This window comes from Falco rusticolus, chromosome 6, assembly GCF_015220075.1.
Source record: "Falco rusticolus isolate bFalRus1 chromosome 6, bFalRus1.pri, whole genome shotgun sequence".
Taxonomy (NCBI): domain Eukaryota; kingdom Metazoa; phylum Chordata; class Aves; order Falconiformes; family Falconidae; genus Falco; species Falco rusticolus.
In genome coordinates, this window is record NC_051192.1 from 82,297,066 (window position 1) to 82,585,423 (window position 288,358).

Below are 288,358 nucleotides of genomic sequence, written 5' to 3' on the forward strand. Positions count from 1 at the left end.
AGACTGAATACTTGCTTGTGGTTGTACTTTGGCATGAGTAGAAAGATTAGTTGCAAATCATGACAATAAAGTGAGTATGCCCTTAGTGCATTTTTTTTATCTGTAAATGTCGTAATAAGCTGACACACTTGGAAGTGCTTGCCCTCAGTCCAAAAGTAGTCTGAGCATTTTTGTTCTGGTTTTGTTCCTAACTAGACAGTTTTATTGATTTAATGATAACTGTATTTCTGGGGTGTCATGGAGATTAGTCAAGCTTACAAGGGTATACTGATAGTAATTTACTTTTCAATGTGTAACCATTCTGTTTTTGATACACAGGAACTTCTTCAGGATGGAGAGCTATGTTTCTTGCCTTTGTTGGATTCTTGGGATCATCTGAGATAGCCTGACCCTCCATCCATCTTGCCTTGTAAAAAAGATATATCCATTCTTCCAGGGAGTTTTTCTCCATATAGTACGCGTCAAACCTTGAACAGTTAAGCAGCACACCAGAAATGTAAGCTGGATGCATATTGATGAGAGTTAAGATGAAATTTATGCAGAAAATTACTTTTTTCTTAGTACATTTGGCAAGCCATCACTACAGAAAGGATAACAAACCTTTTACATTGGTGATGAAAATATAAATATTGTGTTTAAAATGACAAAATCCATCTGGGAATTGTTAGCAGTTACGGTTGTAATAAGGGATCATGGTATTACTGAACATAAGGTAAACTTTTGATCTCCTTGGTGCTTCAGGTTCTGGAGAAGCTGACTTCATCTGTACTTTGAGGGGATGGGTACAGCTCAAGGACAGATCTTTAAGGATATTCACACCCATAAAGAGGAGATTTGGAGTATCTGAGTTCCTGTAGCCCCTTTTGCTATATTTAGAAAAGGCAAAACTGCAACATGTACCAACATCTTCCTTACAAAGAGACAAATGTGTGTTTTCCTATAAAGTAAATGCATATCATTGCTAAACTGGCATGTGAACAGTCTTTGCTACAGTAATCGCCTATGTAACTTTTAGCAACATGATCCCCAAAAGATGGAGCAGTTTACAGAGCCAGTTTCAGGATAGCCTGAATAATAAGCCTGAAAAATAAAATAAAAAATTAGATAAAATAATTGAATGAATTTGCAAAGTGTTGGTCAAATGTAGGCATACAGAGAGGGGTTTGTGTAGCATGCCTCTGAGTAAAAAAACCTGTTCTCTTTTATTAGTAAGCTGCCACCCATGTCAGGCTGTCGTATCCTTTGAAAAAGTGATATGGCTTGTTCTTTGGAAATGTGCATAAAAGTTTGCCTTTCCTGAACACAGACATTATAGAATATATATACATATATGTTAATTATACATAGTTTTGTCTTAATGTTCCTAATATTTTCTTTTGTAAGCCTCAAATTACTCCAGTTATGTGGACATAATTCTTAGTAGTTGATGGAGTACACAGATTTGCTTTAGGGTTCTCCCAACCTGCACATACTTAGTGAAGCTGTGCAGATGTCTTTGGTGTTTCATTTGTGTACTTATCTTCTGATTAGTGTCTTCTGTCTAGCCTGCCCTTCCACCATCAGTTTGTAGTTTCAGTGTTGGGATTGTATTCCTTAATAAAGCAGACGTTCTAGCCAGGAATTAATACAAAAAATGAGTATTATTTATTACAAGTGACGTAATGTAGTAATTTTGTTATGCCTACTGGTTCACCTGTTTTCAGTGGTTTGTCTTTGTGTAATTGCTTAGAATGAATCCTTTTGGATAGGCATCTAGGTGGTAAAATTTTGCAACAGTGGAAGTTAATGAGAACTACGACAAGTAACTATTTCAGAATGTTTGATTTAGAATCTCAGTGGTATAAATAAGTGCACTGCATTTCGTTGAAGTGCTTCAGAGAATGTTAATGGTAAAAATTGAGGCATAGCAAGAACGGACTGGTATTTTTCAGACCACATCTCACTGTCCAATTAAACATGTGTTATGTTAAATAAAAATGCCATGCTGTTAAAGAGGAAGTAGGGCTAAAAGATGGGTTGTAAGTATCTCTTAAGTCCTGATTTCAAGTTATACCCGTGATGGAAAAAACAAATATTGTTCAAATTTGGAAGTTTATAGTATAAAGTTTTCTTTCCATATGAAAAGTGTATATGTTTAAACAAGGTGTGCGTGTAGGTTGACACATCTAAGGTAGTCTAACCTAGCCTTACAGGTGTCATCAAATGAAAGTCTCTCCTTCTTGCCTTTCCTTTCTCTTCTCCATATGGTGACACAGCCGAGAGAGCAGGAAAAACATAACGCAAAAAGGTAAAAGCTCTCCCTTTATGTAGTTTTCTGCTGGGATTTGTCCCTGAGCCAGGTCACCATGAAGTCTTGACAAATGCTTGTTCTGTTGCTGTTTATTCAAGAGAAGTGGCAGGAATTTGTGGCTAGGAGGACTGCCTCTTAGCCATCCTAATCTATGGATTCAGGATGTGATTTAATGCAATAGACATAACTATTCAGGCAGCATATCCCACCTCCATTTTATTAAAACATTGGATATACTTTATTGGAAAGGGCTACTGTGAAGCATGGACTAGTATTTTGGCAGATGAGTTAAGTACGGATTCTTTTTGCTCATCAAAGTTGGCTTCTGCTAAGAAGTTCACTTGTGTAACTGTCTTGACAAAGGCTTAATAGAATATTCATGTTATATAGTGTGGTTGAGTCTCAAGCTGCAAAGTATATGTGAGAGGCTTTCTCATGGTAATTCCAGTTCAGGTGAGCTACAACAGGCTTCTTCAGTAACTTAATTGGTTTTTAACCTTGTGTCTGCAGATGGAGGAAGATGACTTAAGTGAAAGGGGGTTGCCACAAATTGCTTCAATCATGAATAGAGTTAGAGACTTGAAAAACAAGTACAGAAATGAAGACAGCATCACAGATGAGCTTAACTGCACTAAAATCTTGGCTGATACAACAGGTATGTGTGTTTGCACAATTGACACCCGAGTAACAACAGTTCTTAACCTAACAAAAGAACCATTAACTGAAAGGATTTAAGTTTAACATTTTACATTTCTTTAATATTAATGACCACAAAATACATTTAATCTCTCCTTGTTGTAGTTAACTGTGTTGCTCTAACTTTTTCTTAAACTACTAGTCATCTTACATGAGATCTTATAAAAAGTTTTTTCTTCTGTTCATGTTTGCTGCAGTTTGAATCAATCTTCTTTGTTGTTTTACTGTTAGATAACTCGGGAACTGTTAATCAGATAATGCTGACAAATAATCCAGAAGATTGGCTGTGTTTTTTGCTTCGGCTAGAGAAAAAGGGTATTCCTCAGATGGACGTTAACCTGCTGAATACACTCATTGGTCGTTACAGTCAAGCAGTGACTGCGTTACCTGCAGAAAAGCATAGTGAAGATGAGAGCTATGCTCGCATCCTTGTGAGATTTGCCGAGTTGAAAGCGTAAGTATAAATTTCAATATAAGAACTTATAATTAAGAATCATGCATTTGAATGATGATAAAAATAGCTTGGGTTTTTTTTTAGTGGTTTCTGCAACAAATTGTTTTGAGTGTGGATGTTTTCATATAGGCTTCTTGAAACTGAGCAGCTTTGGCTAGTCTGCTTATCTGTTGTCTCCACAGTACTTGCATTTTTTGTGTATGGTAATAAACATGATTGTTCAGAGGTATTTGATTTAGAGATGTTAACATGCGGGGTTTTTTCTGGCTTCTATGGGGAAACGGCATGAGGCACTTTATTTTCAGCGTTATACTTCAGCTCAAAAGAAGCTGTATGGGTGAGATCTGATATAACTTTGGGTATCTATAATCTGTATATTACACTTTATGTTGTAAGTTAGGATTAATTTCCCCGTGGACTTCTATAATTGGGCTGTGAGGTAGGCGGTTTGCTACTATCTAATCCATCTAGTCAAACCATGGTGGTCTGTCCTTGGCTAGTCCTTCTCCCTTACTAGGAAAGACTCATCCCAGCTACATTAAATTAGCTGCTGTAGGGTAGGAAGAATGTCTCAGAACATCATTCTATACTTCCATACTGATGAAGTTAGTCTTGATTGTAGTCATTTATTGCTTTATTCAGTCATAATTTGGGACAAAACCAATTTCTTTTTGTAAGGATTTCCTTTATCACTTGAAATAGCATTGTAGCAAATATTGAAAGGCTCTGTTTTAACACTGCAACAATCCATAACTATGAGTTGAACATGTGGTCTTCCAGTGAATATAGCGGGTCTTTTTGTTTCTTGTGTGTCCTCCGGTTCGGCTTTTAGGCAGGTGGCTTGATCTTGCAGGATGATGTTGTCTACTTTTTTGTCTATAATAGCATTTGCATGGGTCTTGCTGCATCAGTGTAAACTGAAAGTGTAGAATGGAAGTTGTCTGACTACTGTTGAGAAACAAGCAGGAGTGAGCAAGACCTGCCATGAATCCTTAGTACCTTGAAGAGCTAAGGTGTTTCTGTGTAAGTGGAGTAAAGCATATCTTCCAGAAAGAGCTCCTGTCCTTAAAGATGCTGAGAGAAGGTTTTCTTATTTGAAGGTTGGTTGTTTTTCCTCAGAACAGAAGTTGTGCAGCACAGGCTTCCAACTAATACTTTCTAGGTATCTTTGGGAGAAGGGTGCTCTTCAGTAGGGTTGTTTGCTGTTCTCCCAAAAGTTCCACCTAACAGGAAAAGTACAATAGAGCATCACAAACTTCAGAAGCAGTGACAACAGCTTGAGATTTTAGTGTCTGTTGGCATCAATGCTTTTCTTCTGATCTAAGCTGGATTATTCCTTTCTTGGCACTGGACCTGTGTTGTACTGGTATCTTCTCTAGCTGCCATCTGACTATGCCAAAACCTTTTGATGTATTAGGATACTGAGGTTGTTTGAAGAACCCTTGGACGCTCTGAAACAGGCAAACGAACAGTCAGCGGCATCTGTGATTATCTGTATATAGCACACTAACCATGCTAGGCCTGCTTTCATGTAATGCTTCTGGCTGTAGCATAGTGCCACCAAGTGTGTGGCACTTGATGCCTGTTGCGAACTTAGGTCTTGTACTGTCAGAGTTGTTGCTGATTTCTACAGGAACTTAAAATTTAATACACTTCTGTAAGGGAATGTAATTCATGTTACAGCTTAATTTTTTGTTACTCTGACTTTGCCTGGAGATGGGTTATTCTTTGTCCTGTCGCTTTGGATGATCATAGCCAAGTTTATTAAACTTACTGGAGTCCAGTAAGATGCCTAAACTATGGTAGAGACTTTTCTCATTCTTAATTCCACATATTTCTACTGGAAATATGTTCCATTTAGCTTTGTGTTGTATTTTTCTGTACTTATGTCTTAAGCCATTGTCAAAGTTTTCACTGTCCCCACTCCTAAGTGCTACCTTTGTTTACCTGTTGAACCAGGGTGGAATTTTGAAAGAAATTTCTTTATTTCTTGATTATGGATTTTGCTGAATAGAAGTGTTAAAATAACTTTTTTAATATTAAGAAGGGGGAAGGGAGACCATTGAAAAGTAATGTTAACTTATTTCATAGTCATAGATTTGGGCGTCTTGTGTCTTGAAGAGTATTAAGCTGTAGATCCTTTAGAATATTTAAATGTTTGTGTACTTTGTGTAAGTATCTCTGTTCCTAACTTAGCAATCTATGGCTGAATGTAAAACTAGGATTAAAACCTAGTAAAAGAAAAGAAACCCAAATGTGGAGTATCTTGTCTGGACTCTGTGGCACGTTTTTGAAGTATACCACGCTTGCCATTACTGATTGTGGCATGTCTGCAGAAAACACTTAAATCCACCTTGTGCTACCAAATTTAACTGATAAGACTGTGCTGTCTGGGAGTATGGGGAATAACAGAATGAATTCCCTATGTCTTGTAATAGTCTGTTCCCATAGAACCCTTGATAGAGGTAGCTATTGGATAAATGCTTGTGTCCTAGTTTTCTGTAGGTATGATATTCTAGATGTAGCAACAGAAACAACTTCCTTCAGTTACCTACGTCTCTTCTAAGGGAATCTGACAATTTGAGTGCAGTTGCAGAAGCTCTTCAATGTAGAAAAGCTCGTGAGTTCTAACAAATCTTAGAGTTTGGTATTGCTTTAATGTAATGGATTGGAAACTTTGTGACCATATTGCTGCAGGTTATAACTAATAGTGTATATAACATTTCTTCTGATTTGACTAATGCAAAACACTTTTCCATGCTTGTTGTTTCTAAAGCAGTCTTTTCCTTGTCCTCGTACCTTGCAATCTCCCTAGTACAGAAGTGGATGCATCCAGAGATTTTACTCTAGATACGTCAGCCTGTACCCTGGGAGGGCTACAGGTGGGTGTTCTGAGGGAAAATATATACATATTTTGAGGAATAATTTAAGCAGGGACAACGAATGAGTGCTCTATCTTTCTCGTCAGGTTTCAATACATTCTCCTTTTTGGAAAGGATTAGGTTAATATCTTTCAATTATTTAGCTTTTTAAGACTGCTTATTTGTACTTCACTGACTCTAAGAAAGAGGGAAAACTTCAGCTATGGATGGATTGCTTTTCCAGAATTATCTAGTGCCATCATTTAGCACATGGAACTTCATCCTTGTTACTTAGGGTCTTTACTTTGTGTAACTATTGTTATGCTGTCTTTACAGTCTTCAAGATCCAGAGGAGGCACGGGACCAATTTCATCTGGCCAAACTGAACTGCAAGAGATTTGCTTTTGTGCATGTGGCTTTTGCACAGTTTGAGCTATCACAAGGTGTGTAGAAAAACTTGTTTGGTGTTGCTTTTCTGTGTTCTGGGTTTTGTTGGTTTAAACTTCTATTATGTAGTTTGCAAGGAAATGAGTAGGTTTTAAAGCAGAAAAAGAAAAAGCTAGATTTTTCTTTTTTGATTGAAATTTAACTGGAACATGTGTTCGCTTTAATAAAAATATGTGCGTAGTTCTTAAGTATTTTTCTTTTTAGAAATGTTCAAACAAGGTGAAAATTGGCAGTGATATCTGTTCTTTTTCTAAGCTTAGAACTTGCAGTGGGAGGTGTGAGTAAGGCTTTTGCTTTGTTGAAAAATGGTGCTCAAATTTGAGTGGTAGTTTCCCTCTATTTTCAGCTTGCTTGTGGAAGAAATTCTTGCTCCTTCCAAACAGCAACTGTAGACTTTGTTTCTTTTTTATTAAACCAAAATACACTGTAAAATTGTAATTTGGTCCAATTAAATTTCCCCCCTGCCACTCAGGTTCTTAAGTAGCTAGCAGTTGGATTTTGATTCTGCTTCTTGTTCCATTGTTGAACATACATGTTAGGAGAGTGGAGATGCTTCATATCTTATGTTATCTCACAAATGCTGTGGACTGACTTCTTTGACAGTCCCATAGATGCCATGTTCCAGTCGAACAGGGGGGCAGTTTGTCAGTATCCAAAACAGAATGGTAGTCTTTGTCACACGGTGCCACACAGCAGTGTTTTAGGCAAGCCATTCTGATAGGAGAGTGATAATGTCTCTTAAATTCTGGTTTCCTTCTTTAAGGTTCCCTTCTTTATAGTGTTCCTTGGTGTACTGGATCTGGCTTGGGTGGGGTTAATTTTCCTAACCTAACAGCTCATATGATGCTGTGTTTTGGACATGTGAATACAACAGTGTTGGTAACAGTTAAAACACTGGTGTGCTGCTGAACTGTGCTTGCACAAGGTCAATGATTTCTGTTTCTTGCTTGGCTTCTCCTCTGTCCAAAGGCTGGGGGTGGGCAAGAGTTTGGCAGGGGATGCAGCTGGGACATAGGGTATGGAATACCCACCCCTCTGGCTTCATTCAGGTCAGCTGTCCTGGCTGTGTCCCCTCTGTTTCTTGTGCCCTGCTGGCAAGGCCTGAGAAATTGAAAAGTCCTTGTCTTAGGTCAAACATGACCTAGCAACAAGAAAAACATCAGTGTGTTATCAACATTGTTCTCACACCAAATCCAAAACACTGCGCTGTACCAGCTACTAGGAAGAAAATTAGCTGTATCCCAGCTGAAACCAGGACACCCAAATTGACCAAAGGGATGTTCCATGCCATATAGCATCATGATCATCAATAAAAAAAACCTGGAGGAATAGTCTTTCCATAGCAGCAGATGCTTGGAGACTGGCTGGGCATTGGCCTGCTGGTAGGAGGTGATGAATGATTGCCTTGGCATCACTTGTTCTTTTTTCTCTTTTCCCTTCACTTAGTAAACTCCTGAGGTTTTTTCTTGCTTTTCCTTTTCCAGTTCTCCCTCTAGACTATTAAGTTATACTTTAATATATCTAGAGCAATAGGTCTTCAACACTTTGGGCCAGTACTCCAAGTTCATCTGGGTTGACGTTGCTTCATTCCTGCTGTGTGTAGGGGAGGGTGGCCTTGGTACATGGTAGCAGGGTTGTGCTGCCTACCCACAGGCTCATATTTTCAGATGTCTTTAGTTTTCTTTCTGTGGTAGATTTGAGCAATCATCTGTCACCCTGTTTATCTCCTCCATTTAACAGCTTTGCTCTATCAGAAAGACTAGCAGATTCCATGAAAGCAGTTTTCTTTGAACCAAGTAGCCTTGGTCTATATATTTTGAAGTTTTTGTGGCTTGTTTTTCTTCATGGATTTTATCAGTACCATGCAAGCTGTTGTATATTGCCTAGTATGAAAAATTCTCCCCAAAATTAACTACAATAAATTGTCTGTTCTACACTGTGGATTCTGAATGCGTCTTACTAGATGTTCCTCTGTTACATCTGTTTATGGACAAAACCACTACCAGTGGGAAATAGGCTTTTGGTCCAGTACTTTTTAAACTATATTAGGATGCCTTTTAGATATTCAAAGTGTCCCATGAAGAAGAGTAATTTTAATAAAATCAGTAAGTAAATAGTAATTTGTCTTAGGCTTTCTGGTTTTTCTTAACTAGTAAGTTTATTTGTAGTGGAGGAGGAAAGGTTGTGGAAATCCCCCTCAGAAATACATGGCATGTGTTTAATTGATGGAAGAAGGATCTGAATAGGACTCCTCCACACAGAGGGGAAGACAAAAATTTGCATATTTGACTTGAAACTCCACGTTTTTGTTTCAGATGAATCTGTTATCTGGTCTTGTTCCAATATGAACTTGTGGTGTAGAACTTATAAACAGTAGTAAAAAGTAGCTGATTTGTTTAGTGAACACTGTATGCTTATTAAAAAAGATAATAAACTAGTAATACTGCAGTAATAAAGATATTGTCAAATTGGTTACACAACAGGTTTTGTTTATGAACTTAAGTGTAGAAAAGGTACCACTGGGTTACCAATGACTAAATTAATCCTTGTATCACAATTACTTATGAGTTTTAATTACCTTGTACCGATGGAATGTGTTTGTACAATAGTTTCTCTTAATTTGATAGCAAATAGTCAACCTAAAATGAACCTTCCAAATCTCAAAGGAATAAGCTATTTGTGATTGATTTTTTTATCTCCAGCATGTGCTCAGATACGTTTTATCCTTGAGCTGGTCTAATTGACGTTTGGTGACGGGTATGGAGCTGTAGTGTCCCTGCTGGGTGCTTCAAAGGGGACTAAACATAGGAGTTTATATTGTTCCTTTAAGAGTGCTGTTCCTGTTTTACTGCGTATGTCCAGCTTAGGTCAGAGGGAAAGGTGGAAGGTAGTGTTTTGCTACTTCCTCATCCCAGTGATTTCAGCAGTGCTTTGGCATGCCTGCCAGTTGCTTCTGGATTAATGCGTGTTTCCCTTTGTGTTAAGAAGAAAAAGTGAATTATACATAGACTTCCCCATTTTGAGCAAAACTGTGAGCTAAAGCTCAAGTCAAAATTCTGAAATTATGGCTGGCAAATTGACTGCTTTCATTATAAATTGATTATTCATGACTTGAAAATAGTGACACAACAAAGGTGCCATTCTGTTTTATTTAAATGCCGAATACAACTTCATTTAAATCAGTCAGATGAGGAGCTGTCTCTTCAAGTTTGGTGTGCCTTGGGTAGTGTACTTGAAGCAAGATTTGCTTGTTAATTGCTCTGAACCCGTGACTGTAAATGAAACTACTTTTGGTATATAAAATGTTATGCCTAGGTGGATCATTCGGGCTTTTTGTATGTGATGAAGTGGACTGATTGAAACTCAAAGATAACTGCTGACTTTACTCTTGTGCCTTGGTTCCTTGTCTATTAAGGGGGATGGAGCAGTTAATTTTTCACATAGGTGTTCTGGTATTGTGTGTTTTGTTATTGAGGCACATAATATAGGAGGAATTACTTTCATTTTGAGTAGCAGGTCTTGTTGAAGCAACGTGTGGTTACTAAATATAGCCAGAGGAAGAACACAGGTTAAGGATTCTTAAAGAAATGCTAAGCCTATCTACTTGCTAAGGATTTGAGGGAAGTAGTACTTGATTATATGGTTAAAAAACAAGTCACAACAAATATGCACCATGTGAATTTAAAAGAAATCATATCCAATCTTATTCTGGTGTTTCCTTGCTTCAGTCTCAAACAACATCCAGTTAATATCCTTAAAACAGGTTACTTAAGTGTAAGTTCTTAATATATGCACCCCAATCCCCTCCCCAGTCTGAACTGCAGGCGACATTGACGTCTAACTTCAGTTATCAGTGGAGTTATGGGCGCTGGAGACATCATGGAGCTCTGAAATAATACTATTATGTTGTGTAAGAAATACTTAAGTATACATGTATGAGACACATACAAGAAGTGGTTTACATTTTGCTGTTTTGGCACTGAGGAATGAAATCAACAGCTGTAACAAAACATCGTATCCTTTTGCCCCGAAACTCTCTAAACCAAGGAAGAGATTTTGGTTGCAGTGTACTTTCCTTACTTGACTCCTATGTTTAATACCCGTATGTGTACACGCTTATACATTTAAACTGAATGCTTTCAATATATTTTAACAGCCCCCCCCCCTCCAGTTCTCTTCAGTCTCTGTTTATGGCACTTAGTAATGTGTAAAACTGTAATGAAACTATATCCTTCCTTTTAATTTCTTTTTTTTAACTGTAGTAATGTTTGATTTAATAGCAGCTGCTTTTAACTTTATTACATATATTAAAGATGTCTTAATACATACAGGATAAAGGTTTGTATCTTGTCAGATTGCAACCGAAGTCCATAAAGGTAGTTGTTCCTTGCTGATACTACAGGAAAAAAAATGGACTCTAGGACTTATGTTGTATTTCCTTGTAGTTCCTATAGCACTAAACAAATACTGAGAACGTAGTGTTGAGTTTTATAAAGCAATTTTTGTGACTCTGTGGTCAACTTCATGTGAAAAATTGACTTTGCATGACTCACTTGTAACTAGCTCAGGCAGTATTCTTAAAGTGGATATCTAAGTGGGGGAAGCCTAATGAATGATGGCTTCAGAGAAAGATGCAAAGTGAATGTAAGATGGCAAGAATGTGATAACATCTTTAAATGTGTTGCCCCAGTGTAATTGTTTATTTCCTTGATTTTTCTGTTCCTTTCTACTTAGGAAATGTGAAGAAGTGTAAGCAGCTCCTTCAGAAAGCTGTGGAGTGCTCTGCTGTTCCACTAGAAATGCTGGAAACTGCTCTACGAAACTTTAATTTACAAAAAAAGCAGTTGCTTTCAGATGAGAAGGAGAACTTAGCAGGTAACTGCAGTTTCTTAATGTTGGTGGAGTTTATGAATGTTGTAATTCTAGATTGAAAACTATCTAATGTTTGTCCCTTCTACATAAGACCTCATAATCTGCCATTGTCTAAAACAGACATACCTATATTCTCGATCTTACTCCTTCAGTACTTGGCTCTATCTTCTGTGCAGTGATTGTAGTTTGCAGAAGCCATAAGTTGGTAGATTCTCTAATTCTGCAGAGGGCATTCCTCTGACTGTTGTTAAGTATTTGTAATAGAAACTTACAGCTGAAAGTGTAAAATAAGAGCTATTGGTGGTGGAGAAGAATTAGAACTGAAACAGACTAAACTATACAGATAGTTTTACTTTGAGGTCTATCTTGTGGCAGACTGAAGTTCTGGCAATCACCTCAGTGAAGTCAAATCTAGGAAAATTAAGTTTCAACCTTATATTTATTTTACAAATGGATGAAACCCATGTATTTATCAGTACAAAATTGAAGTGCTTGACTGTATCATAAAGCATAACTGATACTTTTGCTGGGTATGTAACTTCAATAAGGGAATGGTTGCCTTATGAAGCTTTCGAGAGAAATTTGGAGTGGGATTGAGCAAAAAAACATGATTAGACTTCAGTATTTAAGTGCATGTAACTAACTCTTCCAAGAGTGGTGCTTAACAGTTCCATATTTTTCCATGTATAAGGACAGATTGTGGCAAAATGTCTCACGTACATTTCCTTGGGGATATGTCTTCATGAACGTGGTTTGAGATACGGCTGGCTCCTGTTGAATACCTGTGTGTGAAATGCTAGTTATGTGTGTGGGGGGGAAAAAAACCCCAAACATTTGGCAACACTTACAATATGGCGTTAACTTACAGTTAGTATTAGCATTAAGTTTTTTAGTAAACTTTTATTTTTGGGTCTGTTCTGTTTACTGTTAATCAGACATAGACCTCTTTAAGTGCCACACCTGATGTACTGTGCCACAAGAGAATATATTGTGGAATATCCTTCCTGGATTGTGCAATTTCTGCCATGTTATTGGCTTTACTTGCTGCAAAGCTAAGGGAATACCTATGAAATAATACATGGCAAAAGCCTGTCTGCCATTTAGGAAGCAGTGAACTTTGGGGGAGGAATGGGCTTGCTTAGTTTTTCATCTGTATGAGCTTGTAACATCAGGTATTTAAATAAGCTAAGTATTAATTCAGCTATTTAGAGAGAAGTTTAAAAGGTAAATAACACTAGACTCTAAAACACAGGGATGTATGTGGCCTAAATCACTGAACTTGGCTTTAAGTGAATTTATATGGTCCTTCTAGAGCAATAGAGAATGTTTTTGTGTATAGGCATTTGTCTTGTTTGTTTCATGTTACTATTTAAAGAGCTGCTTTTGAAAGTTTTATCTGAGAACAGATGTGCTGTTATGTATGAATGCATTCCTTCATAGCTTCAAAAGATTGTTCAGAAAGCTGTTGACAGGAATTAAGCAGTTGTGGTGTAGTAATACAAGCATAAAACCTGTGCCGCAAGTCTAGAAGCCTTTGCTTTAATTCCCTTTTTGCCTGTCTTTCACATGTCTTTCATTCGTGCACGGCAATCTAATCTATTTAACATACCAGGTGCAATAAAACATGATTAGTTGGGAAAAAGTGATTTAGTATTTAAATGAAGTCATGGAACCATTTTAGAGCAATTTAGTTTGGAAAAGACTGTTAAGATCAGAGTCCAACCATAGTCATGAGAAGTATGAAGCAGATAGGCTGTATCAGACTGTGAGGGAACAGAAGTATTGTAGATCACCAACTGGATGTGAGAATCCAGTGGCAGGCTTGGGCAAAAAAACCCCCACCAAATGTCTCTGTGTATATGGAAAAAAATGTGGGATGTGTGAGGTGGTGATGGTACGGGATTGCTAAAGTGCTAATTCAAAACAATGTTCAGTGTTGGGTAAACAGAAGCTTAGAACTATGTTATACATTAAAGCACTTCTCTATGTAACTGAAGTTAATATTTGGTTTATTGGCATAAGTAGGTTACAAAAAATTAAGGACTAAATAGAGGTAGTACTGCAGTGTTGATCTGTCAGAAGTCTTCAGCGAGCAGAAGCCCAGTTAGAAGGGGGACGTTCAAAGATTCCAAATAAAAATCAAATTAATTTTAATGAACTGATCCAGGATTTTAAAATGTTAAGAGAAATGGTATGTAAAAGTCCTTAAAATGATTTCCTGAGAGGCTGTGGATAGCCATGATTTCTTCTGTTTATTGGTAGAGTAAATAATTTCCTGTACTAATGGAAAACAAGGCCTCTGTGCTGTAGGAGATCATAATGTATAGTATCTTAGTTCTTGGGTTTTTTAAAATCCATGTTCCTTGGTGTCTGTCTTAAATAGATCTTTTCCACAATACAAAATATGTATCTGAATAATCAGGTATAAATTTAAATTTTAAAAAGGGTTTGTCAGGAAAATAATGTAAGACATTAAGCCTTCATTTAGGGAACATTGTGGAGTAAGATATTTTATTCAGATATACCCTAATCTACCTTTTGTATGTTGTAACACATAAACTCATGTTCATGGGCAGTTACAAAAGTGCTGATGTATTTGCATTAGTGTGTTCTGACTTGCGGTCGCTTATTCATCTCTGGGAAGTGACCTTCACTTCTAGGCAAAAATAGTTTGGATGATGACCATGTTGTTCTGAGCTGATTATTTGGGGTTTTGAGGTTCTAGAATTAATTTTCAAATAAATGTATTTCATATGTACTTTACAGTACACAGAACCAGAGGTCAAATTATATGTGACTAGAAGTTGATGTGTCACTTCAAGGCTAATATGCAACTTGATACAGCTTTTGCCAGATCTTAAATAACTGAGCAAGATTCTCTACTAGGTTAAGATGGGGCTGGTAGATGAGCTGTTGGCTCTTACCTGCTTTGATCTTCTCTGACCTGACAGTAGAGCACAGCTTGTCATGTGACCACTCTCACATTTGCTATCCCAACTAATTGCTTAGAATAATTCCGTTGAGTTTATATGTGCTGTGTTGGCAGCACATTGAGGTAGACTAACCAGCAAAAGGTCTTTGATAACAATTCACCGAGCTAGTAGATTCTTCAGCTGGTTAGTAGAGTTGGCTTTAGAAGGGAGTGTGCCTGTGGCCTGTCAGTTTGGAGGTGATACTGGAGTTTATTTCAGCCTAGGATTTGTCAGCATGAAAGCCATGTTCATAATTGAAAATGGGAAGCTGCTTAGAGTTTTAATGACTAAAGCTGTCTGTATCTAAAGTGCCTCTCTAAGGGGGAAGGAGGATCTGAGGGAGAAAAAGTGTTTAATTGATGACTGGTAATTCTGATGCCCTGACTTCTGTCTTCCTCTGACACAGTAGGTAGTTCTAGGGATTTAGAATGCAGCCTTCCAGAAACAGTACTGAAAAACCTAAATGAGAAGATATGCTTGTGGAAGATTCACCTATTTATGTTGTGATTGCTATTTTTTTTTATACTTTCCACTAGAACTGGAAAAGCTGCATGCTTTTGCAATGGCAGGCACCTGTTAAATGCTTTAAATCCAGATCTACAGAAACATAACTGAGACAGCACAAAAAGTTGTATCAAAATAAAATACACATAAAGGAAGTCGGCACAAAAGCAAGGTTCAAAAGGAGGAGGACAGGTCAGGGATATGATCAATATCTTGGGTCTCTGCAGTAGCCGGGAGTTTGTAAGGGTTGTCTACAGTTATATCTTTGAAATACTAGCTCTGAAACAGGCTAGGTTTTGATGCTTGATTTAGGATTTATTATAGCTACTTAGGTGTGGGTGTCCTTATCCTTCTGATAAATAATTGGAATGAACAATGAAAGAATCCAAATGTAAGCAGCTTGAAATCTCCTGGGGAATCCCTGTGGAGCAAGCTGTGGAAGCATCCTTTGGATGACGTTGTTTTGGAGCAGAGGTTTATTGTCAGAATGTAGATTTGGAAAATCATCTTGCTCTGAAAGCGTGGGTTTCTTCCTCACTCCCCCAAGATACTGTTTAAACCAATGGTTTTAGTGCTTGCATTCCTTCTCCTGTATAAGAAGATAAGATTAACAGTGAGGTTTTTCACTTAAATTGCTTGGATAGTCTTTGGACATCTTTAATCTCCCTTTTATGTGTTTAAACATAGTTTACAACTATAGCTGTGTAGAAAACAAGTAGCTTATGTATTTAACAATTGTTACAGGCCATTCTGTGTTTATTCTGGAAAGCTCCTTCTGCTTGTAAGTCTTGGGTTTTTTCTTTTTTTTACTGAATTAGTGTCTTACATAATTAGATCGGTAGAAAATAGTGATATGTCATTGATACTAGATTACTGCAAATTATGTGTTTTTCATTTTTGCTTTTAAAAGAACATTTTTTCTTTTCAAAACAAATACGGTCTGCAGTATTATCTGAATAATTCTAACTAATTTGCCTACAGTATCAAGTACACAAGAGCCTGGACTTCAGAGCATAGCTGGAAATCACAAAAACGTAAAAAGGAATGATTCTGGTGAAAATTCTTCTACTGTTGCCAGACAATTGCTTGGGTAATGGCTTGAACTTAATTTCTTAAAACATTGTTTAAAACCAAACACAGTGTTGTAGCATTTTTTTTCTTGTCTTTAGGGAGAAGTCACAGGAACTTGATGCTCTAGTTAATTACCACAATCCATTAAGACCACTAAACAAATCTAACCAGGTAGAACGTGTAACGTTTTGCTTCAAAATCTGAAACTTTTCATTCTGCTTTATACATCTGGTAACTTTCAGTTTGCTCTTAGGCCTGCCCCTTTGGGAGGATTCCAGTTACACTAGTAACTGATGCTGGTGATGATGTGGAGAAGATGGATGTCCCACTTCCAGTTAGTGTTATGAAGAGGTATGGTTATTGGGTTTTCTGCAGCATAACAGATTTTAATACTTTTTTTTTACAACAGTCTTTTTATCGGATAGTGGAAATGTCAGATGTTAAGAATGTTAAAATCTATCTAAAGCTTATTGACAAATAGCCACAGTTGCAGTAGATATTACAATAACCAAAAGCATGCAAAGATCGATTTCTTGTTCTGGCTAATCGGTAGGCTCAAAAGAAATGGAGACCAAGGCAAAATAATTTTTGTTTGAAAAAACTTTACATTTCTGTATTACTGTTTCTAAAATTAGAGATAAGTCAGTCTTGTAACTTCCAAAAGACTTCTAAATCCTCATTTTTAATGCATGTGATGATGATTATATCTTATTTCTTAAGATATAATCTTATATATTAAGGAAGTGGTTATGCTCATGTTAGTTTGAATAACTATTTAGCAGTGGAATCGTCTGCTAACTAAGATAGCACTTTGCTACGTGTTACCTGGCTCTAGTGGAGCTTGAAATTAAACAGGAGAAAGCTTCTCCCTGCCATCAAGTCTGTTATGCTAACTTTCTTCCTTTCTTACTGCTGTGTTATTAAATTCATGCAGAATTGGGAACTTTGGGGAGAAATACATAAAGAAAGAGTAAAAGCTGCTTACTTAGCTTCTCGGAAGTTAAAGCCCAGTATTCTAAACCTGTGAAAGTGGTGGGATAAGGTATTTCACATAATAGTGGTGGTCTGTAAGTATTTAAAGATGTACTTTGGAACACATCATTGGGGTTTAGGATCCTAGCTGTAGCCTATTACCGGCTTTTTTAATGAAGACAACCAATTAAGTAATCTGTCATTTCAGAAGGTGATGGTGGCATTGTTACAGATCTTTTTTTTTTCTTGTGTCTCACTTGGCTGTCAGAGTGGACCTACTTTTCTGTATATTTGAGACTTCTAGCCAAAAGCCTTCACACAACTGCTTCTTTCATCTTGTTCACAAAAGGCAATCACTAAATTATGTTGGCATGTGATGTAATTAACAATGTTATTTCTATAGGCAAATATCTGGCTCCAAATGTACAGCCTTCACTGCACCTTTTCCACCATCAGAACCAAAATCTAGTAGGGGTGATTCCTGTGACCTGGGAGACTTACAGGTAACTTCAGTCTTTTTAAAGCAGGTGTTGGGAGCTCTACCTGGCTGTCCTATTGTATTAGGAAGGAAAATAACACTTCTTTTCAACTCAAAGAAATAAAGTAAAATTTTCCTTTATGCTAAGTAGTTACTTGTGAATAGAAATGTTCATTGCAGCTTTTAATTTGAAAATTGTTATGGATAATCAGAGATTTAAATCTCTTAAGATTCTCTTTTAATTAAGAATTATCTGAACAATTCATCTGATGGGAGAACTGGAGGGGTGTTACAAATCTGTTACATGGTTTATGAAGAGGGGATAAACAGATTTCATCTTGACTACAGGAGCTCTTTCAGCTGTAGTCATGAGCTTTATCATGGGAAGTACTCTATTCAGTGAAGTCCATTTAACTGAATACACTAAGTGCTCTTTGGAGCTGTAAGTTATGGCTTTTGATAGAGATTAATTTTGAGCCATGCCTTGTTCTTTGTCCCTGTCTCCCAAAAGAAAGTTCAAGAATAGAAAGCATTTAGGTCTTCGTTATGGGAACTGTATGATGGGAATTCAGACTATTAACGTATTTAAAAAGAGCATCAGTAATAGTTGTTTGTGTACCCAGCACTGTTTTCTGAAGCATACGTGCTTTGTGGTATGTTGGTTGTTAATTATCATAAGGGAAATGTCTTTTGGACACTAGGCTTGGGATCTCCTTCGATTATTTTTAAGATGCTTTTTGTTTTCTTTAGTCCTTAAAAATAAATAATTCCTTATGGTTGCAGATGTTGGAGGAGAACAGCTTAGAAACTTCTACCAATTCAACTATAACTCTCAAAACCAAAATGGATGTAAGTCATACAATGAAAAGAGAAGGTAACTATTAATACATATTTTAGTAATTTGAAATAGAATAGGCATTGAGAATTTGCTGTTCTGTATTTTAAAAAAATACATTGCTAACCAAAATATTCTTCAAAAAGTGAAAAAGTTGGTCTGCTTGTAACTGAGGAGCATTTAATTAAAAACAGTCACTTGAGTGGTACCTGTAAAAATAGTAAAATAGCAAAACCCCAAACCCACACAAATCCCCACTGCAGCACTTTGGTAGCTGAATTGCACTGAACTGCTTAGTGTGGGATACTGCTTTCTAGAAATTTGAAAAGAGAACTGAATGAGCACGTAAAGGAAAACTGTTAGGCTGTGCTATTTGCAGCCTGCTCTGTGATATTCCACCAGTTCAATGTGCTATTACCTCTGCAGAAGGAACCATGAGATGGAGCATGTCTGGTCCCTTTATGCCTCTGGCTTCAGTCATCACACTGGTTTATAGGTTGCCTGTTGTCACAGACAGCAGACTTCTAATTTGGAGTATTGCAATAGGTTTATCTTCAATGCTTTATAAACCTGTACGGTGTCCCAGGATGCTGTAGTACATACTACGAATATGATCTTTTGTGTGTTGAAGGAAACAGTTGTATCTATTATTATTATAGTAGTATCCTAAGATTTTTGAAGAAATTTGCCATGTTATTACACTGAACTAAATATGAATCCTGAAGATTATATTAATGCCTGATTCCAGTAAGTCAGCTGTGTTTGTCTGTTCTGATGTAGAAAATGAGGTAAAATTATTCTAGAAACTCTGGGACAAATCTGTCAAACTATTTCAAGTACTAAATGCTAAGTATTTCAATAAGCTGACTTCCCCCCTCCCCCAGAAAATAGAGTCCAGCATCAGGAGCTCAAGATACCAGAGCCAAGGAGTCTGGAAAGTCAACATCAACCGTCTAGTTCTGGTGAAAGCTATAGAAAGCAGTTGGATCAGATTAAACTAAACTGTGTTAATGCCAGAAAAATACGGCCAATTCAAGAAGTAACAGAGAAAAGCTGCTACAGAGAGGTAAAGTAACAGGAATATGTAGTTTCTAACTGCAGCAGCCTTTACATGTTGAAAAAGAGTTCTATGTTCCTGACCGTGGCTCCTTATGTGGAATAATGTCTTACTTTGCCCTCTGTAGGGAAAACAATCAAGCCTTGAACAATCTAGTCATCCTGTTTCAAAAGGATTATCACCACCAGATGCTGTTTCTAGGAAATGTGATCCATCACGTGTTTGTGGAACACCAAGCACCACATATAATGATTATATGGACTGGTAAGCTACTTTGACCTGCATCCTCATGAACAGTAGTCAATCTCTAGACTTTAGCAAGGTTTCTTAAGTTCTTCTGTTCAGACAGCAAAGATTTCAGAGTGCTTCCAACACTGTCAAGTGTCTGACTTGTAAGTTTCAGATTGCATTTGGGGAACTCTTGTCTTCCCTGTTAGCTTTTTGGTGTTTAGAAGTACATGATAAAATTAATAAGCCCTTATTAGAGCATTTGTCTTTCTCTGATCCCTGCTACATGACCATTTATTTCAGATGCCTTGTTTTTTGTGGCTGACAAGCTTTTTACATTGATAACTGTATATCAGTCTGGTTCCCATGATACAAGTATCTGTGGGATTTAAAGTGTAAGGAATCTAGAGGCTTGTGTAGTTGAGCTCTCGGGTTAGGAAATGCTAGCATCTGTTTATCCATGCAGTCTTGAGTTAAGCATAAGCCCCTGTCCGTAAGTTGATAAATCTTTCTAATTGTATGGTTACTATTTTCATAAGTCTCTAGGATGAATCGTACATCAAGGCTGTATGATGAATAAGCACTGTTCCTGTTGATAGGACCTCTGTCTGTAGCTGTAGAACTTAAATATATGTAGTGAACGAAGTACATCATCTCGTGATGGAACTCGATAAAAGCAGTCCTTGAATAGGTTCTGGTTTTGCTTTTTTCAAACTTTGATGACATGGAGATTAGTAAATATGCAGGATTGTTCAGTGCTTTTGTGTTCAGAGAGAACGATGCTTTTGACTGGTATTGACTTCTTTCCAAACTTGTTATTTTATTCTGTATAAAAAAATCATAGGCATATCAATACTTCTCCGGTTCTGATCTTGGCATCCGTTTCTGTAAATACTGTGAAGGGGGTAAAAAAGTATATTTGGTAATATAATTAAGTACATGTAGATACATCAAGGAAATAAATCAAAAAACATGAAGGATTTCTTGCAGTCTTTAGTTTTCTTACACATGATCTTTCTGCTTGTATAAAGTGTAGCTGAAGTGCTCAAAAGAAAAAAACCAAACAACCAACAAATCTCATAATTGTAAAAAGTCTCAATCTAGAAAGGTTTTGAGTGAAGAACAGTAAGCTAAAGAAAACTAGCCTAGTTATATAGTGCTTTCATTTTTCGGTTTGTGGGAGTGTCAGCTAGTATCTGAAGATGAGGATTTAATTAGTTACTGATCTAAGAAATATTTCCCAAGTATGTTACAGTTTAAGTGTACTTCTACTTCAAGAAGTTGAAGTGGTCTTAATGCTAATTATTGAATGTAGCAGAGGCTTGGGATTTTAGTAGTCAGTAGGGTTTAACTTCCAAGAAGCACTGAAGATTTCAACTTTGTTAGAATAATCTTTAAAAAAAATACAGCTAAATGCAGAAGTTGTTCATAATTTCCTTTAGTTTCAGAACACCAGTTGTAAAGAGCAACTTCCTACCAGGATGTCAAAATTCTGCTTCCTACAGCCAGCTCCCATATTTGCTACCACGTACCTCAGCAACTCCATTTCAAAATCAAGTTGGCTTGCAGGTAATTTCAGGCTGTCGTCTACCATTTTTCAGTACATATTTTCATTGGAGACTACTAGGTTAAATGTATGTATCTTTTTAATCTAAAGTTGCTGTTCATCTTTCTAGATGAGTAATGGAAAGTAGTCTGTATTGCTTATTCTCAGAATAACTCTTCATATGTATATCTGAATTTAGGTAAAATAAGTCAGTGTTAGAAAAATCAATTCAGTTGTGTCAAAATCCTGAAGCCTTTGTCTGAAATCTAAACCTTTTCAGATCCTACTTCATTACAGAGGCAAGAACTAGAGTAGCTATTTTTGTGCTGCTATGCTTTGCTAATGGTGTACAGCCCACTACAGTGTAGTACCCATAAAAAGAAGCGGTGTGTTTTAAAAAACTGTAGGAGTTTGAGGGAGGTAGAAGAATGAAGAATTACATTCCTTCTCCTTTTTTTTAGATTTCACAAATTATGCTTATTTTTAGTGGCCTGAAATCGTGTAAAAAATGGGTTACCTTAGATGGGTTGTACGTTCAGGTAGGAATCTTCCCAACTGTAGATAGCAATTGGGGTATAGGTTTGTGCTTCCTACCAGAGGATTAAAATTTAAAATTTGTGGCCGTTCTACAGCTTGCTGTAGCAGCTACAGGCAATGCAGGCTGTTTCAGCTTTATAACACTGAAGTCCACTAGCTAGTAGTTAGCTTCAAAGAAAATTGTAGGTGATTTGAGTGCAGCTCTAAGTTTAGTTGCCTCCTGTGATTGAAAGTCTGTTTAGAGATAATATCGGAAACCACATTCTCTAAGGAAGGTGGTGTCTCCAATGATCTGAGAAGCCTTATTAAAGAACAACCTTTTCTTGACTTCCAGTGTGAAGAACGTTGGTATCTTTTATAAGAGTTCGATGATGCTACATGCCAAGTGATGATCAGTATACAAATACTTTTGCTATGGGGATCTTTAGCTTTCATTTAAACTTGTAACTTCACTACACTATTTGGTTCAGAAAGACCAAGACAACTGAAAGCGGATTAACTTAATAAAAAGTAGAACTCTACCAAGCTCCACTACATGTATACTAAGAGTTATTTCCTTAACTTTTTCTGTATGTACACAGGTTCCAGCTTCTCTACCATCACACGAATGTCTTGGTATCAAAGGAAGAGTTTATACGATGCTAAAGCAAATAGGCAGTGGTGGATCAAGTAAGGTAAGATGCTCTTTTTTTTTCCTTTTAGACAGTCATGCATTTACACAGTAGTTATATTATAAACATACGTGTTGAAGTCTTCTAATGAGTGCCCAGTACTGACACATACAATATGTCTGAGTGACCTAGAGTTTCTAGGAATTTATTGTTTTAATGCTATGCTTAGACTTTATCCCTCATGGATGCAGAAGAAACATGTTTATGGCCCTTTGTACCTCCTTTTAATTTTGTTTCGTGTTTGCATATGCAGGAACTGACAGAACCAAAGTGGTACTGAGCAATCAAGCTGTGTGCTTTCTTATGACACATCCAGACTGTTTCTTCTGTCACAAGAGATGGGAAATTTAGTTTTAAATGTCGCAATACTTAAAATCATAGAATAGTTTTGGTTGGAAAGGACCTTTTAAAGGTCATCTAGTCCAACCACCCTGCAATGAGCAGGGACATCTTCAACTAGATCAGGTTGTTCAGAGCCCCGTCCAGCCTGACCTTGAAGGTTTTTGGGGCTGGGGCATCTACCACCTCTGGGTAACCTGTTGCAGTGTTTCGCTATCCTCATTGTAAAAAAAAAATTCTTCCTTGTATCTAGTCTAAATATACCCTCCTTCAGTTTAAAACAATTACCCCTTGTCCTATCACAACAGGCCCTGCTAAAAAGTCTGTTCCCATCTTTCTTACAAGCCCTTTTTAGGTACTGGGAGGCTGCTGTAAGGTCTCTCTGCAGCCTTCTCTTCTCCAGGCTGAACAACCCCAACTCTCAGCCTGTCTTCATAGGAGAGGTATTCTAGCCTCTGGTCTTTTTGTGGCCCTCCTCTTCTGGACTCTCTCCAGCAGGTCCGTGTCCATGTGTTGAGGGCCCTGGAGCTGAATGCGTTACTCCAGGTGGGGTCTCTTGAGTGGAGTAGAGGGGGAGAATCAAGTCTCTTGATCTGCTGGCCGTATTTCTTTAGAATCCAGCTCAAGATACAGTTGGTCTTCCGGGCTGTGAGTGCACACTGCCAGCTCCTGTCCAGCTTTTCATCAGTACCCCCAAGTCCTTCTCAGCAGGGCTGCTTTCAATCCCTTCATCTGCCAGCCTGTGTTTATACCTGGGGTTGCACCAACCCACGTGCAGGACCTTGCACTTGGCCTTGTTGAGCCTCATGAGGTCCACACAGGCCCACTTGAGCTTGTCCAGGTCTCTCTGGATGGCATCCCTTTCCCTCAGGTGTGACAACTGCACCACTCAGCTTGGTGTTATCCGTAAACGCGCTGAGGGTGCACTTGATCCCACTATGCCATTGATGAAGATATTAAATGGTACTGGTCCCAGTATGGACCCCAAGGGACACTGTTTGTCACTGGTCTCTGTCTGAACGTTGAGCAGTTGACCACCGCCCTCTGGATGTGACCAACCAATTCCTCATCCACCAAACAGTCCACCCATCAAATCCATCTCTCTCCAATTAAGGGAGAAGAATGTTGTGGGGGGACCATGTCAAAGGCCTCATAGAAGTCCAGATAGGTGACATCAGTCACTCTTCCCTTGTCCACTGATGCAGTCACTCCATCATAAAAAGACCGCTGGGTTGGTCAGGCAGGACTTGCCCTCGGTGAAGCCACGCTGGCTGCCTCGAATTGCCTCTCTGTTGTCCATGTGCCTTGCCATAGCTTCTAGGAGGATTTGTTCCATGCTTTTCCTAGGCACAGATGTGAGGCTGACAGGTTGGTACCTCCCAGGGTTCTCCTTTCTACCCCTTTTAAACATGGGTGCGATGTTTCCCTTTTTCCAGTCACCAGGGAATTTACCTGACTCTCGGATTTTTTACTGATTCTCAGATATCATGGAGAATGGCTTGGCAACTACATCAGCCAGTTCCCTCAGGACTCTGGGATGCGTCTTGTCAGGTCCCATAGACATAAGTATGTTCGGGTTCTTCAGGTGGTCTTGGACCTCATCTCTTACAGAGGGAGGGACTTTGCTCCTCCAGTCCCCGTCTTGTGGTCCACCCACTTGAGAGGTGTGGGAAGAGAGGTTGCCAGTGAAGACTGAGGCAAAAAAGTTAAGAATCTAACATGATTCTGTTAATCCAGAGAGCAACACATTGAAAAGAATAACAGAATAAAATAGAGTATTTCAGTTGCAAGAGACCCACAACAATTATCTAGTCCAACTGCCTGACCATTTCAGGGCTGATGAAATGTTAAAACATGTTAAGGGCATTGTCCAGATGTCTCTTAATCACTGACAGGCTTGGGGCATCACCAGCTCTGTAGAAAGCCTATTCCAGTTGACCACTCTCTTGGTAAAGAAATGCTTCCTGGTGTCCAGCCTAACCCTCCCTGATGCAGTTTTGAACAATTCCTATGCATCCTATCACTGGACAGCAGGGACATCTTGTGTCTGGCATTACTCTGTTCTAGTTGCAGAATCCAGCTTTTGGACTTGCTAAACTTCATGCCATTGATTTCCCAGTGCTCAGACTTATCTAGATCCCACTGCGAGGCCTCCTGTCCCTCAAAGGGAGTTAATAGTACCTTCCAGTTTGGAATCATCAGCGAACTTACTTATGGTGTATTCAACTCCTGCATCAGATCACTGATAAATACATTGAACAGAACTGGCCCTAGAATTGAACCCTGAGGAACATCACTGGTGACTGGTCACCAGCCAGATGTAGCCCCATTCACTGCAACTGTTTGAGCTCGGCCACTGAGCCAGTTCTTCACCCAGTGCACTGAACCCACTCATTCCGCAGTTGGACAACTTGTCCAGAAGGATGCTGTGAGGGACAGTATCAAAAGCTTTATTAAAATCCGTAAGAACTACATTTGCTGCTTTCTCTTCGTACACTAGGTGGGTGACCCTATCGTAGCAGGATATGGAATTAGTTAAACAGGACTTTCCCTTTGTGAATCCATGTTGACTGTGCCGGATTATTGCCTTGTCCTTTAAACAGCAATCGATAGCACCCAGTATGATCTTGTCCAGAATTTTTCCAGGAACTGAGGTTAGGCTAACAGGTCTGTAGTTCCCTTAGTCTTCCCTCGTGCCCTGGTAAACTGGGATAACATTGGCTAGCTTCCAGTCAGCAGGGCCCTCCAGGAAGAATAGCTTCCTTGTTGGCAGTGTACAATCGCAGAGCAAGGTAGGGTGGAAGGGGCCTCTGCATGTCACTTGGTCCAATGGTCTGATTAAAGCAAGGCTGGAATAGGGCAGGTTTCTTGTGGCCTTTTGCAATAGAGTTTTGAATATCACCAAGGATGGAGATTTCACAGCCTCTCTGGACAACCTACTCCCCTGTTCGACTACATGATGGTGGAAGAAAATTTCCTGACATCTAATCAGATTTTCCTTATTAGCTATGCTTATTGCCTCTCATACTTTGATGGCTCAGGAGTCTTTTTCATACTTTCCTTTTAAATAGCTGAAGACGGCAATAAGTTTCCTTGTAGCATTCTTGCCTGAAGTGTGAATGGACTCAGTGCTCTCAAACTTTTCTCCTGTGCCATGTGGTTTAGCCTCCAAATCATTTTGGTGTGTTGAAATGGATGTGCAGTGGCAGGTCAATTCCTTTTCTCTGTGGGAGGTGTTTTGCATTCTCCATCCTTGGAACACTTCAGATTTGTGATCAAATATACCTAGTGAAATACAGTATGGTACCAGGATGGTTTCTGATAGAGGTAACTGGTGGCTTCTTTAGGTTTTCTTCAGGCTGACTTGTATGAAGTTCTCTAAATTTGGTGTTGTTGCTTCCTTTTGAAAAGGTATGCTTTTTCTTAGAAAGAGATTCGGGCTGTGGTGAAATGGACTGTAGTAAGCCAGAATACTGGTTGGAGGGTTGAATGAAGTTATTCATGGGTACTATGTTGCAGGTGTTTCAAGTACTGAATGAGAAGAAGCAGCTGTATGCTGTCAAATATGTGAACCTAGAGGAAGCTGATCAACAGACTGTTGAGAGCTATAAGAATGAAATTGCTCATTTGAATAAACTGCAGCGACATAGCGATAAGATCATTCGCCTTTATGACTAGTGAGTAAACACTAATTTTATTAAAGCACTATCTTTATATAAAAAGTCGCCTTACATTTTAACAGAAGTATATTTATTTTTTAGTGAAATTACTGATCATCATATCTACATGGTAATGGAGTGTGGAAATATTGACCTCAATAGCTGGCTTAAAAAGAAAAAAAACATCGATCCATTGGAACGAAAGAGCTATTGGAAAAATATGCTGGAAGCTGTTCATACAATCCATGAATATGGTATTCTTAAATAATTCTAGGTATTTGTATAGGTTATATGGCAGAGATAATATGAATGTATTTAAGTTTTGGAGGCGGTGCTGCTCTTCGGTGTAAGCCTAGTAATCTTCAAAGATTCCTGTATTATGAAAAAAATTCTAGAGAAACAAAAGATGACAGTAAACTTGATGCAGAAGGTAGACTATCTTTGGTAACTCTATAATGTTTTGTTTCCTTGCAACAACCAGGAAATCTTTTCTGTATTGGAATACACTGCATACTTCTAACACTACACTTCTAGTACTACTTGTTCTCAGACTCTTTTTAGCCACTCATCTTCTCCAAAGAAGCTTTGACATTAATGACAGCTTTTACACAGCTCTGTCATCTTTATTTTGACATAGTGCTTCAGCTTTTTCTCATAGTTCTTCAGGACTTTCATCTTTACCTATGTAACTGAAGTGCATGCATCTGTATTCTGTTTCCTCTATATATACCATAAAGGAGAGAGCAGATTTGGATCCTTTCCGTATTTCAGAAAAGACTGGAGACCTGTACATGTAGCAGAGACCATCAACTCCTAAAAGCACAAGGACACTAGAACATTCAGTAATACAGAAAACCAGCAAAACATGTTAAAACACAGGCTACATACTACATGTGTCCTTGAAACAAGCAATTTTGCAAAATATTAGATGGATTGGTTGATTATATGGATAAGCAACACTCATAATAAATCACATAAGTAGTGGTTGTGAGGTCAGTCATTTGTAATCCTTGGTGAATGATTCCTTTGAGATCAGGAAGAAAACACCAGACTAAGCAATATAATTCTTCTAAAGTGCTGCTTAGCTGATGCTTTAAGAGAAAGCTACAGGAGTGACCAGGCCACTGAATTGCTCTGCAATAGCAGTTCAGTATGGCATTGTGCACATACGGCTAGAGGGCCTGTCCCTAACTGACAGAAACTATTCAGCTCAAGTCACTTGAATCTATTCTGGGGTGCCTGCAGAATAAGTAATATTATTTCTATATATCTTATGTATATTTATATATAGATAGATAAAATTTAAATATCTTAATATGTATATAAAAAAATAAGTTTGAATAAGTAATAATTCAAACTACAAACTCATGCAAGGCTTAACTGTTGAAAAAAGAAATGGAAACACTTATGAAATCTGCAAAAAGTAATTTAGTTTAGGCTGGGTAAAGCTGATCTGCACCTCCTCTCTGAGCAAGGCTAATGGGAATTGAGCAATAAACCCCCCTATAGTAGTAACTTGGATTGACTAAACCTTGATTGACTTAAACGTTTTTCTTTCTTTTTTACAGGCATTATTCACAGTGATCTGAAACCAGCAAACTTCCTGATAGTTGACGGAATGTTAAAACTGATTGACTTTGGCATTGCAAACCAAATGCAGCCAGATGTGACAAGCATCGTTAAAGATTCTCAGGTGAAATACTTCTGGAAAATCGGTGTACACTTTTCTGTGAAGTACTAGAATAGTTGTGGTTGTTGTTTATTGTAGTAACTTAAATGAATACTGAGACTTTATGCTGAATGGTTTTATAAGTATATATAAATATTCATATACATTATTTTTTACATCATTTTGTTGAACAGAATTAACAATGGCCTTCAGCCTTAGAAACAAAATTTCAAGATGCTTTTCAGTGCTTTGAGATAAAAATCTAACTTTCTATCAAGTGAGTTAAATTAAGTACATGCTTCACTTAAATGACTGTTTTGTATTTTTGTGGCTAGGTTGGCACAATGAATTACATGCCACCGGAAGCAATAAAGGATCTCTCTTCCTATGGAGAAAATGGGAAATCTCGCTCTAAGGTAACATAGGATCTTTTTTCTTCTGTTCCTTTCATGTTTAGGAGAAAGTAATCCAGGCATATATGTTAAAACTTAATTTTCGTAATCTTCTGCTGAAATCAGAACAGAAGGGAATTCATTGTGCCGTGATGGTGGGCAGAGTTTGAAGGCTAAGCTTATTCCTTTCAGCCACCTAAAAGCATTTTGCAGATGGTGTTTAGAAAAATTAGAAAAAAAAAAGTGCTGAATGAGTAAAATTGAAAGCAAAACAGATATTCAGGTTTGGGTGTTGGAGGAGCTGAGAATAGTGTAATATCTAAACTAATAAATGTAAAAATAATTTAAAATCTTTCTATGGAGCAGTATAAGTCTTCTGCTGTTATCAGTGTGATTGGCATTGAACAGCAATATAGCGTACAGTGAGTGAAATGCACGCAGCCTTTTGGATATTGGAGGCTGTACTGATGATTAATGTTACAAAAATCTGAGCATCTTAATGGTTCACTGTACTGTGCATCTCTGACAAGTCCTTTGCGCTGAAATCACTCCAGGCTTAGTGTTTCTGGGAGGATCTGCCGTGGAGTCAAGTGCGAGAATCATTCCTTAATCACTTGGTTGCCTGTTGTGCTACTTATGACTTCTTGTTTCAGCTTCATTCTGCCAAAAATTGGTGGAGGTCTTATGGTACTGTTAGCTGCTACACAACTATGTCTTGGCATTCTGCATAAACAACTGGCTTAGAAATCTTTTTCTGAAAGCCAGGAAACTTGCTTTCTGATATAAACCATTGTTGGTGTGTTTGCTTAAACAACAAGATATGACAATGACACAAGCATCAGTGTATTTCTTAATTCTTTTAAGCAAGTGGCAGGTTTTAAAAGAAATGAGTGGTACCTAATAAGAAGTGTTAAAAGATGATAAAATGAAGTCTAGTATTTCAGGGGACATGTACGAGTTCTGCGTATCCTATTAGTTTTTCTATGCTAGAGAGTACTATGTATTGCAGAACTTGTTATAACTTTACCAGGGCAATGGAATGTGATTTTTAAGGAAAGTACTGAAGGAAAACAATTTCACGTTGGCAGTCAAACTTCATTTAAGGGGTACATAGTTTTGTAAAAGAAGTATTAAAATCTGTATTCATATCTACATGTACATACATACTTAAAAGATTGTGACTCTTTAACAGCTGAATGGATGTATTATGATGTAGTAAAACAATTAAAACACAATCTAGTCTTTCCAAACACAGAATGTTTTGTAGATGGATTTCTTTTGTTAAGGATGATACTTTCAACATTTTTTACATTTTTAAAAATTGCATGGAAAGTGCAGACTTGTTCTGGAGCTCAGCTCACTTAAGTAAAAGTCTAAGCATTGTGCTGGGCTGTCTGTGTGCTGCTTTCCCCACCTCCCTTTTCCCCGCTCCCCCAATCTTATGTGCTTCCTCTTCAACAAGACAAGTGGAAAGTTCTCCTCTAAGGAACAGTTCAGGTGTGGTCGTAGAAATCTGGATCTGAATCCTTTTAAACCCGGAAGAACTGAACTGTGGCTTCCTGCTTTGGGAACGTAGCTGTGATGTCTCACTGGTTTCTGGGTTGGATTAATTTAGTATGCTTTTATTTGTATTTACTCAATCTGAAATTAGAATCCTGCTGTTTGACTTAAGGACAACATTTAACTTTAAGTTCAAGTAAATTGATTTTCAAAGATAATTAATAAAAGTAGTTTTGTTATGAAATAAGGGTGAATGAAGTCACATCTCTGTCTTGGTAGATAATGGCATGCTGTCTTGGTGATGTATGTTAGTTACTAATATTTGTTATCCAATGTAAAATAGATATAGTTAAGCAAAATTACTGTACAACTATATGATAAATTGACTGAGTCTTTCCTAAGAGAGGAGTAATCTTGATTTTATTTTTTTTATTAGATAAGTCCCAAAAGTGATGTGTGGTCATTGGGATGCATTTTGTACTGTATGACATATGGAAGGACTCCATTTCAACATATAACAAATCCAATTAATAAACTGCATGCTATTGTTGATCCTAGCTATGAAATAGAATTTCCTGATATTGCTGAGAAGGATCTTCAAGATGTGCTAAAGGTAACTGTCTGTTAAGATTAGTTTATGTTAATGATTCAAATAATGGCAATTTCTTTTTTTAAAGTGTATTTTCTTAAACTTAATGAGTTGTGCTTGAGAAACTTTTTTCACAAATAGATGCTCAGTGCTATTTGTAGTAACAGACCTTATTTGAAAAGACTACTTATGAAGCTAGAGCTACTTCATTTAGTTTTCTTATTAAAAGTCTATTTTCAGCTCAGTAGCAAATAAACTAGTAAATACTTACTAGATTTTTTAATTTTTTTTTAAAAGCAGTCAGACAATGTCTTTGGCTGAATAACCTGAAGTAAATACAGTAGCTCTTGTACTTGCCATCCTTTTCCTTCACTATGCGTATCTGCCTGCTTTTGAAACTTGGCCTATGCTTTTACTCAAGCCCTAATTGTGTTGCTCAGCAGGTAACAAACTGAAATCCAGAAACATTTGTCTCCTTTCAAATCTGTGTCATTCAGAATAAAACAATACTGTAGGTTCTGGTCTTCATGTCCTCTGACATTTGTTGCTTAAGTAAAACAGGATACCAAACTTCACTCTGAAGATAACTGCTAATGAAGGCAATTAGGTTAATCTGTTACCGTACTGAGTTGAGTCTAAGTTTGTAGTTTAGCAGTAAGAAGTTCTGACATGCATCTACCAGGTCTTTTAAAGGTCCTCACTCTTAAGAAAATCCTGAATTTATAGGTAAAGCATTCTTTTTCTTTTTCTGTTTGCAGCGCTGTTTAGTAAGAAATCCTAAACAAAGAATATCAGTTTCAGAGTTGCTGGTACATCCCTATGTTCAAATTCAAAGTCACTGTCAAACAGGTACATTTACTTTAAAACATGTTTTTATTAAAAGTATAATTCTGTTTAAGAAGACAAAATGCTTTACTCGTATGTACTTTTCAATTGCTGGTGTAACAATGTATTTTTTTTGGTGCCTGTGTGTATTCTGGGAAAGACTTTAGTGTTTTAATTTTTAAACCTCTTACAAACTGCACTGCTACCTTATACATAGTTGTATACAACTTCAGCTTCATTCAATTAACTGCAGGTGTTGCAAATGCAAAAGGAACAACAGAGGAAATGAAACGTATCCTTGGCCAGCTTGTTGACTTGAATTCTCCCAACTCTATTTCTAGAGCTGCTCGGGTAAGTACATTTTCTATTTTGTGTAGTAGTACATGTTCATGCAAACAAAGTTAGAATGTTTGGTAGTAGAAGCTGAAAGGATACATCTATCAAAGCTGTAACCACAGCTGGAAAGGCATTACGCACTGTAGTGGGTTTTTTGCAAGCATGTGGAATCTCTCTACGTCCTCCCGAATGGGAAGGGTTGAAAGGATGATGGTAATCTTGATTTTAGCTTTTTTTCCTTTCCACTTCCCAGTATATCTGTACTGCTTTATTTTCAAATCACCCACTGCCCTAGCATCTCTTTCCTAAAACAGTACTTACAGTGCTGCTTTACTTTTCAACTGCCCAAGAACTGTAGTAGGTCTTCTAATTTAAGAACCATCATTATGAAAAAATTATCTAAATCTGTCAAGTGTGCAAGCTTTTAGACTGCAGCTGTTCTTACTTCCAGGAAACTGATTAACTGTTAATGCATTGCTATGTGTAAATTAGTCCCTGTATGTTGAAATAGTCCAGCCTCTCTATTTACTGCCTGAAGGACAAGCTTGATAACTCTTCAATGATTCAATTCTTTCCATCATCTCTCAGAAGAGGTGATGGTGATCAAATCAATAACAAGTTGAGATGGAACGCAAAGCTGCTTTCATGGGGAGGAAAGCAAATTCAGTATGCATAGAGTAAATCTAAAGAAGTTTGCTTACACTTTACACTGCTAGTTGTACCTGACCTTTTTAAGTATGAGGTGAACAAGAGATTATTCTTAATGTGATGTGGCTATGTTTGTGGCCACTGATTTTCCTGTCGCTTATAAATGTTGCTCACTGTGAGCATGCAAATACCTCTTTTCTTCCATGCTAATGTTTCTACATCAGAGACAATTAATGGACTAAACTTTGCTTTAAATGTTGGTAATTAGGTTGTTTTCAGCCAGCTTGTGAAGCTCTATACCTTTGCTCATGCTGCTAAATCAGAGTTTGTGTTTTCTGGGAGGTGCTACGTTGCACTACAACTGGTACAACTAAGCTGTCTTGGTTTTTTTATGATAGAAAAAATTTAGCATGGAGGTTGGAATATTTCAGTATGTGGTAACTTCAAGTGGTAATATTACAAAGATATAGTTTGAATCAGTGTGCAATACAACTGTGTTCACCTGAATGCTTGTGTTTTTATTAACTTTCAGACTTTATATGAACAGTGCAACAGTGGTAAAAGTCTTGATGTATCAGCATTTGCAAAACCTGGGAGTCAAAAATCACGGACAACAAAATGATGTACTACTCAGGATAAACAGATGTCTGGTTGGTTCAAAAAATACATTGTGCTGCTGGCTTTTAAAAGGACACTCAGCATAAAGTTCACATTTTTAAATGTTCTTTCTGTTGCCTAATACTGCAGATCATTAAAAAAATTTAACTGAACACTTTTCAATGTGGGCTGTTTCACTGTTTGCTTGCCACTTGGATTGAACAATGGAAAATGCTAGTTGATGATTATGATCATTGAAACTTACAAAATGCTACAGTGTTTGGAATACAAAAACGTGTATGAGAATCTTCAAGCTCTTATGTCCTGAAGCTAAAAAGTAGTAGTTCATAAAATGATAATAGATGTACGTAACGCAGATATCTCTTGAAATATCTCCTATGACATGAACACATAGTATTATGCTGTTTTGCCTTTGACAACAAGCACTTGTGTTCAGCTTTGATCATAACTAAGGAAATAAGTACCCTGTTTATATAAGCAGTGATGGTATTGTTACATACATGTGAAGATTATCCCGTCTTTGACCTGTTTCTACTAAGTGGCATGGTACAACAGTCAGTGCTGTTCTGAAGTTATATAAATAAAATGGCTTTTCCTCTATTAAAAATGCTATTATATAAATCAAATATGCTTTTCAAAATTCTAAGTAGAAAATCCATTAATATTTATGATGGTTGGAAATCACTAATTTGGATTTTGAAAAGCATTAATACTAAGCTCTCTGAAACGCACTGAATCACAGAATGATTGGGGTGGGAAGGGACCTCTGGAGATCATCTAGTTCAGCCCCCTGCTAAAGCAGGTTCTCCTAGAGCAGGTTCTACAGGATCACATCAAGGTTTTTGAATGTCTCTAGCAAAGGAGACTCCCTGGCCTCTCTGGGCAGCCTGTTCCAGTGCTCTGTTGCCCTTAAAGTGAAGAAATTCTTTCTCATTCAGTTGCAACTACTTGTGTTGCAGTTTGTGCCTGTTGCCCCTTGTCCTGTTGCTGGGCACCACTGCAAGGAGCCTGGCCCCGTCCTCTGGACACTCGCCCTTAAGGTATCTGTAGACATTGACCAGATCCCCTCCCAGTCTTCTCCTCTCCAGGCTACACAGCCCCGGCTCTCTCAGCCTTCCCTCACAAGGGAGATGCTCCAGTCCCCTCACCATCTTCATAGCCCCCCGCTGGGCCCTCTCCAGCAGTTCCCTGTCTCCCTTGAACTGGGGAGCCCAGAACTGGACACAGCACCCCAGGTGTGGCCTCACCAGGGCAAGCAGAGGAGGGGGGCAGGGAATAACCACCCTTGACCTGCTGGGCACACCGCTCCTAATCCCCCCCAGGATGATCCCATTGTCCTTCTTGGCCACCAGGACACACAGCTGGCTTGTGGGCAGCTTGCTGTCCCCCAGAACCCCCAGGCCCTTCTCCGCAGAGCTGCCTTCCAGCAGGTCACCCCTGGCCTGTGCTGGTGCATGGGGTTGTCCCTCCCCAGGTGCAGGACCTTACACTTGCCTTTGTTGAGCTTCATTAGGTTCCTCTCCTCCCAGCTCTCCAGCCTGCCCAGGTGTCACTGAATGGCAGCGCAGCCTCCTGGTGTGTCAGCCACTCCTCCCAGCTCTGTACCATCAGCAAACCTGCTGAGGGTGCGCTCTCTCCCTCCATCCAGCTCATGAATAAATTGAACCAGACTGGACCCAGTACTGACCCCTGGGGAACACCACTAGCTACAGGCCTCCAGCTGGATTCTGTGCTGCTGATCACAACCCTCTGAGCTCTGCTATTCAACTAGTTCTCAAATCAGTGTTAAATTTTTTTTTTTAAATATCTTGCATTCAGTTTCATGACAGCTGCTATGCTGTTCTTGGATACCTTTTAAAATGTGGAGCTTATCAGCTCTTTATCTTGATCAAGTATTTTGAATTAGCCTGTTTTGCTTTTCCTTCATAATAGCCCTTCATGTAAAGTGCCAAACTTCATTATTAAAGTAGCTCTTTCCTTGTTTATCTCTGTGAATCAAGCGTACGATGTACTTCTTGATCAGGGATGGGAAAAGTCGAAGGTCAGCGCTAGGGAAGCTTTGCTTGATAATTTCAGCCTTTTATATTACCGAGTTCATGTTATCTTAGCTTCAGACAGGCATTGAAATATTCCGAACTCTTGGATAGTTTTTGTAATTTGTGTTTGTTTGGATAACTGATATTGCAAAAAGGTATTGTAATGTAATCCTTCTCAAAGGTCTAATGTGAGGGAGTTTTGTTGTTCATTGTAAGCATACATTTAAATATCACTTTTTCACCCCTTCTAAGTATTTTTTTTTCTTTTTTTCTTCAGATTACCTGGATCACAGGATTTCATGGTTTTTTCTTTTTGGTCTTGGAACGTTAGGCTTCACTGATATCTTCCTACCAGTTGATTTTTGTAGCTTTTATTTCCATGACTCTTGAAACATTTAAAGGATTGAAAATGAGTGGGATGGTGCTCCTGGTTACCTGGTAACGTGTACCTGTAACAGTACTGTGAAATGTCCGTAAAGCCTCTGAAGAAGGGAGGTGGTCTAGCATGGACTACCAGGTTTTACTGTCTGACAGAAGTATCACTGTTTATCCAAGCACTGGAGCACAAATCCACTGCCTGGAAATCCTTTCTGCCTCTGGTGCAGGTGCATGTTCATGGCACTTCTGTTGTCTGTATGCCATCTGGTAGGTCGGTTAGGTCAGCTGTCTGTGGAGAGCAAAACCGGTCACCCTTGTGGCTGAAGGCTTACTGAAGCCAACACATCTTACTGCCTGCGGAAAATGCAGCTGGAGTCTAGAGAACTCTCAAAAATTACTTTGAGCATTTGTAAGCAAACACTACTGGGTAGCTGTGTTTTCTTTTCTCAGGATGTGGGTGGTGTTCTTCATAGCATTTGGTTTGACTGGGTCAGAGGGGAATTCCCACTGCCTTTGACACGTTTATTAGCTGGGCTGAGATACCTTTACGTTATCTTTGTGTAGGTAAGCTTATCTTACACCTGTAGGAATAGGTATATTGTCCTGCGTGTTCTATTCTACTTCAGTGTTTATGGGGGACTGCTCTTTACTGACAACTTCAGTTGAAGAAAATGTTACCTTTTATCCCTGGAGGATGCGTCTATTTCTGCAGTGATCTGGATGCAGAGTAGCACTGTACTTTGCTTGATTCTTCAGTTCACAACATAACCTTTTTCTACGCTTGCACACTAAGCAATAGTAGCTTAACTGGTATCACTCGTAGCACTATTGTAATGTCTTGCTTTTGAAGTTAATAGCAAAGAATGAATTGTAAATGCCTCTTTCAACAGCAATATTGAAGGAACAGTGAGTTCTTGCTGTCTTTCCTGCCATTAATTTATCAGCTTTTGATGACTTTGCAGCCCTATAAGAACTGGAGAATGAGAGAAGAGTAGCACACACTTGGATCTCAAATGATACGTGAAACTCAGAAGTATTGTATTTTCCCCAGACCTTAGTAACTTTGGTTTTTAAATGAGTTTTCAAAGCTTGCTAATATAATAAAAGCACCCTTTGATAGGTGGGAAACTTTGTTTTTAATTCATATCTAAAGCAGCAAAACAATTCAAATACTTTTTAAAAAAGTTCTGTAATGACAGTTAGTATTTCTGTAACATCAGGTGTCTGCTTAATGTTTGCGTTTCAAAACTTAAAGCCTCACCACCTTCATATGCCAGTTAGGAGTATTCTTCTGTGACAGAGCAAGTGCTTGTAAAAGAGCATGAATTATTCTGGGCTGTGGCGTTTCTGTCTGAATACCTGCCCTCCTTTGTTCCAGGTTAGCAGTGATTCTTCGGATTACACAGGGAGGGTGATTAGGAGAGGGAACTACTCTTGATACCAGCCCTTCTCCCCTCGGCCTGGGCTGGGGGGAGGGCTGGAACGGAGGGCAGAGGATGTGTTCGCACCCCAGTAGTGGGGCATAAGCAGGAACAGCGCATCTCCCTTGTGAGGGCAAACTTGGAATGATAAACTTGACTTTGTTGTTGGTCTAATTGTTATTATATGAAACAGATTGTGGAGTCTGAATTATCTGCAGAGACAGGGGGAGGTATCCCATATTTCTTGGGGGAAAAAATGTTAAAAGACTTGTTCCCTGTAATGGTCCTGGTTTTGTTTGGTTGGTTCTGTTTTAGGGGTTTTTTTTCATCCAGACTTTAGTACTCCTGTGGAAATTCAGTGGTATTTCAAGCATACTGAGTACATAGGCTAACTGCACTCCTCTTGTCTGTTATATAGATGTTAGTTATGAAGCATAAACCAACTAAAGAAAAAATGTTAATGTTCTGCACCTTTCAGATTCTAGATAGCTTGGGAAACTACTTATGGCATGGGAAGTGAAACACTGTCTCCACTTTCTCTGGAGAGGGGAAAAAGAAGTATCAGCCTCTTCAGAGGAAAACTTGTGAAGAAAATCTTTACAGAAACATCTTTTCACAAAGAGTTACTGTTGAAATGTCTCGCGACTACTTGGTGTAGATTGCAGGTCTTGAAATATTTCTGCATAATTATTTGAATGTTATAATTGTTAACTTCTGCTGTTTTGCTTCTGTGGTTAATGTTGAATACGCAGAGAAGCAGTGCTACATGCCTCTTTTTTTTTTCTGTTGTATGGTATGGTTTATCAATCCTTTCTCATTCCATGACTGCTAAAGAACCCACGGGAAATACAGCTGGCACGAGAGGGAGCTTATGAAAGAGGACTGGGGCTGATGAGAGGCAGTGGGTTGTTATCAGTCATCCCTTTTAAATAAAAATTTCCCATTGCAAATAGGTAACTGATTTGTACTCCTTCCTTGTCTCAATTATATGCTACAAGACATGTCTGCCTGCTTCGGCAGCTGCCACTTAACCAGCCCTCAGTCTATTCCTGTTGTTTTTTTGCTTACAGCCAGCCATCTCCCTTTTTACGTTCTGCTGGGCCCTTTAAAGTGTGTGTGAAGTACAGAATAGCTATGCATGAGTAGCTTTAAAGGAGAGAAAATACCAGTCTGAAATGTTGGGTAACAGAGGTTGCTGCCTGAAGCTTTCTCAAGATTACAAAATGCCTGTCATGCGTTGCTGTCACCCTGAAGGCCACGGTTCGGGACATCGTGTATGTACAAAATGGGGCGAGAAGAGGGCTGACTAAACCCGGTATGTCTCTAACTGGCGTTACTGGTGCGTGTAGAGTATAACGCTGTATCAACTAATACTGAGGTACCACAGCTACACGAAGACTAGAAAGGTAAATGAGAACATTTCAGTAAGTTCCCTTCAGTAACTTTTGTTTGAAAAATGGGTTTGGAAACTTCCAACCTTTAAATCTAATACTGTGGTCCAAAAAACTTTTACTCGGCAGCTAACACTAAGAAAAGCCTGACGGCAGAAGGGTGACCTCTTTATTTGTGGGTGGGTGTAGCCTTACTCAGCCTGAGCAGCTGTATGCATAGTTGGAATTCAAAGCCGAAATGGAGTGGAAGTTTTGAAGGCTATGCTGCTTATAGTCTGTTTCAGTGTGCCAGCACCCAGCTTTGAGTCCTTCACAAATAGAAGAAAAGGAGGCAGTTCTCTTGCGGAGCTCCCTGTTCCCAGGACACTTGGCCAAGGAGGAAGACAAGTCTATCCCCGTAGCCCTGGAGGAGTCAGACTCCTGCTTCTCATCTGGCTTTGGTGAGGGCACTCCGAGCTCCTGCTGCTGAACGTGTAGCCGAGTGGGAGGGGAATGGTTAAACCCCTAACGGCAGAGAATGCAGAGCAGGGCGTGAGTTAGTCTGAAGGTCAGTGGTCAACTTGTCACTATTTTCGTCCCTCCTATAGGCTTCTGTTCATTCTTTAAGCACCTAATAGTGGTTTCATGCTAAACAGGTAACTAATTCTGGGAGTGGTGATAAACATCAAATTAAAAATTAAACAGTTGAAGTAAACTTGAGTTCTAGTCCACCTCTGAAGCCTAGCTTACCTCTGAGCTCAGCAAGGGTCACAGGCTAATCCTTGCAGGTGCCGGTTACAGCAAGTACGAGCTGAAAACGGGAAGCTGCTTCCTTCCTGCTGTCTACACTTCCATACTGCTTTGCTGCGCCCTCAGCTTGTGTGAGTTCTCAGCAGCAGGGACAAAAAAAATACTACTTTTTGTCGTATTTGTACCTTATACTTAGCTGAAAGAAGATGTGTCTTGGCTATGGAAGTGTCTAAACTGGTAATACAAAAGTGTTCCCTTCCTGCTTGCTGCCTGTATCACCCCCCAATTCAGTTATCTGTGCCCACCTACCAAAAGCATGAAGCCTGTCTTGTGAGCTTGCAGAGTATGCCCTTGTTTGCTCACTGCTCCATGTAATAGAAAGAGAAATCTTGTAGGATAAAGGCTATAAAGGATGGAACGGGCAATGTGTGATTACTTGTAGAATATAGAGGTGTACCTCTGTATGGAAACACGAGTCCTTGCACAGCCTGCCCATACATTTTCATGGGAGTTGCTGAAATGAAACATGAGATAAAAATCTGACTCCTCACCTCAATTCCTCCCCTTGGCAGGTGGAATATCCACAGCTAAACAATGATGCAATTCCAAGATGCCAACTCTAATCAGATGAATTGCTAAAACAGAGGCAGCTTTTGCAATGAAAAAGATGACTCGTTTATGAGGAATAGTGGTGCCACGGAACCCTTATTAAACACAAAAAAATGGTCAATGATTAAACAGCAGGACATGTAGGTCTTGACTCTTGCAGTGTTGTAAAAATCTCTGGCTTGTCTCTGTACCGACTTAATGTGCATGTTACTTGGTAAGTGCATGTAAACTTTGAATACCTGCTTGTTGCGTGCTTTGTCTTTGTCTCAAGTTTTTTCCCCTGTTTTACATAGTTGTTGAAGCCCAATTAAAAGTACAATTAAGTAACTATATTTAAGGAAATACAAATTAGATTCTTGTCACTGATACCTGCTTCCTTTGTGGTCTTGGATGGAACCCTAGAATTGTTTAGGTTGGAAAGGACCTTTAAGATCAATTCCAACCATTAACGCTGTCAAGTCAAGGATAAAATATTTCTGTCTTTGCATTCTTTGTTTTGTGTGCTTAGTTTGGCAGAAAGCTGTTTTGTACCATGAGTGCACGATGCTTGTTGCATTTGGTGACTCTGTAGGGGATAGAATTCTTGATCCTGCTATTGCAGAGTGGCATATTTTGAAATACTCTTAATGGGGGTAAAATTTGTTGTGCACACAGCGTTTGGATGTTCATACAACGGGGGTCTAACTTATGGGCGCACAGTTCTGTGCAGCAGAAGGCAGTGGTGTCCCCTCCACAATGGCTGAGTGCCGAGCACCACAGCAGCTGCTGTGCAGTAGAGGGACTCCTGAGACATCCACCGAAATCTGAGCCATGACCGAAATCTGCCTGGCCGGCAGAGGAAGGCCGGCCGCTTTTGTGTTTCACTTAGCTGATGAACGTGTTAGCTATTGCGCTGCAATGCAAAACAAAACTTCGTGCCTGCCCCTGCTACCTGTGATTTGGACCTATCTGGTGGCCTAGTGCCTTCAAGGAACTTGGATGCTGCGGCAGGGTTTCCAGATTCATGGTGGATTTGGGTAACAGGCAGCCAGGTGCTCCTGTCTGACAAGCTGCTGACGCCTGTTGGCATGGGCAGCGGTAGCACTGTAGTGTCTCGGTGACTTTTACAGGTGAAAGTACCCACGGACAAGGTACCTCAGTAACGCGACAAGGAGGAGTTTTGAGTCTTGAGCAGGACTTGGGTACCCACCTGACTCAAAGGTGTGTCCACCTGAATCTCTTTTCAGTCTGATCTTCATACTCGGCAGAGGTCCGGCACTACAAAGGTAAAGACATTTCCTAACCGTGGTGGTGCATGCTGGGAAATGCAAACATGGCGAAATAATTGGTTTTGGAGAAAGCAGATGAAGATTCAGAGAAATGCTGGCTTTTGGCACATTGCTCAGCTTGAGTTAGAGAATGCTGTTGCTGCTCTTGCTTCTCATCTTCTCTGGGAAGAGAAGACGGCAGAAAAGCAAAGTAAGTTGCCTGCGCTGGTGTTCAGAGCAGAGGAACTAAATTTTTCATGTCAGAACCCTTCTTTGCAAGAGTCCAAGGAACTATTTGAAATTGATGTGCCAGTAAGAGCTTTTTAGGGCAGCTGATAAAATGAGCACCATCAGCTCTCCAGGCCCAGGCAGTATTGACTGGTATCTAAAGGAGTTTGCAGTAGTCGTGCTAGACATCATACTCTGTGATTTTTAAATTAGCCTTAGGAGTACAGAAATGGATGGGAGTAAAAGTGGTACTGGTCTTCAAGAATATTGGTGCTTGTATATTAGACTACCAAGTATGACATCTGTAATAAATAAATCAAAGGGAGAAAATACATTAAAAAGTGGAATGAAGAGGATACATGATCTAGAGAGGTTTTTGCAGAGAAATAATGCTTACAAATTACTTGGTTCTTTCCATGATGATACTCGTATATGGCATATTTGGATTTTTCAAAAGTTACTAATGGAAGGTCCTTCAGCAGCTCTGAAAAGAAGCTATTATGCCAAGACAGAGGAGAATGTCAAGTGTAAACAGGTGAAAGAAAGCTATGGAGCAAGTAGTCAGTCATTCCCACCTAAGGAAGATTGCCAGTAAAGTGGGTCAAGGAGCCAAGAAATCTTACGGTTAAATGGCAGATTGATTGTTGACACAGGAGTCTTCGGAAAAATAAAACTTAGAGCTTCCTGTGGGAAAACAGGTAGAAGAACCTCATGTTATTGATGGAATGGCAGAAGAAAGCCTACATTGACAGAATACAAAGGAATTCACATGGGAGGAAAGTATCCTAATATGCATATAACAGGGTCTTCAGAGCAGTATTTGGGGAAGGTTCTTCTGCATTATGCATAGTTTTCTGAAAATGTTTGCCTAACCCTTGTACTGTGAAGGGAGCCAATTACAATATTAATTATTCAGAAAGGAAGAAAATAAAACATTGATGTGCTGCAATATAAATGTGTTTGGTGTGAATGCTGTCTGCAGTCCTTGAGAAGTATCTAGTAAAACTAGAGAATATGGAGAGATCCAGTGAAGGTGTCCAAAGAGATGGAACAACTTCCATACAAGACTGCAAGCCATATGATTCCTTGTAGGAAACTGTATCACTCTTGCAGGGTGCTGGAGGGGAGAAATCAGTATTGCACAGGGATAGGAGCTGATGAAATTATTAGAATTTTCAAGTGGATGAAAGGAAGGTGCTGCAGTTTAGTATGCAAAATGTAACTACGTTTGAAATGAGGCTGGTGGGGGATATTGTGGAAGCTAAAGGTATACACATGTTCCAGAAGAGATGAGACGCGCTCAAGGAGGTTAATATTCTTGGCACTGTATATGTGGTATGGATGTAATCTCTGGCTTGGAAATTCCATTTAAACATCTGATCCCAAGCATCTGGGATTTTTTGCCAAAAATGGAATCACTTATCTTGCTGAAAGGGTTCATGTTGAAAAAGGATATTGGACCATTCCGCCTCTTCCTCTGACCCATCCTGCAACAGTTAGATTCCTTAATTGGAGCCCTGTACCTGGGTTTCTTTGGGTACTAGATCACTGATATCACTGTCCACACCTGTCAACGTGCCAGTTTTCACAAGTGGCATTGAAATATATTTGGTTAGGTACATCAACCAAACATGTCAAGCTGTCATGTTCTCACAAGCATTTTGTGTACCATCAATGGCTTGACCACATCTGTACGATGTTATCTGTCATCCCACCTTCTCCACCTTCTGCCGGAGCCGCTGCCTCAAGCAGTCACTCAAGTTTTGTAGCTAACTTCCCTGCCGCGATCACAGGCTGTCCCTCAGCAGGGCGCCTGGGAGCTGGGGTCATGGCTAAGACTTTTTTTGCAAGTTGGGTGCAAGGCTACAGGGGAACAAGTAGCAGCGTGGTCAACTACGGCACTTACGGTAGGAGCAGAGTCCAGGTCTGCTTGTTAGAGCTGTGGTCCTCAGGTTTGGTCCTTACAGGTTCGTGTTTAGGCCCCTTCGTGCTGTACCTTTCTCCTCTCGGCCTATAGCCACATACTGCCATAGCTGACATGAATTCACGCTTTGCACATAGCCTGCTGGTAATGCCGGCAGCAATTCCTGCCGGCAGCTCAGGTTAGTGTAGGTGGCAACGCTCCAAGAACCACTCTGGCGGACTGGTGGGGCTTTCCTATGTGGGCAGGTCTATAACCAGTCCTGCAAAACTTGTTTAACTAGCCCTCCTTTTGCACGGTTCTCCATGTGCTCAGCCTTCCCACAGCACCTTGCCTCACACTTTACTATATGCAAGTCCTTATTCCCTGTTTTAGGGCAATAGCTGGAAGCTCTCCAGAGGTGGTTTCATGGGGAAATGCCAGTTCAAGGAGTTCAGTTTAACTTTCAAAATTTTCTGGGTTTCACTTTTGAAAGGCGCCCGGTATCGTTTGGGTAGACTTCTGCCATCGTTCGTAGCGTTAATGCCTCCACGTCCTGGAATTAAGGTCCTTTCAAGATCTGGAGTAAGCCTGCTGGAAAATGAGGAACCCCACAGCTTTACTGTTCGCTTTGTGGTCTGTCATTGTATCAGAGCATTACATCTTGCCCCTTCGGCCACTGGCCAAGCATGTTTTTGAGTTCAGGGAGGTTCTGCTTCATGGAAGATTAGTGAAAAGTAAACTTCCCTGCATATCACGCATCCTGCTTTTGACTATGTCTCGAAACCTCTATGTTCCCGGAAGGGATGTGCGTAGAGCCTGGTTGTGTAATGAGTTAATCCATAGACATTGCTAATGCATGACTTGTACATCCAAACCTAGTACTTCCAATGCGTTTTCCATAACAGCTTATTCATCTTACCTGCTTACAGTAAACAAGAGTCATTACAAGTGGAGACTTGCTCATTCTTATTAACTGAAATATATATCTTTATCTCTTAATTTTGCAATTATAATAATAGCTTGAAGTCTCTATTGAGATAAGGTATCACAGAGGTTAATTGATTTTCATCTTGAGCATCTCTTAGAACATCGTAGCCTAATAATGAAGAATTTCCTTTCCCTAAGACAGGGCAAGCATAAAAGAAAGATGAAGATTATTAATACAGGAAAAGATAAAGCGTCAATTTCCCTGCGTAGCGAAATCATACTATAGTTCCTGGTGCGAATCAATCCAATTTAAAAAAAAGAAAACAAAACCAACAACACAACCAACAACGAAACTCCCAAAATCAACAAAATGAAACAGAACAGCCCAAGCAGAAACAGAGGTGCTGCGTCTGCACCGTTCTGCCTTGTGAGCTGTCAAGAGCCTGTCTGGGAAGTGAGTGTCTGGTGCCCTCCTGCTTTCTCCCAGCCTCCCTTCTGCTCGGCTAAGTGAGTCAGGCTTTTCTGTAGTCTTTTCCTGAGCCACCTAGTAACCTGTCTTTGCCCTTTTGCACATCCTGGCTGGCCACGTTCAGAGAAGATGAGTTGAAAATGAAAACTGTCTTGGAAGTCTCACTGGATGCCTTTTAGAGGGAAATAATGCTGCTTTGTCTCTTCAGGGAATACTGTTCTGAGTACAATCCCTAGGCTGCATCCTTTCTGTTGGCTTAAGCAGTTGTGGTCGGTAACTAATCAAAATTACTAATACAGCGCTCTGGATTTTCTTTTCTTTTTTTTTCTTTTTTTTTTTTTTTTTTTTTCCCTCCTCTCCCCCCTCTTTAATCTCTAGCTGCTAAGCTCACAGCACACAAGTGCAACACTTTGGCTTTGGTTCTAGGTGCTTGATCTGCTTTTTGTATGATTGAGTTTACTGCAACTGAATTTTGTCCCCGTCTGTGAAAATAACCACCTAGACATAAATTACTGATCCTGGATTTAGGATGGTAAAGGCAGAGGTAATGATAAATTTCATTGGAATGCTGGTTTTGTCATTAATGACAATATTAGCCGTGATCCTCAAACTCTGAAGGAGATCTAAGAACCTCATTTCAGCCGACTGAAATTACTCTTGCTTTGCATCAGGCTCCTCAGGCTTCTGATTTCTTTCTGACAGCAGGATGACATCCAAAGCCACGTGGTGAGCAAGGCCAATGTTAGTACTGTATGTTGTCACCTGTCTTAATGGTTCACTTTTCCCCCATTTCAACCAGTAAGAAGTTGTTGTGCCAAAAGCTGTATGTGAAGATATGTTCAATACATCCTGATCTCCTGACTGTCAGGAAGAAAGAAATTCTTTAGTAGGGTGCGATTTATCATCAGTAACCCTAAGCTCCATTTTGTGTCACATTCCACATTATTGTTACGTATGTTTCTTTTTAAATCTAGACATACTTTTGAGATCAGACTACTTAGTCTTGCATAGATCAACACCTTTTTGCCTTGAACACCTTGATCTTGGCGATCTTCAAATATGGTATATTCACTTTAAAATGACTCTGTCTCACTGGTAATTTTATATGCTAATCCTTTTGGAATTACCGAAGAGCAGCTTGTTGAGGTCAGAATTAAGGTCCAGGTAGCATAATACTTTGTCTCTGACTGACCGAGGAAAGAACGGCCTGGGGCAAGTGGGCAGTGACGTTTCTGAGATGGCCATCAGTGCCTGAGCGCAAATGAAGTTGCTCTTCCACTTCCCGGATGGTGGAGTTGTGCAACACCATGCTCAGTTTCAGTGGCCATCCTGCCTTTGCTCCATGGAGACGTTATGGCCCTCACTGAAAACTGAGGCAGAGAATTTGTTTCTTTTGGGGTTATATGTAAATTTAGTTATCTGTACATTGTCCTTATTTTTTCCTGTGGCCTTTTATGTATGAGAGAACACCCTATTTGTTTTAATATCCTTTGCAAGGTCAATCTTTGTTTACCTTTTAGATGAGAAAAAAATTTTGTAGGAAGTTTTTCCCCTTTTTTAGATTCTTAGATCTGCTTTTGTTTATTTGTCTTGCCACTTTATTTTAATCTGTGATCACTTGCATTTTAAAATAAAATCTTGCAACCCTTCTATCCTTAAAACAAAACTGACTGGCTTTTGCTCTTACAGATTTAGGGGCTGTTTGGTAAAGAGAAATGTCCCTCTCCAGGTTGTGTCTTGAACATTTTTATCCTATTTTTTTGAGGATGCTAGCCTCCCATAGGGTGTAGCATATAGCGATACTCAGTCTCTGGTTTAGCCCCTACGTTCTCTGGACAGCAGTCCTTTCCTGTAGGCAGTGCTGCTGCCCAGGGTGGCAGACGTGGATGTTGCTTGCTGGTCAGAAAGGAATCCGAAGCCTGAGGAGCCTGGTCTGAGGCAAGACCATAAATTAGCGTCCTCCTGCTGCTGCCAGTATGGTGTGGCCACGGATCTGGCCTGGGAAGATCATTTCAGCTGTGGCCAGGACTAGTGAACACCAAGGAACTGACTGAAAGAGACTTCCTCAGCGGAAGGGTGTCCTGCTGCATCTTCCGCGCCCCAAGCTCAACCGCTTGCCCCAATCATAACTTTGTCTTTTAATTGCTTAATGTTGTGCTTCTGCTTAATTACTGCTTCCTGGTTGTCCTTGTATTAATGACTGCCAGCTTTTAATGTGTGTTGTGACTGTGCCATAATCATATCTGTACCACTGGCAGCCAGAGTGCAGCTTTGCTTCCTTGGTGGTTATTCCACTGTCCCAAAGGGTCACAGTTGGAACAAAGCAGTGCCAATATGTGGGGTGGTTTTCTCTTCATACTGTTGTCACGTACTTTGTTAGGGTATGTTATCATCAGTGGTGATGTTCTACAGCAATATATCATTGTCCTGTTAGTGTCAAGTCGATACCGGCATTAGTGTAAGAGCTGGTATGCCAGTGTCACCAGTCCCTTCTCTTCTTTGCATGGGCCTGTATTTTTGGCATAAAACTGGCAGGTCTTGACAATGTCTTCAATCCATCAATTGATTTCAAATTAATACAAATAGTTTTTTAGCTTTCTTAGATCTCTATTATCTACATACATAAAATAATTTTATTATTCAGAGTCTAGATTGCCTTAAACAGGTTTCTACCTGTACTGACAGTTTTCTCATATGCCATTAAGAGGTTGTTCATAATCTGTTGTATTCATAGCTCTATGGGGTTTTTTTCTTTCTTTTTTCTTCTTTTTTGTATGGTTTTGTTTTGGGTTACAGCTCTGGTAACTGTTTCTGAGCTGTACAGTACTTCACTGGCACAGTACTGGCTCTGGATTGTATTTTAGCTGACTTCTGATGGATCCACAGGGAGAAACTTCTGCACTCACTGAATTTCTCCCGTGTTGGCATTTGATTTGAAAATTACATGTGTTGACTTCAAACACACGGAGACTTTTGGCGATGTCTAAAAGGCATATTTGAGGCCATTGATCATATTTCGTTGTCCAGAGTCAGACACACTGGTCTGCCAATGAACAGGTCTAAAATTCGTCACTCTGTGACCAGAGCTGCTGTTTCTGCTCAAACACGCTGGTTACTGGTGTCTGTTGGTGCCTGGTCCACATAAAACCAGCCTCTTGGGCTGAACGATGTGCTGCAGGTGTTTTAAGATTGCAATGCCCATGCACTCCGATGCCTCACAGTTACTGTAATTAGGTTCTTTATTTACCTCCTTCAAGAGCTAAATCTTTACTAAGATTTGTATCGGTGTTTTGGATACTTTTGCATGGGAATGCTCTAAAGCAGCTGATTCAGAGAGCTAAATTAGGTACCTGTTTCTGAACTAAGTTTTCTGGTTTAGGGAAGTTTGCGTTCCTTCCTGCCCTGCTAGACAGCTGTTTCTGATTGACTCCTGTTGACCATGATTTCTTTATATACCTAGGAATGCTCATTCTAATAAAAATGTTTGCTGTAGTTAGAGTCTTATATTGCCAGTTCTTTCCTCAGCTGCTCAGAAGATTGTCACGCTTGACCAGCCTAATTGCCTTCTGTGGTGAGATAACTGGATCTGGGGACGAGGGGAGAGCAAGGGATGATGTTGACCTTGACTTTAGCAAGGCTTTTGGCTTTTGACACTGCCCCCCCCCCAATACTTTTGTATCTAAGGCAGGATATTAGGGACTGGGTGGATGGATGGACAACTAGAAGATGGGTGAGCTGCTGGCTGGATGACTGGGCTCAGAGGGCAGTGGCTAACAGGTTGTACTTCACGGTCACCTGCAGCTCCGTACTCGTCCTGCAGTGAGTCTTATTCAACATCTTCCTCAAGGGCCTAGAGGAGGCGATTGCGATGCACCCTCAACAGATTTGCAGATGGTAAACGCTTGAGGGCAGGGCTGCTTTTCCTGGGCAGCCTGGAGAAAGGGATCAACGGGAACCCCGTAACATTTAGCGAGGACAAATGCCAAGCCCTGCCTTGGCGAGGAAGAGCCCTGGGCACCAGGACAGGCTGGGGCTGCCTGGCTGGGAAGCAGCTCTGCAGAAAAGGCCGTGTGAAAAGAGCTGAACACATGTGTGAAAGTGCACCAGCACCTGCGTCGCTTTTCTAACAGAGCTCTGCCCGTGGTGTGTTCAGCTGAGGTAAATGAGCGAAGCATAACTGTGAAGTTTTACGTCACCCACCATGGCTGGAGTCTTCTCTAGCAGTAGCATAACTTGCCCTGGGACCTCTGACAGCTCGGCCAGGCTCACTGTATAGTCTTAAAAATGAGGGATTTTTTAAAATTATGTGAACTGGGCATCAGGTTCTTTTTATTTCCACTCCAGCCTCTTGAGATCTTGCTCATCTTCTTTAAGGGTGTCTGTTGTGGCCTGTGCTGCCCCTCTGTCCTTCTGATATGACAAAGGCCACAGCACATTTGTAACAAACATGGGAAGGAGGAAGCTGTGAACGGGGCCTGTGTCTTTTCTAATGTGCTGTTAACCTGTATGTCCAGTTCACTGCTGATTATCTTTAGGGTAATATCTTTATTGCTGCTTTCTGTCCATCTTCTGCCGTGACAGTGATGTTACTACAAAGAGTGGCCATTCTGGCATGGGTTTCCAGTTAAACGTTGCGGTATCTCTTGATGACTAGCAGCGTACTTGGCTCAGGACTTGTGCTGGTTTCACAGATCTGCTTCATGCAGTGCCCAGATTGCACCTTCACCCTTGGCATGTGACAGAGACCTCCCAGAGCAGCGTCTTTGCCCCTGCCTCCATGTCTGTGTCCGCTCTGGTAGGTAGAGGAGACCCAGGCCCCCTCCCTGTTCCTGAGGGCTGGGGCACTGCGTGGCTCACATCTGTCCACCTGAACTCCCTTCTGTCCCGCACTAGGGCCGTCTCACCCAAACGGCCCCTCCTGGCAGCAAGGGACAGAACAGAGTGTCCTGCAGCTGCTGGCACAGCAAGGTGACCGAACGGCACGTCCACAGGGGCTGGTGTCAGGCAATTTGGCATCGACTGCTGATTTCCAGAGGAAGGCAATACTGCATCTGGGAAGGGAATCAGGATCAATGGTGTTTAGTCTGTGGTGGGGCCATAAAGCCCCTCGATTTTCTTCCTACCCCTTGGAAACATCAGGACGGTAATGCTACAACCAGGGCTTTTGGTGTTTTTTTTTGTTTGGCCTTCCCCCTCCACCCCTTGCCCCAAATGAAATAATTTCTTCAAAATGCATTCATCTTAAGTAAGCAAGAAACTTTTGGTCTGGCACCCTTTTAATGTTGAAGCGCATTGTTTTCCTCTGGCATTGCAAAGGGCTCGCTGTGTGCACAGGCTGGGGTTGCAAAGCGGAGAGCCGGGAGCGGGCTCAGGAGGATGCGGGCTGTAGCGGGTTTCTGAGCGTTTTGCATCCACTTGAGGGCACCATGGCATTGCTCATAGCAGAGCTTTTCCTAACTGCGTGGTGGACCGTTCCCTGCATTTTAAAGGAATCTTTTAGAAAAAAGCAATGGCTTAATTTATTTAAAAGCACCACTATCTCGTAAGAACGCTTGCTTCTGATCTGTTTTATCTTCCCCTGGATTATGGGCATCTTGTCCTAGTACACAAGACCCTCTATTGCAGTAAAGTAATTACACCAACCCTTTCAGTAACTTCAGACAGGGAGGTGAGCTTTGTGGGTGAACAGGCTCAAATGCAGAGAAAATATGGAGTAATTTGGTTCTGAGCTCTGGTAAGATATGACCTTTGCTTGGAGAGCCAAGGTGGTGACAACTCATTTGAGAAGGGCCTGAAAGCTGAAGGCAGCCTCTGTGCCTGGCGTTGCAGGTGGGCCAGGCATGCAGCCCCCCGCACCATCACTCCGGCAGGCAAAGCCTCCTCCGCTGAGATGCTGAACTGCGTCTTCCTTCCTTCCTTCCTTCCTACCTCCCGTGCCCGCTTCCCGTCCTTCCTCTTACTTCACACACTGCTTTAATCTCAGCCTCCAATGTTTCCAGCCACAACCAGGCTAATGCAGTGATGGTTTTTATTACCCTCTGCAACATCCCCTGAAGGCAGGGGCAAGTCCAGATTTGAGTGCAGCTGCATTCACTCAGCAAAGTAAGTCCCTTCAACAAGGTCACCTTCGTGTGGCCGAGTGGGTCGACCTGCACAGCTCCTGTGAGCAGCAAAGGCTGAGCAAGCCCCAGGACCCAGCTAGCCCTCAGTCACCCTGTGTCTGCTCAAAGATGCAGCATCTTGGCTTTGTTGCTTGAAGGATGGCAGTGCTGATAGTGGCTGATGGATGGCTACTTGCTGGTTTTAGAGGGGTTCTAAATTTTGGCAGCGAGGGTTGACTGAGGCTCTGACTAAACTGGAAAGGGCAAAAGGGTGGTCTGCTCCTGCTAGGGACAGTTGCTAACCACACAGGAGTGCTCCAAAGCACTGTGGAGAGCTGCCCAAGGAAACTTCCTGAGGGGTACTTTGAATTTAAGCTTATTACCTTGGAGTAATAAAAAAAAGGTGTGTGCTTTTCTGGCAAGCACTGCGGGCCTTGGAGTTGTGCGCCAAAAGTATTTCTGTTTGTATTTCAGAGGCTGGGCCACTTCAGGCTTGTCGGCGCAAGAACAGGCTCCCAAATGCTTAAAGCTTCAGTAGGAGATCTGTCCTACAAAGTGAGCAAGAGCATGAGAAGATTTAATCTGGGGCTCAGCCTGGGACTCTGGAGGGTCCTGGCTGGCAGGGCACCGGGCAAAGAATCAGGAAAAACGGGTTTGAGTCTCAAATCTACCACTGGGTTGTGTGAAAAACCGCATGGCCTCTCTGAGCCTCAGCTTCTCTAGCCACACGCCGTACTTAATTATGCTCAAAATCAATAGTCTAAAATGTAAGGGTGATATGGCTGTCTAGATTTGCTTCTGTTATTTATGACCTTATTGAGGACCTTATCTTTCTCAGTGACTCATCTCTTCCAGAACCACTCCGCAACAGATGAAATTTCACCCGGATAAAAGGCTTTAGGCAGGCTAGCATTGGTCTAAGGGGTGAGAAATATGAAAGCTTCTTGTCACTGGGTCACCTGCTTCCTCGCCAAACATTTATCTCTGAGGTTTTAGCTTTGTTGAATGAGGTTGGTAGTCAGGCTGTGAGATTTGGGATCGCCAGTCATTCTGGTGAGCTTGTGCCAGCTGGGGGCGAGGCGCAGCCCACGCTCTCCACAGAGGCTGCAAATCGGGCGACGGCTGATTATCATGAACTGTTTGGAGAAGGAATATCGAAAGAAATAATTCCCTGGCTTTCCCTGGCGAGATCCCAGATGTCTCCCACTCACAGAGCCGTCGCGGTGGGAGAGCTGTGCGAGGGTGTCCCGCTGCCACAGCCAGCCTGCGGTACCTGGCCTGTCTCTTGCTTCACAAGTCAACATGCGGCTTAACAGCCCAGGGATCAACTCCACGAGTCATTGTGTCCATTATCCCCATCCTCTGTCCAGCCAGGTAATCAGCTGATTTTCTGTAAAGGAGTCAAAACTATGAACTGTGAACGCTAACTCCAGGAAAGTTTCTGAGTCACCCTTGTAAAGCAGTTTGGTGTAGGTGTCAGAAGAAAATGGTTCTTGTTCACCAGCATCTAAGAGAAGCCTGTTTAAGAGGTATCTACACAGTTCAAAAAGGCGTTGAGAAATCGGCTTGGCTCTATGCTTTTCTGGGGTTTACCCCCTTCAGAGGCCTGTAGGCTCTCCTTTGGTTGTCTGTGAACTCTGCACTCTCCCTTCAAGGTGCTGGGTAGCTCAGCTCTGTTTCTCAGTCTTTAGCTCCTTTCCCGTCCTGCCCAGTTGCTCCATCCATGCCATGAGCAGTGGTTACCTGCAAATCCCTCTTGCTCCTTGCTTTCACATATATGCATTAGCTTGGCAGCCCCTAGTACCTTTATGCCTCATCTTCTCCAGTGCACATTTTTCATGTAAGGTCTTCCTTTATCTCAGGTTGTTCTCCTGGCCACCACCTCTGATGCGGTTAGATACAGATTCCACCTGTGTTGCCACAGAGCGGTCATTGCAAACCTGTTTTGCATTTCTAGCTCTATCTTGTAAGGCAGCACTTCCCAAAATAACCTTTGCCTCCCTGTTTTCATTTCACGTGGAAATCCTATTCAATATCAACATGCAGTGGAACATGGGGATGAAGGTGTGAAGGACTTTGTCAATAAATTTGGGTGGGGATATAGCTTTATTTTTTTGCTTTTTTTTTTTTTTTTCTTCTTTGCCCTATGCCTTTTGTGAATATAAACTGGGAAATAATATTAAGAGTTAACATCACTGGAAACAGGTGCAGCCAGAAGGAAGTCATAGGTGATGTTAGCTGGGGAAAGCTGCTCCTGTGCTTTCTCTTGGACTGCTCTAAAACACAGCAAAGTGTATGCAGAACCATGATTAAAGAGGCCTGCTTGTGCTTAAATACTTATATGTGTAAATGATGGCTTTATTTTTTAAAAAACAACAACTTTGGTGTCTTCGTAAAGTTGACATTAAAGCACTGGTTTCACGGTGTGAAGTAAAAGACAACATCAAAGCAATCCTGCTTGAGGCTTGGTGTCAAATGGTACACACTGCATTGTGGCTTTATAATGTAAACACGGTCATGTCAGACCAGAGATTAATATTTTCCATTAATTTTACTTGTTGCATAAACAAGATGGGATTATGTGTATTTTGGTTTTGAAACAGTATATTTAGCAAGCACATGCTGCTGCTGGATCCCAATTAAAGGTTAACTACAGTCAGCTGTCATATTGGTCTCTTATCAGTTGTTTTCTATCTGTGAAGTCAACTTGTATATAATTCTCTGTCCTTGGATTTTGCAATTACATCTGGGTAGTTTGGTTTACCTTTAAGGTGGTTGGAGTGAAAATAAAAGACTCATGAAGATCATTGTCAGATCAAAAGTCCATGGGTTCATGCGTAGAAGTATCGGGTGTGTGGTCATCCTGTTCATAGCTGATCCATCTGCACGCTCAGGGGCTCCAAAGTGTACCTGGATTTGCCAAATGATGGAGTGAGAAAAAAGAAATCTTGGAAATAGAGTAACAGAGCAAAGCTTTGTAATACTTTACAAGCGGGGAAGCATTTTTCCATTACTGCTGCTCTTGCTATTTGTATTACCATGAATAGCAGCTGTTACATGTGATCCACATTCATGAGGATATATCCCAGCAAGTATCTTAGAGATAATGATATATGGTAATCAGGTTTAATCTGCCTTCCGTTTTTACTTTCACATTTAGAAATGTTCTGGGTTTTTTGAGAGAAATGAGCTAGGATGCACCTGCAAGTTGATAGAACACACTTACTTCTTATATGAATTTGTTTTGTGATGACTCCAAAGAAGGTCAAGGTCCAGATGTTTTACCTGCTCTACAAACATCCAGTGACAAACGAGCGCACAAATCAGAAGGCAGCAACGAGAGGGCCAGCAGAAAGCATTTGACTATAAAGGAAGTTAATGCACATTTTGATGTATCTTTACGTGCCATTGTTTCTTTTAGCATTTTCGAATTATAATACCAGCTATGTGCAGCTAAAGGCACATCCAAACCCATCGGTGCTAGAAAAGCTTTATTTGCAGGGGAAAACTCTTTTGCTGTTAGAAAAGAAAGCTAAAGGGGAAAAAATCTTCCTGTGTTCCTGGTTTTTATCTTCTTTGAGATTAAAACTGTCATAGTAAGCTCCCAGCTCAGACAGGGAAGTGTTAATATCTTAATAAGCAATAACAATGGAAAGCATTAACCAGTAATAATATTTTTTTCCAAAAATTTTCTTTTATTTGCTTGCTTAGTTTGCTTCCTCAGTTGTTCTCTTCTTCTAAACACCTCCATCTGTGAGATTTCAGTGTCAGGATTTAACATGTAACAGAATGCACAAAGGCCTTGCTCTTAATCTTGCTCTTACCCTTCTCAGCACCAAAGTGGTTGCATGGCCATGGGGTACCTGAGACGTTTTCATGGGTTTACCGTAAACGGCGGAGGTGTAATCAAACATGACCTGGAGCACTTCAGTGCTACTGCAGTGGTGCAGTCATTCACTTTGATGACATCAATACTTGTGCACCTGCTCTATTGTCAAAATGTTCTCAGTAATATTTTTCAGAAGAAAGTTTGATCTACCGGAGACCTCTTCCTCTCCTGTTATGATTATTTGGTGGGGTGGGATTTTTTATGTTCTACTCATTTTTTCCATTCTCTTGCTGCCTGAAATGACATTTTGGGTCTAGACGTGTGTTTTCTGATGCTATATCACCAATCTGCTCATCCTCCACGCACACTGAAACACAAATGCAAACAGAAGGTGAGGAAAGCTAGCTAATGAACCAGCTAAACCTCTGCCTGCTATTTTTTTCAAACCGTACAGCTTACACATGAATTCAGGGTGAAAAAAAAGTTCTTGCAAAAATAAATATTTTTAGCTAATCTGCATGGCATTTTTAATATACTGTATATTACTTGTTTTAACTTTAGAAGTGTTCAAAGTGACATCTTATTTTGACATTTAAAATACAAACAGAATTAATTTTTCCCTTATTTGTTTTGTCTTCATTTTTGCTTCAGATATTGAGGGTTTAAAGGTGACGCTGAGAGTCACAAGAAACCAAGCGTCTCATGTTAATAGTTGCTGAAGGGAAAATGTGTGTGAAATTAAAATTTTCACAGTATTTTTTTCTACTGGGTGTTCCATTTTTACGTTTGATCTGAAAAACAAACCTATTCTTTGCCATAGGTTATAGTTTAGTAGTAATGTTAGCATGCACAGCAGCAAACAGAGCAACCGTGAACGCTGTCCTTCCACACGCTGCTTTTGTTACTGAACAGGTCACAGACCCTGGCTCCCATGCTCAACACAACTGCGCGGCAAACAAAATCACTAGTGGATGCCCTGGGGTGGGAAGTGCTGGAGGGAGCCCTGCCCCAAAAGGTCCCGGGAAGAGTCTCACCCGAGCTGGTGAGACTCATTCTGCTGAACCAGATACAAGATTTTTGCCCATCCATCAGACCAGCTCTCCTGTCCTTTCCCATCAGTGAACCAGCTCAAGGTAATCTTCTTCTCTCTGCAGATGACTTCTCTCCTGCTTTCTAAAGCAGGTAAGACACTCTGCGGGGCCTGGTGGGTGCAGAAGTGCGCGGGGCCCGGCAGGAGCACAGAGCTCTGTGGGGGTGGCCTCCTACCACAGGATGGGACCTGCTGGGTCAGCTTAGTACATCTTGTCCCAGCAGCCTCTCTAGACCCTGAGCTGGGGAACTGGGTTGAGGTACCCTCCAAAATTCTATCACCTCCACGTGTGTGGTTGCCATCAACTCCAGTCTCAAATGAGATCAGTTAATGTCATTTATTACCACTTAGGAGGTTGCAAAAAACATGATTAGCAGGGTACATGGTGTGGGTGCAGAATAGGAGGTTTAAGATGAACCATATCCTGGGATTTGGGCATTTCCCAGCTCTGCTCTACAATGAACTGAGAGCTTGTTAAGGGTCTTGGCCAGTTACGGGAATAGCTGTGACCTGTCTGAGGGGGGACAAACCCTCCAACCCTGTCCAAAGGAGTTTCACATCTCCCCAACAGCTGGTATCAAGTACTGGCTTAGTGGAAGGAAGTGCTAGAGCCTTTGCTCTTTGACCTAATGAACAAGAAGTCTACAGGGTGGGAGGAGGGAGGAAAAGGGGGAGAGGTTTGGACCAGAATGACCCCCACTGTTGGATCTGAGTTATAAAGGGAAGCAGGTCATGAAGGTATAAACCCTTCAGTCCACCTGAGTTCGGATGTACCCTCCTGCAGGACTGCTGCGAAGCTCTGGCCGTCTCTGTGTCACAGGAATCGGGAAGGGGGAAAGGATTGTTGAGCACTAACCTGTGCTTCTCACGGCTCTTTCTCTGTGTTCACACAAGCCTTGCAGCTCTACTGACTGATCTGGATTCTCCAGCACTCTCAGCTGCTTTCAGATGAATCTTGCCTTTCTGAACATGATTTCGAGTACATGGCTGGGCTCTGAGGTGCCTGTTCCCTTCAGGGTGGTAGTTCTAGGCATCAGACACGCTCTCAAGGTCAATGCTCTTCATACACGTGTTCCCCAGGGCAGCTAAAGGAGAAAAGGGCATGTCCCTGCTTAGTTTCGAAGGCCAGTTTGAGAGGTGGCAATGCAGGCATGTCTGCTTTCGGTAGTCACTGAAAGCTAGGAGCAGTCACCGGCACATAGCATGATAAAATGACTCCCAGATTCCGTGGGTCTCAAAGAAGAATGTTACACTAGGACTAGAGAAAACGCTTGATTTCTTGCCTACTCTTTTATAGTATGTTTGAAATCAGTACATTGCATACATTTCAATTTCCACTGCTCTAATGAACTGATGAGTTCCTGAAACAGTTTAATGGAGTTTCCACTGAGCTTAAAATAATAGTATTTTTCTTAAAGTGGTTAAGTGCAGACTTTTATGAGACAAATGGAGCCAGATTTCTCTTTCAAAAATATGATTTTTGCAAATGTGCTTCCTTCTAAAAATCTCAGAGCTATTTTTCAGAGTGATAGGAATAATGTAAACGCCAGAGTAAGCAGCAGTTGATCTCACAATGCTGAAATCGCAATACTGAATGAGCAAAGCAGACATTTACTGCATATAGAAATAGGTCCAGAAGAAGGTCTGAATGTCTTTCGAACTACCAGTACACACCATGGGAATGCTTCTGTCTTGTGCCCGTCTTTGCCTCCTTAGGAAACTCACATCTACATATGAATATTTGCAAATAAGATTTACCCTGCTATAATCTGCTCTTCCTAAAATGTGCTCAGGTTTATCTTTTCCTCCTTTCCCTCCCTTCAGTTTTTACCCTGTACTATTTAAAAGTTTCAGGATCTTCTACTCTCTCAGCATCCTGGTTCATCCTGCACAGAGACACCGTGACTATCTTACTGTGAAATTCATTTTCTTAGCCTTAGTTTCCTCATCCTGTTTGCTCAAAACCATACTGCTCTTTGGCAAGGTTTTCACAGCCTTTCTTCTTTTCTCCTGCCGGACTCCACGGTTATCAGAAAGCTGTCTCTCTTCCCAAAGTATCTTGATAACAGAGCCTCACACATGGAGATAGAAGGTTTTCCTTTACAATTTCCAACATCTATGTGACTCAACATCTTTTCTGCCTCCCCAGTTTTGTCAGACCAAGCTATTCCCAAAGGAATGATTGCCTAAAGGTTGGCAGACTCTTGCTCTTGTTGGTCTTCAGTGGTGACAGCTGGGTAAACGTTTAACAGATTGAGTATCAGTTGATTGTAATACCAGAGTATCTTTAAAATCCGAAGTAATTCAAGCTCAGGCAACCTAAGATGTGCTTAGACTTGGACGTACAGGTTTTGCAAACATGTTTAAGCTCTAAAAGTGGACTGGGTTTTGTTACTCCTCTCAGTTCTAGGAATCCTCTGATGTCCAAGTCCCCAGGTGGAATGGGTTTGTGAATGGCTCTGTCCCTGCCCCTGTAGGAAAATAATAAGGAAACAGATCTGCAGCAAGATCCTGCCACAGCTGTATCTGAACACTTCCCAGCCTTAGTTCAAATCAGATGGAAAACCAGCTCTGAGAGAACAGAGCAGCTATCTCCTTAGCAGGGCTGTGGTAGAAGAAAGTCACAGCATTCAAGTTAGGGATCTGGTCAAAGACAGACACAGGAAACGGGACTCTTCTGCGTGAACTATGGTGAGGAAATATCTGGTGAAGAATCTCTCTGGGGTTGGGTGACCACCTGGAGATTTGTACATATAGGCTCCACGAGTCATAATCAGTAACTGATTATGAAGAATCGAACTCAAATTATGTAATTTTTTCTATCAGTTTTTAAGTAGTCTGAGCTCTACGAAAATCCGAATTTTGAGATAGAATGGCTTTCTTCCTTTATTTCCCCCAATCTGAATAGGTAGATATTTAATTTAAGAGTTATGGATAGAGAAGTTATCCTGCGGCAAACAGTGAGGGAAGTTTGAGCACATTAATTTTGTCACAGGGAAAACTCAATCCGTTAGTCCTATACCTCTGGTTGACATTAATTGCCCCTCATATATTTCAAAATAAAATGGCAGTGTTTGGGGTTTAGTTTTTTGGAGCACAGGTTACTTGTTAAGACCTTGCTCATTTTATCAGAAATAAAATTTGTGAAGACAAGTCTGAAGATTCGTTCCACGTATCTAATCTGCCATCTAACCTTCACTCACTAATCTGTGGTATTTATAGAGCGCTAATCACTAGATTAGGCATTTATCTTCAGTGAAACAAGACAGACTTAAGTTTGACATGACAGTGGGCTCCATACAACATTAAAATGTTTATCACCCCAACCACTCTTCTCAGCAGGGGAGGGGGCTGAAAAGAGGAGTTACCATTTCAGTGCCACTCTAGAGACAGCATTGCTAGCCAGGAGCATTTTCTAACTCTGCTTTTTCAAAACTGTCCCATTTTCTACCTTGCTTTCTAGCATGTTCCACTTGCAGAGCAATAATAAATGGTATATCTATCTGTATTTAAAATGACAGATGGTGCCTGTCCCAGTGCTGATAAGGGTGACTGTGCAAACACTGTCTCCTTGGTGGGGGAGCCGTAAAAAGTGGTACCATCTGGTACAGGGACATTTCTGGTTTATAATCTGTATATCACACACACATACATGTGTGCACACACACACACACACACATCCACCCCCCCACACCCCCTGGGCTGTGCCCTTATACAAATTCACTAATATACCCTCATAAAAATTCATCAATTTCTCTAGTATGAAGAAAGCAAACAATTGATGTTGGGCACCTTAAAACCTACTGATGTCTCTAGAGTCATGCCCCTTTTTGTACACGACTTAAAGCAAACCCTTACCTTTAACCACAGGAGAAACAGTCCAGAAACAGCCTGTCTGCTATGGTGTGCGCAGCTCTGCTGCAACTGCAAAGTGATGGCTGCTTGGGTTTTTGGATGAAAAAGGTTTTCACCCCATGTTTCCAAAAGGCAGGATAAAGGTATTCAAAAATCATGGAGAAAGTTTACTTGCCCAGCCGGGGTTTTTTTTGTTTGTTTGTTTTAAACAACCACGAAAGCCATTTTGGGTTTATTTATGCACTTGCATACACAAAAATCCATTGCTGCTTTAGATTCACAAGAAGCTGAAGAGTTAAGAACTATGTTCCTGTGACACCCCATCTTCTGCCCAAGAAGCGTCACTGAGCTGATTGTTTACTTTCTGTGTTAATATTTTAGTCTCAGATTTCATTATAGCTCCAGAGAGCAAGTGTTTTCATTTGCATTTGCAACAGCTGAAGTACAGTTGGGCAGCATAAAGTCTCTAAAAAGAGTCCTTGATTTAAAATGAAGACAAAAACTCTCCCATCTTCAGCCAGTGACCAGAACCTGCCAAAAAGTAATTTTAAATGCTACTCCAGTGTGTTTGGAAACAAAGAGCAGCAGACCATGAGTTAAATGTAGATGCCCAGGGTAGGTTTTTAGGAAGGGGGCTTCTCAGAGCTCCTACTTCATGTCAAGATGTGGGGCAGAGGTTCAGAGGCTTTTGTCTTTTCTCTGACTTCATCACCGGAGGCAAGTTTAAAATAGTCCTAATTTCAACGATAGGCAACATTTCACTGCAGGGACTCCTGGGGCAGCTGCTTCTCTCTTAATCTGCTACCACTATTCAAATGGCTATTGTCAAAAAGATGCTGATTTTACCAGACCTAATCAAGCAAAGTATTTTAAGCACATGCTTAATTTCAATCACTTGAGAAATTCACCCACTGACCTTCAAGGTAAGCTAAATGTCTTCAAATTAACTCGATTTATAATTTATGTACCCTTGCTTCAGATATAAAGGCCAAATCCTAGTCTGCCACAGCATTACCTGTTGGAGCACAAGGTAAATACGCTGTTTCAGAGCTTGTTTCAAAGCTGAGCGGGCTTTAACTTGGGGGTGATGCTCCCCACTATCTGCCTAGCCAAAGAGGCAGTCTGAACGGTAGCTCTTGGTCCCTCTCGTTGAGAAATAAATACCTTTACTGCTCAAGAAAGGTGGTGTGCAGCATGGGACAAGGAGGAGACAGGAACCCTTTCAGAAAGATATTTGTTTTATTACTGGGTCCTTTTGCATCATTAAGGCCGTTAGTGAAGTCAGGTGTCTTCAAAAGTACCAGTCACACAGTATTCACCCAGCTCCTCCCAGAAAATTAAATGCATAAAACTCCTAGAAAAAATCCTGTTCTAAAGTCATATAAATGTTTATAGGCCAATTAAATGTTTGTACGGGAGACCAGAGAGATAAGAGATCACTGAATCAAGGAACAGGTGCACGTATCAGACTGGTGCCACAAGATAACCTCAAAAAGGCTGCTGTCAGCTTCCTAGGAAGGTGTTTCCTTCTCGCAGCACATGTGAAATAATAGGGGAAGATTCTCCTCCAGAAGTGCACCTGCCTCCAGTCTCACCTTTTAGGAAAGTAGGAGAGCTTCATCACTGCTTAGTAATAACTTAGTTGCTATATACATTGTGCACCAATATGTATAGTCCAACATATATGTACTTGTATATACAGGCACTCTACTGCGAGGACATCATATCTTCTGCCCCATAAAATTATGATAGTCTTTTAAACAACTCACAACACTGAGCCAACTATTCTGAAGAGCAGTGCTTTCAAAGTTTCAGAATATGAATGTTTGTGCTGATGATACAAAATTATTCAGAGGAAGACTAGGGCTGTCCAAAGAATTGCAGGAGGACTTTATGAAAATCATCAACTAGGCTTCAAATGATAATTCAGTGTATATATGTAGATACATATGGCAAAAAATGCACATAAGAACCAACGGTCCGGACTCTACTCCTGACTAGGATGAAAGCCTCTGAACTGATGACTGTCACTCAGGAGTAAAACTTGGGGCCTGTGACAGTTTCATGGCAACAACAGCTCAGTGTTCCAGAGTGACTTCTCGGAATGACAAAGCAGAGAACTTCATTTGGTCCCTGTATAAATCGATGCGCTCCTAGGTCCTGGGTACCATATCCTGTCCCACTACTCCTTAAAGAGGAAAAGATATCTTAGAAAAGATATAGGGCTAAGAAGTGTTCAAAGAAGTAACAACATGATCAAAGGCATGGTACCACTCTAAAGAAAAAAAACAATCTTGGAAGCTACGTCTCTTTAGTTTGGTCAAAGGATGACTGTGGGAGTCTTGCTGAGATTTACAAAGTAAAGAAAGGTACAGGGAGGGTGAATGAGGATTGACTGATTCCTCTTTTTTCTCCAGTACAAAATCAATAAGGCACCAAATCCAGCAAATGTCATGTTTGATCAAGTATTGTCTCGCATACAGCATCCACAGAGCTCCTTGACATAGGCTGATGTGGATGTTCATGTGGCTTCAGAAGCAGAGTGCATGAGATCATAGCGTAGGAACTGAGAGTTATTTAAAGCATAAAACCACTCTGGTTCAGGAATGCGCTAAGCTGCAAATGATTGAAAGCAAGAGAAGTGGTACATATCTTAAACTCTTCCTGAAGGACACACATTTGGCTATTGCCAGGGTAAGGATGAGACAACCACTTAAGTTCCTGTATCATCTGAGAAGTCTCTTCAGCCTTCCAAGTATTCTATGAGGCAAATCAAGGCTATGGGTTAAGATTCAAAAATATTACATGTCTTATACTTTTGGACCTAATAGGATATTTAAGAATCTGTGTAAGTCACTGGATATTTTATAGTAATGAATGTCCCTCGGCTCCTGATGACTTCATTACACTGACCTTGCTGTTGCACACTGGTCAGAGAGGGTAAAAGCCTTCTACACCTAGCAGGCAGCTTTTGCAAACCTGAGAAATCCATGAATTTTAGGAAAAAGGTTGCATCATGTACAAATCACCTAAACTCAAAAGATGAAGAGCTATATTAAGTATATATTACCTGTATAGGCATGCAAAACAACATTACCCATGGGAGAGACAGCGACAGCAGCCTTGCTTGGAGCAGCACAGTTCCCAGCAATGCTGTGAATACCCACAAGCCGTCTGTAGCAATTTTCTGTGTGGACTTAGGATATATTTTTTGTCGTCCAAACAGTGGCACTTGTGCCCAAGGAGCAATCCAGATGGTCGCAGAGAGAATGTGGTGGCAGCAAGTATTTGTAGGGGGGTGTGCTTTGTTGACTGAAAAGGCAGATAAATGCAAAACAGGAAAAATAACACTGATGTGACTGTGTCTTACTGTTCTCAAACCATCGTGCTAGGAACAGCAAAAACAGATGAAAAGTCCGTGGGGGTTTCTCATATCACAATATTGTTTTTTGTATATGTATATATATATATATATATATATATGTGCACAATGTATATAGCAACTAAGTTATTACTAAGCAGTGATGAAGATCTTGTACTTTACTACAAGTTTTTCTATATCTTTACATTTGAAAGTAAGAAGCATTGCTAGTGTAGCAAGAAGTCTGTAGACACAATATTGAGGTGCATGTGGCTGCAACCATTCTATAGGTAATATTTAGAAAGTAAAAGTAACTGTTATGAGCATAGAGCTAATTTTAGCTGCTGGCCCTCTACATTTGGGAAAATCAGGTGACACAGAGAACTCATTTCAGACAATTTTGAATCAGGAATGCCAGGATCTGTTTCACTGGCAATTCAATATTGACTCGCAGTTCTGAGTAATCACTCTCTCAGGAAAAGCTGATGATCTGTCCTTAGCAGTTGTACTGAGGCAGTAACCTTTACTCTGTATTTTTGGTAATCAGTCATAAAGCTATTGTAATATACCAGGATTTCCTGTTAGAAAAATATGCTTTGCTTCTGCCTCTTAGAACTATACACAATCAAAGGAAATAAATTATGATAAATAGAAACGGTACCCAATACCATATGTTATTGACATCAGGACTGACTCTTTGCATATGACTGATGCAGATCTCAGGGGAAAAAAAAATGGAAAAGGAACCGATTTAATCTGGAATAGAACTTTAATAAGCAAAATTAATAGGAACTGTGAACCAATGACAGAAACCATCAGGGTGAAATGATGGTGAACTGTGAAATGGTACCGATTTCAGCTGAAGTCAAATATTTTTTTCCATGGTGTAGAGGAGTTGGGTTTATCAGAGCTCACTCTCCTACCTAGTTTACTGGAACACCAGCATGCTCACCAGCAATTAGAAGGCAGAACTTCTTTTCGCAAGCAAACTGTTTAAGAATGGTTTTAGCAAGCTCAGTCTCTCTTTCTAATACAGCCATTAGCCAATCCATGTAACTCATGCAGAACCTCAGATGGCATTAGCTTTTCAACTGGCGTTCATTCCACTGAACCTCAACCCAGCTAGAATTTTACAGTGAGGATAAGAAGAATGGGACTTTCTGGAGATTTCTCTGTTGCTGTGCCGTTTAACCTAAAAAGCTCTTTGATATCGCAGCAATGGACAATAGTAGAGAGCTGCTGAATGGACGGAGAGGTGGGCAGAGGTGGACAAGCAGATCCCATCAGGTGTTCGGTGCCCTGAGCCCCCTTGACCTTCGCTGCAGTTAGTGGTAGTTGCCCCTCAGCAGCACTACACTTCTACATTGCTCGACTTTGGAGCAGTCATCTCTCCCTCGACTTTTTATCTTCTCAGAAGGGGAAAATTTTGCAACATAAATATAATGGAGAGGTTAATAAATGGAAATTTTAAAATGGCCCAGCATGACAAAACCAAACAGTTGTAGCAAAGATAAAATTTGTGGCTATGCATCTGATGGGATGGCCTTTACACACCTGAGGCTTGGAGGTCTAACAGAAGTAGCTCTTGGAGCTGTTGATTTTAATGCTCATTTGTTGTTAAGACATGCTAGAAGCCCAGATGGTAGGAATGCATAAACATTGTACTTGGTGAAAAAACTTAGTACCTCTTCTCCTATTTAAGAAAAGAGCAAGCAAGAGAATGTAAAGTAACAAAAACTTGATGTATCGATTTCTTATTAAACTGAGTTCCTTGCTTTCCTGCTATTTAATGTTCCCTCATGTTGATTGAAGAGTCCTGACAATTCTGTCATTCAGCTCTGGCTCCGCTACAAAAGCTCACACATAAAACAGTATGAATTGCTATTTTGCTCTCTTTCTGCATCAGTTTTATTTCCACAGCTTGTATGGAGAATATTTAATTACACAGCAAGTCTGGGAGAAGCCTGCACATTCTGTGTTTGAAATTATTGGATGTGACACACAGGACATAACACTGTCATGAGCTATAGCAGCTGACTTTCTCTGAAGTTTTTCTCAGATCTCCTGGGAATGGGACATATTCCTATACATAGGATTTGCATCCTTGGGATTTTCGCCGGTGAGCTCCTTGACATAGGTGTCACATCCCATTAGTTAAAGTGTAAAGCACAAACACTGTTAAGTGCTCTGTCAAGAGTAATGGTAGATATTCACAGCAACTTCAGGTGGCTCCTTTTAACAAGAAATAAAAGCTTCTATTCAAGGCACTGCTACCACAGCATCATTTATAAGTATAAATGCATTTCTGTGCACTGCAGAGCATTAGTTAGGGGCAAGGTCAGTGTATCAATAAAAATATACACAACTTGTTCCTTCTTCACTTACAGTGTCATAGTTTTCACTGGGCTTTCCCTCAGGGGCAGGTTGTACGTGTTATATAGCTGGCTTTTGCAAAAATGCCACTGCTGGTGGCAGTAGCACAGAACGGCTGGCACGGTGGCAGAAGGCCAGGCACGGCCTGCCTGCACCGGGGCACAGGGGTGCCGGCGGGTGCGAGCCCTCCTGCTCCCGCGGGGCTACGGCAGCCCTATGCGACACCGGCAGCCTGCAGCCCCGCCTCGTTCAAAACAGACTGGTGCAAATAAAGTTCAAGGTAACTTTACAGATCAGGGTCATATTACTTTCCAACTGCCCGTGTGTATAAAAAGCACGCGATGCCTCGCTGCGTGGCAGAAATGCTCTTCCCCTGCTGTTGATGCATAGCTCCACGCGCGCTTCCCTGCCACAGGGAACTCTGGCTCTATGGCTGCTGAGATCTCAGCTGCGAAATTTGGGAAATGTCAGTGTGAGACACATCGTGCTAACAGCATCCTGTACCAGATCCTTAACAGAGAGCATGGAAGCGAGACCAAGTGGCACCAGCAGTATCATGGTCCCCACCACTCCACACGAAGCAAGGGCTGCTCTTGTATGGACAGGAGAAGAGTTGTCCTGAAAACGCCAGAAGCCACGTGCAGAAGGGCTTCTGAAGTGCTCTTGAAGACTTTAACTTTTATTAGAAACTTGCCTTCTTTTTATCACGTGCCTTGGGAGGATCAGCTTGTCCTCATACAGCAGAACTGGGCCCCTCTTTTTGTCCTGGGCATGGCACAGGAAGGGGTGGATTTTGACCTGAAAGAGATTTCAGCCCCTAGTTTATTGAAAAAAATCCTCCTCAATCAGTCTTTGACAGCTAACAACGATCTGGGCAGCTCATCACTGCAAGCGTCTTCAGCAGAAGTTCAGAAGATGAAGAATTTATTGTGGAAGTTCTGGGATCTGGACATAAGTGCAAAAGAATATGCCTATCTTAAAGGAATTATTCTTTTTAATTCTGGTAAGTCCTCCTGGAAATGACACAGATTATTATGTGCCTAGAAGGACATTTGGCATTTTCATTTACATATAGACAACTGCTTAGTTTTACTCTTTTCTATGAATATAGCTAAATGTTCTCTAAACCCCATATTCCACAATTTAATGATTTTCTGCCTGAAGTAGCTTCTTTAGGTTCCTTGGATATGTGCAGTAGGTTACCCGCTGTAAGCCAAACCAGCTTCTATTTGATAAATTTTAATTAATAAAGGTTTAACCGTGTCACTTCAAACTGATTTCCAGATCAAAGGCAATGCAGCAGCCTCACCCGTAGTACAGCAAAGGAGAGATGGTACATGGGTACATGATGTGAGTAGCTGAAGTATTTGAACAAAGAATTCCTCTGTAGGAAGAACACTGGAGAAGATAAAATAACCTATATCACCTGATTTTCATCAATGAGGCAAAAGGATACTGCCCTGAGGTTAGACAGCATTAATTTATTTATTTCATTTTATTTTCTTTATTTAGTATCTCTACAGTCAAAGCCTGGGACAGCAGTTGTGGAGCACACTCAGACTAGTGATTGCATCCTCTCACTTCTGGTGCCAAGCTCAGCCTCATTAGGAAGGAAGGTTGCCTAGGTCAGCACTACGGAATGAGTCATTAGAAGCCAACCTCTAAGTCCGCTAAAGTAAATGGAAAAGACTTTTTGACTCCAGTCTGCTCTGGCTCCGATCTCTGACTCCTTCCAGAGCAATCACTGCTGTTGGCTGCACTGTCAGCAGTGTGCTATACTTGGGACTACACCAAAAGGATACTTGGATACTTCACTCGTTCCATGATATTTCTTGTGGTGAATAAGGTTTATAGGCTGCTCAAAGGCTGTAGGGAGTTTATATTTGTTTCCAATAGGATTCAGATTCTGATTCTTGAGATGTAATGTCATCCAGATGCTTTGTATTGTCTTGTGCGTCTATGCTGCAGCATCACAACAGTAGTTTGTTTCAGTGCAAGTTAGTTTCTCAGTTTTTTTCACAATAAAATCAGGCTGAAAGAAGCCACTAGCTATATCCAGGGTGATGATGAGAGGAGAATCCCTCATCTGCAGCAGCTTACACAGTTTAACTAGCAGGCATTTTTATCATCTCTGTGGATAAAATGTGATTTTCACATAAAGAGAAAGCAGCAGAAGCAGCATTATACTCTGGATTCGTGCCTTCCAATGCCTGCTGTTTCCCCGGGGTGCCGTGTAGAGGCCCAGCAGCCCTTCACGCTGTCTGCAGACACTGTCTGGAGTTACAGGAGGACTCCTTAGTTCCTAGGTGGGACAACCCTGCTCTCTGGAGGTGCCTTTCTCCACGGGCTGCAGAAGGCAGCAGAAGGCAGCTGGGAGGACTTCAGTTAAACCTAGATGAAACAGTCACAAACTAACTCTGGGCTGAAACAGGTACTCAGGGCTTATACACAGCCCAAACCACACTTCCACTACCTGTTTTGCTGCAGACAGATCTGTACAGCTGTCATTTCACAATTACTATTCTTAATAGTCTTTGAACACTTGCCACCAAACTCAGAAAATGTTTTCTACATACATGCAGTGCATTTTCAGCTGTCTTCTTAGTTTCGGCTTGACGTTTGGCCAAATCTTATTTTGCAGGCCTCAGTTCTAAGAGGATTTTAGGCAGCCACCAGCAGGAACAATGCTTAGTCCTCTCCTGGATCATGGAGTACCTTGTGTGGGCTCCCACCCTGAATATTCTGTTCCTGTTAGGACCACCAAAACTGCCTGAGACAATGGGGAAAACCCAGGCATGGAGCATCCCAGAGCTGGGTTATGAGTTGGAGTTCAACAGGGTGGCCAGAAATGCACCTGTAGCAGCACAGCTAGGCCAGCGGCCAGCACTTTAGCAAGAAACATGACAAACAAGTACGACAGAGCTTTGCTTCTGCCCTAAGTGGTCTCTTGTAGCATAGGGATTGTACTTACTCTGATAAAACCATCCCTTTGGGGACAGAGTGGCAGGCAGCATGGAATGTAGGTCCTCCCACTAAAGCACGATCTGCACAGTACTTCTGTGCGGGAGGCTCTAGCTGGGTGACTGGTTGACCATATGTGGGTTAGCAAGAGCCTGCGAAGAAGTGCACCCAACTCCTATGAAGAAATAGGCAGCCTTGCATCAACTGAATCCAGACTCTCCAGAAGATAATTGCCATCCCGGCTCTTCACAGGGGTGCGGGTGCTTTGGCTAGGTGGCTTTGGAGACGTCAAAGTGTGTATGGGTGAAGGGTCCAGCTGCAAGGCCTTCTCTAGGGCACAGTGAGTCAAAGGAAGGAGCAGGTGGGACTATCCCACCACGCACGAACAGCACAGAGCGAGGTGAAACTGCTCTTGCTACTTCTGACAATTGTCTGAGAAGCAACGGGAACTGCGCAGTGAGGAGACGGGAACTGTGAAAAACAGCACTCTTATTCTGTCAGTGCCATACGTATATATATTTATGAAGACATATATATTAAACTCCATAAAGGTTGTGACAGGACTTCTGTTGAAAAAGACACTTTTAAAGGTTTTACAACTCAGATGGAAACATGTGGTTGACTGAATATTATTACAAAAGACCTCAGACCAAGAAGTTTCTCATTATTTTTAGATTAAGACCAGTGTTTTATTACATACAAAAGAAGACCAAATGCAGATATCAAGCAAATTTGAAGGGATATAAGCAATTGCAATTTCATCCTGAATATATAGAATCCTTTCTGTATAATGACAATTTCCTTTCCATGAAAAATCCAGCACTTGACACCATCTTCACAGGTTGCAGCTGGTGGTAATCCTCAGGGAGAAGGAGACTTTTCCAAACCCTTCATTTCTGGCTAGCCTGGTTGCAGGCTTTGCTGAGGCTTCTTCTCTACTAGCAGTGATGTCTAGGGAAAAGAGAACTGCTGACAAGTGACAAAGGGCAGCCAACCACAGACTGAAAAAAAAACAACCCAACCAGGTTGATTTTGCCCTAGTACAGGGCACTAGGCAAGAAGGCAGAACCTCCTACACTTTTAAACAAATGATCCTGTACAAAACACTCCCCCCTCCCCGGGTCTGAGCTATTCAGATCCATCCCAGGGATGTATGGAGTCAGTCACTGTAAAAGATGTTAAACAGGCCTGGAGTGTGTGCTGGTAGATAGACAGGTTAAAATAAGACATGGGAGGCAGGAGAGGCAGAAGTCAAAACCTGGAGATTCATCCTACCAACGTCCAGGTTGCAGAAATTCTAGAAAAGAAAACATGGTGTTATCTTCAGGTGGTGAGGACAGGAGGCAACAGGTTGCTGACAGCTACATGACAAGGCAATCCCACCAGAGGCAAAGGATGAACATGGGGTGTCCTTTGAACTGAGCCCTGGCATCCACAAAGACCTCAGTGAGCCAGCAGGTTTGAAGTCACGTGCTATGGGAGACATGACTGAGGCTCAGGACCGTAACTCCATAAGGCAGAGACCTTTGCCTCTTCAGAAATGGCTGAGAAAAGGGAGCACAAAACCAGAAAATCCAATTATCTATCCTCCTCCTGTGGGTCGTGATACACCTCACAGAGCACCTCAACACTCTTTTTAGACTGTAAAAGAAGATATCTAGACATCATGGTGAAGCATAGTGCCCCAGCTTAGTTTAGCAATCAGAGGCAACAACAGGAGGGAGATGGGGCTGGGTAGACTGGAAACGTGTCTTCAGAGTGCCAGCCTGCTCGCTGCTCCAAACCACCGCCTCCATCTTCCTGATGTTACCTACCTATTTTAGATTAGAGCTGGAATATTTCCACCTACTCAGACTACAGTCTTAGCATCATTTGGTGGGTAGACAACACTATAAAGCTTCTTCTCCATCTGTACTGAGTCCAAGTTACCTCCTGTTACTGGTTCAAAGCTGGACTTAATATAATGGGTTAGATTCCAATGTGTTTACACTGCTGCTCAATGTTCCTTCAAATTATTGAACTATGCATATCTTCTTTCCAAAAGGTATATTTAGAAAGATTTTATTTTCTACAGAAAGTAGAAAGCCAGACACCCATCATTACAGAGGGCATAGAACAAAATTGTTTACTCAAGATTTATTATTTTACTTTTTGTTTTGACAGGATGCCACGTCCTAAAGTGTCTCCCCTATGTACAAATGCTGCAACAGGAAGCTCAGCAAGCCTTGATGGAGTATATCTCAACAATGTTCCATAGAAATCTAGGCAGGTTTGCTTGGATTCTTCAGCTAATTGCCTCTCTTCAAGACATTGATGCAGACGCTATTGAAGAGCTCTTCTTCAGGCCCATCCTAGGAGAGGTGACCCTAAATGTATTCCTTCTAGAAAGCCTATATATCAAGCCTGACTGGGTTTGAAAACTGATTACACCTGTGCTCTCAAATACATGTGTTTGAAGAGATGAGAGGATTTTATGAGCTAAACACATTTCAAACAAATCATTGATGCAACTTTGTAAGCCACATACATTTTTGAATGACAAAGTAATTTTGTAACATTTGAGAATTAAAAGCAGAGAAATCTAGGCATTTCATTATTCTGCGTGCTTTCAAAAACCTTTAGTCTAATGTATTCAGAGTGTCTAGGAGCACCAGCATACTTTCCAGTTGTGCTAAGTTCAACTGTATTCTTTTTAGAGAGCATTTCTATAGCTGTTTAAAACTGTACTATATGCTTTTGGCTTTCCAGAAGTTTTTGCTTTCAGGAAAAGGGGCAGTGGTAAATTCTATTCAGTGCATCATTAATTGAAGATGAATAGATACATAAAAGGCTGATTAATGGTAAAATCACTATAAATCCTTCCTTTATCTGGGATGGCATCCCTTGATCCCAGTCCCTTTTCTGTTCCACTGAGAACCGTAGCCCTTGGCTGTAATTGCTTGATGGAGCTCCCCCTCATCAACTGATTTCTTACAGCAGGGGTCATCAAACTTTTTAAACAGGGGGCCGGCGTGTGAATGAAATGGCAGAAGTCATCTGCGGCTGCTTGGTTTCCCCCCCCAACCCCCGGCGGGGGGGTCTGTAAATACCGGGGGCCGGACTGAGGACCCTGGGGGGCCGTATCCAGCCTGCAGGCCATAGTTTGAGGACCCCTATCTTATAGGTTCCTTTTCTAAGTCTTGCAGGAAACTATGGGCATTAAATACCTCTCCCATTATTCACAAAGTCCTTCTCTGACTAAGAAACTAAACAATGTGATTCAAAAATTTGTTGACTAGACAAAGGCCATTGTTCAGGATTCTTTCCAGGATGGGAATAACAAAGGCTGAAAGCTACTGTGTTATGCCGTAAGCAGTAGAAAAGATGTAGCCCAGTTTCCTACATATTTAAGACCTTTCCCCTTTAGCTCTCCCTGCACCCTTTTATAATTACCCTCACTTCCCTCCAAACAGATGTTCCTTGGACAGCAGAAATGCTGAAATATGGTTTCCTATAGATGCGTACAATCTGTTCCTCCATCTCTCACTGCAAGAGTTCCATGTCTCCACCTCCAAGTGTGCTATGGCATGCCCCACATCTCGCTGTCTCCTGTTTGTCTGGCTGGAGAAGAGGCAGCATGTGTTGGGGCTGGCGCCAAGCTATGTGTGTGCTGACTGGTCATCTGTCAGGATAAAAAAAAAAAAGTTGAGCCTATACTTTAGCTGCAGTAAGGGAAGCTATTTGTATCTCTTTCCTGTCCCATTCCTCTCCCAGTAGTTTCCATGGAACTTAAAGGAATTAATTTCTGAGATTTTCAGTAGAGGGTCCAATCTAGTTTTGTTTGGCAAGGGGGCTCAAATTCACCAAATGGGGACTGACAGGCAGATAGACAGACAGGAGGACAAAGAGCATGATAGTTTGACCCATGCTTCCTTAAATAGTCAAGCTAAAATCTTAAGAAAAAGAACTCACATACAGAATCATACAATCATTCATGTTGGAAAAGACCTTTAAGATCATAAAGTCCAACCATAGATTTAAGGACAACGAGTATATCATGAACAATAAGGATTCTGTGAGAAGAAAAAAGATGCAATAAAGCAAGCTGGATACACACACACATCAACACATATTTACATACAGAGATGGATGATCAAAAGACTTTAAATGAAAGTAAATCAAGGAAAAATGTTTAAATAATAAGACAGTTTACTACCTACCAGTTTTTGACTAAATACCACATATTTTTTTCCCCACTTGGGTAACTGAGAAATAAATTGTAAAAATAAGGGGAAAAAAGCAAACGCCAAACAAGACAAACCAACTAAGCCCCCAGGTACCAGTGATCATGGAATAACAAACTTTACAGTAAACACTATTCACCTTCCTATGTTACAAGCTAACCAAACCTGTCAGAAATTAAACTTTTTGGACTGATGTTTTCCATGGAAAGCCTTCAGGCTACCAGTTTTCAGTAGGTTTTTGTTAAAATGGTTCAATAGTACTGCCACAGATGAAGCAGTGTGTGGTAACAGCATATTCCATGGTTAGTTCTTTGTTAGTGAACGAAAACATCAGTTCCAGAGATTTGCTTTTTGTCTGTTCTTCTAAAGACCTACCCAAGCAGTATTCATCCAAAAATCGTGTTCGTACAGTTGGTATCGACAACATTATATGGTAGCAGACATATGAGTTCCTCAAGCACCCCCCAAGTCCTAACAGCTTTGACCTTCTGGCTACTACAAATGCTCCACTTGCAGAGGTGGCAGTGCAGCACAGGCCAGGGCTGCAGGAGAGGACCAGATGGCCTTACACATGCAGCAGCTTCTGCAATGAGAATGGGAAGGTCCCAGCTCTGAGCTCAGTGCTCCCACTGCTGTTGTGAAGAGAGCAGAGAGGGGAAGAAACATCCTTAGCTCAGTGGGAACGGTGAGGAATTTTGGATAGAGGTAAAAAAGTACAGCAAGCATGTAAAATGAGAAACCGTCGTGGATAGTTAGAGACAGGAGCAAAAAGGGAGATCAAAAAAGCAGAATGGGGGTCACAAGCAGCTTAATAATAGCGCTAATTTCTGTGTACTGTCCAGAAAGCCAAAGGCCAGATCAGTGACCCAACAACAACCTGAACCCAGGACAGGTTCACGATTCAGTAACCTGAATTTCAGGCTACTGAGGGCACATCAGACAGTCTCTGCTCACAGCTTTACTTCTCATCGAAATCTCCTTCAAGGTCTTTGACTTTATCTTCAAGGCATAGAATGGCTTCAGTTCAGCTTTCTTTGAATTGGAGGGCACAATGCCAACAATCCCATGGTTTGGCTCACCTGGAAGACTGCTACATTTGCTGACTAATCTTTTAGCCTGATGGATCTCTATGCAACTAGCTGCCTGAAAAAAATGCCTAGCGCTCCATAGTGAAGATCATGGTCAACATCTTGGGTTTTCAAGACAATGTTACCTTCTACCATGAAGGCAAATACTATGCTTCAAAGGAAACTCCCACAAGATCTGATACTCATGTGTCACACCTCACCTTATTGTGCTCTGAATGCAAGATTCACTCCTTCAACAGGTCTTTAACAAAACACATCTTTTTTAGTACATATGCAATTAAAAATTCAACAACCTTGAGCTAAAGCTCTGTGTAACCTGTCTCACATTCCCTGTCTCACAGACCTGATCACAGGGAAAGCATGAATGTTAATAATCATTTGTTTGATATCCTGATGAAAGGGGCTGAGATACTATTGTCTTGCTGAAGACACAGTGAGGATCTGTATCTAATATAATTATGCTGCACATGAAGGTGGAGGCTGTGAAGGTACAAGAGGCAGGCAGGAACAGGAGAGGTGAGGGATCATGAGCAGGGGTTAGGAGTGGAAGCAGAAGCTCTCTCTGGAAGGAGGAAAGGCACAGCACAAGACAGCCTTTAAGCACCAAGGGAAATAATGTGTTGGAAAGGAGAAGCAGAGACAGAAATGAACACAAGGTAAGAGGAAGATGAGGAAAAATTCCCACCCCCACCAAAAAACAGAACAAAACAAAACAAAACAAACAAACAAAAACAAAACAAAACAAAACAAAACAAAACAAAAAAAAAAACCAAAAAAGAAGAAAGAAAGAAAGAGAGAAAGACTTAAAAAGAGAAAAAAAACAAGGAGGAGAGGAAGGTTTGTCAGTTTGTCACTACTTCCCTTAGCTTCTGGAATTGAAACCAGAAGCAGAATCACTTTCTCTGCCTGTAAAATCCACCAGCAAAGTGTGTGTATCCATCCCCCTCTAGTGCCCAGGGGATGCCAGTATTGCCACCACCTGGAACGCGAGCTCAGCCGATGGAGACCTGCCAGATAAAGTACCTAGCACGGCTGATGGCCCAGGCAGAGCTTTCAGTCAGAGACACCTCTGCCTCTGTTTTCCCAGTTGCTGATTGTTTTCAAAATACTATATGACAATTTTTTTAAGTTTTTAACAGAAACTTGTATTTGCAAAATCAAAAAAAGAAAATGTGAAACCTTACTCTAGCCTCCTTCTGAATATTATCATAAGCTCTTTTAATGACCCGATTACAAACTCTTGTGGCTTCCCCTCAGGACTCCCTACCTTACTTGGAGCAAAGAATGGCATGTGCTGTGGAAATTCGTTATGACTGTGCAATGGGGGAGGCTGCTGTCTGCTGTGGCTTAGCTGCTTTCATTACAGCATCGACATTGCAGAACCTGGATTAAAATAGGTCTACAGTGACAGAAGCAATGCACTTATAGTTATGTTGGATGAATAACACCTTACAGACTTTGGGGCAACCATGTAAAGTCAAGTGGCATTATTCCAGGCACTCCAGAGTGCTATGTGTCCCAGAATAAAGCTGCTACTAACAGTGTTAACTGGAACAACAGTTCTTTGCTTTTCATAGTGACAAACGCAGGCACTGGGGAAGCATGGTTTGTGAAGTCAGTAGGCTCTCACAGCTGCAATCCAGGCCACAACAAACTGCATCTCATACTTTCACAATGATGTGTAGTGCTGTAAGCACTGAAAAATCAGTCTGTCCGCACCCAAAGTGCAAGGAAGATTTCCATGGCTTTAATCTTGCCACTTTCATTTCTCCTTTGTAAAAAGAAGTCATAACAGTATTGCCTCTTTTTGTGACACATCTTTGAAGATACTAATCAGTGTTTGTAAAAAGCTAACAAATGCTATACCTCAGCATCTTAGAAAGTTGCACTGAAAATGAATAATCCTGTGTTCTGTGGTATATTCAATACCATGCTAAAATAATGCAGAGGCCTACACACTACAGGGAAAGGATAAAAATAGAAGATACCGAAGAGTAAGATTTAGTAAGCACTAAGACAGTGATCCTGTGGCAAAAATAACATGCCATTTGCTATGGTGAGATCCACCTTGTAAGCAAGTCACTTGCACCCTCTCTAGGGCACAGAGAGATGAGCACGCTCCAAGGGAGGTATGCCTCCCTTCTCTTTGACAACTGTCTTAGGTTGGGATGAATCACACTATGAAGTACTTGATCTCTGCCTACTCATATACTCATATAGCTAAGGAGCCTACCTGAGCATCTGAGAGTCACTGCTTAACTTTCAGATGGCAAAACTGAGATTAATCCCACCTCTACAGAAGTGAACTTTCAGATGGCAAAACTGAGATTAATCCCACCTCTACAGAAGTGGTCTGGATCTAGCTTGCACATGCAATATTAACTTTAACATCTTCTAATGTTAGCATGTCTGGCTTTGCAGTCCTGATCTTCTTTTGACCAGTAGGCTTTAGACTTATGCTTCCAGCTAAATGTGTATTTCTAATAAACCACAGATATCTGACATATGCTTGGAAACAAAGATAATTCAGTGATTATTTTATCTGCCCAGAAAATACACCATTCTCTGAGAAAACATTCATCTATTTTGCCTAAGTAATACCAGATGTCAAAGTCACATGGGACATCACACTCATATCTGTGTCCTTATCTACATGAATATTTCTGTGTTTTTTTCCTATGGAATGCCTTTATTACCTTTTTTTTGTAGAAACAAAGGTATTTCATTCAAACCCTAAAACTTCACTTTTGCTAGAAAGCACTTGCAAGTCACAATCTCAGTCTTAGATGTAATTGTACTTGCAGCTGAGCCAAATACTGTAGCGTTCAGATATGTGAAAAATGGGGTGCTGCACTTCATGTTAATTTAGTTACACATGGAAATATTTGCCACTTATTTCCATCACAGGTCCACTGATAAAGGCAGTTTAACTCAGGGAAAAAAAACCTGGAGAGCAGTTTCTGTGATAAAGGTATAGGCTAAAGAAGCTCCAATTCTTTTAATGACAAAAAAGGATTTCACTGAAGCCAGTACAGAAATCCTCAATCTTTTCCAGGGGGCCAGAAGAGGGGAGGGTGAGTCAGTAGTTCAGTTTTGCTTGGGCTTGTTATCAACTGTTGTCCTAGGTGAGGCTGTGATTTTGAAAGTACAAGTTGTCATTCTTCCTGTGTGCTCTCTCTGTCTCTCTCTTTGCCTAGGGGGGTAGCAGAAATGTTGCAAGATGAAGCACTCCACATCTCACCTAAGATAAGAACTTCTTCATCAAAGGAAGACATGGTCACAGCTATCTGCTAGCAGGTATCTCAGAAGCCAAGAATACAAAGCTTCAGGTAGCGTGGGAATGGTCACATTTCAGTCACAGCGGAAACTGTGAGCCATGCACACTCACATAAGCATAGGTGTTTACTAGGATGGCAAAATATAAATATAATGTGGTTGAGACAGCAGTCAGGATGACAGGAGAGGAATGTGCAGAATGAAGATTTTGTTTATGCAGATGACCATGCAGTAAAGGGCCTAACAATCTTTCCCCACCAGCATCCTAATAGCAATTAAAAATAAATCTGTCATAGGCCTATAATATATAATATACAAACATTTGCTTCCAAATATACAAAAACCAGTCAGTGCACTGGAACATTACTTGATGCAGTAGATGGCTGTGGTCACTGCAGCATGAGCAGGAGGTTGTACATTTGCTGAGGAGGAATGCAACTTTCAGAAGCATGATGCGAAGTATGATGACAGACAAGGAAGGGATGCTCTAGGAGGAACAGTGGCATCATCTTCACTGTGCAGTGTTGTCTAGGAACTCAGCACAACTGGGAGGGCAATCAAAGAGTAAGTTGTCATTACTAGTGACATGTCATACACAATGTTGGTGAATCAGACTTGTAGTCTGCCAGAAGTGACCAGAGAGATGGTGCACACGGCTTCTGTGCGCACTGCTGGGGCACCCTGGATTAGTAGATGTCACTGCTGTGTTTCTTCTGGGATCTCGCATCCCCTCAGCCCTGCTACATCAGCTTGTAGAGTCCCTGCACCCCTAATTAAGTAGTTTTTGCACTACTCTGAAGCACCAAATGTGAGCCCTGCACAGCCCTCTGAGGGTGTATGGATAGGTGTGGACTCCCTCGCCCACACTCCAAGTTAGGCAAAAGCAAGCCAGTTCAGATCTGAAAGTCATGTATTTGCACAGATTTGACAATGTAGGCACTGCCCTGGGCCACTCCAGCTCTACAGATACCAGAGGTGGGTGGCATCCAGTTGGCTTGGAAAGTGAGGCAAATATTTGTCTGTCTGCACCTGTCCTGGTCAATATACATGAGTCAACAGCATCATTATTAGGAAAATAAGATTAGGGCAGGGACTAGGAAGGTCCTCCTACAACATCCAATCTAGTCTCTCTCATTGTGGATATCAATCTTGTGTATGATTACATTCCCAGACTTGATCAGCTCCACCTGAAGATAATCTAGGATGTGTTTGCATGCTATGTTCCTAATGGGACAGCACCTACAGCCTCCTGATCTGATGGTCAGGAACTTTCTAATTCCAGTTCTAGATTCTTAATGCCATTGTATTAATGACAATGTATGCACATTCTTTCTTGTACCAATATTGTCATTCAGTCCAACTAGCTTTTCTCACTCTAAGGTGTTCACCCAAGGGTTTTATAGACAAGTTGTGTCCCCTATGCATCTGCCTCTGTCAGCCCCTCCTGCCATCCCTACTCTATGATAGTTTTCACCTTCTGGTCCATATCTCATTCTCTTTTTTTTGACTGATGACCTGACATTATGTTCACTTGATCTGCTTGAGTCAGAATGAATCTCTCTGTACAGAGGTGAATCTCAGATTTGCTCCCATCTGTTACTTCCGTCACCTGGAGGTCATTTTGTTTCCTGTTCAATGTCATTGTGTCACATACTGCATCATTGCTCTGTCTTAGGCTCCATCTCTTAGCTATCTCAATGATACTTTCCTCTCCTCTGTTGCAACTGGCTTCCCTAATTTTCTCTTTTGCCATTCCATCATCTGCCTGCTTTTTCACATGCCTTTCCATTACTGCAAATTAATTTCTCAACTTATTCTTTCTCTATCAGTTAGGGGGTTTTTTTTGTTTGTTTTGCAACTGCATCCTTCTTCCTCTCTTACCCTTCAGGTTCTTTTCCTAGATCCCAGCCTTAAAGAAAGGATGAAAATCCACAGACCTCCTCCTACAAATTGCTACACAAACCACCCTTGCTGTTGTTTGTTTTGGGCAGGTAGAACATTGCTTGCAAGAGTAGTTTTTCCTTTGGTCTTGTCTGTAATAGTCTTTCACAAGAAGCTGAATGTTTGCAGTCGTAGGCAGTAGCTTTGACAGTACATATGAAACCATCAGTAGGTCTTGTACCATCTCTTGGCACATTTGAAGGAAAACAACCCTAGGCATTCATCCACTGCAATGTAAATCATCCCAGTATCTTGCAGACCTGAACAAAACCACTCCTGTTTTCTATCTCATCCTACTTCTTGTTATCACCTTCTCAGCATGCTAAGAAAAGCGTACTAAGAAAGCACACTTCTTTCTTTCCACTAATCTAATTTCTGGGTGTCTAGCACAGAAGAAAGAGCAAGATGGTACAGAGCAGAGTCTTCACAGAGTCATCATATGCCTAGGAAATACACTTTGTCCTGCTGTTCTCCTGGATTTTTTGGTTTCTCCAGCTCACCAGCTTCTACTGTCCTGCCTGAGATCCCCCTTTCAAAGGAAACTCTTTCATGCATTAATGTGTTAGCTCAGACCAAGGGTTTTCCTCCTATCTTACAGTGAAATGCTGTCCCTTCTTTGCTTTCTAAATATGTTTTAGTTTACTGGGGACTCCTCAAAAAGAGTACTGGAAGTACAAATTTAAAGTTCATTACCTAGACAGTTCAAGAAAAACCAAACCAAACTGTTTGATGACCTTCGTAAAAAGAGCTGAGGCAGAATATCAATAAAAGTTAATAGCAATTTAAAAAATCGCAAAAAGGTTTTTGTGCTGAAGAAGATAATTTTCATTTTTTTGTCTTTATTACATCCACCTCAGAAAGCAGATGGAACATACAAAATCCTGCAAAGGGGGCTGAACTTTGTCTTCTTGGACACAGCTCGTGAGAAATCAAAAAAATGTTTGTGACTACTCTTGCAAACAACTTTAACTCCTAAGGAGGGTCCAGTGAGACTGAATCTTGTTTAGGTCCTTGCATTCTCAAAATATGACAATATCTCAGAACATGTTTATCCCCTTCTGGGGCAGACTTCCACATCTGATTGTAAAACAATGAAAGGACCAAAGGCACAAATGGAAATCTGCAGGATCTTTGCATTTCTGATACAACCATGAAGAATCATAGAATCATAGAATGGTTTGGGTTGGAAGGGACCTTAAAGATTATCTAGTTCCAAGCCCCTGCCATGGGCAGGGACACCTTCTGCCAGACCAGGTTGCTCCAAGCCCCATCCAGCCTGGCCCTGCGCACTCCCAGGGATGGGGCAGCCACAACTGCTCTGGGCAGCCTGTGCCAGTGTCTCACCACCCTCATAGTGAAGAATTCCTTCTGTATATTGAATCTAAATGTACCCTTTTTCAGTGTAAAGCCACTCCCCCTTGGTCCTATCACTACATGCCCTTATAAAAAGCCCCTCTCCAGCTTTCAAGAACATCATGTGAAAAACAGCTTGATAACAGATAAAGCCTTCTCTAGATTCAGTGATATGGTAGCCCACATGTGAATCAGACTGAAAAGACCTTTCCTTTCTGGAGATCTAAATATTTCATACTACTTATCCATGGTTTTAACAACATAAGGCACAATAAGTAATCAGCTTGATCTTTTATGATTGTTCCTCCCTTTTCTACAAGGATAAGTACATCACCTCTGCCCCAGATCCAGTCAACAGCGTTAACCAATGTACTGTCAGACACCAGGCTAGTGAGAGCGTAGCAGCATCATTAGTATTTACAAGCAGAGAACACTTCATGTGAAATCCAAGCCAGGGGTCACAGCTGCTGTGTACTCCAGGGGCAAATTATAATGTGCACACAGCTTGCACTGCATATTGCCTTGCATGACACCTACCTGTTCCCAGCAGCCCGCCCTTCAGAGAGCCTGGACAGCGCCACAGACTGAACACAAGCACCTCAGAGAAACACACTTCCTTAGTGACTCCTGTTTTACATCAAGTCTTTCAAAGACAATGTTTTTTGACTACTTAGCAGCTCACAATGCACCAGAAAAAATGTAATTTGTTTGGTTTCACACATGGTCCAAGTTCAGTTTCCTTACACTGCAGCTCCTCTCCCATGATCTCCAGGGCTATGCTACATCTTTCCTGGGATATCCATAATCTGCAAAGTTACACAGTAGAAATAGGGTAGGGTGACCTACTGATTGACTGGGAGACCAAACCCTCTGGAGTACAAAGACTGCTGTCAGATGCTAAGGCTGACAGCATGCTGAATTAGCTTCAATCCTGTTTGACAGCTTTCTGAAATCTGTATCTATGAGTTATTTGTGAGGGAAACAAATGACTGCTGAAGATGATCCACCTTTTATACCAACAGCTATGGTGGCCACGGGACTGTGATGTACACAGGCAGCAAGCATTTCTGTTTGGAAGGAATCTGACTTTCTGCAATCCAAGTTAATAGAATCTGTTGCTTAAGTTCTCTTGTAGTACCATCATTATTATTTGGTTTGGGATTTTTAACTATTGAAGATTCCCATTCAGATACACCATTTCCCACAGGATTGCCTATGACTGGACTGGGTGGATACAACACAGTGACTGAAACTCAGGGACTAAAATGAAAAATACTGAATCCAACCCAAGCAGACATGCAGACCTCACAAATACTGAGATTGCACTTTCTGTGGTTTCTGTCAGTGTTCTCAAGCAATGCTGGGGCTGAAGTGGAACAAAGAACTCCTTGCTTCCAGATGCAATTGCCTGGGACAAAAGAGACACACTGTAGGAGTTCTGTGAGTTGCCACCACGTATTTTTCTGTCATTTCTGTCATGCATTTCAGCCTCCCTACTGTTACTCACTCAGTCATGTTAAAACTGCATTAAGCTGAAGTTCTCTGCGTATCAGAGTAGTCAATAATAAATCAACAAAATGTCCCTCCTGTGCTTTTCCTCCTTTCAAGTGTTAGCTTAAAAAACGGGTATGGCAAACTGCAGCTGTCTCATTCTTTCTTTGGCATGAGTTTATTACATAAACATATGGAAAAATCTACACTGGGAATTTCCAGTTAGGCACTTGTGACAGTATCTGTGGCACTGTTCCTACCAACAGTACTAGAAGAGTTTGAGGGAATAAGCCTCTTCAGGACTACTTCTGTCAGGGACTTAATTCTATGTCTCTGGGGAATGCTGGGCATAGGCATCCTTAACTCCTACAGAGTCACTAGTAGCAGAACTAACTTCACATACATCAATAATCAAGTGAGTTATCAAGCAGACAAGTCTTGCTTTGTGATTCCTGCCTCCTACCCTCTCACCTGTGACATCCACTGCAACTCTAAAATCAGTAGTGACCTAGATTTAGAGAAAGAAATGATGCTGGCAGTATGAATTCCCTATCTTTTCACATGCACCCACTTGTCAGCGTGGGTATCTAAAGGCCATCACTTCAATCTTCTTGTACCTATGCTATATAAAGTGTCCTTATTTATAGCTGGACCCAGACAAAAGCCTAGCTCTTACAATCAGTTTAGAATTGAGGCTCCCAAAAGAGTAATAAAGTTTCTTGCCTCCCACCAATCCCTGCTGGAATTAGCCTGGCCTAGGGGCTACTCCCAGCGGTCAGATTTAGCCCAACTAGAAGCAGAAGTAGAGGTTAGAATTAGAGATACAACTGTGGTGAGATTTCATGTTTATAGAACTCCCAGTAGGATGAATATGCCTTGTTTTCTTTCTCCTTTGGCAAAAGGATTGCACAGAAATGAAATCTGGGTCTTGATGAAAGCAGTGAGCCCTGATGGTAAGTCATTTAATAATTCACTAGACAAAGCACTTGACAGGTCACAGGAGGAAATAATTCTGATTCAGAAAGGGTGGAGAGAACAATCTGACAGATCTGTATTTCAACATATGTATGACACTTCATCAAGTAAATCTCTATTGTTCCCTGCCACCTAATGGTGTATGCGAAAAATTACAAATCAGTAAGACAACTGTATTGTTGATATATTTATTTAAATATAAAGAAAGATTAAGGTTGTGAATCAAAATGTGAATTAATATTACTGACTTTCAGTAAGATCCTAATTAAGCGAGTGCCTAACTTAGTCTAAGTTCTTGGTGTTAGATAATCCTTGGCTGCAGTGACCATGAGATGGTGGAGTTCAGGATACTGTGTGGGGGAAGCAGAGGAACAAGTAGAATTGCAACCCTAGACTTCAAGAGAGCTAACTTTGGCCTCTTCAAGGACATACTTGGAGAAATCCCATGGGTTAGGGCCCTAGAAGGTAGGAGGGGTCCAAGAGAGCTGGCTAGTATTCAAGCATCACTTCTTCAAAATAGGTGCAGCCCAATGGGTAAGAAATCAAGTGAAGGGGGCAGGAGGTCTGCATGGATGAGCAAGGAGCTTCTGGAAGAACTAAAAAAAATAATAATTTATGGGATATGGAAAAAGGGACAGGCTGCTTGGAAGGAATACAGGAACGTTGTCAGAACATGCATGGAGGTGATGAGGAAGGCTCAGGTCTGTCTGGAATTAAAGCTGGTGAGGGAGGTCAAGGGCAGCCAAAAGGGCTTCTTCAAGTACATCAGTAGGAAAAGAACGACTAGGGAAAATGTGGGCCCACTGCTGAATGAGGTAGGTGCCTCGTAACAAAGGACACAGAAAAGGTGGAGTTACTGAACGCCGCCTTTGCTTCAGTCTTTACTGCCAAGGCTGGCCCTCAGGAATCCCAGACCCTGGAGGCAAGAGGAAGTCTGGAGAAAGGAAGACTTCCTCCTGGTTGAGGAGGATCATGTTCAGGATCACTTAAGTGAAATTGACACCCACAAATCTATGCACCCCGATGGGATGCAACCCCAAGTGCTGAAGGAGCTGGCAGATGTTATTGCTAAGCCAATCTCCATCATCTTTGAGAGGTCACGGAGGACCGGAGAGGTGCCTGAGGACTGGAAGAAAGAAAATGTCACTCCAGTCCCCAAACAGGCCAGGAAGCAGGACTCAGGGAACTACAGGCCAGTCAGCCTCACCTCTGTCCCTGGAAAGGTGATGGAACAGCTCATCCTGGAGGTCATCTCAAAGCATACGGGGGAAAAGAAGGCTATCAGGAATAGTCAACATGGATTCACCCAGGGGAAATCATGCCTGACCAACCGAACAGCCTTCTAGGATGGAGTGACTGCCTGGGTAGATGAGGGGAGAGCAGTGGATGTTGTCTACCTTGACCTCAGCAAGGCTTTTGGCCCTGTCTCCCATAACATCATCACAGGTAAGCTCAGGAAGTGTGGGTTACACCAGTGCACAGTGAGGTGGACTGAGAACTGGCTGATTGGCAGAGCTCAGAGGGTTGTGATCAGCAGCACAGAATCCAGCTGGAGGCCTGTAGCTAGTGGTGTTCCCCAGGGGTCAGAGCTGGGTCCAGTCCTGTTCAACTTATTCATGAGCTAGATGGAGGGAGAGAGCGCACCCTCAGCAGGTTTGCTGATGGTACAGAGCTGGGAGGAGTGGCTGACACACCAGGAGGCTGCGCTGCCATTCAGTGACACCTGGGCAGGCTGGAGAGCTGGGAGGAGAGGAACCTAATGAAGCTCAACAAAGGCAAGTGTAAGGTCCTGCACCTGGGGAGGGACAACCCCATGCACCAGCACAGGCCAGGGGTGACCTGCTGGAAGGCAGCTCTGCGGAGAAGGGCCTGGGGGTTCTGGGGGACAGCAAGCTGCCCATGAGCCAGCTGTGTGTCCTGGTGGCCAAGAAGGGCAATGGGATCATCCTGGGGGGGATTAGGAGCGGTGTGCCCAGCAGGTCAAGGGTGGTTATTCCCTGCCCCCCCCCCTCTGCTTGCCCTGGTGAGGCCACACCTGCGGTGCTATGTCCAGTTCTGGGCTCCCCAGTTCACGGGAGACAGGGAACTGCTGGAGAGGGCCCAGCGGGGGGCTATGAAGATGGTGAGGGGACTGGAGCATCTCCCTGCTGAGGGAAGGCTGAGAGAGCCGGGGCTGTGTAGCCTGGAGAGGAGAAGACTGGGAGGGGATCTGGTCAATGTCTACAGATACCTTAAGGGCGAGTGTCCAGAGGACGGGGCCAGGCTCCTTGCAGTGGTGCCCAGAGACAGGACAAGGGGCAACGGGCACAAACTGCAAGACAAGAAGTTCCATCTGAATATGAGGAAGAACTTTTTCACTGTAAGGTTGAAAAAGCACTGGAACGGGCTGCCGAGAGAGGCCAGGGAGTCTCCTTCTCTGCAGACATTCCAGACCTGCTGGGATGCATTTCTGTGCCACCTGCTCTGGGTGAAGCTGCTTTAACAGGGGGTTGGACTAGATGATCTCCAGAGGTCGTTCCAACTCTGACTACTCCGTGATTCTGTGATCAAATGCCTGTGCTGCCTATTGGTGCTCTGAAAACTCGCTACAAGATATTCTGTTTGTCTAAATTAAAATTAGGCAGAAGTTTGTCATATGTCTACTTTAAACAATTCTTTATATAACAATTAGAAAGAAACAACATACAGCATGGCCACAAACAAGTCGTTGTTTTGAATCAGGCAGAAAAATGTTGAACCAATCTTAAATTTCCCAAGAGCCATACAAATTGTACAAGTGTTAAGCTTTCCTGCTTTGAGTGGTAATCAACAGAATCTGCAGGTACTCTGCGGTGATGAAAATCTTTAGTCAAAAGAGCATATAGAAGAGTACACTCTTACATTAGAATTAAAAATGCTCCTACGCATTTTTTGCTGGGATGGAGAAAACAGACTGGATAAAGATAAAATGTAATAAAGATAAAATGTAGTAAGAAATACTACAACCGACTACCTTATTTGAAGATGGCTGCAGGTGGGTGACTGAATTGGTGCAGACACCCATGCCACACTGACTGCAGCATTAGAATCTGAATATGTTTCAATACAAAAAAAATACTGAGAACATCTTCTAACTGCAAATATGGTCAAACTAGAAGGGAGACATACGTAGAAGGAAAAAAAACCCATGCCATTTGGATTAAATTTAGGAGAACGACAGCTGAGTGTGGGGGTTTGCTTTTATGAAATTAGTAGCATAGGTGTGCCTAGAGTATGATCTAGTTTTGGGTAGCTTTGGTTAGTCACACCCTGAATACAGTTATTTTCAATCTCCTCATGTTTGAGAGCAATGAAATGCGGGCCTGGATACTGCACTGACTCATGCAGTATTGCCTCTCTGGCTATTGATATTGGTTCAAGAAATGGACAACTGATGCATACAAATTGATGTTTCCATACTTGTAAGTCTAAAATTTACGAATGTACAACAGGAAATGTGATTTTTACTTGCTTACTTGCTGCTAGAGTATAAATTCTGTACGTTTAATTTACAGAAATTACTATTAATGTTATGGGGTGAGATTTGCTATTTTCTGTAACTGATCATAGCTCCCACTCTGATCAGCAGTACAAGGTCAGTCTGTGGCAAGCTGAATGGAATCTTAAACACTTATTTAAACCTGTGTGACGTGTTGCCTTGTACATGGTTACCTCTAGAGCAGTACCTGCCAGCGGCAGGCAGAATGTTGTGGAAATCTGTAGGGAACTCATGTGATCCAAAGGTGACTTCTTTAGATCACAAGACCATTACTTAAATCCAAGTACACTGAATAAATCTGTATCTTTGAACAAAAGATAATTCATGGACAGTGGGTTTTCCTTTCTATCTCCTTTTGTAACACACTTCTGTCTGTACACACGATGAGATAAGGTTTACAGCTTATTATTGTTTAAATCAGAGCTAATGCTATCAGTCTGAATAAAATAAGCAGATTGTCCTCTAATAAAAATAATAGTAGCAATAATGTGTAACTATGGTTGTGACTTACCTACAGAGGACAAAATGCTTCATAAAGGTAGCTCATGTAAACAGACGTGTGACCCACACTGTGCTTTAGGGGAATGACTAACTATGGGGAAACAGTGAGGCTCTGGCTCAGTGTGTTTCTGGCATGAGTTGAGCCATCCTACCTTTTTTTTCTCCTTTTTTAACTTCCACTAAACACAACTGTACTATAGGCAGGCATGAAAACTGACCAATATACTGTAATATATAACTGAAATATCAGAGAGCCATCCAGCCTGTTTTATACATGATCTGCTGGATGGATATGTTTTACCTCAAGAATCCTGAATACAGGACTGCTGTATATTTGCTTTTTGAACACTGTTTATAATGTCAGTTGCATATATATATATGAAGAATCCATCTCTCCACTCGTTTCTGAATCGATTGGTTGAGATTTTTTGGCATACTTTCCTGATTGGTTAAATAGTAATTCCCACTTACTAGTGAAAAAACAACAACAGGTATTTTAAAACTGGAAGGTATTTATATGATTACTTCAGTATGACCTCACCCAGTAGTTTTTGTATTAAGATCATAACTTTTTTTTGAGCTATAGTACATCTTCTGCAAAGAAATCTATTTATATTTGAAGAATGGAAGTGATGTTCTCAGGTAAATTGTTCCTATTTTTAATTATCCTCAAGATAAGAATGTGGTCCTTATTCCTTGTACAAACTGGATTTCATTATGACATTTTTTGCATTTGAATTATGAGCTGTCAACTATTAGAAATAATTTCCCTATACAGGTATTTCTAGATCGAGTCACAGTAGAAAATAAGAGTTAAAATATACTCTGTGGTTTCAAAGCAATTAAAACTGATTGAATTAGACAGAGGAAAGTGGGATTCTCTTCCCGTAATTATGAAACACTGAAACATCTTATAAAAAAAAAAGTGAATAATGTATCTGCGGATAGACACTGCTGTTTCTAGCATTGTTACACTTAATGTTAGGAATTACTTGTATCATTTAAAAATAGGATTGTCTTTAACTCGAGTGTGATCATTCTGGTGAAGTGTTTTAAAATCTAAAAAGCAATTGGAAATGAAAGCCACAATTACTATTCTGGACTGAGTGGGAAGCACTGCCTTAACATAGAGGTGGGTGATATGGCAGAATTAACTGGATGATTTCTGGCCCTAGGTGCAAATGAGTACAAAACTACTCCATTAAAACTTCTTTTCATTCTTTTCCTGTTCTCTGCCAGAGAGACTACAACTTGGCTGGCTCCAGATGCAGCGCCCCTGGTCTGCTTTTTATCAAAGTCTAAAATAATAATTTCTCTGCTAAACTGCAGAATGGTCCCTGGCATTTACGCTACCTAAGATGAAACCATTAACTTCTAAGTCCCTTTGTTCAAAACCATTGCTACTCTGCTCTTGTTCCTAGGGGTAAGACTTGTTCTTTGTCTTACTTGTTCCTAGGGGTAAGACTACCTTTTCTGTTCACACGTCTAATCTTCACAGGACTGTTTATAATGACAGTCAGGCCAAAAACTACATCTTCTCCTTCCACAGTGCATTTTAGAAAACAATTTCTCAGTTATATGTACCCAAGAAAGAGATGACTGTCCCTAACCAGCAAAATAACCCATTACTGTGAGTGTGGAAGCAGGGACAGGGGAGAAACCAGTTCCAAAGTACCAATAAATTACAGAAAAAGAAGGATGAAGCCAATCATAATTAGGGTAGGAGGAAGAGAGAAGACAGCAAGGGAACAGCTGTAGTGTCAAGACATAGTATTAGTGTGACAAGAGTGCTTACTAGCAGCTCCTATAAGAGGGGGTGAATCAGCTCGTCAAGTGTTGGGGTGGCAAACATGCTACAAAATTTCTTCAATGAACCACAGAGCAGTGAGGAAAACTTACAGCAACACTACAGGATGACAGAATTGACAAGAAAACAACAGTGAAACTATTCTTCAAGGAATGCAACAGAAATCATCTGGATGCCTCATCAGCTACAGAGATGTAATTTAAATAATGCAGCACCTACTGGGAGATGTGGAAAATTCAGTAGTCTAAGGTTCAGCTGCAAGCTATATACAAATTTGGAGAGATTTTGGAGTAGAATAATAGGCATGGAGCCATATGCTCACGTCAGAGCCCAATACTCACAATTTGCTCACAATTAGATCCATGTCATTCTGAGATAACAACATGGTAACAACAGTTACATCTGATTAATGCTGGCATAAACATGGGCATAATCTGGTCCATGTCAGTAGGGTCTGCAGTCATCATCAGATCCTCATGAATTCCTGAATTCCTCTGCATGATTATTCAGAAATAATAGAAATGGCTGCCAGAGTTTTCTAATGGTTGTCAACAACACTAAGGACGTGCATAATAACTAATACACACAGATGGAGAACGCAGCTGATTTCAGCTCTTAGAAGCCTGGCGTATAGATTTAACACAAGTGGCCCTAAGTGACTGAACAACTTTCAAAGGAGAAAGCTGTCTTCAAAATTTAATTGAAGTTGCTGGAATACCATAACATATACCAGGAACAATGTGGATATAATTATTACCCCATCGGAGCTGGAAAGACATGAATGATAGGACTCATCTTCGCTAACATATTGGTCAGCCAAATTACATTTGGATAAACCTCTTTGATTGCCCATTTCCCTTTTTAGTACCAGTACAAATTCCCAAGACCATGTAGTCAAAACACCTTTGTATTCAAATGGAAATAATAATGTAGGTGGCAAGCCGCTTCTCCAGACAACTTTTTCTCTCTCACCTAGGTCTAAATAGCAGGTCTTACTGAAGGTATTTCTTCTTTCCACCCTTCCATCATAAATGCCATAACTTCCTCTCCAAGACGGCTGCACAACCGTCTTTTCCTTTTGAAGTTCCAGGTATCACCAGAGGAGACAGCAGTCACTGAAATAAGACAGCAAGGAGTCTCCTTTCACTGCTTGTGCTGAAAACTGAAGTATCTCCTGAAATACCTGACCAAGGTTATTGCCACATTTTATAAATAATACAGCATGTATACTAACTGTACATAAACTGAATATATCTCATAGTTTATAGTTTGAGTTTAGCAATTCACAGGTCCAACAACTGACATTAATAACAGATGACAGACTTACAAGTAAAGTAATACCTTTCTAAACTATCTGTCTTCATTTGTAAGTTCTGCAGATCTGGCCACGACGAGATAGATATATATATATATATATATAGATATATATATTTGTAGTGCAATATAGCTAAATTCTTCCTACTCAAATACATTGCTTACTGAAAGAAACACAATTATTTGAATAATAAACTTGAACATCTGTAATCTCTTATACTATTAGACATACAAAGAAGTGGTTATATATCATTTGATGGTTATAATGTTTAATGTTTGCTATGTACTTTATGCTTTGCTTTCCAGTGGAGTTGGAAACAATATTAACATTTGACATTTATGCTCCTCTTTCATTGAAGAGATTGTTTTTCTATTGTTTATTACAAATCTTGCCCCCTTTAGAAGCTCATCAGTATTTTGTTTCCGATGGATATACTGGGATATGTTAGAAGAACTTGTTTGATCCCATGATCTTGAGTGCTTTGTCAGCAGTCTCTAAGGATAAAGGGCAAGTGACTGGTCTGCTCACTTAGCAGTAGGATTAAGCCTTTTATCTTGCATAAATCCCAACAATTAAGAAATTCAAAATCAATATGAAAAAAAAATATTTTTTCACGCAACACTTAATGAAACATTCTTCACTGAAATAGTCCTGTGGTCATGAACAGAGATGTTCAGTAATGGCTTGGAACTCATAAAAAAAGAATGTCTAAATGTAATAGTGATAAATATTTCATATTAGACATGAGATCTCCTATTCCAGTGTTTAAAACAAGGCCTTATTCAGATGGGGTTACACATGAGCCCTCTCATTTGAAAGAGATCATGCCAAATATACATCACTCCGGTTTCTAATCTTTTTCTTTGAGGCAAGGTTTTGGAGTTAAGAATTCCTGGAGCAGAGTACAAATGCTATCCAGTATGGTCAGTCTTACGGACAATTATCAACACAGACGAGGAAGAGCAACTCAAAGAGGCTTGTCATATGTGTTGGAGGTTGCATGAAAGGGGTTGATGGAAAAGCATGTGCACGGACAAGATGTGAAACTGTTAAAAGGGAAAGGATTGATGTGGGGGTAACTGAAAGGTGACAATGATAGACATTTGGAGGAAGAACGGCTGCAAAAGCAGAGCAAGGAGATTCACCTGGGTGATGGCAGCATCTGAAGAAGGAATGTGAGGTGGTCACTTTGGTAAAGAGAACATTAGAAAGAACTTTTCATAAAATCTGAGATGGAAAATACGTACATATGAAAGACCATCATTTCAATCGCAAAAAACCAATATAATGTAATGAAAGTATGAGCAAGAGTGTTTGGAAACAGAAAGGCCTTAGACAATGTCACAAAATGGAGTGATGCACTCCACTTGTAAGAAAGAAGTAGCAATGTGTTTATTGACAGAAAGCTTCAGTTTAACAAAGTTTAGTGGTAAATGTGACAGTGGTTTAACAAGATTGGATGGCAAGGGACATGTGATTTTTTACTGCATAGAGGACACGGTTAGACAAAACTATCGGGGAGACCCTCCCACTGAGTCCCGAGGTTCAGAGAGGACCCCCTTGCTTTCTGAACTCCTTCTCAGAGGGAAGTTTAGGTGTGGCTTGATCCAGACTTAGTCCCAGACTTGGTCAACGGTTCATATCTAAAGGATTATATGTGCACAATCAATCCTTTATGACACTTAGCGCTTGCCAAGAATCTGTTGCAGCGAGGAATCTCTCAGCCTCGAGGAGCAGCCTCCCCTCTCACGGGAGATGCCGGCGTGCAGGCTGCTGCCGTGCAGACTGCTCGGGGGGCCCCGGGCTCCCACCACAGCCATACCCGCACCCCAGCCCTTGTCTCGGTCGGCGCATGCCCCGCCAGCCCTCAACTGCTCACCAAGATGCACGGCCCCCAGCTGCTGCGGCGGGGGCTACCTGCCTCCCCAAATTCCAACTTAACCCAGATGCGGCCATCACAACCACCACCGGTGGCTATTGCTTCAGAAGGATGGGACGGGGAGGCGCACACCACCACAATTATTAAAAATAAGACTGAGGGAGGTTGGATGTGCTGTTGAGAGGTGGTTTGAGAGACACAGGGAACAGGTAACACGTGCAGGCCTATTAATTCTTTTTATTCCTCTGGGCCATCTGCTGGGGCAGAATTTGAGGATTTCAGACATTTGTTCAATATTCTTCAACGTCGGGACGGCAAAATGAAAATCTCAGCGGAAGAGAAGAAAACGTTGAAGGGGAAACCTGAAGACTTTTGCTTCAGCCACGGCTGTGACAGCACCGAGTGGGAGGGGAGCCTCGGCGCCCCGCGCCGCGCCCAGCGCTGTCAGCGGCAGCGCCAAGGGGGCAGCGCAGCCGCCAGCCCGGCCCGGCCCGGCCCGGCCCGGCCCGGCCCGGCCGGCCCCGCACCCGGCGCTGCCGCTACGCGGCCGCCCCCAAGGAACCGCCGCGGCCGCCCCCGCCCCGGCCCCGGCCATGCCCGCGCACGCGCACCTCCCGCTCCCGCCCTCCGCGCGTGCTTCACGCCCCCGCGTGCCGAGCACGCAGCCCCGCCCCCGCCAGCCCCGCGCCCTGACCGCGTGTCTCTCGCGCGTCTCTCGCGCACGCACAGCACGCCCTTTCGCTCCCCTCCCACCCCTCCACCCACCGCAGGGCGGCTTCTGATTGGCCAGTCCGCCGCCCGCCGCTGGCCACTCAGAAAGGCCGCCCAGGTCCCCGCCTCTTTAGAACGCGCGGCCGCCGCGGCGGCCCCTGACAGCGGCGGCGATGGCGGCGGCAGGGCTGGCGCTGCGCGGGGCGCTCGCCTCCGGGGCGGCGGCGCGCAGCCGTGGCGGCCTCTGGAGCCGCCTGCCCTCGCTGCCGGCCGCGCCTTGCCGGCCCGCGGCGCACTTCGCTTTCCAGCCGGACCCGGCACCCAGCGCGTACGGTGAGAGCGGGGCCGGGCTCGGGGTCCACCCCGCGGACCGGGCTCACCCTCGCTCTGCTGCCGGGTCCGCCCCACCGTCCCCGCCGCCGCCCTCTTGGGGGAGGGCCCGCCCGGCGGGGGGGGGAGGGGGGGCGGGAGAAGGGAGGGGGGTCGGGAGAAGGGTGGGCACCTCCCGCCTCCACTCCCTCGGGCCGCGCCGCCCCGCCGAGGTGCCGGCGGTGGTCGCGGGAGGGGCGCTCGCCCGTCGGGGCAGCCGGCGCCAGCCGCAGCGCTGGGGACCAGACCCGGGGCGCCGGCGGCTTCCGCCTGGGTGCGCCTCCCCGCCGTGTCCGCGGCGCTTCCACCCGCGGGTTTTCCGCGAAAAGAAACTCGGGCTGTGGGTGCGGCGGCCCCCGCGGCCCGCTGGGCGCCGGTGGTGCCTCAGGCGTCGTTCGTGCCTCACCGGTACCGCTCGGCGGCGGGGGGGGGGGGGCGGGGAGAGTGGTTTTTGGGCAGTCAGCACAGTAAGTTGGGCTGGGCCTGCCCGTGCCTGCTCCGTCCTGCAGGCCCTTCCCCTGCCCCTCTCCTGTGCCAGTGCTAAAGCATCTAGCAGTGACTTGCATCCATCCTAGGTTTATTGTTGGTTTTTTTTTTTTTGTGTGTGTGTGTTTTTTTTTTTTTACTGCGTGCTTAAGTCATGAATGGGGTAATAAACCTGTGATTAACAAAGACTGCTGTCTAGTGAAAGGTTTGAGGTAACGCTCATGGTCACACAGTTGAGAGTAAACACAAATCAGTTGGAAATGAACAGCTCAAGGTAAAAACAGCTGTTTTGACTTCACTTCTGAGATGCATCCATGCAAATGACTAGTGCTGAGTTTCCTCCTGGAAGAAGCCTGCCTGCTGCAGAATAGCTGTTTCTCTCAGGTGAACTGCACTGTCTACCAGAAGGTTGTTACTTAGCTGAATACCTTTGTATTCCAACTTGGTCATTAAGTCTGGGAAAACTCTCAGCCATTTGTTAGGCACTGGGAGGTACAGGCATCCAACTTGTCACAGGGTGAAGCATGTCCCAACTTGAGATCACAGTGAAGAAGCTCTAGAGGAGCGGCCCAGTTTTTGTTGCCCTTTATTATTAGAAAACTACTTCTGCTTTGATTTAAAGTACACTTTGAGATTCTGTGAAAAATGGTGAAAGTAAAATAAAAAGTCATGCCAGTACCAATCTTGATACTAAGGTAATGCTTCTCCAACTCCACAGTTGAAATTTGAAGGGTAGAATTAGTCTCTCCTTTTCTGTGAGGGCTGATGCAGAGGCCTTTATTATAAGCAAGAGCAGCAGGTCAGAACAGTCTGTGTGAGGAATTTCAGACAGTTGCTTAAATAAGAGACATGTATTTATATCAAGTACTGGAACACCTGTATCTTGTGGAAAAGACAACCTAAATACTAATGCAGATGACTTGAGAGAGAGAAATAACAGCTGTTCCAGTTTTCATTCACTTGAATTCGTAAGTGTTGATTATTTGTAGCTTTCATATAATTTGAACAGTTCCCATATTTTTTTTTTTTATGGTTTCCCCCTCTCAGAGCCGTGTAAAGTGTAACAAGTGAAGCCATCAAGCACAGGAATGTGGCTACGCAGCTCTGGTGTGGCATGACGTTGGTCTTTAACAAAAAATGCTAACATTATTTAATAATTTAGGAAGAAGGGAAGCTGAATGGTTGTTGAGAGATGCTGTAGCTACTGGAAACAGTGTAGCGCTCCTTTGTGATTTCTAACACCTGTTCTCATGTTTGTCTGGGATCTTGGTTTTTTTGTGCCCTGTGTGCTGGTGGGTAGTATTCTCCTGGGCTGTGTGTGGCTCCTAGTCATGACTTAGGCAGAGATTTTGCTGGTTAAAGAGCTACCCAATGTCAGCCAGGCAATTTTTTATTCACTCGGTTTCTGATAAGGCATTATTCTCTTTGCTTGGAGAATCTTGAGTTGGTCACAGTAGTGGGAATCGGGCTATTGTTTTATACCATTTTTGCTTTCAGGCTTGTTTGTTTTTCCTTGCAATGCTGGAATGAAGAAGGGCACTTGCGTAGCCTTTCTTGGTTTTGAAGACTTTCTTTCAGTCCATGCTGCAGAAGACTTTAATACAGCAGTCTGTTTTCTTTACCCATTTAAAGTATAGCTGTTCAGCATCAAGTTTTCTTCCTCTGGAGTCTGACGCTTTCTAACAGCAGTCCAGAGAGCAGGCTGGTGGACTTGAGAACTTCTGATCATAATAGGTGCCTGTAAACTGGAAAGTCTGGAGATAAAAATAAAATAATTAAAGAATGATGAGGTAAAGTTAATGACATCTGCTGAATCTTATCAGAAGGATTCCCAGTCCTCAAAACAATAATGCTTTACTATGGTTTCTTCCTTGGAAAAACTGTTGGTAGTCATTGTTCCTAGGTGTTTGGCTAGACTGCACTTGCTGTAGTGAAGAGCATACCTTTGGAAAAAAGGTTGAGTGCATGGTAGTAGAATTAAAGTCCTTGGGATTGCAAAGTATACCATGCTCAGTCCCATCTATCCTGTAATTTAAGTTTACTCCACAAATGAGTCTTGGGTACTGCTAACAGGGATCTTGTTTATGACTGTTAACTAAGGTTTTAGTCATGTTTTGCAACAGTTTTCTGATGTACTTTGTGTTTTGAACCAAATTAAATGGCTAAATAATCACTTTCACACAGGGCAAACTCAGAAGATGAATCTCTTCCAATCCATAACAAGTGCCTTGGACAATACTTTAGCCAAAGATCCGACTGCAGGTATGTTATGCTTGTTAGTGTCCTCTGCTTTATATAAATTGCATTTTGTTTTGTCTATTTGTGTACAATATTAAATGCATTTCTCCTGGCCTTGGAAGTTTTCTAGTAATTTTTTCTAAACTTTTATCTCAAACAAAGCTTAAAAATGTGTTGTAAAGAGATTATTAATGGATTATGTGATTTAAGATGCAGTTGAGTGTTCTGTATTAGCTGGGTATATTTTGTTTGAAAATTGAGGGCTGAAAGATACATTGCTTAATATGCTTAATATGGTGTTACTGATGTGAACTGTACTTAAGGGCAGCCTGTGTCCAACCAGTAAGTAAATGAGCTCTAAAAATGTAAATTTTAGTTTTTAATTCCTTCAACTCTCTGTGCTCAAAATACGGTATTTTTAAGAGACTATATGTTCCTCGCTCTGTCCATTTTTCCTTCTCTCCTTCCCTGCCTTCCAAAATTCCTTTTCAGCTTTACTGGTTTCTACTTGTCATTGTGCATAGGCAGTGTAAGATTTTCTAGGCTTTTGGAGTCTGGATAACCTGTAAATTTGAAGATGCTAGTTCATCATAGCTTGATTTAAAAGGGTTATCCTAAACTCTTTTGCACAGAACTATTTACTGTCAATTCTTAGAGGTGACAGGAGGTCTGTTGCTTCTGTTGTCATAATAAAAGTGTGGTGATGGCCAGATATTTGAGAGAGGTGTTTAATGTAACGAACACAGCTGCAAAAGCTGCATGATCTTGTGTAATTTTGGTTTTTCTTTTTAGTGTGTTAGTAACTCTTCGGCATTGCTTCAACCACTGCTCAACCTGAAGTCTGACTAATCATCTAATCTGTTAGGACAAGTCTGTCTGGTACTATTGCCTGTATACATTTTCTCTCAATCTACAATCTACAACTTGTTACAATCGCTGTTATTAAATTAAACTTAGACAACTAAGGGTAAATTAGTGCCAAGAACAGATTCTAGTACCTGTTCTATAGAATCAGCCATGTAAAAGTAAGTAGAACGTTAGTCCATCAGGAACTTAAACTCCTATACAATCTTCAGCCTTTTAGTCACTCTGAGATTCCAGTCTTGCTTGTCAACTTTGCTGGGCTGGGTCTTTGCAAAGTTCTTTGCAAGACCACGTTGGAGTTCCGCAGTCCAGACATGCAGTTTGTCAGCATCCCCCTAGTTAGTGAATTAATTAGTACTTCTTGCAATGGAAAGCATGTCCTTCGTATGTTTTTAGTTGTATGGGAATTGAGCAACTATTGTTTTAAGTAGTGGAAATCCTCATGCTTGTGTTGATGAGAATTAGAATCTCTCTAGGAAAACATTTTCAGTGGCTGAAAAGAATGAATAAAATGATGCTGGTTTGCTGATACTGGCATTAAATGTTTTCTTTTTTTTTTGTGTTTGTTTTTTTAATGCCAGCTGGCTTAAAACTGAGTGGCCATATGATAATGGAAAGGCCTTACAAAGATTTTAAGTACAAAACCCCAACAAATTAATATTAAAAATGAATTAAATGATCTGGGGACAGTCACATACTCCATGACTGCATTGGTTTTACATCTTTATACAAGTTATTTTTCTTTAATTGGTGTCATTAATATGATTGTCAAAAGTGTGTTAATACCTTTTAGTATTTTCAATCAGAAATATATTTTATTTGAATAAAATTAATAGTTGAAAGGCAAGGAGCCTAACTTACTATTTTGTGTCCTTTAAAATATGGAGAGTATTGAAGAATATGGGAATTATCAGAACTCACCCCAGTCCATGCAAGCTGCTGTCGGTGATACTGCTGCTTCTCTTACGTGCTTAAACAAATTGAAATGGGCAATGCTTATTTCTGTGAATTAAATAACAAAAATGTTTTAAGAAAAATCAGACATCATCATTCCGTAAATTAAACAAAAAACCCCCCAACCCCAGATTAGTTGGTATGAAGCTAAATTTTAAAGGCAATTACTTTTAGTGATAAAACTTTATTGGCTACATCACCCACACTGTAAGCAGTGTTGAATATTGAGAGTTGTCCTGGTTATTAGATACCCATCTTTTCTGTAGAGGAGTTCCTCTGAAGCCAGTCTTCTGGCTAGTATGTTTGGAGAATGTCTGAAATTTCATGTTGGAACGTTATTTTGAAGAAAATGTAATTTTGAATTTTTTCAAAACACCAGATTTACTGGAATCTGTGGATGAAAAATGCAAATGGTTATCAGTTAAAGCAGAACACAGAACTTCAGTGACTTCTGTAGTGATTGAATGTAATTTTTTCGTGGAATGATAGAAATATAAATTTATTCATTTATATATGGATATTGCAGAAAAAAGTAGATGGTTTAATGAAAACATAGCTGAATCAATTTTTTTGAGATCTGTTTTGAGACATAGTTGTGTTGCTGTAATGATTCCCCATTAACCTTGCGCTAGGCTGTGCATGAGAAACACTTAGGTCTAGATAAATCTTGAAGTAAAATGAAATACAAAGTGCTACTTACGTTAGTGTCTCAAAAACCTTTGAAAGATGTTTATTAAAAATAAGATGCATTGGAGTAATATTAGCCTCCTGTACTGTTCTTATTTTTCAGTAATATTTGGTGAAGATGTGGCCTTTGGTGGAGTCTTCAGGTGTACAGTTGGCTTGCGAGACAAATATGGTAAGTTAACTTCTAAATCTGACATTGTTTTCACATTAGCATCTCTGTTCTTTTGTGCCCCTTTATGGTGTGGGGGAGAAGCCTGGTAAATGGACTTCTGTTTTCCTTTCTGTCCTTGGAAATATATAAATGGTAACAGATTCAAGTTTTTTCTAAGCTTTCAAAGCTTAGAAACTTGCTGACATAATTTCAGGAGTCTTCTACTTCTTCAAGGAACTTTGCCAATATAACTTCATTTTTTAAATTGCATTTGGAGCAGTTATTCATCACTGTGGCCACACTTAATTACTGTAAACAAATTAAAGCCTCTTAGCAACAATACATGGTGGTGATGGTTTTTTTATGCTATCTGTCAGGAACCATGAAGGAATTGCATTAAAATGGATTTAAACTTTGTTAAATGTAGTATTGTCTAGCATGGCCTGGAAAGCCAATATAGAAACTATGTGTTACAGCTACGACTGTGCTTCATCTAGAATGTGATTGGTTTACTTGTTTGGAAGACTCATGTGAAGGCGTTCAGAGAAATGGTATAACCTTTGTCTTGGAATCTTACAAGTAGCCTTTATCACTAGATAGGAAAATCAGGTTTGCAAAAGTATATGAAAAATAAGATGGTGCTTAATTATCTCATACCTCAGAGAGTTGAGGTGAGCTCATTGGAAGAGAAAAAATACTTGCAGGAATGTTTTAATTTTTATTGAGAACTTATTTTTAAAGTAAGTATTAAATAGGGAATTTCTCTGAAACTTGCAGGAGCTTTTAAAAATTTGTTTTCATCTGTGATTTAAATTAATCCGTATATAGTGTTCATTTTGGAAAAAAATGTAGTTCTGCTATTTCTGGTGGACAGTCTCCTACACCTGAGTATTAGCAGCTTCCAAGAAAGGTGGGGGAAGGAAAAGAGCTTTCAGACAGTATGTTGTTACACAAGCATGTCAGTGTCACGTTCACAGTTCTTGATGGATAGAATTTAACCACCTAGTTGGTGATACCTGGTTGGCAAATCTAGAGGACTTTTCAAAGCCCTTCACTGTTCTTCCAATTAAGTTTCTTCTTTGGTTATCCATTTGATGTGGTTTCATTAAGTACCCATTTTGCTGTGAGAAGTACTGTTACTGGAACACTAAAAAAAAAATCTAATGGTTCATGTATGGCATGCAAGGTAGTACATAGCAGTTTACAGGTCTTGGAAACTGGTTGTGGATACAGTAACCTGGTAGCTTTTAACTTGGCAGTTGTGGTCTCACTGTTAAACAGAATAAGAGGTTATAAAATGTTACATTGCAGCAGCTTGCTTTCTTCGAGGCACTAAGATGACTAGGACCACTTGAAGCCAGTGATTAAATCTATTTCATTTTTTTTTCCCTGAAGGAGACAAGTTACTGCCAACTTGGAGATGTCCAAGACTCAGTTTTTTGGAGTAAACCAAAAAAGGGAGAGGAGGATGATTATATTTTTTAGAAGTTTGAGAAACATAACTACACTTTGTTGTCTTGTTTCTCTGTTTCAATTATTACGTGGATGTTTTCTCACTCTGTTCAGATAGTTTGGACAGGGCTTTTATTAGCAATGATCTTTAGTGCAGCGTGTTGAAGTTGAGTTAGACTTCTGTTACTCTGGTGTGATATGTTAACTCTGTTTACTAGACCATGTGGAAACGAAGCCTCTGAGACAGCAGTCGGTTGCTGAAAACATGGACAATAGAAGACTTCATGTGGGAAATAAGCAACAGGAGCAGATGGCTCCATAAGCAACTTTGTTCTTAGTGAACATCTCCAACTTAAAAGACAAAAGGAACAAACTTTTTATTGTTAGGGTGTTGCTTTGAGGGTCACTTGTTGGTTTTCTTTGATGTGAGAAACTGATAAAATAGTGGAATGAAGGAAAGACATTATTTAGTTCTTTTAGTAGTGTTTTATTGATGGTGTATTCAGAAGTGCCAGTGCTGTTCAAAGACTGTGTGTTAGTCCCTGCCCCAGAGTGCAGGGGATACTGTTGAGGGAGTGCAAAGAGCTATGCACACAGCATTAGCGTGATAAACAATGGTCACAGCACATCAGCGGTCTACCAAGAATCAGATTTATGGGTATAATAAAGACCATGAGTTATTTGAGGAAGTTATGATGTGACTTCAGAACATTTGAAAAGAACTCCTTTAAAGCATGAGAGGCAACATGAGACATTGTGGAAGTACTTACATGAAGACTGAAGGGTTGATGAAGGCTCCTATCGCCATTTGGTCAGAAAGGGCACTGACCTCTTTAGGGTGCCTAAGAGGATAGACTTGATAAGGAAAAACTACATAGTGCTCTTGTTTTGTTTGATTGTAAAATAAAGTGGGTGGGTATGTAAAGTGCTGGTGAGATCAAATTAATAAGGTAGGAAACTATCTCTTCACATTCATTCCGAGCACTGCGAAGATTGTACTTGTTAGAGGAAAAGTGTGTTAGCTAGGAGAGGAGAGATTTGAAAAGCTTTTTGCTGTTTCCTACCTAAAAAAAGTTTGTCTTCCAGATTCATTATAGAGCTTCCCAAGATACATTTGTTTTACAGGTTTTGAGATTTAGGTCTAGGTGAGAAGTGAACTGAAGATGTTGATAGTGATTGAGAGGAGGAAGGAGGTGGAGGAGACATGACAGGAGAAACAGAGTTCTTTATGCTGATGAAGTGCCTGTAAGTAAATGAAGGCAATATCTGAAATACAAGTTTGGACAGAAAGAGAAGTCTAAAGATAAGATTAATTTAGGAGTCATTCATATAATGATAATTCAACTTTGTAAGGCAGGTAAGATGACACGGGTAACTTGGCTTCTTTCCTCACTAACAGTGAAATCCTGTAGAAAACAGGCAGTGGCTGAAGTGGGAATGGCAAAGATGAACTAGAGGATGTACTAAAAGTATAGTTAAAATGCTGCGGGAGAAGCAGGAAAGAGTGAAAGTGCAAAAATTGAAGGAATCAAAAATTTCAAGAGGGTGTGGCTCTCTGTCAGTGCTGTCTTAGAGATTAAGTTCTGGATGCAGTGCTTGTTTTATGCAAAGGCTACAGTCCATGTAAAATAAGGAGGAACTTCAGACAGAACTGATAAACAAGCAACCTCATGGATCTTACCTGTATGGGGAAGATTACATATATTTTCTGACTCTCCCCACTCCCCTCCTGCGCTTGCCATCAACAGACTAGTAAGATACACAAGAGATATAATTCGAGGTTCTTTCTATATGTGGATGTAAAATATGAAGGAATTTTTTTTTTTTTCTCCTTTCCTGGAAGAGGGAGGCTTGGCTTTTTTTGTTTGGGTGGTTTTTTTCCTGTAGCTAATCAAAATCACTAGGTGGCAGTCTATGCCTGCAAGTTGTTATTCTGATACAAATTGATAGCTCCTTTTTTAGCACTTTCTTCGAGGCCAAGGTCTAAATATCACCTAATGTTACAGTAGGGAGAATTTGGTATATCAGTACTCGGTAGTTGTACTATACAGATGTTGGTTACTATCCAGACTGTTACTGAAGCCTCTCTGGAGAGATAGAGATTTGCTTTTAGAATAAATCTGTCATCAAATCTAAAACCTTTTTTTGCCAGGAAAGCAATTTAAGCCCGAGTTTAGAGTAACGTTGTAATATAAACACAGCTAGAGGCCTAAGTGAAAGAAGGCAAGCTTGTTGACTTTGTAAGGAAATAAATCCTAATTTTTGATTGGATGAATTTTTGACATGCTACAAAGAATTATGTTAGAAGATGTTTAATTGAGGAATCATATGTAAACAGGTCAGTATATGCAAGTTTTTTTCCCATGATAGCTATGACTTGGGATAGTATGTTTGTTCCTGTAAATCTTAAATCAACATCTGGAATAGGCAATTCCAGTTTTCTGGCATAGCTTTGCTGCTCATGATCTTTCTGTTGGTGTTAATGTTTTGCATGAACTTCATGCTTAGAAATCTGCTGCTGTATAATCCTCCATCCTGAAGATGAGTACACTCTCTGAAATTTTTGTATGGAGAGTTCCTTTCAGGTGAGGGAAGCAAGTCTTGTACAGTTTTATCCTTTGTCCCTTCCTTCTGGTCTTGCACACTGGAAGGCATATTCTTGTTTTATTCCTTGTCTCCTTCCCCATCAGCCCCTGCCAGGTTCTAGATTGTTACTGTTTTGCAGAGGTTACATGCTCTAACCTGTAGAGTATCATTTCTGAAGTAATGGATGTCTGCTGTTCCGTAGTCCTGCTCTCTGGAGATGTTTCGTGTCTCTAGAGCAAAGGTGTAAACTGCATGACTGGTAGTCTGCTTCCTTGCCTACTGTATTTTTGTAACATAGGTGATGTCTGCAAACATTTTTTAATTTTTTGTTCTATTTTTTAAAGGGACGTACATTATTATTTTGATCTTTTGAAGAAAATGCTATCGGAGTGGAATAGCTATACATTTGTCTTCAAGTCTGCAGATGGATTTGAAACAGTCATCTTGGAGGTTGAATAAGTGTCCTGTTGCTCTGCCTGAAGTATGAAATAAAGTTGCAGCATGTAAAGATCAGTATCATCCACAATACAAATACAGCAGAGATCAGAGGTAGGAATTAGATGATAGGAAGTAAAGAAATGGGAGGAAAAAACAGGGTAAGGTAGAAATGGAGAAAGCAGACAGAATTAAAGGCTGAGAAGAATAGCAGAAATAGTGATTGACAAGGAAGGCTACTCAGAAGAATGCCAGAGCAGGTTTTTGTTTTGAGTAACTCCAAAAAAAGACCTATCTAACCTACTGTGGTCAAAAAATGAAGATTTTGAGATTGTATAAACAGGGGAAGTCAATAAACGTATTATATACTCTCTGCCATCCTGCAAACACTTCCAGCTTGAGGGCTTCCTTATCTAGAGGTGCCTCTGTGTAGTCACCAGACTCAGTAGAGATTTGTCTTTAATACCGTTCTGGTCTACACTTGAAGGGAGGCTCTAATGTGCACGTACTGTCATGTCAAAAGTCTATCCTTAGCGAGGGTAAGGATCAAGAGCATTCTGACTATTTCAAAGCTTGATATTCTGAACATGTGGAATAGGATCCGTTCTTGCACAGAACTGGGAATCCAAAAGATGTAAGATTGATTTGGCAGGTCTTTCCCCATAGCAGTGCTTTGGGGACACTGAGGGTTTTTTTGTGTTCACTTTAATAGATGAGATTTGGGTAGGTGGTAGAAACCAAACCAGAAGAATTGGAAGAAATGAATACATTACAAAAATTGGCATCTGAGATTGAGTTATTGCCCATGTTTGTTGTCATCTCAAAGTAATAATCTTTAGTAATTCGTGTCTTTGTGCTAACAAATATTTATGTACAGGCTTTCTAATACTACAGCTGTTTGTAGGTCTTGTTAGTTACATGCAGATGTCTCACACAGATGCACGCATTTGAATGTGTTTGGCTAATACATTTCAGTGGAGTTACATTTAGCTCAAAAGCTAGGAAGTTATGCTTGCTGAAAAAATTGCACTATAGAGAAGAAAGTTGACCTAGTAAGGAAATGTGAAGGACCAGAATTTAGTTTTTCTTGTTAAGATTTCATGCAAGTTTGGATAGCCAGGGAACTAGCAGTTTCCCCTTAGAACAGAAGTAGTGTTTGATCCTTGTCTTGCTTTAACTAAGCAGATTGCAGTTCACTTTAGGGACACTTTCCCTGGTATATGTGATGTCTAATTAGAGCTCATTAGTGCATTTCATGTTCCTCTTAATGTATCTGGAAAAACTGGAGTAAAAAATAGTGTAGTCCCCTGAAGGTAGCCTTGAATTATCCACCTAGATTAAGGAAGTTGGAATACAGTGAGTCAGCAGATGAAAATGTGGAAAACCCCATTTTCCTGATGATCAACTCACAGAGGGTCACAGCAGCTTTAGGAACCAGCAGGTTAAGTGCAATCACATTTGATCAGTGCTTGAATGAAAGAATGATGTGAAGAGAAAATGTGTTTCTAGAGTTGTGTGAGGCAAGGAAGGAGCATTAGAGTAGTACCTCTAAGATGGGACTTTCTGTGAATGGTGAATTTGCATAGGAGGAGGAGATAATTAGGGGAATGAGAGCTTGCTTGTAGGGAGTGCTCTCACACATTAGATTGAAAATGAAAGTACTGGTGATCTTTTGCCTCTAGAGAATAAGATGATTCCAGTGTGATGACCTGAAAACAGGTAGCTAGTGAAATTCTGAAACAAATAATGTAAAACACCTTCACATATAAATGAATTCAGTGTTAAGCAAGTTAACGGTGAATTATAGAAATGATAAGCACTATTACTAAAGATACTGCATCTCCAGAAGTTGCATGAGGCAAAGGGTGCTGGAGGATTTTAAAAGTTCAAGGAATCACTGCTGTGATTGTTATTGGAAGAAGTCTTTAAAGAAGTTTGAAAAGTCTCAGTAGTATCATCAGTCTTCTGGAAAGCCAGCTATGAGTTGGGTATGGATGCAGTGAATCCATAAACAGATTTTGAATATGGAATCAGAACAAAATGTGATCCTTAGTAAGGGAAGGTTTAGTTCAAGTATTATGTTTCTAGAATTCATCTTGGCCTTACCAGTGCCAAGGGGGACAGTCCCTTCCCTGGTCCTGCTGGCCACACTGTTGCTGATACAAGCCAGGATGCTGTTGGCCTCCTGGCCACCTGGGCACACTGCTGGCTCATGTTCAGCCGGCTGTTGACCAGCACCCCCAGGTCCTTTCCCACCAGGCAGCTTTCCAGCCGCTCTTCCCCAAGCCTGTAGCGCTGTGTGGGGTTGTGGTGACCCAGGTGCAGGACCCGGCCCTGAGCCTTGCTGAACCTCATGCAACTGGCCTTGGCCCATTGATCCAGCCTGTCCAGACCCCCCTGCAGAGCCTTCCTACTCTCGAGCAGATCAGTGCTCCCCCCCAACTTGGTGTCATCTCCAAACTTACTGAGGGTGCACTTGATCCCCTATCATACAGCAACCTATGTTTCTTTTTTGTGGTGTGTCTTTCTATTTGCCATCAAGGGAGTGAAGATGACTGCTTAAGTTACATTCCTACTACTTGGATGCCCAGTTAGAGTACCTTTTAAGTTTTTGACCTATTGGAAATTTTTCTCAGATGTAAAGAGTAGCGTAAGTGAGTTTGTTACTTTTCAGTAGGGAATTATTGAATAATGCTGTTTTAATTCGCTTGCAGCCATTTGGAAATATGGGTAGAATGTGAATACTTTGAATGGGAATTTTTATTTCAAAGATCCTATCAGTTCCTGGAGGATGCCACTGTGGTGTCTCCCGGAGTAGAAGTTCTGAACTTAATCCCAAAAGAGCTGACTGAGGTCTCAAAGTTGACCTCTGTGGAGATGTAGCAGTAATGGTTTTGTCAGCAGTTCTTTTGGAATGTTTTGGAATGAATTTGTCTTTTGCTTGTGATTTGTCACTGTTCGGGAGTCTCAGTGTGATAGCAGAGTGGATAAGAGGAAGATAGGTTTGTTCCTTTCTGGGTTTATGTCCCATCACTGTTTGAAGGGTCTTTCACTTGTGGGTTTTATTTTTGTTTGTTCTAGTTTCTTTTATTGGTCTCTGTTATTGCTGTTCTCTTTTTTGGTTTGTCAGTGCTTACAGATATGTTCTGCCCACAGCAACTTACGGTACTCTCATACAAAGTCAGAACAAAAATCATAAAGCTTCAGTGTAACATTGCTAATACATCCTGGGGCGATGTTTGCTGCCTTTATTAGCAATGTGGTATTGACTGTCAGTTTGTGGCACATTTTAGTCCCCAAGTCCTGTCTATTGTACTGCTGTGCAGCCAGTACTTGCTGCTTTTCCAGGTGGACACTTGATAAAAGGAGGCTCAGTAACATGTGTCACCCCTATGTGTAGGGTAAAACAAAATCAATCTGGGATAGTTTCCTTTCAGGTAATTGTGAACTACATACATGGCTATGGACATTCATACATGCAGGCAGTAGTAAATGAGGAGTAAACAGCTGCAACTTTTCCTCCTCACTCATTTTTCATAGCTAAAATAATTACCTTACATGGAATAAAAGGGTGCAACAAGTACATATAACTTAAAATTTAATTATTTTCTTGCCCTCTTCTTTTCAAGTGTACAGACTTGTTTTATAAATAAACTTTCCTATGCTTTATTATTTTGATGCAGCTAGAAGTGTAGATAAAGTCGGTAGGTTTTTTTCTTCAAAACCAAAAATGTGAAATAGATGGGGAACAGATTGTAGGCAGTGATTATTGTCTGTTCAATTGGTCCAGGTTATTTTCTTGCAAATTGGAAAATCACAGAAAAAAAGGAAAATCGGGAGAAGAAATAATACTTGTGTTAAGTCACGTGAGGGTGTGGGGAGTTGAATCAAAGATTTCCGCTGTGGAAAATTTCAAACACATCAAAAAGCAAGTGACTGAACTGCATATGAAACCACAGTTATAGCAAGAAAATAACATCCTTATGTCGGGATGACCTAGCAACATTAGCAATCAGCTGGATGCTTTAAAAATGATTTTATTTATTCCTTCCATATTTGTTTTCCTCTACTTTCTGCCTGCCTTACAGAATTAGATCCCTGAAGTACAGGGTATGTTTTGGGATAGATCAGCTGGCAAAGGCTGTTCTTAGCCTTCAGTGATGGAGATTCTCTGGCTTCCCTACACACACAGTCACAGTCCCGGTGCAGGATTATTTTTATGGTTGAAGCTTTTTCTTACTGATTAGTTTTCTCTGGACTCTGGTTGCTGCAACTGAAGAACATATTCCATCCAAAACTGGATACTTTGGGCCTTACTGAGTAAAACCTGGTTGCTTACACCTTCCTGTTGACACATCTCATGATAATACTAGCTTGTCTTGCAGCAATAATGTTTATTTACAATGTCTGATCCGTTATAATCCCTGGGTGCTGTTCTGTAGAGCTTTTGTCGAAGGTGTAAACACCTGTGTGAGTTTTCAGGGGACTCTTCTTTCTCAGTAAATGTCGTTTGCTGATAGGCCAGTAAAATAATTCAGGAGTTTTTGTTTATTTGGCCAGGAGATGGCTGTACCTAGCCATGCCCAAGGGACCCCAGCCTTTCTAAAATTGTGCTAGTCATTCTTTGAAGAAAAGTGTTTACTTGAACACAGTATTTTATGAGCTTGAGCTCTAGAAAACTGAATGCAATTTCTGTGTGTAAGTGAAATACCTATGGAGGAAAACATGGGTGAGAAGATAAGGTTGTTTCCAGGTTGTAATGGTATTTGGTGAAGTTTCTTGGCTAAAGATTGGTATGCTTACAAAAATTGCTTAAATGTCCTGATGGCTTTTAGTAGCATGAAATAACGGGAGAACCTTTTGAAGCTGAACTAATAGAGGTAGATACTGTGGTTTTGAAAAAAAATAATAATCCAATAATGTGCCTCCAAAATCCATAAAATACTTTATAATGCTTATACTGTAAGTCTTTTTTTTGTCAGTGATTTCAGGACATTGTTTATTGTGGAAACTTCACAGCATGTTACTGGCAAGGGAGCAGAGGTCTGTCAGTGGAGGTTCTGGGTCTGCTCTCATGTTGCCAAGTGTTACAGTGCGAAGGCGCAGTTTGGATGTGCTGGTTGAGGCCTGTAATGCAGTACATTAAGGCAGTGTTTTGTGCCTCCCAGAAGCTATTAGTGGTTGGGCATTACTTCAACAGGTGGGAGACAATCTGTGTTTTTTTTTCTGTGAGGTTTTTTTATCAGTAATCATGGGGTCTTTTGCATGGTTTTAGAACATAGCAGTATGCTGTTATAGGGAGAAGAAAAACTCAGCCTCAAGTAGCGTAAGAAGTAAGTGTTAGGGGGTTATTGTATAAGCAGATGGAAAATGTTAGCTTCATGCTTCAGAACAAACTGCAAGCTTGTTGAAGCACTGTGCTTCCTCTTTTGTGTAGGTGCTGGTCCTTCCTACCATATTGTATATGGTAGAACGACATAGTTCAGAATTTTTGACATGACAGACTTAAACTGAGAGTGGAATGTTGTATTTGGAGTTAAAAATGACTAGTTGTGTATAGATTGAATAAGACCCAAGTAGTCTGGAGTTTGGTTATCCTGGTTTCTTTGTGGATGGATTTAAGCAGAGAATTCTACAGCTTGCTTGTCTGGTTCTTCCAGAGAAGTTTGGCAAGATCTGGATTTTGTTCTGATTTATAGAAATGGCTTTGAACAGTAACATCTGGAGAATGTATTCCAGACTCATTACACAATAGTACATTTTGTTCATTTTCATCTTAAATAGCCAATTCTTTTCTTAAGATTTACAGTTAGAAGACAAGAAAAATTAAGAACTTGATGCAGTGTGCTATGCCCTTTTACCATATTGGGGGATATTGGTATAAATAAGTCTGTCAGAGCTAAATAGATTTTATTTCAGTTTTGGTGTGCCTGGTGTGAAAACAATATTTTATTTATTTGGGACTTACTGATATTTATTAGGTTTCTTTTTATTGTATGTTGTAAACCTGTTTGAAGGAGAGGTAAGGGATATGCTTTTTAATATAGAACTTGATACTCAGTACAGAGCTTAAGAAAACTGTTCTAACATGTTTTAAAGATATTTCAAGATACATTGCTGGGCACAAAATTATGTGTTGCTGAACTTCATAAAAAAGGAATTTTCCACTTCAGAAAATACTTGCAGTGAAACATGTAAAAGTAATATTTTAGTAATATAATGTCAAGGAGGATGAAACTTTATATATATATAAAGACACAAGGTGGTATCAATGAGCATAACTAGTACTTGCAGTCTGTATTAATACTAAGTCTGTAAGCAGTTTGTGTACCTTGTTCTAGATATCAGTCTTCGTGCCTTTACTATTCCTTCGATGAAATTTAGTGATTCTCAATTTCTTTGGTTAATCCTGTGATCAGTATGCCCCCTGTTTCCATTTGTATTCACCAAGTGGGACTAATTTAGTACGTACGCTGTTGTTTCTTTTTTTTAAACCTCAGAGTTTGGTGATAAGAGTGTGGTAATTATCACTACTTCAGTTTAAGAAGATTCTACAGACCTTATTACAGGGAGTAAAAGATTCAGAGTTTTCTTGGAAGTAACTTGCTAAAGCGTCAGAAAGGTCAAGATTATGATCCAAGTCCAGTCAATTGTATAAACAGCTTTGCAGCAGAAGCATTTTGAGGAGCAGGTTAATCTTAATTTAACTTCATTCAGAGCCATCTTCCAGGCTGACATAAGATGCTAGTAATTTATTATAAAACATCTCCTTTCTCTTTAATTTGTAGAAACATTAAATCCTCAAAACTTGGCAAGGAGTTTTCACACTTGTGTGGAAGCACCATATGTAGATCAGTTAATTGCTTTTTCTTATGCACATGCTCTGCATTGTAAAGGGACAGGCATGGTTACAAGTGAGATTCGTAAGATGTTTTTCATTGCTGTAGATTACTGGTCATTCAGCGCTTTGTTCCTGAGTATTTCTATAGCAGCATTAAATCCTTGCTGTTGTGTTGAGAATGGTTGCTTCACAATTTAGGGTAGACTCGGCATTCTTCCAAATTTACTATAAAGCATTTCTATGCTACTGATACTGAGGAGTGAGGGAGCGGGTGCCTTGTATTTGACAAATTTTTGGTTATTCCTCAGTTTGTCATCCACATGGTATACCCAGCCTACTACAGCAGAACTTTCATTAACATGTAATACTTAGCTTTGGTAACCCTGATGTATTTTCCTGTTGGATCTCTTGTCATGTCATGTGATGTTGCAGATAGTGTAAAAATGCATAGAACTAACCTAAACCTCTTAATTAAGGCTGATATCGTATCCCTTGGTTATACCCACATATAAGTGTTTGGTAGATGTCAATTTTAGGGCATATTTTTTGCAAGTAAGCATTCTGTCATCTGGTATGGCTTCGCATGTCTAACTTTATAATCAGTTACGCTTTACTGCAAGTGTGCTTCTCACAAGGCAGTTTTTTTGTGGTTGAGCAAGGAATGTTATTAATCATAGCTGGAGGAACACTTGAATGCCTTGGTGCAGTTAGGCATCGTGCTTTTTTTTCTTTAGGCTGATACAACTGAGTATATGAGCCAGATGATCAGAAGGAATTTGGTGTGGAGTGGGCTACCTGCATAGTCATCAGTAAAAAGAAATTCTGGTGAGGAAATCTGCCACTTTGATGTGAGCTGCTTATGGAATATTTTTTTTTGAGCAGTGTGGAGCTGAATCACTACTATTTTATCAATGTCATGAAATGCTTCCATCAACAGGACAGGTACAGACATAAAGAGTTTGGGCAGTCAGCACGTAACCCTGCTTGGGGCTGTTAACAAATCACAGATTAATAAGGGTTGGAAGGGAAAGACCTTGAAGGTCATCTGGTCCAAACCAGTACTCAGCATAGAGCCAGTTTAGGTTGTTTGTGGCCTTGTCCAGGTAAGTTTTGAGTATGTCCAAGGAAGGAGCTTGTACAACCTCTCTGGGCAGCTTGTTCCAGCATTTGACTGTTGTCACAGTGAGTTTTTTCCCCTCACATAATCAGTTTCCACTTTTGGTGTAATTTTTTCGCCTGTCACTGTGTACCTGAAAAGAATCTGATCTTCCTCCTGCTTATACTATTGCTTGGTGGATTTTTCATCATGGAAAGATTAAATGACATGCAATCTTACCAGCATTCAAAGTTATGGCAAGGCTTTGCATTAACCTTGCTTGATACGTTCTGTTTCCACTTCCTCCCTGAGAAAGGGAGATAATTAGATAATATATTTTAATACTTCTGGTTTCTTCTTTAGCTTTTGGTGGGATGGTAGTGTGTCACAAATGACAGGAAATCTGAAGTGGGGAAGAGGGCCAAAAGGCAAGTTTTCTCTACTTGCTTTATGAAGAGGGAGCTGTTGTTTATAAACAAGTTTACTTGGGTGCTCCCTCATTTACGGGTTTATATGTAACACTGAGAATTGAGTAAATGCTTAATGTTATGTTTATGCTGTGAACAACTTTAAGAATTTACTTTTACCAGAAAGCAAGTTTCCTTTCCTTCCAAACCTTCAATTCAGTAACTGTGCAGGTTATAAGAATTTGCACATAATTGAGGAGGTTGCTCCCTGTCCATGGTAACATTTTCTTTGTACTTCAGGAGTTCTGCTGACTCTGATATTGTTTAAGGTCTTTTGAGATTAAGGATTAAATGAAAACGCAGTAAACACGCTGTTGTTGTAAGAGTATCTTGTGGAAGAGGAGGTGAAAGTGCGGTTTGGAACTGTAGAGTTCTTGGAAGAAAACTGCATGGTTTTGAGTAAGAATGATGGGTTGAGAAGACTGAGCTAGAACTGCTAGTTCAGATATTCATGTCTTTTCAAATGTGTGAATGCTTTGGAATTAGTGACTGGGGGAAACTTAAAAGGAAAACTTACCCTTCAGCTGTTCTTAATTTGCAATTTACTTGGAAGTATTCTGCAGAAATGTGTGTTATTTCAATGGAATAAATGATAAACTGGTGTGGAATTTCTGTTCTTATCAGCTACCTGTGAGAACAGGTGTCCTTTTCTTTGGGCAATACTGTGGTGATTAGTGCTTCAGAAGGATACATTTTTGTTTTGTGCAAGTGATTTCCCCCCTCGCCCCCTCCAAATGAAGCTTAGTTAAGACTCCTGTAAACAAGTGAAACGGGAAGAAACTCACCTGTCATTTGAAATTTGTATGTTCAGTTGGAAAGTTAATGTGTTTTTACTGGTATTAACTATAGAGGAACAATGCCCATTACACACCCTTTTTTTAACGCTGGAAAACTGTGGCTGGGATGTTAATAAACGAAGTGGTAGAACAAATTGATTAAAATTAATGAGAAATTACTAAAATTGTTTTTTGTTCAACTGGGAGCTCTAAAAGAGCTGAGTGTGAATTTACCAAACTACTTGCTGTGGTGCCTGCCCTCTCACATAGTATCAGAGAAAAGGAAGGTAGCCAGTGTCACCAGTTGTAAAACAAAGCTTAAAAGGGATTGTGGGACTAAAAGTATGAATGCTGGATCCATTGTGTTAATTTATGCTAAGCAGTAGAATTGGTAGACTTTTGTAGATGTAAATCTGTGAAAAATCCTCTATATTCTAGGATTAGAACAGGTCATTAAAGACAAGAGTGATTGGAAATCTGTCATTTCTATTTGAATTTTCTGCATGAAGTCTCCAGTGAGTGGCAAAGCAGCTAATCTGCTGGGACTGCCGTTTCTTTCTGGTTCTTTGTCTCCACATGCATCCATGGTTGCAGTTGAGGATAGAACATACTTAGCTTGTTTGATTCGTATTTGCCTTCTAATGGATGTTTAAAATGGAAGTTAATGTGATCATGGGGACAAATAAAATGCGTCCCAGGTATGTTGTTAATACTACTCAGTACTGACGTATTTTAAGATGCTTTTTTTAACGCAAGTGATGTAAAAGTGTCTTAAAAACAGAACAAAACACTCTCCTTTGACTAAATCACCAGCAGTACTACTTAAACCACTCATAGTCCAATGCGGGCTCTTGCAGAGTTATGTGAAATTACTCAGAGTTGGAGCCTTGGGTGGTGTGTTAACATTACAGGAGATGTGATATTGTTTGAGTATCTCATTTTTGAAGTTAAATTAAGACAAAAACATGATTAATTGCAGATACTGAAATCTGAAATACTTCTTTCCTGACTGCTTGGAACAAATAAAGATGAAGCAGGCCAAAGCATTAATGCACAATAATCAACTACACATGTCTGTAAACATGTTCTGTTAGGTTGCTATGAAACTTTTTATTCTTGGCGGATGAGAAGATAGATGACTTTAAGACTGCCTTAAAGTTGTTGCCTTTTAGAGGGTCAGTGGTAATTTGGATGATTGTAGGGTGCTCAACTCTGTTCTGAAAATCAAAGATCAGTCTTTTTTTATTTAAGTAAAAATAGATCAGGGGATGAAGTAATTGTTTTAAAATGGCTTCTAATAAAATACTGTTTTTTCCATAATGTTTTTAATGTTTTCAGATTTACCTGATCAGGCAACACTTCTAGAGTATTTATTCACTTGCTTAACGTACATCTAGTCTTCCTGAGTTACTGGGATAAAGAGATGAGAAGCATCAACCTTTTTTCACGTAGTCCGGTTTGGCATATTGCTTCCCACGCTACTTGGAGAGGGGCACTAACCTGTTCAGATGACTGAAACTAGGGGTGTTTATAAAGCTGGGCAGGTTAATTGAAATGGACACCAGCATAATGTCTGTCTTCAGAGGCTGATGCATCTGGTTTCAGATAATGTAGAAGTACTACTTTCACCTGGAGTGACAAGTCAGCTCATGGAGCTTGTGTTAGCTTGTTTTGAGCTGCATGGCCGATACAGGTAATGGAAGACTGCGTTTTAGGAAACATTTCTTCATTGGTATGGAAATAAAATAAGGAAAGACAAAGTATCTCTGGGTTATTTGTCTGATTCAGTGTGATTTCAGCTGAAATTTGACTCAGCTGGTTTGCAAAGGATGATACGAATGGTTGTTTTTCAAAATTGACTGCCTTTTTCACATTTTGAAAAAAATACGAAATAGATAAAAATATGTAGGCTTAATGCCCTTATATGTTGAATGTTTAAATATTTTATGTTAGTAATGATTTTCATATATCAATAAAAATAGAAGGTTAAAGCGATGCCGTGAAATTTCTGATGTTCAGGGAAGTTAATAATTTGTTTTATGCTAATGATATGTATATCTTTTTGTTTTCTTTATAAAAGCAAGTCCTTCAAGACTCTACCTCTTGAAACTCTTTATCTTGTTTTCTCATCTAATGAACAGTAAAGTGCTTTTAATGGATCAGAATTACTGTTTTAACTGTACAATCACAACTATTCCGGAGTAATTCTCATTGAATGAGAAATTACTTGGCTCTTTCTTTACTGTTTTAAGTCATAATGATTCAGGATTATGCCTTTAGATCTGAAAGTCCAAATTAGGTGTTTCAAGCTGATCATGTTATAGCTCTCGTGTTATATTTCACATTTGCTTTTATTGAGTCTCACTTTATTTCATCATACTCCACTGATAGCAGCAGCATGCTGCTAATTTAATATCTCAATAGTATTTCTGCAGTTTTATTAGGATGTATTATGTAGTTTGAATCAGAGTGGCATACTAATGTGGGGGATCTAACATGTTTTAAATTCACTCACCTACCTCAAATTAATGTTAAAGAATTATTTTTGAAGTTTTAATCCATTATTAGTTAAAAGCTTATTTTACAGGATTGTTCAAATATATTTCAATTTGTGTGATGGTATAAAATTATTTAGGGGACCAATGTGTTATAATATTCCAGTGTAATCTGAAAAATATGTTCATAAAGAATAAGATTAGGTAGGTTTAATATGATTTGACTTCTGGGCACTTCTCAAAGTCTGGATTTTTTTTCCTCTGATCAGACTATTTATTGTCTATTTATGTAGGCTATGTGGTAGAGTTTTAAAGCAGACTTACCTGCATTTCAGTAAATTGGTATGTGTTAAAAATTGAATAGAAATTCAAATGAAGGAAAAAAGCTAATTGAATATTTGATTTCATTATAAAAGTGCCATATTCTAAAATTTACTGTGAAAACTTACTGTTACTTTTTTTTCCTTTGGTCTCTTCTGTAGTATTTTTTTTTTTTCAGTGTTTTCTTTGCTGGTTGTATCCTGTATCAAAATCACGTAAGCGAGTGAAGTGAAATATATTTCACTGCCAACTTTTAAGAAGTAGGGAAGTAATACGTCTTGGTAATGTTAATGCATTTTTAGTTTATTAAAATGAGAGTTCTTTTAAATTAAAATTTTAAATGCATCAGTGAAAGGCGAAGGGTAACAAGATGCCCAATTCATAGAGCCCTAGATGAAATTAAAAAAAAAGGGAAGGAGGTGTTTGCCAAGTGTTTTGTGTGTTACAGATGGATGATACAGGTACAGGGGCAGCTCTTGTGGTTGCATCTGAAGCAGGGCTTCCCCACCTTCACAGATGGTGGTAAGGCCTGGGGCAGCTGCCTATTTGCGACTTACATTCCTTTTTCCTTGACCATGATACCTGTCAGTGGATGGAGTGCACCAGAGGGTGCTGTATAGCTTGGAAACTGAGATTACAGCCATCCTGCAGGAATGAGAACATTTTACGCAGCATATGCTTTCTCTAGGTTCAAATAATCTTGCATTCTCCTTGTTACAGAAGTTCTTTCATCTGTCCGTGGCGTTATTCTCCTTCTCCATCCTATGGATTAGTTTACTGATCTATTTACTCTGTAGAAATGGGATTAAATAGGCCTGAAAGCCAAAGCTTCTTACTCTGCATGGGAGGAACATGGTACTGATGTGACTAAAATATTCTCTAGTCAGCTTTTAAGAGACGAGATGATTCTTGTGTGAAGCTTTTTGAACTGATTTTTGTTAATTCTTGGCAGTAAAGCTAAGACACAATTGATGTCTGTTAGAAGTGAGTATAACTTGAATTATGAGGACAATGGAAACAAGTTACATCTTCAATAAATATCTTCCTCAGTTCAGGGTTCTCCAGAGCGTTCTGTCTTTCTGCTGCTTGGAATGAAAATTTTTCAGGGCTGGGGCTGTTCTTATGTAATGACAGTGCCAGACACATCGGTAGCACTAGGGAAGAAAGGACAGAAATACGCAGGCTCGTAGTGTTACTGTAGCATGCTGGCAAAATAAATGCCCAGCAAGAATAAATGGCAGCGCCACGAAGCTACTGCCATTTTCACATCCTCACTTAAGACATACTCAGTCTGAATACCTTTTGAGCATAGTACCATCAGAGATTATTATTTTTCTTCCAGGAGATATGAAACAAAGTACAGATGACCCACATCTGGAAATTAGTGAGATCAGCTTGCTAACACACCTTGGAAATGAGAGCTAGCAGTTTTTTCTACTTGTAAAATGTTCTCTAATCTGCCAGGTGCTTTGCTGTGATTCAGAGTTGATCAAGATAATGTTGGGTGTGTTTGACATCCAGACAACAACCCCCCACTTTCTTTCAAAAGCTGTGCAATAATTTTGTTGATCTGAAATAAAATTTTAATTACTGAGCTAGCTGTGGTAACTTTTTTTATCTCCAGAGGCAATAATAGGACTAAGTCACAAGAATGCAAAAAGTTTCTTGGAAGTTTATTTCTAAACAAGAAGTGGAGACAAACTAAATCTGTAGCAAGTGCAGCCTTACCTTACAAAAGATGACACTGATAAGACTGGGCACTGCTTATGGAGAATGTGGGCAAAAGGCAGTATACTTTCATACAGATGCTCTTGTAGATCCATCTGCCTTTGAGTATGGACAGTTAGTTTTGACTGCCTGAAAAAAATGGAAGTAACAATACTATCTTTATTGTAAGTTTTTTTGAATGCTTGTAAGTATTCTTTACTTTCCCATATAAGCATGAGGGGGGATATGAATGCTTATCTGTATATACATAAGAACATACTGTTGTCCTTGAAGTGTTAAGAACACTGTAAGCTATAGAAACTGTTCTTACCTTTCATTTTGTTTCTCCTTGTCATCTCTGACCTAGTACAAATTAAAATGAAAGTATCTTTACCTGTAATGGATGCTTATTGTTTCTACACCTAAAAAAAGCCCATCTAAAGAGCCTAATGCTTAATTGCAAGTGACTTGTTTATAACTTGAATATTTCTCGGGCTGTGTTTTCCACTTAGAGACGGTGTGTTAAAGGAATTGTGTGGTGTGTGGTGTTTTGTGTGTTGTTTTTTTTTTATAGGTAAAGACAGAGTTTTCAACACCCCCTTGTGTGAACAAGGAATTGTTGGCTTTGGTATTGGAGTTGCTGTTGCTGGTGCTACAGCCATTGCAGAAATCCAGTTTGCAGATTATATTTTTCCAGCATTTGATCAGGTTTGTACTAATAGTTTTGAGAGAAGTAAAAAGGATTCTTATGACTGTTTAAATTACTCTTCTGTTAGCATTAATACTTGGTTTGAATTTGTAATTTTTTCTAATACATCCACAGCTGTATTGCTAATATTTGTGCATGCTTTAAGTAAACAGGAAGGTGCCAGGGCTAGTTTGAAGGCTCATTAAATAATGGAAATTAAAGATGTGTTTGAAGCAAATGTCTCTGTTTTTGTTTTTGGTTTTGTGGCTGCGTTGGCTTCAGCAGCCTTAAATTCCTCAGCTGTGTCTTCCCATTTACTTCTCTATGCTTCTGCAGCTTGCCGAGTGTCCACAGGGCAAACTACAGTTTTGAACTGGGCTGGTTGACAGTATGGGAAAGGGGAAACTGGGTTATATGGCTACTCTGGAGCCCTAGGCTTCTAACTTCAACATGCTAAATTATTGCTTCATTTACCTTGGAAAATGTTTGCCTTTCCACTGACTTGCAGGATTTCTTTTCTTCTTTGCCCTCTGAATTCTATGCATAGTGCAGATGGAGTTACGTCTCATGTATTTTAAGAGGCTTGGTGATGCATAACTAAAGGTATTGGACTGAATGGTACTTGTTTGTGTATATCTTCCCAGATTGTTAACGAAGCAGCAAAATACCGTTACCGCTCTGGAGATCTGTTTAATTGTGGAAACCTCACCATCAGAGCCCCCTGGGGCTGTGTGGGTCATGGTGCACTATATCACTCTCAAAGTCCAGAAGCTTTTTTTGCTCACTGTCCAGGAATAAAGGTACAGTAGCTCTTACTTTATGAAGATTTAATTTTGTTTGTTTGGGTTTTGTTTTTTAATGGACTACAGTTAGTCTGGGTACAGGCAGGGGAAGAATGGAAGTCAGTCCACAACAAAATATCTGACTATGCTAATTAAAAACTTTTCTAGCAGTTCTTAAACTGCATTAAGTGTTTGAGAATTTATAGGTATTATTGGAGCAGTCTTTAGCAGACATAGCATTTTGTATTTGTGCGCTTTTTGCACTAAAAGCATGCATTTTGCATCTGTTTTATGTCCAGTATAGTACAGAAATTAAAAACTAACAGCAATGAATAGTACTTTCCTTTTTCTTTTTGCATCTGTCTTAAGTGTGTTATTGAATTCATTTATATGAATGACAGTGACAGACAGTGGCACAAACTGAAACACGAGAGGTTTTGTCTGAGTATAAGGAAGCACTTGGCACAGGTTGGCCAGAGCGGTTTTGGAGCCTCTATCCTTGGAGGTGTTCACAGGTTGTCTGCACGTGGTCCTGGGCAATTCGTTCTAGGTGGCTCTGCTTGAGCAGGGGTGTTGAATCAGGTGACCTCTGGGGGTCCCTGCCAACCTTAAACATTCTGTGATGCTCTGCATGACAACTGTCTTGCTGTATGAGACAGTGGCATCCCTTGAAGCTAAGATTCCTGGTGCTGCTTAGATAGATACAACTTTCCTGGAGAAGAGGGAGCGATGGGATCTAGTCATCCTAGGTTTAAGAGAGCAATGTCTGCCAGCTCTCCATTTTTTTCTGAGCAAATTTTTGTCTATGGACTTGCACTTCTGGGTTAGTAGGCATCCAGTCCATTGCGAAACAACTCATAGCTTGATTAGCGTGGAAGACTTCAGCATACAATTACTGGTTTTGCTTAAGACATATGTTCATTGTTTATCTGTTTAATCTATTGTCTATATATAATTTTGGTGTTCTAAAGCCTCTGGTATTACTCATTTACAGGGAGGCCGTAGCCATTTCTCCTACTTGTTTCTCTTGACTTAAAATCTTGTATTATTCACGTTTTATTTATTTCATGATGTTTGAGAACCAGAATGTATTTTTGTCTTTGGGTGTTCTTTATGATCTTTGATGTGTTCCTGTTCTGAACTTGAAAATATTTCCTAATATAGACAAATGCAATCTACAAAGTCTTTTGCCATGTAATTGAATCAAATGGTTTCTTGAGCTAGTTTAAAAACCAGAGTAGTTTATTACCATATGGAAGCACAAGATAACTTACCAGATTAATATACTTGATGCCAGGTCTAGCTAATTTATGCTGATCATCTTGGTCAGTCCCAAATCATTTTATACTGAACCAAGTGCTGAGATTTAGTGGTCCACTCTAATGATCAAAATTCTTTCTAATTCATAGCAACCTAGTGCTACTGTGCTTAATTTTCTGAATAAGTTAGTCAGAATTTTATATGATTACTTTTCTCTCATCTATGATCTTTCTTCTTGTTTTTTCATTTTCTTTCACTTTTTCTTGGGTGAAGTCTAAAATAGGTTGCTACCACTAACAGCTGTCATCTCAGTTAAAGGTAAAAGGCACACTAAATTCTGTGGATCTGGTAGAAAAATATGCTAGTTTTTGATGGACAGGTATTTTGGACTATCTTTAGAATTTTGTATTTTTGAGAAAACAATATTGTTCCTTCAGTTTTTTTATTGGTGAAGCTGTTCATTAATGCAGTTATTAATGTTTGAAGGCCTTATCTTCAAGTTTGTAGGTCTTTTTTTGAATGAATCCAATGCCAGCACTTGACATATGAATCCAGAAATGCAAATGAACTTGTGGTTCAGATGCACTTGCAAAAATCCCGTATCTCTGCATATTTTCTCCAAAGTGCTGGAGGAAAGACCATGTATTACAATCTGGGAAGGGTAGGATTGATCTTTGGGGAGAGGGATATTCAAAACTGCCCTCTTATTAAACGCTGTGGCAGGTTCCTGACTTAAGACCTTTATTTTGTGTTTTTCTTAAGTGAAAAGTGGGGTTTGGATTTCCCAAGCAAAAGGGAGTTTGTACAACCCTGGCTGTTCAAGGGAAGGACTGTAATCAATTAGTACTTAAGACAAGGCTGTTGGGGTGACGAGGACATTGCTAGTTGATTGTATCTTTTGTGTACTGTGGTGAGGACGTATATCTTAATGGATCAGTCTGTCTTCCAAAATTACTGTATTGACACTCTTCATTCCATTGTAAGACTGCTCCAGGATATTTGCTGTCATGGCTAGAAGCTTTCTTTTCGTTTCCAGCATAAATTTGTTCCTGACTAACTTGTATATTTGACTTACCTGTTCTTCATCTTCCCTTTAATATACTAAGAGAACAATTGTTTTCCCTTTAGTCTTTGTTTTGTTAGGCTAAACAACTCAAACTATCAAAGAGGTGTTAACAATTTCTGAAGCTTTTTTGGCACCTGTTTCATTTTCTTCCAGAACAGTTGATATAGTCATGAAGTATTCCAGCTGAGTTTCTAGCAGTGATTTTTGCATTAGAATTAACGCTTCCTTGGCTATGTTATTTTACATTTTTAGGGCTGTACTGCATAGTGTCATAGTCATCCTTTCAGCAGATGATAAACTTAAATCTGAATTTTTACTGCTGACTTCTAAATTTATAACAAAAATGTAGTTCTTAAATGTGTGACTTCTCAGTATGTTTTGTTTGGTTTGCTTTTGCTTTTGTCAGTCATGTTCTCAATGTTAACTAGGTCTTTTTGGTATCATCCTCTGCAGCGGTGATGACTCAGCTTTTGAATAGTTTTCATTACCATATTTCAACTTAACATTGTAAATGAATAAGGTAAATAAAGTCTGTTCTAAAAATGACCCATAAGAAGCTGCACTAGTAACATCCATCAGCTGGGTAATTTCCCATGTGTCTGTTACCAAATGCTTTGGTGAAATATTAATAGACTACTTCTTCCTTGTTTAGAAGAATCACTTATCAAGTTAATTTGATGTGATAGCAGATTTAGGTGGTGTTTGGACTCTTTTCTGTTACTTTTGTATAATTAAATGTTCTTAATCTCAAAAATATTTTGAAACCTTGGAAACTCCTGGAGTCAGTAAGCTAACATGTCTGTAGTTACATGGATTTTTTTTTTCTTTAAAAATGTGCTGAAAATGTTTTCAGTCAGAAGGGGCCACTTCTAACTTCACAGCTATAAAAATGTTTGCTAGTAGACATGGTGCATGTATCAGCTTTTTTGATCTCTGGAATGTAAATTAGCTAGTCCTTCTGCTTTGAGGGAATTGAGCTCTTTGGTTGTATTTTCATTTAAATTGTGATAATTTCGTAACTTCCTGTTCATAACCAACATTCTTTTAGGTCATCCAAAATTGACTCTTCTGTTGGGAAATCAATTATATTTTTTCATTCCAAGTTTTCAGATTGCATCTGGAAGGAAGCCTTGCTTAGTTTTCTCTTTGCTTGATAATAGTTTCAGGTATTTTTTTGGTATTTGTTAATTTCCAAAATGAACAAAAAATTTCAGGCTTTCACCATAAGCAAAGGAAGTCAACTTTAAATAGCTGTTTTCTTTTTTTGTCTTCAAAACGTACTGGACTAAGTCTGAATATCTTCCAGTCCTGCTCTGATGAATCTTTATCCAACCAAGTGAGGATCACTCAGTTGAATTTTTTTTGTCATATATCTACATTAATTTTACTAAACTAACGTATTTTTTTTTAATCCAACTGATTTTCTTTTGTTCAGTTTACCTCAATGTTATTGTTAAAATGTTAGTTCAACTTTATTGGAGGGAAGTTCATTAGTATCTAAATCGTGGTGTAGAGGGGAGCTATTCAAGCCTCCTCAATGAACAAAATAAAATTGGGGTCTATGATTATGTAGCACTGATATTAATTCACTTTAAGAACTGCTCAATCTGTACACAAGTTTATTTAAAGTGAATAATTGCTTGGTTTTTGATATTAATTGAGGAAGCTTGTAGAAGAATTGCAGTTTAAGTAAACTATTAAAAAATATCTTTACAGATTGTTATTCCAAGGAGTCCTCTTCAGGCCAAAGGACTGCTGCTGTCATGCATAGAGGACAAAAATCCATGCATATTCTTTGAACCTAAAATACTTTACAGAGCCGCAGGTAAAGATTTATATCCTGTATTTTCCAATAAAGGAACACGCTTTTTTTTTGCGCATATATGTTGATAGTCACAATTGAAACAATGTAGCAGAAGTCTTGACTTGTTTTGTCTCTAGCTATGTTTGGAGTTTGTGTTTTTAGAGGAAGTGTGAAAACTGAGTAAGATCTCTAAATTTGGCTGCAAAGATAAATGAACGTTTACAGTCTGATTCATATTCATTCATAACATTCAGTTAACTTTGGAAGTGGAATGCTTTGTACAGTCATGGTTTAAAAAAACCCCCAGAACTAAGAGCATTATCCTTTATCAAATTGCAATATAAATTTGATAGAAGTTAAACTGCTTTCTTTTTGATAACTCTAGTTACTGAAAAAAGTTTCCAGATGTTTATTTCCAAAAGAACTGAACTTCACCATCAGCATTTTCCCAAAGTTAAAATTTCTTTTGAGGGCTTGATTTCTAACAGTCGTGAAAATCTGCCCCCTTAGATTTTAATCTTGCGTAGAAGGAGGTGCAAGTGCTATTATTTTTCATTTGTTTCAGTCATAGTGCATTTTTTGCTTCATAGAAGTTTTAACAGTTATTATGCGTAACATACAAGAACAGAGTAATTTGATGATGAGAGTGCTTGAGGTCATTGTAAAAAAAAAAAAAGCTTGTTACTACTTTGGACTAGAGAAACTGGACTGAGAACAGATAATGGATGAAAGCAAATATTGCATGTGGAGGCAGGCAGAGTGGGTGGATGAGCTGGTAAAACAGGACTCAAGCCATCACTTACCTCCAGCATTTCTATGTCATACAGCTTGATACACCAACTATGGCTGAATACGTTAATCAATTTATAAGTTGACTGTGTGAACTGGTGATGAGTGAAGGACAAAATGTTTGTATTTTACTTGGGACCTCTTAACATCACTTTTCCATCAGTACATCCATTTTGTTTGTTAGTAAATTTATCTTCTTCCTAGAGAACAGAACCAAAAAATATCAAGGGAAAGATTTAGAAAGCAGACATCAAAGCTACAAAAAATAGCAGAGTAACTCAGGAACAAATAGGATTTTTACCAGGGAAATGGCTTATTTGCTTCTATATTTTCAAAAAAAGTCCAGAATTTCCATTAGCAATGTATTTGTAAAGTGCTGCTATTTTTATTGTGGTGTGATGTACCCAGAGAGTGTTGCATTTCTTAAGTTGAGTGTGTTTTGAGAGCTTACTGAAATTTAGCAATAAATACCTCCGACCCTTTGTTTAGATGAAGTAGTTTGTAAAAGGAACTTGAGTCTGAGTCCTATTAGAGAAAAAGATGGAAGCTGAAATTTGTTGTGTCTTTAAAACAGCCCTTTTTTACCTCAGTGTTTACAAGTCACAAATACACACTGAGAATATAGGGAGGTTTTTGTTTGAGGAAATTAACTTGAAAGCAGTTGCTGGATCATCTGCTGAACATAAATCAACCTTGCGATTGAAATCTTGAGTAAAAGACGTGCTGAAATAGTGGTTAATGCTATTTGTTTTGGTTGATAACTAACTGCGGTGTTGCTGCAAGATGATGTTGGCAATTTCTGAAAGACTCTGGTTTCTTCCTATATTCTGATAGCCTGATTTTTCAGAGACATTACCTGTGGTTTTTTTAGTCATTGATTTCCACCAGAAACTTCCAGTTTAACATTGATATATTTTTTTAGGAGAAAGGTGGTATATTAGTAGTATAATAAGGTATAAATCCCCATCCAAGACCTGGGACCTCATTGTTCCAGACAAAAACCCCCTAATTTTCTTTATTTCCTCTACGATGGCTAAGGCATTGAATAATGAAATTATATTGCCCCTACCATACATTTCTTTTCTAGTTCTAGCTTCATGTGAACAGACGTGTTTGTTGCAGACAATGTCATGACTGATGTTACAGGGGGTGTGTAAAGACTTCATTGAAAAATTAGGTTTTGAAGATTATAATGAGCAGTATTTTCTATCTGTAAAAGTAATGTCGGCATTTGAGCCTCTCAACCAGGGGTCCTCAAACTACGGCCCGCGGGCCGGGAATGGCCCCCCAGGGTCCTCAGTCCGGCCCCCGGTATTTACAGACCCCCCCGCCGGGGGTTGGGGGGAAACCAAGCAGCCGCAGATGGCCTCCTGCCACTTCATCCGCGCCGGCCCCCTGGTTAAAAAGTTCGAGGACCCCTGCTCTAAACAGCTATCTGTAATATTTTATTCAGAGTTGTTAATATCTTTGAAATTTCAGCTGAAAATAGGCTGTAGATGGGATAGCCTTTAAAACACAGGATGTCTGTCCTTGTTTGTGTGGGTTGAAGCTACTAATGCTTTGTTTAAAACAAACAAAACAAAAAATGACAAAATCCCCACAACTACTACATCCCAACCAAACAAAAACCTATGCCCTCTGCTTCTGCCCCCGGTGTTGCTGTTCCTGTTGAAATTAGCTGTTGGATGCTAGTGATGGAAGATAGCTTATATATCCTAAGGTAGATCGATACTGAAGTTGCTTTTTGAGAATGTTAGGCAGGGTGCCAGGTCATTGCTGTTTTATGAAAGCTCTTGTGCAGAACCAACCTTGTGATTTTGCATTTAATGCATACCTTCAAGGAGCTATATATAGGCTTACCAATTGCTTTCAAGGTGTTTTTTGGGTTTGGGTGTGGGGGTTTTTTTGCTTGTTGATGACAGGGCAGGTTTTTCAAGATGCAAGCATAGATTCCCACCCCCCCGGGCCCCCAACAGTAAAGACATTGTACAAAATAATCTTCATAAATGTTTTGACATTTGCTTGGTCTCCAAGGTAGATCAGAGCTGTAGCACAAAATATTTCAATGCGACAATCACATGGATATTGTGATTGCTTGCTGTTTGCTTTGAATAATGCATTTAGGTGGATGTCTTTCCAAATGAACACAGATGTGCTTATTCAAGTATGTTGTATGCCTATTCAGACATGAGGTAAAACTAACCATGTTATTAAGTGAGCAGTTGTTTCCATGTGAATATTTGCTATCCAAACATGCCTTTTCCCACACAAGATACAAGAATAAAACTAGGTCTTAAATCTTCACCTTAATCACCCCTGGGAGAAAGGTGGGTGTTGAAGTAGCATTGTCTTAATTTTACCACATTCACACTGTGATGGACTGAGGAGAAAAAGCAACGTCCTAAGTGAAGAATAGCTTTGCAAGAACATCTTGAAAATGTTTTCCAGTTCATTCAAAAAGTAACTCACACCTTAGATATCCAAGAGACCTAGTAACATCAAAAACAGGGAGTGGACTTAAAGTGAAGATCTTAAACTTTGCCTCAGTGTCTGTTAATAGTAGGTTTTGAAAGTTACAGAAGAGAACTATCTGTTTTGTTTGAATGAAATAGAATTGTTAAGTTCCATATTATGCATTAGCTTTAATGTGCAACCAATTTGAAATAGTCCCTATGTACAGATACATGTGTTTGTTTATAGGTGTATATATAACATGTTAGCTATATGTATATGTTTGTGTAGATCTGTATACAAAACATATAAAGTGGTAATTAGATTGGAAAAGGAGTATACTTAGTATGTGTAGCTGTAGCTAATGATTGCAGATTTCTTCTTCCCATACTCTGAAGCAGTACAGTGCTGCGTCTGTGGCTAAGCCCACAGTCAGGACTGCATATTTCTCTTGCAGAGTCACCCCTCTTACTAGCAGTTTGTTTAGCAGAGGATTTGCTGTTCCTGCCTGTGCCTGGGCTCTTCGGAGTGCTCACCCTTACTCCTTATTTACTTTCTTGGACAGTTATGGCAGTGCCACTACCAGCTTGGTTGTACATATGTGGAGTGGAGATGACAGTGTTTTTCTCCCCCGGATAGCTCTTTTTCTTTAAAAACTCTTGAGTGGAGGATCTTGGCCAGTCTAGCAGCCCTGCATGGTTCCCACAGGAGATAGAACAGCCTTTTAGTTGCCTCACTCCAGTCCCTTCCAGCAGCTGGTATTTGGGAGACATGCTGTCCCCACCCCAGGAGCTGGTGGCCAAGACAATACCACAGGCCCAGTGTGCCTGCACCCTGGTTTGAGTGCTGTTGCTGGCCCAGTGTCTTGTCTTCTCGTGCTGGTCTCACCAGCAGCTGGCGCTTGGTCCTGGTAGCACACACCACGTGCACAGGGTAAGATTTCAAAAGAAGCTAGGACTGACCACCGTAGTGAGGCAGAGGGATCAGTCAGGCTACGTGCTGACTGGCCCCATTTTATGTGCAACTGGCCCCTTTATAACCCTTTCTATTTCTTCCCCACCTTGTTCGTCCCCAGTCCCCTTCACCTTCACATGCCTTCATCAGCTGGTGTAGTTCCATGCACACACCCCACCCCCCAGCACCCTGGACCCTCAGGTTTGTGTGCTTACCAGTTGCAAAGTCCTGGTTTGCCCATAGCTTCTTGATGGCCCTTCACTCAGTGTTCCTGACCAGGTTTGGTTTTGGTCTTTGTCTCTGTTATGTTTGTCTCATTTGTGTCTCTGTATATTTTGTTTATAGCTTCTCCTTTTTCTCTGTCATCCTGTTTGACAAGGTCCTCTGTCAGATGATATTACTGAAAGAAACGCTCCCACATTCCCCATACCCTTACTGATAAGTGGGACTGAGCAGGTTTGGTTCTTGTTACTGCTTTCCTCGTTGTTTGTTGGGTAGGCTTGTGCCTCTGTGTGTTCTTCCTTATGGCTTCTCCCTCTTCCTGTTATCCCCTTTTGCATTGAAAAGATCCATGTCCAGACACCCTTAAGGGAGCAGACGCTTACTTCTCCCACATAACCTTAGAGTGGTCATCAGTTTTGTGTATGTTAATTTGTCTTGTATAAAATCAGAAAGGAGCAAAGAAATGTAAGCCTTTCTGGGTAAAAGCCCGGAGTTAAATATACAAGTACACATATATAGAGAGAATTCTGTTACTGGTTAACTTAGATTATAATGTTAGTGAAGGTGCGATGGTGATGTCACCCTAAATGTGAGAGATACTAAGAAAATACCTGAATTAAAAATAAAAAGGAAGCTTTGATTTACAAAAAGTAGTTAACAGCCTGTGCAGTGTCAAGAGCACATAATAGTTATGAATCAAAGGAGAAGATGAGTCACCTTGACATTATCAGGTTCAGACATCTTGTGGAGAACCTACTCTGATGTTTTTTGACCTTTTCAGTTTCATTTAATTGTACTATATATGACATCGGTGGTGTAGAAATAAATATGACTTGCATCAGTGGTTGTTATAGAGACAGGACAGGTAAGATGAGAAAACATGTTTTCCTTCTAGTGTTCAGACTTCTCTTCCAGAAAAAGCAACAGATGGTGCAGCCTCTTAAAATTAACTTATGATGGCCTTTTCTCTCTGATAATTACAACTGTTTGTTGATTGCTTTATTTGAAATCTGTATTTGAAATATTTATATCTTCAATAATAGATGAATGGGCTGCTTTGTATATAAACATTGTCATCCTGGTTTGGTTAATTATTATGGAAGAATATGCACAGCATAATTTCATATGCTGCTTTTCACCATTGCTAGTGGAGGAAGGCAGGCATTTGAATAAAATCCTGCCAAATCTGGACTTCCCTAAGAATTCTTGACAAGCTGAATTTTGCTTTTAATAAAGTCAAGAATTCTAGATGAGCTCATCCAATAGACATCTTGTTACAGAATGGTTTAGCTATAATAAGAAATCAGTTAATTTGTGTAATTGGATGTTATATTTAATTCCCCTGAGTGCATAAAACTATTAGACAGAGAAGGAGCTGTTTGTATCATGTACACTGTCCAGTTCTTCCTCTGGTGCATCCCACTGTCACTTCAAAACCTTCTCGTTCATGTCAGTTGCCTGGGTTTCTACTTGAAGGTCCTGTGGCATCTTTATAAGGTTCTTGTTCTCCAGGTTTCATGTAGGTGACCTTCGCATCAAAAAGGCAGCTATGCAGTGCCAATTAGTATAATTGTGGGTTTCATAATTATCTTTTAGGATCTCTGCTTTCATTTGCCAGAGGGTTTCATAATGTGCAAAAGCCGTAGAAGCCTGGTCTGCTTTACTGTCAACTAGTAATGTGGAGTGAGCAAGGGCTGGATGTGCCTTTCCCCTTTTTCTTTCCTCACCCTGTATTCCTTTAGCCACTCAAAGAAATGATTACAGGAAGACACTGATATTTTAGTACATTAAAAATAATTGTTTATAAAGAGATCTGATTTTGTGATATGTTTAAAAGAATCTTGTGTTTAAAATTCCATTTTTTTCTGTTTTCTTGGATTGAATGGACGTGTGTTCTTGAATTATGCCGGGGGGAAAAAAGGTCCTGTTCTGTTTTTAGGAAGAATAATTTAGTTAATATGTGTTTCCTCGGTGCCTGTTCAGGTGAAGTGAGATACTTCTCACTTCACAGGCAAAAACATTTTTACTGTGAGGGTTGTCAAACACAGGAACAGGTTGCACAGAGAGAAGTTGCTGTGGAGTCCCTGACCATGGAAATAGTCAGAGCCTGACTGGACATGGCCCTGAGAACAACCAGGTCAAGGTGACCTTGCTCTGAGCAGGGGGCTTGGACTATGTGATTCTGTGAAACTTGTAGTATTTATGTATTACTACTAGCAAAAAAAAAGAATACTGTAATTAAAAAAAACAACCAAACATTGACTACTTGATTTATTGAAATGTTACGTTTATAATTTGTAAGCCAGAAAAAAACCCTAGATCATTCTACTTCTACTGGATCTGCCATACCAACGAAGGAAAAATAAAAAATGCTTAATTTCTTCTGCTGGTATCCCTAGGTAGGATTCTTTATCATAATTTCAAGAAGGAATTTTGTGCAGCAGGATCTCAATACCTACTTTATGAGCTATGAAATACATTAACAAATAGAGTGCCTTCTTCCCCTTCCCTGGGGGATCAGGCCCAGCCAGCATGGGCTTATGAAAGGCTGGTCATGCTTGACTATCTCCTATGACAAGATGACCTGCCTATATGGATGGGGTGGATGTTGTCTACCTGGGCGTCAGTGAAACCTTTGACACCATTTCCCACAGCATTCTCCTGCAGAAACTGGCTGCACATGGCTTGCACAGGTGTGTCCTTCACTGGGTAAAAAGTGGCTGGATGGCCGAGCCCAAAGAGTGGTGGTGAACGGAGTTACCTCCAGCTGGCGGCTGGTCACAAGCGGTGTTCCTCAGGGCTCAGCACTGGGGCCAGTCCTGTTCAATGTCCTTATCGATGATCTGGACGAGGGGATCGAGTGCACCCTCAGTGAGTTTGCAGATGACACCAAGTTGGGGGGGAATGTTGATCTGCTTGAGGGCAGGAAGGCTCTGCAGGGGGGTCTGGACAGGCTGGATCAATGGGCCAAGGCCAGTTGCATGAGGTTCAGCAAGGCTCGGGGCCAGGTCCTGCACCTGGGTGACCACAACCCCACACAGCGCTACAGGCTTGGGGAAGAGCGGCTGGAAAGCTGCCTGGTGGGAAAGGACCTGGGGGTGCTGGTCGACAGCCGGCTGAACATGAGCCATCGGTGTGGCCAGGAGGCCAACAGCATCCTGGCTTGTATCAGCAACAGTGTGGCCAGCAGGACCAGGGCAGTGACTGTCCCCCTGTACTGGGCACGGGTGAGGCCGCCCCTCGAATCCTGGGTTCAGGTTTGGGCCCCTCACTGCAAGACAGACACTGAGGTGCTGGAGCGTGTCCAGAGCATGTCCTTCTGGTGCATAGACAAGTTCACCTTTACATCAGAACAATATTTCATTTAAAATATTATACATGAATGCCTTTTATCATAGCGTTAATCATTAAACCACTCAACGAATAGTGCATTGGAGCATTGATTCAAAACTAGCACAACTGACCTAACATTTCCGTCTGAAAAATAGTAAATGGGTCTTCTGTTGAGTGGAGGTACCTTAAAGGTCTTAGAGAAGACAAGATGCATAATTTTTGTCTACTCTTTCTAATTGTGATGTACTTTTGGTGAATAGATAGTAAAAATATTTAGCCTAATTTAAAACTGCTATAATTACAAGTTCTTGCTGACTCTTTCAGTGTAGGTTCTGAAAACTTCTCTCTATTTAGACATAAAAAACTGTGAAGAATTCTTCTGACATATCAGGAGGGTACTAGCACAGCTTTTCTTTCTCGTCTTGAGTATTGAAGTATAATTTCAAGTCTTGATGCTTATTAGAATTAACTACAGCAATTAGTTGAGATTTTTTTTATCCATTGTAGCAGTGTCCTTCTCCATAGCTGAAGCTGATATTTTGATTTAGGGTACAGGACTTACTACTATCATTATTGTATATATATTTATCTTATTGCTGTGGTATGTAACATAAATTAAAGACTGTACTGAATGTGTTTTTAGCAGTATAATTAAAAATATTCTTAATTACGTTTGAAATAAGCCTAATACTCAATGTGATTTTGTTTTTAGATGACATTAACGTTGAAGAAAATTTTTAGTGTATACTTTTATGGGGCGATACTAAATAAAGGAATCTACTCCTTATTTTTCCTTTGTTTTTATTTATTCAGTGGAACAAGTTCCTGTGGAGCCGTACAACATTCCACTGTCTCAAGCTGAGGTGCTGCAGACTGGCAGTGATGTGACACTGGTTGCTTGGGGCACTCAGGTTGGTAAGGCTCTTACAAGGTAGCTGTCATCCAGCAAAGCCTAAGCTAAGGGTGAGGTGATGTTTGAATAGTGTTGCATTCAGGCTCAAGTGCCAGACAATAAACTCTGTGCGTCTTCCACCACTATATGCTTGAATAAATTGATTACCAATGTTTATATTTATACAAAACTCGTTTTTTATTGTGTAAGTTTTTACTAATTTTTAGTTGAAGCCGACTTGGGAAATGTAAGAGGTACCTGTACAGGAGGTTAATAATTTATCGGTGATTATGAAAGTGCTGTATTTAAGAGTGTAGTGGTGAGATGTGACTGTGAGGAAGGCAGTGGGAGACTTCAAAGTAGTATGTTGAAAGAAAAATATAAATTTTTGCTGCATGATTTTAAAAAATGCATTTTGGGGTTCCCTTTATACAGAGAGTTAAAATTCACTGAACATTTAATACAAATAGGAATTGGTATAATATTGATTCTAACAGATAGATTTCAAAGCTGTGCAGAAACATGATTGGACCCCCCCCAAATTAAGATGTGCAAATATTGAAATATTTGGTAAGAAAACAAGTGTTTGTTTTCAAGAACTAAAGAAAAGAAATTTGAGTCTAGTTTGGAATTACCATTTCTTTTCATTACCTTTAATCTATAATCAAGGAATTGCTGTTTTCTTTGTCTAATTATATCTGAGAAGCTTTTAGAGGTATGTTATAACTTTCATCACAAGAGTATTGAACTGATTGCTGGGGTTGTGCCTCTTGTGTGTTTTTTTTTTTTTCTTTTAGTTTGAAATCTGTAATCTTCAGTGTTTTCCTGTGATAGGCTTCCTTGTCAGACTAATTGATCACCTTTATCTATGGTTATTTCTATTAGCCTTTGATACTTTGCACTGGTGTTAAATTATGCACTCCTTCAGTATCTTTACTTGTGCTAGTTTCTCCTGCAGAAGAGAGTTCCTATAGCTCTTCATATTTCCTTTGGAAAGTGCAAGTTTTTTGCTCCATTTGGATGAAATCTTGGTGTTCTTCATATTCCCAGAAATTGAACTGATAAAGTAATGGCTTGAAATCTGGCTGTGGAGATTTAATAATATCCTGACTTGACCCAGTAGACAGTAGTACAGACAGGACTTGGAGCGATATCCTTCAAAAAACCTGTGTGCTTTGAAGCTTGGAAAGTGTAGGCCAAGTCTTAAGACAGGCGGTTCTTTTGATGTGAATAGCAATAGGGCAGATGTGCAGCCTTAATTCAAGTTTAGGAGCTGACCAAACCACGGGTGTGGCAGTATAATACAGCGTGGGGACAGATGCTTAGTGCATATGCAGTAAATCCAACGTGCTCTGGATGTGTCAGGCTTCTGCAGATCAAGTATGTTCAGTGAGTTTGGGCTGAGAGTGTTTGCAGGCTGTGGACATAAACTTGGAACTTGCTTGCTAAATGTGCAACTAATCCAGAGTTTATTGTCAATAGGCAGAGTGCACGTACTCACTGGTTACTTACCATATGATTTTAGATGTTAAGTAGCTGCGTGGCAGCTGCTGCTCTGGTGAGGTTGCCTGATGGTTGCTTTTCTGGGTGGTACTAATGAGAGACAGGAAAGGCTTTTAGTTTCTCTCCAGTTGTGCGCAGTCTTTTGTTGTCATCAACTAATTCTTATCCTCTGTCAACTAGGTAAACATTCTCACTTAAACACCAGCGAAACGTCAAAAACGTCCATCTGATGTGCCATGTTGAAAATTCTCAAACCCTTTTATTACAGTCACAGATGTATTAGAAGCTTAAACAAAAATACTGCAGGCTGTATTTTCTTTTTATTATTACAATGCTTATATCTATTTACCTCTTAAAATAGCCCTTTGGTATTGAGCTATTCATATTTGCATTATGTAGATGCGTGTTTAAATCCTTAGTAATGTTGTTTCAGCATAATTTTTGTTCTCTGTAGAATTTGCTCAGTTCTGTGACCCTCAGGCACTGACACTGCCTAACCATGTCCATATTGTTAAATTCTGTTGCCTTCCAGGCCAAGTGACCTCATCCACATTGCTTATTGGGGATGGACCTTGGCCTCTAGCCCCTTACCTGTGCCTAGAAGTTGCTCAGTGGAGGCCATCTGTCTCAGTCCAAACCTGTAGTATGAAACATTCTAACAGTAAGGAAAACATCAGAGTTTATTGACAACATCATACTGAGAAATTCTTTTTTTACCCTCGTATCTCATGAGCAAATACTTTTTGCCGAGGTATTTGTGGAGGATAATCTGAGTTGTTGTCAACATGTTGTTTTCCATGTTGGAGCATTTGGTTGCTGATGTTTGTTTTAGGGAAGCCAGTACTTGCAATAAGTTTGCTTAAGTGTTGTATAATGTCAAGATACAGTTTTGAATGTATATAATATGTATAATGTATGTATAATAAACATACTGTTATTATTTTTTGTAATTTATATATAATCTCTTCTTTTCTGTTCATATCATAACATACCTTATGAGAAAGTTTCTAACAGACGTGGATAGTTTTAAATCTACTTTGCACTTACATATGCTGCTAAATACATGGTCTTACTGGTAGATAGTAAATAGTGTGTATTCTAATTCTTTACAAGCCTCTTGCTAGAGGGGAATACTTTGTGGGGTGTGTGTGTGTGTATGTATATATACACACATATATATATATATATATATATATGTATATTCCAGCTCTGTTGGAAGGCCAGTGAATGGTCGCATTAGTGCCAATATGCTTTGATTGTGGGGGTCAGGACTGGATGTTTATAGGTTGTTTCACATGGTTCTTGCTCTCTCTCCCAACTGTTCGTAAAATAATGCATTGGAGATTATCACGTTGTAATCTATTGCACTTCCAGTAAATTGTAGTGAGTGTGGTTAGGAATATTTTTTTGAATGTACATAATGCTTCATCACGTGACTGCTACATCAAGATACATTACTCTGGTATATTTGGGTCTTAGCTAAGTTACAGTCCTAGAAAAACCCTATCCTAAACACCAAACTGAGTACAAATATAAAATGGTGAGACCTGATACTGTTCTCTGAAAGATACTTCTGTAGAAAGCAACAGTTGGGGTGTTTTTTAGTGATCCTTATCTGAAGTTAGTTTTTGAAGTGGTGCCGAAATATTAGGGATAGTGTTAGTAAATAAGAAGAATGAACTGAGCAATAAATGCTGATTAGGTTACAGAATAAAAATGTTTCTGCTAAACATACAGGCAATATGCTAAGTTGTTGCTTGTATTTATTATGCGTAATTTAGAACATCTTAAACAGGAATTAAATGTTTACTTGGTGATAATATATTGCCTTTATAGGTACATGTGATCAAAGAGGTGGCAGCAATGGCTCAAGAAAAGCTTGGTGTGTCCTGTGAAGTTATTGATCTGAGGACCATCTTACCCTGGGATACAGAGACAGTTTGCAAGGTAAGGAAATAATGCATGATAATTTAAAACCACAACAAACAAAAAAGTCCCACTAACAACAGCAGCTTAAATGCAGATGATGATGACTTTGTTCTTTAATTTTTTTAAAGGCCTACGGTTTTCCTCTGATTGTATATATTTTTCTGTATCATATGTGAAGAGTAAATGCACATTACATGGACCAAATGTTTGCTTTAGTATTGAAAGAGAAACATGCTTCAGGGTTCAAAATAATGTTAGAATTAAATGTTCTTTGCACCAAAGCAGGGGGCAGGATTTAATCAGACTTGTGCTTGGAAACTGCTTTACTATGACTTCTGGCTCTTTCTATGATCTTTGCCGTCTTTGGGTCTGAAAAGATCAGGTGAAATCTTAAGCTTTTTTTTTCTTTCTGCTGTTCTATACCAAGACCTTTATCTAGTTTTAGGTCTACAATGATGTGCCTTAGTTTTGTTTATCCGTACTTCCAGAAGTAAATGTTTTGATTTAAGGTATATGAATTCTTGGGCTGGTGAGAAAAGGCGACATTTACTATTCTCAGACTATCTGGTTTGAAGTTCATGTGTACTATGTAGTCCTTGTCAGCTCCATGGGAGTCTGATTTTTACAAAAAACTTCTTTCAAAGCATGAGGCAGCTGAAACTGGAATCTGAATTTCCATATACGGAGAACACATGGGAAGTTATTGTTGTTGTACTTACATTTACCTTGGTCTGCTTACACCTCTCTCCCCTCTGCCCCGTACTGCTTTGTCTTCAACAGCTAAGAGTTATTGGGAGGAAAGCCCTTACAGAAATGGAAGGGGGAGTATTTCCCAGAAGTCTTTGTAAATGTAAAGAAAGAATCCTAAGGTATGCTTTTTAAGTGTCATTTGGGAAATTAAAAAACCACCACCAAACAAACTGGAGGTCGTTGAAATGAAACCTTGTATCTAGAAAACTTGATTTTTTGCCCCCCTTCCTGATTTATTGTCTAACTCTTTCCCGTTGTCCTTAAATAGCAATTTTTTGTGTGCATTATTTACAGTGCCTGTATTTTTTTTTTCCCCTTAGTTTTTCACTTACCCATTTGAGGTACTTTATTCACGTATTTATAATGTTAAACTTAAGTTATGCAATATAAATGGTTTTGCTGGTTTGGGAGCACTTATAGACAGGTCTTTTCCATAGCTACCTTATGAAAATTAGCCTGAAGTCTCTTCCATGAAACCATTTTTTGTCAAGCTACTTGAGAACTATGAGAGAAGAGCTGTTACCTGACGGCCATCCAACAATACACATGCTGGTGAACATGCTTTTGGACTGTAATGCTCCAAAAGGTTTTGCAGGTGTGTTTATCCTTTCATTATTTACAACATTAACTGTTAGAGCATTGCCGAAGGTTTACCCCTCACTCGGCTTCCTTGATTTAAGCTCAGACAAGTGGTGTGGGTTAGCAGAATGCTTGCTGCGTCTACTAGAGTTGTGAGCTTCCTTAAGCTGGCAAATCCATTCCTGCCGGACTGTGACTAACAACTCTGGTCCTAATTAAATTGCTGTACACTAGCTTATTTTATGCTGCTGGTCAAGTTACTCTGAAATTTGAGAGATGTCTGCAGCTTAGTTAACTCAGGCCTAGTAACTGTAGTGTACTGAGGTAAGATAACCATAAGGATGACAAGAGCCATGGGCTTGATTAAGTCCTGTGATTCTATCAGGTACCTTCTCTGCCTGCAGTTTTTAATTTAAGGCAATACGGTGTATCTACAACTAAGTCAGATTGTACAGATGTTTAAACAGGGCAGGTCAGGCACACCTCCTTATCTGACTATACATGTATTTGGAGTATCTTAATTGCATAGACAAGTGTTCTGTCATTCTGTAGTTGCTCAATAAGGGGCTTTCTCTTTGTCAGGTAAAACATAAACAGATTGTGATAAAGGGAAAGGTGAACCATTACACCATGGCAAAGCTCCGTAGCATGAATTTTATTATGTTTGTTTGAGGCACTGCCAGTGGGTTTGGATGGAGTCCTATTGTCTGGTTGTGGATGTGTAAAAAAGTTGATACTTCAACGCATAGCTATGTGTTACTTCATAAAAATTTGATCTTCTCCATTGAAGTGTTCTCAGTGTTTGCAGTATATTTCGTGTTACTTGGATGTACTTTCTGTCTGTAAAAAAAAATGAAACATGTTGAGTTGTTGTCATCAATATGAAGAGAAACTTTGGCAGTAATAAATCCTTTACAATCCCTTCTGACAAGTGAAATTATTCAATATTTTTTGTAGCTAATTTTTTTTTTCTTTTTTCAAAGATTTGAGCTGTCATTCTATGAAAACAAAGCATCTCTTTAGAAAGAGCAGTTAAGTTTGTTTTGTTGGATGGGACTTGCACTGAAATGCTGTCATGAAAAAATATAGCTGTGCATAGGAAGTGCAGAGCTTTAGTTGTACAATGTATTGCAAATCTGTTCTTTAAAAATAAATATTCCATGAAGATTTTCAGCTTATGTTCAGTCATGAACATCTTTTAAGGTATCTGGCATAAACAGATGGAACAGATAGACCTGTTGCTTTAAATTTGTTAATGAGTTTAAGAATTAAGAGTTATTTCAAGAGAAATTTAGTACACATTGGCTAGGCAGTTCAGCTATTGATGATAATAAATACCAAATAATACATGTTTTTAGCACTGCTCCTGTGGCTGCAGGCTGGCCGGTCTGATGGGAGAAATGTTAAATTATCTTCTTCTGTAGATCTTGTCTGTTCTGCTCAGCTGAAAATAGTTAGTGGTTTGCATTTGTAGTATGCAACACTGAAACTTTTTAACTTAATTTGCATCCTGAACAGCTTTTAATGTAATAGCCAGCATAAATAGAAGGATGGAAATGATAGTTGTAGCTGCTTGCTGTAGCCTCATCCCAAGAGGAACTGCTTGGTGCAGCTGTTGCAGATAACAGTGGCTTACAGGGTCAGTTCTGGGATGGGACTTGTCATTCTCTTCCTGAGATGCCAGTGTCAAGGATCAAGAGAAGGGCAGAAAGCTGGTCATGCCGGAGAAAATTCTCCATTGGCCATTGGTCTGCTGAAGTCCTATTTGTGGACTCTTCCATGATAACAGGATTGCTTTTTACTGCAGTCCAACCAATAAGCAAATCGTCAGCTGTGACAGGCTGCCCTTTGCCTCAGACTATTAATCAGCCTCCTTAGGTCTCAGGCCAACTCTTTGTTTTTCCTTGTCTTACATATGTTTGAAGTATGTCTGTCATCTTCTCCTGTTGGATGCAGAGGAAAAGGATGGTGCATGAGATATACTGCAACCTTATTGCCATTTCATTGGTGCCGGGATGCATGGTCCTCTGCTGATGGGAGTCTGTCCTGTGATCTTACTGGAGAGCAGGAGTTTGGGATCTGATGTTAAAACACACCCCATGGTGTCCTTTGTGATCAGTACAGGCTGTTATTTTAGTTGTTGGCGTGCTGCTGCTTTCAGTTTCTGTACACGTGTCTCCATTCACGTACCTTTTATGCCAACCCTAACGTATCTGTTACAATTCTCTTTATTATTATGGTTCTGTCTGCTAGCTCTTTCTAGAAGGCCGGGAGCCTTGTTTAGCTTCTTGTAGGCCATGTAATTGTTCTTAATCATGTGCCTAACATTTGGGTTCCCTATGTTGTTGCGTGTGGGTCAGGAATTGAAATAGAAAGGAGAAAGGAATTGAATTTTACAGAAGTCGTATGCATTTGCCAGTCTGATGTGTTTTACTCTGCAGGCTTATTTTATTATTGTGCTTACCCAAGAAATGCTGCATTATTATATCTGAATACTTCTGTGAATTTTCCATGTCAATCTATGTAATTTTTAAGCAAAATCAAGGTGCCTTCATGGTTGGTGTTGGGGGATGAGCAGGTCTCATAACCTTAACTTGACTCATTTCTAAAGATAGTAACAATTAACTTTAATACTGAAGTTTTCAATGCAGCTATTAAGAATGAGATGCTTTACTTAAGTGGAAATATATGCAACTTTAAGACTAATTTGACAACTGTGGTATAGGCATGAAGAAGAATTGGCTGACATGGTTAGTACTTTGGAGATGAGCAGTAATATGTCAGAATTTTCACTGCAAATCTAACTGCTTAGTCTGCTTTCTGTAGCTGTTTTTATGTAGAAAATTGTCATCAAAATACATAATTCCTAAAACTGTGAGAAGTTATACTTCACAACTGCCACCAGAGGCCTCTTTTTAACCAAGTTAGGCAGCTGCTTTGATTTTGCATTGCTCTTATGAGCATGTTTATGAATATATAGATAGCTCTGAGTGAAGCATAAATAAACATAAATAATAAACATAGTGAACATAAATAAAATTTGCTGCCTAATTTTACAGATATTTTCTTTGCGTTTCTAAGATTTTGAGGTTATGTTCAGTTTTGAAGTAGGTTGAAATTTGTAATCTGCATGAGAAGATGAGAGTACACCTGCCTGGAGCAGACTGCCATGGGCACTGAATGGATCCCAGCAGTAATTGAAACTTCTTTTCAGTACAGTTCCTGAGATGGGTAAATGTGCAAACAGAGGCTAGATTTTTCTTTTGTCAATCTTCAGAATCTAAGAATGACTATTGAAGTTTGAGCTAGTTACAGTAGCTCATACAACTATTCGAGAGAAGGGATATCTCCTGAGCATCATTCATCCCAGCTATTTCAGAGGCTATTTTGGGATGAGATAGACTGGTCTCTGGAAATGTCTTGGTTTAAAAGTTTAAAGTAAAAAAGTTAAGGGAGCCCTGACTGAGTAGTGTAAAGTCAGGAGAGATAAGTTGCACCCTCATTGTGTGGTTGAGAGATGACACCCACTGCTGACAGAAAGGACATAAGTAGTTGGCCTGTTTAAAAAAAAAAAAAGACACCCCTTTTCTAGAATAAAAGCAAAAAATCTGTGTGTGTGTATATTTCTATAAATATACATATATATTTTTTTTTTTTACATAAGGCTTCATTACTATTTAATTTGGGAAAACTTCTTGGGAATGACATCCTTCCTTACTTAAAGGCTATAGATACAAACAATCCCTTGCCCCTGAAAATTGATCTAGCCTGTTTCAAGATTATTTAGCAATCTCTTTTTTTAAAGGCATTCCTTCTCAGAGAAATAATTGATTTTACAGGCTGACAGCTTAAAAAGGCACACAGGAAAAATTTTAGACCTGCATTTTATACTTTGTTGCTTTTCACAAGAATCTGGGCAGGTAAAAAAGTTGAACTACATAAAATGCAGTATATTCCTTAGTTGTCTATATTCAATTGGAATTTGTCACTTTGAACATATTTCAAACTGCTGAAGTTGTGACTGCTGTGCCTGTGTTGTTTGATAGGCTCAATGCTGTGGAAGTTCGATGTTACGTCTCTTCTGAGCTTTAAAAGCTTTATGTGCTTAGAAAACTAACTTCTGAAATGATTATTTTTCTCAATTTTGTGAAGTGTTCGTACCAGAGAAACTTTTTTTAAAAAACTTGACTACTTGTTTTCTTTTTATGATGCCAAGGACTGTTTTTACTATATTATTTTGTGGTTATATGCGTGGGTTTGAGCTAGTGGGCTTGTATGTCACGATCACTGAAACTTCAACGGTTCTCATAAGATTCAGATCATGCTGAAAGTGTCACTAGTTGAATCTGCCCGATTTTGATGCCTTTTGTGCTGTAAAGCCTTTTAATAAAACACGGTATTCTGAAGAGAAAGGTAGGAATGGGCAGGATCTTTTCCTTTTGGAGAGTGCCCTCCTTACAGGAGCAATCACATTCCCTTTTGTTTTCTCTCATACAACAGGAAGTTTTCTGGTGCTTATTCTGTGCTATTTAGGGTAACAACAGCAATAGAATATGAGCAGGCTGGTCTCCACTTTATCCTGTAATTTGATAACAAGGTCACACCCCAGGGAGATGGAAGATTGGACTGGAGAACCCATGTGCTGACAAGGCATTGAATCCAGGTCTTGTTCCTCTTGACCGTGCGTTCTTACCACCATATCTAATGGAAGAGCCGAGTAGCTCAAGCTTTTGTCCCCAGGGCTGTGATACTTTGCTGTCAGTTCAGTGTTAGCAGATTATCAGTGTGCTCAAAGCACACTTCAGTCTTTGAAGGATATAATTTGTGGTGGTTGCTTGGGCAGTGAATCCTAAAGGACTGTATGTATGAACTGTGTGTTTAGGTTAGTAAGCAAGCCTTGCATCATGCCTTAGTTGAGAAGTCTGGGTCCACTGCAGACTTGATGCAACATGTGTCCTAACCTTCCTGTCTTTGTGATCTGGTTTTTTGCACTCTACATAACACTGCAGTGTGATGTGATGTCCTGTGAAGTACCTGGGTGGTTACATGTAGTTATTACAGGTTGTTGACTTCAGCGAGTTTTTTAAACTTTTTTTAGGATATTCTTGCTCAGTCACCATAGCCACTTCAGCCACATGAAAGAAATGCAAGATCTCAGTAGTATCATACAGTTGTCCTAAAAGGAAGAAAAATGGTTTTATTTATAATTCCTTTTTCATGATAGAAGTTGGAGATTTTCCTTACGGAGGTGGAAGCAAGCCTTTTGCAAGGCAAGTCTATCAGCAGTTTACTTTTGAGCGCAGAAAAAAAATTACATACATGAAAACATACACTGGTCTATAATCTTTCTTAAGACTTTCACAGAAAAAGTGGAACGGATTGTACAGGTTGTGTGTGCATAGAGCTCTGGTATAGTGCTCCTGAATGAGACAAAATGCAGTTCTTTGTGCTTTACCTCTAGATGATTGAAAGTGAAACCCAGTATTAACTCCCATATGTAGCTGAATAGATCAGCATAAAAAGTTGTGGTGTTATGTGTTAGAAAAGTGACAGAAGCTTGTTAAAGAGTATGTGCTGCCTTAGCTTCCTTAAGAAATGTGACAGTGAAGGCTGTCTCTAGATTACTGAGCCTCTTGCTTATATGTACATTCTCAAAGCACTGTGTCATTTCATGGGCCAGTGAAAAATGTGATAAGACACTTGTTTACTTTGACAATCTTCACTGATTTTTGACTAAAGCTCTTGCTTTATTCCCTAGGGCTGGAATATGAGTGATACAGTGGTTATGATTCAAAGAGAGAGGAGTTAGCTGTTCACAGTGGATTTTTTTTTTTTTGAGTGAAAGAATGCATTCCCTGTGCTTATTCCAACATCAGCATCCTGCATCTGTGTGTTACTCATGTATGAGGGAGCTGGGATCAGGAGTTATTTCTCCCCTTTATACCTTCAACTGTAGACATGAACACATGAAACTAATGCGCTTCTCAATGTACACTGCTAATAATAAAACTGCTGCCTTGCCTCTGCTGACTCCCCAGCTGCTGCATGTGGATGCAGACATCTTCATTAGTGCAGCAACGGGAAAGATGTCAGTTTCTATCCAGGCAGGTAACACTTTCCTACTATTTGATCAGCTGTGTTATAATTGGAAGGCTAAGCTATCATGAAGGGTGCTGCTCAAGAACCTGAAACATGAGATATATATATATATATATGTATGTATGAAATGTCTATAAAATTTGTCACTTTATAACCTAAAACTGTTATAAAGATAATTTTTCTCCCTTTTAGATATTAAGTTTTCAGATAAAACTTTTTTTCCCCTTCATTATACCTAACAGACATGCTTGGAAGCTTTGGAGAAGTTAGGCTGTGTGGATTTTTCTGTGTATGAACTGTTGGGTGGGATGGTATTGATTAAAAAGCAAATGGCACACTTCCCAGTACTTTGCTGGTCATATTCAGGGTAAAATTCTGTGGCTGTAGAATTTTTTTATATTGAAATGCATGTGTTACTGGAAGTAGGAAATCTAGCACAGGATTAAGTACTCTTAAGCAATTGTGCGAATTACTGTATTTTATTCACCCTGAATTGAGCTGAGCATGTTATTTAAACATCAAATTGATTAGTATTAATCTGCCGTTGTCACTTTTGCAAGTGAAAATTTGCAAGTGCATGTTTTTGTGCTTTTGTATTGTTTAGAAGGCAAGTATTTGCCATGCATAGTGATGATTTTCATTTATTACCTAATTAGTCACCCTAAGTGTCTTTGAAGTGTTGCTGCTGTAGTGTAAATAAATGTGGAGAATTATTCCTTCATGACTTATTAATATAATCACTGTAAACTGAACTACAGCATTAAGGGTTTTGGGGTTAATATGAGCCTGGATAATTGAATTTTGAAAAAACATAGTAGTATCTTTGCAGAAGCATAGTTTGAGTATTGACATTATCAATGACGGTAATTCTGAAGTTGCTTCTTTGGAACAGTGTACTACAGACCAGTGAAGGGATGTATGTTCTGGGTACTTGGTGTTGCCTTGCTCTTTTATAGGAAAGATTCTGCAGATCTCCCCATGGAGGTCAGCATAAATGCTCGGCAGGCTGAAAAAACATCTGTCCTGTCATTGGAAAGAGCAAATCTGAGCAAAAGGAAAGAAGCAACAGTGGGAACCAGTATGCAGTACAGCACGGGGGAGTAGATTAAGGCAAACTGTGTGCCTGTTTTCCACTGAGGCTGTTCAGAATCGTAGAGAATCACTTAGGTTGGAAAAGACCTTGGAGATCATAAAGTCCAACTGTTAACCCAGGACTGCCTAGTCCACCACTAAACCATGTCACTGAGCATAGCATCTATGTGCTTTTTAAATACCTCCAGGGATGGTGATTCTGCCACCTCCCTGGGCAGCCTGTTCCACTGCTTGACCACCAGTGAAGAAATTTTTCCTAATATCCAACCTAAACCTCCCCTGGTGCAACTTGAGGCCATTTCCTCTTGTCCTGTCTATTTTTACTTAGGCGAAGACACTCACACACACCTTGGTACAACCTGCTTTCAGGTAGTTGCAGAGTGATAAGGTCCTCCCGAGCCCCTGTTTCTCTCAGTTCCCTCAGCTGCTCCCCATAGAACTTGTGCTCCAGACCCTTCCCCAGCTCCGCTGCCCTGCTCTGGACACGCTCCAGCACCTCAGTGTCTGTCTTGCAGTGAGGGGCCCAAACCTGAACCCAGGGTTCGAGGTGGGGCCCCACCAGTGCCCAGTACAGGGGGACAGTCACTGCCCTGGTCCTGCTGGCCACACTGTTGCTGATACAAGCCAGGATGCTGTTGCCCTCCTGGCCACCTGGGCACACCGATGGCTCATGTTCAGCCGGCTGTTGACCAGCACCCCCAGGTCCTTTCCCACCAGGCAGCTTTCCAGCCGCTCTTCCCCAAGCCCGTAGCGCTGTGTGGGGTTGTGGTCACCCAGGTGCAGGACCTGGCCCTGAGCCTTGCTGAACCTCATGCAACTGGCCTTGGCCCATTGATCCAGCCTGTCCAGACCCCGCTGCAGAGCCTTCCTGCCCTCAAGCAGATCAACACTCCCCCCCAACTTGGTGTCATCTGCAAAGTCGCTGAGGGTGCACTCGATCCCCTCGTCCAGGTCATTGATAAAGGTATTACAGGACTGTGAGAGCTGTCAGTGAGAGCTGTTTGATGGGAGCCATTTCTACAGTGTCTATTAGAGCTTTCTCCTTAATGTGCTGGTGGCATTTTTGTCAGCCCTTGTCATCAAAGTGATTGAGTAACTGTCAGCAGTAGATCCTTGATTTTCTGTACATAATAGGCCACGTGTACTAGCAGGGGCTACCAGCTGCTTGTTCCCGTTCCTTTAAGTTTACTTCATCTAATCAAGATCAGCGAGCCTGGTGTGGGTTTTTTATGGATTAACTGCACTCACCAGGCATTGGACAGTAAAATTGTAGCACAGGGATCTTGGGATCAGATTTATGTTTCTTGGCTATCAGATCTTGATCTTTTGCCATTTCACATGTTGCTCCTTGGATATCTTACTGAATGGATCTTGTACCTATAAAATGTGATTTAAGTTGTACTGCTTGCATGATGACAGTTAACTTTGTCATTGTTTCCGTAAGAAACTTATGTCTTTTGGTCTTGTAGTTTCAGGTTGCTAGAGCATTCCATGGGCTGTAGCTTGGATTCCAGAAGCACAACACTGGACCCATGCTTGCAGGCAGTCATTTTAAGGTTATGAGAATATATAACCATTTTAGAAACCATTTTTTTGCTTTTTCCGGTTAGCTATATTTCAGGAAAGCTTTGAATGGAATCCTTGTTGTTTCATCCTATCCATCTTGTTTCAGTGAAGTACCTCAGTGCCGAAGTGTTTCTGTAAAATAGTTCTGTTTTCTCCTTTCTTCCTCCCAATATAAGAGTAGTTCTCAATCTTTAAATTCCTGTGTCTAGTTTTCACGTATGTATTGAAAAGTGGTAACTGAGTTCAATTATTGTAAACTTCAATTAAATTGAGAAAAGGCCTTTCTGTGTAGTTTCTGTTAAGGCTGAGAATAGTGCTGATGTGGTCTATGAATTCCTCATAAAACCTTTTCCCTTCTGCCCACAGTCTTTATTACAAGCTTCAAATTTAAAGGCACTTAGATAAATAAATAGTGGTGTGAAGTCTATAGTTAGAAGCTATTTTTTAGCTCCATTATGTGTTGTTTTTTTTTTTTTTCCATTGCAAGTGGTGTTGATTGACTTCTAATGGAAGTTGGGATGAAGTTCCATCATGGTAATCATGTAGAAATCATTCTTCCATAGAGATAATTATTACTTCTCTACAGTATTGCCTTTCTTTAAATGTCTGTAGCTGTTTATCCTGCTGTTATCACTTAGTTGAACCGGCTACTTTTTTAAAAACTATTTTTTTTAGGATTCAGATGCTGTAGATTCTTATTATTTGAGCATTGTTAACCTTTATCCTGAGATAATGTATTTTTAAGTATTTCTGAAATAATTTTGTAATTTTTAAGATAATCTTGAAATTTGTGATGCTAAGATTTATTCTGCTTTTTACTGAACTATTGCACAATATGCACTTATTAGTAGCATAATAGATTGTATTTGGCTTATTGTGGTTTTTCTTTTCAGTGAGCTTCCTGTGAAGGCAAGCTGAAATGCTTGTAATACAAACATACACTGCATAGATTACGTAGGTTAAGGACATTTCCAAATGTAAATGTTTTTTGATTTTTTCTTTTTGCATGAAAAGATCTTTGTTTTTCATTAAGATATTTACTCATTGAGATATTTAGCAAAGATCTTAGAGCTGTACCTAGTAGGATGACAGGCTGACTGCTGACCTGATAGATCTATTGATTGGACTTGCTTTTCATTATGCTTTTACCTTTCCCAATACTACTAATTTGGGAAGGGACAAACAATTTACGTTTCCTCCTATCTTTGTTTTGTGCTAAAAAGCCTGTACTTATGGACTGCTTTCATTTTTGGTCTGCCACACAACAATGCTCACCACAATCAACGGTTTCTTTTAAATAAACTCAATATATTCTACAGTGACTTTTTCTGTTAAGCTACTATGGATTACTCCTGAAATCTCCCAAGTCTTGAATTTTTTTAGTCTGTTTAACTGTTTCCCCCTGCAAATCTGGTGAGCTGAATTAATTCATGAAATTCTGAATATTTGGTTATCTAATTGACTCATTATGATAGAAGAAAGTTATTTTCTTGTGTGCTATCCTGTTATATTTTCTTGTTACGCACCTTTTGAAGGCTCTGACACACATTAAGACCTTTACCATGGTGAAATGTTTGATTTTCTTTATTTATGTTAGTAAGTTAATATTGTTTTTATCAGATAGATGGAACCAATCTGAATACTTTGCAATTTGTTCTTTGTATGCAACTTGCACTGTCCTGAAATTTATGATAATATTCCACTTAACCATATGATAGAATAGGACAGAATTTGCATGGGCTTGGTGGACATCTTAATTTTGCATGCATTTACAGGAAACCAAAAAAATTTACTGTCCTACAATGTAATGAAAAATGTCCTAAAATGAGAAGCATCAAATTATGGCGTGACTATATAGTGGTCAAAATGGAAAAAACAGGTCTGTAAATTTGTGCCGCTCCACACACACCCCCCACACCCCGCCCCCCCCAAACAAATCAGGCTACTTTTTTTTCCCCCTTATCTCTTAATGTTTGGAAAATAAACTTTTGATATTTAAAACTGCTAGTACTAGAATTCAGAAGTTGTTTCATTTGATGTGTGTTTTTGAGAATCTTAAAACTGACATTTAAGAACTTCCTGAAGACTTATTTAAACATAAATAATAAATTTTTTTTACAAAAATAATTATACATTTTTCTATGGTACTACATTCCAGCAAAGTATTTAGCAATTTTTTCCACCTTGTCTCTGATTTAATGTCATCTTTTATATATAGTACTAACTGTACGGAACCAAGAAGCTGCCTCTTGTGCAAAATACTCTTCTGCAGATAATGAGAGAATTTCAAGGGGCAAATCTTACCTTTTGTTCTTAGTCTGTCTGTTCTGCTTGAAACTTGCTCCCAGTTCAGTTGTGTATAGATATTTTTTTTAATTAAAAGGAAATGTAGTAGCCCTGTATTTAACACTGTCTAAAAGACCTATAAAAATTTAGTTCCATATAAATTGCCAGACTTTAATTGCTCAAGCTTTCCCATATTGGGTGTCAACCTAAAGCTGGTTTTTTTGTTTGTTCTTTGTGGAGGTTTACGTCTGCTAAAATTATTCATCTGTATCTCAAAGCATGATGTAATCTGCTGGCTGAGGTGTTTGTTACCTTGCCCATATGTTGTGATAGAACAGCAAGATTGAATTGGTTTGCTTAGCTACGTTGGTAGCTGCCCATTGATTATGGACACCACTTGTACCAGTTTGATTTATTAGGTGGAGAATTGTTAGCTTCACAGTCTGGAAGCCTCTGAGTCATACTATTTTTTTGGTTGGGTATAATGACTGCGACTGGCATTGCTGGAACCTGCAATTGTAGTACAATACCTGTATAGCCCTCTGCATTTATTTAGGGCTTTTTACCTATGCTGAAAAAAGTGAAGCTAAAGCAAGGTGTTGGGAGTGCATTGAAGCAAAGCTGTGTAAAATGTGAAATTAAGGATGGAGATGAAAGGAAGCTGATGTTATCTAACACCTGGAGGAAAAAGCCTTGTGGAAGGAATTTAGGTATATGGAAAAAAAAATAGTTCCAAACCAGAGAGGGATGTGTGTTATAGTCTTGTGCTACACTTCCTTGTGTGATGGAATTATAGTTGAAGGTTACAATACTACTCCATTTTATACAGACATCTGTCTGTAGACGAATTGTATAACATTTCATAGCAAATATAGGCTTATATTTAGATTTAGTTTTCATGTATAGCAGCGCATTTAACAGCATATCAGTCACCTTACTCCTCTTTTTGCTTTGAATGTTTTACCTAGTGACTTTTGTTAACCCCACCTCAACTTTACCTAGGTGACAGTGTAGCTTTGATAGGTGTCATTGCTGTATAACGCCTGTACTCACCTGTTATGTTTCTTACATGCAGCTTAAACTCAGTATTTTTAATAGTTCTCTGCAATGACTATGTGGAATGTCTTAGGATTGTTCTTCATATTCCTTTGTAAATTTTATGATTAACTAAGTTTTCTGGGCAAGTTAGAGGAATCTTACCTGAAAGGGGCCATGAGTTTCTGTGATGTTGTTGGAAACAGAATTTTGCATAATTTACTTTATTGTTAATTGTAACTTAATATGGGAGAAGTCATAACATAGTATCTCATTCTTCTATTAAAAAGTGCTTGTAAATATTTTTTTAAGTAACCAGTATCTTTTTTCTGTGTAATGTTTTAAAATATTCTGGGATAAATTTCAAGTTGCAGTTGCTTTAAACTGAAGAAAATGGTTAGAGCAGCTTAGTGATGATGTGGCACCATCTTTAGGAAGGTGCTTAGCTAATGTACCTTTAATATCAGCCCTTTATCCCTGGAGATCTTTTGTACCAGTTCATTATTGGCACCTGAGTGTATTCTGTTTTCTGTGCTGAAAAAAGAGGAAAGCTTTGCTGTTCAACTTGATTCTCTGCGAGGCATGGAGGAAAAAAGGAAGAAAAAGTCTTTGATTGTAGTGGTTGTCTTTGTCTTTTCCAAACACAAAGAGCAGGAGGAATCACTGTTGCAGCATTTGCTACTGCTCTTGTTGCTCTCATCTTTCAGGTATCTCTTTTCAGGGAAGTGTTCTATTAATTTCTAGCCCTTGTACTTTAACTGGACTGTACTTCAAGCCATAAATGCTGGACAAGGAGCAAAATGAAGGGAAGTATTCTAAGCTATGGTATATGTCATCATTACTTTGAGAAGAATGGAAGAAGTTGGGCCATAGTGGTAGCATAAGCAGGATGGACCAGTGTCATCTGAGAAAAAGCACGAGATTCAATTGTCAGTGCTGGAATGTAATCATATTCTTGATTCATGTCCTTTCTGCCCATGACTTGACTAAGAGCTACCCATCTGTATAATTCTGGAAGTGGTGTGGTTTTAATTATTGCTTAATGAATCTCACAACAGTGCTAAGCATGCAGGGAAATCAGGTGCACTTTGCTTTTGGTAAATGTTAGTACAATTTTTTTCCTGTATTCTGTTGTTCATGCTGTTCTACCTGCCCTACTTTTTCACCTGTATGATTACCCTGCAAATGCTTTTGCCATTAATCGACATTGTAGCTTGTGAACTAGACATGCTGGTGTTATATTGTTGTTTTGCAAGTTCACTTAATTTAAAAATAGGTAAGGTTTTTATTTATATAATTTATATAATTTAAATAAAGAAGTCATTACGAGGAATTAGTTCAGGCTGTTTTCTGTTTGAAGATAGACTATGAAGGATAACATATTAAAAGAAAAGCAGCTAGAAATTGAATTAGTAAAGTCTTAATCTGAAGCAATGAAAAATAACAATGTTAAACAATAGAATAATCTTTATCATGTCTTAGAATCAGGTGATGTGAGGGCCAGATAAACAATTCCCTAAATTTCATGAGTAGAGGAGGCTGCCAGCATTGTAAATGCTTACAGTGATATCATTTTAAGATCTTGCAATTCATTCTTTCTTCCGTTTGAACTGTATGTGAGATATTTATCCACTTGAGCAATATTCTGTTTAAACTGTAGTCACATTACTTAGATCAGCAGTGCAGTGTGCTGTGAACTGGAGCTGTACTTTGGTTTGTCTTGTAGCTTAAGACTTGCAGTTCTTTATAGAGAATGTTAATCAAACTTTCCAGATGAGAAAAACAGTAAGTGGTAATTTCTAACCACTTAGTTACAATGTAATGGTCATGCTGTAAGAGTGCATTATGATTTCTCCATCCAGCGAAAAAAACCCCATATTGCCAGTTTTATTAAGTCCCCTGGTCTGCAAATGAGAACTGTAAACCCACTCCTTTGGCATGTGGTCAGACATTACCACTAAGTACTAATCTATACTATATTATCATCTCTGGCATTTGTGGTGTATTTACTGACATGTTACCTAGACTTTGAAGTTCACAATAGTGCTGTTATTGGAAGATTACACGTTTCTTAAGGAAAAAGAGCTTAAATGGCTTTACTGCAGAAGGGGAGTGTGTTTTGAATTTAAAGAGTAAGTGGCATTTTTTTTATTATTTGCCAGTAAACTGGTTCATTATTTTAGTACTAAAAGCAAAAGTTGAATTACAAATTTTTTTCAAAGTTTTGAAAATTTCCCTTAGAAATTTCAAATTCTTTAATAAATTTAGAAGGTGGTGTTCTCTTCTGTCTTCTCCTTACAGGAAAACAGAGTTAGATTTGAGAAGAAAAAAAGAAATCTGGATTACTAAGCACGGCAATGTGACTTCTAGTTTTCCATTTGTTAGTGTTGAATATTTGCAATATGATGGCAACAAATGTACTTAAAAGCTGTGGAAACAATTAATTTCTAATCACCAGCTACAGTGTTTTGTTGACGTTAGAGAAATCTTTATGCTGTCTTTTTTTTTTTTGCTTAGTTATGTTTCAAATAATGGATTGACTAGAAGGAAATGTGATTTTTACATCTTAAAAATACTGTCAGCAGTTATTTAATATAGTTTTATGGTTTTATTTTCTCGTAAAAAAAAAATATCAGAGTTATCTGTCTACCTACTCATATGTAAATTATCCCTTCTACTGGACAATCAAAAAATATATATAGTAGTTACTGCAGATGCTACTGGGTATGTATGCATTTAGATTTTAAAAAGCATCATCATGAATTGGTGTAGCTGATTTGAAGTTAAACCTTAAAAATGTTGTTTGTTTTTACCTAATTACATTTGCTTGCACTAATGAAATGTAATGAAACTAATGAAATGGTGCAAAATGTAGAGATTTTCTTGGGACAATTACTTGGCGTAATTAAAACACTAATATATGGAACCTTTCTTATTTAGGAAATGATTTAGTATTTCATTTGAATTTGCTTATTACAGAAAATAAATTCAGCTATATTTTTTTCTGTGACTTCACTAGTTGTCAAATATTTAATAAGATTGTAACTTTGTTTACTTAAAGCATCATAGTGTTAAGTACTTTTCTGACCTGTAATACAGTACAGTAAACCCCCATTTTTTCAGTATTGGGAAAAAATCAAAATAAAGGTCACTGTAAAGTAGAAGTCAAGACTCGCCCGCCCTCCTGTACTTTTTATTCTATTCATCTTTATTTCATTATCACCTAAATTAATGTCAGAACCAACGTGATTGAGCAGGCTGATGATTCAGGAAAGTACTGAGGAAATTGCTGTTGTGATGGTTTTAAACTTTCACCATACGTGTTCTTAAAATATTGTGAATCTTGTATATGTTGACAAACTTCTAAAGAAATAAAGTGTTTAGTGGTAATACAGAAATGCTGATATTTAAATAAAAGACTTTGAACAATCTAAAATTATAAAAGCACTAAGCCTCTCAATTATATAACAACATTAAAAGTGCAGGAGTATAGAGGAAGAGATTGTGATTAGTGTTTGTCAAGTACTTTACAAGTCCTTTCTGCCACGTACCACTTAAGATATTTGGCAAGTTAGTTAATTTTTGTGCTGTGGTCTTAACATTTATAAATTATGTATTAATATCTCCTTTTTCCTGTGTTGTCTAATGTAGCTATGTTCATAGTTTTGGGCTTCCAGTAGCTTTTAAAGATTTAGATATTTGTCTAATTTTCTTCAAGGCACTACAATACAACCACTTAGTCCCTTTTTCCAGTTTTCTGAATTCTGCATGCTAGCTGTTTAATATCTGCTTTAGCAATTCCCCTTTGAGGAAAATTAAGTGACAACAGAGGCTAAGCAACAGTCTCTCTAACATGATTACATTCTACTCTAGAAAAATTTACCTGAGAAATCTAGAAACTGTGATAAACCTGCTCATGAAAAGCATTCGGCAAAAACAAGAGTCCGAAGAATATCAGAGAACACAGATTTTTATTACTGAGCAGTAAGTTGATGAGCTTCTGTGAAAAGGAGTGTACAGTGGTTTTCTGTAAGGAAATGCAAATGTTGCTTGGAGTAAGGAAATGGAGAGAACTAGAAAACAACCACATCTTGTTTACCACCTACAGTGCTGGGTAATTGGTCTTCCCTCTGGCCTTTCCTCCATCAAACCAAGTTTTATAAAAGATCCATAAAACATCTACAGCTCTGCTAATTATTGCTCTCCAAGAATGAATTGATGTTCTGGTCAGTATAGTTTTGCTCAGCTGACAAGTTTGGTTATGCTTCTTTCATTGCCACGCTCTAAGATGTACAAAGCTCCTTGGTATTTCTAGGGATCTGTATTTAATGTTTCTCTCTTTGGTCCTTGCATATATAAAGAATGTAAATGAGGAGATCTCTACAGGCATTTCAATGATTACAGCGATGCAGAATTAATTTCTGACTTGGAGTGAGTGTTACTCAATAGTATTACATTAGGAAATCAAAAGCTTCAGACAAGAAGGGCTCATTTGCACCTTGTATGGTTCTTAGGCCAGCTTCATGTTGTTTTTGTGCATCATGCCAGCTGCTGAACATAAAAACTGCCTAAATTATTTGGGAGAAAAAATTTTGTGGGACACAGTCTAGGATTGCATTTCAAAGTGTTTGCTCTAAACACTGTGTCTCAGATATGTTAATACATGATAAGAAGAAAAGAGGGAACAAATACTTCGTTATTCAGCAATATTCAGAACTCTCAAGTGAATGATTTGCAGGCTTTGATTTACTCTGTCATGTACAAAGATGACTCTTTTAGTTGATAAACATGTAAACATTTCAACATGTCTTTTAAGCTGTTGATCTAAGTGAAAAATGCTAATGTCTCTGTATCATGTTGAATAAAACAAACAAAAAAAATTGGTTCTTTGAGGAGTATACACTAAATACATATGGATATATATAAACAATGCTGATAATTTGTTTGTGCTGCTGACTCATTTTGATGCTATGGTGATCAGTAAAATGGAAAAATTTGTATCAATTAATGAAAACACGCTGTTTTTCCCAGGTTACTTTCACAAATTTTTTTGCTCATCAGGAGAGGCTATTTAAAAGTATAATATATTTATTGGTTAATAGATTTTCTTTTGTGTACATTCTAAAATCACTGTAGTGATCAAAGTAGTTATTCTTGGGCTAAAAGATTCAATGTAGCAATTAAATGTAGCTCCATTATGAAGTCTGATAATTCAGACATTACTTGACATATTTGGTGATTGTCACTGAAGAGGCTTCCTTTGACGTCAATGAAAATGCATATATTTTGTGACAGTTTCTAGGTCACTTTACTGCATGTTACTGCTTTATTGTCCTGTGCTAACCCATCAAATGTCATTGGCTTACTGTAGCTCTAAGTAGCATGTGACTTGTGCACAAAGATGATTAAACTTAATGGAAATGAAGAATGTACTTCGTTGAGTAAATAGGACTAAAAGGCACATGATTAACCTTTTTAATGTGTTTGAGCATCGGGAGAGGTTCTTATTTTGGTGTAATTAATCTTTTTATTGGTTTTAGCTTGGGTATGCAAGACAGATGTTGATGGAACGTGCTGGAAGATCTCAATAGTGACATTTGCCAGAAAACAGATTATAAAACTTGAGTTTATAAAAGAAAGATTGCTGAATCTCAACCTCTGTTTACATGATGACTCAGTCTATATAAATTTGCAGTTTTTACTTTTCCTATTTTCTCAACCAATTGTATGTAACAAAAAGTCTGAAGCTGTGTGATGTGATCTTTATTAGTTGATTTTGAGAAGTAATGTTTTACAATAATCCCAAGCATTGCAACTGTAGTCAGTCTTCTGGGGAAAAAGAAGGCAGATCCAAATTACTGGAATGACTGAGACTCATCAAAAATACCAAGCTAAAGCTATGGGAGTAGAAGCAACAGAGTAGTTGCTTAAATAGAAAATAACATATTGTTTCATGTTTTTTGTTATTTTAATGGAAATTAAAATGTTACAGGCAAATTTCTGAATGATAACTGTGTTAATGATTTTAAAATCCCAACAACATAGTAGAAAAGTTCCATGAAATGGAAGTCTGAAAAAAACCCAGAGAACTCTCAGATACAGGTTCCATGGATTTTGGATTTGACTTTTATCTTTTCTCCTCCCGTGCAATGCTATGAAGGCATAGAAATGAATGTACTTTTTTAGTTTGCATAACAACAGTATGATAAAGAAAAAAAAAATTATTGCATGAGTAACGAAGCCTGCTTTTCTATGGATTTATGTTCCATATTTCTTACCATTCACCATTCCGTAGTCTCAGTTTACTTACATTAGGATGCTGAACTCCTCCTTTAATGGCTGGCTAGACAAAAAGTAGCAATAAAAACAGTTTATTGGTGTTTACTGGCTGCTGAAAGAGCTGTGGGAAAGATAGTGTTAAGTACAGCTTGTTTTTTATTGGGTTACTAAGTTAGTAGGAGTACTAATCTGCCTCATCTGGAGAGATGGACATTTTCCTTTTTTTAAGTTTGCAGGATCTTAACATCTGTAAGACTTTCATTTGGCTCGAAAATGGCTATCAGGAGACTGACAAATGGACAGAAAAATAAGATCAGGTTGCACAACCCACCTTTCCTTTGCTAACAGGCTGAAAATTAGTATATACCTCAAAAATTACTATTAATTCCTGCATAAGTTGACATCAGTCAGATATGGAGCATGTGTAACTGGTAGAAAAGAATGGAGATTAAAGAAATGAGCTGAGGATTGATTAGATGGTTTTGATGAAGAAGGAACAAAAATAGGACAAAATATAGCACTGAAAGAATGAAAAGAGGAATTAGTTGTTGCTTTAGAAAAATTAATTTTAATGGGAAGTAATACAGAAAAATGATTCAGAAGAACATAAACAAGGGATATAGTAACTTTTAAAACATAGGTTTGGAAGATACTTGGCACAATCTTTTGCTGTTGAAAGGTTGGTGAGGTGCTTTGTCAGATCGGTTTGATGTAGCAGCCTGAAGATACTTTATGTCTTAGAAGGGATTCTTTGAGCATTGTGGGTGTAATTTTTTTTTTTTTCTCCTGAAAGAGAAAGGTAAAAAGTTACATTTGTGGTTTGGAAGACCATCAGGCTTGAGTCTTACAACGAAGCAGAAACAGATGGAAGGGAATCTTTGGAGCCACTGTATGGGGATAAAGAGCAAACTGCATACATCAGGCTAACTGTGGGTTTTCATGCCCTAACAGTCTCATTGCAGTCCTGGTCATGCTAGAACTGCAATGTGAACCAGGGTGAAAAAAAGACACGTGGTATGCCACAACTGATACTGCCAGCACTTCTCAGTTCCTTTCTCTGTATCTTTGCATCCAAGTCCTTTCTGCAACTTGGCATCTGTCTTGCCTTGGCCTTTTTTTTCTTGTTCTTTTCTTCATCTACATTTCTGCTCTACTTATTTTCCAGAATTCATGTTTTTCTTCTATCTGTTTTATATTCTTATATCCTTTTTCTTATATCCTTCTTCTCTCAGTCTTTCTTTTCATGTACATCTTCAAGAAACATCAGTTTCGTTTAAAGTTTTCCGTTTGGAAAATAGAAAAGGTAGCTAGGTAGTAAATGACAATTGCAGGCTATCTTGCATCAGTCTCCTGTTGGTCTACCTGCTGGCTTTCAGTCAAATGCTGCATGTTCTTATTGACTGATAGCCTGTGTGATTGGCTATATATTTTGTTAGGTTTTTCATTACAGTTTTAATGTAATTATCTGAACCACTGTCTTTACATTTATAGTTTCTGTGCATCTTTTATTGGTGTCATGAGTTGATGAAAGCAAGACTTTTGCTGTGACGCTCCATTGTGTGTCCTACATGATTATTTGAATCAGGTTAGAAACTACCGAGCAATTTTATGGATGAGAATGAAATTATTATCATAGGTTCAGCAATAACATTTCAGACTGTTTACTTATTTTCTTGGTGACCTGATGCTCTTCTTATTTTTTTTTCTTTTAAGAATAATTGTTTACTTGAGTTTTCCAAACCTATAGTTAGCTTCAATAAAATCATTCTAAGGACTGTTACGTGGGTCGTATCTGGCAGCACAGTGTTTTGCTTGTGGATGAATACTGCTAAGACTTGTTCCAGACGGTGTTTTCATGTGTGTGTTGGGATGTGGGTATGACACTGAATTAGCTGGCCTACTCTTGCACCCTTCAAAATACCTGGGAGTTTGTTTGTCTCGTGTTCTGCACAGAAAGTGTAGTATGTTTGGGCTAACAGAAGACTTAGGAATCTTACAAATAAATATATTGTCTATGGGAGCTATTCCAGAACTGGCCAAGATCCCATCTTTTATAAAGAATAAAAGAATAAATTGCCTGTAGGAATCTGAGCCATTGTTCATCCTCATTGTGTTTTATGACTCTGCTTCACTGTCTGAGTTTTCCATATGACTCTGAGAGTTTGAGCAACTGGAATAGCTAGGATGCTGGAAAGGGAAAGGTGGGGGTTATGAGGAAGGGGATAAATAAAGCTAGCAACATCCTCTTAATGTCTCAGGAGTTTAGGTGTCTTGGTTGTCCTGAGGTAGATGCCTCTAAGAGTTTGGGACTTGCATCTTAGGCAGTGTGGGTATTTTCTCTGCCTATTTGGGTGTAGAAGGTGGCAGTCTTCCGTTAAAAGTGGCTTAGAGCCTCAACAAACACTCAAACTTACAGTTTTGGATTTTAAAAATAAAAAAAGTATTATAGTGAAAAGGATATGTAGTATTACAGCCTGATTATTCCAGGAGTTTGTTGGACGGCTGCAATTTTCAAAATCTGCAATTATTAATAAACAATATGCCCATACTTCCTGAAAGGCAAAAGGAGGGTGAACTAATCTGGGATTTAAATATTAATTTGCTATTAGAGTTACGAATTCTGAGACCTAAAAGAAGTGTTAGTTGTGAGCATGAATATAGAAAAACTGAGGAAGCAAGTTAACTCTGTTTTGTATGTTTAACAGTGTAATTAAAATGATAAGGGAATATTAAGTCTCAGAAAAGGACTTCTTTCCATGGAACGTTTACTGAATGTGGTAATGCCACACAGGCTTGAAGAGGGTCATATAATGTGCCCATGAAGATTTTTGGGGATGAAAAGGACCTCTTTAGTGAAAAGGATGGCTTTGGTGCAGCATTGTCCATCTGTATTTGCCGAGACTTCTGAATTTTGCTTCTATAAACAGCAAATTAAAGAGCAGTCTAGTGGGGGAAGGAAGGACAAATTTTTCCGTAGTGCATTATTAACTACTGGCAAGCCTGGTGAAGTTTGGAGGCTGCCACTGACATTCTTGTTTTAACATTTGCTGTTAAGTTTTATGTTTTACACTACACATTCAGAAAGAAAGATTTTTTTTTATTAGATGTATTTAATTATGGTTAAGTAGGAAAATATAGCTCAAAATACTGAGGAATTATGAGTTAATAGTCCAGTGGATTCACGAATATTTTTCACTAGTTCAGTTGCCTTTATACTTAAAAAGACTAAGGAATCTTTTCATAGTTGTTACTAGAAGATGACTGGGAGATTTAAAGGCATTTGGTCAAAATAAGCTTTTTTTTTTTTTACCAGGTTGTATGTGGGGTCCTCAGAAGTAAACAGGGACTCCTTGCACCAAATGTGTATTAAAAATATTGTCACTGTTAAGGAAAGCTTCCAGTTTCAGAAAACAAATGAGATGTGAAGAGGTAAAGGACAAGAATGCAGTAAAATCAATATACTATATATGAAGTGATAAGAATGAGCCTCGTGGCTTTTATTTTCAAATTTCCTTTTGACTTCTGAATCCGTTTTCTTTCCTAAACAATTGATTCCAGTGTATATGTAGCAATATGCCTTAAGGATATCAAGAAGTCACGCTATGGAATTCCAGAAGTAATTTTTCTTTGCCTGTCTCTTACTGAAGTTGGTTAATATGTTCCTAAATAGTTTTAGGTTAAGCAGGATTATCCATCTGCACAAAACCTAACTTTTCCCCATTGCCTTCACATCCTATTACAATTAATAGCAGCTGCTGTTTTCTTAGTAACTAACTCTTGTAGGGTACATAAAAAGGTGTTATGGAAGTGTTACAAGAAGATTTATAGCAGTGTTATTTTAAAAAAGTTTACTGCAAGGCATCAGAAGACAGTCTTCTATTAAAAATTACATCAAGCAGCCCAGACTTCATTGAGATGTACCCCACTGCGTGTCGTATCTCTCTTCTCTTTTCACAACCTCAGCTATTTAAAATGAAAGTTGTTTTGGAGAAGAATTCTCTGCTTCTCCTGTATTTTTATGGTGCCTAACACATTGGGAATCTGTTCCTGGCTTTGCAGGAAGCTTATAAATCTTCCCATTGAACATCTCGGGCATATCCTGACAATGTTGTGTAGGATGTACAGAGTAGATAATAAAGCAGTTATGGCCTTCATTGCTTCTTAGGATGTTCCACTTAGTCCTGTAGCCAAATGTTTTAGTTTTGATAGGAATTTTTAAAATTTTCTGGGCTTCTTTGCATTACTCTGTGCTTGTTTTCATTTCTTATTATCTCTGCACCACTGTCTTCACACTACAGCATTGTTTTTGGTGCTATGCAGGAAGGAGCTGTGTTAGTCTTTCAGAATTATTTTTGGCATTTGTAGTGTAAAACGATACATATTGGAATAATAAAATCCTGGTGTATTAAGGCAGTAAGTTTTATGGTTGCGTTAACATTTCTCTGCCAGATGTTTCATATGTTCATCCCATCTGTGGTCACATTAGTTCTTTATGAACTGTTCTTGCCATGCATACACTTTAAACTGGGGAAAAGATCCACCCTGATGTGGATTTCAAAGCGGTGAGATTTAACCAGCACATAATGCAATGTCAGCATAATAGCATAAAGCAGCTATGCAGTCTTGTCCCTAGGTACCACTGAAAACCAGCCTGGTTCTGTATTGTTGGCACCCTCCCTTCAGGTATGCATAAACATTGATGAGATCCTGTAGTCCCAGTCTCTCATTCATCTTTGTGGCCCTTTGTTGCACTTTCTCCAGTATGTCCATGTCTCTTGTACTGCAGAGCCCAGAACAGGACACAGCACGCCCGGCGTGTCCTCACCAATGCTGAGTAGAGGGGAAGGATCACCTTCCTTGACTGGCTAATGCAACCCAGGATACCATTAGCCACCTCTGCTGCAGGGGCACATTTCTGGCTCATGGTCAACCTGGTGTCCACCAGAACGCCCATGTCCCTTTCCTGCCAAGCCATTTTCCAGCTGTGCAGCTCCCAGCATATAATGGTGCATGGGGTTGTTCCTCCCTAGGTGCAGGACTTTGCACTTCCCTTTTTGAATTTCATGAGGTTCCTGCCAGCCCACTTCTCTAGCCTGTCCAGGTACCTCTAAATGGCAGCACAACTCTGACCTATTGGCCACTCCTCCCAGTTTTATGTCATCTGCAGCACTGCTGAGGGTGCACTCTGCCCCGTCATCTGGATGTGACAGAAGAGTTGTGTGAAAAAGAAAAACACCGTTGCAGTTTTGAAGTAATAATATAGAATACAGTTTTGCAAATGTGTATTGGGATTGACGGGGTGCCCCCTACTGTGGGCCATCTCACTGGCAGCAAACCGCTTACAGATGCGTGTCTCTTGCTTCAATGAGTGCTCAGTTGCCTTTTCATGACCAAATTTAGGAAGACGTATGTCATAAAAGAATTATCAGTAAATGCTTTGATGCTGGTTTTAATCACTAAAACTAGTGTTCTTCACCCAGACTGAAAGTTTCCCATAATTTCTGGACATATTAAGGAGAAGATGAAGGAAAGTAAGCATGGCCTTGCGAAGGCTAACTCCTGCTCAACCAACGTGATTGCCTTCGATGATAAAAATGTCTGGATCTGTGGACAATGGATGACACTTACCTTGACTTCAGCAAAGCTTTCGATACTATTTCTCCGAATATTCCTGTATCCAAGTTACGATCTGAACAGACAGACAGCTGGAGCAGTAAAATGCTGTTTGCGTGGCTGGGTCTGGAGGGCCATGGTTAATGGGTAGAATATGATATTCTGCCTGGAGGCCAGTGGCAAGCAAGTACCACAGGTGTCTGTACTAGGACCTGTCTTGTTTAAACATCATTATCAATGATATGGAAGGGGTGGGAGTTCACCCTCATCAAGCTTAACAGACGAGACCAAACTTTGGAGTGGGGAAGCAAACGGTATGGTTGAGGGCGAAGCTGCTGTCTGGAGGAACGTAGACCAGCTGGAGGAATGGGCTGGCAAGGAATGGTTTGACATTGACTTCTGACCCTTGCTGAATTTCATAATAGTAGGTCTTTCACCTGGGAAGGAAGAGCTTCCTGCAGTGATACAGGCTGGGAGTACCGGTCTGGGGAGCAACTCAGCGGACAAAGCTCCTTGGGAGCCTTTGTGAAGTGATCTAAGCCTGCAGTGGCCCTGGCAGCAATGACGGCCAACAGCATCCTGGGCTGTGTGAGCAGGGGCATGGCCTGGCAATCGAAGGCAGAAGGTGTCCCCTTCTACTCATTATTCAAGTCTTGGACCCTCGATAAAAGAAAAGGTGGAGCGAGAGCCATCAGGATGGTTGAGGGCTAGAGCCCTTGCCCTTAGGTGGATGGGCACAGTCTAAAGGACGAAATGGATATATAAATAAATGGGGCAGGCAGACTGTTACACCATTGCTGATTTTATTTAGAATCCTTCCTATTAAAATTCTTATTATAAAAACCCTTCTTATTAAAAGGAGATGCTTAGTCAGATCCATTGCTTGGAAAATTTACTTCCATATAGGAGGAAATTGCAATGAAAACCTGTTGAAGGGACCGCACTTGATTAGAGACAGTAGAGCCACAACTGCTTAATGCAGTGCTATTTGAGGTATAAGGACCACACTTCTTCCTGGGAACTGTTTTTATTCTGCCATAAGAGGCTATGTAGGTTTAAAGAGGAGCACAGTAGTAAATTATTTAAGTGAAGCTGGTAAGAGAAATGGGAATTAGTTGTTGGACGTAGTTTATTTTGAGACAGCTTGGATGTTCTGACACATAGTATACATAACAAGTTGATGACTTCTGAGCAAAATATTTTTGTTGCTTTGACAAATCTGAGCTATTTGAATTTGAGCTATTTGTCTCAGTCTTCAGAGTTTTACGTATTTTGGTCTTTATCTTCTGAGAGATCAATGTAATATTTGTGTTTCAGCCAGTAACAAAGGAAATAAATGTATAGACATACATCTGCATGCAGGTAGTTAGATATGCATACTAAAACTGAAAAAGTGCAAGAGAAGTCTTTGAGTAGCTTTTTTGAAAGCTTGGTTGGCTCCTTAGTAATTTATCAACAGGGACACCTAATACACTCCCTGTTCATTATTCACTGTAAGAATTATACACTGTAAGATTATTAAAAATAATAATCAGTATTCTACCTATTATGGTAATTTTCCTTTTCCTGCATGGTTAGAGTTCTCAGAATTGTCTGAGAACAGGTTTTGAAAATTACTGCAAGGCTGTTAACTTGTTTTCTCACTCCAGCTCATCTAGTATAAACATAAAATTCCTCAACAGAACATACAGGTTCATTTCTTGACCATCAGCACAGATGTAGCTGGAAAACTTCGAACTGATGTTATTCACAACTTTTCTGATAACAGGAACAGTGTGCACTAACTCCAGCAACAGGTAGTGCACATGTATGGGCTTAAAAATGCTTAAAGGGAAAAGAAGTGTTTACTGGTTTTGGGCCAGTTGACTTATGGATGTATATGCACTTCATTGCTATGATACTTGGAGGTGTAATGCATTATACTTTTATATTTTTGTTTATTTGTTCTAATAGCTGGCATTTTACTTTGATTTGAAATTAATGGGAAAAAAGGTTATACTAAAAACTTCTGGGTTTTAGTTTTAGGGGATTTTGGTTGTGCCTTTTGCTCCAGAGAAGGCAGGTAAAGGTATAGACACAGTGTCAGAGGGCTGCACAGCAGGACCCCCACGCTTATTACCCTAAGGAGCTAAGGCTGCATGCTGTGTTGAACACTGGCGGAAGGCTGTTCTGTTCTTGCCCTTGTCCCTCTTCCCTGTTAGTGTTGTCTCCTTCTGCGGACCATGCTTTGCTTCTCTGTTAGAAACCAGAATCAGTGCCTCTCCATCTTTGTGCTCTTTGCAGTCAAGGAGCCCTAATGGACCTTGCCAGCCTTGCCCTGTAACTTGTTTATTGCAGATCTTTCTGCTTTGGGGAAACTCATTCTGTGCTTCCACAGCTGGCAGCAGGTCTGAGCTCAGCCTGGGCCACAGCTTGTGGCAGCAGCCTCGGCTGTCCCATCTGCAGCCAGTGAATTCCAGGCTTGTAGGTCACAAAGCGCAAACCTTGGCTGCATCAGCTGAACAGGCAGGCAGTAATGGATTAAAATCCTCCCTTTTTGGTTAACTATTAGCAGGAAGACAAAGATTTGTGCTCTGCTGATATGGATTGGTTAAAATGATTGACAGCTCTACTAGTTATTAGTGTCAAGTTAAGACGCAATTAGATTTCTTGTTTGCTCCTTGCTGTTAATCAGCATACTCATTCATTACAGAACTGCCTGTGCTTTTTTCATTTTGTTGTTTTAAAAGTTTTTGTTAAAGATTTTTATCCAATGACCTTCCTAAGCGATGGAGTAAGAATGATCTATTTTCCTTTCCAAGTAGTTTGATCTACATACATTTTTGCCAGCGTTTAGCTAGGTTTCTCTGCGATGTTGTTGCAATACTATGATGTTTGTTATACTTACGGTTACCTTGTGAATCTTAACAGAATGAGCGTAAAGCTGACTGTCTCATTACCAGTAGTTGAGCAATCTTACTCATGCTTTGGGCTATTGACCTGTGTGTGCTGAAATAATGTTTTTTCGTGTCATTTGTTTGTCTTTGCATCTTCATTTTACTGATAAATGAGTTTCAGTCGACTTTTGGGAATGTAGTGTAGATATCATGATATAGTAGATTTGAAGGCGCGCTCTCATTTTCCTTCTCTGGGAATTTAGTACTGTTGAAATCCACACCAAATAATGTTATTTTATTTTAATTCACATTAATTATTTAATATTTTTTCTTCAGTTGGAGCTTTAAAGAGTGCATACTATTCCTAGTTTTTACTGTTTCTAGGAGAAGGTAGTTCTTCAGGGCAGTTGGCAGAATTGGCAAACTAGATCATGCTCATTAGGAAGTTACAGGGCTTTCTCATGTCCAGGCTATTAGGACACATCCTATTCCTCATCCCTTGTATTACTTCTTTTGGCACCCTAATAAAAAAAGGTGCTTGAGGACCTATTTGCTTTTCTAGAGATCCCACCACTCCAATAAGGCTCTGGGATGTCTGGAAACTGGAGACATAATAACTGCATTTGCTAAGATTGTCAGTGTGGCACATGCACAAACAATTCTTATCTGGGATGTGTCAACCTATGGATCTGTAGGTGCTAAGTAAACATAATCCTCGGTGATTCATCTAGTAGATAATGTTATATATTTCCCGGTGGGAGATGCTGAATAGAAATCTGGGATCTTATTTCTATCCCCGTTCAGTACCAAGAATGCTGCTATGCAATTTCATTTGTTACTGAAACATTAAAAGTAGGGTAGAACTAATGGGTTGGGGAAAGTAGTTTCCCGTAAGTTTTACGATTTCCAAACAGATTCTTTAAAGCTGGTCTAAAAATGAAAAAGAAAAAATGCTTTTCAAGTTATTTATTGAAACTACCAAGTTTGTGGTTCTTTAAGCTTGCAAAGCTTCTGTAGCTTCTGTATTCTGGTTGGCTTTCAGTAAAGGCACGTATCTATTATGTTCAGTTTTATACAATTTTATAATTTTAGACATGCTTAGTGCATGTATAAATGGGATAAATGTAGTGCATGGGATATAATATCAATATGATTTTAGTACTTTTGCCAGCTTCTGTAAAATTATTTTGGAAAGCTAGCTTCTTGGTTATGCAGCAAATTCTTATAGTCACTGAAGACCACAATCAAAAGTATGCAGAAATTTAAATGTGAAAGTGAACATCAAAACAATTCCTTTTCTGTAAGAGATGGAAAACCTGTTTATTTTGAGAACAGCATTTTCTTCTTAATGAAAATAGGCAACTTGCCACTGTGACACAAGAACAGCCATTTATAATAAAATTCTGACTGAGCATTTCTTTTTAAAGGCAGTTGCTGTGTTAGTGAAGCAGCTGGTTACACTGGAAGTGGTGGTGTTGCTATGTGTGGAGATGAACAGTGTAAAATGCAGTTTACCATCAAAGTCATTTTAGTTGATCTGCTTTCTCTGAAGTAAGGGCATAGTGTGTTACTGGTAGAGTCAGCACTTAGATTTCAAGGTCCTTGGAAGTGCCAAACTTGTGTTGGTTTTTTTGTCATCGGTGCCTGTAGGAGGGGAGAGAGTGGCCAACATGACAAATTGAGAGTTGAACAGAAAAGTGATTATAGAAACTCTTGGATAAAGAGTGTGGACAGGGAGGTTGAAAATAATTCACTCAGCTGCTTCACTGCAAAAATGCTGGGCTGCAGTTCAGAAAACCTTCAGGCTGCAGTCTGAAAGCATTAGTCTTGCAAAGGCATTAGGGTTTTGTGTTGGTTTTTTTTTTTTTTTTTTTTTACATTTCATTATCAGGGTGATCATCTAGCTAGCCTTTTGCTCTGACGCAGTATCAATTGTAGTCCTTGTGGATGACACTGATGTAAAACAGTCCTGACAACAACACTGAGGTGGAAAAGTATAGTCAATATTGGTTTCTGGTTTTATTGTAGGCTTAATTTAGTAGTTGAAAGTCCTGGAGTTTTTTCTGTAGTGACTGGATATAGCAGAGGTGATAGCGGTGTGCCATGACCTGTGCCAGCTGCCTTCCAGAGGGAGGGAGCGCTGCTGAAGCTTTCTGTGAGCAAATCCTGATCTGCCTCTGAATCTCTCTGGGGCGGTGTCTGCTGCTTTGTGCTAACTGTACACCGCTGCAGGATAAATCAGATTATCTCCTTCAATGGGCTTATGAAATTAATGTTTTTGTAGAAGAGCATTGGTATCGTCAAATAATCATTGACAATGTCCACTGTGCCCTATAGACTCTAGAGCAGTTACTTCTGAAAATTTCACTTTTAACTGATGAACTATTGTACTTCCAAGAAATAAGATTAAATTTCCATATGAAGATACAGAAATTTAAGAAGTTAGCCATTCTAGAACACTACCAATGTAGGAAAATGTTTCTTATATCTTCATCATGGATTATGGCTTTCTTCTATATGGACTAAACATTTTTTACATAGTAACATATATTTTAAAATTTTGTTTAAAAACCCTACATCTCTTGCTATTGGCTGCTGTTATTACTGTATAGTTTTTTCATCTGTAAGATGAAAAAAATATCAAAATTAAAATGAAGGGTGCATAAAGAGACCCAGTATGTTTGCTGAACCAAAGTATCTCTCAACAAGGAATTTATTATAAGTCTTGATACCTTACAGATCAGTTTTCCTATAAAAAGCTGTGTACCAAATCAGTTAAGGATAATGATCTATAAAACTAGGAACAAATCAACAAGGATGAAGCAGCTAGGCAAAAATAACTTGGAAATACATGTTCAACAGTTTAATGTTGTTTGAGAACACTTCAGTAGATGCTCACAAAACAAACTAGCATAGTTTGAGAAATAAGACATTAGTGCTGCTCTGATTTTAACCGTATGGCATAGAAGGGCAGTGTTAGTGAATGGAAAAAAGTCACAAATAGTAAAGTCCTAGAGTTGAATTTTTAACCTGTGTTTTAATATTTCTGTCAAAGATATGGAAATCGTTTTAAACTGTTACTGATAAAAAGTTAGAGGTAACAAACAGCTGGAGAAATAAATAAAATAGTCACTGATAAAGAGAATATAGGTTAATTGAGTTGCGTTCAGGCACAAGATATTTTTCAGCATATCCAAATATAATTTTGTATCTTGAAATAATAGATGCACACTGTATTTCCATCTTTATTCCAGGAAGCAATTATCTTTTAAGGACAAAACTCTCTTTCCCAAGAACAGGGAATCACAGTCATCAGTTGAAGCTGGAGTCATGTTGTTATGCTTTGGCCAAAAGCGTACATCCAAGAGCTGCAGTGCCGGGGTTATATTGTCTCTGTATTTGGCATTGTTCTGAAAAAGGCTCGATTGCTGGTTCCAGATGGGTGTACTTTGAGAAGGACATTGAAAACTGGACACAGTTCAGGGTAGGGCTGTAAGAATTATGAAGGAATTGGAAGTGTGCTGTATGGTGAAAGATTTAGAGCTCAGTCTGTTTAGTTTAGCAAAAGTGTTGTTAAGAGGTCATTTGATCATAATCTTAACATATTCATGTGGTGAGCAGAAATGTGATAATAAAAAGCTTCTCCATCTAGCAAACAGCAGTAAAATAAGAACCAACAGCTTGAAGCTGAAGTCAGCCAAATTAATTTGGAAATAAGGTGCAAAATTTTAACAGGGAAGGCAGTTAAACACAACTTACCAATAGCTGTGATGTGTTTGTAAACACTGGAAAGAACATAATTAATATTGTGTGTTTTTCTGAAGGACTTACTATAGCTTAGGAACAGTTGTTAATGTGAACTGGAAATTGATGCAGGGGAGCCTGCAATATTCAGGGATCACAATACTTACATCTTTCCTTAAAGTCCGGGGCTCTTTGCAGTGCAGTATGATGTTAATTTCTGTTCAATTCAATTATGGTTTAACCATTAGGAGAATTTTTAAGGTGTTTCTACGTGGCACAGTGTGGTGCAAGTATCCACACTGACCCTGAACAAACCAGATGGGTACTAAACCCTCCAAAATTACGCTAACCTGGTTTCCCACCAGGAGTGGCATATAGTGCTTTTTAGCAGCGTTGAGATGCTTGTATGTGATACTTGGTGATCACAGCTGCTTGCTTACTCTTAACAAGCTCCTACAGGCAAGGAATCCTTGAAGCCCTTGGGAATTATACGTAAAAATAAGGATTTCTTATACAGGGAGAAAGAGGTTTCCAAAATAAGATTTTTTTTCTTTTTTTTTTCTTTTTATTGTTTATGTGTGTTCAATTTGAGAACAGATAAATTAATGCAAGAAAAGTTACCAGTTACTTCGAGCTAGAAGCCATATAGGACTTGGGAAACGTGTGATGTGAAAATAGTTGGAGGCTGAGAAATAGTGAAGGAAAAAACGTTAGAGGCCCTATTCTTACTCTTTCCTAAACATCAGATTATCTCCATTGTGGAAACAGGATACTGGACTGCTGGATTACTTGTCTGATCTCGTGGATTTTCTTACATGCGTTCTAAAAGAGTCTGTTTCATACTATTACATTCTGAGAAACCAAATCTGTAACTTTTATGGTAGCCTGTAATGTTTCAGAGTGTGAATCTCTCAGAACAAATACATGCGAAAGAATGTTTGTTTAAAAAGATTTCAGAAAACCCTTTAAAATTGATTAATTGTATCAGTTTTACAACAGTAAGTTAAAACTGATTGTTTCAGTTTTGTCATATCAACTTAAAACTGGACTGTACATTTTGTTCATTGAACTGTCATTTTGATGTATTGGACAGATTTATCGTGCAGTTAATGCCTCTGCCTTTTAGATATGAGTTGCCAGTGCTGGCAAAAGAAATTCAGGAAAACAGCCTGTATAACGGTGGATTACTTTCCAACTGTTGAAATGCCTTCTACTCTCTTGTTTAGCTCTGAATGTTGTCAAACCACTTCACAGTACAGTATATGGAACATCTTGTTTATTGGCCTATGGCTTGCCAGTACATCTGTGGATGGGCTACTTAAAGCCATTGATTGAGTCATTGCTAGAAAAGCAAAAGAATTGGAAAAGTACATGAACCAGAAGGAAAACTGTATAATTAAAGCATTGCCTTTATGTATTCTGTTACACAGACAGCATGGAGCTGCCTGACTGGAGAATGTGCTGGTGTAGACGTTAAATTGAAGATCACAGCATTAAGAAAATCTGACCTGATAGCTAGCACAGTCTTGGGCCTTTCTGCTTGATGACTAAGGGTACACCAGCAGTACACTATGTACTTCTCTTAAAAATCAGACTGTAACTGTTCTTGAAAGATAAGCATACACATTATTCTGATTTCTTTTTTTCCTGATGTGTCTCTAGAAGTTCATGAAACTTTTCATGTTTCATGAAAAAAAAGTTTCATGAAATTTTTAATGCACTTTATGAAATCATAAAATGTGTGTTATGGAAAGGGAGACTTTGCTACCATAATTGTGACCAAAGGTATCTGATATTGTTAGATTCTAGGCAATTCAGCATGTAGTTGCAATAAACATCGAAGTACGTGGGTGTGCTAAAGCTTTGTACTCACATCAGATTAAAAATATTTTGCTTTCATTGCTATGTTTCACAATGAACTCAGTTTGCTTTTTGATTAAAAAAATGCTTAGATCGCCTTCTGTATATATTGTGCTATGTAATGACTTATGAAGTAGATCACATAAATCTCAATATTTGCACAGTATTTAAAATTAGAAAATGTTGCTTTTAATTGTCATGTAAAATTTAAATAGGCAGCATTCATCCACATGATCGCTTTCTTGCTAAAATTTTTATTTAACACTTTCTGAATAGCTGTGATTCATGGCTTTATCTAGGACCTGGTTACGCAGAGATATGTATCAGTGAAGGATTTCTTCACATGCGTGTCTTAGTATTTTCAGGATCCGTATTTTTACTGACTTCTTGTGAAAATTCTTACTCCTCTTCAGAAATGGGTAAATTCATATTCAACAGAATCAATTTTTATTCTTGATATTTGCTTAAAATAGCAGAAGATGTAAACACTTTTTATAGTAAATGAAAAAACATCCTATTAATTACTCCATATAGATTTTTAGGATGATTTATCTTTCAGTGAAATTGCAAGAGGGGAAAAGTAGCTACATTCTAACACTGCTAATAATTTCCTATCTTTCATATATTCCACAATTAGTACAAGTAAAAAAATCACAAGAGCTGTAGTTTGATTACATTTTTGGGGTTTGTTTTTCCTTTTCAGTCGGTGGTGAAAACTGGGCGGTTGCTGATTAGCCATGAGGCTCCCTTGACAGGAGGATTTGCATCTGAAATCAGTTCTACAGTTCAGGTACACATGTTATTTGTATTTAAGTGTTTTGCATGGCTGAATATGGATACCTATAGAAGGAATATTTATTGCTACGTTAAAAGTAGAGTTTTAAATATTTTTTTAAGTTATGTCTTGTACATTTTTATTAAACTTCTGTTTTGTGGATGCTTGTGTTAGTTTATCTGAACAGCTGAGAAATCATGTACCTGCCAGGCACTGTGTATACCATGCGCTAAGCTAGAAAATGTAACCTTCACTGAAAAGCAGGGAGGGTGCACTTGCAAATGCAAAGGGAAAATCTGTCTGTATAGTCTGGTTTTAATGTACTTTTTTACCTTTCTCATATTTTTAACTCAAAGCTTCTTAAAAATACATTCTAGGAATGTTGAAATCAGACACAGAAAAAGCACACAGGTCCAGTACAGAATAATGTGGTGCTAGACATAGCATTCAGAGATCTTGTCGGGCAAGCAGTCTGTGGAAGTGGTTCATGTGTAGTTGTGGTGATGCTCACACACGTGTAGAGTTTGTACGCACAGACGGCTTTCTAAGGTTGAGATATACATCAGCATCAGTTACCTGGAGCATTACACTTCAACTTCTATTGAAAGCCTTTTGAGCTTTCTAACGTGTTTTGTATCTGTACTTGCATACAGATTTTCCCCTTAACTTTTCTTTCTTTCCTACACACCTCAGTGATACTGGTTTTCAGAAACATCTAAACTAACTGTCTATCAGAGTCTGATCGCTATTTTCCGATTGCTTTATTCTTAGAGTAGTTAAATTATCAGACTAGAGAGGAAAGGGATTCTAAAATTTGCAAAATATAAACCATACTGGCACTAGTTAAAGCTTGGGAATTAGCCTTTTTGTAGGAAGGAATAGTTCTGGGAATGTAATTTTGAATTAAATATGCATAAGGAGCCTGAAAACTGTTTCTTGAGCATTGTGGTACAATTTCTTTTAAAGAACAATTGTATTCATTTTGTTATAATTATATGAAGATCATTAATTTTTTCTACCAAATTTTTGCCTCTGTTAAGAACCAAATATTTATAAACCTCCTATGTAACTAATATTTGACCTCCTTTCTTTTATAGGTAGCCTCTTTAATTAAAATAGATCTAATAAAGTCATAAGGTACTGACAACCATGAGTGGTGAAAGTGATGATTTTTCTTAAATTCTTACAAAAATGTGAAATACACTCAACCAAAATAGCTTGTCTTTTAGTGTCTTGTGTTGTTATTAACACTTGAGGAGAAAACTATTCTAAGCCGTGCAGCCACCTCATAATTTATTGGCATAACAAAGGAACGCATATGTGTTGGAGAAAAACGTGAGTTAAAAAGAAAAAAAGCCTTATCAGTAAATATATTGGAAAAGCATGGGATGATCAATATATTGCTGAAACTACAAAATGAGTTTTTAATCTCTTCAGGCCTTCACTAAGAAAGTCACTTACTTGGTAGATCTATCTTGCAGTTGTTTTTCATATGAGATTTATTTTGACAAATAGCACTTATTTAGAAAACAAAGTTTTAAATGCTTTAATAAAGGGCTGCTTATTTCTGTCAATGTTGAAAGCAAATACTTGTTTCATGATAGTAGCTCTTAATTTTATATTTGTATTTTTTAGGAAACTAGGATACGTATCTTGAGAAATATTAGTTGATTTATCACGCGAGCTACCTCAGAATAAACTGGACTGTAACTCTTTGGCATTGAATTTGTCTATGACAAGTTTCTTTCGTATAAATTGGTTGACTTGAATCTGTGTTATAATCATATTGTCGTTACTCTTTATATCCATTCTTCACGATTCTGTCATCTGTACTAACATTTTGATACCAGTTATTTTTAAGAATATGCATACTGCAAAAGAGATTAGAATAATATTTACAAAGCATTACAACTTTTTTACAAAACAGTATGGCTTTAGGCATAATAAAGACCTTGCTTTTTTTATTCAGTTAAAACACTTAATCTCTATTATGATCAAGTTAAGTCCATATGTCTAGTATCACTGTGCTGTAAAAATAAAAAGGAAAAGTGAAATTCTTTTTTGCTGGACACAATGCATACTGAGAATGCCAAAAATCAGGGATTGCAATTGGCTTTAGTTTCCTCTTACACATGGAAGTAATAAGACTTCAATAAAGTGTGTCCAGTTGGATTAGATGGTTAGTTTCCATATTGTTATTCCTTCCTTGCTGTGAGGTCTCTCATCATAGAAATAAGGTGAATAAAAGTACATAGGTTATTTTAAAAGTTAACTGTCCCAAACACTTCATAATAATGTACACTTCAAGGGAAACAGTACGAATGGAAATGATGGCTTTCGCTCATGAACTATATGAAACAGATTTCTTTTTGCATATGTGAGATTAAAAACAGTGTTTGGAGAGCGTATAAAATAAGATTTTTGTGTCATACAGAATATTTTAAAGGGGCACATTATTGAGTAGTCATTTACTCTTTCTCAAACACATGAAACAAAGAACAGGATGAAATGGTGCTGCTAAAACTGCGTGGTATGACTTTACCCTTGGTGCTGATGCTTCAAATGTGATCTCAACGGGTATTCTGAAGTGAGCAACAGATAAATTCAGTACAGGTACACAATACTTCATATTTGATTATATTCTGTATAAAAGCTTGCAAAATACTCATGTTCAGCAGAGAGGGCACTAAGCTTTTGCTTAAGGCATACAGTTGGAGCACAGTATGGGAAGCCTTGGAGAAGGGCCCACTGAGTTGTCACTTCCAAAATAATTCCAAAATAATGAGGGTGTGGAAATCATCAGTACATTAATCACTTGTAATAGAAAAGAATGTAAATCCAGTATTTGTGTCCCTGCTTACAAAAAAAGAGGGGGAGGGAGGAGAGAAACAAGAGTTTTCAAGAGAGAGGGTTTAGAGGGAAGAAGTGGTAGATGATGTTAAACTGTGTGATAAAAGGCTCATCTTCGTACAGACAGACAGACACAAAGGAGCCCAGAGGCACAGCGTCAGGCAGGGGCACCCCGGTGAAGAAATGGAGCTCCTGACACTCAGCTTCTGCCAGGGCTGTCCCCAGCATCAGCCCTGTGGGCCAGGATGGCGACCCCCAGCACTAGGAGTCAGGCACACTCTGGACGACTGTGCAGACTGAGGGGGGTTGCTGCCTGATAGACTTTGGGACTTATTATGGGATGCAGGGAGGAGCATTTTGAAATCATACACGATTTATGGGATGTTTAGAGGAAGAACCGAAGATGGGGAGAGGTGGGGACCAAGGTGGTTTGGGGAGGCATAGGTGGGGGAAAATTGAGAGATGAAGGGGTAAAAAGGACTGGCCGCATATAAACAGGCTGGTGGGCATGACTGGCCGTGCCCCGTGCTTGATCAGCATATGTCCTGTCTTCTCATTAAACTCCATTTCTAACTATTTTCCTGGGTGAGACTCAGAATTTCTATCCTTTGTGCACATGTGTGCATGGAGGTCTGAGTGCCAGCCACTGGAGTCATGGGGGCCAGTGTGCCCAGGGCGCTGGGCTGGCAGCGTGCGAGTGCGTCTGTCACTAGCGAATACCAGTCTGGACTAGGTTAAGTGAGCCAAGTGTGCATCTCTCTCTATCTGTGTGTGTCTCAGGGAGTCAACTGGGCAAGTTGACTACTGGAGGAACCAGGATTTTCGAGCAAGCCAGCTACTGGAGAGACCGTAGGGCCTGGGGTCAACAGAGAGAGACCTGTTGGTGTGTGTGTCTGGTGGTGACTGAGACAATAAGGGAGATCAAGGATCCAGGGCAAGCTACTGGCCAGACAGCAGTGTCAAAGCACAGTAACTGCAGGGGTCTGCAGGGTGCGTGTGTCTGCGGTGGTCTGTAAGTCGGGGTGGATGTCTGTCCCAGCAGCTGGAGTGGGACTGGGAGTAGGGAATCGTGTATGCAGGTGTCAGCAACTGGAGAGATCGAGGATCTTGGTCTTAGGGATTTGTGTCAGGGTGATGTAGGTACATGCTGTATTATTCTACCTTCCACTTTTGTTCAATCTTGTGATCACTTTATTTTAGTTAGTTTGTGATGTTTCGTCTTTTAAGTGTCTGCTATTCCAGAGCTACTTATAGCTGAGGTTGACCAACCTAGATGCATGTTGTTTCTCTAATTAAAGCAATGTTTCTGAAATTAGGTTAAACTCTAATCCGTGATTGTCTTTCAGTAGTGCCCCTGTACTAAAAAGCTACATTACAGAACAGCAGCTTGCAGTCCCACTTCCTCCTTGTCATTCTTGTATCAACAAAATGAAGGTGATGGTGGGTGTGACACAATTTCAGAAAGAAGTGCAAGACTTAGTAGAGGATTGTGAAACAGTAGATTCTTCAAGGGAAAATGAACTCACTTGCATGAGGAACTAATCCTTGATTTTAGAAGTCTTTCATGCTTGCAAAGGTTGATAACCCTTTTATCAGATCTCTTTATTTGTAGCTGCTGTTGTGTCATCCCCTCTGATTTAACTTGTAATGTGTTGCTTTTTCTTGCAAATGAAGGGATCGTTATTCTGGTTGACTTTTACTAGAATGAGCCTTTGAGCCTAGCTGTATTGATCTCTTTGTAGAAAGCTGAGTTCCTTCTGGATGGAGCACTTCTGTTGAGTTTGCAGAGTAACAGGAGTAAGGGATCCGAACATAAAGCTGTAATCTGCAGTAACCCACCATCATCGTTTGGAAGTGCTGTAGATTATAAAGATTTTAGTTTCAGCAATGAGTGGTTACTGACAGGCTCATCTAGAACTAACTCAAAGGTAATCTTTCTTTAAGAAGTCATTACTGTCATCTCTTCATATTATTTCCAAATGATTTCTCTTTTACTCTGGGATGTAATATATTAGAAAGCTAAACTTACATTGAAAGCAGTCAGAATTTTATTGTGGTCAAAGCAACAGATCAGATTTGAAGAGAATTCTCAGATTCTGTTTTAGACAGAACTTAAATGAAACTTTTTTCTTTCCTCTAAAAGTAGGTGGCTTTTCCATATGAAATGTCAAACGCCTATTTTGTTTGTACATAATGTATTAGAAGAGAGTTCTTGAAATTTGGGTATGGCTAAAAATTTCATGGCAATCTAAAGAATGCTGTCTCATATCTCATTAAAAAAAATTTCAGTTACACAATTTTGAGAAAAATTTCATGTAAGCCTGAAACATAGCTTTTGTCTTTAAAATTGAATTTTTAAGTCACAGATATAATATGCAGTTGTTGCCATTTGCTGGTTTTATGTAGCTTCTGTATATGATAGAATGTGCACCCTGCTTTCAACATTAAAGACCATTCTGCTTAATTTCTGGCACATTTGGGTCCAAAAAATAGCAAGTGCTTAACCACAAGGCTTTGTCACCACTGAACTGGAATAGTACAATACATAGTGTTCGTTCTTGTTGTTCAGGTGACCTTTCCTGTCCTGCTTTATCCAAACTGTGTTACAAAACCTATACTGTTGTTCTGAGAAGTGAAGGCAATTTGGTGGAGAATACATTTAGAAATTGGAAATGGAAAAGAACAGAAGTAAGACTGCTGGGGAAATTTATAGGTTGTTGTTTAAGACGTGCCTGTTGGGAAAGGATTAGGATGTACTGACTAGTGGCTTGATTTTTCATTTCCTGTTTTTTAGGGCTTGTACATCAAGTGTGTTGCACCATTGTTGCTTTCTATTGGAATATATGTGGGAAGGTTGTGTAATGGTTATGATAACGTGGTGGTTGCTATTTTGTGATAGGGCTGAAATAGATGTAGGGAATTAGCACATACCATCTGGCATCGATCTTGCAAATACAAAAGATGTATGTCACAGGAAGGTCTTGGTGATTTCTACCTATTCTCTATAAATAATGGCTAAAATACTGAAAAACAGAAAATGCCTCAGTAATTTTGAATGTTTTCAATTAAGGAATTTAAAACTCCTTTTAGGAATTGGATCTTTGTATACATCAATAACATTATAGCAGATACACCATGAAAATGTGTACTGATATTAAAACACAAGGTGTGTGCTGCCCTGGCAAAGAACATTGCTGTCTGTAAAATAACAAGTGGACACAGTTTTTTGTAGTGTGTTGCACAGATGTAAAAAGGAACATTTTTTTTCTTCATTCTTGCAAGAACAGAGCAATTCTGGTTTAACTGCAGTTTTCTGTTTTAGTAGTGCTGTTTCTTTTCTTACTGCCTGGTAAATGTTTTGTCCCTGGGCATCTGGCTACACCTTGTGAAGGTCTGGGGAACAGCTACCAAAGAAACGTACAGGTGAACCGGAGCTCAGACCTCAGGAGTCCTTCCAGAGGATTCTGTGTGTTTTCTCAGTGTTACGTAGGGGTTTGTCTTCCAAAAGGTTGATATTAATCAGAGGATAGGTCCTAGCAAATTCAGTGGAATAACCTGTTTCTGAGGATTGAGTTACCTGATACTACTTTTTTCAATTGTTCAGTTCTATATCTAAAAATTGGATATAATAATATTTGTCTGTTTGGATTGATGGTGCTTTAGATTTCCTCCTGCTGCTGCAAACTAAGGCCTGATCTCTAGTAAGTGGTGTAATTTCCTGGTAGTGTATGACATGAGGAGAAACTGTTAGATGAGCTGTTTTTATGAGAAGCATTTCAGGAAAAGTGGGCATGTCCAGGAGTACCAAAGATGTAAGTTTCACAGCAATTTTGTTCTAAAGCAGTTTACCATAGAAAGAACGTGCCAAAACAAAAAAAAAAGCTGGAACACCACCAAAAAAATTAACTTTTTCAGCTGTATGAACATTTAAAGTAAAATAGCCCTAAGGCTGATATTGGACAGGAGCTGTCTTAAATGACTATTATTTTAGAGTCCTCCTAACGAAAAAATTTCACCTTTACAACAAAATGCTTTCAGTATGTTTGAACTGAATAATATTTTTTTTTATGCCATTACATTATCTGTCTTTTGAATTTGGGGTGTTGAGATAACACCAAACAGTCCCATTGTTCCAGTTTTCTCATGAGCAGAAGTTCAGGTGGAATTTCCCAATGAAGCTGTGGCAGTCCTCCATGGCTCTTTGTGGTGCTTTGAGGAAGTGATTGCAATGCAGTACTCCAAAATTTTTGTGAGACCAGGTTTGCGTTTCAGATTATGCATCTGTGTGTCTGTACTTAGTGCCAAAGGAACTAACTAATAATTTAGTTTGTGGGATTTCTTTTGAAATTACGGTGAATAACATCAGATTTTGTGCTGGTGCCACTTAAAATCTAATTCTAATGAATTGGCTGTAAACATGTATTACAGTCTGTCTTTATTGAAAGGAATGCTTCTGGTGTAACTATTAATTTATATTTAAATGCTTTCTCACAATGTGTTGAAGCAAATTTGCCTTTTGAACTGACCGTTGAGGTATAATGGTATATGTCTGAAGAAGTTGGAGAAGTTTGAGGCACAAATTGTTAGAACTACTTATTTACAGAAATGAAGGAATTTTGAAATAATTCCCTGTTCAGTTGGAGAAATAACAAACATATTTTTTCAAGTTGATTAGAAAAGATGATTGAGCACAGGCCAGCCTGGAAGCTTTCCACAGGATAGACTTTTTTTCAGTGAGTAACGTTTTATGGAATGGTTAAATAAAAGAGGCTCTGGACTAAATGTAACACGGATACCTAAGAAAAAGGCACGCTAAAACAGGCAGGTACAGGAGTCTGGTTGTTCAGCTGACATAAAGTTATTAAATCTGAATGGATGCTTTTTAGCTTTGCTTTGACACAGTCACAATAGGCAATACAATTGGAAGAGATGAAATACCGACACAATGTAGCCCTTCATTTGCTGTCCTATTTAACTTTGCCGCTTACACTCTTTTAGCCCATCTAGTAGGAATCGCAAGCTATAAAAGCCTTGTTTTATAGATCACAGCATCAGTTTTTGTCACTAGGAGTATGATCTAGGAAATGTTGGTGTAGAATATAAAGAAAAGCTGGAATAAACACAGGGAAGTAAATCCATGGTGGGCATAAAATGTATAGTTATACCATAGAAAAAAGAGCAGTGATTTGAAGGAAAAGAAACTCAGAACATATAGAAATAAGCCAGAATAATGGAAAAAAAAAATATTTCCTTAATAAGTATTTGGGAGTAGTAAGGGAAGTATCCTCAACATGACATTGCCATTCAGTGACTTGAGGCAAAGGTGTATATGAAAGGTGCATGAAGATGTTCCTTGTGTTTATGAAATACAAATATAGGCAGTTCAGCAATCCCCAATTCATGGTGCAGCATGAAACAGAAGCAATTTTGCTATGCAAGTGTGAAGTCTTGCATAGTATGGAATGTCATCAGCATATTTTGGTAGGCAATGTAGAAAATAAGATTGGATGTTTAAAACAGCATGTTTTAAAACCAAGATTTCTCAAAGAAAATAAAGCTGTCATTCATCAAGAAAAACTGAGATTAGTGTAGTACAAAAATGTTAAAAAAATTAAGATTCACTAGTGATAATGAAAATTTCAGTAAAATAAATACAGAAAATCTTTGATGTTAGGAATTTGACTTGTGAGTTTAATGTGAATCTTTTATACTAATTATCAAGACAAGCTATTCTCTATCTTAAAGAGCTTTCTAAAGAGCTTGGATACAGCAACAAACACTTGAGATTTTCTGTTTTGTTTTAAATAGAAGAGCAAGTTTTGAGTCTTGTACTCTGCTATGTGCCCCCTTCTAGACCTTTACCCTCATGGCTCCAGTGCCTGCATAGTACCTGAGGCTTGTGAACCCAGCTGTAGGGATTTGGTGGTTGTGTTTGTCTGGCAGAGGTGGTATTTTTCTGAGTCTGTATCACTTTTTAAAAGGGAACCAAAAATCTAACACACAGTGCCTGTACTTTCTCCACACGAACTTTTTGAGGTCAAAATTCTTCTGGATGTTACACTGGAGTCTCTTACTATACAGTTTGACTCATTGTGTGGAAATACCTTAATTTTCGTCTTTCTTATATTCTGATACCTATAACACATCCAGAATTCTTGGTTTATAACTGTAAGAAATGCGGCACAAGATGAATGGATTTCCAAGTTTTGTTTGATGTTATCATGTCATAAAGTCCAATTTACTCATGAAACTTCATGCATGCTTATTTTATTTTTGGTGGACATAGGGAGGAACAAATTTCTCCAAGATGCAAATTGCAAACAGAAAATCATTATAGTAGTGGCATGTGTTATCAGTTCAGGCTACAAGGGAATGTAGTGTGCTCCTCTAGGTTGGAAAAAATTCAGTACTAAGAAGAGAAAAATGATTTAATGAATTGAATGTTGCCAAATATTAAATGAGGCACACAGTAATCTGTCTGTACTGTGTAAGACTCTTAAATACATTTCTTAAAACAAGCAAACAACCCCCAAATCCTAAAATAACATTCAAGTTGGAAAATGAAGTGCTCAGAGATTGTGGTGGATTTTTGTAAAATCTGCCCCAAAATGCACTCTCTATGAAGTTGTAAACACAGAGTGTTTACATGTCAATTAGTCCAGTCTCCAGACACAAGAAAAATGAAAATGTCTTATTCATCTGCAGCTCAGCTTGAAGTCTCTTCAGCTTCTGTTGAAGCACTTCATGAAAAGGTCTATGCAGGAGCGGGAACGTGTGCTAAGATACGTCCCAGCATAGGGTTCCTCATGCAGCCTTGCTTCTCTTGTTTTTTGGGGAGAGTCTCATTCCCTGCATGACGGGGGACAAAAACGAATGCCCTGCCTGCCCTACCTGCAGGCAGTGCCTCAACCAGCCACTCATGGCACATCCTTCTGATGGCAAATGATTAACCCAAGCTTGAATCCCACTGGCCCTGATTTGGACGTGGGTTTCTACACAGTGAGTGTGCCCTGCCTACTTGGCTTTGGGTCTGTCTGGTCTAAAACCTATGGGCTGGAGTAAGCTTCTCCCATGCACCCTGGGAGTATCCTCACTGCTGGCAGGAGCTAAAGCTATTTCTCCTTTGTGGGGTTTTTTTTTTGTTGTTTCTTTTTTTTTTTTCTCCTCTAGAGACGTAAGAATGAGACTGGAGCTTGGCAGCTACTGTAGGCACTTAAAGGAGAGGGACAGTAAGTGCTGCCTCATTAAGAGCCTTTAAGTGAGACAACAAGGTCACCAGTAAGATTTTGAGGGGCTGTTCCCAGTGTATGAGAATAAATGCCTATCCCCTGGAGTATGCTACAGATGCTAGCTTTATTGCTGTGGGATCCCAGTTCGCCCACAGGAAGGCTGGGTAGCACAGGTGTGTGCCAGTAAACAGCTCGCAGTGGATGGGGAGGGAAGGCCTAAGATGGGTCAGTGTGAGACTGCCTGCTTGTCCAGACAGACGTTTGTGGTAGGCAGTACCTGGCAAGAGCAGGCAGTATTTATGAAAGCACTCAACTCGGGAAAGAATATTTTTAGAGCTTGTAATTAACTTCTATGCTTTCTATAGAGTTACTTGAAAATAAGTAATATATTGAATAAATGCTTTTGGCACTGAAGCAAAATGACACTTTCCTGTCCTCCTTTCAGCTGTACCATCTGTTAAGCAGAGGGCAGCGTTTCTTCCAGATGCCCCAAACCCGATTTGTCTGCTCCTGTCTAAACTGGTTTTCTTGCATTGGTGGGATATGCAAGCGTGCAGCCAAGTCTTTTTTCATTTTTTTTTTTTTTTGTGCAAATTCTTGAAGAGGCACAAGGAGTGTATTCCAGGACAATACAAAGTGGTAAAGTGGCAGAATATGCGGAGAGTCATTGTGGTTCAGTGAAATCAAAAGTTTGGGCTGCTGAACAAATTCGGTGTTGGATTCGCCTTAATCAGTTGAGTATATAGTGTTAAAGTATGCTCTTAGTGAATTTACTGTGGACGTTTTTATCATGTTCTGATATTTAATTTGGCATGCAAATGTTGATACGCCTGAGGCTCAGCTCTAGCATCATTGTCCTGCTGATGTATCAGTGTTCGTTCATTGTGATTTATAACCTTGAACAAAGTGTTTGGCCTTCCATATGCTAATTCTGAAAAAGACCAAAAACATGGGCACTGAAGCAGAATTTAAGTTTTCCTTGCTGTGCACTCACCCCTGTCCACGGGTTCATCTTGCTAGCTATTGGAAATTGTTGTTCTAGTGAAAGGAGATGTTTTGTATTTATACTTACTCTAAATTACAGTGTTACATTTTTAATTCAAACTGCTTTGATTAGAACTGTGTTCTAACATTACATTTCTGATGGCCCATGGAGCTGATAGAAACGAGAAGGTTTTACTCTAAATAGTGAGGAGGGCAAAAAATCTTCCGTGGACTGCATATCCTATGCATTCTGGTCTGTGATGTGGTTATATTTTTCCATTTTTATTTCTAATACCATATTAGAGTTCAGTAACATCAGCATTTTTAACTGGTATGTAAACATAACTAATGATGATTTAGAAGGACATCAAAACTACGAACTTTCCTATAGTAATTTTGGGTAAATGTTAAAGCTGTTACTGAGGAGGCCTTTATATTATACCATGTCAAATCGCTAACTCATTGCTTAATTCAAATTTATATAAAAAAATCCCTTCCATTTTAATAGGCTTTATAGTGCTTTGAAACTCTTGACTCTAATCTGATAAAGATGATCTGTGGCAGGACTCTAGAATAAGGTAACTCCGCAAAGTAATTACTAGCTCAAGGATATTTAACTTCTATTTGAAAACCTAACAGTACTGTGTTTAACTTGCTTTATTTTGTTTGGCATTATCTTTTCTTCTAAATGAGTTATGGGTCGCTTTAGAACTCCAAGTAAGTGGAGCTTTGAACGGCAGTTTACTATGGCAAGCCCAGGAGTCCCCCGTAAAAGCATGGTAGTGACCTTCCTCCCAGTTTCCAGTGCTTTAGAGCTATAAAATATGGTTTGGGTGGCTGAAGTCACTCGACCCTTGGCATCATTTCTCAAAACACTTGCATGGGATGCTAGAATCCTTTATTAGCCACAAGTATAGCAACTTAATACATACTAAGGTGTCCTGGCAAGTCAGGGTAAAGAATTATGTGGGGTTTTTTATTTGTACTGTATGTCAGGCTTATTTCTTTGGAGCAGACGCTATGTAGCTTGTCTTATTTACTTAGAAATTTAGTGGATTGGTTTGGGATCATAAAGTGTTGATTCACAAAAACATACTGTTCTGTTTTTTCCTGGCCTTTCATATTTTGATATGGCCATTAGAAATGGTCTGGCTAGACCATCAGTTTAGAGCAGCAGACAGTTCGGTGTAGCGTGACTGGAGAAGAGGGGTCACTGGGATACAAAAATCTCTGCAGAATAGAGGAAAAAATACAATACAAAACAGAGTAATCTATGCTTGCATGTTAATGGATCACTGAAGCTTTTAAAATACTATATATATGTGTGTGTGTATATATATATGTATGGGACAAAGTTTTCTTTTCTTGGAGGTTTACTTTTAATTAATACATAAAAGACCTGTAAAACAGTGTGTATTTATTGGTGTTTTATGCATTCACACAAGATCAAATCGTTTCAGTTCCGTGCTGAATGTATTCATAGGAGAGAATGTAAAAAGAGCCTCTTGAACTTTTCTGAGCTTCTGTGCCCTTCCAGAGTGCCGTGAATTTTGTACTGTTGCTGTTGGCTACAGTAAGATCTTTAATACAGAGGAGAAAATGGAGGCTGCAGTTTTACTGCCTAAATAAACTAGTCTAGCAGCTCCTGCTGTGTCCTTTAGAAGGGAACTGCCTGCTCTCCCTGGGGACAGACATAGCTTGTCATAGCTGGCGTAAAGTCTCAAATCTGGACATAGGATTGTAGAATAAGTTATAACAGTGCTGAGTTTCTGTATGATAGTTTAGATAGGCACAGAGAAGGAAATTTTGGAGTAGTCTTTTTTTGTCCAGTAGCCCTTTTGAATGTAAATGGACACAGGCTCATGGCTCTCACGTCGGGATGTAGCAGTTAAAAAGGTATAATTAAAAATCTACAAAAGCAATTAAAACCAATTAAGAATTCCTGAGTTGCAGTTGTAAACCTGGAATTAGTTTCTGAGAAGAAAAAAAATTGCGAATTTCAGTCAGTTACACGAGAAGAATAACAACACCGGGAGAGAGCCCTGTGTGTCGCTCTGTTCCTATGGCATTATCTGTGACAGTGCTTTAGGCTGCGAGAGAAAGGTCTATTATATACTGTAACAGCAGCATAAGAGAATGATCATGAGTTACTCTCCTAGCTGTAGATATGATTCATATGCTGTATTTAGGCAGTGGCTGTGATGCTTTATGTAGTTGTTTGCTATCACAGTGGGATTTTGAAAGGCAGCTTTATTGAAAGAGCAATAGCAGTAACAGGCATTTTGTCTACATCCCACTAGAAACGTTTGTTACTGTTACCATACTTAACAGTGAACGTCTAAGCAGGAAATGAAGTTACAGGCACACATAGCACAAATTATTCTACTGACAGCTCACAAGAAGCAAAAAATGATGACAACTTAATGCTGGACGTGACTGAGTCGGGAAGGAAGGTCTGCTTCCACTGTACCAAACACTGGAGCGGTGATTTTATAAAACACCCTTTAAAACTGAAAAGGTTCCGCCACAAAGAGCCAAAACCATCTTTTATTAATCTATATATGGAAGCTTCTGACTCTGGAAAAGTTGATCTGTGTAGCTGGAATTGTTCCTAAGATACATTGGCTTGGAAATAATATTTTGCTCCCTGTCATCACTGAATATGTGGCTTTTGTCCGTGTTGGGGCAAGTGGGGTTCTGATCATTCAGCTGCATTTTGCTGAAGCACTAGGCACGAACAAATGACTAGCAGTGCAGTAACTCTGATGTCTAAGGAGTTTAACGGTCTTGAATGGAAGTTAGAAGTAAGGAGCAGAAGCATTTTGTGTTCTCATAATTTGCTGAAAAAGTACCCTTGCTCCTGTACATTTTAAAGAAACTGCTATCCTACATTTGGGATAATGCAGATTAGGAAGGGAATATAGGTAAAATGTGGCTTTCCACTCTTTCTTTAAAAACTTTATAACTCTTGGCAGGGAGTTAGTAGGAAATACAAAGTGCAGAGATTTCAGAGCCATTGTCTGGATACTGTACCCTCTCCTTCCCAGAGTGTCTCTGACACTATCAACTTGGCTCTGAGTCACCCAGGGTAAAAATGTAGGAGATGAATTCAGTGGAATTAAGATTTCATTCTGAATACCGCCGCCCCCCCCCCCCCCCCTTTTTTTTTTTTTTTGGTATTCCACTTCTTTTACAAGTCAGTGCATGGAAAGGATGGTTGGCTTTAAGTGTCACCTGTTAATTTTTTTTCTTCAACTGGTTGCACATGTGTAGAATTGGAAACAATTTACAGCAAACTACAGTGCTTTGCTTTTTTGTACCTTCTTTGTTCAACACATTAGTTGTGCTATGCATCAATGAATAACCTTGAAATAAGTAAATCCCTGAAAAGTGCAGTGTCTTTGAGCAAAGAAAATGTCAAGAATGTACCCTAATATTACAGTGTTACGAATAATATTGTTGATATATTATAAAAAGAAATGAATGTCACCAGGACTTCTAGAAGGGAAATGTCTCATGGTTTTGCTCTCTTTAGTTTTGCTGATTTCAGCAATATCATATCGGAACCTTATATGGTTTTGTACTTTATATCACATGAATAACAAGAGCTTATTGTATATTAGGAGAGGTAAATAAAGCTCTTTAGCAGCCAGCAGTTAATATAACTTACATTTTATACATATATATATGCACACACACCCCCATATATAATGTTATATAATGTTATATATATATATATATGTAACAGACACATCTTAAGCTGTATTGGGCAAAATATGCATTTTTTTGAGAGGACTCAACTTTTCTCAACGCAGTGATTCAGTTCAAAATTGCACCCATGCCACATCAAAAGGTAGAAGCAGCAGTAAAGAAGGAATCCTTATTTTTCATTAGTCCTTCAAAAATGCAAGTTAACTATTAGAAAAGTGTCTTGTCTTGCTGGAATTTATGAAAGAGAATGCAGTGCATTTAGAGACATCTCAAACCCCTTTGAAAACAGGTCAAATTTACAGTGAGTCTAATGTGGAGAATCAGAATTTTTTTTTTTTTTTTTACCTTTGATCTTAACAGCCATTTGTGGGACTGTGGTTTTCCTTTTTTCAGTCCTTCTATATAGCTTTCTTTCTAAAGGGGTCGGGGGTTTTTTTTGTATATGATACATGTAATTAGACTAAGAAGTCTGTATTTGGTTACCTAAATATATGGCCTGACTTAAGAAAAATAAAAATGCATATCTTTCCTGAAGCTTACTGAAACATTCCTGCTGGCTTTTTTCTCTTCTCATTCACGAAAAACAGGTACATGGAAAAGGTAATCTGAGTATCTCCTAGTTCTTCCTTTTAAAGCTGATATTCCATAAACCATCTAATTAAGAGATAAGAGAAAAAGGACATAATCACAGTGATACTTTTTCATAGGAAAGTACTGAAAGAAAAAGGAAAAAAAGGATCATGACTTAATGCCATCTGTATTCATGTTTTCTGTTCAAGGGTAACTGAAGCACTGAGATCAACAAGCTATTATTTAACATAGGCAGAGCCAGCATTTCAAAACTCTATATAAAGAAGCTTTTCTAGGCTAACTGAAACCTTTAGCAAGGTACCTTTGGAGACACTTCAGGTTTTTGTGCTGCAGCTTTGCACTCATAAGTCCGTGACTAAAAAGGAGTTTTGTACGCATGTATGCCCATTTATTTACTGGTTTGAAAACATCGTCTAAATTTTAGTGTGCTTTGAAATTAAGAAATTTTGTTTAAAAGCTTCTCTTAATGTGGATTGTAGTTTTGGGGGTATTTTCTGTCTTCTGAGACAGCAGCATTTTCATGGGCAAGAGTGGTGCGTTACATGGTTTACAAATTAAAGTTTTCAAGGCAGATAAAGGGACAGATTGGTACTTGGCTTGCCACATGTATTATGGCAATCTATTGTAGTAATATATCAAGAATTTATTTTGAAATCAGAATAATATTAACACTCAGAAAAAAAATTACTTTTCTGTTTTCTTCTCTCTGATGTATTTCCTCATCTGTGGGCTGAACTTGCCCCTGAGCAAGCATCATTAACAGGTGGGATGGCTTGCAAAAAAGCATAGCCAAGATTGCAAAGTGTTTCAGGCATCTTTCCTTAGTAAGTTCAGAGTTTTCATATGTCAGGGATATGCACCTTTTAATGACCTAACTTGTAGAAAGTCTTCTGAATTCTGTGATTATGTGAGTATATAATTCTGGCTTTCTATCGTTAAAAACATCCCTTTTTCAGGAACTGGTTCAGTTAAAGGATGCAAATATAATGATCTTTACCGTGACATAACATTTGTTTGACAGTGGAATATCCACTATAGTAAAATACTGTGGGTTTTTTTATGTTAAACTGATCATAGATTTTCTACTTAATGTGTGCAGTCTAATAAAAAGGAAGCAGAAATAATTGAAGCTCCACTCTGATCCCATGGTGAGGCTGTTACTCATTATTGCTTCTTCTGAACACTACAGCTAAATACATTCTAAATGGCATAATAAAATTAGCTGCTAATAACTTCAAGGAAAATACCACATACTGGTTTTAAAGTGGAAAACAGAATTATAGTGATAACATACTAGAGTTTACTATGAAAACTGTTGAAACTCTAGCAACCAAGTGACTTCATATTGCAAAAGTGAATTTCTGGTCTGAGTTGTGGTATGCATGCTGCTACCAGAATTAAAGCAGAAAAAAAAATAATCTGCTATTGAAACTTGTCTTCCAGTGCCAGTAACGAATACTATGATTAGAAAAAAATGTATTTCTAAGCATGTAAACATGTACTGAGAAAGAAGAATCGCTTCACTAATTTGACTGCAACTTGGTAGTTAAATAAAATTGCAGAATATCTTAAAACAGTTTTATAGTGTTAAATAAAATGAAACCCTAGTTTGTTGTTGAAGTTTACAGGCTACAAAGTTTTATAACTATGTGGGTAGTGTTCCTTTAATCATCCCTTAAAATATTAATTACGTCTATATTTTATACTATTAAAATAAATATTAAAAATAAGTCCTCCCTGGTATTATAAAATATTTTCTGAGGAAAACAAAAAGCTATGTGGTTGCATATCTTGCAGTGTTTTACTGTGAATGTGATTCTGTTAGTCCTGCTCAGAGTCATTAGATGGGCATTTTGCTAAAAATATGATGGAGATCACTTACACCTGTGGAAATAATTCAGATTTATCTGATTTGAAAAGCCCTTTGCAATATTAAAAATTCATTGCAAGTGTGAGATCCCAGTTCTCTATCTGCATGCTAACAGGTATTGTGCTGGCTTCAGTTGGGAGCCCAGCGCTGACTGCCTCAGGAGTTATCTGACACTTAAAAATGAGAGGTGTGAATGCTAATTAACAGACCTTCCGTAAGGGTAAGGTGGTTCTTAATCCATTCCTGCTTCTGCGATGGTTAAGGTTGAGTAACACTGAAAGATACATAAATCGTGATTTCACTGTTTCAAAACAAAGCTGAAGTAAACTATGAAATACATAAGGGCCAGTGAGTAGGTTACTTCTATTCTTGATGGAACTTGACAATATCACAGCCAGGATCACTGTGAAAGTAAGCATTTAAAATGCTGTTTTGAAACAATCAGGAAGAAAGACAGAAAAGCTCTAAAAGCATGGGATAACATTAGGGTAGGCTGTTGTTTTATGGTTTACTGGATGTACAGATAGTTTTGCTGGTGGCAAGCTCTTCAGTTGTGGTGAGTGAGTTACGGACGTTTCCTCTTTACTTTCCCAGTCATCACAAGCAAGGGGAGGAAAGCCTCTTCAAATAGCTGTAAATTTATTCAGTCCCTATGTGATATGTCCATAGGGAGTGATACAAAGTATCTGCTTCCTGAGAGGGAAAGTACCGCCCGAACAGCCACAAATGACAGGACAAAAAAAGGTTGTTCAAACACCTCAAACCCTTCTTCTGTCAGAACTAAAATCTCCTCTGGTACAAATCCACTGGCTAGAATGGAGTCGTACTGGATGTTGAGTTTACAAGCGGCTAACTTGAATAGAGCATAACAGCATCTCTGAACAAAAAACAAAGGTGGTATCTTCTCCCTCCTTCCCTTTGATCTGTTGAGGGCTAGAAGGAACCTCCCTGGTTTTCTTTAAGGACTGTCATTTACACCCACTTCAAATGCTGGAGCCTTAACAGTTTGCTTGGAAATAGCTGCATTGTGCAATAGCTTTATTCCTTGTAACTGACAGTTTATGCAAAGGCATAAAGGCAGATTCCTGGCTGTATTCCAGGCAGCCCCACTGCTTAGGAGTCTTACACGTTCATCATTGCTTTCCCTGTGATTTGCAAAATTTTCTGATCTGTGTCTGCTTTTAATTTTGCCATAATTATTAGCAGTAGATATATTAAAAACTCAAAGCAGTTGAGGAAGATGGCTGTTATAAAGAGTTTTCAAATTACTGTTTTGGCTTTATACCTGAAATGATTAAAAGCAATCATATTGCAATATGCCTTTTTTCTCCTTTGAATGAAGTGTCAATGTTTGTGTTTTCTGGAACCTTAGGGTACACAAATCAGAAGGAAAAAGAATGGAGTAACATAGCTGTAGATTTTACTGGCAATTTTCAGTTTTGAAAATAAATAGTGAAATACATATAGTTTTGGTGCGCTTTCAAATGGAAGAATTCCTTTTAATTTAACTGTAAAAAGATTCCTCAATTTTTGGGAAGGTTTCCCAAGGTTTCTACTGGATTAAGTTACATGAATGATGCTGAACTGCTGGTATACATTGATCGTGGAAAATCATGCCAGTTACTGCATTAAGCCTCTGGTACAAGAAAAAAAAATCACCTTTATATTTTGACAAAACATTTTTTTAGATAAGAAGTAATAAAAGGAAAATAATTTTTGGAAGACATGCAAGCATGTTGCCTTCATAGTCTTCTTTTATTATTGTGCTTGCAAAACAAACATAGCAGCAGTTCTGTTACAGAGTCATGTCTGTATTTAATTATTCTTATATGGTTTCTTCAGGGCTGAAAAGGATGTGTTTGTGCTACTGTTCTTCTGGGCCGTTTTCCCCACTTTCTCATTTGCACTTGGCAATGTGAGCTGCAGCACTCTAGAAGGTCATTAACAGATCTTGGGGATACTTTCACAGCCACGGCCACTCTTCCTTCTGTTTTTGCATGGCTTTGGGGATGGTCATGGGAGGCAAGTAATGGCTGTTGATTGTACGCTGTGTTTATGGGTTTTAAATTATCATATATTGAAATTCAAAGGGGTGATGTCAGCGGAAGGCATGAATGTTTGCTCCCTCTGTCATGCAACACTTGGAACTGGGCCCACCATAGCAAAGAGTGTTAATTAGGGAAAGCGGGGCAATGAGGGCTTAAAACTATCTCAGTTCTCACAGTAAATCCATGTCTGTTATTTTAGAAAGATTTCAAAACATAAAAGATTTTTTGCGAAAGGTTATCCAGCGTCTAATAACCCTACAATACTGATGTCAGTGACTACGCAAGCAGGCTTTCTAGTTTACTTTGCATTTCCCCATATACAATGCAAACAGATAGCTAATGACTGAGTAAATACAATGGGAATGTACTTTGCACTGTGTGTTCTGAGCTTGAGTGTTTTGGTCATTATTTTCATTGCCTATTTTTATATTCTTTCACAAGCACATTTTGTAATGATGGAATATTACAGAGTTCCTAATGCAGTACAGAGGAGTAACACAAGGAATATATTGTGCTCCCTCTTTTACAATCTGAAATCCTTGTCGATGCCAATTATTTTTGGCTTTTATTCTTTTGAACTAATACAGTATGAACAGGGGTTATGTGCTATGATTCTTTAGCACAAGAGTGTTCATTCAAAGCAAAAAAAAAAAGAAAAGACAAAAATGTATCCATCAGGCTTTGACATATCCATTTTCTTCTCCTACCTTTTTAATTGAAATTCCTTGAAAAGTTTAAATGTATGAAAGAAATGACAGTGAGCGCTGACGAGAAAGTCATTAGCTGGAAACTACTGCCAGTTCTAGTATTAACCTACAAGGATTACAAGTGAGTCGCATGAGGAATACGATTTAGAAAACCAAGACAGACAGACATTGAAGATTAAGTCTTTAATACCAGGCTGATCTTGCACTTGCTAATACAGCCCAGTATGCCATTCCCTGCCTTTGCTGGAAGTGCCTGCTGCTCCCTGGAATGCGACTCGTTGCCCAGCAGGATTCTCTGCTGCTTTTCTGCATAGCTGCTTTCCAGTCGGGTGCACCCAGCTTGCACTGGTGCATAGGGTGCTTGGAGCCTGGGTGCAGGACAACTTGTGGTCCTTGGTGTTCTTGGATGTGGCATCAATGGTGGCTTACTCCGTTCTAGGAACTTGATGTTAGGCTGACTGGCTTACAGTTGCGCAATCACATTTCTGTAGGTTCTCCTCCTTGCCCTGCCTAAAAATGTGAATTAACTATGTTATTCTGCAGATCACATCCCTGATCTGTCTTGTTCTTGCAATCGTACCAGACTGGAGGAAGATATCAGCTATTATAAATCTTTCTCTAGTGCCGGAGAGTCCCTCTAAGGGTAAAAAAAAACCATGACCCAAACCAAAACCAAAAACAAAAAATCAGCCTTGTATCAGCCACCTGATTTAGTTTAAAGGTTGTGCTGTGTTGTGTTTATGCAGTACCCAGTGGCTTGAATGAAATGGATAGGCAAAAGTGCATGGGCTGGTCTGTTCTTACATAACTAATTTTCCTAATTAATTCAGAATACTATGGTGGAAACAAAGGAAAACTAATGCTAGCATTTCTACAAAAAAAACCACCGTAGTGCCTAGTAGTTATTGTATCAATATGAGAAGCTGCAGTGACCATGTGGGACCGGAATGCTTTTGCTACATACTGCATTAACATCTCTCACTGCCTAAATTACCTCTCATCTGGTCTGTCAAGCCCAATCATCATCAGACAGGTCAGTCTGGGTTTTGTTTGAACGTTCTCCTGACATACATATTGTTCAAGCTGTGACACTTTGAGACATTTGGGAAAGATAAGCTAGATTAATATTTTATTGCTTTTGAGAGAAGGTATTTGTTTTGGAAGGCCGGTAGGCTTTGTATTCTGAAGGGATGCATGGTCTTCAGCATCAGATTTGTCCGAGGGATTTTTGCATTTCATTCCTCTGCAACAGCTGGAATTAGCCTCAGAAAGTGGACAAATGGATCAGTTCTTTGAAGAAAACTCAGAAAATTTTCTCTCCTAGATTCCCATTTTGTATATCGCTGGCTGATTTAGATAAAACTGAACTTTAGTTCAGAAGCCCGCGATGTGTTTGTGTGGGAATAATTAACATTCCAAGCACAGTGTTGCAGCCTGAGTGTTCATCTGTTATCTCCGATTGCTTGTACATATTTATCCTGATCAGTTCCTTGATGCTGGAGGAGCCTTGTGTGGTGTTGACAAACAGTTTTCACATTGTCTCTTGCTTTTTGGTGTCAGATAGTTTCTATGGAACCTTAGTGTTTGAATCTATTTTTTTATTTGGGATTGCTGGAAACTGCCTAGATGAAACATAATTCCTTGTTCTTTATGAGGCAGTGGACTAGATTTTCTGAAGGGTGCTTTGGATCTTCACACTACTGAGTTATATGGCCATGTTACACAATTTAATTTTTTTTCATACTCTTTAATGTATCTTTCCTAGTTTCATTTTTGTCTTTTTTCAAATTCAGCACTATTCACTTATTTTAGCAGCTCTGTCAAATGTTCTTGGAAGGGAAGCAATCATATGGTCTCATTTACAATAAAATGTTTTAAAATGATCTAAGGGAAACTTATAATGGTAAACGGATTTGGTTTTAACTCAGGCCATTAAAAAAAAAAAAACAACAAACACAACAACAACCGTTTGCAAGTTGCAAGTAAACCTGTTATTGTCTTAAGATGAATTGCAGAGTAAGCAAGCACACTCCATAAGGGATTTTGCAGAATGTAGCACAAATTGTTTCTGGAAGTCACAGAGGTGCTGTGACATCCCCTAAACCTTGGCGGTATTGGCAAGCAGCTGATTGATCTTGCTGAGACTGCTGCTTTAGGTCGGTGCTAATCAACAATTACTGTGTAATTGTGTTGAATTACTGTATAACTGAGCTCTACTGCTCGTGTAATTTACCTCCACTCAGCATAAATGTAATCAATAAAGATGTCAACAATTGAAAATAAGTTCTATAAACTTTCAATTGTACAAAGCACACTAGCTTCACTTACAATTGGTAACAATTATAGGATCTTTATAGTTCAGCTCAGAGATGTGTTGATGTGGTTGGTGTATTTGCTCATTTTGAATTACTTAAAATATGGAAATAAAACTATATAAGTGCATTCAAAGCAAATGTTTAATTGATTACATTTGTGAATGTTTTACATTAATCCGCTACATATATCTATGCTTGAATGTGAATGTTCTCCAAAGGCAAATGTGCTGCTTCTGTCATTGAGTATTAGTTCTATTGTGGATAGTCAGTTTCTTAATACAGACTACTTTGTCTGTCAGAGTTTTAATTGATTAAGGTTAGATTTGTCCCATCTATTTATTTTTATAGCAGCTGAAACAGGCTTTTACTGAGAATAGCTGACCCTCTTCTAAAACAGTTTGACATATGCAGAGTGTGTATAATCTCTCCTGTCTCTTATATTTCCTACCTAAAGAACTTTGATGCAAGATTAGTTAAGATGCCTGTCATAAGCTGAAGTTAGTGAGAAGTTCCACCTTTAGAGGGGAGAAAGACAGCTGAAGTAAACAGCACAGAACAAACTACACTATTCACAAAGGACAATTTATGATTTCTAGTAGGAATTACATGCTGAAAATCTCTAGTTTTTAGTAAGAAGTGCAAATGTCTTCTATTCAGACAATTCATAAACATTTAAAAGACAACACATTGTTTTCAGAAGTCTTTTACTCAGTTTTATTGTTGAAAGGAGACACGGTAATAGTAAATTATTTGTAAATAGCACTTGGAGACGCTTTGTAAATTTAGAGTCAAGCAGTTTATCTCCAGAGTAGACATTCATTGCCAAATAAAGGAGGACTATTGTACTATTTCAAAGGACAATTGTATACTTAGGATACTCTCAATATTTTTCATAACATAAGAATGCATTTCGAACTGAGATTAACGTGCTTATCTCTGAAGACCAGGTGTGGAGGCCATTAATTTTAAAATGTAGAGGTGAATAAGAATCTTGCGCAGAGGGCAATGTCTAATAGTAGTATGACACGAGCTGTAACGTGAGGAACAGCAGCAGTGGGTGCAGCTGTGGCAGTGCACCCAGGTAAAGCAAATCCTCCACTTTGGTGACAGAGCTCGGGGAGCGGGTGGGTAGGTGGAGGAGTATCAGGGAGAGCGAGGGAGAGACAGGCTACTGGCATCGCAGCCTACCCGCCCTGGGACAGGCAGACAGGCAGGCGGGACGTGTGGTACGGAGCATTGCCTTCCCTCTCTCCGCCTGGCTGAACACAGTGACTTAGGGACAGGGGCCACGGTGACAAGGTCCTGCCTGGCGCAGCAAGCGCGTCCCCTGTGACCACCCACCGTCCCCTTCCCAGGTGCCCTGGCGTAACAGGCGTGAGGCTCGGCAGTGGGACCCAACAATGACGAGGACGATGGTTCATCTGGCATGGCGGTGTCGCCCAGGTTAAGCGGGCCTACGCCCTGCGTCAGAGCTGCTTCCGTAAAGAAAAAAGACCGGCCATGACATAGGAGCCTCCCTGCTGCAGGGAACAGATGGCCCCAGTGTCCCCATCTACAGACCGGACCCACTTCTGAGGGAAGTCTGCTGCCTCGCCGGGGCCTGGGTTAAAGGTGTGAAAAGAAACCTTCCCGCCCTGGCACGGCCCGCGGATTTTATCGGTTATTGATCTTCCAGGTGGGCAGCAAAGAGTCCGAGGGCGATCAAGAGAGACCGCAGGGCCTTGGTACGACTGTTAAGGGACCGGGAGCACAAGCAGTGTGTGTTCTCCTCTGTCCTTCCAGCGGCAGGGAATGATGAGGGAAGAAACAGGAAGAGGCGCTAGATCAGTACCTGGTGCTGAGCCTGGTGTCGCTGGCAGAATTTGGGTTTTTTTGATCACGGGTTGGTTTAAATGACACCAGGCCTGCTGGTGATAGATGGAATACACCTGTCTCAAAGGAGGAAGAGGTTCATTGCAGAGGAGTTAGCAGGACTTGTTGAAAGAGCTTTAAATTAGATTTGAGGGTGGAAAGGACTAAAACCAGGCCTACTAGAGATAAGCCTGGGGGCAGCATGCCAGAGTTTGAGGGATGAGATCCTTCAGTTTGCTGTCTCAGCGGAGACAGGGGATGGAGAGCTGCGTGGCAACAAAGACACAAGGGTTATTGATGTGTTAGAAACTATGGAAGTGCCTGAGTATGGTCACATAGGAATTAGAGCTTCTCCCCTCAAAAAGGTGGAGGGATCAATAACCCAGCTGAGTGCATCTACACCAGTGCACGCAGCACGGGCAACAAACAGGAGGAGCTGGAAGCCATTGGGCAGCAGGAAAACTATGACATAGCTGCCGTCATGGAAACATGGTGGGATGACTCTCACAGCTGGAGTGCTGCCATGGAGGGCTGTAAACTCTTCAGAAGGGATGGGCAAGGGAGGAGAGGTGGTGGGCAAGCCCTGTGTGGTAGGGAGCGTTTTGGTTGTCTAGAGCTTTCGTGGTGGTGACAATAGGGTTGAGTGTTTATGGGTGAGAATCAGGGGGAAGGCCAACAGGGCAGATATGGTGGGAGTCTGTTATAGACCACTCAACCAGGATGAAGGAGATGAAATATTCTATAAGTGGCTGGGAGAATGCTCAGAATTGCTAGCTCATGTTCTCATGGGAGACTTCAACTTACCAGATGTCTGCTGGAGATACAATACAGCACAGAAGAAACGGCCTAGGAGGTTCCTGGAGTGTGTGGAAGATAACTTCCTGACAGAGCTGGTGAGGGAGCCAGCTAGGGAAGGTGCCTGGCTGCACCTGTCGTTTGTGGACAGAGAAGGACTTGTGGGTGGTGTGATGGTTGGAGGGTGTCTTGGGCATAGCAATCGTGAAATGATGGAGTTTTTGATTCTTGGAGAAGCAAGGAGAGGTGTCAGCAGAACTGCTGCCTTGGTCTTCCAGAGGGCAGACTTTGGCCTGTTTAGGATCCTGGTTGACAAGGATCCCTTGGAAGGCAGCCCTGAAGGGCAAAGGTCCAGGAAGGCTGGACGTCTTTCAAGAAGGAAAGCTGAAAGGTGCAGGAGCAGGGTGTCCTCATGTGCCAAAAGGTGAGGCAGTGGGGAAGAAGACTGGCCTGGCTGAAGAGAGAGCTTTGGCTGGAACTCAGGGAAAAAGGGAGAGTTTATAACCTTTGGAAGGCAGACAACTCAGGAGGACTACAAGGATGTCGTGAAGTTATGCAGGGAGAAAATCAGAAGGGCCCAAGCCCGCTAGAACTTAATCTGGCCACTGCTGTAAAAGACAATCAAAAAATGTCTATAAATGCAATAGCAACAAAAGGAGGGCTAAGGAGAATCTCCATCCTTTATTGGATGCAGGGGAAATATAGCGCCAAAGGAGGAGGAAAGGCTGAGGTTCTTAATGCCTTCTTTGCCTCAGTCTTTAATAGTAAGACCAGTTGTTCTCGGGGTACCCAGCTCCCTGCGCTGGAAGACAGGGATGGGAAGCAGAACGAAGCCCCCATAACCCAAGGGGAAATGGTCAGTGACCTGCTGCTCCACTCGGACACACACAAGTCTATGGGGCCAGGTGGGATCCACCCAAGGGCACTGAGGGAGCTGGCAGAAGTGCTCACCGAGCCACCTTCGATCATTGACCAGCAGCCCTGGCTACCTGGGGGGGTCCCAACTGACTAGACGTTAGCAAATGTAACGCCTGTCTACAAGAAGGGCCAGAAAGAGGACCTAGGGAGCTACAGGCCTGTCAGCCTGACCTCAGTGCCAGGTAAGGTTATGGACCAGGTCATCCTGAGCGCCATTGCACAGCGCATGCAGGACGTCCAGGGGATCAGGCCCAGCCAGCAGGGGTTTATGAAAGGCAGGTCCTGCCTGCCTGACCTGGCCCAATTTCCTTTTATGACAAGGTGACCTGCTTAGTGGATGAGGGAAAGGCTGTGTGCGTTCTCTACTTAGATGTTAGTAAAGGCTTTGAGACCATTTCCCACAGCATTCTGGAGAAACTGGCTGCTCAGGGCTTGGATGGGTGCAGTGTTTGCTGGGTAAAAGTCTGGCTGGATGGCCGAGCCCAAAGAGTGGTGGTGAACGGAGTTACCTCCAGCTGGCGGCTGGTCACAAGCGGTGTTCCCCAGGGCTCAGCACTGGGGCCAGTCCTGTTCAATGTCCTTATCGATGATCTGGACGAGAGGATCGAGTGCACCCTCAGTGAGTTTGCAGATGACACCAAGTTGGGGGGGAATGTTGATCTGCTTGAGGGCAGGAAGGCTCTGCAGGGGGGTCTGGACAGGCTGGATCAATGGGCCAAGGCCAGTTGCATGAGGTTCAGCAAGGCTCAGGGCCAGGTCCTGCACCTGGGTCACCACAACCCCACACAGCGCTACGGGCTTGGGGAAGAGCGGCTGGAAAGCTGCCTGGTGGGAAAGGACCTGGGGGTGCTGGTCAACAGCCGGCTGAACATGAGCCATCGGTGTGCCCAGGTGGCCAGGAGGGCAACAGCATCCTGGCTTGTATCAGCAACAGTGTGGCCAGCAGGACCAGGGCAGTGACTGTCCCCCTGTACTGGGCACTGGTGAGGCCGCCCCTCGAACCCTGGGTTCAGGTTTGGGCCCCTCACTGCCAGACAGACACTGAGGTGCTGGAGCGTGTCCAGAGACGGGCAGCGGAGCTGGGGAAGGGTCTGGAGCACAAGTTCTATGGGGAGCAGCTGAGGGAACTGGGGGTGTTTAGTCTGGAGAAATGGGGGTTCAGGGGAGACCTTATAGCATGGGAGACCAATCTCAAAGGAGATTGTAGCAAGGGGGTGTCAGTCTCTTCTCCCAGATAACAAGCGATAGGACAAGTTGTGCCAGGGGAGATTTAGATTGGAGATTAGGAAAAATTTCTTCACCGTAAGGGTTGTCAAGCATTGGAACAGGCTGCCCAGGGAGGTGGTTGAACCACCCCCATTGGAGGTATTTAGAAGATGTGTACATGTGGCACTTAGGGACATGGTTTAGTGGTGGACTTGGCAGTCCTGGGTTAACGGTTGGACTTGATAATTTTAAAGGTCTTTTCCAATTTAAATGATTCTACAATTCAACGAACCTTTTAATAAACTGCAAATGAAGCACAAGTAGCTACCCTTTAGTCTGTATACCTCTGAATATATGTACACCGTTGAATATATCTATGTACCTCTAGATTGCTATAAAATAAGGACTTACAGTTCTAAATCTCAGTGAGAGGAAATGCTTTTATGATTAAGGTGTGAATAGGTATTTATGGGACCAAAACCTAATCAAAATTACTGTTTAATCTACCATAGCATCTTCAGCAAAGGTACATCCTCAATAATCTAAGAAGATATTTCCTAAGTATTGAGAAGCCTTTGTTTTATAGGCTTACAGCTCACTGGCTTGTAGGACCAACCACCTTGCAATGTTGTCTGTGAAAAGGAAGATGACTGCAAAAACATCCCCTTACCCTATAATAGCAAATATTCAGCAGGAAATCTGTAAGTGAAATCAAACTAAATTTTCAAATGCCAACCTTAAATTACTCTCACAGAAGGGATAGTGTACCCTTTCACACATCTCTGGCTCTATGAATGACAGTTTTGAAATCATTCATAAGGAATAAGCAGTAGTCTTTTACACAATGCAGATGAGAAATATGGGGATTAAAAGTTTTTGAAAATGAACTAATAATTATCTCAGAAATTATAATACAAGAAGAAATGGGTCTGTCAAAAATCTGACTGGTTTACTGTAATGCTGTAGACAAAGTGATACTTTACCAAATGAAAGTAAGCAGCCAGTGCTTGAAATCTCTACATTTTTGTAAGGAATACATTAACAAGATGAGCTTGATCAGTCTGTTACATTTGCCACATCTTTTGAGTTTTCAGATATCCTGAAACAGTGGCTTAGAAATCTGAATTTCTGTGCAAAGCAATTACTTGAATTCTCTCACTAATATTACTTGGAAGAAATAGAATTGGAGTTGAGAATGGAGTCAAAAAGTAGAAGTAAGTTCAGGGGAGCTCGGGAGTGTTTGCGAATTCAGAATTCATAAGGAGAAAAGAAGGTGACACAAAACCAGGAGGATAATCTTGAAAAGGACAGATGACATTAATTCTGAGGACAAGCATATGAAGCACAACAAAAGAAATAAGCACGATTGAAGCTATGATATAAAACTGGCTCTGCCCTTGACTTTACTAGCTTTGGTAATTGTGCAGACTGAGAGGATTACATACATAAAAATATTCACAGGTTGAGGACTGTATCAGGAAAATATATTCTACTGTTGAGAGCTATTCTTTCGAGTCGGGCTTTTTCACAAACATCTTGTTATGGAGAGTTGTTTCATGTGCTTATAATTGTTTAATTAGGTTGACACTTTTCTGGATTTTCAGAAATGTTTTTTACTTCATTGAGAAACATAATTTCTGGAGAATAAGATGAAGAATAAAACATATTTGATTAAAACTGTAAAGGCTGTTCTTAAATTTTTGCTCAGGTTCCTAAAATTCAAATTTCTATGTGTGTGCCAGATTTTACAAGTAAGCAGTATTCAGCGGACTTAAGAATGATCTTTTGTAACTGAATTTTTGAAAATCAAGATATGTGCAATAATTTGCAGATTCCGTTGGTGATTTGGTCATGTACTGTAGCCTCTAACCACTCAGTGTGCTGGAAAAGCTGATGCAGACTTAGCAGAGCAAAACGTTCGAGCTGGTTGGAACCGCTGACGGTTTCAATTCCGTAGCTGGGAAATGGTGAGCGACCCATTACTCATGCTTCTTCTGCGAGCCTTCACCCTTGAATATTACAGAAAGGAAATTCCTTCTCAGCTCAGGAGTGCTAAATATTTATATCAAGAGAGTTGAAAACTAGGATTTTCAGCTGCAAAACATGTGTCTTTGTTTTAAACTGAGTGAGGCCAGAACCTTTAATCCAGGATAGACTCACTTATTTTATCTAGGCACTAGGTGATGCCATAAAATGGTGAAGTGCTGGAGCTGGCATCTGGCGCTAGAGAAGTAGGAAAAGATTTGATTTTCAGTATAAAACGAATTAGTTAAAGACACTGCTGTGCAGATAAGCATGCTGATAGTCAAGTGTGGTACAGTGGTATAAACTGTTGAACATTTCAATACCAGAAAAGTATTTTTATACTTTCCTTTTATGCTGTAACTCTTTTTGGCGTGTGGGAGTTTTTACTAATGGTTCTTTGGCTGGACAGTTCTTAGCTATTCCTCAGTGGCTCTCTTTAAGTCATGCTCTTATGGTGACATCTACCAGCATGTATTGATTTATGGCACTACGTGAAGAATGAAGATATCACTTTACTATGTAAGCAACTGTTGGGATGACCAGGGCTCATGGTAATTGTGTACACTCTGCATGTAGTAGTTCAGTATGTTCTTTATGGCTTGTTAACTTAGATTTGGTGTTGGTATTACAAAAGTGGGGCTTAGCTTTTGATTTAATTGTTGCTTGACTGGACGATTGCCTGGGCTAGATTAACTGGAGGGGCTGGGAAGTCCTGCTGCCATAAGCTTCCTCTGCAGTCACAAAGCAGGAATCTGGGTCACGCAGAGCTCCTGGGGACTGCCTTGGCCCTGGGGAGGTGCGGACGGGGGAACTGTCTTCTCCCTCAAATTGTCAGGAGGTTCCAGACAACTAGCTTAAACCAGATGCTGGCTCTAAAATAGCCAACTGAGGTTAGGAACTGCCCACTCTAATAGACCTGTTTCAGACGTTTTGTTGACAAAATAGTTTTAAATTCAATGTTTTACTGTCTAAAATGCATTTTAAAATTCTTTCAGGTAATAATCAGCTGCGGTTGCTACTGTTTCCCTCTGGGTAATACAGTGACACAAATTTATTCAGTGGCTTCTGAGTAACAAAACCTGCTTTTAGGTGTATTAAACCCACCAAACTGGGGGTGCAGCGCTTGCTTCGTGACTTCAGGGACCAAGTTATACTGCCGAAGGTTGGAGGGGGGGTCACTGTGCCACCCCTGCCTGCTTGGTGGAGAGGAGGGGTCTGTCCCTTCAAAGGAGATGTCCCCTCAGCTGGGGGGGCTCCACAGTGGGGAGCTTTGCCAGCCACTGCAGTGGTGCACTTTGCTCTTGTAGCGTGTCCTCAGCAAGGTGGAAGTCTTGAGCTGAGAAATCACTTGCCTAGAGAATTTGTAGAAGGTGTTTGCCACTTGTATTCAGAAATAAACATGGAAGAGGGCACACAAAATTGATTTTATTGAAGCGGACTTGTGATGAACGGTACACGCTACCATTGCATTTCTCAGGGGCTTACTTCCAGATTGGTCAGAGCAGACTGGTTGCTTTATTCAAATCAGTTGAATTGCAGTAAGTATAAAGCAAGATCAGTTGTCTCAGCTTTTACAGTTTTTGAGCAGATATCACAGAAATGGGAATATTTGACAGTGTGGATGCCTGTCTTCCTGTATGGCCAAAATACCCGTGGAGTTGAACTGGAGTCCTGCCTGAGGACACAAAAAACAAACCGGAGAGTTGTTTTACAGATGAAACGTTTCTTGCTTTAAATCCACAGTTTAGTGGGCTTAACATGCTCACTCAGTAAAGTAAGTAAAAATAAGAGCGTTTAGTGGATTAACATGTTTTGTACTGTTTCTTTCACAAATTCAGAAACCCTTTGTGGTGTTTATTGCTGTCATCTCTCACTGAGGTGTGAGAGTTTTAAGTAAACATGGAAAGCATGTCACAGCATACAGTACCAGAATTGTTAATCTCTGTGCAACATTAACCCTTTTTGACAATTTTGAGCCAGCCCCTTTTTTACATAGTAAAAAATTCAGAGCATTAATTAGAAGAAAATTAGAAGAAAAAAATTAGGCTGACTTTCTATGTAATATTAGTAACAGTTATGAAATATATTCCTGAGAAAATGTATGTTTTATTACCTCAGACAGTATAATTCTTCGCACGGCTTGACACTAAAAGATAATAAATTACCTGTAATTTTCTTTATGTATACAACAAGCATATTTGCAAATTATCACCATTTCAAATAAGTATTTTTAAAGCTTAATTTTCTATAAACACAGCGTGATTGCAATTTGAATTAATTGCTTCCATGTGCTCTGTTTTGTAGTAGCACTACAGCTTTAAAATCTGAAAGCCATTCTCATTCCTATTTCATAGCATGAGATTTTACTGTAGATTATGGAACATAAATACAGAACTTAAATACAGGACTGTAATTTTAAATATTTTCTTCCTATACTAAATTGATTTGTTTATCTTTAACAGAGTATTAATTCTAAAGATCAGAAAATTGTTGAACATATTAGTGTTAACTGTTCAGAAAAAAACCCATAATTTTTGATTTTTAAAAAACACTGATCAGTACATTGTAAACCTGAAACCAGAGTTTTCCTTATATAAAAATTATTGTATTAATTATGGTATTGTATCTGGAACTCTGTATGCTTAGGGTGTTTTTTATTTTATTTTTTTTCAAGTAAAGTAAAATTTCCCTTCTACAACTGTTCATAGTTTTGAATAATACAGTGGAAACTTCATGGGGCTACATTCATACTTTTGCCAAGTGATGTAATCAATTCAGTGCAAAAAACCCCCAAACATTAGGGTATAATATTATAAATACAAAAATATGCAAACTGTAAGATGAAATGCAGTCATCTTATTTTGAAACAATTTACTGAATGTGAATTGTCTGCTAGCTGAAGCTGAATCACAAGTCTAGTTCTATGTGCTTTATTATCTGATCTCGGTGTATAAAATGTTTGGAGCAATATAAACTATGTGTAAATGAATTGTTTTAACATTCAATTTTTATAATATAATTGCCTTGAATCATGAAACCTCAGACCTAAGATGTTCCATCAGGAAGCAGAAATACTGCTAACAGTGAAATCCAGAAAGCATACAAGAAACAGCTTTTGGGTTTATGAGTCCAAAGACAACTCACGTGGTGTTCCTGCAAAAACTTAAGGGGAAAAAAAAAAAAAAAACCAGCAGAAAAAACCCACTCCTTAAATCCTGCATTATAATGTGAAAGCTCCATGCTTTTGTTGGACAGCTGAGATGGATGAATCCTAAAGTATTTTAAGATTGGCTGCTGCTCTGAATACAGTCAAACTTACACTGTTCAGCATTGTCACAGAAAAGAAGTTATCTGCAAGCCCAAGTTTCGGTAATTAAATCCTGGAAGGCCCCTTGGGTGGCTAGCATTGACTGGTGTTATTCAAGAGAAACAAGCATCGCATTTTGTTTCTGAAGTACTCGAGTAGAAATATAATGTATCTGTCTCTTTGCCTAACATAGTTTCAGTATTTTTCTTTAAGGTGAACTGTAAAAGATATGCAGGCTCTTACATTTAAATGTGTCTGTAAGTCATGGCTACATCCAAGACAACAACAGTAGGGAAAGGCTGCAGACAAAAACCACTGAGGACCTGGAGGAGGAATGACCATCCAGTTCCTCTGCTTTGGGGCTGATGGCATTTAGTCTCTGCAAACCTATTAGTTCAGCCAGGCAGGAAGCTAATTAAATACAACACTTTCATCCTTTAGTAAAAAAGATAAAGTACCTCTTTTTAGGACTGGCTGGGGATTTTTTCCCAAAATTGTTCTGTCAGACATCAGTGTTAAATCTTTTTGCAGTTTTACTGAGTATCACAAGTAGTTCCCTCTTTCCAGGTGGAGTTTCTGACAAACTTGATGTTCTTGATTGAAAATTTGCATTTCTTCCCTGGGCTGTTTCTCTGTTTTGCGTTTGCAGCCATCGGATAAAATGTATGTATGAGGAGGAACAGGAATTCAGGAGCTGCCCTCCCTGAGGTGAGCATCCTGGCCATGGGGCAGAAGTGTTACACTTGTGTTCACTTCTTCACTGCTTGGTGGCACTGCAGCTTTTGGGGTGCCACAAGTATGTTCCTCTTACCAATTGTACCCCTCTCTGTAGCTAGTGATCAGGGCGGTTCTGTATTCTATTCATATGTATGCTTCAAAAATTAGTCTTTCTGTAGTGAACAGGGTAGTCCTTGTTTGTTTATTTTTTATTTGTTTGCTGCAGAATAGCTGCAGCTACCCTACCTGGGGATTAGGTTCCAAATGTCAGATTCTCCCTGGCCTGGCCACTGTCTTACTTTGGGAATGCCATTTGGCTGAGAATAAAAAATATTGAGTATAAAAAGCTAACGCTGAATATTTTTGTGTATACTATAGGTGTTAAGATCAAGTCTGCAGTATACACGTCTGAGTCAACAGCAATGGATATTGATGTTGATGGAATTAATGTGATTATATGCTAATAAAAATATTGGTGGAGTTACGCTGTATTCAGTCTCAAAGGGCGGAAGTGAAAGGGGAAAAATGTCTTGGAAATATGGGGTTTAACACCATATATTGTTGTGTGTTGACTCAGCGAATTGTTCCATTTTATTCAGAATGCTTCAGATAAGCAGTTTATCTTCAGAATGTATTGAGAATGCCTCAGATGAGCAGGGAACCTGATAAGTAAAACAGAAGAAGCAATCCAGTATTATTCAAAAAAGATATTACATCATTGATGTTGCATTTCCGAGACCATTTTAACAACTTCCTTTTAGAGGAATTCTGCTTGGTTAAACTAAGATAGAGAAATCTAATTTCCTTTGAGGCAAAATCCTCTGATCTTTATGTATTTAATAACTTTCTATATTCAGAATTCTAAGAAAAGGATTTCTCATATAAATAAGCGTGATAGGATTAAGTGACTAAATGTGAGTATTTCCATCTGTGTAAAAGTTATATAGAATCTTTTACTATTCTTTAATGTTAGAAGTTCTCAGATTTAGCTTTGAGTAGGAAGATCTCCCATTTTCGTAGGGAGTTTTGAGCTACTGGATGGAAACATCTGTTTGTAAATATTGCATGTAACATTATATACAGGTTATAGAGGTGCAGCCGTGTGAGTGTGGATCAGTGTGTTCTTTTAGACCTCTTTCCGTGTCAGTTTCTGTATTTGGGTACATTCATTACTTGTAGAAGGTAAGAAATACTGTCTAACTGGATTCTGTTCTTAACGAATGGTAATTTCCATTAATAGCCAAATTTGAGAAGCCAATGGGTTAACCTGAAACGTGCTGAAATGAATTTATAGGAGCAACTTCAGATGTTACCAAGTCATCTAATGAATGACATTTGTTTTCATTTGTAATGTGTTCAATTAGTTGCAGTCTTCACTCACCTTTAAGGCTGGATATTATACCAACTTTGAACTCCAGCAGGTCAAGAAACTTAAAAGATCTGAAAATTTACCATCTGTGTACTGACAACATATATCGTCCTGTATTTTATGTCCGTAAAGATTTTACTACCTTTGGCAGCTGGTAAGGACTGAAAAGAGAGGGAAATATGGATGGATTTTTAAAGTAATATTGTCTCTTTCGCTGTTATCAATGGGCACTCTCGCTAGGTACTACAGGTTTTGTACTGGTCCAGTTTGGTATTAAATAGCTTCCACAATAGTTCCATTAAACTGTGGGCGTTTCTCTCATCTTTGCAGCTACCTGTATAAAGACAGCCATTGCAATGAGGTGGCATGGATTTTAATTTTTCTTCATAATTACTCAGGTAGGATTAATATAAAAATTAAGTCTCCAATCCATTCACTCTAGGCCTTCTTCGTAGTCATTAAGAGCAAACATCTTCAGAGTGTCACATTTAATTTTAGAGTAAATCTCCCTATAGAAAGATTTGAAACTTTTCAGCAGCAACTGAGAATTAATGATCCTGTTGAATGTCTCCTAAAATAACTATTTTCCTTTATCTTCCTTACAAGAACATAAACAGCATTGGACATCCAGCCTCTAGTCTGTCAGTGCAGATACGTGGCAGTTGGGATTATCCACCTGAAAGCTGCTCATCTGTTTTGCAGTGTTAGCAGTCTGTCTGCAAGGTAGATTGCAGTTGTCTTGCAAACTGTATTCTAAACCACCATATCTTTTTTGTATTTTTTTTAAGAATAGTATTGAAGTCTTGATTTGCTTTTGGTTTTTATATGAAATACTTTGAGGTTTTTCAGTTGAGTCAGTTCACTTCAAAAAGTATTTACTTTTTAAATTTTTAACAGCTTATATCTTTATTCTCCTGTTGATCAGATTTATTAGTTCTCCATTGCCATAGTAATATTCTGAAGTTGACTTAATTAAAACCACTCACACCCTCTGAAATGACCCATCCTGAAAGAAAGTCCCAGAGTAAAGGAAAAAAAGTCTGTCTTAATAGTTTTTACTGTTCTCAGAGAAGCTGACAAATGTAACATGAAATGTAACAGCACAGAGAAGAGTATTTTAACAGTGGTTAGAGCTGTGAAATTCAGACACATTTTATATTCCTCTTTCTTTTTTGGCGGGGGGGGGGGAATCAGAAAAAAAAATGAAAACTGTCTTTTTGAGATGCAAACACTAATAATTTATAAAAGTTATTTTAAGTAAGTAAGAAAACCTTCAAAAGGTGTTTGGCTATTAGAAATCATTATATACAATAAGAAAACTGCATAGCAGCAAGTTGAATTTCAGCATGCTTTGGTCACCATGCTACGGTAAAACTCTGCCGTTGCTTTGTTTGGTTAAAGGTTCTTCTAGGCTGAAGTTGTTTATTAACCACTAAAAGCTAAGCTTTTCTTTCTCTATACAATTTGTGGTGACCACTAAAATAAGTAGAAATATCTTGAAAAATTATACACTGCTCAGAGAAAGCTGGTTAAACCTCTGTTTTTGTAGAGCATTCAGAATAATACCGATGTTATGATAGATAGGGAAACTATGCAGACAACAAACCCCACAATTTCTGGAGTATCCCTGAATTCATAGCAGATACAAACCATGAAAATAATGTGTTACATGTGAGGTTTGTTTCTTTGGCTTTTTTTTTTTTTTACCAACCACAAAAGAAGACATTTGAGAGCATGTTTCTTGTCTTGATCAAGACAAAGTACAATGTCAAACACTTAAAGCTGGATCTTCAGTGATATAAACCCATGTCTGCAGTGTCTGCAGGATTTTTATAGTTGTTAGCAGAATTGGTTGACTGTATTTCTACCGACTGACATGTGAAAAATCCAGAATTAGAGTAGTCACCAAATACAGTGAGAAAGGCCTCATAACAGCTTGAGTACCAGCTCGTTCTTTCTCAGCACTGGTTTTCCATCTTCATAGCTCTGAATTCCCTCTTAAAAACATAAAGTACTAATTTTCTTCAGTTATTGTATTCTGATTAAAAATTATGTCAGGCTGATGTTTTTTGAAACTTAATTTGTTACTGAATTTGCTGAGCTTTATATAGCAATGTATGTTGTGCCAGATTAACCTGACAAATTAGATCCTGACATTACAATATCTTGACAATATGAGAACTATAAAGTATACATGGTGATGAGATCTTAGTATGTTGGGCTTTCAAAAATGTTACCATATTGTAAAGAGGCTACTAGTAGTGTTTCTTAAGTTCTTAAGACTTGGTTAAATTTTAACACTCTCTTTAATTTCTTAGTTGGAAAAAGTAGAATTTATGACTCATGAAGTCAGTCTGTTGTTGATACAGTAAAAATTTGAACCCTGTAATGAACCTGGATGATATTGAGGGTCTTGGAAACAGAGTGCAGTCTAATCGGGTCAAGTACGAGGTTACATAGCTAGGAACTAATAACTTTTTTTTTTTTTTTTTTTTTTGAGATAAGCTTATATCTTATTAGTTGGGCAAAAGAGGAAAAGAGGAAGAGCTAGTATAGCAGTACCAGTTACCTTCTGCTCAGTTGTATACACCAACGTCATGCAGATGGATAAAAGACATATGGAGATAAAAAGGGCATTTGGAGAGACGCTTACAGTAGAAACAGTAAATACTTACTTTGTAAGTGATTTAAACAACAGTGGGTTTAGCCACCAGCAAAGGAAATGGACCTAAATAAAAGCTCAGACTTACACAGAATTCTGCTTTTAGGTTTCTCTCTGTATGCTTCCTCCTGTATATCATGTATTGCAGTCTCTTGTGTGCTAGATAACAGGGCAAAACAAGAACCCTCATGTGCTTCAAAGTATGTGTTAAATGTTGAAAAAATCAGCTGACCTAGAAACCTGTAATTCTTAAATGATACTGTTGTAATATAATATAATAGCTGTGGGTATATTTATTTTTTTTTAAAGAGGGAGATGAAGATTGCTGTTTACTAATTAGCTTCACGAATCAGACCTTGTAAATAGTAAAATAATCTCCATTTGTACTCTAGTTCTATTTTGTATTTATGATACCGAATGCCATTTGTTAGCGATCTCCACTCCTGCAGAATGCAGCTTGTGTTGATAGATGAATCACAGCAAAAATCTTGCTTATGGAATAAACTGAGAAAGAACTTCCTAACTTACGTATATGAGGGAAACATTTTGATTTTTACTGTTTAGCAGTCATATAGGGGGAAAAGAAAATCTCAGCTTGAACTGGCTTGCAATTTCCTTTTTGCAATATTACTAATAGCTTATTTTTACATTTCATGCATGACAACTGTACTTTTAGTGCTAACAGTGTATAACTGAAAAGAAGAAAATTATACCAGGTGCTTAATTGTAATGCAGCTGTGTAGGTATTTTACTTTTAGTTCTGTTTCTTCACGGAGAAATTTGCTTTACAATTGATAATGGTGGAGGAGACAGATTAGGTTACATAAAAAAATTATAGTTTTGGCTATAAAGCAGAAAATTCATTAATGGAGTGAAAGTTAAAATTTCATAATTGATTTAGTGTAAAAGTAAAGTTCATATAATCATTTTAAGTGTGAGACATATTGAAAGAGTCATAAAACATAAACCAAGTTAAATACTTGGGCTTAATCCAATGAAAACTTCAGTGAGTCTCCTAAAGCGTACAGTTAACTTCTACCGTTATATTTCTTCATTATATTTCTCTATTGTATAAAAATAATTACTTCTGTTACCTGTATTTCTGTTCTGAAATGTTGGTGGATATTTCACAGATCCTATGCATTTCTTCTTATACATGCAGCTCATTGACACTTCAAAATCAGGTCAATAATGTTGAATTGTTAATTTGGGGATAAAGGTAAACAAAATTTCGTAACCTCTGAAATATACTGTTCCTGGTCTTCATTTTTAGACCAGTTTTTAAATTAAGAGATGTAGTGCTAACTCTTTAGATAGTTCTATTAAATATTTTAAAATGAAAGTGTTTCATTTGCAGTACATTTCTTGGTCTTTTGTAACAGTGTTGCATTAACTTTTTATAGCTGGAAAAATTAATAAACTATTATTTTTTTCATTTTCTTAGAGGCTTTGGTTTATTCTTGATTTTTTTGTTTTGTTGGGAATTTTTCATTACAGTGGAATAGCAATGTAGCCCATGTGAAGAGTAATTTAGGAAATGTAGTGAAAAATGATCAAAACTACCAAAAAAAAGTACAACTCCAGGAAGGAAGAAAATCTAATTATTTTAAGAAAGTTGGGCATAACTTGGTATAAAAATTTGAAGTTTGTATGTGGAAATAATTCTTTCATGCGTTTTAAGTCAGCCTGTACCCAAAAGCTCCCATATGGTTCATTCAGTGTTTCCGAGTATTTTTTTGCATAAACATTTATACATTCTGTAAAACGTCATTGCATTTCACTCCATTAAAATTTTTACACTTTTTCTGCAGAATAAAAATTACCTCTCTGTACTTACCAGTCAGCTTTCCTAAATGTTACTTCTGCCATTACATGAGAGGATATTTAATACACAAATTGAAACTTTGCACTAGAATTCGTCTACCTGTGGGTTTGAATCATCCAGCACCTTCCTGTAAATTAAATATGTAAGTAAAATGGCAGTTTGGTTGAAAGAATACACTATAGAATTCCTTATACACCTGTGTCAAGTAATCTAATACTTCCCCTCTGCTCTGAGTCCATTTTACAAAGATGATAATGTTAAAAGATGCTGTGAAAAAATACTAGGTAAGCCCCAAATTTTTCATGGGTGGATGAGATACTTCCTTTGTACTTGCCTCTCCCTGGGTGCCTGGCCAAGCTGTGGGTTTGCGTTGGAGAAGCCTTTGCTGATGGTCAGTCAGAGTGACAGCATCGTTCTCACTGTGCTGTCGCAGAATGCGAACATTTTGGTATAAAAAGGGAAATATGCTGTTTTAAATCGTTTGATAACAGCAGTTAAAATTGCATATCCTTCAAATTTCATTAGTCTGTGTTGAGTGGAATACTTCTGTGAGGATTTTAACATGCCAGATATGTAGATTGACAAGGCTGTCTTTGCAAGAATCTCTCAGCTGCCTAAACAGCTGTAAAAATAAAGTTACCACTCACTGGCTATTTAAAACTCTTAGCAGCAAATCCATCTAGTCACATCTGGCATGCTGAGCTTAACCAGGACATGTTTTTGCAAAATACTTAAATAAGTAATTAGAATGGTTGGTGATAAATGATGACCTGATTATATTGGTAGGATATTCCTAGCTTTGTGATTAAAAGGTGTAGGATGTAATTAGTAGGAGGATGATCCTCACTTTAAAAACTCAACAAACATTTATTATATTACTCATTCATGTGGAAAAATGACTTGTGATATGCAAACGTTTTCACATAAGAATAATTTTATGCAGGCTCTTGCTTCCATTGATTTAATGTGGATTATTCACGTGTTAACAGATGTGTAACAGTTCTCAGGATCATTGACTGAACAGCTAAGTTAGTAATGCCAAGTAACTAAATAAAGCAAGTATCCTGAGATGCTCGTGGGCCTGGGAAATCATTCTAACTTTCTGTGGGGCTTAGGGCATGCTTTTAGAAAATATGTGGGTCCTGGTGCAAATATTCATAATTGCCACTTCAAGAAAGTGCACAGTAAACTTGGAATCCTATAGAATAACATAATTCACTGTGAGCATGCTGTAAAGTTGTTTGCTACTCTGTGGAGTAAATAACTTCTCTGTGAAGAATTTTGTCCTATTTTGGGTATATAATGTGTAGCATATGTAATTTGTAGGAAAGACCTTAGGTTGCTTCAGATACTGTGTAGCCATAATTTTCTAGGAAAAGACAGTATTTCTAGTACTTGTAGTGAAAAGATGGGAAGTGATCATCTAGTAGATTTCAATGAAATATCAAAAAAACTTTCCTTGCCTAAGACCGTTGTTCTGGTTCATTTAAGGCAGCAGCATATTCTAATAACCTCAAAGTCCTGCTGCATCCTCTCAAGTGTATCTTTCTTGTGCCATTCATTTTATGGAGAAGAGTGTTATGCTGGCTGCTGCACCTCATGCCCTAAACAAAGCAAATTTTAAATTTGCTGGGAAGAACTTTACTTGTTTCAGTGTGTCATCCTGAACTGAATAATTTCAATTCTAGTCCTAGACTCCACCAGGTTGGATTTAAATTGTGTAAAGGTTTCATGGAAAGTCTTAGCCTTTTTGCATAAAACGTGGGGATGGGGAGAAATGAAAATGACGTTTTATTTGTTTGCCTTCTCTTGTGGGAGGTATAAGCTGTTTGATGTAACTGGAAGATTTTGCTTTGTAAATGTTGTTTGTTTTGTGGGGGGAGGTTGTTTTGTAAGTACCTTGGGAATGAAGTGCTGATATTTTTTGTGCAGTTCTACTGCTAAGACAACCAAGCCGGTGACCAAGGCTCTAATCCCAACAGCTTCGATTTAATGCTGTTACTATGAATGTTTGTTGGGCTGGTTGTGTTGTAAACTTGATAAAAAGAATTTAACAAACAGTATCAGTTTTGCATTGGGTTGCTGAAGATTGTTCTGTTGATTTGTGAAGCTAGCCAAAATAAAATTGGAAGGCTGTTTCAAAGACGTGTGTGAAGGAGAACTTCACTGCATCGGGCAGCTGCTGCTAAGATAGCTGGTGCTGTTTTACGCAATGCGACTAATGAAGCTCTCAGATATAAAATAAGTAAGAAATAAAATATTCTTGAGTCTGTATAAAAGTCTTCAGTGTATAATGGGGTTATGTTATGTAAATGAATAGTGATGATGAGACCCGCTGTAAAATCTAAGCTAGATAAACATGTCACTTGGTGTTGCCCATCAGCCACAAAATACTGAAGCTAAGGAAGTTAGTTTCAGTTCTCCCTTTTGGAAATTGCAGAACCTTTTAAACTCACTGTAAATATTTCATAAGCAGTAATGTTATTCTGCCTGTAAGCAGTTCATTGCAGTTTAAGTGATGTACAAAAGGTGTGACTGCCCCCAAATAATGTGTGTAGATTTTAAAAGTGAAATCTAGCTCATAGTGAGGAGTCTGTCCTGAATTTCTGGTCAAATCCTCTTTCACAACTCCTAGAGGCAAGCGACAATAAAGACATCAGCCTCATTTGTTTTACTTGTCTAATTATGCACATTCCTTTCTGTGAAATGGGAGTAATGAGCTTCATAGAGTATATTGGTTATTTTTTAATATAAAGAAATTGGCAAGTGGTGTGGAAAAATACGCAACATAAACATCCTTTCAGTGTCATTACTTTCATCAGCTAATGAAGTGCCAGGAGCTAAATATGCAAATACATATCTGCAATGAAGGTCAACAGAGTATCCAGGATTACAGAAAAATAACATATGGGATGCCATAGATACTGATTTTTTCAGAAAACGTTCATGTAATATTTTAATCAATGTGTGAATTCTTTCACATAACAGAAAAGAACCCATATTAACGGCATTGGCTTACAAGGCTGCTGCTGGTGCATAGCCACCCCATAGTTGCTATTTTTTAAATTTTTTTTAATTTGAGATGAGTATCATAACGCAACATCTCATCGATAATTTTAACGAGGTTTAAGTATTAAAGTGTTTAAGTATTAAAACAGGATTAAGTATTGCTCTTAAAATGTTGTGTTGTATATAACTGCATTCTAAAAGTGCTGTGGTCAGAAATACATTCACTGCCAATATTTTCTATGCTTGTGATTAAATATAGCTGAAGCGAATTCTTATTTTAGCATGATGGTTTTAAGGGAGATGTGAATTATTTGGAAATAATTTTATTTTATGTTGAAGTACTTTATCTTTGATATAGTAACTTTGACTTCATCTCTATGTTTTATGTGGTTCAGTACGATAAAGACAATATTTACCATTAATTGCTTTTTAGAGGTAACAAGACAATGGGGATTACACAGAACAATTTTCCCCCTAACTGCTTCTTCATTTTTTAATTGCTGATGTATTTTGTAAGTACAAATATTATCTGTGCAGCAATGATAAATAATTTTAGCAGAGAAGTATTTCCCTGTATGTAAATTTAAAGCATTGGTAACAAATAAAATTAATCATTACATGCTGTGCTACGTTATAAAAGGATTGGTTTAAAGTGATCTCAACTTTGATAGAAGTTAAATGTTTGTAGCATGTAACTGCAGAGTTCTCTGAGGAAAAATTGTATCACTATTGTAACCATCAGGAAGAAATTCATAAAATTATGTTAAGATGAAAATGGCTAAGCTGTTGGAAAAAAATGTTCTCTCAAAAAAAAGATATATGTATACATATCTCAACTTGAAAATATCTCATGGGTTTGCAGTATTTACATAGCTCATAGAAATGACTGTTCATAAGAATGTAGCATATATATGTTGTCAAAGCAAATTATGCTTTAAGATTTGTAGCATTTGGTGCTTGCAGCTGTCAAGAAAGTACTGTACTACAATTGTGAGACATATGAGAACTGCAGATATTTGACTTTCCTGTTACTGTAAGCAAGCTGTTCAAATTAGACTTTTTTTTTTTTTTTTTAATAAGCAGAAACCAAAGAAGACGACCTTTAATTTGTATTTATTGTCTGATTTATTGCATGAAATCCACCTTTTATAAAATGGGGTTTGATCGACTACTTCTTTGGAAAGCTTCATTTGAAAGTCTTTATCTAAGCTTTATTTAAAAAATAGTTTTAGTTGGAAAAGAGACAGTCATGATCATTATTAACCTACAGCAGGGTTAATCTCATTTTTACAACAGTAGGTAGCTTACAGTTGAAGATTCATATGGGAAAGTAATAGATAATATAAGTGTAACACTCATCCACAAATCATTATGGAGTAAGTTTTCTTAACTGTTTGAGCCCCATGTTTTAATTTATGACAACAGACAAATAAATCAGAATAAAAATATCAGAACAGAAAATGAAACTCTAATGTGGTTAGAGTTTTCTCTCATAAAAGTTCTTTGAATATATATGTGCTTTTGTAGTCACTTGAGTTCATGGTCTAAATTTTGTATTCTTGTCAACAGAAAAATAAATTGCATGAAAAATTGCATGAAAAATGTTCCTACATTTTGCCTTGTGTAATGGATCTTAATCTGATGTGTATTCTTCTTTTTATTGTAATAGCTGTAATACCAGAAGAAATATTAAAATTTCTATTTAATTCAGCCTATTTATGTCAGTCTTTAAAATCAACTTTATATTTGTCATTCTACAAAAAGTAAATTCCCGTACTGAAAAAAGGAGTTGTAAAATCAGTGTTCTCATACAGCAGCTCTGCAATCAAGTGATACTTTTGTAGCTCTTCATTTTTTTTAGTACCTGTAGTGTTGCTAAACATACCTCTCTGGGATGTAAAAAGTTGCAGAAATTGATTTTTAAAGGACAGGTTTCTCAATTAGGAAGTATTCCACAGAGTAGTAGAATGTAAAAATATATATATAAAAAAACCCCAAACAACTTCCTTCTAACAGATTTTAATTCATGTTGGTCAGAGGGGAAAAATCAAATAGATCCGAAAGTAGTGGAAGACAATAAGACCAAAACAGGGGAGAAGTGTCAGCCTGGAATTGTCTCTCTTGCTGGTTACATATTAAATAGTCTCATTTACTGTTACTTATCAAGGTGTTTGCGTATGGAGGCTTGTTTACTATGAATATAGAATGATAGAAATTCCTTTCAGAGACAGGAAGGTCAGGAGCAATAATCTCTTTAACTGTTTTCTTCTTGGCCAGATGCCTAGAAGTGCTTCCTCTGAACTGTGGACCAGACTGCGTTATTTTTCTGTATGTTGCAGAACGATGAGTAGTGTTTTCTTTCAGTAATGCCCAATAATGGATTTGCTTTCTTATTTTATCCTTTTTGAGCTATCATATATAAATGCCTGCAATTCTCAGTTGTCCATGTTTTTAAGGGTTTTACACTCAGAACCCTGATTTAGCAATGAGTACCAAAATTTCTGATAAGAGTAAAATATACACTTAAATAAAGCTAAAATAAAATTTGCTGTATTAGCATACTAGATTATAATAATTTGGGGAAGTAGAGGGATACAGTAGTAGAGGATGCATTTCAATTACAATCATGCAACTTCTAGCAATTCCTCAGTTTTAGCATCTGTTCTAAAAATCAAGGCATAATATTGTTTTGAAGTGGTGGGTGTGATACATATGATTGCTATGAATTTCAAGAACAGTGCTCTCAAGTTTTTTTGAAATGTCTTCCTAAATGTGTATTAAACACAAAATGTTGAGATGAAATAATATGACCAATTAAAATGTCTTTATAGAATATAAGAATGTATTTTCCAGGAGGGCTTTGAGTGAAATTCAGGCAAGTAAAGGTAATCAGCAAAGGCCGTGTTGAATAACTGAGGCCAGAATTTGACCTCTGCAGTTAGGAAGCAGGAAGAACAACAATTTAATGTTTTGTCTGAATGTTTTTAAATTAAGACAATGTGGATATATTAGACTAATAACTATATCTGTTCCCTTATAAGCATTTTTTTCCTAAGAAAATTAGTTTTTTGGTTCTGTTGAGTTTTGGCAGTTAGTGGATATTCTACTAAATAAGTATGACTTTTTCATGCTGATTTTCAAAACTTAATTTAAAACATTTTACACTGAATCCGAAATCACATGCCTACTGCTTCCTAAACAATTTAATTTTAAAGTTTTTTCCTAAGGTCTTTTTTTGAACAATGTCAGATTGTTTAAACAGTCGCTCTGAAATATGCAGGGACTTACTGAAGGCAGCAAGCTTCCATTTCCCTATTGTGCAAGAGCGCTTTGGGCCAGTACCAGCCCTTATATGGCCAAGCAGTATGCAGTAAATCCATTTAATTTAAAATATTGATCTTCTATCACTCTTGTAAGTGCCGTAGTAGACGGATGTCTGCTAATTGGTCTGAAAAAGGACTGGATGTTGGGTATTAATATTCTCGGTTGTGTTTCTCTACAATGTGGCTGCACAGGTGCAAAAAGTCTGGCAAAATGTACAGCAGATGTGGCAGTATCTTATTTGGAATGTGGTGGGCTCTTGCTTCTCCTGCAGTCTAACTTTTAGCAGGTGTGAACACGAATCTGTGTAAGGTAGGCTATTGGATGGGCTGATCACTTGAGTTCAGCGCTCTTCAAGCTCAAAAGGGAAGGTTAGAAATACATCCATAAACTGTATAATATTTTTTTTTTTATATTGGTATATAAATCTTGCTAACAATTACAATTTTTTGAAGTGTAGTGCCATCTAATGAAGAATATAATCTCATTTGCTCAGATTACAGTTATTAGGTTAATGCCATCACGCAGGCAATTTCATGTTCTGTAACTGTGAAAAAGTTTGGTTTGATTTGTATTTAAAGGAAAGAACTGAATATGTTGTCCCATAAATCAGACCTGATTCCAGAAATAAATCAAAGCCCCATAATTAAACTAATAAAATAGACCCATAAAAAACCTAATAATTTTATTAGGTTATTATTTTAAACAAAACTGGCTCCAAACCTAATTACAGGTAGTTGTAAGCAAAGATCCCAGTCTTAACAAAAGACTTTCTGCATACCTAGATGTATGCAAAGCATGTCTGGTCGAATAGTAGTATCTTCTACCAAACCACTTTACATGTTTGTAAACAAAAAAACCCAACAAACAACCCCAAAACAAAAACAACAACAAAAAAACCCCACCCAGAAAACAGTTTCCTTCTAAATCATTTTATTAAAATACTTCCTTAAGCTTGTTTTCTGTGACTGCTTATGCGTAAAATGGGTGGATCTGTGACTTTCTGAGGACCAAATACTTAGCATAGGGCAGGAGTATCAGTGTGATTCTGTGAGTAAATCTAGCTATCCTGCTGTGATCATGGTGAAGGTCATAAAAACATGAGTTTTGAATGAGAACCATGATGCCAAGTTCAAGTGTTTACTAAGCTCTTAGCAAGATCAAGACTCTAGTCTCCTTTACAATACTTCTACATTATAAAGTAAAAATTCATGTTCTTTATTGTTTTCAAATACCTGATTCTGCTGATAACTTTATACTCTACCTTCTGGATTATGACTTCATTTCCATTCTCTTAAAAAATATTAAAAGCTTTTATTCTCTGCTATTTGCTCTTATCAATATTCTTGCAAATATTGTCAGTAAATCTGTAAATGAAATAATGTCAACTGAATCATCTTCATTTTGCCAGATCTGTGGCTTTTCTGTTGTTACTGTGGTCATTGACATTGAGACTTACTCCAGTGAGTTCTCTAACCAACGCATCACCTGACCCAAACCTGCATCTGTAAAACGTATGCATGAAAAATCTCACAGTCCTCTGCAGAACAACAAATACATGTGTATAAGATTTATCTATGACTTTAGCTGTGGCCAGTAAGATAAAAAATACATTGTAAGATGATCTTACAATGGGATGGAGGTGGATGGTATGATCTTTAGTGATCCCTTCAAACCCAAAGCATTCTATGATGGTACTCTAAAAACTGTTAGCAGTTTATTCAGTGTATTGTTATACTAATTTTATTAGCTTGCAAGGAAAATGATTTTTTTCCATGATAAGCTATTACAATGCAAAATTATGTGTGTGACGTTATTACAGTCAGAGCCACTTGGGTGTGGAACTTTGTGACACTGGTGACTTCAGTCAGATCATGTATAAGCAGAGTTTCCCTCATGGATTTGACCGGTGGCTTGGGTCTGTTCTTTCCGCCTCTGAAATGTTTTACTCATACAGTGCAATAACTTAGTTAAAAATCTGGAAACCCACACCCTTTCCTCCAGAGAAACAGTGAGAGAGCTATGTTTGTACACGTACATGCAGAGAGTAGCTCAGACTTAAAGAGTTCTTCCACCTTTATTGCATTGTCATTCTTGGATAGTGTCTGACAGTACAACACGGATCATCCCAGCATCATTCTCTGACTTCCTCACAGAGGCAAGGGAATCCACGTGACTCTGGAAGCTGTCCAAGTTTCAGAGCAATAGGGGTATGTTCAAACCGAAAGCAATCGCTGAGTTTTACAGCCACAGAAAGGGTGCTTGGAACAGCTGCTTTTGATTCTCCCTGAGGAAAAAAAAAGTTAAGTGGAGTTTCAGAAAGTCTTATGACTTAATTTTTATTGTGAATTAAACATAATGGCAAAAGCATTAACAAATACGCGTGCTTGCAACTATTCTATATGGCTTGGGTTTGCCAGCCAGGCCTGGGGGCTCGTTCAGGGGCGTCTAGCACTCTGCCTGCCAGTTGCAGCTAATGTTTCTCTATCAGCTGCTTGGGCTGCTGAAGCTGCACTGCTGCTCTCTGCACAGTTGCCCAATGTGTGGGGAATATTGCAGTAAATTTTCAATGAAACTAACAAACTTTTTCTCCAAGCTTCGTTTGTGGTGAGCCGTTATCGCAGAGCTGATTATGATGTAAACCAAAAGTGCCTCCTAGGTAGTGGTCCTGTGTTGGGTACCCTGCAACAGCAATGCAGTACTGGAAGGCTGTGGGTCTAGAATATACTCGTATGTTTTGGTGTAATGCATTTTCACAGGTGGCCTGGGCAGTCAGTTTTGGGATGGTTCAAAAGCTATTGCTTTGTCTTATTGGGCAGTCACAACATGGGAACCAAGGACTGATCAATATCAAAAACACCTTTGTCAGCAGGTTGGGGCAGGGCATCATTTTATACACAGTACTTCATAGCATTTTGTACTAATGTGAATTTTTCGCTTTATAAACAAAAGCAAAGGAGTGCCTGAATATGGAGCTCAAAAAATCTTCATATTATTTCCTATATTTTTACCTCAGATCTGTTCAGACTCTGAAGTTTTCTAGGTGAATTAGTTCACTACTGAATGTAATGACACTGTATGCAATTGCACAACTTCTTGGACTCTCTCACTTCCATCTGTCTTCCAGAAATAGGCCACTTCACAATGCGCTGAAGTGGTAGCTGCAGCAAAAGGTGGTAATCTCAGTGTGCTATGGATACCTTCCTTGCTGCCAAATATCATGGTGTATAGAAAGCACAGTAAGTTGAGAGTTAGGCTGCCGTGGACTGTAAGGCAACGTGTATTCAAATCAGTTAATCAGTCAGAAATTATTCACACCTTTGCTTCAGAAAAGCATAGGTCTTTGATTGTTTTCCTTGTGGGCCTGGTGGAAAAGGACTTGAAGATAATCCTTCACCTTCCATTTTGCTGAGCCAAGTGCAGGGGAAGGATGTCTCAGTTGTTGCAGTCCATAAAAGAGAGGCCAGGAGGAGATATGTTTTGTCTTTTCATTTTTCTGCTCTGGAAAGCAAATACATATGCTAAAGATATGGGGAGAAAAGGAGCTGATAATTAGCATCAATATCAATTTGATCCGGCAAAGTTATTTCTGCATCTACTGCTTGCGGGTTTTTATGGTCCATGCCATCGCTCTGTTACTTGAGAGTAGGAAGATTGAAACCTCAGTATTTATTTGGTTATTAAAGCTGATAACATTACACATATTTTTACAGGTTACTTTCAGATTAATATTGTGTATTTGTAATATTTTGTGCCTTACTAGGTTGAGTCACAGTCATTGCCAAATCTGATCTCCGAATAGAACGCAAGTTGTGGAGTGTTGTGTAGAGCATGGATTTGACTCAAGGGCTGGAGTTACGCAAATCCACTTGAGTTCAAATTTGTAATTTCTATAACTGCTTAATCCTTCTTAGAGTCTTAATAACATAAGTGTTCAAAAAAGTTTTTATATTATGTTTATGTATCCAACAAATAATACACACTCTTTGATTATGTAATTTTTCTATATGTTTAAAAGTGGCACAGGAAAGAAACTCTTACTCCTTTTGTTCCTAAAATAATTGTTTCTTGGCAGCACTTGTCTAGATGTATAACAGATGTGCTAAATATAACCTGCCTATGATTTAATGCAGCACACATTTAGAAAATGAAAATAACATTAATACAAGTTGTTATTTTAATATGGACCTTTGGGCAAAAGGAAGCACTGTTCTGGTCTGGACTACTTATACTGTGATATAAATAGAAGGTCTGAGTTTCCAGGACTGTCAGTCTGGCAAAGTTCATTCAACCTCAATTTGTGATGCAAGACTCTTGAACATAATGGCCTTACTAACATTTATTCTGTATTTCTGTTAATAGGAGGAATGCTTTTTGAATTTAGAAGCTCCTATTTCAAGAGTATGTGGCTATGACACTCCTTTCCCTCACATCTTTGAGCCTTTCTACATCCCAGACAAATGGAAATGCTATGATGCTCTTCGAAAAATGATTAACTACTGAGCAGTGGTGCAGGTGAGAAATAATGTCTCATACTGACATTTTGCCTGTAAGGATTCTGGCAGAGGGATTGCAAGGTTTGAGGCTAGAGCACTACTTCTTTATTTCGTTATTTATTTATAAGAGGAATTGCCTCGTATGGCTTTGGGCCTTCAGTCTTAAAGGCATCTGAACATTTTAAGCGCTGCCATTGAAGTCAGTGTTTAAAATTAATTACCTTGCTTAATCAACCTGAAAATTAAATCCCTTGTATCCTGAGAAGGGAAAAGAATGTAAAGTGAAAGGTGAAAGGAATAGTAATGCACAGAACATATTTTCATTTATATTAGAAGACTTACAGTTATTTCATAAGCAAACCACAGTGTTAAATTTTGTAATTTTTCACTCTTCAGTCTGACCTGTAGTCCTGTGAGGTGTGTTAATAAGGCCCACTTTACACTGGATATAGGCACTGCATTGCAAACATGCATGGAGCATTGAACACATGAAGTACCTGTAATATCTTACAGTTCTGTTCAAATACAGTTATAAGGCTTATGTTTAGTATTCACTCTAAAAATAGTTTTTCTTTATCATCTTTTATGTAATTTCGTCATGCTTGAAGATTTCTGTTTCCAAGGCCATTCAGGCACCAAGTCTGTGAAGTAATATATTGTTTCACTTATATGTCTATTAATTACAGTCTGTTACAATTTTTGTCTTTGTTTCATTGTAGTATAATACTAAGTAGCATTAGACTGTGCAGTGGCCAACTGGGACTTAGTATCGTGTGTTGCTGTGGGAAAACTTCTGGTGTTTAATGACCAAAGTTTTAATAGGAAATGTGTCAACACATTGTATTCTCTACTTCCTTTAATTAAGTGAATCAAGAAGCCTAGTTTTTGAAGATTGAGTCTCGGTAAGTCTTGTACTTCTGAACTAAAAAAAGAAGAAGAAAACAACAGGCCTGTTTTCCTTTGGAATAAGGAGATCCTGTAATAGGCAGTCAGGGGATTTTTATTGACACTGAAGGTGGGGGGGGCAAAGTGGGTCCTGTATTAGGGGTGCTCTCGTGTCCATTTTGCCTGTAATTTAAACTGCAAATTGAATTTAGGGCCAGTGATAGAAGATTGTCAATACTTTAATATTAATCTTGTTTATGTGCATACTTACTTTCTGGACAACTTTGCACATTTCATTCTGTTTCCCTCAATAGCTGATAGTGGAGTGCCTGTATGTGAAATGGGACTGCTACCAGTAAGGCAGTGTCTTCAAAAAATAATGTAGTTCCACTTAAAATATTCCTCCAAAATCACCTGTTATGGACACACCAGCACATTTCCTTAGGATTTAAACTGAGGAATGTTGTGATCTTTTTTTGTAGAGTATGTGGTAAATGCTCTTTTTTTTGGCATTTGTCCTTGCCTTTTATCTGAGTTGAAGTAAACTTATTAAATAATTATTTTCTTTTTTGTTTGGCACCTCTGCAATAAACTCAGCGAAGCTTTTCTAAAGGGAATGGGTGGTATCTGCCCTTCGAGGCAAGTTGCTAGGCCATGCTGGATAGCCTCTAATCTGTTCCTTTCCAAAGGAAACCAAAGGACCAAATATTCTTACCTCTGTGTAAGGAGAGGGAGACAAACTGAGGGCATTTGGTAGCTCAGAGACTTAGTTTAACCCCCATTTCTCCATAGGATGGTAAAGTGAGGAAGATACAAGGAGAAAAAAGTGGATTCTGAGATTGCATTGAATTTGCACACAGCCCACACATTGCAAATCCACTCTAAATCTGTGAAGATAATAGGGACTAAAATGTGCAAAAGTCTATCCGCATTCATAATTACCTTTCTCCTGTGGACTGCACCAGACACAAATCTCAGAGGAGGTTATTGGCCAGCTGAAAGCGTGGATTTAGCATATCAAGGAGCAGGTTTATTAGGGGCTGTCTGGAAAACAGTGTAAAAGACAGAGAAAACTCTACTTTCTGGTTTGTCTGAGAAAACGTGCAGATGCTGGGGGCCGTTACACCACGTCTTTTGGTTGGTATGACTGGATATTAGTGTTACAGAATGAGCTCCTCAAAGGTTTTTCTAAGAGGAAACCTTCACGAGCCTTGTTGTAAGGCACATTTCAGGGGAGTATTCCCTTATTTTTCCCTGTGCTAAAGTAGTTATTTGGTCTCACATGCCTGACAGAGCAGTTGTAGTAGATCTCCACCCCACCATCTTCTCCACAGAGTTTGCGTGTAAGGTAGTGCACTTATATTTCTGAGAAGTCGAAGGATTGCTTTATATTTGCTTCTTTTTGTACTCGGTGTAACATTTATTAGTGACGTTACTTGTCATTGGTCTAGATTGATGAGGTTGATGTGTCCTAAACCACCTCCTGTGTAGGGAGATGGGGTATCTTTTCTAAGAAACAGTGTTACAGTTTGTGTGGATTTGAGCACAGCCATAGTCTTCTGGATGTTAGAAAAGTTAGATCTCTTCTCCTGTTGCTGGAGAGACAGAGGAACTAGTGGTTCCCTGCAGTGAAGAGGGATGTAGGGTTGGCTTTTGAGTTACAGAAATGGCCAAGCTGGTGGTGTGATTTAAGCCCAGCCGGCAACTGAGCCCCACACAGCCACTTGCTCGCTCCCCCAGTGGCGGGATGGGGGGGAGAGAATCAGAATAGTGAAAGTGAGAAATCTTGTGGGTTGAGATAAGGACAGTTTAACAGGTAAAGAAAAAGCCATGCACACAAGCAAAGCAAAACAAGGTATTCATTTGCTGCTTCCCATCGGCAGGCAGGTGTTCAGCCATCTCGAGGAAAGCTGGGCTCTATCACACGTAATGGATTTTTTTTGGAAAGTACACGCCATAAATCCAGATGTGTCCATCCATGTCCGTCCCCTGTCCCTCGCCTTCTTTCTTCGTCCCCCAGCTTTATATACTCTAGCATGACATGCTGTGGTAATGGAATACCCCTTTGGTCAGTTGGGGTCAGCTGTCCCAGCTGTGTCCCCTGCCAACTCTTTGTGCACCCCCGGCCAGCTCGCTGCTGGGGTGGGGTGAGGAGCAGAAGAGCCCTTGACGCTGTGTAAGCCCTGCTCAGCAATAATGAAAACAACCCTGTATTTTCAACACTGTTCCCAGCACAAATCCAAAACACAGCCCCATATTAGCTACCATGAAGAAAATTAACCCTATCCCAGCCAAAACCAGCACACATGGCTGAATTGTTGCTTGGTTTACGTTTCAAGACATTTGTGTTAGATACAAACTGCTGGGATGGCTGGCTACCTTCTTTTCCCTTCTTAATCAATAACTTACTAGAAATTGCTTCATCTGTTGCTTTCAGGCAGGCTGTGTGGGAAAAAAACCCAAGTGGCGATTGTCAGATATATAGGTGGTATATATCAGATTGTCCTTTCTAACATGGCCTGAAATCTCTTTAGTTTGAGTAAGAAGCTACCTGCAACTTCATTTCATGAAGTCTGCAGCAATATGATTCCCTCCCTTTCTTACTGCCTAACACCAGGTTGTATAATGTTTCATGGTCTACCTCTGTTTGAAAGTCCTCTTCAAATCTGGGAGCAGGTTCTGTGCTAATGCTTGGGGATGTTAACTCCAAACTTATTTTCACCAGTTACAGTATGTTTTTCTTTAAGTTACTGGTATGTCAAAATCTTTCTGTCTTTATTCACACAAGTATTTCTCACTCAACAAAGAATAAATCTGCATCATCTTTAAAAAACAATGAACAAAGCCCTCTCTGCAAAAGTGGCTGTGCGTACAAATACACCTCATACTCAGAAATGTTCCTCTCAGACACCTGAATTAATTTACTACTTTGTGTCTGAGGGTAATGCAGGGACTCCAGCTGGATGCTACGGTCAATCATTTCTAAACTTAGCCTTTCATCTTAAGGTACGCTTGGTTTTATTCAACCTGTGTTGACAGTGTCTTACACACATGTAGTTACTTATCTTGAGATTGACAGTACAGACAGTTTTCCAGCTCAAAGACAACATTTGACAATGCATACCATATACCTCACTGATGAGACAGGCAAGAGCAAAATCTGTATCTTTCAGCAGCTTCTTAGTTACTAAAATTTATGGCTATGTTAGCTATAAGAGAAGCAGCTTCCAGGTAGGCAGCTCTGTTCCAGGTAACTATTTGTAATTGGAAAAAAGTTAAAGAGAAAAGAAGCAGTGAGATTAGGACAGATATACATTTTCTGGGTAGATGGAATGGTATCTGGGCTGTTCATTTGGAGAGGAGATAAAAGAAGAAACAGAAGAAAACAGCCACTAAATTTATAAAATATACTCTTGTGATACACAAATATATTCAGGGGTGGCTGTAGTGTAGAAATGGCAAATAGCCAAGTGCTTTTCTGTTAGCTTTTGCGGCTTTTTCTACCACATTTGCATATGCACATATGTATCAAAATTCTGATTTTTAAAGATGTCCCTGCCAGGTGACAGTTTACCTCCATGACTTGGTGTGTGTGTATGTAGAAACACCGTTACTGTTACAAACTTAGTCTCTAAAAATACGAAGTTATCACACTGAATTTAATTATGGAACTATTTTATAGAAAGTTTAACCTTGGTGTTTAAAGGTTAGGTGGTGTTAGGGGATGGGGGTGTTTAACTTAAATTTATTTTTCTTTCCAAGCATATATTTATATTTCAACATCCAATACAGTTTGCTTGGAACCAGTGCTCCAGTTAGGAGAGACTTGCAAATGACAGCAGTGCTTTCCCTTTCTCAACCAGTAAGTTGTGCTGGGAAACAGGAAGGGACCTGGTAGATACTTCGGTTAGTAACTAACTGTTCTTTGCAGTCCTGGTTACTAGCCAGGGCTTCGTAGAGGTTACCTTGAGACACAAGAACAATATCATTTCTGTTCCTGTTTGGTAAATAAAATATGAGGGACTATGCAAAATCATTTCTTTTAACCTGAAACTAACAACCAGGTTTTTCTCAACACAGAATCCCAAAAATTGCAGGCTAGACTGCCTGCTTTCTACAGTGCACTGCCTGTAACCCACTAGAATAAACAACCTCCGGAGGCTTGAGTAGGACACAGCATTCCTGGTTTATAATGTTTTCCTGCTGGATGGCAAAAAACGTGCAAATGGCCAGTGAATCATGTCTTATTCACAACCAGTGAGTAGTCCAAATATAAGATAACAGTCTACTAGTCCTATGACTTAGTGCCTTCATATGGCTGTTGCAAGTCTATACTTGCATTCAGCCCTTGCTGAGAACTCGTGCAAGATCAGGAATAATTAAGTTACCTTAAAAAAAAACAACCCTATAAACAGGAAGGGTATTGACTATAGGTTTTTTTTTACAAGACCCCACTTTGCTGTAATAGTAGATTGATAGTATGTCTAGTAGAGGTCTAACAAGAGGACACAGAACACTTGTTTAACATGCTAGAGTGGGACAGAAGACACTTCATAAAGTTTTTGTGTAAATGGTGGCAAATACTGTTGCCTTCACTAGATATCTGTTGCAGCATTTCTAATTTTTTTGTGTGTTCCTTGACGGCTTTTAAAATTTAATACAGTTTTTAATACATGCGAAGTATTTTGTCGTAGTCCACACACCTTGAGGTCAAGGTGGCATTATAAATTTAAAAGTAAGATTACTATGGAATGTGCTGTGTGCTTAAGTTGTGGATACTACTTTCAGCCTTAAGATTTGTAATTTATTTTGTCATCTTCTTCTGCAGAGCTGAGAAGAATAACAGAGGAATACAGAAGCTGCCTTCAAAACTCTTGACACTTCACTCAGATCTAATGGGTTTGGAATTCACATAGCAGACTATTTTCTCTGAACTCAACTATCCTTAATATGCATCTTGGCTATTCTTCAGAAAGTTCAAATCTTCCTTAATTATGAAATCAGTGATGGGCAGGTGGTTGCTATAATAAGTAGTTTCAGATGTAATCAAAGATATTCCAGATGTTGTATGAATGCTACACATTGCCATGCTTCACTAGGTTACATCTCTGAGCTTCACTGTGTAAATATTAGAAGCAGGATTTTATTCAATAAAACATATTATGCACATGTTGTCTCTTGGTTTTGTTGTTGTTTAGAGAAAACCCAAAGAAATTATATGAATGTGACTGTATTTTCAACAAAATAAACCTCAGACAGCCAGACCAGCTTGTGCATCTGCTCTGACGGAGACCTCCTTTAACCAGTGTCATTAGCTGTCATTTTAGCTGAGTGGCTTCATGGAAAATAGTCCCAAATACTGATTTTCCTTTCTGCAAGGGAAACGAAAACTCCATTTTTCTTGAGAAGGGAGGAGAGATTATTTTTGCTTTGTTGCTACTGATGAGAGGCTCCATTAGTACCTCTTGCTGCAATATTTTTACGTAATTATTTTTCTTCTAGATATGGAATGCGTCTGCTGCTAAGCAGTTGTGCAAAATGTGCCAATTTGTCGAGAAAAGGTAACAGTACCCTGACATGTTCGTGCCAGTGGTGGGAGAAGAGGCAGTGCACATACCATTTTCTGTTGGTGTGGACACAGAAATACAGAATTACCAAAAAGACTGTACTATAAAATTAGACCTGAATGTTTATTTTTCCTGTGCTAATATAAAGGGCACTGAACATCCCTAAATGCAAAAAGCAGTCCAGCCTTTCAGACTGAGAGCTTCTGACCTCAGTGGAGGTTTGCTTAATTTTTAATAATGGCCTCCTTTTCCATATGACAAGCCAAGGACACTGTGAAAATTATTCTCTCTTGTCCTGCAGTCCAGGACTGCTCAAAGGGCATCAGATCTTCTTCCAGCACAGTAGTTTCAAAGCTTATTACTGAATTCCTTTGGTACCAGCTCTGCTCATTTTTCCACCACCTAAATTAAGTGTGAATTCAACAGTTCCTAGTCTTTTTGGTTGCTTTGCTCTCTGTACAAATCAATCTCATGCTGTGTTGCTTCTTATTGTATGGGGGAAGGAGCGGAGGGGTTGGGAAGATGCATGCCAGTAGCTGGATAACCACATTTCTGTTGTTATTCAGGGGGATCTTTCAGGGAGAAAGAAGAACACTTTTATGCACAAACCTGCTCAGGGCAGTCCTCAAGGTGACAGCTTCAACACCCCAGGGAGGAAGCTCAGGAGGGTAACTTCATTCTGAATGTCAGTGGATATACCCTGCCGTGCCCCTCCATCACCCATTCTGATGATCTGGGAGGTTGTTAATTGAGCAGATCCACTGAAATCCAAGGGAAGTCTGGCCTTGGGGACAACATCCTCGATGACGGATGCTAAAGCATATGTGCCCACATCTTGAAGTGGTGTGCTTCTCAGGGCTCCTAGGCGACTCTCATCTCGCCCAAACCTCAGGAGCAATCCTTGTAGTGTGGTTTGTTGTTTGTAACATGGGGTGGTGATGCTTGCCCTCCAGCAGAACTCAATTCAATAAGCCACGTTCAAAGGACTCGTACAAGTGGAGGATGCTAAATGATAATCTTTCCAGGTCCTACTACCATTTCGTGTAAGATTCTGCCTTCATAATTCAGGCATTCCCTACAGAATCCCATAACTGATAATGAAGCTATTCGTTAATATTTCTAATAAAAATTACTTTATTGGTCAAGTCTTCTGTCTGTAAGTTTCCTGCAAAGCTGTGTATAGAATTTGTTTATTGTTTTAAATAAGTTAGATGCACTATGTATTTTATATTTTTTGTGCTGGATAGAAACTTGTGGTTTTACGAAGAAAAATGGTTTTAAAAATTATTTCTGTCTTTGTAGAAAATCAATATATATTTTAGTAACTGTCTTTAAAAATTGATTGTATTTCAAAGCATATCAAATAGATACAATTATAGTACTGCCATAGTAAAATGTGCTTTGGTAATTAATAGCCGTAATACTATATACTTTGTATTCATGTTTTTCGTAGATAAAAGCGGTTTGTAATTCCGTGCAGAGCTGAAGTTCAAGTTGCATGTATGGAAGTACAAAGTAATGTATTTCTTAATAAACGCAAAAACTATCTGCTCTTAATGTGGACTTCTACAATCTGTTTGAGGGGCAGGTTTTGCATTTTCAGTGAGTGGTGATACGTCATTTTTAAATAGTATAAAAAATGATCCTTTCTCCTTCGTTTTGGATAGTAGTGTGTTGTCCATGGCAAGTGCAGTTCGTGTTCTAAAGTAGGTGCTGCGCCCCAAAGCCTGCCTAGATGGCAGCATGCACTCATGGAACCTCTGCTCTAGGCTGGTGGCTCTTTAAAGTGGGTGTTACGGAAAAATGGCATATAGTTCTAAATTGGGCAGGAAGGTGTATGCTGCTACGGTTTCTCATTAAATTCCTTAATAATAAAATCCAAAACAAGCCATATTTTCTGGGTTTTAACCACTGAGGTCTCTTAATTAGATTAATTAGATTTTGCAAAAAACGTGTGGAGGAATTCTCATATTTAACTTGGGCAGTGATTGTTTCACTGTAAGTAGCTCCTTCTAAAGCACAAATTGTGTCAGTACTTCCTGCTGATAGTCCGGAAAATTACTAATCTATCTATTTATGCTCATTTAACACTAATTGCTGGAAATCCTTATGGTACATAGTTTAATGCTGGATCCTGAGATTGGAATTCAAGACAGACATGCGCAGCCTTCGTGAGGTCCCAGATTTATTAACTGCAATGAAAGACTTGTATACTCTTCTGTCATCTGGCTCGGTTAAGACTGCAGTGCCATAACAACCTTGTCCTAATAAACAGTGCACCAATTAATTAAAATTGGATTTAAATCATTAGAGGTATTCTCTCTTGTGGAAGTGCACGTGTTTGTAAGAGGATTAGCCAGTCGTACATTCTCACTGCGGTAGCCAGGAGCCTTGACACAACGACCTTCTGCTCCTATGGTCCGATAATCAATTCTGAGCTCATGAATCTTTGCAGACAGCTCTCTTGCTCCTGTAGCTAAAAAAATGGTGTTCCTGGTGCACTGGTGTATTGCAGAAGCTCTGTTCTAGCCACATAACTTCAGAGGCAGCAACTGAAAGGAATCCATTCAGCAAGCTGGCAGAGATTGTTATCACAGCAGCTCATGGGGTTCAGTGAGCATTATACGTTCATAACAAAACAAGCTGACACAGACTGCAAGCTCTGCCAGATTTCAGTAGACCCAAATTAAGGATGCAATTCTTTTGTAGCTCTTTCGCTGCTTAGCTGCACTGCAAGATACGTGTTTGTTAGATATGGGAGACGTACATCTGAGTTCAGTATAAACAAGATTTTTAGAACTTAATTTGGTTGCTTATACTTCGGCATCGAGTACCATTTGAGACACCCTGGGGTATCCTGCATGGTCTCCACATCTCCAGCTGCTGCTTCCATAGGTCCTATGTGATATCTGCCAACCCCTTGTGTATCTTGGGTGCCTTAGGGCATCTCAAATGGCACTAGATGCCTGTGTTAGAGCATCTAAATGGAGCCCTTTGTTCCTGGGGCTTGGGTAGCTGATGTCTGACTACGTTTCTGTGAGCTTGCATAAAATGCTAGCACTGGGATTGGTGCATGCCTCAATTTTCAAAATAAATTGCTCAAATCCCTAGTAAGTACATAAGGTGGGATACATGACATGTTGTGCATGTGAAAGAAAGAATTGTCTCCTGGGTGAGGGGCTGATGCTGAACTGGGCAGTTACTTACTTGAGGTGAATAATTTAGAGCAAAAACCCAGCCTTATAAATGTTCCCTGGCTGGAGTTGGTTGCTGTAACTCACAAGGTTTCTGACGAGTATCTGAAGGCAACATGTGGGCAGGACCTGATTTGGGTTCAGCAAAGCCATGAACAGCAGTGGTGAGTTAAAGGATGGGGGAGCTGCAGTCCTCTTGCTTCCTGCAGGAGCTGTGTGGGGGATTCAGCTCAGGACGAAGCCACCTAAATTCAACTGTCAAGATGTAGGTGTGTATGGGCGAGCAGAGAAGTTGAGCTAGCCATGAAGTGCCTTTAGGGCAATCTGATCCATTCTGTAGGCTCAACTGACTCTACTGCCTGCCTGGTTAATTGTCTGTGCAGCGAGATCCCTATGAGATGTTGTAAGGTGTGCTGCCTGGCCTTCAGCTGCTGGTCTAGAAGGGTTCAGATCTGCTGTCGCTCCTCAGTCATACCTGCTCGCCCAGGTGTATCTTTCATGCCCTAAGTGGTGTCAGGCATTGTTGCTAGATGCTTGTGTGGGCAACTGGATCTAATTCTCCAGTGGCTGTGGCTGGCCGGGGTTCGCAGCCGGGATGTGGACGTTAGATGCTTAATTTCAGATGAAATTGCCCATTCTGTGCTTCTGACAGAAGGGAAAGAGGGCGGAGAAGCAACACGTGATGTGTTAGGTGGATGCTGCCGTGCACTGAATGCAACTGGTGCAAGAAGCTGGGAGAAGACGGCCTGTCCCTCAGTCCAGCTGCTACAAGCAACCGTAGCCTAACCTGTACGTAACATCACATTAGCTGTCCCCAGCCCTCTGACAGAAAGAAATTAGCCTCCTGATTAACAATACTGATTAATTTGATCATTAGCCTATTTCATATTACAAGTGCAATGCAATCAACCCCAGCTTTGGGTTTATGTTGCTTGCTTTGAAATTGTTTTATGGTCTTTGGTTTACATCTTTAAACCCTATTTGCCTCTGTCTTGGAGGAAAAAAAATAAGCCAAACCAATTGTACTACATTAAGAGTAGAAACTAGTGTCTGTTCTTGCTCCTGTAGGTCTCTGGATAACTGTTCTACAACTGACAGTAATGTGCAGCCAGTGTTTGAGAAGGACTCCCCATTGATTCCTGCGTCCAATTAATTAATTTTATATGATAATTAAATCATTCCTGTTTACTTGCACTCCGTTTGCTTGCAGCTGAGTACTTGCTGAAAACAGAAATTGTCTGGATTTATGATGCCTGTGGTTGCACTCCTCATGCAGCCTCTGCGAGCTCACCGTGCCCAAGCGGCTGCCAGTTCCAGTGCTGCGTGGTCTCGGCGGTTTGGAGGTAAGTGACCCGGGCTGCGGGCAGGTGGCTGCTTTCCAGTCTGCCCACTTTCCAGTCTGCCCACGGCAGCCCTTGCTGGCACCCCTCTTAGCCTGGGCGGTGAAGCCGTGCAGATGGGCGCAGTTGTTCCCCCTCCACTGTCAGCTCCACTGCGACTCTGAGCTACTCACACCTGACCTGAACTTGTCCAGCCTTTCCCAGGGGAGCTCTGAAGGACAAGGGGGATGGTGGAGGTGCAGGGCTGCTCCGGCAGCTGGTGGGGGGCTGCTAGGGAGATCAGCCCCCGCTGCTGCCTGCACCCATGCACCTGCGGCTCATACGGATGCAGTGTGCTTGGCTTCCCGGGGCTCTGGCGTAAGCCGCACGGGTAGCAAAGCTGATACACCCCTTCCCCTCTGCTGCCCTGCCAGTTCAGGCTGTGCCAAGGACCTCGAGGCAGCCATTGGCAAGGGCCCGACTGGTGGGGGACACTGTGGCGGTGTGTGGAGCAGCACCAGGATCCCCAGTAGCTTTGGTTTGGCCTGGGGTGAGGGCAGGAGTGCTTGCACGGGCCCCGCCGCTGCCTGAGCTGTGGCAGCAGGACTGGCGGGTGACATGGGGACGGCGACCTTTTCAAGGGCTTGCAGAGGGAACCTGTGTGAGGACAGGTGATGGCAGCGTGGGCAGCAGGCGGCACGCAGACCCAGCCGTGCCTCCCTCCGGCAGCTGAGTCAGAGCAGTTTGGTACCCAAGAGGCAGGAACTAAGCCGTGACTGGAGACCAAAGGAGGAGCTGTCTCACCCCTGTGAGCTGGGGGACGGGGTCTGGTTGGCCTGGAGCAGCACATCCAGGTGGTAGGTCTGAGTGGCGGCTGCACAGAGGAGACATTAGAGAGAGATTGTTGTTCACTGACAACCTGGGATCAGGCAGGCACTGCATGACTCCAAGCCTGCATGCATTTACAGTGCAGCACCTTGACTTTCCACGTGCTTGGATAGCTCAGCTTTCTGACACTCTTCATTTGCTAAACCAGGGTTTTGCAGGAGGCCACCAACCTACGTATGTTTTAAAATGTTGGGCTGGTTTGTGTGAAGATGGGGGGAAGGTGCCTCCGGCAGGACCCATGGCTGCAACATAGTGCTGTAGGCTTTCCTCTGCCACCCGGCCTGGTGCAGGGCAGTGCCTCAAGCCAAAGCAGAAGACGCTTGAGAGGTATGTGTCATGTACCAGAGTGTTTTCGAGTAATTATTTATCCCATAAGAAACAGGAAGATGGTGTCTGGTATGACGATAAAGCTCTAATGCCTACTGGCTAGACCTCATGGACTTTCAATGATGCCTCTTGAGAGAGCAGTGAGGCAGTGGAGGAACAAAGCACAGCCTTGTTCAAGTGCAGCTCCAGTGGCTTCATGGCATCTCATGCTGTAACCCAGTGGTCCTGTGTTTTATTCACAAAACAGAATAATTTAACTTGGGAAGGGAAGCGTGAGCAGGTTGCCATAAGATGTTAATGCATGGAGAACAAAAAGGACTAGAGACAAGGTTAAAGTAACCATAATTGTTACTCCTTTCCAATGATTTTTTTCTTGTCACCGTCCCATCCATCTCTTCAGTAAAATTTTCCCCTCCCTTCTTGCCAACAACCTAGCTACTTTGTCAACTACAACACTTGCAAACTTTTAAAGTGACTTTTGTCTGATTTGGTTGTAATAAAACCCAAGTTTAGGTTATTGAGCTGTTCCTCATTTGGTGTTTGTTACACTTGAGTTAGAGGTGGCTGAGGCAAAGGCGCATGAGTGTTGAACTGCCTTGCAGAGCAGAGATGGTCTGAAACCCTTGTCTTCTCCCTCGGTCCTTTCCTTCCTGGCTTTGCCCCATGCCACGACCAACCCATGGCTTCCCCAGGTGTGGGAAGACATCGCTGCCCCCAGGCAGAGGCTGGGGCTGAGCCAAGGCGGCAGTGGAGCGGGTGCCACAGCAGCGGCTGCTGCTGGGTGATGAGAGTAGGACGGTAAAGAGGTGCGAGGTGGGCACTTGCATTTCACAGCGGGGTCATAACTCTGCCTACCCTCAACCAGTGATCCCAGCTTCCCCAGGCTTCCTCTCTGCTGCCAGTCCCAGCCCCGGCCCCTTGGGAGAGGGAGCCAGCCTGACCATCACAGGCTGTGCATCTCTTACCTACCTGCAGTGCCGTGCCTGCTGCCACCCCTCATCCCTCAGTCTTGTTCCTCCTCCCCCAGGTGGAGGCAGTTTTGGTGTCTTACAGCTATTCACTGCTCAGGACCATCAAGAGGCTGAAATACCCACTCAGGCTGTGACAGGGGTGTTGTCATATGCACCGCATGAGCCTTTGGGAGATGGCACTTTATCTAATCAGCTTTCAGCAGAGAACCTATGATTCATCTTGTGTTACAAGCAGTTGCATTGCTGAGAGTTTTGCTGTTGGCTTAGCTAACTAAGCCCTTCACTACCATAGTGCTGTGTGTTAAGGGAAGCCTGGTGCAAATTTGGCTGGGTTTCTGCTGTTGTCACTCAGCTCACTCTCCTCAGGTTGATGCTACCTCTGCTCTTGCAAAGCTGTTTTGTGGCAACGCAGCAACTGCCTGTGTTCAGCCTGCTGTTCTCGGGAGAAGGTTGTTTACGTTATTGATATGGTTAAAATGATCTCAGTGGAGCATAGCTGCAAAAGCAAGCTGATATGTGTGTGTGTCTGTATCTATACACACTCACTGAAATGAGTGAGGCTGCTCTTGAATGAATCTGGCTCCCTGAGACTGAAGTTTAAAGTATCTTTCCCAATTGGTTTGATTAATTTTATTTTTAAGGAGAAGCAATCCTTGGGTTTCAGTAGGTTCCTCCCGCTGTGTTGGTAACATCGTTCATATCCGTAGATGAAACCTTAAGATCCTTCATCTAAGTACGAAGTACAGGGCTGTTTTCTAAGTGGGTTCTTTGGATTTATTTGCTTATTTTTCAACCAGGGGGAATAGTTTTAATTCAAGTGGGCTTTGTTCTTCTACTACTTATTTATGAATCCCTTTAATCCTCTCATTGACTCTGATGCTATGCTGAGAAATCTGCCAGCCAAGCCTTGCTGCAGCCCCTTGCAACGAGGTGAGTTATGGCTGCAGACACTCCCCGTTCACTGCCGGGGAACTCAGAGACCTGACACCGCATCTGAGAAATAAAGCCATGACTCTGTTGTCCTGTGCCCTGTGCACCTGGAAAACACCAGTGCTTGCTGCCCCGTCACCAGGCCCTGGCCGTGCCAGCTGAGATGACAACAGGACCAGCCACCCCTCAGCACATCCCTCTGGCTCTGGGAAGGTGCTGAGGGCTGCACGCTGGCAGGAGCACCGGATCAGGAATGTTCCCACGCATGTTTGCATGCAGATAAGTGGTTCAGGTCCGGGCCACCACCACCAGCTAAATGTTGTGCTTACTGAGGCTGAACAAAATTTCAGCTGCTCTGCTGACATGCCGTGCACCCTTCCCGGCCCAGGGCTGTAGGCTCACACGCCGAGCCTGCCGGGCAGGAAGATTTCAGGCTCTCCTTTGCGCACAAACTCTCTTTTATTTCCAGGGCTGTTGAACTGCGTGGGTGGCAACCCTTTCAGCTTCACCAGCCAGTCGCTTTCTCTGCCCACAGTGGAAATGATTAGGTGTCCCTCTGCCCTGAGACGGAGGCTCCTCGCTTTGTCACCTGCCAGCCCCACTAGGACAGGAGCGGGCCAAGCCCAGCTGTGCGGTGCACGGCTGCTGAGGGAGCGTCCCGAACCGGTGCTCAGCCCCGCAGGCTGCTCATGGGGCGGAGCTGTAGGGTGAGCTCAGCTGGCCAGTCCAGGGCTATTTATACACTCCTGATTGTTTTGATCAAAAAATATTGGCCATGGGGATCGGTGGGGTGGGCCCCATCCAATTCATACAGAAGTACATGAATTTCAAGAGCAATAGCTGCTGGCTGCATGTGCGTGTGTTATATATACACTTTGGTGGAGAACATACTCAAGACACATGAGTATCTTGGAGAAAAAAAAAAACCAAACACAAATAAACACTGCTCGTACATTTTTAAGAGGCTGTATATAGTACGGCACCCTAGCTGCATCCCATTATCTGAAATGAGATGTTCAGAAACATCTCGGTCAAGAAACAAGAAAGTGACAAAATGTGGTGAAGATTATAAATCATAAACTACAAAGCAAGCCCACATCTTGCAACAAAAGCTGCTTTATTCAGGCAAGGAAGTGCACTTAGGCCTAACTTTAAATAGCATGCATCAGAAAAACTCTCTCAAATTCTATATAATTTGACATAATTAAATGTAGGTATTTCATCCTACTACAATTTACTGCCTTGCCCCTTGTGCCTACAATGTTGATATTCATCATAGATTTGAGCAGTTTATTTCAGTGAAAGCTAACCCACACTTGCAGAGCCCAGATTATAATTATCCTGCTCCCAAGTGCCAGTCACGGTTCCGCTGCCGGTCGGGGCCAGCCCCAGGCAGAGAGGCGCTCCAGGCGCAGGGGATGCAGGTGCGTGCGGGCAGATCCCACAGCCCTGCCGCCTGCCTGGTGGCCCTGCCTTCCTTCTGGACTCCTGTTTCCAAGACTGCTCTGTTTTTCTCCTCGTTCTGCTCCTCTTGTCCCCAGCATAATGCAGCTCGCTCTTTTGACTGCTGAGGTCTGGGGATGTCACATTTCTATGAGAAGAACATTGTTTCAGGCGGTATAAGCAGGGGGGGACAGTCCTGGAAACATTTTTTTTTTGTCCTGGCTGTTATCTTCAAACCAGGGAGAGCCTGGTGGTGGCAACCATGAGATGGACAGACAGACGATGGGGCTGCGTGTCTGGCTTCCCTGCACCAGAGAACCGTCAGTGTGGTGCAGGACCTCGCGGGGCTGGGATGTGAAACATGGAAATAAACCTGCCATGGGTGCACCACAGGGGCACGGGGAGTCCACTTCTGGCACGCACCCAGGGAGAGCTGCTGGCCCATGGAAGAGTGCAAACCTCCCTGAAGGCAGCGGTGGGATGCCTCGGGCTGCGGAGGGCTGTGACCGAGGAACTATCAGCTTGCCCAGAGCACTGCTGGCACATGGGGAGTGTGTTTCGGGAGGGGGACACGGACGGGCTGGTGCCTGCAGCAGCTCTTGTTTGTGCACTGCCAAGAGCAGGCAGCAGCCCTGCCCTGCCACAGGGCTGGGAGCAAAAGGCTGTTATCCAGCCCCGACCACACCACGGTCCTTGCCGTTACGGTCCTTGCCGTTACTTGCCGTTACTGGTGTGATGCCACTGGAAGTGCTGTGGGCCATGCAATGAGCGGGATGAGATCCTCACCTACCCCCACAGCCAGCGGTCCATCGCAGGGGGAGGCACAGGTACACCAGGGAACAGCTGCCAGCATGGCCAGCTTAAAAACTGCCTCATCACTTGCATTTCTAGTCCAAGCTTACCATGGTATTGTGAGTAAACATTGTTCACTGGTATATGTCTGCATCATATATATATATACTCACCATTAGACTGACTGTATTTTTTGCTGGGATGGAGTCCGCACGTATTACCAAGGTTCAGCTTAATTCCTTTGTTTCCCCTTTCCTTGCTTATTATGTCATTGCTGTAAGGGAAAAAATGACCAAGAGGCTTCTCCAGCGATTTTTGTGGAGAACATCTAAAAATCTGGCCAGCAATGAACTCAGTTTGGAACTAGATGATCTTTAAGGTCCCTTCCAACCCAAACCGTTCTATGATTCTAAATTAAGTCTTTGAGGTAGACTTGACACCCAGATCTGTGCTGAAAAGAATGAAGTTGGTTTAAGTTCTGCTATATCAGCCTGAACCCCCACAACCATTTTTTCACCATCTTTTTTTTTTTTTTCCTTTTGTAAAAGATTTTTTTTTCTCTTCCTTTTACTTGTATGAAAAAAATACACCTGAGAGAAAAGTGCCAGGTTTGTGCCAGTGTGCCAAATGCTAAAGGTTCACCCAGGTAAATGCATTGGAAGACAGGGGTTATGCTTTGGCTGGTTTGCTGGGATCTGGTTTTAGCTCCAGAAACTTAAGGCAGGACTTGTAGCACTGGTAGCTAAAAATACTGTCATGCAGATGTAAAATTTCCAAACTGACACAATTTATTTAACAGAAAAACCTGTTTAAATGAAGCCCTTGATTTATCTTTTTCTCCCCACTGCCTCTCAGGCTTGGCTGCCCTCAGCCTGCAGCTTAGGTACAGCTAGAGATGATGAAAAACATGCAAGAGAGTGTGATGGGGGCGAGCTTGTGTGTTTAGCCATTCCCTAAGCAACACTGGCCAGGCTTTCAGGGAGGGATTACCATATCCATACATTTCTATTTTTACATCCCGCAGCAAACATGTTATTACCACTGAACTGAGCGGGGCCTGCTGAGAAACGAAACTTCAGGCATCGCCTCTTGCACACCAGAGGAAAGCAGTGCCATGAGCCCAGCCAAGGGGGTTTGCAGCAGCATGTTGGCTCTGGAAGCAGTGGTTGGGTATGGGATGGGATCCGATGGGGATGCTCAACCCAGGGGAGCTTGATCCTCACTTGGCCCCAAGGGAGCCTCAGCCTCCCCCTGCTCCAGCTGTGGCTGCAAAATCAGAGCCGGTTCCTCATTTTCCATGTCCTCGAGGGAAAGCCATGGGCTGGCACCTGGACCCAAACCGACTGGCACCTTCAGGGCTTCGCAGAGAGAAACAACCTTTACCAAGTGCCCTTTGCAAGTTTTCTGGTTTGCAACTAGTATATAGGTCAGTAGTTACACTGCACAATTCAGCTACCAGGATTTAAGTTTCAAGAGCACCACTGAGCTTCCAAAATAATAATCATAATTAAAAATCCAAAAATTTTCCCTATTACATGGACATGCCAAAAGATACAGGAAATCCGTGGAAAGATGAATGGATTTTTCATTTTGGCAGATCCTGTAAGATTAATACATTTGCTGAAAAGCCCTTTTGCAAGCAATATTTATGCCAACTATTCCCTTCTGAAGCTCACAAAATATCTGAAAGTATTAAAAAAATCCAAGTTCAGTACCTGTATAGCTTCCAGTTATAATAAAGTCAGTCATGTGGCAGATATGATTGGACTGATCTTTGGTAGCATTTGGGGGTTGTTTACATATTTGAAGTTTTCTAATCCAGATCCCTGTGCCAGAAACATGTAGCAACCTTTTCATGTTGAATTTTTTTTTTGGTTATTTTTCACTGTGTTCTCCCACAATCCCACTTTGCATTTTGATACAAACGGAGACAGGCAATAAATGAAAGGTAAAACTGGTGCTCCAGGCATGATCCTCACCGCGCATGTTTGCTGAGGTAAGCTGTCCTGCACAAAACATGCCAGCTTTTGCTCGAGACCTCCTTTGGGCATAGTTATATTTGTGGAAATGTGTTGCAGGTTAACATGAAAACAACAGTCAGTCCCAGATGGGCATCGTCTGCAGTGGAGAGCACTGTGGCTTGCCCGGCCCAGAGGCCCATATACTAACTGCAATAGTAACAGCTGGGAATGTCTTAGCTACATGATGAATTCCAGTGAGATCTCTAACCGGCAAGATGAGCTTGGCTTTATAGGAAGGACAGTGGCTGCTGATGGGGGCAGATAAGAAGGCTTCAGAGGTGGGAGGTTGTGTATGGAGCAAACACAGATGCTAGAGGGACTCCAGGGAATGCACTGGAAAGCCAGGGCCAACAACGAGCTGTACTGCCCTGGCAGTGGTCTTCTCACAGTTGTGGTGGTTTGGAAAGAGCCCAGGGAAGGTTACAGCACCTGGGACATGTTGGAAGAAACAAAAAACCAAAACTGCAACTACACCAATGGTGAACGTGGTGTAAAACCCCATCTCCAAACCAGCAGGCTAGTTTAAGGTAATGACAGAAACTGGGCAGAGGTGATGGTAATTGCCTCTTCTTTTTTGGGTGAGCTAAGGGATGCCTCAGACAGCAGTGCTGGGGTGGTGCCAACTGATGGCAGAGCCCTGGATGTGGGGGTGAGAAGATGCCTTGCAGCACCTGCCCTGGCCTGCAGGCAAAGGTGCCAAGCAGTGTCTGACATGGCAAGGAGGCCTGGATAAATCTTGTTTGCCTTTGGCTGGAGGAGAACAGCAGGCACAGCTCAACAAGAGGCAGTAAAGGTCAGTAGCACTGAGGTATTTTATTTCCTTGGTGAACCCGTACTGGTACGACAACAATGGAAAGGCGAGAGGAAAGGTTGAGGAGAGAAGCTGGTGAAAATCCTTCAACAGGTAAAACACTGAAGCAGTGAAGTACCATCGCTGCACTTTCTGGTGGAAATAAATATGGATGGTAAGAGTTAAAACCGTTCATTTTGTCTCATGATGTTGACAGAGGATAAGAGTTGAGGGAACACGATTAGGTTACGGGTCTGGAAACGTCTGGGAGAGCTGGACCACAGCCAGTCAGCTATGGTAGGAAATCTGGTTAGGTCAGGCACATAGTGAAGTGGAAACCTGGCAGGGTCCTGCAGCCACACGGGCCCAGAAAATGTTTGGGAAGAAAGGCAATGGATGACCAAAAGCATTGTGTCAACAAAACATTAACAAAGACCTTAAGATTAGTAAAGCTGAAGATCAGCTGGGATGAAGTAGATGAAAAGGCCAATGGCTGCGGTTTTGGAAGCACCATCTGCTGGATTTATGAGTCATGGAGACCAAAACCAGATTGAACAAGAACTGGGCAGTCACAGTCATGGCCTGCTGTGTCTAGGGATGAACCACTAATTTATTTTGCATGTACTGTACTGCTGATTCCCTCCATATTTGAGTTAAAAAATAGGGCTTTTTACACCCAGAAAAATGAGTAACGCTTGTGAACTTAATTCATGCCACTTGTATTGCTGCTTCTGTGAATCTGGTGGCCGTGGGAATCGCGGGCTGTTCCCTTGCTTTCGTTTCATCTATTTACTATGCTTATGGTGAGATGCTGGAAGTGGTGATGAGCATTGCAAAACCAGGTTGCTGGATCCCACGGCACTGCAGCTCCAGCTGCTTTCCTTTCCCCTGAGGCCACCGCCTCGTGCATGCTGTGGTGCAGAGCTTTCTGTCCCAGGGCAATAGCTGGAAAGGCAACAGCTGTCACGCAGTCAAGGCCAGATGTGTGTGCATGGCTGCATCTGTATCTGTAACAGAATGGGATGCAGCAAGTTGTGAACTGTGTTTTTTATGATGTGCTGGGCTTCCTTGGAGCCTGGATGAGGACAAGCCTTTTCTGTCACATTCCTGAGAGTTTGGAGAAAGATTTCTGAGGGCCTTTTATGGAGTGTTACTGAAGGCCAACATGACACAGCAATTTAAGTATGTGACACTGACTGTTTCTTAGGCATTAATAGCCTCATGGTGCCTAGGGAATGGGGGTGCCAGCAAGACTGATGGATCTGGTGTTTACCTTCGTTCCTGATGCTCATTGACTGAAGCAGGGAGGTCTGTGATGTGCTAGTGTTTTCCTCCTGTTTGTGTAAATAGTGGCGTATCACATTTTGTGATTGTCATTTCTAGTAACAGCACAACCGTAGTAAACCTGCAGTACACATAGGAAAACCAGTGGAAGAAGAAACAGTAATGATGATCTACCTAGGCTGTTTCTACAACTTTAGCTAACAAATTCAGGATTTCCTCTAACAGAACAAAAGTCTTGACAAAACATCTTTTACCTGTAGGAAGTGGTCAGGTCTGTTTTTATCCTGGATGAGCTTTGAAGCAGTCAGTCACGGGGTGGCTCTGGCTCCTGTAGTCCCAGAAATATAAGGCACATGGTTCCTTCACAGGTCATTTCAGATAGTTAAGCTGAACAGAAGTTTTGCTTTTCACTAGAAAAGGTAGTTTCTTTTTCAACTGCACTTCCAAAACAATGTAGGAATGTGGTCGAGAAATGCTATGATGTAAATCTTGGAATGACTTCAAAATAAGTTCTAAATGTGTTTTCTGCATAATCATCTCTGCTTAGACCTAGACCTTTGTTTTCCAAAATGCTGATGGCAGTTTGGAGACCATAGTACATCTCTTCACAAAGTGTAGCAAGCTCCCAGCCCACAGCTTCCCAGAGACTGCCCAGTCACTGCCTTGCCCAAGTCCCATCAAAGAGGCCTGTAGCTCACCAAAGAGCTCCATCTTGGTTACATTTTTGTAATTATGCAAGAGGCACAGGATACATCTCTCTCCAGGCACACTTATTTTTCTCCATATCAAAGACACTTGTTCCTTTGTTCAGGTCTAAGACACTTCTCTATGTTAAAAGTTTCTCACATTAAGAACCAAGCCGAACAATTAAAGCACGCTTGCTTGATACCTCTATCAAACTGTACTTCAATATGTCGATTACTTTTTACTTTGTGCTCTCTTCTGTGTTCACTTTTGTGTTTTTTTTTTCTTTTTTTCTTTTAGCTTCAGAAGCACAGGAAGGCTGGTACATGGCTTCTCAGCAGCATTGTCATCCCTGTTGTAATACAACCCTTTTTTTTTTTTTTTCCTTATAATTTTCATAAAGTGCTTGGGTACATATTCCAGAAGGTTATGACAGGTATTTAAAACTGGATTATAGGCTCCCATAGAGAATTATATTAATGAAAAAAGCAACTAAGTGCCCAGCCAGGTGGATGCAGCAAGTGACAGGGAGCTCCAGGGAGCTGTTTCTTATCCCACTTGGGCATATGCCTTGGAGCAGGGGTCCTCAAACTACGGCCCGCGGGCCGGGTACGGCCCCCCAGGGTCTTCAATCCGGCCCCCGGTATTTACAGACCCCCCAGCCGGGGGTTGTGGGGGAAACCAAGCAGCCGCAGATGGCCTGCTGCCACTTCATCCGCGCCGGCCCCCTGGTTAAAAAGTTTGAGGACCCCTGCCTTGGAGTTAATTGCCTCTACACCCTGGAAATTGCTCTGAGTGTCAGACCATAGGCACTTCAAAAGCACACTGCTGTCCTTTGCTATTTACTAATTAGTCGGAAGGCTCTAATAACACTGGTTAAGGGAAAGAGAAAATCAACAAGCGGGGCTGGCTGTCTTGGCTGTCTTTCAGTAGAACCTGCCCAAAACAGAGACACGGGTTTCAGCCCCATGGTCCCGTGAATCAGCAAAGCCAAGTGTATATTCCCTCCCAGCACTTTCCTTACCAAATGAGGATAGGGGAGAGGGGATGAGGTCTCACAGAGCAGCAAAGAAGATCTGATGTCCCTGAGCCTTCAGAAAATCTTTTGTGCCTTCAGAAAGGAAGGGTGCCTGCAAGCAAAAGCCTCAGACTTGGGACAGTCAGGTTTGAGCCTCTTCACTCCTTCAGGCTCCTGGTGTTAGGCAAGTTAGCCAAAAGAGAGGAGGTGGCTTTCCCTCCCTTTCCTTCCCATGGTGCCCACGGACACTTTTCACAGAAGTCACCAGTGGGTAAAGCCCCAAAACTTAAGTATGAAGTAGGTGCTGATCATTTAGGATTGCTAAACAAACAAGAAATGAGACGTGAGGCAGCCCGGACTCCTTGTGCCTCTTGAACAGTGACAGCAGCTGAGCCCGGCTGCAGGTGAGCTACCAGCTGCGGGCAGAATGTGGGCTGAGGAGACCCAGTCAAGTTTTAGCATGAGACAGACAACATCTTCCCAGTAGAGGTGAGAAGCATTAGCACCACTCTGCAAGGCTTCACGTGTGATTTTGTTTAGAAAACTGTTTCCAGCTCTGATCAGCTGTGTTTTAACAAAAGATAAACTGGAACAGATGTGGTGAAAGGCTCTAAGGGTGATCAAGGCAACGGGAACTCTATCTTCCACGTGGAGACTGAGGGTGACTAGTTTGGCTTAATGATATGAAGAAAGCAGGACCTTAATGAAAGAATAACGGTGTGAAATCATAGGGAGAGAAAATAACTATTTAGGTTAAATGGTAATGCTGATAGTAGAAAAAAAATTGGTGATGAAGAAAATTGGGTCAGAAACGGGAAATTGTCTGGCTGCCCAAGGAATGGCATCTGGAAGGAGCTTTCTAACAAAACAGAGCGATGAGGAGTTGAGATGGCTTCAGAAGAACGTCGCTATGTGTATGGACAAAAGGTTTATGTGACACTGGGGATGATCATTCACATCCCTCAGACATCCTTGAATCTTCCTGGTGTGATGATGTGCCTCCTGCTACCTCATGTATTGCAGTCCCTGTGGGGCACTGGAAGGACTGTTGCTTGTCCCTGTACACCCCAAGCCTCCCCGTATACTGTAAAACTGACTTTGGGCTGTACGTGCTGCCAGGTCCATGTTACTTTATATAAAGCTGGGCAACACGGTCTCTGTACTGCCACTCACCACGTGCTGTAAACCAGAGCTGTTACAGCTGGGCTGCTTAGCAGGGGTGCTGGGAAGATTAATGTGTGGGAGATGGTGAGGTGCTCAGATGCTGTAATCATGAAGGTCACGTGACTACGTGAGTCAAGCAGACTGGGATTTCAAGGCTTGGGGAAAACTACCGAAAGCCAGCAACACCTTTATTCCTGTATCCCTGGGGAACTTTTGAAAATCCTTTGCTCTGATGATAAAGAAAACCCATGTGTTTGCAACTGCTCCTCTGAAAATTTAGTGGGAAGAGGAGAGTAGAGGATACACTACTTGGCCTGTGGTTGTGCACTGGGCAGTTCTCCCATGTTTCTATGTTCTTCTGCTATATACTCCAGATCTTCACTCTGCCCTTCATCATCCAACCACTTCTGCTCAGATTTCCATTCGTCCTAGTCTTGCAGAGCTGCTTGCAGTGCACGCTGCTTAGAAAATGACCACCTGTAAAACAAAGCCAGTTTCTGTCCTCTGCTTTTTGAAAGAGTGCATTAAAGCCTCTTCCCATTCCCAATGAAGACAACTGAGGCTAAAATTATTGCTTTCCAGATGTTCCCTCCCTCTGGCTGGAGCTCAGTCCCACAGTAATCAGCTGGTCTAAGTTTATCTGTACAAATGTATACTTTTGTGTAAACAGGAAGGAAAAGTGACGCGGCATTTGTGTAGTTTGGATATTGGTTGCAGGACTCCTGAGGACTACTGAAAAACCATGGATGGGCAGAGGTGGGATGATGATTGCTTCAGTCTGGTGGTGGTCTTCAGGATGTCACCTGCACGTTTCTGTCAAACACCTATGGGGAGTTTACACTGATCACAACTTGTACGTAATAGTGGTTAGGAGATATCAGGAGAGGAAAGCAAAGGATCAAAACTAAATCATTTCCAAATGAAAACCAGAGCAAACTAGCTGGGATGGGTCTTCAGCCAGCTGAAACAGGCAGTGTTATGCTGCATCTCTCTTGCCTCTGGGGTGTGAGATGAATGAGCCTAGAAAGAACACCTCTTCCCCTACCCACCCCCTTGGGCTTTCTGCTTCAGTTTCATTCTGAGAACTAGTTAATGATGTTCACCTCACTTTTTGATAGCCCGCTTGTGTGGCTCTGATTCCTGTTTCATTTATCTCTACATGTGTTGCACCTGTTCCTTTACTGAGGTTATTTTTCAAATACTAGGTCCTGCAGTGCTCTAAGTGTTACCCAAGCACAGCTCTAAGGAATTAATAGACTTAGAGGATCTGGTCAATACAACAACAACAAAAAAAGACCAATTTCCTCCCAGTCAGCAGCCTAATCAGTTTTATCACAGCTCATGCATTATCAGTACTTGCTCTTTTATCAAGACACATTTGGGCTTAGAGGGCTGTCGTTGCTGTTTGTCTGCTTAATTCAATTACTTCTTTGATCACTTCTGAGGGAAGTACTTGTACATTAAATTCCCATTCACTTTGTTTTGGACATGAGCAAAGAATGCATCAGCTGGGGAACTCACCTTTCCTTCATTTCCTGGGATCACAACAGCAATGTGAATTGTGTATTCGCACACACGTCAACCACATGCCATTATTCCCTGCTGAGGGTTTTCAAATGCCAGAACAAGTTTCCCTCTTGCCCCATGGACACCATTTATCCTCTGGGAAATACAAGAGCCCCCTCACTCCCCCTGCAATGACACACACCTCTCCCAAAGCCTTAACTCGGACACTACAACTCTTGCTGCGCTGTTTCGTTGCAGTTGCATTGATGTAACACGGACACAGTTTGGCGTGATGGAGACCACTGCTCAGATTTCATTCCTGATAGAGCCTCAGAAACAGCCAAACAATGTATTCCCTGAAGGAGCTGCAGGCTCATATTTCAATAAAACTCCATAAAATGAGCTGTTTATGAGTACCCAGAGAGCAAGTCACATGGGAATGCGATGAATCTCCTGCAGAAGACACAAGCTGCTTTTGGGCAGCTCTGGCTTCTTTCCCTCCCAGGGCAATCAACCACACAAGACATTTTTGCTTCCTTTTGAGGATGGTTTGGACTAATATTTGGAGGAGACATCTAGTTGGTGGTACTTCATTCCCTTCATCATCTTCTGGGACCCTCTGAACCGAATGGCAAGAATAACATTTTTTTTTTTTTAAAGTCAGAATGTCTGTAGTGCCTGATTAATTATTTTTAATTAGTTATGAGGCCCAAGACTAACTGTAACTATATTTTATTGTCTTGATTATTGTGTCATTACTATATTCATGGACATGATTTTTGTAACCAATAGGGATGTTACTGGAACACATTGATCAGTGTGGTAAAGAAATACTTAAAGAACGTGTAAAAGTATAGCAAGATATAAAAACATGTTTAAAGACCTAGTTCTTCAGTGATTGTCCCCAGTCTCATTTCTGGATACCATGCTATTTTACTTTTTCTAAGCTGAGTGAAAATAAACAAGGTAAAGAACAGCACTGATTTTAGCGATAAGAAACATTAATCTCGCCTCTTGATGTACATTTCAATGAAACTATGGCTTTGTAGGGCAGTTGTGTTTTGTTCAGCAACAAGCAATGTTAATTAAATCTCATTTAATCTCAGTCTGACACAACAGTCCACAGTGCCCTCAGCATGAAACCAGCCCAGCTGAAGATTTCTGAGTGCATCCCCACCCTCCCCAGCTCTTGGCTGCCCAACACGTTCCTGTCCTCATGGACATCCTCTTCTTAACCAAGGTTCCTGCCTCTACCCATCTCTCTCCCCAGCACTTCTAAACCCTTCCCACAATTTCATTTGTAAGGGGCTATTGCTTTAGCCCCTTCCCAGGCCCTGAATTAACACCTGAGAAGCTGGTCCCTGTGGAAGTGCTAAAAAAGCCCGTGAGGAAGGCTTTTTTTTTTTTTTTTTTTCTTCAGGGTATTTTATTCCTCAGCGATGGATTTCGAGTCTCCTTTTAGCTTGAACTCAGGTAAACTCCAGAGGTGTAGGCAGGACTTGGCATGATTGAAAATAATACTTTTCTCCTACTTTCAGCTTGCAGCCCTCACCATTTCTATGGTAAGTTGCGTCTCTATTTTAGTTCATGTTTAATGTAGAATATACTTAAGAAATGTGGAAGAGAATCAAGCCGTAACATAGTCCTTAAGTGAGTCACAAGGCCCAAATAGCTCTGCTGAAAAAAACCCCACCCCAAACAAAAGCTGTTCCAGGCCTTAACCTCTTCATGGCCACCCACGTTTCTTGTACACTCCAGCACCTACCCACCCCCCGCTAGAAGTGAAGATGCTGAAAAGTCTTATTCTGTGAAACACGCTGAGGTCGTAAGCATGACCTAAAGACGTTTGATATTATCCTTATACATATGACTTATGATTTAAGAGTTGTTACATACATGCTGAACCGTTTTGTATGTGCAAGGACTTTACCATCCACTTCTGCTCTCTAATGAACTGGGGTCACAATGCATTGCACTGGGTGTAATGATATGGCTCACGCAGCTTACGCTGCATTTCTTAGGTTTTCTTTTGCAAAGTAACTTGTGACATAGTGTGATTTCCTCCATGAAATTTTAATGGTGCACTAATTGGGTTTTTCCTAATTGTTTTCCCAATAGAAAAAAACCCCAAAAAACACTAAATCACTTTATTCGTAATGTAAGTACAGTTTCTCCTGCTGACCCCCCCCCCCCCCACCCCCCCCACCCCCCCTCCAAAGCCTGTGCTGAGGCCCTGGAGCTGGTTGTGGTACTCCAGGTGGGGTCTCACCAGAGCAGAGCAGAGGGGCAGAATCACCTCTCTTGACCTGTTGGCCACACTCCTTTTTATGCAGCCCAGGACACAGTTGGCCTTCCGGGCTGTGAGTGCACACTGCCAGCTCCTGTCCAGCTTTTCATCAGTACCCCCAAGTCCTTCTCAGCAGGGCTGCTTTCAATCCCTTCATCTGCCAGCCTGTGTTTATACCTGGGGTTGCACCAACCCACGTGCAGGACCTTGCACTTGGCCTTGTTGAGCCTCATGAGGTCCACACAGGCCCACTTGAGCTTGTCCAGGTCTCTCTGGATGGCATCCCTTTCCCTCAGGTGTGACAACTGCACCACTCAGCTTGGTGTTATCCGTAAACGTGCTGAGGGTGCACTTGATCCCACTATGCCATTGATGAAGATATTAAATGGTACTGGCCCCAGTATGGACCCCAAGGGACACTGTTTGTCACTGGTCTCTGTCTGAACGTTGAGCAGTTGACCACCGCCCTCTGGATGTGACCAACCAATTCCTCATCCACCGAACAGTCCACCCATCAAATCCATCTCTCTCCAATTAAGGGAGAAGAATGTTGTGGGGGGACCATGTCAAAGGCCTCACAGAAGTCCAGATAGGTGACATCAGTCACTCTTCCCTTGTCCACTGATGTAGTCACTCCATCATAAAAGGCTGCTGGGTTGGTCAGGCAGGACTTGCCCTCGGTGAAGCCACGCTGGCTGCCTCGAATTGCCTCTCTGTTGTCCATGTGCCTTGCCATAGCTTCTAGGAGGATTTGTTCCATGCTTTTCCTAGGCACAGATGTGAGGCTGACAGGTTGGTACCTCCCAGGGTTCTCCTTTCTACCCCTTTTAAACATGGGTGCAATGTTTCCCTTTTTCCAGTCACCAGGGACTTTACCTGACTGCCATGACTTCTCAGATATCATGGAGAATGGCTTGGCAGCTATATCAGCCAGTTCCCTCAGGACTCTGGGATGCGTCTTGTCAGGTCCCATAGACATAAGTATGTTCGGGTTCTTCAGGTGGTCTTGGACCTCATCTCTTGCAGAGGGAGGGACTTTGCTCCTCCAGTCCCTGTCTTGTGGTCCACCACTTGAGAGGTGTGGGAAGAGAGGTTGCCAGTGAAGACTGAGGCAAAAATTTTGTTGGTTACCTCAGCCTTCTCCTCATCCATTGTTACCAGTTTGCCAGTCTTGGTTACGGTGTGGGAGGTATGCTTTCTTTGACCTTCCTTTTCTGGCTGACATACCTGTGGAAGCCCATCTCATTATTCTTTGCATCCTTTGCCAAGTTCAGCTCCACCCACACTGTGGCCCCCCTGACCCCACCCCTACACAACTGAGCAGCGTCCCTATACTCTTCTCAGGATACCTGTCCCTGTTTCCACTGCCTGTGCGTTTCCTTCTTGCCTTTTAGTTTGACCAGCAGGTCTTGACTCAGCCATGCCAGTCTCTTGCCTTCCTTTCCTGATTTCTTACACCTGGGGATCGAGAGCTCTTGCACTCTATGGAAAGTATCATCAAAGATCTGCCAGCTCTGTTCTGCTCCTTTGTCCATGTGGGCAGTGTTCCAGGGGGTCCTGTTGACTAACTCCTTGAACAGCTGGAATTTTGCTTTCCTAAGATTCAGGGTTCTGACTTCACTCTTCACTTGACCCATATCCCTCAGGACTGCACACTCCACCAGTGCGTGATGCCTGCAGCTCAGGCTGCCTCAATCTTGATTAGGTCACTTGTGTTGGTGACCAGCAGGTCCAGTATCGCATCCCCTCTGGCAGGGCTGTCTATTACCTGGCTTAAGAAGGTATCCTCAATGCACTCCAGGTCCCCTGGATTGCCTACAGCTTGCCATGCTGCTTTTCCAGCAGATGTCGGGGTGGTTGATTTAACTAAAAAGATTTAACTAAATTAACTAACTAAACTAACAGCAGATTTAACTAAAAGAAAGACACTTTTTTTTTTTTCCACATCATGGAAATCTACATTTTAGAATTAGCTCTGTAGGAACAGCAGTATATAAAGAGTATTGCTTAAAAATGTTGTTTAGATATGATTTTAATTTTAAAAATATTAGAAAACACTGTATAGCTAAATGAAGAGTTGCAAAACATTATTTGTTCTGGAAACATTTTTTTTCTGCTGAGAATTCTACATGTTAACACAATTCTTTACCTACAAAAATAATTTATAATTTAGTATTGAGTTGGGGCATTTTAGAAGATTGTACTCACATGGTAATAAGGCATAATTTATCTTTCATTTACAGATGTCATCAGAAAATAATACTGAGCTGAGGACTCTCATGACACATTTATGATTTTCAGCTCCAGGTTCAAGATAAAGAAATAACAAGTATATGTTTTAAACATGCCATGATCAGTATCCTGATTAATTTTGCTTTTCCGAAGATGTATGCTACATATCCATCAGCCTTCGTGATGGTGTTCCATAGATTATACTAAAAGTTGTATCGGCATTGTAAGTGTTGTAACTTAGATGATTTCATAAAAAAGAGTTATGACTCTCTCTTTTCTGCATGTTTAAAAGAGAAAGTTACAGTTACCATAAGCAGCAAGAGAGTTCTGTAACTTTTGCATCAACAAGAAACTCAACAGCGGTGGAGCTAGGGTGCTTGATGGTTTAAGGAAGTTTACTGTGGTTTTGGTATGTGCTGAACAGTCGCAGTCAGACCAGCTCCAGCGATGCCTTAGTGCTGCCATTGCTATCAGAGAAAGCTGTCATCTTATTAACTTACTGATTTTTCTAATCTTACATTTAGTGGATATTGTCAATTAAAGATGGGTTTGCTGTGGGAGGTGTCCCTGTGGGTTTAAATGCTGCTGGTACGATGGAAGCGGAGCATGTTTCCTCACTGCCCCCATTCCCTGTCCCTCATCCCCTGTCCCTTGTTCTTGTCCCAAAGGAGGAGCCAGGATTTGGAGCCTGCTTGTCAGTGGGAGGGATGCTGCAAGTGTCACCTCCAGAGCTGCCTGTTTGAGAGGCATTTATCACAGCCAAATTCCTTGCACATTTACACATCTTGTCTTCATAAGTTAGAACATAGACTCACTACCCTAGTGGGCTTTCTGAAATTGGGGGATTATTTATTGTATTTCATTTTGATAAGGATTGTGTAGGTAATTAACCCATTAACTTTTGTTTAATTTCTGGTTTTAAGTGAAAGGAGCTTGTTGGTATCAGATGTTTTGTGAAGTTGGCACTGTTTTGGACACTGAAGGTTAAATCAAAACATCTGGCTGAGCTGGTGTTCTGAGGAGCGGCTGCAAGTCTGAGTATTCTTCAGGATGAAAAGAAATGTTAGAGGTCATGGGAAAGTACTGTATGTATGTGTCACTGTGATTACCATGGTAGCATTGTCACCCTGGTCTGAATGCCTGGCCCCAGGGGAGACAGTCAGCATTTTAGTAATAACCGTGAGGATATCAGTTCTGGATTGAGATCTGTGTTTAAATAGTGTCACAAAAGAAAATTGACCGGTAATTTCTTTTGAATCTCTCTTAGGCATTTTTCCAAATCAAGAAGCCAATGCAGATTTCAAGCCAAGTTAAGTCCATTTCCCCCCCCTTCTCCAAACAAGAAAAGAACACCTGAGGTGTGTTATAAAATCAGTGCTGTCAACATCGTGTTGCAAAGTAAAATAACCCATTACTTCCTATTAAACAATCATGACTATGGTGTTGCAAAATGGAAATGTCATAACCATGCTGACTTATTTAATAGAATACAATGAAGGATGTTGTGCAATTTACCTGAGGCATGAACTAAATAAATGTTCTTTACAGGCAGATATCATCAGCGTGCAGCCCTGTTTGCTGTTTTTAGGTAAAGCAGAGCTATTGGCTATTTAGGAAGGTCTTTATGCAGCCGTATGTCAAAGGTAATAGCTATTTACCCGGTGGTCACTGTTTTATCTACATGCACTCAACTGCTGTAGCACATTTTGTACGTTCCTCTTCCTTGTAAATGTGTTCCTCTGCCTGTTGTTTATGAGGCTGGTTGAATGTGGACTCCTGTGTGTGATGCACGTGGGGTTACTTTATAGGATCCCAGTTGCTGGGGCCCTGCCTTGCCACAGCCAGGAGGAAGGGTATATAGCCTAGCTGCAGGCTGCGAGCTTCAGTGGCATTTGCATATGCGATCTGGGAAACAGCAGGCTGCTAAACTTTGATTACATGTACGGGCATTATACTGCTGTCAGAGAGACACCCACAAATGCAATTTCTTTCCCCTGATGATTTCCTTCTGCTTATGGTTCTTGCTAGCAACTCTGATTTCATTAATGTCTTCAACTATAAAAGGGCTTCAGGTGTTTGCTTGTAAATCTACCCAAAGATATCATTACTGCTTAGTTAAATGTATAACAACCAAATATTCCTATAAAACTAAGCTTTGATTCTAGGTCTGATGAACCTGAAATCAAATGAAATTGTTGGAGGTATAAATGTACATTTATGAACGCAGTCCAGGCAGTAACCCAATATTAAAGGTCTATACCCGAGGAAATGCTGTCTGCACCCCTGTTCCTGGGGCTGCTGCAGGCTGCACTTTGGAGAGGGGTAGAGGGATGAGTTTGAAACCCAGCTGGGACAAGGGGCTTGTACAGCATTTGCCAAGTGCCAAAGGATGCAGGGACACCTGCCCAGCATCCCTGCCTGCAGCTCCAATTCGGAGCCAGTCTCATGGGGCTTAGCTCCCCGGAGCAGCGCTGCCCCATGGTGTAATGGGAAAGGTGGAGCTCAGCAAAACAGGAGGGAGGATGGCTTTCAGCACCACTCTATCTCAAGCTGTTTATTTCCAAAGCGTCTCCATAGCCCCCCATCTTTCTCATATGAATCCCTAATATATTTTCAGTTGCATCCTGGATCACTTTGACCATCTAAGTAGGAAGAAAAAACCAGTTTTAATCAGGAAATTCTGAGAATGTGCTCATTAGTGTAAACGTCTGGATGTGGGTTGTTGTTAAATCCTTCACAGGGAAATGAGACACTTGCCTTTGATGCACTCTCAGTTTTGTTGGAAGAGAAACACCCGGCACAGAAGGGGGAGACCTATCAGCAGCTCCTCATTAGTGCATCTCTGTTCAGCAGCAATCTGCATTACCTCTGAAGCATTCATGCCTTCAGCAAAGACCGTGTTTCCTAAAAACACGTGGGGATTGCAACACTGTTTGTGTGTGGGCATCATGCAGCTCTACCTGAAGGGCAGCGTCTGTCAGCACAGGCAGAAGCAGGAGAGAACAGAAGAGGCATTTACGTATCTGTGAAATATGTGCAAAAGTCTGTGCGCTCTGATTAAATTTAACCTTCCAGTTGCGCTCTGTACAGCACCAGTTAAACTAGGAAATGAGATCCCCGTTGGAAGTGGCAAGCAAATCAGAAAAGTGTTGTCCCACACACCCAGTCCCATAAGAGATCCAGTGAGGCACTAATGGATGGCAGAGCAAAGGGGTGGCTGTATCACCACACAAAATGGGAAAGAAAAAAAACCAAAATGCGTTAGAGGAGATATTTTCTTGACAAAATTATAAAAAGCCGATATTTGAAAATAATAAATTATGGCTATCTGTATATAAATAAAAAAATAATACATCAGCACCATCTGCAAAGTGGCAGATGCTTGTACAAGTGTCAGAGGATAAACTGAGCTTTTCAAAAGCCAGCGCCAAATGTTCTTCTACTGAATGGTGAAGGCAGTTTTATGGCAGCGGGGCCTGGGAGCCAGGGTATGTGGGTAGAAATGTGGGTGCCTGGGGGGACATCCCCCTCCTGACCTCATGTAGCCCCACCAGCTGTGCACAGTGCACAAGGCAGGTGACCATCTCCATACACAGCAGAAGCAGCAAGCGGGCAAAGGGAAAACCCCAAAGCACCAAAAATGTATGCTCCATACCCTGCCCAAAGTGCCTGCAAAAGCTGCCCGGTGATTCAGCTGCACAGCTGCAGGCTGTTTACAGTAAGTGAGTCACCCTCTAAACTCCATCTGTAATGGGATTTGAGGCACCTACTTCTCAAGACACTTAAATTTAGGTGTCTTGCCCTTGAATTGCATCGCAGTGTAAGTATTCCCTGAAGGATAGACAATGGCTTCTTGCAAGTGTGACTTTTTCCCCAGTCTCTTTTAAATGCCTTTGAGTGCACCTAGGGGTGAAATCAAATAGCAATTAAATAAAGCTCAACAGGAAGAAATAACTGTGATTAACAACAACTTCTAAAGACTGCCTGTAACCAAATAATTTAGCCTCTTTGAGTAGATCAGTTCCTTTCAAACTCTCCAGCATGACTGTTCAGGGCTCCATCTAAACGTTTTGAAAAAAAGCCAGTGAGGGTTTCTAAGCTGCTGTATAATGTGAAATTGGAAGAAGGGAATGGTGGTTTTTTGGACTGCAAGGACAAAACAAAGCACTGGATTTCCAGAGGTGCTGGGCACCTGCACTGATCTTGACTGGAACCACACATGGCTGGGGAGCATGGGTCCCTCCAGGGCTGTTGATTCTATGCCATGTGAAGTCCAGAGGATAGTGAGTAATGGTCATGTTTTTGCATAGCCTGCTAGCAGATTACTAGAAATGAGCATTACCAATGCTGTGGTGCAGAATGAGTTGAGTAATGCCACAGCATCCCTTCTGTCAGAGCACCAGTTTCTTCGTCTGTCATACGGTATTGAGACAAGTTCTGGCTTCTGACAGATGTGCATTAGCTGTCCATTTTCTTATCACTGCATGTTTAAGAAACCTTAAACATGTATTAATAACGATAGCCACACATAGAAATAAAAGTGAAATCATGAGCTGTGTTTCTAAAGAGCTTATACAGAAATTGCACATGGGACACAGCAAGAGCAGACAAACAGGAGGGAAGGGAGAGGAGCACTGGGTTACGGTGATAAGTTTCTGCAGCTGCTTGGTTTGGGCAGGTGTGAGGACTGTGCCCGAGTCCTGGCCAGCACTGCGCAGCGCAGCTTGTACCTACCTTTAACTTGGATTTTATGAGATGTCTTTGCTACAACTTTCTGATTTAGATACACCCCAAATTACATTTTTTTCCCCATTAAACCTGCCTTTTTTCTTATTTATTTATTTATTTATTTATTTATTTATTTTTGGCTAGTGGGAAGAATCTGCATCCCTAAGAATACTGAAACCCCAGGACTGCATGTTAGCTCTGCTTATTGCCAGCAAAACACAACTCTGCTGGGGCAGCCCAGTGTAGCTGTGCACGTCCCCGGCTGCTGGGGACCTCGGCACACTGGCTCAGTGTCACCACTCAGCTTGGCGGTGGCACTGGTGGCATTTACCGGGGCGTTATTTCAAACACCTGCCCAGCAAACCCCTGGCTAAGGCGCCCTGCTGGACAGAGCCTCGCTGGGGTGGTCCTTGCCCCTCACCATCGCTCCCTTCGTGTGCTGGGTGCAACGGCTCCTCTTCACTGCCTGACCTCACATCCCTCGCAGCAGAACAAAACCCAGACGAAAATATCACCTTGTTCGTACATAATAAAAAAGTCATTTTCACCCTAACCCAGGACTAGCTTTGCGCTAAAGCTGGCATGCTCTCAATGGAAAATGGGCCTGATACTGCTTTAACAAAATGTGCAGAAGTGAACCCATTTGTTTATACTGAACTAGGAAAATCCCTTTACTTTGCTGTAGTTACAAATGTTTTTCACACTACTGTTCAGGACTTCTGTTTTTTATGTCTGGCCGAAAAGGCAGCTCTCTCCAGCCATCGAGTACTTGTTAACCCCATTTATGGGAAATGGTTTCGCACTGAGTCAGAGGGAAGAATGACACTTATTGAATCACCAGCACCAGCGTCCCATGGGTTTTCCTTGGAGGCCTCTCAACTAAATATTAGCTAGGAAAACACAGGGCCGTAGGGACTGCCACACCAACTGCAGCCAGCGGCTCACCTATCGTCATCCTGTCCACACAGACATGCCTATAACCGATGGAGCCCAGGCTCTGCCCTGGCACGAGGTCAGGCACCACAGGTCTGCATCCCGAGCTCGTGCCTTACTGCACATTAATCCTTTCCAAGCAGTGGTTGATGTTCTATCCTCAGCAGCAGCTGGCCTGTTGCAAGTTAAAATGCTTCCAGGCAGCACTGACTGCCTCTCCCCCCACCCCAGCGCTGGCTCGGGCAGGGGGTGACAGCAGACAGAGCTTCCCTGCTCCTCACAGCCCAGGCTTTTCCCTTTGGGTGTGACGCTTGCCAAGGCTGTCCTTCCAGCATGGACTTCCGTTGTGGCACTCCATCACTCGTCTCCCTCTCCATCCTTGCTCCCCCTCTTCTTTGGGGGTAAGTTATGACATCCCAGAGCTGGGGAAGAGCAGGAGGACAGCTTGGGAAAGCAAAGCACTGCAGCAAAGCTGAGCCTTGGGCCATCTGGGACCTCAGAGGACACAACTGGTCACATTGGAGGAGTCATTTGTGCACTGAACTTGGTTTCAGGCCTGACTGATCCAAGCAAATCATGACCGAGAGAGCACCATGGCATGTCTCCGAGTCCTTCAAATCTTTACTTCCTCCTGGGCTGCCAGGAACTGGGGTGCTTAGACTGGCTCAGAGTTCAACCTCTGACTCAGGTCTGGAGCGATCAAGAGATGTTTCCATGTGGAAACAAGCCCTTTTCCCCATCACACTGGGTGAAGCTGTGTAGGTAGGCTGAGAGCTGCAGAAGAGGGCTCCAAAATGGATATGTATCAAAAATTGCCCAGAACAGAACATTTTTCTTAATCTGAGATCACAAAGCTGCATTATGTCAATGCTTTAAAGAACTATTTTATCCTGAATTTTTAAAGTGAAAAGGCCTTTCTTAAAAAAAAAAAAAAATCCTCATTGTTACTGACTTAAGCATGTCTAGAAATTTGTTACTTTCTGCTATGTAATGAAATAGGCTGTATTACTTATTCTTCTGTTGCACAGATGCCTTTTAAAATTTCTAAGAATGCTGAAAAGGCAGAAGATATTTTATGCAGTCTGGAAGCATCCATTCCACAGGAGATGTATTTATTTGATAGTATCTTATGAAGGCTTTGCACTCTTTGTTTCTTCTGAATGTGTTTTAAAGTGCAGATAACAGTATAAAAGACATCCAGGTGAAACAAAGACAGTACTCCTTCTCTGTGTGTGAAAGCAAAAGAGAAATGGAGAAAAGCATAATTCACCTCTCTTAGCATGTGTGAAAACTGCTCAGATCTTTCCCAGATCCCAGTTGTCTCCCAAATTATGCCAAAATACCACAAAGCACACAAGTCAGAAGGGCTGAAGGTGGCTGCAGGACTGAAGAGTGTATTCATACTCCTGCCAGCCAGCAATGAATCCATTCAGTAGCCTCTGTAAATCTCAGCAGGAGATATCAATGTGTGGTCAATAGAAGCTTCATCCAAGCCAAGGTCCCTGATACAGCTGATATTCCCCTTGTCTCCTGGAAGGGTCTTTAAACCTGGCTCCAGTTATGCCACCAAATTTCTGGCAAGGTCACCCGTTGCATGGCTGCTCTCTGCCAAATGGAGCTTATCCCGATATAGCGGTTTCACGTGCAGCAATGACAGTCTTTCTTCCTTTGCTTTACAAGCCATTGCACAGTACTAGCAATTCAAAATGACTTTTCCAGTGCAGCTGAAACCTGGATATACTTCAATGATGTGTGAGGCTCCTTAGTACTCTTTCTTATGAGGTCCTGTTCTTAGGCACCAATAATTTTGTTAAATTTTAACCATTTAGTTTGATGTTTTCCACCCTGGGCATGGGCTTCAAGCGTTTTGGTTTGGGTTTTTTGTCTGTTTTTACAGGAAGGTGAAGGAAGAACTGGAAATTTCAGCAATTCGACATGATTCCTAGGCAATCATTTCCAGGAAGGAGGTTAGGGGAAAATATAATGATTAATCAGAGGGGTGTAGGAGGTGAAATCTTGTGCCCTTTTCCCTGAACGAGAGCCACACCTCTGGGATGGTGGAAGTGGTACAGGCTTAGTGAGAGATGGTACAGCTTGGGCAAGAGCAAGCCAGGGACTGGGAGGAGGACTGAGATCTGGCTCTGGTCTGACATATGGAACAATGTCTATGCACCTTGGTGAACCCTGGTTTCATTGACCCTATGAGGCTGGGGAACATCCTCTTGTGTTTTCTCAGAGTATCAGATCCAGTTATACTGCAGAGCTGGTTTCTGGCTGTATTTTACAGCTTTTTCCCAAATCCAGCTTTGAATAGAATATTCATAGATGCTAACCTCTCTCAAGCCAATGGCAGTGTTTTCATTAATTTAATATAGCCAAGGTTTCAAGCCAGGTCCCCAAAAAAATAAATGAGATGATTTTTTCCCCAGTTCAATGGGTGCTAAACCACAGCATCTGGAATATTGCTTTCTCACCCTCTCTCAGGACCAAAGGATTGAGCATGTGCTGTGCAAAGTTTAAATCAGACAAATATTATTAACAAATCTGTCGTGTTGGCTGTGCCAGAAAATGATAATGAGTCTTGGGTACGTAATCCAAGGTAAGAGAGGGTTTTTCCTTGGTTTGAGAAACCTGACATGCCTGTGGTCATAGAATTTGCAACTGTTTATCAAGGGTGGTCAAGCAATAACTATTTTAAAGGGCAAACTTCAATAGTGCTGAGGAGCAAAGTAGCAGTTTCAGGTCTTCTGAAACAGGTTAAGGAAGAAGTGTTCTCCAAGAAGCCCTGGTTATGTTGACATGTTCTCTCTGTGTTGACTTTTTTTGTTTTGTTTTTCTATTTTATATTTCTCCAGAGTACCAAGGTCTGGTTTCTAGGCAGAATTCATGAACCCTCTGAGACTGTGCAGCAAATCCTGGTGGCTTTACTGCCTGCCTGACACGTCTCCATCTTCTTATCACCCAAAGCTGACAGGCCATCTTAATGCCTGGCCTTCCTTTCAGCACGTTGGCAGGGATCTTGATGTGATTTTCCATGTCTTTAGGAGCTAAAGGTAAAACATAGCTTATGTTATGAACTGATCTTTTTGGTGATCAGATTTTTGCCTTTGTAGAGGGCTTTGTATCAGTGGCTCCAAGCTCTTTCCCACTTATTGTGTGGACCTTACTTTTAATTTCTTGAAGAAGGAAATGACTTAGTTGAAGTTTCTGGATTTAATATATTTGGATGATATGTGATGATTTGGGTGTACAGGAGATCATACCAAAATCTCCTTCAGAGGTATTTTTAATGAAAGTGGCCACATGAAAGGACTCAGGCCAGCAGGAAAGGGTTGTATGAGAAGGTAAGAACAGCCATATTGGGTCTGATGCCTTTTTCAGGCTGGAGACCCTGCTGGAGGCAGGGTACTGTGCCATACAGACCTTTGGCCTGGCCCAGCATGGCTGAGTTCGTGTTCTTTAGCTCATTCAACATACTGCAAGGGGACTTCTGTAGCTGAATGACCTGTTGTGCAAAGAAACATTTTCTTTTATTTAGCTTCAGCCTCTCCCTTTCTCCTCTCAGCTGATGCTCCTGAGTTCATGTATTGGAAAAGACTGTGAAAAATTTATCAAGTGTGGAAAGAATAATCAGCAGCTATTGAGAAGTTTTAAACATAAAAGAGTCATTAAAGTTCTGTTCTACTAAATTTTTGATAACAGTATCAGTTTTACCAACATTCCCAGAAGCGTGAATGCATCAGAAGAATGTTCAGATTTCAAGAAGTCATTGAGATGACGTCCACCACAAACACAGGTCTGGGCTATTTTGTTTGCAGGCAGTGCCTCTTGAACTGCAATGTGCCTGTGGGCTGGGGGTCTGCCGGCAGCAAACCTGGCTGTTTGATCCTTTCCCCCTGCTTCATCCCATCTCCTGCTGACACACACTGTGTGCAAAGGGGTATAAACCACAGCAATTTAGATTGCATTTCAGACTGAAATTAATTTATTATACTGAATGATCATGAGCTCATATGGACTACACTATTTTGTTCAGTTTAAACTAGTGTTTTATATTATATTACTTACAGATAATGGAAAAGCACACTGTTCTTCAGGTCTGCCTATTTTTCTTTCTCTGTACAGGCTACTCGCTCTGGGGAAATGGCTTGGGAAATGTGAGAAAAGGTTGAGCAGGTTATTTCCGTGTTACGTAACTACTCTAAATTAGTGTTTCTCTAATTTATTTAAAAGTAAGTCTGCATTACTTTCCTGTCACTCATAAATATTAATAGGTACTATTTGGGTAAATAAATAATTAGGACAATCAATTTCACTTTGGAAACCACCTGAAGCTGCACTGGCTAATCTCTCATCAGCTAATAAATACTGGCCAGCTGTGTTTGGCAGTGCCTTAAGAAATCCAAGGGTGGGGGCACTTCAGGTTTAATACAGTGTGCTTCTGTTATCCTGGTTTAATTATTAACTTTCTACACAGATGTTTTCATCAGATAGTAAGGAGAATATTTATTTGTTAATGTTGCCATTTGAAGTACTGTCTGTCATCCAGGGGAGCTGGTTTAAGGAAAGGTAGGTGCCTGGGGTGAGGAAAACAAACAGGTTCTTACATGCTGCAATAGTGAGAGCCGAGGAAGAGACAGAAGTTTGTCTCTGGTCAATTATTGCTCTTGTTGGGGCTTTCCTTGAACTGCAGTGATCCACACAGCTCTAGAGGCAGCATATGTATGTGAGTTTTGGGAACTCAGGTGCATTACCCTGGGGTATGACAATATGAGATTCCAGTGCATGTCGTCTGCTGTATAGCACCTGTGCATACTCTGCTCTGCCATTAATATAAAATAACCGACCGATCTTTACCAGGGAAAAGAACTGCGGACCATCTTATGCGAAGTATCTTGACATATATTCTCCTTCATCCTCTTATCAATAATATTTCACCTGTCCTGGATGGGTTGATGTTGCCATAGAATCTTGAAAAATATAAAGACATTTTAAAATAATAAATTGAAAGAAAATGAGTAATCTTACCAGGTACTTGTTCCACTAAGAAAGTCTGAAAAAACTCTTTCAAACACATTTGCTCTGATTCCAGTCACAGCCTTCCTTGAACTAAAACAGAGCAGAGTTCTGGTGTTCAGCTGCAGCTCAGTTCTTAGGAAACTCCATTTCTCAGCTCAGCTGCAGTCTTCAAGACATAAAAAATTACCCTGCTATTTCAGGAAGTAAAGCAAATATGTATCTTTACTGTTTGCACAGTGCAAACTTTCAGTTAGCTAGCATAAAAAAAAAAAAGAGAGGAAAAAAAAGACAACACCATCTTACTATTAGAAAAAGAGTATTTAAATTTAAAACGAAGTAATTTGTGCAATTTACCTTCCCAGTCTTTCCATGCTAAAGTCAAATTCTGAAGGATTGAAAACAATGTAACATTTAAAAATCTCTTTTGCCATTGACAAAACCGCCCTAGGAGCCATGTTGTAATCTTCAAGGAGTATAAAATGATATTCTACTTCAGGCATATATTTCCTAAATAAGGAGAGTTTTACTGTGAGTCATTAGACAAATAAAATTTCTGTCAGAAAAATGAGTTGTGCAGGTAATATCCATTGTAATTTGGGGTTAAGTTACTTCAAACCATGTCCTGAGCAGAGTATAGTCAAATAAGAGTTTCTTCTACTTGCTGGAAAGCTGAGGCTTTAGTAGGATAGAACAAGGCTCAGGTTATTTGGTAGTTTCAATTTTTTGAACAAATCTGAATTATGTGGTAAGGGCAAAATTAACCCCCCAGAGAGGAAAGAGGAGGGAGCAACTTACTCTGGTCCTTCCTTGTGTCTGTCCCCATGGTGGCCTCCAGCAAGAGGTAAAAGCAATTGCATGTAAGTCCTGACCAAACCCCATCAATCCACAATGGATCACGCTCAGTGAAACGCGTTTTGGGAAACTTTTGCTGCCAAATACTAACAAGTGTTTGCGTTTGTCTTTTATTCCTTCAAAACCTTAACCAGATATAGACAGCTTTTCCTGGGCATATCATTCCTGCCTGGTGTTAGTGCAATCTTTCTGCCAAATTTCAAGCCTTTGGTACAAGGATAAGAGACAAAGCTAGAGCTTTTCAACAAAGGAGTAAATTTTCACAGAGTAATTCAGGTATAGATACTATTGCAAAGACATTTATTATGAGTGACTTCCAGCGTTTTCCAAATCTTTGTTGTTGGATTCAACCACAACTTTTTTCATTAAAATATTCTTTTAGTGCTTAATTGTATACAATTGCATCTGAATACACATAGTTATATCTGTTCCGATGTTATTTTTCCATTTTGGAGGAAACTAAGCTTGATTACAAGTGTTTTATTCCCTTCCCTGTACAATTTTAAAGGCAATGCACACAGTTCTGCATGCAGTGAGGTGATAAACATGCAGTTACATACATAAGCATTTTTCAAATGAGAAAGAAGGAAAGTGTTGTCTTCACTGGCAATATACTGTTGAGACTGATTGTATTTTAATTTGATGTTTGCCACCTGCCTGTCTCATAAAAAGCACTAAACACCAAACCAGGAGAGAAAGAAAAACAAATCCCGGACTTCTTGCCTTGCCATAATGGAGCTGGAGTTATTTCAGGAACAAGCTGGATTGGTTTTCCCTAGGACTTAAAAATATACAGGAGACCGTGGTTTCCAGAAAAGAATCAAATGGAATGAAAAGCCAGCACTGGAAGAGAGACCCTTCCCAGATGCTGGGTTGTTTTTCACTGGGTTATGCTAGTCCAGACCTTGGGAACATGGTGTTCCACTGACCATGATAGATCCTCTTGTGGCTAGTCACAAATACACACCTCCCAGGAAGAGGAAAGCCATGGACACTGAGGAAAATTGATTTCTAAGGGCAGTACGTTTGTTAGGGAAACACAATATGATACAGCAGAGCATTCCGATCATCGGCCATAGCTAACAGTGCTTTCCACTGGGAAAGGCTGATAATATATCAGCACAGGGTCCAGAGCATCTTCTTTTACCTCCAGTGACTGTGAAGAACAAATTCAGGATAACTAACAGCAGCATAGGGTAGTCTTTCCTACCCCTAATAGGGTTACTAATAAGATTTTTCCTGTCCAAAAATAATAGAAGCTCATCCTTTGAACCTCCTAAGTATTGCTTGTGTGCTAAATCCTTTGCTTCAGCAAGTTCTCCTCAATTTTTGCTAATTATGTGTGCAAAACCTGGGCTCAGGCTCTTCTTCCTTCTCCTGATGTGGGTAAAATGCTGCTGACAGGGAAAATGGTGGCTCTCTCTGGAGGTATTGGGGGCCACTTGTGTTGCAGACCTGAGAATGTAGGTCTGGCTCCACTGACTCTGCCATTATCTTGTCCCAGCTGGCAGCTACCTAAGGTATGCTGACTACCTCCTTTCATGGATGTGGTGGTACTAGCAAAGAGAGGGAACCTATGTATGGCAGAATCTGCTAACACAGACAGCTCTGACATCGTGATGACATTGTATCACGCATTTGAGACAATGAATTTTGGTTGCTGACTGCATCAAAAACAATACAGTGCATCACACATTCTTTTTGTTCTATGAGAACATAAAACTACTAATTTTATAAGCTCAGTTGGGTTACATCTCAAGATAAACTTAGAAGCTGCATTCAGTTTATAATCCTTTTCAGCCTGGGAAGCCTGATGCTGACTTGTTTTCATCTTGCTCGGGACAGCCAGTCATGGGACTGGATCCCATTTTAATAGGCACTTTACAAATATAGAAAAAAGGCTTCTAAGTATGAGGCAATAGAGGGCTACAGACTGAGCAGGAAGAAGATATGCCATAGCTTTATAAGCAGTCATAATTGAATTGCCACTTTTTTTTTTTTTTTTTTTTGGTGTGTTGGCGGCAAAAGACAGCTTAAGGAAGGATTTGAAGGATGATAATGAAGTAACTATCAATCTGCACTCTAATTACAAGCATGCAGCATGAAACCACAGTACTGTTTCATTCTAGTGGTTTGGGTTGTCCAGTGTCTGCAAGAGAAACATCTTTGTTTTGTCCGGAGGTTTCCTAAAATCAGAGACTGTTCCAGTCATCGTGGTTAGCAACTGGTATTTCAGCAGAGGGATTGCTGATGTGAGAGGGCTGTTTTGTGATAAAAATCGGTCTGTGTTTTGGTTATGCAGTGGTCAATGATTGATTCTTTAGAAATCCGGGTTCTGATCAGGCTCAAAGCCCATTGACTGCAATGGATTGGGGCTAGACCCTGAGCTCTGCTGCATTTCCCAGGTCACGGAGTCTGGTCTCAGGAATTATATGCTGTGAAAAGTGTGAGAGGTAAGCAGGAAGATGAGGTAGTCCACTTCTCAAGATAGCTTTCCAATGAATAAACGTGGAGTACTTAAGAATTCAAAGAAAAAAAAAAAAAGTCCAAATCTGTCTTTGGTGGGGAAGGCAAAAGTCTTGGGGAAGAAAAGGGCTTTGCATGGGACAGAGAAGACCTCAAAGCAGGGAAACTGTCAGCATTTTGTCCCCCCCCTTTAAGCCTGTTGCTTTTTTTTAAAAAAAAAAAAAAATCAGATGGAGTGCACATAGGTCAGTTTCACTAGAAATAAAATTCCAGAAAAAAAATAATTATTTAGACTTATTGGTTTACAGAAGGTCGTAAAAAATGTCTAAACACCAAATATGCCAATAATAGCAGTATGGTATGAAATGTCCAACAGAAACTCTAAACCCTGCCTAAATATCCCACATCACCAAGTTTATCAAACTGTCACAAAACTAATTGTGCCTTGGTAATTCAGTGGAAACTGTAACAGTGCCCTATAGCAAACCTTGTGTACTTGGCAGATGTGACTGACTGGTCCATGTCTGGTGCGTTTGTGCACTTGCTGAATACTGCTATTCCATGAGTTCATTTTTTTAAGAAGGGAAACTTGGTTTTAACTGTTACAGATACTAAGGGGATTTTGTTTTTTCAGAAGCGCCATGTTGTGAGGCTGTGGAGATTGCCTTGGGCTGGATGCAACATGAGCTTTTGTTCTGAACTGAAACCATTCCAGAGCACCCAGTACAGCTTTCTCCTGCATAATATAAGTCTGTGGGAGGAACATATCATCTCCCTTTGATCACAAGAAATTTTTTAATCTGCATTAGCAGTCCTGTCTCTTTATGCTCAGGGTTGGTTTGCATCCTGACTCATGGACGTTGGGGATCTTGTTGCTGTTCTGTGAATCTGCTTGAGCCTGCCCCATTGGGACAACATCTGGGTGGAGGGATATTGAATTTTATCTCCATATTCCTTGTTACTGACAGCCAGGAGTTTTGCTACTGCTGCACTGTTGCTGGTTGTTGGTATGGACCAGCTAACACCTTTTCTGTGTATGCCACTTTAGTGTGTTAGGGTGGAACAGCCACAGAGTAGAAATGAGAAGTTTTCTGGCAGAAAACCAATGATACTCTTGAAGAAGAGATAAGTAAACTGAACCTTGTTTTAGGCTAACAGCGGTTTTAAAATAGGGTGCATGAAAAAATTATTTTTATGTGAAACTTTTTGGAGTTTCAAATTTTTTTGGTTTGCATCTTCAACAAGTAGAAAATTCTTTATCCTGTAAAGATAGCAACACATAGTGGCTTTTTGATATTACTTTATAGAACTGAGTGATTGCTCTGGGTATTCTTACTTTTCAGAATCACTTGTGAGGGAAAATATGCATCAGGAAATAATAATTTTCAAAGCTGAAGACATGAACTTGGCCTCCTGCTTTTCTTTTTTCTGATGTGTTTGATTTTGTTTTGTTATTCTCCTCAGTCTCATGTATGTGATTTTCCTTTTCCCTTTCCATCCTTTTCAAATGTTCTTGCTTTTGTTTTTTAAACTGTGTAAACAGAGATGGAAGAACTGCATTCCAGTTGCTAGTTTCATTTATCAAAGTGTGCAACGAGAGCTGGGAATCCTAAAGGATATAATTGAAATCAAACCTCTGAAATAGTTTTAAGGCATTTTTAGCTAACCACTAAACTGAGATTTGTGTGGCTATGTTGGTAGACCTGTTTTGTGATGTCGAGTCATTGACATGGTGTCCTTCAGAAAATAAAATCAAATAAATTAATCTCCATTACAATAAAAAAAACAAAACAACTTTTAAAAACCAACAGTATTTTGTAAAATATTGTTTAGAGATCCTTATAACAATTTTCTAATGGATGAGTATCACAACTCCCCCCCTTCCCCAACCTGGAATGTAGATTGCCTTGGTCTAGGAAGTTTCCTGTCTTAGAAGTCTGCACAACAATATGGTGATTCCTAAAAAAATTCTAAGATGCAATACAAATTCAAATAGATTACAGTTATTTACTTATGAATATTTTCTCTTTCAATCTAAAGCTGAGTTTAGAAACACACATAAAATAAGAAAAATATATCCCTTCCACTCCTTTAGTTTAAAGATCTTGTGGGTGAAATTCAGACCCTATGCAGAAGCCCTCCGGTTTCATCTAAAGAATGAGACATGTTGTTAGGAATCTTCAAGATCTGGAAAATAGAACATCAGCTTTCATTTTCAGCAGTGTATTCATACCTTGTATTTGTAATAATGCACCTAGGCAATAGCCTCCTGCATCATTGCCTCCTTTAGGTTAATTTTACAGCTTCATATGTTGCACATTCCCTGGCTCTTCCTCTTGGCAGATGCTGTGAAAGCTGAATATTCTCCTGTCTGAGTATGGCTGGTGCCACTGTAAATGTAGTAGCACGAGAACTTCTGTAAATAGAAATGATGGATAAGCATCCTTCTGTACTATATATATTGATAACTCCAATAGGAAATGACGTTATTGATGTTACTATATACACTAAGGAATTTTTTCTTACATCACATTACATTTCTGTTTTTTTTCCTTGGCTTCATTCATTCCATGTTCTCAGTGCAGCAGGCCAGCTTCATCCCCTGGTGCAATTTCATAAAAACTTGAGCTTCCACAAGGGCTGAATTTGGATGGTGATCAGTCCGGAGGTATGTGATTAATACCCTGCTCAAGGCTGGAAGAGATTGAAGACAAGGAGTGAGCCAGAAGCGGGACTGAGAAGTTTATGTCATGCTATTGATAGAGAGGTCAAACTGCCTTGTCTCAGGTTTTTCATCTATTTGAAGTATTCAAGATACATTTTAAATACAACAAGAGTTTATGACAGTACTCAACAGGCCTAGAAGACTGGAGCCAGTTAAATGAGAGCACAAAGAAATGATGGGAGTACTGCAAAAGTGGTGAAAAGCACAGTAAGAACACTGTGGATTTTTATCTAAAACATATGGTTCTCTCCATAGTGAAGTGACCAAGTTGAATCAGCATTGGAAGTGGTAGGAGAAATGTTCTGGGATCTAATGAGAAACAGTTCTTCCAAATGAACAATGTCATCATCCATTTTCACCCATCCTGAAAAGATCTATTTGATGTGCAGGACTAAGATTTTCTTCCCCTTTCCCCTTCCTCACTTTTCCTTGTTTTTCTTCTAATTATCTTAGGCAGGCTAGAAAGTTTTCTGAAAGCTCAGAATAATCACTGTCTCGTGCTTTAAAGTGACTACTCTTACACATTTGCAATAATTGCAGGGGTGGGTGGGGCATGGGGGGATAGATTGCAGGGATTGTATCAGGTTTACCTGACTTATGGACAGCTGATCCTTGGACTCAAATTCATTACTGTCAGAGAGGAATCTGGACTCCCTATCCAATGTCTGGGAAAAACTACAGAGAAGAAAAAGCATGATCCAAAATGACTATGGTTGAGTATAGGACTGTTCATAACCAGTGACGAGCTGGAAGAAGCTGATGAAAGAGCTGGGCTTCCAAAGCACTGCTCTAAGGAGGTACCTCCACCTGCCTTAGAGCCCCAGCCCAGATCCCGTTCTATACCTTTTCTTTGCAAGCGTTAGCAGGGAACAACTTGCCCAGAACTCAGTAATTTCCTTTCTTGCCTGAGGTGTTTCTTGGACCACCTGGACCGGGGGCATCTCTACATCACTCTTGCAATTATTGTTTCCACACTTAAACTAATGCCTGGTTAAAGTATAGTTCCCACAAGCAGAGGAAGAAGAGCTGTATTCTCCCTCTTCTCTTAGGAATTAATCACTTCTCTTAAAGTCATGAAGGCTTTTAAATCAGCAAAATATGCTCTCTGCACTAGAGGTACTATATGTCTGGGTTTCCTAGTTGAATCCTTTTTTTTTTCCACTCGGAAGTCCTGTCTAAGTGAGTTCTGGAGATACTTTAACCTCTTGTCAAGGATCCTCTGGATGTTTGGTAGCTTCTAACAGGTAGGGTGCTACTGTGCAGGTAAAGTAGCTCCAGCCCAGCTGCTGTATGTGTGGAAACCATAGTTAAGTTATACATGTGTGGATCAGCATGTATTGTTCATGCCTGTTAAATGCAGTTCTGGTGGGATTGCATCAAACTGCCTGTACATGGTGCAGACATGCACCAAGTGGTGCATGTTGTGATAGAAACCTCTTGAAGTGACATGATGTTTTTCGTAATCCTGAAAAACACAGAACAAAAGGATGGGAAACTCTTCTTCATTTTCTCGAGGCCATGCATGCAAAACATGGTCTGGGATTTGTCAGTCACACCAGATAATTCCTGAAGCACTCCTCAGTTACTGTAGCTAATGCAACCTTTCTAAATATGTGACAACAGCACAGCATTAAGGTCCTGATCCGAGAAGGAAAAATACTGCTGGAGAGCAGGACTCCCTTCTATTATTTCTGTTCAGAAATGTTTCTCATGATGAAATGTCATCTTGGTTATGAAACATTGAAATGATGGAAGAAAAGGGCTGAGCTTTTGATGAATGAATAATGTCATAAACCTACTGTCTGTGGAAGTCAAACTCCATATTTTGTTGCTGTTTGGTGCCCAGATTGAATCTCCTGTTTTTTGCAGCTTCATAGATTTTTACTTGAAAAGGGGACAACCGTGACAGTCAGATGAGCTCTTCCATGTCATGTACCCTAAGACCCTGCCTATCACTGTCTCTCAGGGAAACAGCTCTCATTTGAATACTGTGAATTGTGATATTCTTCCTACACAAACTATCTTGCATTTGTCTGGGTTGAAGTGTGTCTTGATCCAGATTGATCTAACTTCTGTTTCCTCCAAATTATTGGTCATTTTGCAGATAGCAAGATTATAAATTTAAACAGCAACCATATATTTCTGTTTTCTCTCAGTTCATGTTTAAAGATACTGAGAGTAAGGATGCTGAGACTAGAGCAAATTCTCGATTTTTGTCTGGAATAACTTTCTGTGATCTGTGGGAAGCCAATTTTTTAATTTTTTTAATACAAAAAACTTTTTCTTAGACTTTGTGCATTCAGATACCAAGGTGATGACTGATGTAAGGGTATGAATAGAATAGCCTAGTATTATGAAATATGTCATGTGGACAATGTTTTTAATAGTCTTAAACTTTGGAAGTTTAAGACATGCTGCTTTATGTAGGAATCATTTCCAGATATTGAAAAAAAGTGTTAGTTTTCTCAGAAGTGTTCAAGTAAAGTTGACTTTTATATAACTGTGAAAAAATGTGCTGCTATGTGCAGAAATCTTTAAGAAAAGTGCCAATTTATATGTCTTTTTCCCTAATATTCCTAAAATGGTATTTATTTTCTTAAAGAAAAGAGCCAGTATGTCTGCCTTGCCCAGAAATATTTATTTGAAAGCATGTTTTGAAAAGTAAATATGTTGATTGAATCAATACATTGAATTAATAGAAGAAATAACAAGTTCAAAGGCTAATAATAATAATAATAATAATAATAATAATAATAATGATGATGATGATAGCAACAAAAGTCCAAACAATGTAACTGTCATTAAAATTTAGACCTTGGGGAAAAGTTAGAGCTTGTCAAATGAGAAAAGACTGGTCTGTGCAAACTGTGAGAAAAAGCAATGCCCTAGGATTAATTAATGTATTATGCTGTTCATCATTATTTGGATATCCACATGGAATGGGTGGAAATATTCAAAATTCATGAAAAAGGAAAGATTTTTGGGACATGATTTTTCGTTTGAAGAGTCATAATGGAAATGAACTTTTGCTTTTCATCAGTATCCAGATTTTAGCATTTGTCACTGATTCAGGGATTAGAAACAATGCCATATGGTTTGAATGGCCAGTCACACAGCACAAATAACAACGAAGAGTGGTCAGAGTGAACATCTGGTGAACATTCTGAGTCTGAAGATTATCCTGATTATTTTATGAATATTTATGAGTAAAAAAATAATTGATAAGCTAGTCCATTAGTCCATAAGCTGCTCACAGTGAAAAGAAATAATTAAGTATGCAATCAATATTATTTCAAGTGAATAGTTGAATCAGTTCAAACTCAACATACTTCTGGTTATAACAAGCCTTTCACTCTGCTGGAATCTCCACCTCTTTGAATCTGGAATCTGAAGGCAGCCTCTACCAAGAGATTTTAAACCTGTGTTTAGATCTTGTTATATATTGTATCCACTAACTGGGCATCACTAAAAAAGAATTAGAAAATTTGTGTCGGTCTGTTTGGAATATATCTCACAGATTTCAGAATACAGTTTAGGGTAGTGAAACAAAATTGTATACATGTTAAAGTTTGCAATAAATTAAAAAGAAGTTGAATTCACAGGAAGTCGATTTTTAGGGAAGCCTGACCAGCATAATTCATACAAGATTTCCTTCCATGTATTCAAAGCTTTCAATAACTCCAAATGCAGAAAAACTTGAGAGATTAGAGACTCACTGAGTATTGATGAAAATTCTTCAGTAGCTCTGTAGAAAAAAAATGCAAGAAGAGTTGTTAAACAATTAGATGTGGTGTATAGGGACATGGTTTAGTGGTGGACTTGGCAGTCCTGGGTTAATGGTTGGACTTGATCTTTTTCCAACTGAAATGATTGTATAGTTATGTGATTCTAAGTGCTAGGAGCAGGTACATGCTGCACAGAGTTGAAATAAAGGACTTTGATCACTCAGTCAGTAGGAACTTTGACAATAACTTTGATGGATGAAGTGTCATAGTCTTCAAGTTCCTTTTAGTGTCATAGAATGGTTTGGGTTGGAAGGGATCTTAAAGATCACCTAGTTCCAAACCCCCTGCCATGGGCAGGGACACCTTCCACTGGACCAGGTTGCTCCAAGCCCCATCCACTCTGGCCTTGAGTGCTCCCAGGGATGGGGCAGCCACAGCTTCTCTGGGCAGCCTGTGCCAGTGTCTCACCACCCTCACGGTAAAGAATTTCTTCCTAATATCTAATCTAAATCTACCTTCTTTCAGTTTAAAGCCTCTTGTCCTATCACTATACTCCCTCTCCAGCTTTCCTGTAGGCTTCCTCTAAGTACTGGAAGGCTGCTAAAAACTCTTCCTGGAACCTTCTCTTCTCCCGGCTGAACAATCCCAAGTCTCTCAGCCTGTTTTCATAGGAGAGGTGCTCCAGCACCCTGATCACTTTCCTCTTATGTCCATGCTTGTCTTATGTTGGGAGGGGGCCCAGAGCTCAACACAGTGTTAGGGATGGGGTGTCACAAGAGATTTTAATTCTTAGTCTGAAACTGGTGAGAAGTTCTGCTACTGATTTCACTGGGCTAGGATTTCAGCCTTGCTAGTGTGCCACCACCATATAGACAATACATCTGCTTGGGCAAGGCATTGCAGTGAGGGTGAAGTTTTTAATTTTGTCTTGTCTCAGTTGAATGTCTCTGCTGGGCACTCCCCCCTGTGTGGCTTTTGTTTTCCCTGTCACCTAACCTTTGTGCTGCTTGTTCCTCTCAAACATGAATGCTTTGCAGCAGTGCCTGTCTCCATTGCACATTAACACCCTGAGGCTTGAAAATCGTTCAAGTATTTAGATGCTATTGCTATATGAATACTAAGAATTAAACACTACTTTTTGGAGAAATCCAAGCTGTCTTGCTGCATGGATTAATCAAATTCTTTACAGGAACAAGCAATATATTTTTAAAGTATGTTTAATTTTTAGCACCGGCTTCAGCTGATATTACAAGTCCATGCAAAAATGTATGTATTCTGAATTTCTACAAAAATAAGTTTGTTTTCTTTAAAAATAATGAGTTTATGCTGGTTATTTTTGGTGACATTTCAGACCAAAATAACACTATAACTAGCTGCAGAAAGTCTTGTGGCTCACACCGCAGCAAGTTTTAAATCTTATGGAGTCAATGGTGCAGTTTTCACTTAGAAAAATACATGAAAATAAAGAGCTTCCTAGATTTGTTTTCCCAAGCCAGGCTAGGGGTGTGACCAGCCTAAAGTCGTTTCTGCAGTCAAACACTTCTTTTGTCCATAGAATAATGTTACAATCTATTGAAACCACAACATTTTTCTTCAGAAAGGTGCTTTTATTTTGTTCTGTCCACATGTGCTAAGCAACAACAAAGAGCTCCATTTGAAAATTATATCTCTAGAAAAATTAACTGGGGGAAAATACCTAGGTAATTAACTCATATTATATAAATTCAATGCTGTCATTAAATTTCAAAATTGCAAAATGCTTGAGAAATAAAATGTTTCTGATGCCAGTATTTCCAGAGCAGTCATTGCCTCAGACTTTGTTCCACATGTATTGCCATTCTGGCAAAATAAAAAAAAAAAGAGTTAATGTGATCAAGGTGCCACTGAAGTCAGTGCTAAATCAAAATACTTTTCTGAGCTGGCAACAAGAGCTCTGCTCTCTTTTTATTTAGACTTCTCTAAAAATCAAGATTTTATGATGATACTTCCAAGAAAATGGGATACTACATTTCATAGTTGTTCAGAAATGCGTGGTTTTCTACCCTTCCATGCTGCACAGTAAAACTCAGGGAGCAGCTTTGCAGTCTCACTGTTGGTACTTGGTTTCTTTCTTCCCTCTGAGTTTCCCTATGCTATTGTCATCCTCATCACCATGTCACACTTGGAAATTTATTCAGGCAGTAATCTGGTTTATTTTACCCATATTTTAAAGCACCTTGCTCCCCCCTGGAAATTGTCAAGTAAGCATTAAAAAGTTAAAATGATTTTTTCTGGGAACAGAACCTGGTGGCTAGAGGAGCACAATGGTGAACTTGTTTCTTCACTTTAAGGACCATTCAAAGCAGGTGTTTTTCAGAGCAATGTTCAGATGGGTCTCAGGAAAAAGGAGAGCAGTCAAGAAAATTTGAATTGAATCTGAATGTCTTGCAGACGATACAGTCCAACCCTTGATTTCAGCCTCCTAGGAAAGACCAAATTCTTCTTAATTTTGTAAAAGTCTCACATAAGATAATGGCAAATGTGAGAACCTGCTTTTTGAGTTATGAGGAGCTCAGCCAGCAGGTCAATGGAAGAAAGATGATCTGTCTTGTATAAGGCAGAGAATCTGAACCAGAAAAAACAGAATTGGAGAACATCAAAATAAAGAGGATTAGACTTCATATCCACCATGAGAAGGACTGCCTGAATCTGACAGATGTTGTTCGAGCTCTTTCTCAGTGCTTAGTATTATGTTGCAGCCTAAGCAGCAATAAAGACGGAGGAAAGGACAGAATTAGGGCTTCTGGCATCTGCTGCTGTTTTTAGCCCAGTTCCCTAGCTAGTTTCACAAAACATGATGGAAATGCCAAGAGATGCCTGTGACCTTCTGAAAAATAAGTGGCCAGGTGGAGAAGAGAGCAAGACCCCTTGATATTCCTGTCAACCTATGTTTATTAGACACCAGAAGCCCACGCAAGAAAGTAGCATTACAGCTCTCCCAAAGTGGGAAGTATTTTAATGGGGCATTTAGAATTTGGGGGACACCAGAGAATTCAGTCCTGAGACAAGAGACCATTGGAAACTAGGGTGTCTTACCACCATTGCCCAGGGAATTACTTGTTTTTGTTATCAGCAACATCATCCTGTGAGGGCAAATCTATTACATTTTAAGTTTTACCTTTTTGTTTGTATATTTGTTTTGTTTTTCCCGTAAGAACTTAATTTTCAAGAGTGTTCCACTCTTCAGCTGATCAAAGCAACGTTAGTAACTAGAGCAAGCTGACATGTTGGCTTTTACAGAGGCCAAAAGGATTTCTGGTGATGGCCAAATTGCTTTAGGACCTGGGGAGCTCCTAAACCTCCTTTTTCACAGGAACTGTTGGTTGTTAACTAGCCCTTGTGTCCCCACTCACAAAATCTGTCATTTAAAGTTAAGCAGATGTGGCTTTTCTGGCCAAGGATGATGATGGCAATGAAGGTTGGTGGCAGGCTAGAAGCTTGCATGAAACCAGTTCTGCTCATTGCTCCCAGATAATTTTAAACTTGAGTCAAAATAAAAAAAAAAGGAATCAGGAGCATCCTAGTCCATGCTTGGATGCCTACAAAGACCAGATGTCTTGCTTGGCAAAGGAGGCATAGGACAAATCCTCTCCTGGAGAAGACAGTCTGAGCCAGGAAGGTCTTTTCCCATTGTGTGGACCAAAAATGAGGTTTCACATGGACAGAAACCATTTATGATGCTGGGCTGAACGTGGCAAATGAATGGCTAATCAGATGTCTAAGGGAAGGGACATAAACATCCTTAAAAGAAAAATAAAAACTTAATTTCTGCTAATAACCTACACCATTTTTTCATTTATTTTTGAAATGTCAGTTTCTGTTTTGATTTGACTTGAATGAAATTTCTTTTTTAACTTTTTTGGTTCAGTCCCAGACTACAAACTCTATTATTTGCTGAGCTCTACAGAATGTAGTTTATAAAGAGAACCTAAGTGAGTTATAAGCCTGATGTTCCAGAAAAAAATATGTTTAGAGCCATTGCAATATTTCACTTGGATAATGTCAAAACTGCACTATAAAAAATGAAATATGTATAGGAATATAATACTAAAATTATGATCTAGAAGTTAAGATGAAATAATGGGGAAACTGTCGAAAGGCAAAATTTTGCCATAGTAAAATAAATTTTGTTAACACCTGAAAAGAAAAGTATTAATTTTTACTGTCTTCCAGTGTAAGCTGTTGAAGTTAATGCAACTCCCAAAGGTTTCATACTTGATAAAAATACAGGTTTTGCTGGAAGAGTGAACATTTTTTTGAATACCACTGAAAGTTTGTACCTACAGCAGCATAATGTTGGTCTGCTGGTCTGTGATGAGCCCAGCAACATTAAAAAAAATATTAAGGTGGGACTCACATTTTTCCTGTGCATCTTAGAAAGGAAGGGGAAATGGATACATATGAGCTTTTTACAGTGATAGAGACCATTGGTGAAAGTAAGGGGAAGCTGGCAACAGGATAGATTCTGAAGCAGATGACATGGAGCTCGGAGAGCCGAGTGCTCTGGTGCAGGAAGAAGTGTGACTGAGGGCAGCCTTTCTCCCTCTGGGTTTACCACCTGCACCTCTCCACCCACCTCGTGGGAAGCTGGTAGGAACTGAGTAACTGGGCACTCACCTGTACTTTAAAGTGCTCTATCCACTACCAGGCTCCAGTCCAGGACAAAGAGGGTAGGAGAAATTGAGATGTAGAAGGGAGGAAGTGGCCTCGAGGACCATGCCCTATAGTAAGAGCAGATGTGAGTTATCCTGTACTACTTGGTCCAAGGACCATGTTTTACCCTATGTGTTGTGGAAACACTCGAGAAATTGCTGGGAGCTCCAGTCATCTATCAAATTTAACTGAGATTATCCAACAGCTGCAAATCTACTGGACTGGGGAAGAATGGGCTGGTGGGTCCCTGAGCAGACAGACAGCCATACTCACACACAGTACTTGCAAGTTGAATATAAAATAAACAAAGAAAAGAACACTTTGTGATTATGTTTTTCCTTGCAATGTGTTGCAACGACTGTCAGCTGTCATAGCAAACTTACTGAGGTGTTAGAAGTCTTAAGACATAAAGTTGCAACATGGAAATCCCAGGCATCTTCCCCCTTAGCTTTTCTGGGAAAGCAGAGGGAGGTGACAAAGGCACTAAGCCCTGCTTCCCACACTTACCCAGGAAACCTAACCATCCGCACTAGTCATGTGACATTCAGTGACTAGAGAAATGCAAAACACATCTACCCTTGGGATTCCAAGTTTCCAAGCAGTGCTTTGCCTTCTCTTCAGGGAGCAAGTGGCACACAGATGCTAACAATGACAGGGGAAATAAACTTGAGCTGTTTCTCACAGGGTATCTGGAGGCATCACCTTCTCTTAAGAACACATTGCAGAGCCCACCAAACATGAGTAAGGAGAAGTTGAATCTCTCTTTGTTGGTGTTGTGTGTATGACTTCATCAACCAAGGCTGGGAAAGGCTGGACTGGGTTGCCAAGAATCACAGTTGGTGCAGAAACATCAATAAAGTTGTGTGGTAAGAGCTGTATTTCTGCTCATCAGCTTCAGTCATGTTGTTACTAAGGTGGTGGAGAAAAATAAGATTCACTAATGTCTTAGGAAATAAATGCAAAAAAACCCCAAAAAAACCAAACCAAAAACAAAAAACAAAAGGAAAACATTTTGTAGATTACACTTGTTCCCGATGCATACAAAAAAATAACTCTGTGAGCTTACAGAAACAAATGTACAGGCAAAGGGATTTTGTGGTGCTATCCATGTACAGGGAAGCAGTCACTGTACAGAACTGTGACACTGACACTGGGAGATAGAAATCTGGAAATAGGAAAAGGCAGAAGAATGTCACTCAGGTTTAATTGCACTGACTTGTTTATAAGACACCAACATCTCAAAATCACTCCTTTGTATTAGTTGAGATGTAGGTAGGAGACTGTCTGCAGCATCAGGCCTCCTCCTTCGTTTGGTTTTGAAAGGAGATGCCAGCCCACCTGCCTTTCCAGATGTGTGCAGGTCCAAAACCAGGAGAAGGGGTGTTTCAGGCTTCTGTTGCTCACCGCAGACAAAGCTCGAGTGTTCATGTAGTGGGTCTGGACTACCCTGGGTGCACTGTTCCACATGTGGGAAACAGTGCGTGGCAGTGTGGTGCAGCAGGAAGTCAGCTTTTTGGACCTTGTCTGGGTGTGGAAAGATCAAAGTCTATGAAGAGCATACAGGTAATGTTCTTGCAGTCCTTAGTGATTTGAAGAAGGCAGTCACTACAGGGGACAGTGTTGGCCAAAGCTCTGTAATTAAGAGGTTAGGACCCCGTGGGCCAGGTCACTGAAGTAACACAGGCACCCAAAAGGTTCTTCAACACACCTGACCCAAAATGACTTTGGATGGTTATTTTTTCTTCATCACTCTACCCAAGTGTTTTCTTAAGTGCTGATAGGAAAGATCACATTGATGATAGTTTATCTGTGTCTCTTTAAAATTGTTTTTGGTCTAGTCTTGCATATGCTTTTAAATTAGCATAAAGTTGAGTATGCAACTACTTTAAGCCAGCGCCACTACTAAGAAGGTGTATGTCCGAAGAGAAGAAATATTTTCTCCTGCTTTCATTGATCCTGAAGATTTCCACTAGTTATAAATAGCTATGAGCCCTATAAAATTGCTAATCCCATGTGATGACACACAGATGTGCTGTCTGATGCTGTAGCATATCTATCAAAGACACCTAGATGTACATACAACTGTGTGTATATGTCTACATGTGCACTTACGTACATGCACGCTTAGTTGTGATTATCTTTTCAGATAAGGTCTTTCCATTTATCTTTAATTTATAACTCAATACTTTTAATTGCTTTTACAAAACACAGTTGGATTTCACAGAACAGTAGCTGGCATCAAGGCATTTCTGCCCGGCATCTGTGGTGATCCTTGCCAATGCCAACCTGCAGTATCCTGACAGGCTCTGTGGCCTGAACCTCTGGGGTAGAACCTCCCCCCCAAAATAAAAAGCTATACCTGTGTTTAGTTGCATGGGTCACTAGATGCCTCTGTGGAAGAGAGTTTTCCAGTGACTAAACACGACACTTAAACTCTGAGGTTCCCTTGAGAGCTAGTGATGCACAGCTGACTGGAATTACAAACAACCTTGGAATAGGATGTCTTAGATGGAACGTATGACTAAATATGAATACCTTTCCTTAATAATAATAATAATAATGCTCATCTTGTCTCAGGCCCAATCTTCTTGCTGTCGGTGATTGCCAAGAAGTGAGATGTTTTGAGACCACATGCTAGCTTTGAAATAATTCCTTTGACATTTGTTGAATTTGGTTTGATCAGTGATCCTTTTAGTTATGAAAAAAGGAAGAAAGTTAAGAAGTGGAATGTCAAAGGCTCTGGGAAGCAAATGGAACAGAGGGGTTTTCTTAAATGTAGGCTGAAACCTGAAAACAAAGTTGGGATCAACATTTTACCCTCAGGGATTACGTTAAACCATTTCTGTGCCATTCCGCTTCCAACCAAGTGTGATTGACACCATCTTTCTGTTTATGTTCTTTAGCTGGGCTTCTGGGATGCTGATCTTAGAGAAACCACTTAAACCACATTTCTCATCCGCTTGGGTTCTAACCAGCTCCTCAGATTAAATGACAGGCTTATTTTCTACTAATTGCTCCTTTGCCTGTCATGTAATTTGCCCTATATACAGTACAAGTCCTCCAGTATTTGTCTAAAATCCTGTTTCCCCTGTCTCTGTTAACCTATCTTACATCTTTTCTCACCATTCATTGCTTCAGACATGCCTATTTCTTTATCTCTGCCTGGCCTCTGGTTTGGTGGGTTTTCTCGCTCCTTCAGTGTTTGGGGTCCTTTGATGCACCTTTTCTCAAAAGCCCGTTTAATATGTGATATTTAAAAATACAATATTTTGAATGTACTTTATTTATAATATCTCATTTATTGGCCCTCCTCCACTCTTAACTTTTTCATTTTAGGTAATTTTTTTTTCCTTGGTTCAGTATTTACAGTTCAGTACATTTTCTGTTCCCTGGGCCTTCCTGTGTTCCTCTTGTCCTTGCCCTTGCTTTTGATCTCTTTCTGCAGTCATTCTATTTTTGCCTTTACAGATAATTTCTCAATAAAACCTCTTGGTCCTTCTGTCACTAACCTTTTCAGACTCCATTATGTGTAAGAGACCACTGCTTTTCTGGTGCATTATATAAAAAAAGGCAGAATATAAAAAAGATTCTAATTTTGGTCATAGCTTCATCGTGGTGTTTAGCTTTTTACCACTGTCTGGCCATGTGCCACCTAATAGCTTCAGTCTGATAGTCCTTCATTTTCTCAATGGTAAAGATATGGAAAGTTCTAGAAGAAAAAGTCTTTCCAGATTCTGTGGTAGGAAGCGAATAAGGAGCTTTTTTATTGATCATCATCTGATGCATGCTGTTGTCTTGCTCTCTGTGCCTTTGCCACAGTATTCCTCTGGCTAGAGTGTGAAAAGCTTGTGCTGTTGCCAACAAAAGTCCGTGGTGATGGTGAAGGCATTTTTTTGTGGGCCTAGATTCTGCTCTTGTTTCAGACAGATAAAATCCATGATCCTGCAAATCAATTGAGCAGTATCTCTGTGCTTCTGCAAGGAGGTTGCATTATGATCACCCTGCGTTTGCAGGAGTTTTAGACAAAATATTTGGGACTAATTGCAGAGCAAATCTGCAGAAACCAATCAGAGCAGCTAAGGAGTAGAAATTTCCCATTTTTCGGATCTCAGAAGCAATCTTGCCCTGCTTTGGATTGGTATTATACCTCTTCTTAGTCATAAAACTGAATTATATTAAGTTCCTTCACTAGTTTTGGTTTGGGCTTTCCATTTTTCACATCCTTAGTTTGAAGTATTTTTTCAAATATATTCATATTTATTTCCAGGCATCCAGCCTACTTTTATTCTGGCCTTTGCATCTTTTTTTCCTTCTCTGTTTTAGTCCAACATAAACTATTCCCTTTCAGCACACACAGTACCCTGCTATTTATTTAAGATTGAAAGAAGGCAAGAAAGTGGTTTTCTCATGCAACTTCTAGGACATCTCCAATTTTGTGGCATGTTTTGGCCAGTTCCTAGGTAAAGTCCAGTCATGGTCATCAGCAAAATAAGTTACATTATTTTATACAAAATAGTGTGTGGCTAATAGAACTTGTCTACAGATGAAAACGCTTTGGTCTAATCACAGTCATATTTTAAGAGTTGCTTACTAGCAGGTTTTATGTACTATCGTATTTGCAAACAAGAGATGCAATGTTTCATTCAAGTAGTTTTATAATCAACTTCTACATTGCCTAAATTTGCTGTTCTACATATGGGGTCAACCTGGCTCTTTGGAAATCATTAACACAAAAAAATACCAAAGTAAAATAAAAGGAGGGCTGTCTTGATGTTCTTTGTTTCCAAGAAAGAAAAGCACATTGTTGTTTGATAGAAATACATATACTTCTTTTCATGCTGAACCTAAGTTTTACAGCCTGATATTGGATACATTCCTGGGATATTTTTTTTTTGTGTGTGTGTAAAAATGTATAGATGGTTTATTTGTTAGGGTAGATTAGCTGCTTCTTTGTAGTGTGAGTAATCACACTGAAGCCAGTGGGTTTCTCAGATTTATGTCAGGAAGGGTATAAGTTCTGTTTTTATATATCATCTATTACAGTGGGGTCCTGGCCCATGACTATGGTTCTGAGGCTCTGTAATAAAACACAAATATAATAGTTAGTAATGCTTTGGCTCCTCGGGTGGAACATCTGTCTGACCGGCACTGTACCCAAATTCAGCTTTCTTCTTTAAAATAATACTGAGATTGGAATTTTGTCCCTATTTGCTGTGAAAATAGGTTCTACCTCACATATTTTCTTGAGGGGTCTGAAGCCTTCAGTACCAAGAGATGATTCTGTTTTCAGGGCTCTTTTTTTATGGTACATGAAAGTAAGTGTTACAAGCTGCTTCCAGGTTCCTATCACTCTTCAGGTTGGATTTGCAAGGTGGGTCTTCAGGCATCTATTCACCTGCAGGGATTCATACGGTGCAAGCTGGGTATGCCAGCTCTGTCTGGAGGGCTTCAGGGGGATTTTGGAGTCCCAGCTATGACCTGAGCCCACAGGGAGTTCCGGCTGGGTAGGAATACAATTGGAAACACTCAAGAGAAGAAATTATGTTTATACTCTGTCCCTGTCTTTGGCACCTTATCCAAGACATCAGGAAGTTGCCCTCCTACATGCAGGGTACTTCATGAGTGAGGTGGTCACTTTGGGGACATGGCTGACAGAAAAGGCTGTGCATCCTTGTGCAGTTGCTAAGCAGGCAAAGCTCTCCCTGGCAGGTAGGAGACCGAGAGGATTCAAAGACGCTTAGGAGAGTGCTCCAGTCCCAAAACCACATCCCATCCTCTCTCTGGTACACTCGGAGCTCTCACCTCTCCCTTTCTAGAGCATCCTTCTAGAGCATCACTGGGCCAGTGTCGATGAGGCAGAGCAGGTAGCTGTGCAGTTCCCTATTCCACAGATTGTGGCATTAGCTGGAGGGAGTGGTAAATTAAACTCATTTAATGAAAAATTAAACATCTTCAACTGAAAGGAATGGTAGCACCTCCTCCCAGCTCCCTGCTCTTCTCCACCTTGATAGCATGCCCTCTGTCTCTGTAATTGATGTGCTCGTGAAGGACTGAGATGTGGATTACAATGCTAGATCCAGATATCTTACAGCTCCAGTTAAAGATTAAAAATGTAGCTTCCCTCCTCCCCCTTTTGTGTTGGTGACCTCTGGGGCCACGGCTAGACCTGGCTCGGCACGAGGCTGGCAGGAGGAATACTGGGTTGAAATGCCGCCTTTCATTGCCTGGTCCTGAAGCAGTGTTTGGCATTGCCAGGACAGAGGCACTTCCAGAGACACTCCAAGACAGAGTCTGAAATGTCCAATACATTCTGGTATCAAAGAAATAGATAAATAGGTATCTACCAGAACCAAAAAGAGCTGTGCAATGCTTTTGTGGGTAGACAGTTCTAGCATGAGTCCTTAACATGGTAGGTCAGGCCATAGGTTTCCTCCTTAAGTCCTTTTGGTCCAATGCTGATTTTTTTTCCGAAGGGCCTCAAGCCTGGCTCACAGACTTCTTTGTACCCTTGGAAATCTGGCCATAGGCATTTCCTGTGAGTTCCTAACTGTGAGATTCCTACCACATGGATATTTAAATTTTGGAGATTTTTTTTATGAGTCATGTCAAATTTCTCCACTCTTCTCCTCCTTCCTGCCTCTTATTTTGGTAGGTAAAGCAACTTTTGTATCTGAGGAACTCCAAATATTTTTTGCACCTTTCTTGTGTTAAAATTTCTTTCTCTAGACTCTGCTAGAGCTGCTCAAATGTACTGACAATGTCTGTAGGATAGCTTTTCCCCATTTTAATATGTTTAGCAGACCAAAGGTTTTAGCCGTTATGTCAGTCTGCTGTGCCAGTGACTTCAATATTTTTAGTTCGTGGTATGAAAAATGTGTGTGACTGAAGATGCTTAAGAAAAGCTCTGAGGCTCTCTCTGGCTAGAGCACTGAAGACTGAAATTCCTATTACAATACCTTGGCTGAGGAGCAAGACAAATGTAATTCATTGTTATGTGACACCCCCCACACCCCCAACCCCCACCCCAGCAGGTGGACAAAAACTGAAAAAGGACTTGGCTGGGAATCTAAGGCGGTGTGTTCATGTACATCAGTTGATGCTGGCATAGGACAGTAACAATTTTCACATGCTCCTGCTTCCGTTCCCCCCTTCTTTCTCTTTCTCCCACAGCATCACTATGCTGAATGAAAATCTTTTAGAAAGATAATTTTGGGGTTTTTTTGTTACTGTTCAGCATAGTGCAACTGAATACCGCTCTGGGCATGGGTCTTGGATCTTGGAACAAAGCCACTGTCTAGCCCTTACTAGTAGGACCAAACTGTTTGTTTTAAAAGCATTTTCCACAGTAATGCCACGAAAAGTTGCATAAGCAATTCATCAACAGAAAGCAGCATAAACATGCCTAACGATCTATTAGCAAAGAGTGTGGAGAAAGCTGAAAATGGGAGGAAAGGGAGTCCAGTTAGTGCTGCAGCTGCATTTAGCTTTTTCCTTAAAACAGCCTGAAAATGAAACTCCTCAGCTCCTATCCTAGCAAAGAAGAGCAGTTCATAGCATCAAAGGATGATGCAGGCATGAAGGGTCCTCAGGAGGTCTCTAGTCCATCTTCCTGATCAAAGCAGGGTCAGCTACAAAGTTCTGAAGGGTGGTAAAAAAAGAGTCAAAGGTAAAAGAACTGAGTTTGGACATTCAGATAAAAGGATCAAATCTCAAAAAAAAAATGAAAAAATGCAAAGGTATAAATATAGGGCAAGCAATGAACTAGTTACTAATACATTGGCACAAAGGAGAGTCATAGCTTGCAGTGGTCTTGATCCAAAGTCTGCTACAATCTGTTGAAAGATTTGCAGCAAAGTTAATGAGCTATGGATCAGGCCCACAGGCCGATTGTGGAAAGACTTGTAATGCAGTTGGGCAGTGAGAACACATTGGTAGGTTTTCAGCAGGATTGCTACATTGTGGGGAGAGTTTCATCTTGGTTCTCATTACATGCATGTGGAAGCACACAAAGCAGAGGTCTTTCTACTGTTGAGGAGGGAAAGAGCCAGCCCTGAGGCTCTGCAGCTGTGGTGTGGATGACAATCACTACCTTCTGGGGAGTCCAGCAATTCTACTTTGAATTTCACAAGACTGACCCATCCCTTCAGCATGTCTAGCTCCTTCTGAATGGTAGCCTTGCCCTTGAGCATGTTGACTGGTCCCCCCCAGTTTTGTGTCAACTGCAAACTTGAAGAGGGTGCACCCTGTTACCTCCTTTGGGTCACTGATAAGGACATTAACCCTATAACCATTAAGCTGTGAACCCAATTGTCCAACATTTTTTTTTACTCACTTGTTTTTCCACCATACACACTTTAACGTCTTAACTTGCATACAAGATTATCATGGCAGACAATGTCAAAAGCCTTGTTAAAGTCCAGGTAAATGACACTCGCTAATCCACTAACCACCTGCCAGCTAAGAGTCCAGGTAATTTACCATAGAATGATATCAGGTTGGTCAAGCATGATTTATCTCTGGTAAATCTATGCTGGCAATCTGCTTTTGCTTCTTCATGTGCCCGGGACCAGTTTTCTGTCTGGGTGATTTTTTTGTTTATAAACCCTGACTCTGTCCTCTTACTGTGCTGCTAGCTACTCTCCTCTCTGAATCCTTTCACCTAGCACAGAGGCCTGGGAGACCTTTTTTGGTGAACACAGCCAAAGAAGGCATTGAGTACAACTTGTCTGCTATCACTAAACCACTGCTCCATTTAGCAATGGCCTCACATTCTCCTTGTTCAGCCTTTTACTACTAAGTTGGTTACAGAAGCTCTTCTTGTGCCCCTGACATTCATTGAAAGTCTTAACTCCAGCTGGCCTTTGGCTTTTGTGACACCGTCTCTGCGTGCCCTGGCAATGTTTCCACATCACTCCTTTATATCCTGGCCCTGCTTCCCCTTTATGTTACCTTTTTGCACTGGAGCTCTGTCATGACTTTCTCGCTCAGCCAAACCAATATCCTGATAAGTCTGCATGTTTTCCTAAGGATTGTGATGAACTGTTCTGTAAAGATCTGCCAGCTTCCCCGAGCTCCTCTTATGCTTCAGAGATGCAGTGATGCCACCTACCAGTTCCTTTAATAGTCTGAAGTCTGCTCTCCTATGCTCTGCTGTCTCCTTCCTTTCTCCCATCTAGATCTCAAACTCCGCTATTCCATGGGCACTGCAGCCAGCATTGCCATTATCACCTTTCTGATCAGCTCTTCCTTATTAGTGAATAGTAGGTCAACCATGCATCACTCTTAGTTGTTTATCCTATACCTGAGCCAATATATTATCCCCATCCACAAATGCTCTGGATTATCTGTGCCCCACCACATCATCATTCTGGCAGATGTCAGGAAGGTTAGCATCCCTGTTGAGATCCAGGGTCTGTGTTCCAGAGATTTCTGTAAAATTGGATTACTGCTGTGGTGGAAATATAATGCTGAACAATGAGACCCCAGTGCATATTATTTCTGCTATAAAACTGTAAATAATAAATCTTAGGATCATAACGTAGTTCAGGTGCAAAGATACCTCAGGAAGACCACCTCTGTCTCAAAGCAAGGGCAGCTATGAAATCAGACCAGATTGTTCAGGCCTTTAATCACATACGTTTTGAAACCTCCAAGGCTGGAGACTGTACAGCTTCTCTGGGCAATCTGCTCCTGTGCTCGATTGTCCTCACCTTCATATGGTTAACAGTAAACAAGTAAGAAAAGAGAAGGAATGGATACGCTTGTGGGTGAGAGTTTAATGCATCTACTAGCAAATGTTCATAACCCTTCTTTTTCTAATGAAGAAATCATGAAAAAAATGTATAAACTATTCCATGAGATAGCTGTTGAAAGGTGAGTACAACTGTCTTCAATAAATTAGTCCTCATTTTAAGATGACATCAGAAGAATCTTAGTGTGTCAGCAGCTTCTCTTCAGAGGCTCCCTCAATCAGAGCTGTAGTGAGTATTGCCATTGCAATGCTGCACTGTATCATAAGTATTAAAAAATTTATAAATTCAGCCTTATTTTGCTCTTATGGTTTGAGGTTACATTACCACAGACTGATGGAGGCATAACAAAGTATGTAAAATAGAGCATTGCCACATCTGCTATTATATCACAGGCATATCCAAGACATATGTCTTGGAGTTATCACCACACAAATTTCGTAGACTAACAGAATGATATTGCTATGATATTAGTACTGGTTGTACTCTGACACAATTTCATACCCTCCTTTTCCCACCAGTGTTTCAGATCTGGTATTCATGCAGCAATTTGGGACATACTTTGGTAATGATGTAGATTTATGAAGACCATAACATGGATGATTCATGCAAATTTTTTTTTTTTTTTTAATCTGGAAAACTTTTGGCAAAACTTCCAAAACCAACCACTAGTATAACATAAATATAGAGGATATTTTTCTATTTCTAGAGGCAATTGTGCTTGAAATGTTTTTTTTTTTAGTAATGTAAGGACTGCCATCATACAGTCATGTCCTACCATCTGGGGTCATAAGACACTTGGAAAGCAAAGCAGTGTCCATTTGCAGCCTTGAGTATTTGTGATAGATCCTACTTTCCCACACACAGAGACGTTTCATTATTTTTTTTTCCTAACACTGGCCATTTTAGCTCCAGGAAAAGTACACGTTTCTAACAACAATAAGATCCAAAGAGAAAGCTCAGACTGAAATGACTGAAAGTGCTCTGTGAAAGAAGGGGGAAACCCTCCTTGTAATGAGACTCTTCCTTGAGATGAGAGAGGTTTGGCAAGCCTGAGGGACAGACTGAACAACTTCTTCCTATGCCTGAGGAATTCGGCCCTGTTAGTGGGGAATATGTGAATGCCCTCCCCAGACTGGTGCAAACACATGACGTACCCCGACGCTACTGAAAAGCAATCAATCAGACATGAAGCTCTGGCCTGTTCTGAGGATGTGCTGTGGCAGAGGAGCTTTCTAAAGGACTTTAATTCTTCTTCGGTTTCCTGTGTGCTTCAGGCTGGCCCTGCGTCTGGTCCTGAGCTCAGCTTTTGGGAAGGTGGGTGAAGTTGGAGAGGGCAAGTGAGAGAGGGCATTGCACGCAAACTGCAAGACCTGTGCAGTGCCAGGTGCTTTCCCCCAGTCGATGTGTACCTGACTGAAGCTGTGCCATTTCTTTGGAGTCCCAAAGGGATCAGAAGTTACAACCTGCACCTCCCTAACTAAAGCTAAGAAAGAAGGCTGTCTCGGACAGGAAAGCAAGTGTCAGCTGCATCTGTGGCCACCATTAGAGGGATTGATGGGCACCAAAGGAGCTGAAGAAAGTCTGGCAGAGAACTGGAAGTATTACTATCCTACAGTCCAGGCAGATAGCAGAAATATCCTGCTGCTAGCTTCTCTGGGAGATTGGTGCTTTTGAACTCTTCTAGTGGAGAGGTGGACTGTGAAATATTTGAAACAGGAAGCTAAACCTGCCTCCCACATCCCAGCAGATGCCTTTTTTTGGTGGGCAGTCAAGGCCTTCACTGTATCTCTGTGTGGCCCCGTAATTATTTTTTTCACAGATATAAATCAGATACATAACAGCCCAAACAGCCAGGACATTTGAGCTCCTTTTATCCAAAATTAATCAACACACTGACTCTCAACTATCAAATGTAAGCTTTTCCATGCAGATTTTTGTGAATATTGGCTCACCTACGATATATTCCAATGTAGAGTCTCACAAATAGGTTGAGACTGTGAACGTGAAATTGAGCACAAATCCAGGCCCTGCTCACCAAGCCATCTGCTCTTTATTTAAGTTACTTCAAAAAAAAATGCTTCTTCCATGGTGCCTGAAGTACGTGATCTGATTAACGTAAGTAAAATAAAACAGTTAATAAATTTGCAAGTACCATCAGGACATGCCTATGTAAAAAATTCGTAAGTACATAGTCCATAAATTTTATCCAGTTTCTCTCTGTCCCTCCCCTTGTTTATCGATGGCAGCTGCCACATCCCACACAACAGAGTTCTAGCTTGTCACAGGTGTCAAAGCACTGAACTGCTAATGAGCCACCGCATTTCCAGTGAGGTGCTTACATTTTGCCTTCATTTGCTTTCAGCAGGAGCATCACCTCGTACAAACACCCCAAAACCAAGAGGCAGACTCCTTCAGAAGGCTATTTATTTTCTAGGGAAGCTGAGTCGTTATCTGATATCTGTCATTTTTCTTTGAGGATTTTTAGAGGGTGTCTGTGTTGATGTAACTCCTAAATTAGGGTCCTTTGGTTAGATGAAATGAACCTGGGCCCTCGACAGGACTTGAGTATGTAAGCCTTGAGGATTTGAGCCTAATCTCTTTGTACAAGGAGAAAAGTCAAATCTTTCCTATTTGCTCTTTAAAGCCAGACAAATTTTTGGATGCTATTTAAAAATAGTAATCTCTGATAATGACTAATTTATGGAAGTTATTATTTGCCCCTAGTTATCTTTTAACAGAGATAGAGATAAAAGCAAAATGGGATTATAATATTTTTATAACACAGTCTTGTCTTTTATTGGATTTTTTAAAGCCAACAAATCCAGAAAGTCTAATGTTACATTTTAATTTGAATTGCATGTATTAACGGAATTAGGTACAAATCAGAGTTTAACATCTTGAAATTATTAACATATTTGCATTCCTTTTTACTTACTTAAGGGGCTTTTTGGCTAACCAGTTAGAACTGAAATGGTGAATTAGTAATTACATAGAGATCTGGAGTATGGCACATGATTGCCCATTATCAGATAAGAAAACCAAATCCACAGAAACAGTGTGATTTTTGCAAAGAGATGTTTGTCTTCACAGAAGTGCCGGTTTTGACCTGCTGGTTTGGCAGATAACCATTCATTTAAAACAAAAGATACATGAAATAGGTTTTCTTTAATCTTGCTCAAACTTCTAAAACAGCTGTTGCTATGGGAAATGCATTTCCCATGCAACTCTGTTGAATATTACATGATGATCCTAATCCTCGCCTTACGCACACATTCAGAAAAGAGAAAGTTTTGTGTGTCCTTCCCTTCTGGCCTCTGCTGTATTTGGTCTGTTCAGCCTGCAAATGTACTGCTTTTTCCCCCAGCATTTCACTCTATAGAACATGTTGCATCTTTTAATGAGTCACTGTCTTGCTTTCTTATGAATATTCAAATTACATTTCAAATAACTAAATGAAAAGAAAAGCAAGTTAAATACCAGTACCCACTTGGTTAAGCTGTCACACTATTGTTACATTTCTACAGAAATGTCAGCCAAATTTCCCAGGTGCAGTTTCCACATCTCCCACATAACATCAAAATAAAATCTCTGCGTTAAAATAATGCATACAAATATACTGGTGATTATTAGGGGGAAAAAACCACACATGCTGTAAGTGCATCCAAAAGAAACTATATTAAAGATCCGGTGTGAGACAGAATTTTGGATGAGCTCTAAGCACCTTTTCATCAGCATGGTTCTCTGAAGAGAAACACTTTCCAGTGTTGTTACTCTTTATAAATGAGCTAACCTTAGACGTTACCAAGCACCCAAACAACTGGGCTGTTTCAGACTTGCAGTACATTAATAAATGATTATGTTTATGAAAGATATTGCAGACCTTTTTCCAGGGCTGTGCAAAGCCCAATAAAGAAGTAGGGAAAAAAAAAAAAAGAAAAAAGAAAAAAGGAAAAAAAAAGAAAAAAGAAAAAAAGAAAAAAGAAAAGGAAGAGAAATGCAAAAGAAATCTCTAAAGTCTTTTGCTTTTTTGAGCGAACAAGGACATACAAGCCTAATGCAGGAAGGCTACTATGAGTTGGAAGGCCACTGCCAACAACCTGTGACCTTGGTGCTAGGGAAAGGGCAGATGTCCTCAGAGCGAGCACACTGGCTGTCTGAACTGGCAGCCCTGGGTTGGTTTGTTTATTTGTTGTGGCTGTTTTTTGAACAGTAGCTCAGCAGAAGGTTACTAAGTGCAAATATAATTAGAAAGGTCTGAAAATCCTCCACTACAGAACCTAAGTAGCAGAAGAAATGAGTAAGCAGATCCCGAGGAATGGATGGTGTACCTCTCCGATGGTCTCCTGTCAGAGAGGGTGATGCAAATTGTCACATGCTATGTTCAAGGTCTCATCACACAGCTTTAAGGAAGATTTCAGATGACTCATTACACTTACTGAATGGGATTGCTCTTGTATGAAGACATCAAAATGTGGTCACACCTCAGTTTATCACTGCAGTAGGGCCTCTGTGCCAGAAATTAAGTATAAATACGCAAAGAAAAAAACAGCAGAGCACAGGTACGTGTGCATGCACACCTACTCTTTCAGCGCTGCCTGTAGTATTCAGTCTTGCTCAGCGACAACATTCTTCCGTGTGCTGTAGCTAACTGCCCTCAGGGCCCACGTATTCAAGCGTGTAGGTCAGACCAGTCCCTACGGAGCAGGTAACGCTGCAGATTGATTCCACACATTTCTGATGACCACTGAGTACCTCAGAGCTTTCGTGTTGTTCTCCCAGCCTTCTGTGGGACTGTGTGCTTTGCTCTTGGGTCAGCAGCAACCTTATTGCAAATTTCTCTGGAAACACTTTTGGTATGTAGCCATGTTCTAACAGGTTCTGCTATTGCTCTGACAAGCCTGAAGAGAGGATTTCAGAGCGTCTTTGAAGTGCTTTCAGGGACCTTCACTTGCTCGTTTGTCTCTAGCAGCATGCCAACATTTTTGGTAGCTTTGGGTTCTTCTTCAATGACTCTATGCCAATCCTGGCAGAAATGAGATCTTCCTGGCAGTACCCATGCCAGTGACGTTGCTGTGAAATAGAATATCAATGTTTGTCAAACACTTATGCCAGAAGATGCCCAGAATATGAATTAAGCAGATGTGATAAAACAGTTCAAGCTGTTGGATTTGGCAGCTGTGTGGGTTCCAAGAATTCGGTTTACAGAGGCAACAGATATTTGTGTCCTTGGACATGCCTTCCATTTTGAGTATTGTGCTTGTTCTTCACTCTAATGATAATTTTGTAAATGACCAAAGAAATAAGTTTTTAAAAAGAAGAGAAATTTTATCATCAATTATATAGCATGTATGAAATATATGTATTTTGCAGTTGTTATCAATTTACATGAAGATCTTTTCCCTGCACTTGTTCAGGACATTATCTGTGAAGTCATTAAAGAAAGAAAAGTTCTAGGTTGAGGAATGCATAAAAAGCATTTATATAATTTTTTTGGTGGTGTTCACTGGCAAGAAAACAACCCACTCAGTATGCAAGAGATATAGGGAGAAGAGAAGCAGTGCAAGGCAGCAGTCATTTGTAATCTTGTAAGAAAGCAAACGTCACAGGTGACAATTTGTCAATAAGCTCAGATGCAAATAGTAGGTAGAGCAAAAAAACCCCTAAGGTTATCGTAAAACAGAGGGCTGGAGGATACATAACTTAGAGAAATGCAGTTTGTGTAAAACGGAAAAGTAGAAGATAAAAGCTGGAACCCAGATATGTGGTCTTTTAATTCCGTTATTTCCCTTGATAAAAATATCAGGCTAAATTAAGCAAGCCCTGATGTAATGGCAGCAAAGTCAGTGGAGTTACACTGAGGATAAATTGCTGCCATAAATCATCAAAATCAATGACAATTGTGTCTGTTCATGCCAGAAATTAATCTGGCCCATTACAACAACAATTTTTTTGACATCCAAAGCTGAATTTAATTTCTATTTTCTATGAAACAAAATAAACTTGAACTTTGATGTGTAAAGAGATGTCCACATCCTGCGAAAGATGCCTCCAAGCCTTAATCTACCGTTATGTGTGTGGCCCCTCCGTTCTGCCATCCACTTCCCCTTCAGGTGTGTTGGACTTGATGTTACCCTCCTCATACTCTGGAAGGCAGG

General features: G+C 40.1%; 3 protein-coding genes across 5 annotated transcripts; all 3 read left to right on the forward strand.

The window, feature by feature from the left end:
- Positions 1 to 321: 321 nt before the first annotated feature.
- Positions 322 to 37,858, forward strand: TTK (TTK protein kinase). Its single transcript, XM_037392064.1, has 23 exons — positions 322 to 496; positions 2,801 to 2,945; positions 3,218 to 3,440; positions 6,638 to 6,744; positions 11,483 to 11,623; positions 16,078 to 16,186; positions 16,266 to 16,338; positions 16,421 to 16,518; positions 17,543 to 17,642; positions 18,401 to 18,491; positions 19,337 to 19,518; positions 19,637 to 19,773; positions 21,180 to 21,306; positions 22,402 to 22,494; positions 26,350 to 26,507; positions 26,592 to 26,743; positions 28,058 to 28,182; positions 28,494 to 28,574; positions 30,487 to 30,663; positions 31,398 to 31,488; positions 31,718 to 31,815; positions 32,981 to 33,098; positions 35,380 to 37,858. Exons 2-22 carry the CDS (start codon positions 2,801 to 2,803, stop codon positions 33,068 to 33,070), a joined length of 2,598 nt encoding a protein of 865 aa, XP_037247961.1. The 5' UTR covers positions 322 to 496; the 3' UTR covers positions 33,071 to 33,098; positions 35,380 to 37,858.
- A 27,551-nt stretch (positions 37,859 to 65,409) lies between these two features.
- LOC119150226 (nuclear receptor subfamily 0 group B member 2-like) lies at positions 65,410 to 70,558 on the forward strand. Its single transcript, XM_037392567.1, has 2 exons — positions 65,410 to 66,016; positions 70,138 to 70,558. The coding sequence occupies exons 1-2, from the start codon at positions 65,443 to 65,445 to the stop codon at positions 70,389 to 70,391; spliced, it is 828 nt and encodes a 275-aa protein (XP_037248464.1). The 5' UTR covers positions 65,410 to 65,442; the 3' UTR covers positions 70,392 to 70,558.
- Positions 70,559 to 92,196: 21,638 nt separating this feature from the next.
- BCKDHB (branched chain keto acid dehydrogenase E1 subunit beta) lies at positions 92,197 to 224,063 on the forward strand. 3 transcript variants are annotated; one of them, XM_037391346.1, is made up of 11 exons: positions 92,197 to 92,384; positions 95,091 to 95,168; positions 97,753 to 97,821; positions 116,551 to 116,684; positions 117,309 to 117,464; positions 121,489 to 121,597; positions 130,139 to 130,236; positions 133,557 to 133,667; positions 168,132 to 168,218; positions 217,876 to 218,028; positions 223,723 to 224,063. In XM_037391346.1, exons 1-10 carry the CDS (start codon positions 92,225 to 92,227, stop codon positions 218,014 to 218,016), a joined length of 1,143 nt encoding a protein of 380 aa, XP_037247243.1. In that variant the 5' UTR covers positions 92,197 to 92,224; the 3' UTR covers positions 218,017 to 218,028; positions 223,723 to 224,063. The 3 variants fall into 3 exon arrangements, with proteins under 3 accessions (XP_037247243.1, XP_037247245.1, XP_037247244.1); XM_037391347.1 differs by lacking the exon at positions 168,132 to 168,218 and having other exon boundaries at positions 92,220 to 92,384; XM_037391348.1 differs by lacking the exons at positions 168,132 to 168,218; positions 217,876 to 218,028; positions 223,723 to 224,063 and adding an exon at positions 149,358 to 151,943 and having other exon boundaries at positions 92,219 to 92,384.
- Positions 224,064 to 288,358: the final 64,295 nt, after the last annotated feature.

What these genes read in the sequence shown, in the direction of transcription:
- TTK (XM_037392064.1), top strand. Translation starts at nt 2,801, where the DNA reads ATGGAGGAAGATGACTTAAGTGAAAGGGGGTTGCCACAAATTGCTTCA. An exon ending in TGAGAAGGAGAACTTAGCAG is followed by an intron (nt 11,624 to 16,077) that starts GTAACTGCAGTT and finishes ATTTGCCTACAG; the next exon opens with TATCAAGTACACAAGAGCCT. An exon ending in CCAGTTAGTGTTATGAAGAG is followed by an intron (nt 16,519 to 17,542) that starts GTATGGTTATTG and finishes TTATTTCTATAG; the next exon opens with GCAAATATCTGGCTCCAAAT.
- LOC119150226 (XM_037392567.1), top strand. Translation starts at nt 65,443, where the DNA reads ATGGCTGCTGAGATCTCAGCTGCGAAATTTGGGAAATGTCAGTGTGAG. An exon ending in AATTATTCTTTTTAATTCTG is followed by an intron (nt 66,017 to 70,137) that starts GTAAGTCCTCCT and finishes TTGTTTTGACAG; the next exon opens with GATGCCACGTCCTAAAGTGT.
- BCKDHB (XM_037391346.1), top strand. Translation starts at nt 92,225, where the DNA reads ATGGCGGCGGCAGGGCTGGCGCTGCGCGGGGCGCTCGCCTCCGGGGCG. An exon ending in AATACTTTACAGAGCCGCAG is followed by an intron (nt 121,598 to 130,138) that starts GTAAAGATTTAT and finishes TTATTTATTCAG; the next exon opens with TGGAACAAGTTCCTGTGGAG. An exon ending in AAATCAGTTCTACAGTTCAG is followed by an intron (nt 168,219 to 217,875) that starts GTACACATGTTA and finishes TTCTGTTAATAG; the next exon opens with GAGGAATGCTTTTTGAATTT.